This window comes from Aythya ferina (assembly GCF_964211825.1).
Source record: "Aythya ferina genome assembly, chromosome: 10".
NCBI lineage: Eukaryota > Metazoa > Chordata > Aves > Anseriformes > Anatidae > Aythya > Aythya ferina.
The window spans coordinates 7,428,818-7,672,610 of record NC_140306.1 but is presented as its reverse complement, the minus strand read 5'-3'; the positions used below and the strand labels follow the sequence as shown (position 1 = coordinate 7,672,610).

General features: G+C 48.7%; 2 protein-coding genes across 9 annotated transcripts; both read right to left on the bottom strand.

The window, feature by feature from the left end:
* Window positions 1–4,813: 4,813 nt before the first annotated feature.
* Window positions 4,814–8,855, bottom strand: FEZF2 (FEZ family zinc finger 2). 4 transcript variants are annotated; one of them, XM_084530354.1, is made up of 6 exons: window positions 8,689–8,855; window positions 7,513–7,625; window positions 6,266–7,107; window positions 6,005–6,139; window positions 5,766–5,898; window positions 4,814–5,318 (listed from the first exon to the last, which is right to left on the bottom strand). In XM_084530354.1, exons 3-6 carry the CDS (start codon window positions 7,049–7,051, stop codon window positions 5,056–5,058), a joined length of 1,317 nt encoding a protein of 438 aa, XP_084386480.1. In that variant the 5' UTR covers window positions 7,052–7,107; window positions 7,513–7,625; window positions 8,689–8,855; the 3' UTR covers window positions 4,814–5,055. The 4 variants fall into 4 exon arrangements, with proteins under 4 accessions (XP_084386480.1, XP_084386479.1, XP_084386478.1 ...); XM_084530353.1 differs by lacking the exon at window positions 8,689–8,855 and having other exon boundaries at window positions 7,509–7,795; XM_084530352.1 differs by lacking the exon at window positions 8,689–8,855 and having other exon boundaries at window positions 7,513–7,795.
* An 8,594-nt stretch (window positions 8,856–17,449) lies between these two features.
* CADPS (calcium dependent secretion activator) lies at window positions 17,450–214,037 on the bottom strand. 5 transcript variants are annotated; one of them, XM_084530730.1, is made up of 30 exons: window positions 213,526–214,037; window positions 179,185–179,298; window positions 175,681–176,013; window positions 147,365–147,445; window positions 143,239–143,475; window positions 141,265–141,386; window positions 125,484–125,595; window positions 120,930–121,069; window positions 118,623–118,689; window positions 110,346–110,454; window positions 109,290–109,502; window positions 98,684–98,820; window positions 93,250–93,437; window positions 82,942–83,043; window positions 81,989–82,052; window positions 81,225–81,348; window positions 78,753–78,821; window positions 77,877–77,894; window positions 69,901–70,007; window positions 64,221–64,377; window positions 63,041–63,182; window positions 56,534–56,680; window positions 53,266–53,421; window positions 50,226–50,373; window positions 45,101–45,175; window positions 43,973–44,056; window positions 39,816–39,848; window positions 36,914–37,021; window positions 20,442–20,546; window positions 17,450–18,797 (listed from the first exon to the last, which is right to left on the bottom strand). In XM_084530730.1, the coding sequence occupies exons 1-30, from the start codon at window positions 213,985–213,987 to the stop codon at window positions 18,618–18,620; spliced, it is 4,134 nt and encodes a 1,377-aa protein (XP_084386856.1). In that variant the 5' UTR covers window positions 213,988–214,037; the 3' UTR covers window positions 17,450–18,617. The 5 variants fall into 5 exon arrangements, with proteins under 5 accessions (XP_084386856.1, XP_084386859.1, XP_084386857.1 ...); XM_084530733.1 differs by lacking the exon at window positions 56,534–56,680; XM_084530731.1 differs by lacking the exon at window positions 78,753–78,821 and having other exon boundaries at window positions 213,526–214,036.
* Between the last annotated feature and the right edge of the window lie 29,756 nt (window positions 214,038–243,793).

The following is a 243,793-nucleotide window of genomic DNA, read 5'->3' as shown; positions in this document are numbered from 1 at the left end:
CCGTCATTTTCCTGTGACACTGATCTGAAATATTAATCTGCTGAGTGAAGATTAGAATCCCAGAAGTTTATCGCTTAAAATTGAAACGTAATAAATCCTCGGTGGATTATTTGCGCTCTTCCTATTGTTTCACGATAACCGTGTGCTAAATTGCTCCAAATACGTGATTACTAGCAAGATATGGATAGAGAGAAATTTTAAGCCCTTGCAAAGGAAATATAGGTAGGGAGAAGGGGGGGAAGAAAGGTTATTTGGGGAATTCTCCTGCTGGGTGAGCTCTTTGTCTTTGCAGTAAATAGGGTGATTTAATTTGGGAATTTGCTACTTCTTTGAAACATGGTTGAAATAGCTCTTTAAAATGCCCTAAACTGCATCTGCGGTGTATGTTTCCTCCCAACTGCATCTTTTTCGTTTGAGTTACTTTGCATACGTTTGTCATTACTGCATACAAATAGGACGTATGATCGTTTCTTCCCATAAGTTTTATCACTAGTGATGATGATCTTAAAAATAAATGTGTGGTGTTCTTTCTCCTCTCAGTCGTATCACCTACCAGAAAGCCCTAATAGGCTACAGAACAGTGTGAGACGGTATTTACATCACACTTTTGAAACAGATTCAAGCAGAGCCAGCTGCCGTAAGATTATTTTACAAATATATTGCAAATTAATAAAAAGAAAATTTCACCGTCCTGTAAGTAAATTACAGTCTCCTTGACTAATACCTAGCTTGAAGCCCCGGTAAATGAGCACCTGCCTCACGGCGGTGCTGGGAAACGTAATTTCGGTTTCCAGCTTAGCATTTCTTTACCCATTTATGTTGCAGGTGTCCCCCGTGCTCCGAGCGGTGCCCGGCGGGAGCTGCCGGAGGCCGGGATGCTGCGGGGACAGAGCTGCTGCAGGTCGGGCTCTCGGCGTGAGGACAGCTGCAGGCTGTGTGGCAGGGAGGAAGGAGGGGGAAGAGCAGCCCTCTGTCGTTTTCTGGTTTTGGGATGGGGTCGCTCTGGAGGCACAGAGCCTCACGCGGCAATAGGGGGACGCGGGGGTCGTTTTGGGGCGCTCGGGCTGGCGGCGTGAGCTGCAAACCCCACGGACTTGCAAGCGAAGTTGGACTCCTGAGAAACATTCCTAGTAGTAACCGGGAAGGTGGAAAACCTACCCGTAAATCCGCAGGGGAAAGGGGCGGTGTGTGAACGAGACGGTCGCGTCCCCCCCATCAGTTGGGAACAGGGTTTGGGGTGAGCTGAACCGGCTTGAGGTGCTTTGCCCTATTTCTCGGACGCTTCTTTTTATTAAGTTTCTGGGTACGGTTGGCGTTTTCCTCTGTAATCAGCTTGCTTTTGCTGGATTCATTCAGTTACGCGATAATCCAATGTTGGTAATATCTCAATTCATTACCATAATGAATCAGAAGGAAGAGGCTGATTATAAACCAGAAAGCTTCTATTTCTGTGAAATAGCTTGGCAACTGGCGCCGGGGAGGGAGGCGGCAGGAGGGTGCCGGACACCTCGCGGGATTTGGGGACGGGGCTCGGCTGCTCGGTGCACATCCCCAAACCGAAACCTGGAGGGACAAACGGGCGAGATTTGGGGCCGTAGCCCTGCTCCCTGCCCTTCGCCTCCGCCTGACAAAACTTGGCAGGAGAGAAGTCAAGTTTTGTGGCTTTGGGTTTGTCATTCCGATGCTGGGCTCTGGGACCTGCCCTCCCTTTCTCTGCGCTTTGACGGCGTCTTGGTCCCAGCCCTGCCGGGGGGGAGAGCTGGAGGTGCGGGAGGGAGCAGAGAGGTGCCAGGGGCTGGGGGTGCAATGTAAAGGGCCGGGGGGCGACACGGGGGGGTGACAGGCCCCAGGGGACCCCGGTGGGCGACCCACGGGGCTGACAAGCCCGGGGAGCGCGGCTGGAAGCAGGAGGAGGAGGGCACCTGGGCTGGGGCAGGCATGTGTCAATTCAGCCGGCGTGTTGACTTAAGCGAAAGTGCTAAGCCATTCCTAAGGCTAAGTCAATACAGACTTAAGCCAAAATTGTTATTAACGAGCTCTAAGCTGATTTAAGAGCCCCCGGGCCAGCCGTGTCTACACGGGAGGGTCGGGGGCGCGGTGCCCCGGCAGGAGCCGGCCCCGCTGCGCTTCCTCCACGGGAAAACTCCCCCAAAACCCGGCCCGGCTCGGCCGCCTCGGTGTCCCCAAGCCGGGCCGGGGCCGGGACAGCCCCGGACTGTGCAAACAGCCCCGGGGGGCCGCGGGGCCGGGCTGCCCCGCTCGGCGGTAGGGGGACACGGGCACACCGCAGCGCCTGTCCCGGCCCGGCGGGGCAGTTGAGCCCCTGCGCTCCGCTCCCTCTCTCCCCCCCACCCCCCCGGCGGGGGCCTTTCTTTTCTTCCCCACCAGCTTTGAGCAGCCCTGTTTCAGATTGGCCTTTTTATGTTTGATATAAAGAATAGTTGTTGGCCAATTCCATCTTTTCAGCGCTGCTCTCCAGGCCCGGGTCCAAGCGGCTTGTCAGATGCTCATTAACTCCCCCTTTGGCTCTTTCCAGTGTGTCTCCTAAGCTCATTGTGCCAAGAACTAGCGCTTCTTTCTCTTTACACGGCTCCCTTTCTCTGCTCCATCAGGGAGACAAATTACTTTCCAAAAGGGATCGCCAGGGATGGTTTAATGAGAATTTCTCTAGGGCTGGCCGTGGAAATCAATGTAGTTAACATTCGGTGCACTTAATTGGACTTTTCTCTTCTGCCTCCTTCAAAAAAACTCTGAAGCTATCCTGTTAATCTCTCATTTGTAATCAATTGTGTTGACTAAACAAAAGTCTAGGTCGTCCTTTCTTCCTGTCCCAGACAATCCTTTGTTGCCTCTAAATGCCTCATTCTTGAGTGCTCCTGGTCGTGTAGATGGGTTCGATTGTTGACAGTTCATTATTGCGCTTTTGTCCATTTAATCTCCCTCGCTGTGTTTTGCATGTGCATGCCTTAATGAGCTCCGTTGGCAATTAACATGTTTCTAGCAGCAAACTGGTTGCTCAGACGTTTGGAGAGCGGAGTGCAGGGAAAAGGGCAACGCAGCTGCCTTTGGCTTGGTCGCTTCCCAGTGCCCGGCGCCGTGCCTGGCCCCGCCGGGACGCACCTGGGCGAGCCGGGCCGAGCCGTGCCGGGCTGAGCCGAGCCGTGCCGAGCCCCCCGTCCCCCCCTGAGCCCCCCCCGAGGCACCGGCACGGCTCAATCTGTCGTGTGCGCGGCTGCGGCGCCGGGAGAGGGGCTGCGTGCGGGTTTTGTGCTCGCAGTGAGGCTTGCTGGCAAGAGTGCTGAAGTGTGAGCAGTCGTGGACAGCAGAAACATCTTGTGAGGGAGAGGATAATTGGAGTCTCTGGCGTGTGTGTGTGTGTCTGACAGAGCCACCCTCCCCCGCCATCCGCCGCCTGGGTGTGTGCGGGGAGCCGGGGGGCGGGCAGGGCTCCCCCCTCCGCTCCCGGCCGGCCCGGGGAGCTCTGCCCGCCGCCCCCGGGAGGGCCGAGGGGACAAAAAACCCCCTCCAGGACCGGCCGGGGCTGCCCTTTGGAGCGCGCCGAGCTGCGCCGAGGCTCCCGCCGCCCCTCCGACAGCTCCGCAAACACCAGCGAAAACCCCGAAAAAAAAAAAAAAGAAAACCGCATTCTTCCTCGGCTTTCGGCCCCGTCCCGCAGCCCCGGGGGTGGGGGACGCCCCGCTGTCCCTGGGACCCTCCCGCACCCCCCGGGGGTCCCTGGCGCTGCTGCCGCCCCCCGCACGCCCCGCTCCGTCCCGGCGGCCGCTTTTTGCTTGGGGTCGAGCTGCAGCCCCTTTCCTCGGGGATGGATCAGCCCCCTCCCAGGTCCCCAACCGCGGTGACTTACGGCGACGGGGCTTGCTTATTTTTTTTTTAATTCCTTTTTAACCCGAAACTCTCCCCAAATCTCTTTTTTTTTTTTTTTTTTCCCCCAACAAACGGTACCACGGTGCCGGGCTCGCTGCGCATCGCTTCCCGCGCCTCACCCGGCCCCCGAAGCGTCAAAACTCTAACTTTTGGCACCGCCAAAATCCCAAAGCCGAGCAAGGACGAAAGCCCCGCGGTGGTCTGTGGGGCCAGCCAAGCCCTCTGGGCTCCAGCGTCGCCGCCCGGTAACGAATCCCAAAAGGCGGTGCGAGGGGTCGGCTCCCGTCCGTGCGCTCGGCGGCGAGCTGCGCTTGTCCTCGCCTCCTGCCGCGGAACGAAGCGGGGAGAGGTGAGCTCCCGGCACGGCGTCCCCGGGCACTTGGGGCTCGCTCCTTCCCCTCTTCATTGGCAAGCCCGGCCCCAGCAGCACGCACGCTCCCGGCCACCCCGGTCTCGTTTCTCCGCTAGGATAATATTGTTCCTAACGACGTGGCCGGAATAGACACTTGCATATTAAAGGTAGGGGAAGGGGGGAGCCGAGAAGGGGATATTTAGTGTAATCCAAGTGCTTGATTATCCATATTCTGATCAAAAAGAGTTTCTGAGGCCTGCTGGGAGTGATTAGATTAATGTAATGCGCTTTGAAGGGTCTGTGTTTTCTCTCTTAATTTGGGTCATTACTCGGAAAGCAAGCGTGAGATCGTTTCATCTGCATGCAGGGAAGGACGGGCACTCGGGAGCGGCCGAAACACGCCGGAACGAGCCGGGCCCTTCGGGGGGGCTCCGGGCCCTTCGGGGGGCGCCCCGGCCCTCCCCGCCGCTCCTGGGGGGCCCGGGCAGCGCCGGGCCGCCCGCTCCCGGCTCGGAGCCGGGGCCGAGGAGGGAAATGAGACACCTACGAAGGGCCGGTTTATTGTCCCGGGCTAGGTTAGATATATAGATATATTCCTCACTTATTCGAGCGTACATTTAAAGTGGAGATTTACAGACACGTATAAAGAGCGCTGTCCTGGCGCCGGCCCCTCCTGCAGCTCGGGGGGCTCCTCGTATGTACAGCTGCGGCCCGGGGCCGATGGCTGCCGGCGGCTGAGCTCGCTGGGGAAGAGACAGAAGCAAAAGGCTGGCTCGGATAAATAGTGCTGGCCCGGGGAGCGGGGCCGAGAGGGGCCCTTAGCTCTGCCCGCTGCGCGCAGGGTCCCGGGGCGGCGGCGGCGGCGCGCTGGAGACGCTGTCGTGCAACTTTCGGACGTGCTTCTTTAAATCAAAGTTTCTGCAAAATCCTTTCCCGCAAGTGACGCACGTGAAGGGCTTCTTGTCGTTGTGGGTGTGCATGTGGAAAGTCAAGTTATAGATCTGGTGGAAGGCTTTGTTGCAAATCGTGCACTTGTACTGCTTCTCGCCGCTGTGGGTCAGCTTGTGGTTCTTGTAGTTGCCTGCGGGAGAGGAGAGAGGGGGACGAGGGGGTTACCCGAGGGTGCCCGGGCGCACAGGTGAGGGGGGGGCGGCAGGAAGCGGCCCCCAGCTCCCCCCCCGGCCCCCTGTCAAAGCCGCTCCGCATCACCGCGGGGCAGCGCGCAACCGGCACGGCACAAATGAGGGGCAGGGGCGGCGCGGTGACCCGCGGCAAATGGAGGGCCCGGGATTAGGACCGGGGCCCGGCACCTCTCATTTAAAAAGCATTTATAGGGCCGAGCCGCCGGCGGGCCCTGGCGATGCGGCCCGGGGCTCGGGGAGAAAGTAATTGGGAACGGCGGCGGCGGCGGCTCGGCCCGCGTCCCTCGCATCCCCCGGCCGGGCAGGGCTCGCCCCGCTTCGTCCCCATAAGGATGGGCGAGGGGACCCGACCCCGGCCCGGCCCGGCCCGGCTCGGCCCGGCTCACCTTTCTGGTGGAAGCCCTTGCCGCAGAACTCGCAGACGAAGGGCTTGTAGCCGGCGTGGATGCGGATGTGGGTGTTGAGCGTGGAGCTCCTGTTGAACGCCTTCCCGCACTGGTTGCACTTGTGGGGTTTCTCCTGCACCGGGGGGCGAGAGGCCCGTTAGGGGGCTGCGGGGAGGGGTGCAGGGGGTTGGGAGGGAGGGGTAACCGCCCCCCCCGAGGCCCGGCTGCCCCCCACCTACCTGCGTGTGGATGATTTTGTGCCGGCACAGGGTGCTGGCCTGGCGAAAGCCCTTCCCGCACACCTTGCAGACGAATGGCCTGGCCCCCGTGTGCACCGGCATGTGGCGGGTGAGGTTGTAGTGCGCGTTGAACACCTGCGGGAAGCGCCGGCACGGCCAGGTTAGGACCTGGGGGGGGGATACACACCTTTCCCACCTCCCCGTATCCCTCTCCTCGGAGCCTCGTCTCCCCCCGGGAACCCTTTTCAACCCTCTTTTTACCTTGCCGCAGACCTCGCAGGTGAAGTTCTTGGGCTTGCCCTCCGCCGCCCCGCCGCCTCCCAGCTTGGCGTGGCCTTTGGGGGGGCCCCCGCGCTCCGCCGCCTCCTTCATCACCTGGTCCAGGTGGCCGGGCAGCCTCTCCTTGTGCGCCAGGGGGGGAGGCGGCGGCGGCAGCTTCTCGGCCGCCAGCCCCGCCAGCTTGGCGTTTTCCAGCAGGAAAAGCTTCTGGTGAGCGGAGAGCCCCCCCGGCGGCGGGGCGCCCAGCAGGCCGGCGGGGAAGAGCTGTCCGTGCAGCAGGTCGGCCGGGTGGTACGCGGCGTCCAGGTAATTGAAGTAGTAAAGGGAGCGGGGGGCGGCCGGCACGGCCCCCGCCTGGTGGATGACCTGCGGCTTGATGAGCCGGCCGCTGGGCTGGCCCAGGGCGAGCTCTGCCTTGCAGCACACGCCGCAGTTGGCTTTGCAGAGCCCCCCGCCGCCCCGCAGGCTGCTCTTCCACAGCTCCGAGTAGTTGAGGAGAGTCTTGGAGGGCACCTCGTAGCCCAGCGGCGGGATGGGGATCACGCAGGGCAGGGGCGAGCACAGGCTCAGCGGCTTCTTGCCCGGCTCCGGCTCCGGCCCCGGGCCGCCTTGCCTCTGCTCGAAGGCCGGCTTGGGTTCCGACGTCTTGGCCATGATCCGCTCGATGGAGAAGGCCAGGCTCTTGGAGGGGTTAGCGGCGGCGGCCCTGCCGTCGTGCCGGGGGCAGGAGGAAGGCATGACCGTCTCCAGCGACCCCGAGCTCGCCATGGCGCTGCGCCGCCCGGGGACTCGGGGTGAGCAGCCGCTCGCTCCTGCGCTCGGCTCTGCATTCCAGAAAAGCCAGGAGACAAATCAATTTAATAAGCACCTTGTTCTTCCCCCCCCTTCCTCTCCCGCCCCCCCCCCCCCCCCCACCGGCACCCCCTCCCTATTTACATTCAAATGAACATATCCCAGAACAATGGCACGTAGGGTACCAGATTACTGCTCATTAAGCGGAACGCGCTAAAGTAACATGCGAGCTAGACCTTGTTAGTATTTAAAAGAAAAAAAAAAAAGGGGGGGGGGAAGGAAAGGAAAAGGGAAAGAAAAAAAAAAAAAAAGAAAAGAAAACCCTCCCCCAGGCATTACCACCCTGCCCAGCCCCGCCGATGGCTGCGGGAGACGCCGGGGCGGGGGGCACGGCGAGGGGCAGGGGGTCGCCGCGGGACCGGTGGCCACTCACCTACCTAGCCGTGGCTAGCGCCGGCGAGACGCATCCGAGCAGCGCGCTGCGGCCACAGTCACATTTTGACGGCAAACATCTTCCCGAGCGCCAGCTCCCCGTCTCGTACATTTAAGGCTGACATCACATGAAGTCACTCGGAGCAGAATGACACGGGGATGCCACCATGGAGCTTCCCCGAGCCCCGGCGCCGGGCTGGAGCGCGGTGGGCTGGGGCAGGGAGAGGAAGAGGAGCCCCCCCCCGCCCCCTCCACGCACAATTTCCTTCCAGTTTAAGACGCACAAATCGCTCGTGTGCGAGCTGTTTTTTTTTCTTTCTTTCTTTTTTTTTTTTCCCCTCTCTCTCTCCCTTCTTAAAAAGCAACTTGCAAAGCAGAGGAATCGTTTTGCATGTGGCAAATTAGAAGGCAAGTGCGATTCACAAGTTGGGTGGAAAAGAGTGCTCCAGTTCTTGCTGGGGTTAGAAGAGCCACTCGGAGTGAGCGTGAGGATTTTTTATTTTTTTTTTTTTAAGAAGGGGGAGAATGATTTTTTTTTTTCCTAAAGCAACTACCACGCAACCATGCTCGAGTTATTTTGGCAACCCATCTGCAATCAGCTCCGTTGCAACCGAGCTGGAAGATAATTAATAAATTGTCACTTATCTGCGAGCCTCCCCAGCATGTATAAATTAATAGCCAACCCATTAATTAGGACAGTGTATTAATGTTAATTAAACTAAGTTTAATTCCACCCCCCTCCCCTCGCAGGGTAGCTGGTGATTAGCCTTAAATAAACGCGGAGGGAGTCGAGTCCGGGGCTGGGTTTTCTTGGAAAAAAAAAAAAAAAAAAAAAAAAAAAAAAAAAAAAAAGAGGAAAGAAAATGGGGAGAAAAAAAAAAAAAAAAAGGCAGCCGAGCGCTGCGATCGGGAGTTTTGCGGCTTGTCACCCCGCGAGCTGCCCGCTCCTCCGGCCGTGCGGGCGGGCGGCTCTTCCCCATCTCCCGTCCCCTTTTCATCCTTTTCGTGCCCCCCTCCGGCTCCCCCCCCCCTTCTCCAAACAGGAGGCTCCGCATTATCGCGCCCGGGTGCCGGGGTTTCTCCCCTGCCTGCCTCTAATTAAAACGACTTGGTGCGGGAGGGGAGGCTTCGCAGGCAGCTCAGCTGCGGGGACGCGGTAATTGGGGGAGCCCCGTGCCCACCTGGGTTTTGGGGGGGCCCGGCCGCCGCCCCTCTCCTGGCCCCATTCACCCCGAGCAATTTTCCCCGGCGATTCAGGGCGCTCGCTCCTTTCACTCGGAGCCACTATAGCGCTGCGTGAACCTGGTTTTGTGCGTCCCTAAAATAAAGGGGAGGATTAGCCGGGGGAGGCGGGGGAGCGGAGGGTTTAAGATTGAGCCTGGCCAGAGGTAAAGCAAGCAATGAAAAGGCCCCGATATATTATTATTTTATTTTTTTTTCCGCCTCCCTAGCACGCCTAAGAAAAGTTTGGAGGAATTCGGCGGTTTTGTGCGGCGCTGACAAAGCCGCGCCTCCTCTCCCCGCCGGGGCAGCTCGCCGGCGGCTGTTTGCAGGCAGGCTTTGTCACCTGCGAACCACAACACGCTGCCGAAACTAATTTGGGAATTTGGGGGAGCCACGGAGAAGGAGGAGGGAGCAGCCCCCCCCCCCCCTTTCTGCGCCGCGCTCCCACCGCAGGTGGGCTCCGGGGAGGGGGACCCCCGGCCCTCGCCATCCTCCCGGCGGGGCAGCGAGGGAACCCCCCCCGCTTTTGGGGAGCTGGAGGGGAGGCGATGCCGAGCGCACCGGCACGAAGCACACCCGGGGTTTGGCTGCCGGAGAGCCCGGCCGAGCCGTGCCGAGCCGAGCCGTGCCGAGCCGGGCAGCGGGCAGGCGGCGGCTGGGCTCCCCGCTCGCTCCCGGGGCTCGCCGGCTTTAGCAAAGTATTTAATTAGCCTCCACAAACTTCTTTTTCCTCGCCTGCAGATTATACTGAGTGGAGGGTTGGGAACTATTTTACACCTTGCCACTCACATGTTAATTAATCTCTATCTAACCCTAATTGCAGTTTATTCAAGCACCGCTCAACAGCTCACCCACACAATAAACACTGGGGCTGCTTTTATCCATATTACTCCCCGCTCACACGTTGAGTAATTAACTCCAGTACCAACTAATAGTGCAAACAAATATTTTCTGTAAACGAGATGATTTCGGGCGGGATAAAAGAGGGCTGCAGAGCCGGGGCCGGGAGCTCGCTGCCAGCATCCCCGCGCCGCCCTCGCCCTGCCCGGGCTGCCGATGCTTGGCCCGGCTGCTTTCTGGCCCGGACCAGGGGGGTCTCGCAGACCCCCGGGAGAGGCGAGGATCCTCGGGGGGGACCCCCCAGCAGCAGCCCCAGGGCCTCCTCCTTCCCACGGCCCCGCAGGGAGCCCCCCCGTGCCCGGGTGCATCCGTGCTTTGGGCTGGCGGCTCCGAGCCGCCCGGCGGAGCTCAGGTTTTAATTGAAATCGCAGGTTTGGGCACAGCTGGGGGCTGTCTCTAGCGATCCCGCTTGTGCTGTGCCGGCAAGCGTGGTGGAAATGACTGGGTTTGGGACGGCTGCCCCAGCCGCAGCACTGCCCTGGGAGCTTCGGGATGGGGCTCTGGGAGGTTTTGGGGGGATTGGGCTGGAAGCCTTCGCCCCCCAGCTTCCCCCCCCGGCACTTGCGGCAGGGAGAGGCTCCCAGGGCCGCTTTTCCCTGGCAGCACCGTGCCGCAGAGCCGCTCGCAGCGCACCCGTAATCACTTCTGCAGGTTTTTCTTCATTTTTTCCCCCCAAAAAACGAGTCCGGGTGCCCGTCCCGACAGGACTCCCCGATCCCTTGCGCCCCCCGCGTTTCCTCCCCCCATTTTTTTACCCCAGCGCCCACCTCCACCTTGGGCACAAGGCGCATCCGGCGACCCCAGCCCCAAATCCTCCCGGGGTGCTGATATCGAAAACCGGCCGGGATTCCCCTTCCGGGCCCCGACAACCGGACCCCCGACCCGGAGGGCTCCCGAGGGCCGTGCCGCAGCCCGGGGTGGGGGTTTGGGGCTGTGGGGAGGGCGTCCAGACCCTCTGCCCCCTGCCACCAGCCCCGACGGGGTGGCCGGGAGCTGGGCATCCCCCCGGTGCTCAACGAAATCCCCGTCCCGCACGGGTCCCCCCATCTCCGGTTCCCCCCGGCCCGTGTAGGGGGCTCTGGGCGGCTGTGGGCCGCCGGGAGATAACTTTGGGCTCCTCCTGGTTATTTAACGTGGCAGCTGCTTAAACTCCCCAGTGGAAGCTGCCGAAAGTTGTTAGCGTTACGCTGCGGTCTCCCTCCCTCCGAAATGGTGGCTTTGATTTCTGTGCTGCTTTCTTTTGTATATCCATGTGTGTATATAAAATGCATTTTTTTAATTTTTTTTAATAGCAGAGGTTGAGGGGCAAGCAGGCGAGCCCAGGCAGTCAGGATGGGGCTGCCTCTACAAGCCAGGGGCGGCTTCAGGAGTGGGGTCGTGGTGCTTCCTGATCTCTGGCCCCATGACCAAGGGCTCAGGGCTGCCTTGGAGCAAGGCGGCGACTGGGGCAGCCCGAGGTGTGTCTCTGCAGCTCAGTTTGCAGCCCTCAGAAATGCTCTTTTTGGACAAAACGGTGAGCAACAAAAAGGGAAACTGTGAGAGGAAGATCTGGGGTAAGGCAGGCTGTTACCTCTTTGCCTGCTTCCTCTTGGAAACCGCGGTACCTTGTGTAGCAGGGGCAGCACACAGCCTTCCCGGGCTGTCCTCCCATCCCATAGGGCCCTGAGGTCGATGGGGTGACCCCATAGGATCCTTGGGTCGCTGGGGTGACCCTGCTGCCACCACCGTGCCGCTGCAGGCTGAGGCCACCTGGGCTGGAGCAGAGGCGCCGAGTCCCTGCAGACTGTTGTTTCAGCCCGTTCACTGACTCATGCACACATCACTGCGTATACGTAGGCAGATAATTTTTTTTTAATTATTTTTTTAAGAAAAATAAAAATTGGCGTATTGAAGCACTGTACTGTGGAGCTAGGTTTTGGAGCACTGAATGGGGCCCGGAGCAAACACAGCGGGATTTTGGGCACGCAGTGGCCCAGTGTCCCTGCACGGCTCCGCTGTGCGACTCTGTCAGTGATGGCAGGGGCAGCACTGACATTTTTAACCCGTGTCTCATTTTAAGAGCCTGAAATGTTTGAAATGTAGCCGCACTGCAGGGCAACCGGTAAGGCTCTGTGGCACGAGCTGCCCGAGGAGTGCCTCGATGGCAAGCAGGCTGGTTTATGTAAGTCTAAAAACGGCACCTCCTTGCTTGCCACGTCCCTTTCTGTGCACGCAGAGTCCTGCAGAGCTGCCAAACAGAAGCAATTGAATGAACTCTTTTCTCTGCTCATTCTTCCTTCCGCAGCTCGGAGAAAGTGAGCCAGAGCCTATTCTGGTTTGCCTGTCAACAAGAATGGCAGCGGATGGCTCCGTCCCCACCAGGCTTTGTGCCCCCAAGGCGCTGCCTGCCTGCGAGGCATGGCAACCTCACCAGAGAGACCAGGTCCTGCTGCTGGACCGCTCTGGTTTGGGAGTATTCAAGAGTCAGCAGGGTCCTCATCTTACCCAAAGCCCCTCGGCCACCAAGGCAAGTGAGAAAATGCTGAAGGGGCGGCTGCTGTTCTCCCGCCTCGCTGTTGGAAGCAGCCGGTCTTCGCGTTGCAGCGATGGAGCGATGCGGTGTTTCGTTGCTGAAAACCAAACCCGAGAGATGTCCCTTCTTCCTGGTTTGAGGTGGTGTACTTCTTCGTTTTGAAAGAGTGGGAGCTCTCAAGTTTTTCTGGTTTTGTTGTGTGTTTTTTTTTTTTTTTTCTTTTCCCCCTTATTTTCTATTTAGGAGAAAAGGTGGGAGGAAGTAGAGAAGGAGAATATAATGGGGGGATGGCCTTGTTCTCACTTTCCTACTGAAAACATTTCAGAAAAAGGAGCAAAAAGCAGTGAAAATGGGTAGAAGCCCACTTCAGTTTTGCGTTCCCATTCCTTCCCTTTTTTGCTTGAAAGAAGGATGGCCAAAAAAAAAAAAGTGGGACAAACCCCACGTGTTTTGAATTATTCTCTTCTTAATGAGTTAGAAAAACATCTCATTTTCAAAAGTATGTGCTTTTTCCGTGAAAAAAATCAAATGGAGGAAGAACCTTTCCAAAGCCAATAACATTTGCCATTCCCAGTCATTTTACAACTCCCCACTCAGTGTTTTGCCATTTTTCTGGCTATGCCATGGCTCATATTGTTCGATGTTTGCATTTATCTTTGCTTGAAGGACATCATTTTTGTAGACATCCTTGTTCTCTGCAGAGCAGGACTCCGCGGCGGTCTGCAAGGTACCGGGGGAGCAGTGGACGGCAGCACGTCACCTCCTTCTGTCAGGACAAACCAGAGCCCCTCAATGCAATAATCTCTTTTTATTTTTTTTTCATTTTATTTTGTATTTTTATGATTTCAGCCCCAGAAGATGCGATCTGAAAGAACCACTAAAAAATCCTCCCAACGATCAGAGCCCAAACTAAAAAGCCAGACCTAGTTCTTGCAGGAAAAAAACTTCCATGCGCGACCCAAGTATTCCCTGAATGTTCAAGAACACCCACAAATTCTATAAAAATAGCTGATAATTTATTTATTTGATTTAATTATGAGCCTAGCTTGTGATTTTGGGGTGGGGACGGGGGTGGGGCTGGAGTTAGTGATGCTGAAAAAACACTTTAGAGAGAAACCCAGGCGAGTCGTCAGCTCTGCGGTGCCGGGGAGCTGCCCGGGCTCCTCCCGAAGGCACGCAGAGCTTTGTGGTGCCCACCGAGGGCCCTCAGACCCCTTGGGTGAGGAGGTGGCCACTTCTGGGTAAAGCTACATGTCTTTGGCCCCACTATCTGTGGCGGCATGCTTTTGAGGGACTGCCTCATCTGTTCCTGCTGGTTTTAGCGAGGGTGGATGCATGGCCGCGAGCATTAGCGCACTGGGCTGTGTGGCTGGATGAGCCCTGGCACTGGAAGGGGGCTGTGGGACATGTTCCTGACCCTTATGGGAGGGTCTAGAGAGGGTCGGGGTGCCGTGTGCTCTGCCCACAGCATGTCATGGGACCAACCCCTCAGTCCTCGCTGGTTCAGCGGGATAGGAAGAAATACCAGGCTCAATATCTCATCGGCGTTCCCAGCCCTGTTCACTTCAAGCCTCCGAGCTCCTTCTCTCCTCCTTCCTTCCCCCAGGCTCTCCTGTCCAGCTGAAAGCCGGCGACAGGCCCCGACATCAGCTGCTTTCGGAGCCCCCTCTCTGCCGAAAGCGCTCCTAAACGGTGCGGCCTTTGTTCCCCCCAGCTGTCGCATCCTCCGGGATCGGCAACAAGTCCTCGCTTTGCAGACCCCGTCTTGTCAGTCCCCAGGCTGATCTGACCACCTGGTTTGTTTTTGAAGCGAGCGCTCGAGTCATAACATTTCTGTTTATTTCAACAACTGTATTCCTTGCATAGGAAATGAGCCAAGATGGTCTAAGGCGGGGAGAGCGACGCATGTCGTGGTTGTAATTGCTTTTGCTCTCCCAATATCAAATTTTACGGTATAATCAAAATCTTATTTTTGTACTACTGGACTCTGTTATTGACTTAATCTTCTTAAGTGCTCCTATTATTCCAGTGATTTCATCGTTGCATGTTGATTTTAATCTTTTGATCTCCATATTAGCTACTGCCTGCAACTAATTTGTTGCTCAGTGTTTTTCTTTGTTTTGACCTGTGAGGCATTTTCCTCATGGCACACAACTCTGCTGGCAGATTGCATATAATCTCTGCACTTTTTTTCTCCCATATTTTGCATAGTTACAACAAATGCAGATTTACAACTTGAAACGGAATATGTATCTTCTGGGGAGGCTGAGCAAAATGCCACGTAGCGCCTTCAGCTCGGGAGCCCGAATGCGCTCGACCGGAGGAAATGCCGCCGGACACAGCTCACCGGAGAGAGGTGTCGCTCAGGCTTCCGAGCCAAACAAGTTCAGAGCTGTTGGCACCTGCAGTATTTGTAGCTTAAATCACACGCAGTCAGGTACCAAACAGTTTCTGGAGGCATTGCAGGGCTAAGAGGAGGAAGGCTGGTTTTTGTGAATGGTTTAGCTGGCCTCAACTTGGCATGGTGGAGGCTCTGTTGCATCCTGACACCACGGAGCATTTTTTACAATAAAAACTGGTGGCGGTGGTGCTGGTGCAGAGTCCTGAACTTCACAGAGTGCAGAGGGTGAGATACGGCTCAGCTGTGTTTCGGTTGGCCGCTATACTGGCCCTTTTCCCTTGGTAGCTGCTGGTTTAACCTGTGCTGGTTTACTGGGGGCTTTGTTTGCTTTAGCTTCTTCTTTTAAAGCTTCGAGGAGTAATTTTTGCCTTAGGTTTGCTGTGACTTTTTTTTTTTTTTTTTTTTTTTTTAAAAGAACACAGACTGAACACTGACAAAATCATCTTTGCTTTGCTGCATGCCTATTTATGCTTCTGAAACCAAATTGTCTCCTAATATTTTTGACGTTTTGGTCACTAGAGAGGCAGAAAAGCAATTTCTAAGATGCCTATGGGCCAGGAGACATGCTTTACAGCAGAGGGGAAAGAATCTGTTAGTTGCTGAGATATAAAACAAATTGGATGAACAGCTGCTGACACTTGTCAGTCAAATAGTTGATAGCATTTTCAGTCTCCATGCCACATGCTTTAAGTAAGTCTGTCAAAAAAAGGATATTTTCGCTGGACTTCCCTGTAAATATGAGAGAAGTTTTGGCCTGATCTATCATTTAAAATTTTGCTGGCAGAGGAATGAAATTTTCCTCTTTTCCCCAAACTGATTGACATAACTGTACTGGCAGATCCTTCATCTAGGTGCAGTTGTACTGGCAGGAAGTCCTTTGACTGTTGGAGCTCGTTCCACTGCAGCAGCGGGTTGAAGTGAAACCGGCAGCAGCTTCAGCAGAGGAGACCTTTGCGGCTCCTCGGCAGGGTTTGCCAGAGTGCTCCCAGCCACCAGCAAACCCTTTCAGAAGCTGCCCGAGGTGTAGCTTTGCCCTACACAAGCCTGAGCCCCATCCAAAGGATATTACGTGGCTGAGGGGGCTTTAAACCCGGATTTGTGTTGTTCAGGCAGCACCAGACCATTTGGGGTGATTCCTGCAGGATTTAACCAAGAGGGCACTTGGTGCTCCCAGTACAGCACTGGCAGGGGACGGGGTCGGGCTGCCAGCACCACGTAACCATCTGCAGGGGGGCTGGGGGTGCACCAGGCTCCTTCTCTTGGCTTCATGCTGCAGGACTGGGAGGTTCAATCCTGCCTTGCAGCTTCGCTCGTGCACGAGTTCTTCACACCAAAGTTTGTAACTCGACGCTCGTTTGGGTCCAAACTCCCTGAAAGAAACGATCTGCCTCATGCTGCCTCTCTTAGGACACGCGGTCAGGCCTGGCAGAGCCTCAGGGCTGTTATGGAGTCCCTGAGCTGCTTCGCTGGGGTCTGAGGCCACGCGAAAAGCTGTCACGGGCTGCAGGGTCGCTGCTGCTGGCGGGGAAACTCTGAGGAGCGTGGCCGTCCCCGCCGCTGCAGGGTGGCACCTCGGCGTGCTGGTGGTGCGCCGCCAGGGCTCAGCTCCCGAAGGCTGTACCCACACTGCTTCATTCAAAAAACTGAGCAGGGCTCACTATTTTGAAAGGTGGCAGGTGGAAGTGGGCTGTGTTTTCACCCAATAAATATTTCATGTTAAAAAAAAAAAAAAAAAAAAAAAAAAAAAAAAAAAAAGGGGAGCCTGTTCCAGAGCGGAGTCAAGCTGTTTCTCTAGCTCTGCTCTGCCTGACGGGGAGCGGAGCTACAAATTTGGGTTTTCCTCGGTGCTTTTTTGCTCCCAGCCTGGTGCCCACTCCAGCTGAGGCTTTCCCGGTGCCCTCCTCTTGGAGGTGTTGCAGGTCGTATCAGTGTCTGGGGCAGGAGAGGAAGACGAGGACGTGAGTGTGCATATGCATAGCTCAGGAGCCTGGCTTCTGGTTGTGGCTGCAGGCTCCAAGCACAGAGATGTCGGGATATAGGAATTTTTTATGTATGTCCCACTGACAGGCCTGCAGAGGCACCTCCCCTGGCCTCAGAGGACATAAGTCTGCCTAAACCATTCAATTGCTGCCTCCATTCCTCTGGGGCCTTAGGACCGAGCACTTGCACAGCTATAGGGTGGGAAAGAGCTGTGTCGGTGGCCACGTTTCTGCCGGGGTCCCCAGAGGCTCCTCTCCCTGTCAGTGCTTCTGCCTACCAGCACCGTGGGCTGAGACAGGAACCAAGATGTGATCTGCAAGGTTACAGTAAGGGTTCGTAGCTTGCCTGTGCCCGTGCATCAAGTGGCTTACACGATGTAAAGGCTGCTAAATGTGCCCGCCACCCACGCCTAGAGCAGAGCCCACTGATGCCCCCATCCCTGGGGTGGGCTCAGCTCACCACGGGTACACGGTGGTGCTGCAGGGCACCTCCAGAGCCAGGGGATGAACAATCAGGGAGAGAAGGGTCCCCAAATCCGGCACTGTAGGTGACTGAGCTCCCGGCTCCGCAGCCATCCTGGGACCCAGCACCCCACCCAGGCTGTTCCCAGAGCCCCCCCTTCCTTCCATTCCTCCCTTGGCTTCTTTGGGAGAAGACAAAATAAAACTGAAGCCTTTTTTTTGCAGAAGGCAAGTGTCGGGTAGGGCTAATTGCCGTGTAATAACGGGGCTGTACTGGAGCAGGCCATCAATTAGATGCCCAAGGCCAGCTGACAGGGTGCAGTCCCAGACAGTGGTGGAAATGAGCGGGGCAGTGACAGCCCACGTGCCCTTGTACCTGGGGAATGTAGGGTCCAGGCCCAGCCTGACCTCTGGGAACAAGTCTGGAAACCAGCTTCTAAATTAATAAACTGTAAAAACACCCATGAGAAAAGAAAATGCCTTTATTCTGAGAGGTGGGGGCTCTTACATCTCAGCTTGTAATTTCTTTTTTTTTTTTTTTTTCTAAGGCAGACATAAAAAGACTCCATAATTTATTCTTAGGACATCTGAATAGTTATTTATTGAGAAGCCACAGTTCTCACACTTTTACAACTGTCGGCTTGTATAAGGCAAAAAAAGCAAGATGGATCACTATTTTACACAGAAAGTAAAAGCTCTGGAAGGGGGACTGATGGACATGCAGTTACCGGTCAAAATGCAATGTACATGACATATATAAAAACCATTGTGAAACAGAGGAATTGTAAATTATGGTTACAATCTACCGAAATAAATATTCAATATATTATTATAAACACATTTGTATAGTCTAAGATTGTAATTAAAGTTGTCTTTGTACATACACGGTTATTGGAAATTTGAACAAAAATGTAACATTTAGAGGAGCAAACGTCAACATAAAACAACTGCTTTGGACTTGTAATGTGGCATGATATATCCATAATGATAGGATTAATCTGGTGTGGCAATTAGAATGACTAATCCTCTGGGATGTAGCCTCTATGGAGTTAACTGCATATTGAAGGGAAGAGCCTGATATATTAACAGGGATGCAGAATGATTCAAACGGCTGTCTGGGTTTGTTTGTTTTCTGTTTTTTAAATGAACAGAGAGAACAAAAAAATCATTTGTAATTGCCTCGTTTTTCTTTTAAAAACAAAGCTGTTTTTTTAATTAATTTTAAGCAGTTGGCATCCACAGAAGAGAAACAAAGAAATGAAAGGACTCGATTCACTCATCTTCACAACAATTTACCATCAATGTATATACAGTACATTAATGAAGCATTGTTTAAACTTTAATTATAACAGGGACACACCTAGTATGTTTTCTATGTAGTTCTCCAGTAACAGTATTAAACAACGGTGCTCCATATTGCTTATGAACATATAGATATGAAACCAGGAAACCAATGAATCAAAGAGAGGTGCTAACCTTATTACCACACAGCTAACATGGCATTTGTATTGGTAAACTTCTCATGGGCGTTTAGAGCTGACAGAAAAATTCCTAATGTGGCTAACTGAGTTACAGACGAGGTACATGCACGGACACCAGGCGAGCCCCGGGCGGTCCTGCAGGCCAGCTCCCCTAGTCGTCCTCTTCATCCTCCTCATCGCTGTCCTTCATGGTGATGCCCTGGAGCCCTCCGCCCTCGCTGACCGACGCCGTGGCCTCCTCTACCGTCAGCCGGTTCCGAATGGTCTCGTAGGTTTTGCTGTTCAGGGTGGAGTCCAGCACGCCTTGCAATCGGAAATCCCGGTACGTTTTCTAAAGCAGGAGGAAGGAGGAGACAGCAGAGAGGTCAAGGCTGGTTTGGGAGCCACTCACGGAAGAGGCTGGGGTGCCAAGGAAATCCCAGCCCCACTGGGCACAGCGCAGAGCCTCTGTGCAGTAGCAGGGGTTCCTCTAGGGCGACCATGAGCCCCCTCAGAACAACAAATTGTGTCTGTCTGACAGCCCTGCCTTTGTGGGACCTGCAGGTGGGCTGGCTGCAGGGCTGCACAGGGGCTTCAGAGCAGTGAGGACCAGAGAGAGCTTTAAAAAACGTATGCTGGGGTCTAAAAGCACATCCAAGCAGCAGAGTGAGGCTCTATTGGACTCACTTTCCTGGCTTTAGATGCATTCATCTGCCTGCAAGCGAAGTTATTTTTCTTCACGCAGCAGAATGCCTATCGCCTGTAGCTGCGGACGTGATTACACGTTCCTGGAACGCTCTGTGTTAAATAATCCTACCTACAGGATTGGGATTAAATACGCTAAGTCCGGGATACGGGAGAAAATTGTTCATGTATAAAGATAAGCACATGGCATGTATTTCTTAAATCTCTTTTTCTTCACCTGATTCTGAAACTGGAGTTGCATTTCCACAGCTAGCTGTACTTCCCTTGTTATCATGGTTAATTTCCTTGCATGTGAATTTATGTTTAAAAACTTCTCGACTCTGTGTGATAAAACTCTGGTCCCGTAGTTCATGTAATTGTGCTCTGTGCTCTGCATGGGAACTATTTACTGTTCTACTGTTTCAGAAAGTCATTGGATTTGTTGTAGCTGCTTCTGAAAGTAATATTGGTTTAAATAAAGCACAAGGAAGAAAGCTTTCCTCAGCTAGCTGACAAGTAGAAATAATTTGCCTGTGCCTGTTGTTTTCAGTTATGAAAAGCACATTTAATACATTTCAGTTTTAATTTATTCATGCCTTCAATGTGTTCACTGCGCACAAGACCATAAACATTATAAAATACTAGACAAAAAAGCATTAGATAGAACCTAAAATGATCAAAAATATATTTACCCCCTTCTGTGATCTTATTATTTCATGTAAACCACTGTGATTTCACACTGAAATAATTATCATTAGTCCAAGGCACGCACACACACACATATACACATACACGTGCACTCGTGGAAAAAAATGTTACTTTCAGGGTATGTTATCTCACCTTTGGGATCTCTTAGAGTTGATTATACACACCCATTGTAAAGGAAACAACTTCAATTAACTACGAGAACAATCCTCATTTGCATTCTGATGATAATCACAAGCCAGAGCTGGGCTTAAATATTTCTAGTAAAACAGTGCTAAAAAACTTCTGGTTTGATTTAACCCATTTTAACACGAGTTCATGGGTGTGATCGACCATAAAAAGGCTAATTTTGGCGTGCTTATTGTACAGGTAGGGCTGAATAAACAATATTTCTCCCTTTTTTTCAGGCAGGTAGTTACTTTCTTATTTACACATGTACTTTGCACCTCTGTGCATTTTAAGTTCCTGTTTACCCATCTGATAAAAATCTTCATTTCGAAGCATCTCGGTGAAGGGCTGAATTTATTTGCCTAGGAGGACACGCCGCACACATGCACTCGCCCCTCTCAGCAGCAAGGCGTTCGCGAAAAACCCGGCGGGTGATTACCTTGACTATCCTAATGAGGGTTTTCAGCTGGTAGATGTGAAGCTGCAGGTCCATGCGGTCCGTCAGCCAGGTGCAGACGACATTCATCGAGCTGGTGTACCATTGCTGCAAGAGAGACAGGACTTCTCCAGCAACCACGTTACGTGCGTGCACCATGCCCTGCACACGCCGGCATGCGGCAGGACCAAGCTGCCCCCCGGTAATGGGACGTGACAGGCTTCGGGGGGGAGGCCAGCACCCTCTTTTACGCAGAATTTCCATGCACGAGCCTCTAACTTTTCACAACAACAGCAATCTTACTCGGAGGGGTCCCGGCCACCGGCGGCGCCGCCAGGTTTTTGTAATCCTGTTTTGCCATTGACTTGACTTGGCAGCCGTGGCGGGAGTTTTGGCCCAGTCCAGCTTTTAACCCGTTCCCCGCCCCAGCGAGAGCACAGCCCTGCCTTTAGCACCACACTCGAACTACTTACCGGCTTGAAATCAAACGCGACCGGCCACGGGGAGAGTCTGCTTCGGGGCAAGGGTTGGCTGCGGGTGAGGATGCGCAGGTGTGAGCACCCACGGGCGCCGCGCTGCGCGGGAAACGCTTTGGTTTCAACCTCGCAGTTAGGAAAAGATGGAAAAGCAGCAAGCGAATGAGCTCGTTGCAAGCTGCCGAATTCGCAGGGCCCCTCCAGGGGCTAGAAATTTTGCTGCTTGCCTGTGAAAAAGGCTTGCAGCTGTGTGGCAGCAGACTGCCAGCCCTGCAGCGCAGGAAGGCTCTGGCGGGCTGCGGATCAGCGCCCTGCTCACGCAGGGCTGGCACTGCACGTCTGACGCCACGGAGCGAGGAGCGAGCCCTCGAGAGAGGCAGAAGCAGGGGCTGCGTGCGGCGGGGGATCACAAAACCTCCCCGCTGCACTCAGCACCACGGCCGAATCCCGAGCGGGTCCAGAACCCCATCGCGGGCTCAGGCTCTGTGCACAGGCACAGCATCTCGCTTGGTCGCTCTGGTTTACTCTTACACATGCACAGAGCAAAACCTGTGCTGCACAGCTGCGGAAATTTATCTAGAACCAGTTAAAGGGAAAAAACAGCCCACAGATCAATTTATAAAAACGCTGATCGAGCCCCATCCAGGTTAGTTTGCAACACAGCTTCCTCCCAGCAAGACTAAAACCTTGCATCTGTCAAACTCAGGTATTTTTCCTCTCTCCACCACTCCTTTTTTTCCTGGGCACCAGCATTTGCCATCCAAGCACACGAGCTGACACGAGGCTGAGCGAGGCAAACCCGCGTGTCCGAGCTAATGGCACACAGCGTAACACCAACGGGGGCTCAGCACAGATTACCCGACCATAAGGCAACACAGCCAGGGGCTGCTGCCCTCCAGCAGGACCCCGCACGCTGTCTGGGGAAGGGTTTAACCCCACTGTGGTACTTCATGGTGTAACAGCAGCGTGCCTTATCAGCCTATGGCATTACCAAGGGTATTGCAGTGGTATAGGGACCTGGTCATTGTGAATGGTCACGATGATAAATCAGTATTAATCTCTTATTGCTACAAATGCTGTTCTAACTGTGCCCAGGCACGGCAGGCCAAATGAAACCTAAATAAAACACGGGACCTGGAGACTCAGAGGAAGCAGCCGCTGCTGTTTGCTGCTTGGTGCTGTCAGGGGGCTGCACCCCTGGGCACAGCGGGACAGAGTGGGGCCACATGTCCCTGGAGGGAGAGCTGCAGGGCTGAGCTTGGGACCAGCAGAAGAGCAACACCGAGGGCTCCTGCGTCCCACAGCCCCTTTCCAGAAGTCCATGGACTTCACTGTGTGGCTGGGGAGGGTGAGGAGGGCAGCTCCTCTCATCTCCTGGCTGCTGGGAGGATGACAGCAGAAGGCCGGGCAGCCTCTGCCAGTAATCGCTGCAGCCAGTTCTGGGTCAAGGGACGATTCAGTGAAGATGCCCCGCTACTGCCAGCTCTAGAATAAGTTCCAGATCTTAATAAAATGAAGGAAATAAAGGGATGGAAGAGTCACCAAGTAAATGGCAAGTGGTGATCTTGTGCTTGAGGCTTATACCTTGTGCAACTTGTGGCAGAGACTGGCCCCTCACCTCCAGGACGGAGGTTTGGCAAGAGCTAAGAGTGCAAACAAAACTAATTTGGACAGGAAAGGAGCTCTGTCAGTGACAGAAATCAAGCTCGGCTATGGTTAGCTGTCCCCTGGCCAAAAGAGCAGCCAGGAAGGCCCAGTGGGACCCTGTGCTAGGCCAACTGCTCCAGGTGGCCAGCCAGGAGGGTCACAAAGGGACTGCCTGGGGTCTTTAAATCAAAATCCACAGAGGAACAAAGCAAAGGTATGTTGCAGGCCCTCTCCCTTCCACTGCTGCCTCTCGTCTTCCATGAAATGGCCTGCTTCTGGGTGCCTCTGCCTCCCCTGGCTGAGTGAGATGAGGGCCGGGCCTGCCAGCCCTGCGCCGTGCACACCTGCACTGCTGTACTACAGATACAAAATAGAAATAACACTTTCTGCCCAGAGGTTATCAGCAAGGTGACATTGCAATGGTCACGCCGTGGCCTGTGCCCACTTCAGCAGGGCCAAGGGAAGGCACCTGAGGGAGCTGCTCGCACACAGCAGCGCCACAGCAGCACGTCCCGTAACTCCCATCAGCCCTAATAACGTCCAGCTGCCTTTTAATGAGCACACACAATTCTGCTGCTGTGAGACCTTCAGCTTCAGCTAAATTAAACGTTTGGTTGTGTTTCTGGTAGCTGAACTGTGGGGAGATGGGCTCAGCCGCTTCGGGACCGTGGAAGGAGCGCTGCTCCCCAGGGCTAAGTTACTCCAAAGACTTTCTGCTTCATAAAAAAAAAAAAAAAAAAGACAAAGTGTAATTCATTGATCTTGATACACAAAACCGTCACGTCACTTCATAGAGCACACACCAACTGCTGAATTTCAGCCCTGCATATTCATAAAAATAAGTTAGCCCATAAATTAAATGTTCCCTTTAGCTAGCACTAGTGTTGATGTGCTATAAGACGCACGAGCCCTCTGATTCATGACTAACCCACCAAAGAGGATAACATTTGCATATGATTATATTATTAAAAAAAAACAACAACAAAGCCAAATGCTCCCGAATGGGAACGTGATCGCTTCAGACAAAAGAGCGCGGCGCGGTCCTGGCGTGACACCGGGCGGCTCTGCCCTTCCCAGAAGGGCCACGGGGCTCCTCAGGGCTTGTCCCCATGCACGAGGTGCAGCAGGCAGGGCCCAAACGTGCCCACAGGCTGTGCCACGGGGCCACAACACATCTCAGGCACATTTCTGGAGTCTGAGCGCCAGCTGAGCTGTGGCACGGGCACACTAAACTAGCTAATAGAGAGGCAAATGTATTTTCTCAAAACTCATCACACCTGGTTATAAAGAACCTCAGCACTGCTCCCAGCTCCACGGACCCCAGCTTCACATATTGCTCCCCGCCACGCACACATTACTGAGGGCACCTCACATCCCTCCCGGCCACCCACGGATAATCTGAACTCACTCAAAGGGCATGGGGCAAGGGATAGTACAGCATGTCCTGGGTAACAGCTGTGGAAATGCACACAAAGCCCTTAGGATGGCATCAGAGCCCAGGAACAGCAAGCAGGCACCCTATTTGCACAGGTAGGAATCAAATCCCTCTTTGCTGCTGCTCACCTGGGTGGACGAGGTGGCCATGGGCAGCTGGGATGCTCCTGGACAGGCCTTAGAGGAGCAGAAGCACACCATGGGGCTGGGTTGAGGGCTGCCCATGCCATGCCCCAACCAGAGCCATAGGCTGGCTCATTCTTTTTTTCTTTTCTTTCTTTTTTTTTTTTTTTTTTCCTTTCCCCTTTCTTGAATGCAAATGCATGATCAATAAGTTGCTGAAATAGCAAGTTTATCTCTGAATATATAAATTGCAAAAATTGATATGAATAAATCTTCAAGTAACACACTGAGTGTGGCACATTTCAAAGAAAAAAAAAAAAACACAAAACACCCAAAACCAAACCCACCAACAAAAAAAAAACCCCGTGCTGGGTTCCTGCGCTTTCCGGGAGGTGGTGTCATTACACATACCCAGGAACATCTGCAAACCCCCGTCTTCTTTGGTGCGAGCTGAATGGAAGCCTGACCTCCTGTTCCTTGCCATGAACCTGGAGTTCACACTCATATTTTCCATGTTACAGGAAGCCGCAGCTCACCCCAGGGGTGCTGCAAACAGAATCTCGTAAGCCAGATGCAACACTGCTTCTTAAGGCACCTGAAGGAGCTGTGCTCTGCATTCAAAAGCTTACATACTAGTAGCTTAAGGTCACTTCAGCTTTTGTAAAGAGCGGGACAAAACCAGGAATGCTTATAGGGCTGGGTTGTCAGCAGGGTAGCAGAGGGATTACAAGGAACCTGTGACTCTGCCTCTTTCTGCCTTTACTGGTAGTTTTTTTGTGTGTGAACAAGTGCCATACAACAGATTGAGGCTGGTATAAAGGCCTGGGACTGTGCAAGAGCACCCCGCTGAGCCTCAGCTGTGCTTGCAATTAGCAATAGGCATGAAATGATTATTGTTGTGGTGGCTGATGGCAATCTGAAGTGACAAGTTTTATGGGGGAAGTTGTAGTAGGGATGTTCAGCAAGTTTCTGCAAACCATTAATCGAAGGCTGCTGCACGGTTTAGTCAAAGCTATTTTATGTCACTGCAAAGGTCTCCCAAGGATGCTGAAAGAATATTTTGCTGTTCTCAGTGCCTCGGAATGGAGTTTTTCTAGGTCAGGGATTCTTTACTGCCCTATTTAGTGTCAAAAATACCCATTTGCCTCAAATTAGCAGAAAGCTTGTAGTTAAGGGCTGGAGATTAGGCATACAAAATTACTCAGCAGGTGACTGCTGGGTGGATTTGGGGGTTGAGAAGTCTTTAAAACTGACTACAAGACATTATATACTTCTGACAAAAGAACATAGTAATCCTACCTGCTTGCTTTAACCACTGTTGTTTGTCTATTATGATGTGCTTTAATGCCCATAAGAGCAAAACTACTGGTGATACTACTCAATTACCATAGTAACTCTCCCCTGTGACCTCTCATTTCAGCCCTCGCTTTCCAACCAGAACCAATCCAAGCAGGGCAAATCTATTTAAAACTGTGACACACACGGCACAAGGGAACTCCGAACGCCGGCTGGCTCCCTCTCTTTGTCTGGGACACCGGCTTGTTTTGAAACGCTGAAAGGGAGCTTTGAAATGAAGCCTCGAATCCAAGGTGTTTCGAGGTACGCAGCTTGGTGCTGGGAGGCCGCCTCTGCCGCAGCCCCAGTTTGGCCAGCACGGGGCAGGGGGAGGAGAGAGAGATCTGTGTGATCCTATGGGCCTCATTTCCCCAAGGAAAGCTCAGTCTGCTCTCAGGCAAGAGCCCTTTCTCAAAGTGACTTGATGGGAAAAGAAAAAAAGTAAAGTAGAAGCCACCAAACCTCATGCCCCCAGCCCACAGGCCAGCAGTGTGGCTGGGACGTGTGGTGGGGCTGCACTTACAGCTGCTGGCACACGACAGCTCACCGAGCCGTGTCTGTCCCGAGTCCAGGAGGCTCTGGGATCAAATCTAGGATTTGGTGTTGTCCAGGGATCAGCTTAGCTTGCACACACGGTTGCCAGCTTTGCAGTGTCCTGTGTGCCTCACAGCCGAGCTGCTCTGGCAAGGTCTGCCCCTGTAGCGTGTCCTCCGCTCACGCTCAGCCTCGCTGGCACACACGGAGCTGCCCACAGGCCTGACATCCAGAGCTCAGGCTGCTTGACAGCAGCACTGAAGGACCTCTCCTGTCCCTCTGGACTTGTGTGACCACCAGGGCTTTCCTCTCCACCTTCCCTCAATGGCTTTGCGGTAGTTGCAGTCATTGCAATCCTAAAAACCTGGGAATGACAGCAAGGAAGAAGTGCAGAGACTCCCGGCCAATAGTTTCCTCCTCCTTTCTTTAAAAAAGGAGAGGCCAAACCTCACCATACACTACAGAGCACACAATCCTGAATTGAGAGCCTCCCAAAAACTTGCTGAGATGCCAACAGAGGATGACAGCAGTGGCCAGCCCCGTGCTAACAAGGTCCGTGATGGCCCCGCAGGCACAGCCCCGCGGCTCAGAGATGGGCACAGCCCTTCTGCCACGCGAGGAAGGAGGGAGAGGCGCACTCTCCCCGGCAAACATATGTTTTCTGGATGGAAAGCTGAGACCTGCCCACACAGCGGTCCCTGCCACACTTGTTCATGAACTTCTCTTTCCACAGCTCAAGGAAAACCATGCTCTGCTCTGGGCATCGCTACACACCGTCTGCGAGGGGACCCCTAAGCCTGCTCCTCCACAAGGCAGGCCAAAATTTTGGCTACAAAACCTGCTCTGGCACAGGGGACTGAACGAGCCCCACAGGCTCAGTGCATCCACCTGAGTCGCATCCTGCCCATGTTGGTAACAAACCAGGGACTGTCCTGACACGGAGGTGCTGAGGATTTGGCCCACTCTGCCACATCTTGTAGGGCCAAGGCTCAGGGACGCCACTGGGTGCACCCGGCCTTCCCCGAGCGAGGGCATCAGCACGGCCCCGCCGCGCTACGGGCACGAAGTTTGGCGGCACACAGCTAAACAGAAAATACGCCATGAGTTAATATCACAGGCATTGATCAGCTAGTCTTACAATTAATGCTTCCAATAAAAAAAAAAAAAAGCTCCCCCTTTTTATTCAACAGAATAAGAAATTAAACACTTGTGGGCTCATTCTAAAGAATGAATGAAATTGAATAAGCTACCTAGCACTTGAGATTCCCAGCGAGTGCTTGAATAGAGCAAACCTCCTGAGTTGAATGGATTGCCTTTTGGGACCAATTTGTCTCTTTTCACTCTTTATTCCTCCTTTTTTGCTGACAGATGTACAAAGGCGGAACTGCGCTGTGCAGCTTAGCTACATGCACCCACAGCAGCTGTCACTTTTGTCGAGCAAGTTAATCAAGCAAATGCCACCATATCCCACTTTCTATAAGGAACAACATGTTATAGACAGTAGTCTTGGGAGACGGGGAGGGAGGGAGAGAGACTTTATTTTAACTTTGAGTAGCTGTTTTTTTTTTTTTTTTCCCCCTCTGTGTGTAAAAAAAAAAAAAAAAAAAAAAAAAAAAAAGGCAGCCAAACCTGGTAGCACAAGCTGACACTTTTGTTTTCCCGGAGAACAAATATTTAATATGATTTTAACTCTAATTTGTACTACGGGGAGAGCTGTCCGGTTTTAATTAAATTTAAGGGACTTAGGGAACGCGGTTGAAAAAGAAATGGAAGCTTTTTGTTTGTGTTAACGCTTGTTGATAATAATATATTGATTGTCAATCGCTAAGCCCAAAAGATTAGTGGAGCAAATACTATTATCTGAATGCCACAAGTGAAGTGCGAGCTTCCCTTCCCTGCTTGTCCCTTTGTGCGGCAGTTTGAATCGCGGCTTGTTATTTATACATTTTCTTTGATAAAACCAACTTGTGTGGCTGATTTTTTTTTTTTTGAAACCCTGCCTCATTAAGTGCATAATGGCATTTACGTGTGGGGCTTTCTGCTTTTTAGCCCGTCAGGCTTAAGCTGATATTCCTCTCTCACGAGCGTGTTTCAAAACTTGGGATGCTCGCAAACAATCGGGGACGCAGCAATATTGCAGCTATCAGCTGCTCTCCTGCCACTGCCACGGGCTCCAAAAGAGCACAACATTATCTGCAGGGCGTAAATAAACAAGCAGGTAGCTTCCCGCTATGCCTGACCGTAACGGGGCTGCTCGCTGGGTAGTTTTTCTGTCGCAGGCAAGGCTTTAAGTGGGCACACTTTGGGAAGTGTGCCTTCCCGTGCCGCTCTGCCGAAGGCACAAAGCGCAGCTCTGAGAGGTCTGCTGGCAGCCCGCTCTGCTCCCTCGAATCCACAGACTTCAGAAAGCATCTTTTCTTTCAGAAAATAAATCTAAGTTTTGGTAACAGACTGCGTCGTGCTGATTTAACGTCCCCGGAGGGTCTTTGGTGGGGTTTGTTTGGGCGCAGTACGCATAGGGCAGAAGGGTTTGGGGTACGTGAGCTCCCCAACACACTCTGGACCCGAGACCCCCATGAGCAGATCCTCTCATCAGCACTGCTCTGGCATGGCTCAGTGTACGGGGGGTAAATGGGCCTCACGGGGGCAACATGCCTCCTATTTTCTGCATCAAAGCTCCCTATATTAAACTCCACATTAAATTCTAGAGGTCTAGAAAAGTGCTAACAATTTAATTAAAATCCCTTGAAACCCCAGGATCTTAAAAAAAAACATATATATATATACACACACATACATTACTTTATTCTATTAAAACCTCATGGATGTGTCTGGAGTGCCCCAGGTCAGGAGCACACTGAGCTGTTACCGAAATAAACGGCTGTACATTTTTTCCAACATGACAGACTTCCACTCTGGCCCCGGATTTGTCGTGTCCCTGTACTGGTATCAGTACGGGCGCACGCAGCGTACTGAGCATCCGCCCAGCCCTGTGATTTCTGGATGCCTTTTACTCTATACTATATTTGTTAACCGTGAAATTTCATTCACATTGACAACGTAGCTATACGAGGGAGTTACAAAGTCAAAGGGGCTCGATATTAAAATAATCTGTAGTATTATTTAATAATGTCACAGTCCCAGCGTTGCATAATAGGGTTAAGCTGCTAGCCAGAGCGCCTCATCATCTGTCTAGGATGCAAATGGCATCACCGAATTACATTATCTTTTTTTTTTTTTTTTTCCCCTTTCTCTTCCCAAAAATAAACCACAAAAAAACTTTGAATCGCGTAAGAGCTCTGCCTTCAAACAGAGAAGAGAATTCAGAATGAAAGCAGACCCGGGCGCGCCGAAGTGCCGCACGCTTTTTGCAGTACATATGGTACCTGCGCTCACCCACTGCTCGGGGATGGCAGCCCCAGGCTGGCGCTTCACCCTCAGCTCGTGCCACGGCGGGTGTGAAGGGGCTCGGGCACGGCCGTGCCACGGGGGCCGGGGTGCGGGTCAGCCCCTCGTGGGTACGGCTTCAGACTGCACACAACTCATCCTGCGCGCTGCTCGCCGCAAATTTCTCCCCGCTCCTAACCCCGAAGCATTTTATTCCTTTCTGGGGAGGAAGAAGGAGGATGGGGCATCTGTGGTGCCAGCGGGACCAGGGTCTCCATCAGAGAAACAAGCCCAGGGACGGCACCTCTCGAGCTCCCTGCACTCAGTGCCGCGCAGCACCAGGTAACCCCAGACGTGCTCTGCACAGCCACAACCCCACGCACCCGGCTGGCGGAGGGGCTGCTTGCTCTGAACACCAGCACTTCATGCTAGGTTCCCCCATGGCAGCTCTGCAGCCAGCCTGAGCTACCAAGGGACCAGCAGACAGCTGCAGCCGGGGATATATTGCTCTTCCAGAGCAGCCCCGTGCCTGCATGCATAGGACCGGCTCTAAGGGGACCCACCTCCACCGGCTCCAGGTGTGGGGCTGGCACTGGGGTCCTTGGTTCCCCCTCTGCAGCAGCGTGCCCCACACTCGCTGCAGAGCTGTCAGCCAAAACCCCAAACCTGCTGCTGTGCAGGACACTGCAGACCTCAGTTTTCCTAAATAAAAGAGCTTCTGCTGAAAAGTGTCAAAAGCAATGCAAAGCCACTTCTGTACGGATGCCTGTGCTCCAATACTTTTTTTAACCTGTAAAATATTCTCTGCTTATTTCCATTTTTCAAAAAAGAAATGAAGTTGACATGTTAAAATCCAGGTTTCTATATAAAGAAGCGCGGTATAACACCGTATCCACACAGTGTGCTGCTTTTTTTCTGTCCTGATTGCAGGGCCTTGGGAGTGCAATGCTATCCCTGTGCCGCTGCGTGCAGGGCTGATGAACAAGGTGCACTCCGGTCCTAAAATGGAGTATTTTAATTACACCTGTTATTAGGTCGAATCAGAAGCCGTCCCAAAGTGGGATGTGGGAAACTTCAGCTGGCTCCTTCACAGCCTGCAAACTCCCCAGAGCAGCAAGTGGCTGCCCGGGTATCTCAGCCCTGGAGGTTTTGTGGGTGCAGGAGGGAGCAGCTCTGCTCCCGATGGAGGGGACCTGCTCCCTCCCTGAGCCTTTTTCTGGCAGCATAAGCCCTGGCTGAGGGTGAAACAGCACAGGAAAAGGGAAAAGCTGCAGATCAAGAGCAGCAAAGCGACCTGCAACAGCAACTAATCCCCCAGGCACTGCTGCCTGGTGCAGCAACAGCAGGGGCTGCGTGGGGCCGGGCTGCAGAGCGAGGAGACAGGAGCACGGGGCTGTTCGCGCTCCCCTGTATGCACAGCTGGTCCCTTTAGGCAAACGGATGGAGTATGCCTTCTCCCTGCAACACACCTCTTGCCCTAAATCTGCCTGGGGTACTCACTGCTAGGGGGGAGTAAATGCCCTTGTGCTCCGTGCCTGCCCCAACGCAAACAAGCCGAGCTCTCCGGCGCTCTGAAGTGCCGTGCGGATCGTGCCAGCGAGCCTGTGCTGACCTCAGAGCAACGGAGCAATCAGTCTGCCTTCTTAGAATGATTAATGGAAAATCTCCTCTGGAAAAGAAATCAAATTAACTGTCTTCAACCAAATGTCTACTGGAACAGGAAAAGCTGTTCTGATAAAGACATTTAGGAGGAAAAAACCCTTACGAGCATTTAAAATCCAGTGACAGATCTAGGACTTATTTTATTAAGACTCTCCCCACAATAAATTACACAGAGCCTACTTAAAGGAGCACTTCATAAAGGAAATGCAGTGATGGGGATGTAGGAGAGGCCACTCGCAGCATGTGCCTGCTGCCAGGACGCTCTCGGATGGGACCGCACGGGACGAGGGCAATGCAGGCAATGGCCACACTCAGCTCTGCTCCAACAGGGATGGGGGAAGAAAAAGAGGCAGCCAGAGCAAAAGGTGCAAGCTGTGCCTCCTCACGGCAAAGGGAGTTTGTCCCCCTCCCCGAAAATACACGGAAAATCGCCATCACAATTTCAGAGCCTTTTTTCTTCCAGCAGCACAGGTACAGGTCCCTGCCGAGACCCGGGGAGACAAAACGCTGCACTTCCTCGAGATCCCTCTGCTAATTGTCTTCGTTTCACAACTCACTCGGGGGAAAGAAAAAAAAAAAGGCAAAAAACAGCGAAGAAGAAGAAATAGCTCAGTGGAGGCCATATCAGGATGGGAGTGGGAGAGAGTTAGTGCCCTAATGAGCAGTCGAGCTGCGTAGGAGGGAAGCGGGTTGTTGTCTGTCTCAGAAAGCGCCGAGCGCGGCTGCAGGCAGCTCTCAGATGAGAGCCGAGCCCAGCGCGCAGCCTGATATCCGTTCTTCCCCTGATCCTGCAACCCGTCCTCCTATGAGTAATCCTAACTCACAGTGAGTAGCTCCGCTGACTCACGGCCAGGCTTTTGGGCTCGAGGACGGGAAGGCGAAGGTGGGGCGAGAAGGGCGCTCTTCTGGCATGTGGCTGTGCAGCGCGAGGCTGATGCGCCGAATAACCACCACGATCCTGCAAGCACTCCCTGAAGGAGCTGCCAAAATTCGAGCGGGTAACCCCGCTGAAGTCAAAGCTTCGATTTTAAGACCAGGCTAATGCCTGGCTGCCTGCACAGGGCTCGCTGGATTAACTGATGTAGCTGTCAGCCTGTGTTGGGTAATTTTCCTGGATGCTCAGGTGTGATATCAGCCTCCAAACAGCGGGTACTGAAATGTGCTGAGCTGCTGTGAATCCTACAGTGAAGCAGCGAGTGGTGCCCAGCCAGCTCCCCAGACATCTGTATAAGGATGCTGGTGAAGACCGAGACTCACGGGGCTCCCTGCATGCTCACGGCCTCTGACATTCCCAAGTCAGCTACCAGCAGACAGCCTCGAGCAGTGACTGCAGGACCAGTGCTCCTGCTGGGCTCTTGGCTGGGGAAAAGCAACTGAAAAGCACTGGATGTCACCCTGGGAAGTCACCGCTGCCGCCTGAACAACCCTGCTGAGCACAGCACCTGCCCAAGCCTCCACCTGAGCCCTAGGGGTGGGACCTGGCCAGCGCCCCGACTGGATCCCACCGATGCCACCCCGACGCCGAGCTACAAAACCGCCTTCGTCTTGCAGACACAGAGGGACCTGCTTGCTTGTTTCATGCGAACTGCTCCGTCTGCTATCCCGGCTGTGACACAGACCTTCGAGGAAGCAGAACATACACAGTGACAGTGAAGTGGTAAAACCGCCTTCTGCAGAAAGCAGCGCGCTCGGCGCTGCAACTCCTGCCGCCTCCCCGGGCGGTAGCAGTGCTATCAGTGCGTGATTAAGTTCTTACCAGACTTTTTGGTAAAGGCAACCTCCCTGATCTGATAACTGCCAAGGACAAGCCAAATACGCAGGGTCAATCTATGCACGTTTAATCCCCAGCAGGCAGATTAAGTGTATAATTGACCCATATAATCCATGTATCATCTCCAGTGAAATGTTTTCTATGTCCGGTTTAGGCAGACGTGAGGCCCATAAGAAAGCTATCAGAGGCACAGAATTACCATGGCAGTGGATTTCATCAAAGTTGGAGATGGCTTTTTAATCACTGATCTCAGAGACTGCTAGATTTAAGCAGATGAACTGGCACTAAGCACATCTGTTTTAATCCTTATCTTCTACTCAGGCTGGTGTCTTCAAGAAGTACAAGGAGGAAAGAAATAAATTAATTTTTTTTTTAGGTCCTCGCAATCTTAGGAGCTTCTCTGGGTGTTTTGATCTCTCATATCAAAAGCGTGTTTTTGTTTTTTTCGGTAAGATATTGAATTAATCATCAGAGAGAAAAATGCCATCTGCGCTATTTCGGGACTGCCTCGGGATGCTGGAATTCGCAGGATCTCGGGCAGCTCGCGCAGCGCTCGGTAGCCTTTTGCGTACACGATACTTGCCTGCGACCGGGTAGGAGCTATTCTGCTCTGGTTTACAGTAGTGTTTACCAATTTATCAGGAAGGAAGGTTGGCATTCACACTAGCTACTAGTCAGTCATTCACTCCCTGGATCACATATGTTCTGGCGGGCTGAAATCTATCCTGCGTGCACCTCAGGGCATGTGTAAAGACACACACACGTACGCACGTATAAATAACTTCTACTAAAGCGAGCCTTTAAAAGTGAAACTCCTGCTGCTTTCAGCAAAAATTATGGATGCACAAACTCTGATCCTACCAAACATGAGTGCCCACAGGGAGCTGGATTTTGCAGGATTGGTCTGAAGACTCAAAATCCCTCTGCAGGCATTTTTCCAGGTTTAAAATACACCTGCCTGCCCCTGTCCGATCGTCCCTCCGAGCAGCCACATCCCGCGTGTCAGCCCCCATCCTTCTGGGGAAAAAGGGATAAAATTGTGCTCTCCATCAGGCACTAAGGAGAGCTTGAGATCCGTCTGTGCCGCATGCAAAGCCTCGCAGTGGTTCAGATCACAAAGCACACAGACATGCACAGAACCACGGGGAAGGGACGCATGCCACGATGCTATTCTTAAACTCTTCTGTTACCAGTGCTCCGTACCAACGGGTCTTATTACAGTGTTTTAGCTTTAAATGTTATCAAATTAGTGAGCCAGGCCAAGTAAATAAGTCATGTTACTCTGCAGTAAACAGCACTGCCAAAAAGCTAGTTAGGTTTTGATTACCAGCAGAACTCCACGATCAATCTGTTCGTTCAATGATCCCAAGAATACAGATTTTTTAAAATTAAGATGATGACTCTATTTTGGGGGGAAAAAAAAACAACAAAAACCAACAACCCTGACTAATTTGCAGAATTAAGAGGATTAACACAGAGACCACACAAAAATACTACAATAATCTTCCCCAAACACTGTTATCCTCCAAAGGGCACAGTCCTGTATGGCAGGTGCAAAAAGGGGAAAGGGTGTGGGGAAGGAGACAGAGCTTCTGAGCTAAGAAATGCTATCAAATGCCAAAAGATATGCATTAACCCAGCTTCTGTTGGGAAATGGCCTGACGAGCACCCTGCAGCCTCTGCTGCGGGGAGGAAACAAAGAGGGGAAATGAATGGAAATGCTGAGCAGGGCTGCGGAGGGACATGGGGGATCAGGAATAACCCGGGACTGCAAACCCCATTGAGCACACAAGAGGCAACCTCACCCTGCACAACGCTGCCCTTCCACTACTCTAAGCTAAAAAAAAATCCGAAGTCTTTCCCAGAGGGCACAGGAAGGTGATTTAGCCCTATGCTGTGACCAGAGGAGCTGCCTGGAGCTGTTTACCTGCTGCTGGAGCACACCTTGCCAGAGGACATCCCGACAGGACTGACCTCCTGGCTGGGGTAAGCAGCACTGCTGCGCCAAGCCAGCTGGGGAGGTGCCCTCTGAAGTGCCAATAATCTCATCGCCTGGAGAAACTCCTCAGCTAAGAGGATTGCTCTGCAGCTACACAGGAAGGAGCGAGAACAACCCCGACACAAGTCTAATTCAGCATCCTAAATAGCATTTTTGGCCATTGCTCTGCTCTTTCTTATTCAAAAGATAGCTGGTGCCTAAAACCCCGTAGGGAAAGGAGACCAACAGAGCTTGAGGGCTCCTTGGCTGCATCCCCCTCCCTCCTACAAGCCAAGGGCCCCCAGCCTGCCCCGCTCGAGGGAGCACACTTTGTGGGCAAAACACCTGCAAAGAGGGAGGCTGGCAGCACCGGGTCCCACCTTGCCTTGTCTCACTCCAGGGAAATTTGTGGGCAGCAGGGAGGGAAGGAAAGATTTTGCACTTTTCGCTTTCCACCAAGGTAGCTGCTCTTTTTTTTTTTTGTTGTTGTCAACCGTTAATTTGCTTAAAACGTGCCTTGGTAAAACTAAGGACTGATCAAACTGAAACCAATATTTGCGCTAATTACAGCTTTTGGAAAATCGGCAATAATGGCCCAAAGGGTATAAACACACCAACTGTGAATCACAGGAAACCGATGAGGGAAAAGGCAGTGTGGGCATTGAAAAGAACAGTCCAGATGAGCTCTGGAAATCGAACTGCTCGCGGAATAAATTTCCCCACAAACGAGCAGTGCACTCGCAGGCCCGCTGCAGATGGAAGCGACAGTCTTTTGTTTTGTGTTTTGTTTTGATTTTTTTTTTTTTTTTGGTTTTTGTTCCTCCCCGTGCCTGCTCGATGGGTGATGTGCGGCTGGTGCTCAGCGCTGCGAACTCTCCCGAGAGGGGCCCGGGGAGGCAGCGGCGTGCTCCGTGCATGAATGAGGCGTTCTCAGTGGATATGGGTCATGCTAGTAGATGTACACAGTAAGATTATTTGACTCTAATTCATGCCACTTGATATAATGTGATAAAACATTTGACATGAGAGATAAGTTCCATTTTAATCCGATAGGGTACGGGGGAAAGAAAGAGTGGGAATTAAGAAGGAGGAAGAGGTTTCCGAGGGAAAGGGGATGCGCAGAAAGAGAGGTTTTGAGTAAAAGAGGAGGTTGATTGGAAGGAAAGCAGCTTTCCCTACACACTGAGGAAGCAAACGAGCGAGTAGAGAAAGCGAGTCAGATTGTTACAGTGCCAGAGCCGGGAGCTGGAGATGGCACTGCCGAGAGATGAGAGGAAGGAGAGTGGGAACAGAAGCTGCTTCGAACAGAAATCGCTATATGGACAGATACCCTAAGAGAGACTGAGACACTAATGCTACAGGCTGGCCATTAGCAGAAAACCTTGGCTATAGAACAGCTACAAGGACAGAAAGGCTGTAACACAACAAGAGCAGCAGAAACAGATATACTGGTTAACATGCATCCAAATCCAAAACAAACGGGCAACACAGGTCACTGTTCTCCTAGAGTCCAATTCATTTATTTCATGCCAACAAAAGTAACTTTGGACCTTTAGGTCAGCCTCCTGCCACGCCATTTTTGCCAAGGAGACCATGTTTGAACTTGACCTTTGGTGTCAGGCACCATCGCATGGACCTCTGGAAATGTGAAAGTCCATTCCTAACCAGCTCTGTTTTGGTTAGTTTTTTAAATTTACTATGCTTTAATTTGCTGTCAGCTTTGGAGTGCTTGTCAGTGACAAACATTGCAAAATGTGCAGAGGAGATGGTCCTCAGCAAATGCATCCGCCAGAAAACTGGCTGAGATTTTAACAACGAGAACAATGACCAAGATGTGTTGTTAACGAGAGATTTTCCACAAGCTTAAACATAGTGAGGGCTCTCTTAGAAGATGCTGTTCCCTTGAAATCCACGCACAGACAGACCAAGACACAGTACACTAGAGTAGAGATTTAAAGCAGGCAGAGAGCAGATACGAGCCTTAGTCAGAAAGAAAGGAAAGATTTATTTATTTTTTAAAGCTAAAACCAATAAATTTTCTCAAAATGTGACTTATCCTCCTGTCTTATTTTGTCACATTTTGGGTCTCTCCTGCTTGGTGTCCAAGGAGGAGAAGGCATTTACTTACATCAAATAACCTTTCTATATACATCTCCTCATTGACCTTATCACGCAGGACATCCTGAGAGTGGCGGACAAATGTCACATAGGCATCAGCAACATCCATCCCCGGCTTCTGCATGGGGGAGAGAAGAAGAAGAGAGAGAGAGAAACGTGAATACGCTGCAGGGGCAGCTCCTCCGTGTACCCTCAGCGCTGCTTCTCCTTTTCCTCTGTCTCTCTCCTGCCGCCCTCGTGCAATTCACCCCTTCCTTACCTGCCGTGGTGGGGATGGACACGGTGTGCCCCGCACAGCCCTGTGCCCAGCACAGGACCACGCAGAGACACTGTCTCCATCTCTTCTTTTGCCTAGAGTGCAGCAGTCAGAGCACAGCTCTCCCTCACCACGCCGATGCCAAGAAGCTCTCCTGCTACGCTCGGTGCCGCTGACCTAATCAGCCAAACAGCCGGGCTGCGGATCTGCTGCTTGCTCGTGGCACCTGCCACACGCGAGCCCTCTGGGTTCTGAAGGCAGAAAGCCCAGAGCTGCCCTCGCGTTTTTTCTGCCGAGGTGTGGGGATGTGAGCAGCAAGCAGCTGGCGCTGCAGGAGGCATGCCAAAATCCCACCGCTTCGCCTGCTCGGACCCTGCCTTCAGCTCACACTGCTGCTCTTAGGGAGAAATTGGGTAAATGTCAGGGATTTACGTCTACAGGAATGGTCAGGGCACTGCTAAATGCCAGGAATTCAGCTCTGCAAGATCCAGGGGATAGCAGCATTTCTGCACGGAAAGTGGGAACTGAGGCAGGCTGCGGGGAAAACACTTAAAAACAATTCCTGTTCGAGTTCGTATCGCCTGTTACATTGAAATCCAACTTACCTCAAAGGAAACCCATTAAAATACTGTAACAGGAGTCATTACAAGAGCTGCCACAAAATCTTAAATTTCCATGGCACGTTGTAAGTTTGTTAATAACTAGTGTCATTAGTTTCCATTACTGTGATTTACCTCAGATCACAGAGTTATCGTTTCTCTGCAAGATACGATTGTCAGCCGCTGCAAATTGAAGTTAGTTAACACATCTGTGTAATTTCCAGGGTGAAAATGAGGACAGTTTGGAAAGCAGTAGGAAGGGAGTTTTTTAATACAAAGCAAACAATTATCAAGCAAAGGGCCAGTGCTTGGCCCTTGGGAAGCTAGTAACATTTCTTAACACCTACTGAAACAATGACAAGGTATTAATTTGAAAAACAATGAGGACAACACAAATGTGGCAGTAGTCAAGTGTTACACTTTCAAGCAATTTTCAGCACGCTGATCGTGCCCATTGTGAGGTGGCAGTGAAGGGATTGCTTTGTGTCAGGCAATCGCAGGAGTGCCTGGGGAATTAGATTTAGCCGGTGGGCATCTGCTCAGCCACACCGTATCCCCTCTTTCCTCTAAAACGGGAACCTAAAGCAGTGTGACACAGCTTGCCGGCCGTGGGGTGGCTTCTAGCAAGAGCCTGGGAGTTGTGCGAGGCCAGCTGCTGATTTCATTAAAAGCAGCGTAAAAATTCAGGAGAGCAAGCGGCTGAAAGGCGCTGTCAGTGCGAGAGGGGCCACGTGGATTTGGCATCGTCTTCTGCGATAGCTGCATCAGAGGAGGCCATGTTTGGCACAAAAGTGCCTTAAAATAGCTGTTCTGTGCTCAGGCTCCTGCTGACAAAATATTTTAAAGTCACTCACATGACCAGGAAATTCACCTAAAGGCTCTCCACGTTTTTCTAGGGTGAAAAATGAACTCTGAGCCTCCCTCTCTAACGCTCTCAGTAACTTGTTTGTGCTGCTCAGAGATATCTCTGCATTGGGACATTTCAAAGCAAACAACACCTCTCACTTTTCAAGAGTTTGCCTTCCCCAAGCTGGACTAAAGGTATTTTGTGGGAAAAGTCTGTCTTGGGATAAAGGGATGGAAACACTGAGTGCAGATGACGCAGTCCATGATGCCCAATACATTTGTCAGGCTGTCATGTGGGAACATGCCGACCAATTGCATCCACATTAAACGCCTGTACATTACACGTACAGGTCACCAGACACAACTCAGCTACTCTTGATTTAAATTGCCCAGACTATCTGAATGCAGGATTCGGTGTGGGATATTAAGGACTACTCTTTTTTATTTGTAATTTTTTTGTAATTGCCTCTCTGCCTGTAACTGTAACAGTAACTCCCTATTCCATCCAACACTCACATATTACATTTCAACTCCATTTAACTGTAAATTTCTGGCAAGTTAAGTGCTCTGTCTAAGGACATTAAGGGCTCTTTTCTCTGTGAATCAAGGTCTAATTAGAGGAGACGATGTACAATTTTCCTATACCAATTAGAGAAAAAAAAGGGGAAAAATTTCATTAACAATTTCCCAAACACATGTTGCTAACTCATCGCCATTTCCCGAAAGTAATGAAAAAGTCATTTTTCTGAGAGAGTAAAATAAACCAACAATTAGAAGAACAAAAATAAAATAGATTAGCTAATGTGTTAGATGTGTGTTGGCTCAGTTCTAACATGTCTGGACCTTTTTGTTTGGAAATTATTCTGTATTTGTACAAGTCCAAATGAAGAATTAACAGAATGAACTGCTCCTGTTTTTTTCTTTTTTTTTCTTTTTTTTTTTTTTTGATGTGATTCAAGCCAATTTCATAAATGTGGTACTTTTTTTGACACCATCTGCAAATTATTGCCTTAAGAGCCTCGTAGGTCTCCGCAAGAGGGTAAGTGCTGATTATTAGCGTCATGGAGACATTCTTTCCAGTTCAAATGTTAGAAGTGCGAGGGCCCACGGTTCAATCTTGGCTGTTAATGCATAATGTGGGTTGCTACACATGCCATAAAACAAACCACGAAGCAAATTACTATGACAGAAGTTGTTTAAATTGCGCTTACGGGTACATCCACGTATTTGGAAGCAGCCTTCACCTGTAAAAGGAACAAGAACAGAGTTTCCACCGTCAGTACACTTTCAGGCTTTTCTTTAAACATCAGCAGTAGCTTCTGCACCCGGACTCAGGGCAACATGGTGCTGAGTGGGGCAGAAAGGGCGACAAAAAGTACGTTTCCCATCTAAAAGAACAAGCAAGGGTGGTATTTTTGTTGTTGTTTTGGAGAGGTAACTTTGCTGCCGCTCAGGCTCTAATAGCAACAGATGATAGTGTGGGAGTTGCGCTTCTCCCTCTTCTCCTTAAGCGAGCGGGGGAAGACGGGGCTCGTCAGGAGACATCGCTGCTTGCTTCGGAGGCCTCCTTCCCCACCTAACGCCACGTGTCGCCCCGGCAGCCCGTGTCTGTCCCCTGGGGAGCCACAGGCCAAGGACCGCGGGGACGGCCCTACCAAGCACCCTAAGGACCACGCTTCCCTTTGAGGGCTGGCACCGGTGATGGGCTCAGGACACCTGTGCTCATCTTGGCTTAAAGATGCTATTTTCGGGAGGGTACCAGGGTGGGCGCAGTACACCGTGTGTCCTCACAAGCTCGTAATCCCAAAATTTACATGGTCTCTGCTTTGCCCCGGGGCAGGGCCCGCTGCCTGGCACGGAGGCAGGCGGCCCTGCCGCCAGGTCCAACTTTTCCAACTGAGCAGCTCCCAGCTGGCCAGAGAGACCCTTTTACCACTGCAGCATAAGGCACCGTGTCTAGAAAGTGTACGGCTGGGATTTTCCACAACGCTTCTGCTTTTAATTAGGGTAAGCGTTGCCGGCCATCTTTGTTTGGGTGTAAAAGCTCACCTGCTTTTAAATATTTCTAAAGCTACCATTAAAACAGCCTAAATATAACACGCACACAGTTGCATCTTGGGATGAATAAATTATGTGTCCCGAATGAGAGAATGAATGTATGTGTGAGACAGAATGTGAGAGTGGGTGGAAGTACTCATATGGTGTGTGTGGGGGGTGCATAATTAAGCACAATGAGGCGATACAAAAGACCAGACTGGTGGTAATTGCCGAGGTGAACGCTGCGAGCGTTCGCAGCGCCCGGGCTGGAGGAGCAGAGGGGAGGGCAGGAGGGCGGCGTGGTGCTGCCTGTGGGCACAAGGGGCCACAGGGGGACGGGGCAGGTCCCCAGACACACGTTCAAGAAGCAAATGACAAAATCGACGCCGAGCCTCAGCTCCCCGTGAAGAAGCGGCGCTCGTCTCGCCTCCAGGTACCCCTGTGCCCAGCTGGCTGGATGCCTCACCCTGGTGCTGCATTTATCCTCAAAACTCCTCGCCAGGCATTGAAGTGTTGTCCTTGCTCCTGCAAAGTGGGGGCAGAGCAGCCCTGTCCTCCCTGCATGAAGGAGCCCAGACAGCGGTGCCAGCTCTGCACACGCTGCCCCCAAAGGAAGGAGCTCCTTCCCTCCCGGAGAGCACTGAGAGCACTGAAGCTCTGCAGCCTCAGCACCTCAAGTCCAGGACCACGGTCGGGGCAAGCCACACAGCCCACAGCAGGCGTCCTCAAGCATCAGTGTGCAAACACCACGGCTGGACCCTCACTTGCCCAGTTCCTGCAGGGGAAACCAGGAACCTGAGCGCTTTGGGTCCAGCTCGGTGCCACTGCCTCTTCTTCCCCCAAGCCACCAGGCAACGAGAATAACTCAGGCAACTTCCTGCCATCTCCCCCCACTCCACCCACAAAAAAACTGAGCTTCTTCTCCTGCCCACTCCCCTTTAATCAGAATAATTACTTGTTTTTCTTTAAACTCAGATTTGGCTACATTCAGTGAAATTTCCAAACTGCCGGATGTTGTGTGATTTTTGCTAGGCTGCCGTTTTTCACAAATTATGTGACTTTGCCATGAAACGTCTCAGTTTACCATACAAATTTCGTGCAGAACAAAAATAAGATCTTTTACTTCTGTCTCCCTCGGGTAATATGCAGTCTTTAGTTTTAATTACCGTAGGTGTAATTCTCCGCCTACAGAGGCCATCCAGATTAAAGGGAATTTTAGCAGCTGTCATTCCTGTGACTCAGTGGAGCTTCACATGCAGACACCCATCCAGGGCCTGGGCTGCTGCTGCTGAGATGCACTTAAATGTAGCAACAAACAGAAAAAAAAAAAAAAAGTCTGGCCAAATTTAGAAGGGTATTTTCCTCCCAAAGTGCTCTGCAAGGAGAAGTGGCTAGTGAGAATTTATTAGGACAACAGATGCATTAATTTTATCTCGAATTTCGAGGCAGGAATTGGAAATGAGGATAGCCTACTAGGTGATAAAACTGTCTGTCACAAGACCCCCGATTACATGTCACTTGCCGAGAGCCTGGAAAACATGCGATGAAAGAAGTCGGTAGAAGGGGGTGGGAGACTAATGCTTTCTAGATCTCGGAGGCTTGGACCATAACACTTTGTTGTATTTGTTCAGACAGGGAAAACGTGGGAGGTGGTGCAAGCATGCTGTAACAAGAGAGAATTTCTCTATTTATCGCTGCAAAGACTAAACACAGCAAGTCGCATTACTCCTGCAGGGAACGGTGCTGCTCAGCAGAGGCTTTCTAAGCCCGGCACTGAATGTTTTTTGGGGCTGTTCCTCAGCCTCCTCCTGCCCAGTGCATCCCAGCTGCCCTCCCAGCAAACACTGGGACCAAGCAAGAGATGTCCCTTGCCTGGCAAGCAGCAGCCCTGCTCCTCTGTGGTGCGCCACGGCCTCTTGCAGGGGTGAAGGCTCAGCACTGTGCAGAGAGGGCAGGGCATCCTACAGCTCACCCAAGCAGGAAAGTGTGGTAAATACTGTGCCCAAGAGGATGAGGGAGGATGAGTGACCCCCATGCACCCACGTGCTGCCTCCTCAGGGGTGCTCAGAGCCTGACACGAGTTTTGCAATTGAAGGGAGCCATGTACACAGCAGGACACAGTGGGAGCAGTGCAGCAGCAGCCGAGGAACAGCTTGGCTTCACCAAGAAGGAAGGGCTGCACATCACTGCCTGCCTGGGCTGATGCTGGTATTTCCGATGCCTGAAAAGCTGCCACCTCCACGTCCCCTGCTGCTGGCACTCGGGCACCTCCTAACTCCCCATGGCAGCCACCCCAAGGCCTGCCCCAAACGCCCAGGCGGCAATGCTGGGGTTATCCTGCAGAGGGGCTGTGCTGTGGGTTTGTGTGGGATCCCTCCCCTGCCTCTTGCTCTGGGAACAAAGTGCTTCCAGCACAGCTGAGCATCCGGGGTGCTTAGCTGGAACCCAGCACCCGTGGCAGAGCAGGTACGCAGCCAGAGCCTGTGCGCAAAGTTTCTTGCCTCGGCTGGAAAGTCTTCTTGACGTCAATCTTCACCACCCCTGCTTCCAAAAGGATGCTACAGAACTGCCTCACACCCATCAGAAAGCAGCCAAGAGCAGCCCAAGAACAACAGAAAACTACAAGGAGTTATGAGAACTTCTGAGGGTGATTTTGGAAATCCCTTCGAGCTTGCAGAGCAGCGCCTTCTGCCTCCTGCCTGGTCTCTGAATGAGTGAGCACACGACGAGGCTGCACGTGTGAGGCCAGGCCAGTCAACGAGGGTTTTAATGCAGCTTTCCAAGCAACCCCAGACCCATGCATTTGGGTGCTCACCTCTTTGTGAGCCCAGATGAAAGAATTCGGGCCTGCAAACAGGTGCTCTGGTAAATTCTGGGGCATTCATTTTCAGAAGGCCTCTGGAAATCAGCTGCTGCGTGTTTGTCCTAAGAAACTGTCAGAAATACTTTCCGGAATACAGCTCAGATTGCTAAACTAGGGGAATTGGATTTGGAGTTGGAATTGGATGGGAGTATAGTATTTTTTCTTCACCTTCATATGCTTCCTCAATAGGATAAACTCCACCAGCCTGAGTGATGACTGACCACAGCTTTACACCGTGCTACAATACAATAGCCTATTCTTCTTTGGTGTCTGAGTACTGTGTATCTGTAAGCAGGGTGTTTGCTTGTTTGTGTGGGGGTTACAGCGTCCAAATATCATAGAATAGCAGAATTATTATTATTATATAGCTTCTCTAGTCCTGGGAGAGCAGGAGATTATAACTCAGAAAAAAAAAAAAAGAAGAAAAAAAAAAAACAACAAAGAAAGGAAGATACGGTCTGTACTTACAGTAAATGACAGGAAAGAAGAAAACAAAGTTCCTTCATCGTATCTAGACAGTTTGGCCAGGACTCCTTCCAAAATGGTGACAAACTATGAACACAAAAAACACTGCAATTATTTTTAGTAATTGAACAAGGGTATAAAAACCAGCCTTGGCTTCAGGGAAGTGGAGCTCTCGGCATTGCCAGAGGAAGGGACAACGTGCACCCAGCAGGCTGGGGAGCGGGGAGAAAAGAGCACTGCCTTTTGGGTGCTATGGGGTGCAGTGCCCTCGGAGTCTGGGGTGATGCTGGGGTCGGGAGGTGGGTGCAGGGGGTGTGGGAGCCAGCACGGCCCCTCCAGTGAGGGAAGCCGGTGGTCCTTGCTCCAGCACGCAGTGTCAAGCACGCAGCTCGCTGGGTATTCTCGCAGAAGAATTGAACTGGCATATGTTGGCAGAGTATGTTTAAAGGTCTCCACTGTATAATAGGGATGACTTGTTCTCAGAAAGTTTGAAACTATAGGAAAAAACACCCCACCATCCTTCTCCCTACCTCCCAGCTCCCCGTGTGTTAGCACAACACACCAGACCTACACAACACCCCTTGGGAAATGCTGGCAGCTGAACTAGAGGAGCTGAGTCTGATAAAAAAATAAAAAAAAACACACAACAATTTCCAAACAATTAAACCTGACATTTGGGAATGTACTTCCCACTACTGTCGCCTCTAAATTAATTTCTTAAGACGAGCATATGGTGATCTTGAGCAAGACAAGCTATTTTGTCCGCGCAACCTTCGGCGTAGGAGGGGTGACCACCTCTGAGCGCCACCCCAACGTCCACGCAGCCGCGCTTTGTAGTGCCACCCCACTGCAGCGGGGTGATGCTGGCCACGGGGTTGTACCCCACAAGCATAAACCCCGTTCCTCAGAACCACTTCTGGCCCAGTTTGTCAATCCTGCTAACAGCGTACTGCATCGCATGCAGTTCCTAATCATCAAAGAGTCACCATGAAAGAATGGGGGGATGTATGATCTTTCCTGTGAGAAACGAGAAGCCAATTCACCATCTTAATGTGTCACATTTTAATGGAAACGCACGTATTAAAAAAGCAATGTTAACAGTGAATCACTTCACCTGAAGCTGAAGGTTACCTTTGCCACTAGGAGTGTTATCATTTCTTTGACGGTTTCCTCAATTAGTTCGTCTATTTTTGAATGGTACTGGTGCTAAAGAAAAATAAAAGGAGAGGCGGAGGAAAATATTAGCATTGATCACAGGCGAGAGCTCTACGGTTGTCAGCCTCTTCTCTTGGCAAACTACGCTGTGCAATAGTATTAATCTGAAGAATTACGCAGCTCGTTACTGTGTGCTCCACCACAGTGGCTGGCGATTACTTACACTCACAGGAGAGCCCTCGAATTCGGGAGAATCCTCCATCAGTTGGTGGAGTGTGGGCAAACCCTGCCCTTCTTCTGCGTGCTTGCGGCTCCAGGAGCCACAGCCACACACCGGAGGGGAGGCTTTTGCCACGCCTGAGAGCAAGCCCCAGGATGCTACAGATCCTCAAGTCCACACAGCCTTTTGGAAAGGGAGCAGAGAGCATTTTCTGCACTGGGGGAGTTTGCAGTGGGCTGAACCCCTGGGGAAGGCGCTCTGCACTTCCAGTCTGCTTCAGCAGAGCACCCAGAGGTGCGTTATGCATCGGGTTCGGCGGGCACACGGTTAAAATTAAGCACGTGTTCAAATGCTTTGCTCAGTGGCTATAAAAAAGATCTTAAAGAAGCCCAGCAGACTCAGATAGGTCTTTTTCCTTGTGCAGAAGATGGCAGCCAGCACAGCCCCGAGCCCTGCGCGTTAGCAGGCACCACGGCACGCGCTCAGCACCGCTAAGCACCGCCGCTGCCTGCAGCAGCAGCATCGCTTCTGTCTGCAACCCAGTCTCTGCACATGCCAAACCCTCCTTAGCTTGGGAGCTCTGATGCAATCAGCTGCAATATGGCTAGAATAGGTACTAAAATACAGTCTTCTACTAATTTAGAAAAGACCTGTTTCCAATACAAGATTTAATTAGTGAAAACATACAGTATATTCTTATTTTCAATGGACTGAGAAAATACTGATTATGACTGCTTTCCAACACAAAACATTTGATTTTTCAGTCAAACATTTCAAGCACTGGTGCTAGTCACTATATTCATTACCACTTGGCATTAATATTGTTTTAAAATGTTAACATCAAATCACATTGAAAGAGACAAATCTGCTTTAAATACTAATCAGACTTTGGGAATGAAGACTGCGAGGGCTTTACAAATGCTAGACGTTGGTCTCGGTGTCTGATCAGCAGTCTGAGCTGCTCTCTGGTTTCTTTTTTTTTCCAACGACAACAGCACATTAACACAGGAATTAGGAACAAATAAAAAAAAGTCGGACACACTTACCCACTCTTTAGCAAACTTTTCAGATGATTGGGGACAGAAATAAAGAGGAAAGTGCGAAAGACAGGAAAAAGAAAATATGAAGATAAACAATAAATAAAACAAAATCTTAAAGAAAAGGGGGGACCTTTTAAATGTGGCTATGATAACAACAGCATCACGCACAGAAACAATAAGCAGGGGGAAATGAAACGTGATCAAAACCTCCTCTCACTGTAACGTCAGAGCTGGCTGCCTGTAGTATGTGCAGCAAGGAACATGGGGAAGGGGCAGGATGTTAGCTACCTGCTGGCAGACCCCTGAGGCTTTCTCTCACTGAAGGGGAAGGAGCCAGGTGGGTCCTACAGCAGGGCAGGGGCATGTGGTGCTGCCCCCACGTCCCCATGGGGCAGGACAGGAGTCCCTCTGGCCAGGCATGCAAACCAACAATGTTTGCTTTTGGAGATCCCCTTTCCATGTCCTGCTCTGCAGGTCCAGACACATACGAGCGCCTTGCCCAACCCCAGTTGTCTGTGGCTGAGCTCGTTAATGTAGGGTCAGGCCTCATCAGCTTCCAGATTGACCTGGCACAGTGGGAGATGTGGCCCCCGGGTGAAAGGGACGGGTAACTGCTGGATATGGGGGGAGCCACCAATGTCCTCAGCACACAGGGCCAGCACCTCCTAAGGAAGATGATGAAGGAGCTGCATGCATTGGGGTTGTCGTCCCCATGGGGTTTTCCTTCTGCAGCTACATTTGCTGTGCGTGTGGGAGACCTTGGACTTGGCTAATTCCCTTCCCTGGGAAGCAGGCAGCAGGCAGGCAGATTGGGAAGACAAGGAGGAGAGGAAGAAAAAAGCAGGGCAGCTGAGGGGCTGCTGGGGCTCCGGGATGGAGGAGAGAAACGCAGGAGGGATGGGAGAGGCTGCGAGGTGGCTGCACAGCCAGGACGGCCTGGCAGCGCACGCACTTTTGGAGATGGTTGCCCATTGTAAAGGACAATTTATAGAATCCAGAGCAAAATTCCCCTGACTCAATATCAAGTTTCATATTTTCCTCCAAAAGAATGCTTAATTCATTAGAGGGCATTGCCAACTGGGGTTTTTACATTGGATAAACCATGAGTTTTAACACGAAAATAGCTAGGTACATGCAAAACAGGGCATGAAACGCCTTCACCAATGCGTTTTCACTTAAAAGCTTGTTTAAAAAGCAAGTAAGGGCACTGATAGAATAAGCAGGCATCTCTGAGAGCAGGAGAGGCCCTGTGCAAGCACCACGGTGGTGTCTGCAGGGCTCTGACTGCACCTTCCCACCAGGGTGCAAAACCCCTGGGGCAGCCCCGGGGCTGGGGACCCTGCGGGGTATGGCCTGGGTGGCCCCAGCTCCACGCCCTGGGGAAAAGCAGTCCCTGCCAGGATGGGGATGGGAGGACAGCGGGATAAAAAATGGTGCCTGGGGAGGCGTTCAGAGCTGGTTGGCTCCGAAACTAGCGGTTTTAGCAGCTCCCTCTGTGTCCCCTCGGAAAACGCCCGGGGTTAAAGATCGCGGAGCCGGGTTGCTTCGCTCGGCGCAGCAACCGCTGCTGGTGGAGTTCATCGCAGCTTTCTATTAGCTCGATTATTACAATCCCTAATCAGTGCACTACAATGATTCAACTTGACTTTATGTGATGAGTATCTTGCCTTGTCATGTAACAGATTGTGTGTACGTTGTATTTCTCTAAGGACCATCTGACCTTAGATATTAAATAGAAACATACTAGACCAACTGAGAAACATTTAATACATACATTTATCCCCTTAGATGTATTAAAAATTCAGAGGAAAAATAAATATTTAAGATGGTAAAGTATGTTTACCAAATGTTTTAACAGCTGCCTTTAGAGACAACGAAATGGAAATGAAATGATGGGTGTTTGTTTCACAGGGTACTGCTCTCAAAATGCATTCAAGTGTCTGCTGAAGTGCATGGAGCCGAAGGTAGGCTTCGGAGAAAGGCCGCGGGGTGGGAGGGAGTCCCCGGGAGCGAGGTCAGATGATGCGCCAAGTTTGTCTTTGCCCACGTACAGCACTGACAGGGAGAAAAATCAGGGGCTCGTTTCCCATCCAAATGTCATCCTCGGCACGGTCTGGGCAAACTGTGATGTGGGAACGGCGCCGCGGACAATTTTAGCCCTTTTTGCTGCTTTTGAACTCCCTGCAAAGGGACCTCGCCTTGGGGGAGCGTGGCTGCGGATGGTGCTGGGTGAAGGGGTGCAAGGTGCGCAGCAGCCCTGGGGACACGGGCTGCTGGCTGCGGCTCTGATGGGGGCTCCTGATGGTAAGGGGCATCCCTGCCTTACATCCCTGCCTCACAACCCTGTCTCTCATCTGTCTGCTGTCGATCTGTGCCATCGTTTCCACTGGGACTGGAAGAGTTGGGGTGGCATTTTGTCCTTCTGGCTGTAGTGAGAGCTCTGCTCCTGTACCACGACCCCCCAGCTCCCAGCCTGAGCATCTCATGGCATGAGCAAACGGAGGGGGAGGTAGAAACACTCATTAAAACGAAGAAAAGAAAAAGGGAGGGTGTATAAAATGCTGCAGCCCTAAACGGTAACTTATGCACCGATAATTTACATCTGCTTTGCAACTCTGTTAGTTCAGTTATCTGTTAAAAGCCTCGTGCCCCAGCAAGTGCTGCTTGCCACTGGAGCTGCGCTCGCTCAGGGCTGCTGTACCAAACACCTCCTGGAAGCAGCCCAGGCAGATTTGCAGAGACGAGCGCTCAGCCCTGGCACAACTGAGATGTGCCCGTGCTGCTGCCCACTCTCCTTGTGCTCACCACCCAACTGTGTGCACAGTGACCGATGCTCAAAATTTGGAGGAAGCTATGGGAACCACCGAGCACCACACGTTAGCAAGGGAAGATGCAGCGAGTGCCTGGACACACAATTTATAGAGCTAACATCAGCCTCCTGCCATCCTAATACTTAACCTGGTGATTTTCTGAATGCAACAAGCTTGCTCTGTCACAATACTGCAGTTGGTTTGATCTCCAAAACGCCACCGTAAATAAAGCAAACCAGTAACTTGCAAGGGCTGACTGTAAAACCTGACCACTCAAAGTTGTACGAGAGGGCTTACCTAGGAAATGCTGATAAGCAGCAGGATAGGAGAGCCAGACAGTATTTGTGAATTTATTCTAGGCTGGTTTATGAATATTTAATTTGGCTTTGAGCCACTATAACAAAATGATCATTATGATGCATTTAATCAAATCCAATTTAGCGTGTCTTTCTAATTCACAGAAACTTCAACCTGCAGCTATGGCTTCAGAAGAAAAACTAGAGCAGTGGTTAATTAAACCAGGTTTGTTGTGGGGAAACTTGAGTCATTAAGAACCTGGAAAGCCAGGATCATCAGGCTTGCTGATTTTAGCCCATATTCGAGGAAGTCAAATTTCAATCTACTTTTGTAAGTCTTTTCTTTTCCTTACAAGAATCTCAGCAACAACTTGGCACTTCTGTTTTCCGTGTTTGTCTCCAGAAAACAGTCATACACAAGAAGTCTGTTGCCTACACCTGGCTCCAAAATGTGGTTAGTGACTTATATGTGGTCAGCACCCATCAAACGAGCTCTAGAGGTACCTTATGCACACCACAGCCCTTGCAAAAAATCTCTCCTAAGTGGCTGGGATTCTGAATGTTCATATTCGTTGGGTTTATTTGAGAGCAACACCCTGCATATTCATCTGCACGCTCTATATGGAAGGCTAAATCCACAAGTGCTAACATGCCTCTTAACTTAGCACAGAGCAAGATAGGAAATTTCATTACATTGCCTTTAAAAGCTGTGAAAGGAAGAACCTGCATTTTTACCTCTTGGCCCATTTCCATGCTGCAAAGCTTTGTTGACTGAGCTTTGGCATCTACCATGACATTAAACATGGTGCATATTGATTGAGGGACTCGGAAATCTGTTGATCGGCTGGTTTTTTGCAGTTTTACTTCAAACGCAATCCTGGTTCTGTTAAGGGAAGTAGAAAAAGATGCTTCAGTTACTTTTTAAAATACTGAAGCTAATAATAATGTGAAACACACGGCTCCGAAGAGTTCAACAAAACAGAAAGCTGAGTGCTACTGGGAGCGTTCCAGTACAATTGTTACAAACGTGCTCTTACTAAAAATGATTCCCCAGTTTAAAAAGAAACGCGCTCCCCAGAGTACACACTATTTATAAAGTGTGCAACGGTTTCAGAGAAACTATGACTTTCTCGTGCTTGATAAACAGTGTGATGATGTTGCAAACAGCAGTGTCAATGTACACCTATAATTTGGTTGCATTAGCTGATCTGTAACCACAGGCAAATAGCAAGGCTGGTGCGTTCAAGGGAGCTCCTATTACTCCCTAATACCCACTACAAAAGCCAGGAACTCCTTCATTGCTCCACTGAAAGGACACCAGATCATTGTGGATTTAGGTCTGCACAACTTTCTTTGCTTGCCAAAACTTTCTGATTGTCTCGTTAGCTCTCAGGAGTGGTTTGTCCAAGGCACACACACTCCCCACAGTACATCTGCACCACGTGCACACATGCAACCGTGCATGGGTGAACACACACATTGCACAAGCCCACACAGAGCTTTTTTGGAGCAAAGGCTACAGAATGTGATCCTGTGTCGTATTTATAATACCGAGATGTTTGTAACTCCAGCATTGGGAAGCCTTGCAGATCAGTGGGCACTGCCTTGCCTTTCTCTTGAGCCCCTCTGCAGATTCCTGAGGTACTTCTCTAACCTAACCTAGCACAGAACAATTATCACATCCGACAGAACCTGCCAACAAATTAACATAGGAGCTTCAATTTAGAAATAACAAATAATATCAGCTGCAGCTCAGGAATAACTCTGATCTTGAAAGATCCCCCAAGGGTTATGCAAATGGAAACTAATTTACAAATGTGAAACTCCTGTTCTTGGGCTTAGATCCGGGCTGGTGCAGAGGTCCTCCTGCCTGGATGTATTAGCAGAACAGGCCTGCCTTGCAAGGGCTGCTTTCCTGACAGCCCCGAAATACAACCAAGTGTGGAAGGCGGGGTGGCTCCTCCATGGCATTCAACGGTTCAGAGACAGACGCGAAGAAAAATGTTGTGTCAAACTGAAATTGCTAAAGAAACCTTAGCCAGGCCCTGTTTGCAGGTGATATAAATAGGGAAAGCAGCATATTGGTTTACATCAGCAGTGGCATTTGAACTGATTTAATTACCAGTGCCAGATTTAGCCTGGACTCGGGGACTAGAATCTTGATAATTACTGAAAGGACCAAAAGTGACTGGGATTTTCCATCTCCTCGCAGAGATGAGCATGTTCCTACTTACTTATGCTCAGAACCATTATATATAGTCACACCATCGCAAGCTAGGCCAGGTTTTTGTAGAGGGGCAATATATTTGTAGAAAGGTTGGAGCAGTTGGGAAAAAAAGCCAGCTTTCAGGCACAAAAACCCTTCTTCAGATGTACCTGGAAAATGGCTTATTTTTCCCTGTTATCTCAGCCAACCTAACCCAGTCTCATTTCTGCAGATCATCGCAGCTACAACTGCACCACAGGTGCAGTAACAGTGTCCAGTTTCAAGTGTTTAAAAAAAACAGAGAAAAATCAGTATTTTGCTAGTGGTGCTGGGGACACAGTGGAGAGCAGAGCTCCACTGAACACGCTGCTGGCCTTCAGTGAGGCTGGTGGAGGCAAAGCACTGAGGAACAGAGCCCGAGGACGCCGCCGATCACTTCAGATTGCAAACCAGGACCTATGCTGCTGCAGGAGGATCCCTGCACTGCCTCACCTGGAGCTTACAGCACTGCATTTGTTTTTAAAGAATGGCCTGGCAGCTGGAGCTCAGCTGCCGTGCCAGCCAAGGACATCACGGCCATCTCACTGCACTTCCAGTGCTCAGGGTTTTACCTCAGAAGGCTGCAAGAGCAAGCCTCGAGCTGCCCGCTGCCAGCAGGCCAGCCTACTGCCTCCATCTCGGGGACCAAACGTGCCTCCTCGTGCAGTGACGTTGAATATCCAGCCTGCGAGGACGTGTGAACAACAAATCCCAGCTCGCGCTTGCAGAGCGGCCAGGCAACTGCGGTACAGAACAGCCACATCGCACATTGCAGCTATTATTAGCATGTACCAGCTGTATTTGGCACTCATTTTTCCTTTGGTCTGTCTCTTTGTCTATTAATTTTTGCACGATGGAATGCAAAGTTCATTTCTTCCTCCTGCCTGAACAGCTCTGACACCAAATGAACATGGATTGCTGTGGGAAGTTTGACAATTTAACCGTAACATTTTGTTTTCAAAGTGACGGCTGTCTGTATGTTTGCGAGTTTTTAAAGAAACCTCTCTCTTTTGTGATATCTGCAGGTGAGTATCCTGTGATGATACGGTGCCTTTTCTCTTTCAACAGCAGATGTGAAGCCTGTGTGCCAAGCTACACTATCGACCTTTTTGGAATCGCTTTTCTTGCTTGTTTATTTTTTTCCTGGATCTGTGTTTTCTGGTTGCTTGCTGGGATATGCCTTGGGGCTGTGCCTTCAGCACTCGGCCTCGCTAACAAGAAACTGATTTTACAAAGATTCAACCTCAGGTGCAGCACCAACAATAAGCTAACAGTCCATAAAGCTCGAAATAGTGGGTGATTTCCTGCCTCAGTGCGAATAGGCACTCCCCAGAGTCTCAACAGACAAACCCTTGGGTGGGGAGCCCACAGTTCACAGCAAGGAGGTGGCTTTCCACCCAGTGTGTGCTGAGCTGGGGCCACGAATAAATGACAGTGGGAGTGATGCTGAAAGGCAAAGCACAGCACTGATACCGAGACAGAGACAAATGCTGCCCCCGCTGAGCTCCTGCCTTGCTCGCGCACACGTACCTCTTCACGCAGGACTCGATCATGTCACTTGCCATCAGCTTCAAGCGCTGCTCCAAGTGTTTCCCAAACTCCTCCTCAGGCCAGTGCAAATCCCGAATGAAAGTCTGTAGGGCGTCCAGCTTCCAGAACAGATCTTCCGAGGTGCCTGATCCATTGCTGGCAGGGCAGAACGAGAACACAAGTCATAAGCGGCATCAGACTCTTTGCCACCTGATGTGGAGACCATTCCTGCAACAAGTGTGGAGCAGACAGTAGTTTCATACACAGGACAACGCTGGCCATCTCCACCATCAGGATTTTGAGTTTTACCATACAGTTGCCTAATCTACCTTGCTGTCATAACCCACGAAACTCTCCAGACCAGATGAGTAAGACAACATTATGAGTTACACATATTAACAGGAAGAACGTGTGTATGGTAAAAATCAGCCTTAGTTAATAACCACATCAACGCATGTGGTTATTAAAAATTAAGGCCAGGAATCGTGGTAGAAAATCCTCGACCGGTAATAACTACCATACTGGAATGTATGCAGTTATTAAGATTTGGTTTCATGCAATCGTCCCCCCTCCGAATTGTATCTTTAGGTGGCCTTGTCCCTCCCGCCGAGGCCCCGGTTCCAGGGAAGGGACAGTGCTAACAAGTGGTGAGCGAGGACACGCGTTAGCTCTTGAACAGCTGGAAAAAAATGGGGGTAAGTCAATTGAGCTAAGGGCACTGGGCATCTCACATCCAGACCTTCTGGCTGGATTGACTGCTGCACCTTTCCGCAGAGCTGCCTCTTGCAAAGGCATCTAGAGGATGACAGATTTCCATTTTCCAAAAAAAAATTATTTTGCAACTTCTTTGGTCTGTCACAAAACTCTGAATTTCTTTCCAAAGCTTGCGTTCTCGAACCCACACCCTTGCCCAGATGGAAGTCTTTGGTCCTGCAGTGTGTAGCTACACCGGCTCTTTTCACAGTATAATTATATCCCAAACCTCCACTGATGGAATAAAAATACAGAACTCGATTGTGCTCCGCTTGTGCAGAGAAATTTATGCATCCATAACCCTTTTCTCTCCCTCTCTCCTTCTCCCTTTTTTCTTTTTTTTTTTCAGAACAATTACCAAGGGAGCTTCAAGAGTTCCAACCCCCTCCTCGCGTACCACTAATGCTAACACGGTAATTTAGAAGATATTTAACACACCATGCATTACCACTTGTGCCGACATCATCTATAGAAACAGGTGAGGGAGGGTGTTTCTATTGTGACAGATGCCAGCTGCATTGAGTTAATGCTAGAGGAGACCGGAGCTAAATGCATACACGTGGGCTACCGCGAGGTGAAAACCGTGTCCCCAACATGCCAGGGGCCCTGCGGGTCCTGTGCCAACGGGGAGAACGATATCAAGGATGGGTCATCTCCATTGTAAGAGAAACGAGTCTGACACTAAGCGACAGGTAACACGTCCTCGATGGAGTGGGAAGGGTGAGGAAAAGGAAACCAGGGAAGTGAAAAGATAAAGAATCAGGCATTTCCTCTGACCAGGGGACAAGTTGGCAGAAGTCTCCAGTGCTGCTCCAGCCACCAGTTTGTAGCTTCTCCTGGTTCAAACCTGTGCTTGGGTATAAGTAAGCTTTAACAGTCTAGACCCAGTTTTAGAAATGCAAGAATTTATGTCTGAAATAATTAAATACTTGCAAATACAGTAATTGGTATTTACTACAGCAACATTATGACACCCATTTGCTTTCAAAATTTCAGAATTATTATTTTTGGTCTTTTTCTCACTTTTGATTAGGGCTTCAGGCGAGTAAACAATGTATTAGATTTATTTCCAAGTTGCACTGTTAATATTTTGCTTGTGAGCACTGCACTTAACTCTAATCGCCAGGCAGCTTGCAATACACCATTTATGTTCAAGTTTTCAGAGGGATTATCCAATTTTCTGTCATGACATGATTCTTATCTTTTCAAGGGTAATACCACAAAGCATGCACAGAGAAAAAGATTAAAACTTTCAAGTACTCTTTACAGGCAACTGCCTAATCTAGCCTTTAATACAGCTATCTTAGCATGAATATGAGTTGTATACTTTGAAACATAAATGACCGTGATAATAGTTAAAATGTTTTAAAACTCTATTAAAAAATTAAATATTGGTGTTTTCTTTATTTCTGGTTCATTACCATTGCTCTGCGATAAAGTCTGTGCATGGCAGAGGCATTTTGGTGGACCCCAGGTGTAGATGTAATCGAGGGTGTTTCAGTAACAGTGATGGGGAGAAAAAAAATGTGGGAGGCTTCTTTGGTTTTGTCTTTTAAGAGAGAGGAGGTGGTAAGGAAAAAGCAACACAAATGTGCAGAACTGGCTGAGACCATCCCAGGATGGTCTTAAATGGCCCAGGGGAACTGGGAAGATCTCAGGTCCTGTGCTAGGACATCTTGTGAGACCTGCTGCCTCCAACGCAGATTGGGATTTAGCCACTTGTGCCTCTCTCCGCATTGCTTGGTGGCCGGGACTTGTAGGGGGAATCTGCTCAAAGAGCTGACGGTGCCTGATGTGTGCTCAGCTGGGGATGTGCAGTTCCACCCTCCTGAGCACACACCTTGGTCTCGCACGGGGAGCCTGAGATAAGAGCCCAAGGCTCCTATGGAGTGACTGTGCTGACACAGTGTCTGATTTCTCCAGCCACAATCAAAAGCTCATGCTGAAAAGATCTTTCTTTAGTTGGTCATGGGATTACCCAGCCTGTAAAGATGGATGTGGAATTTCAAATGGGCCTCCCACAACCTGAATAAAGATCATTGCAGGGTGTTTCTCTGTGCTAAACTGTTTCATCAAAATCAAGACAAAATTATTATCTGGAGCTCACATTAAAGAAAATTTACTTTTAGATCTACATCTGGTCCACAGAAATTGGTTGACTGGTATTGAAATTGGTTCATCTTCTCTTTTGGACAGAACTCTTTGCTGAGACACAGCAGCTCACATTAAACGCTCTGCGGTTCGTATGTTGGCCAGGCCGTGTCCCGCTGGTGACGGCTATTTTGTAAAGCAATATACTTGCTCAAATTCTCAGTGGGAGAAAGAAAATTTTTCAAGATTTATACAAGACACCCTCAAAATGCACATGCCAGAAATTCACTAGTGTCTCATTCAGAAAATGTCTAATTAACTGTACCACTCTTTAAAGTTTTATATAATGCAGAAACAAACAATACATATCCATGCCAAGATGACTTTAAATTTAAATGAGATCTAATTTGAACTGAATACACACTCAGAATCATAAATAGCAGCCATCCATGACGGTGCAGAAAAGCTAGGCATTTGTGGGATGCCTAGCGGGATGTTAACTGGTAGATTTGGTACTTTAGGGAGATTCACATTTGGTAGATTCACATTGGGCAGATTACTTGTTAAACTCCTGTGGAAGAAACAGACAGAAAGAAAAAATACCATAACAGTGACAATGCAGATGTAGCAGAAGCACATGACACTCATAAACAAATCTGCAGAGTTCACAGCACGACGACAGTTAAAAAACTAAAGCAAAACATTTCAGAAAGAAGCATGGGTATGGAAGCTTAAGTGTACTGTTTTGCAGTCTGCAATAAAAAGCAAGTTACTTAAAGAAACAGAATGAAAGAAGAATCACAAAGTAGCAAATTAGCAGAGTACTCAAACACCCACACAAAATAAATTAACCTTCAAGTCCTGATACCATTTCAAAGTGCAGAGAGCAGCCTTTGCTTGTAAAGATCTACCTCGTAAGGAAGCGAGTCTCGGTTCAGCATTCTCAGGTTGGAGGGATCCATGAAATCGCTACGCTAAGCCAGCTACTGGAAAAGTCAGGGAGCTTTTTTTGGAATCAGGACTCAAAATAATACACATGGGTTGAAATTCTAGCTCTGCTCAAGCCCTTAACAGTATTTGCCACCAAATTCAATGGAGTCAGGATTTTACTCCAAAAACTCCGTTTATCTTGTGCTGTACAAATAATAAGTGTGCTAATCGGGATCAACTGATGGGTTCTTCCTAAATGAAGACTTGTGTCCTGAGCCTACCCTTGTGTTTCTGTATGGAGACAAAATGTGTCCCTGGTCTACGTATGTGTAGTGAGAGTTGCATTTAGTAAATCCAGGACTGGTGTATGAATGTTGCTTAGCTGGAAATGGGCTGTGGAGTGATTAAGATATTCAAAGATTAATTTATGAAGCAAGTGTACTTGGGCATTGTGACTTTAATAAACATTTTCAGATATGCAACTGTTATGCAGAAAGAGATCTCTTAAAAATGGGCTAGTGTATTAATTTAATGCAAAATCTTGTTTCTCCTGAAACAACATGTGGTATAGCAACACCGCATGCCTAAAGTTTTCAAAACACCATCTTTACCGGACCATTCTTTGGGCTCAGTAAAACTAGAATCAGGACTTCAGGATTTCAGCTTCATCCTGTACTGCTGAAGTTCCTGGAAGCTTCTCTGCTGATGCGCAAGGACTCAGCTTCAGTGTTCAAACTTCCCTGGTCCTGATGACCGTACCAGAAGATGCCACCTTGAAAGGTCTCCCCCATTCCCCTGGATGAAATTAGAAGGTGCTGTACAGGCAGCTTTATCAGGAGTCTTGGAAGAGTATCAAATTGCACATTTTGTGTTTCAAAATTTTAGCAACTTTTTTGAGTCATATTTTGAGGTGTATTTCTTACTTTAAATTTTATGTATAAAAAATCCAAAGTAATGGAATTGAGCTGGCTATACTGAATAAATGTTTCCTAATGCAATAGAAGATGTGAACTCCATCTCCACAAGAGCTGTTCATCTTTGGTGGCAACTCTTAGGGAATAGACTGGGACTTAGAACCTCATTCTCCCTTTGTGAATACAATCCCTTGTCTGGGGAAAAAAAATATCTATATACTTTTTCTAGGGAAAAAAATGTATGTTTTTGTTTGCTTTTGTTTCTATGCCTCTTAGTAGATTTGGCTTCACTTTATCTGCTTGTTGTCTTTGTTAGGCAGCAAGGAGATAGGAGAATTTACTAATGCAACAAAGCCATCCATTGTTTCCATTCATACGGTGCCTGCCTATTAAGATGATATGATTGCTGAATGAGACACAGACTCCACAGTGATTGAGAGAGTGTTAAATCTTCAGAAATGGCAGTGCATGTGGTTAAATACTGATATGGAATAAATAAAGAAATAGCAAGAGGTGGACAACATATAAATGTATAAGGGAAAGCAACTTAAATAACTTAGCCAGATGGTAAATACATAAATCAGAGGACCTTTGGTTTTAATATTAAAATTCAAGAAGTGACAGTGTTATATTAATAAAAACACTGTATTAATAAAATATGACTTCTAGAGTAAACAGTATACTATATTCACACGGAAACATATTTCTTTTATACAACACATTATTTTGCTGATGCAAGGATATGTTGCAAGAATAAGTTAGTACTCTTAAAAGAAAACAAAACAGCAAAATAATGGAGTATAATATGTTAACATACAGTAACTAATTTTAAAAATATTCTCCTGAATTGACATGCACAGTTTTGCAGGTTCAACTGATCTAATTATCTGACTAACAGTTGCAGTGAGACCTGTAAAAAATGATTAATATTACCAACAAATGTTCCAGCCTGCAGTTGCTCAGACCATAAAAACTACAGGTCCAAGATGAGAAACTGTTTCTAAAAGCCAGCCGTGCCTATTTAATATAGACAGCTAAATATAACCTCAGCCATCAGGCAGGGAATGTGGGCATTTGGATCAACAAGATGAGGGCTGTCTGATTTAAGAAGCTTTGGGACTGGCTCCTGATACGTTTGATAAAAGACGTACGCCCTGGAACTGTACTGCTTGGTTTCTTGGTTTCTTCTCATTCACCCCCATTTGTGTCTGATGGCGATGTAAATGGCTCTCACCTGCACTGCCTGCTAGGAAATTCTTGGTGCAAGCAGACTGGCAACATCCCCACGCTCATGCTGTACCATGGTACTGGTCAGAGTTGCCCCAGTACGGGAAGGAGGGCAGAAAAATCACCGTGTTTTTACTGGGGAGTCTCCGGTTTCAGGACAGAGCTAACCAAGAGCCTGGTCTGTACTGAAGTGCTTGGTTCCTACGTGATCCCTGAGATGATTTACTGATGGGAGAGGCAGACGCCTGTCTCTTCCATCACTAGAAATGCTCGCTACCTTACTGCCTAGGCTGAACAAATGCTCGAGAGCAAATCTTTTCACAAAAGCCTTGATGGGAAGCAGAGAGCTTGATAGTGAAGTAGGCAGTCAAATCTGTGTTCTTCCACTGACTGACACCCAGAATAGTAACAAAAATACTCATGTTCACTACACCAGTGCTTCTTGTAAGGGGAAATGTTTTTCACTAGCATCTTATAGCAGTGCAACCTCTTCAAATGGTTAATATAATCACACTGTTCAATATCTTACATCTTAAATGAATGATACGTTTATAAATAGTTTGCAAAGGGTTAGTGAGCAATCAGTCGATGTTAAAGCCAGGACTACAGTGTGGTAGAGACAGCCATAGGTCAGTGAGTAACTTCCTAGTCAAGCAATTGAGACTGGTTGTCGCTGCACCGGCTTTAGCATTTGCTCAGAAAGATCTTTCAACACAGACACACACAGAGAGACGCACACACACACGTACGTGTCTGCTGGCTGCGAGATAAATCAGCGTTCTCTGAGAAGCTAGCACGAAAAAAAAAAAAAAAAAAACACACCACCCATTGCACAACCCTACTTTTCCAAGACCTCTCAACTCACCAGAAAACAGACCTGCTCTGTAGCCTCCGTACTTGGATGACTGTGCGAGGGACAAGTGTTCCACGCTTCTCGGCGTGGATTCATGCGAGCACACCAGCTGCTCTAGCGATAGGGCAAGGACCCCCTGCAAATTCAGCAGCTCTGCAGAGGCAGCTTACAGAGCCCTCATGAGCACATTACCTCGGTGCTTTTTCCCCCATGTTTTCAATACTTAACAGCATCTCCCTCGCTGTTTGCGATTTCTATACCTAACTCCTCGTAGCATAAGGTGCAGAGTATTCAGCAATGAAAATAGAAGAAATACATGCTTGCAAACTGCCATCTGGTCAGGTTATGGAGGGCTACGTATTTCAGCCTTGATTGCAAGCATGAGTGCAGAGAAACCCTTTCAAAAGACTCTGCGCTGTGGAATAATTTCCTGCCTTAGAGGAGATAATGAGACTTCTTCCTTCTTGCAGTTGACTGTAATGATCCACAGTGGGACAGCAGCAGGCTCAGTGGAACAGCCATCCACGACGATCTGCCTTTTCGGGCTAACCCGAAGGCCTTTCTTCAAAGCAGAGGAAAGCCGTGGAGCCACATGCTGCGGTGTGCCCAGTTCCAGAAAAGCTCGGCTGGAGAGCCTGCAGAAGGCCGTGACTTGGATAGGAATTGGCTGGTCCAAGATATTTGAGGGTCAATGGCCTAAAAGCTCAACTGTGCTGCAGTCGGACACGTAGGGGAAGAAGGAAGCAGATACAGGAGGGCAGATCAAACCGAATACGCCTCTGACCTGAGTTCTTCTGCAAGTTCACTGTAGATCAGCCAAGGAATAGCAGGTGGTCTGCCCAGGAGGCAAAAGACGAAGACGCCTTAACATTTAGTTCTGAACAGTGCATCAACACCGTCATATGAGCGACTCCCCTCTTCTCCTTCACACAGCATGTGCCACCCTCTGTGCATTCGCCGGTACCTCCCTGTGCTGGGTCTGATCAAGTGAAGCCAGCATTTGCAGCTCGCACTTCTGTGTGCGAGACACAAGAACAAAATACCGACTAGTGAAAAAAAAACCCCAGAGTGCATCTTTTCACCAGATGGACACAAGCTTCTTGTGAAAAGCACCCACTTTCCTGCTGGAACAAATTTTGTAAATTCTCGGGTCTGTACGACATCTAATCATCTAACCGTAACCCACCCCGGGCTTTTGCTTGAATCTGTGATGCTCAAAGTGCTCTGCAACTGAAGCTCCCCAAAGGGCAAAGACACTAGAAGATAACTAAGAAAAGACGTAAAAAGTATCAAAGATAACTTGAAAATGATAGATTTTGGCATACCCTGAAACAAGGCATTTTTACAGGCAAGTACCACAGCCAAGTACTCATGTACGTCTATAGTTATGCCTTGGAAGTCAATGAATGCCAAAATAATATCAGCTTCTGAAAAAAGAAAAATAAGAATGAATTGATTATTGACTGCCCGACTAAGGTAGGCAGTTTCACTGAGTTCACTGCCTCTGTTTCGTAACAACAAGGAAATACAAACAGATTCATTGCTAAAGCAGAGCTCTGAAACTCGAGTTAATGCTAACTTCGAAGTGCAATTCTGCTTGAAGGAGTGGCTGTAAAAATGGCATTCTCCTACTCGAAAGATCTATTTCTTCTATGTTTTCTGGGTCACATCTGCTTATTTGAAACAAGATTTTTTAGGATTTTTAATCCTGTTAGCCTGCAGACCAAAGACAGCAAATGGAAAGTGAGAGAGACTCCTGAACGCCAGCCACTTAACCCCACTCAGAACAGAGGGGATGATCAGGTGTCAAGAAAAGGCCCGCGATTTGGCAGGCACAATCCTTATGGATGCTGAGGATGCACAAGAAAGAAAGGAGAAAACCTGGGTAATCAGATTCCAGGTTGCATATGGGAGGCTGGCTGCTGAACAAATTCTCTTTTCCTTGTAAATTGAACATATTTGGTGTGAAAAGCCCTGAAAGACCACACGTTCTTTTACACAGCAACCTCAGAGCGCAGTGCCACTTAACTTTGCTTAGAGAATGAGGAAAAAGCAGGGAAAATAACCTCTATAGAAGTCATCTGGTCAAAATCCCTGGTCTGAGACACTGTCAGACTCACTGTGCTTGCACAGAGTCAACCCTTCTAAGTCCTTTATTAGAAGGAAAAGTCAGTTCTTTTCCTTCACAGGAACCGACTTGGGCTTTTACAGCAAGCACAGCAGGGTTCAGCAGTGCTTCAAAACCTGTCAAATAACAACAGCAATCTAAAGCAAATGTCATGTTTTCACCATCCACTCGCTCTTGGGTTTAGTACGGGCTTCTCTCAGGCTCCTTATTTCTTGCTGGCCAACCCCTAGTCCTCCACATCTATACCTGATTCTGCTTCAGTCACCTCCCCTAGGTCTCACTCGGGTTTCTGCATGCTGGTGGCCTGTTGGGTCACCACGTCCCCGCTGGGCTACTCCCTTCTGCATCTCCTTGAGCTGGTCGGGGCTGGGACCCCTTCGGGCTGCCCAGGGACACAGCCCACAGCCACCAGCCGTGGGGATGTTGTGCCATCCTTCCACGGGGTGGGTGGAAAAAAATGAGTACGGGGAAGAATAAATACAGCAATGACTCACTCAGGTTACAGGGCTGGACTGAATGCAGGAAAGCAAGGGTTTTGTTCTGAAAAGGAGCTGTTTGAGTTCAAAAGCAGCATCGGGGAAGGCCTTTTAGGATGGGATCCAAAAAGCCATGCCAGCTAAGAAGGTTTTCACATTTTCATGCTTCCATGTCCAAAGGCACACGATTTGAACTGAGGCAGCAATGCATTTCAAAAAGCAAATACCATTTCCTTCATTAACTTGAAAACCCTGAAGAGATCAGGCCTTCTATTTTTAGCATTCAACTAGAAAATATAAAGCACTTTCTGCACGTCCAATCTAATGGTTGCTAATTCATCTCTGCATGAATCTCCATCCATTTGCACCCAAATTCCGATTGTATCAAAGGAGGTTTCCTTACTTTACTGGCTCCCATGACTCCCGCTCAAAGCCCCTGTGAATTGACTGTGCAATTGAGGACTCCATCAGATCGACATATCTAACAACAAGTGGAGCAAACAGGTCTTGGAGGTGTTTGTGGAATTTTCCATTGCACAAATTATCTAGAATAGATAAATAAAAGTATAGTAAGAAACTACTGTTACTAAAAGCTCTGTAACAAGCCACAGCGTGGCACTTCATCACACAATGAATTTGTCAGCGCACAGAAAGAAACTCCGAGAACAAAACAGGAGCTGGCATCAGGCACTGATGCTCACGACAAAGACAGGAATGGCTTCTTATTTAAAACAAGTAAACAAACAATGAATCTTCTTTTCCATTAATGTCAAACTTACAAGTTACAAATACATTATTACTTCCTGTGAATAAAATGGGTGTAAGAAATACAGCATGGCAAACATTAGGACTTTGGCAGGTAGGAGGATCATTTCTTATTCAGTTACTCACTACCATGACACTGGAAATTGCTCTTGGAGGATGAGTCCCTGGCTTTTTTATGTGGTGTCAGAAAGCTGGTGGGGCCCTGGACGAGGATGTAAATCAAGGAAAGAGCCAGCTCAGCCACCAGCTCCCCGGCAGCAGTCACACCACCCTGGGGAGTGCCAAGTCCCCAAGGGTTTTGAAGGTGTGAGCCCATGTGTGCTTTGGAGAAGAGCCTTATTTCACAAAGCACTCAGCTTCTGAATTACTTTATGCTCTCATTGACTTTAATTTAAATCTTTTCCTCCCTTCAATAAAGTCTTTTAAAAGCAGGGACTGGTTTACTCCATGCTAAATAAATGCAGTACACACATATAAAACAACACACACATTTAATGACAGTGAGATAGGGTACAAAATTCCCTGCTTGTCAGGCAGCCATTACCAAGAGACTTGAGAAGATGAAGCCAAATAAAAGTTCAACTTCTCACCTTCAGCTGGGGCATTTGATTTAAGGGGTGTCTGTGTGTGCATCGGAGAATTGCTTTTTTTTTTTTTTTTTTTCTAGTGGAAATGGAACAAAATCAAGCCGATGCTACAAGAGGCTGTCCTGTGCATCTCTACCCATCTCAGTTCTCTGTGCAGTGTGGAGAGGCTGAAAGTGTTAGCAGTAACCTGAGCCGCCCACTGAAAAGAAACGATCAAAATACAATACATACAGTCACTACGGAGGAAATCGTTTAGAAGCTGAAAGAGCGGGAAGCTGTCCCATGTGTCTGGGGGTTGCACCTCTAACGCAGCATCCATATCCACTGCAAACAGTGACAGGAAGGTCTCCGCGTGCTCGACCATTAAGTCTGACCACCAAGCAAAGGCCTTCAGGGTTGGTAGAAAAAGATAACAGAACAGGATGTTAGTTCTAATAAAGCACAGTCAAAGATGCTAGGCCACATACCTTAAACAAATGTGCATCCCCTGGAAACTACCTTTATTGTAAAGAGAACAGTGCTTTGAAGTGCTGGCTGCACGTACAGCGCTAATCACGGGAATTAGGCACTGCTGTTTTCATACAAAGGGTTCTTGCAGAGGATCCATTCAGAGCTCCACCGTAAAGGCAGGCAGTTGTAACATGGCCGAGAAGGTTTTGTCTGTTCAATTTACAATAAATGACTTCGCTCGTCTTTAGTTATGCTAATTATCAGAAAGATCAACTAATTGTTATTCTGAAGTACAGAAATTGGGGACTTTCTTCACTATTTGTGGGTTTTCTGCTGTGTTTTTCAACAGTTTAATTTTTATTTGGATTCTCTACTTCTATTTGTCTTGAAAAACTAGAAGCCTAAGACATTAGGATCTGTCCTAAATCTTTCACACTCTTATTTACAAATATTTAAAGCATCACCTGTACGAGTTATTAGAGCACTGTTCATTTTACATGGTCAGCTACACACACCCATCTAAACACACTACCACCTTCGTTAACGTTACTTATCAGGAAACAAAGCTCTATCATCAACATGCCAAGATAAAAAAAAAATCTACGACAAGCCTGTATTTTCACAGAGGCAGGAAAAAAATATATCTAATCTTGAAAGCCAAAAAATATCAGTGAAGTAACTCATTCTCATGCACATGGGTCCTTAAAATTCACTGGCCAGGCCCTGTGACGTGACATTCACATCGTACACGGCTCAGATGTGAATGTTCCCGACGCATGCATGCGTGTTTAGTAATCACTTCTGGCTGGGCACATGCAGTGTGAGAAGTGCTGCCGTTAGGGCCATGTGCTGTAATTTGTAAGGGAGAGGAAATTACTCAGTGACTTAAAGGATCTGAGAAATGTCTTTCCAGCACTCTGCAAGAGAAGGAAACCTCTAGCATAGGGACGGGACTAGAGATGGAATAGAAAAGACTGAGAATAAAGAAAACGGTTCAAAGAGGAATTGCTGGTCAGGGAGGGGTATTTTTTGCCTCCTGGAAGGAAGTTTTTGAGAGACATAAATAAGCAAAATGGACTTCAGTTTTCTTAGGGTTCAGTTTTGATTCACTGATGTTTTCCTGCTGATGCTGATGACAACAGCAGGATGCCTTTGATGAATCCTGGTATAGATGGCTGCAGAGAACAACGCCAGCTCTTGGTTCTCCTGGCCATGGAGAGGGATGCTGGCAGGAGGACTCTGGGACTAGTTCCACTCCTTTGCTCCCCCAAAATGCAAAGCAGACTGACATTACCCTGCTACTATTCCATGAGTTGATATAAACTGGCGTTGAGACATGCAGAGGTAGGATGCGACACAGGGCATTATGCATCCAGAGCACATCCAAGATGTAAAATAACCAAAATACCCAAATAACCCCCAAAGAGGCACAGCTTTGGAGTGCCAAGCCATGGAGGTGCAGGGGTGCCAGGGCAGGCTGGGCCATGCTCTGCCCGGAGAGGCAATGCCACCAGGTTACAGCATCCCTGTGGTCATAGCATGGGGGTGAGGTGGGTAAGTTGGGCTCCTTCATCTGCAAACTGTCCCCAGCCCCACGCACGTGGAGGAAATTGTCAGGCATCACTGCAGCAATGCCTCCCCTGGGACACCTGGACAGCCCAGGGGCAGCAATGATGGAGAGTTTGTTATTCAGAAAAAGCCAAATTTGAAGCAAGGGAGTCTGACAGGGCTGAGGGCATGGCAATGCTCTTCAGTGCTTCCTTCTGCATCCAGCCCAGCCCATGGACATCTGTGAGTGCTGCGAGAAGAGGTGTGGTGTCCCTGCGAAATCACGCAGGAACCAAAAACATCAAGAATCAGGTCTGCTTCGGATGCCTGCCCAAACCTCCTCCCCAAAAAATGTTGGGAAACAAATGGACGTTGAGAAATGTGGCTGTTGAGGGTCCTCTGAAAATTAGCAGCTCTTGTCCATGCTTTTGAAGGAGGGTGACGAGGCTGTCCTTGTACAGACGTGGTTCTCTGGCTGCTCCTCTGCCTGCCAAGAGCCTGCCACGCTGCCTCCCCACGTCTGTGCCCAAAAAACGATCGCTACAAAGGGGCAGCAGCAGCCAGTATTTGGGGAGATGGGAAAGGGGAGGCCAAAGAGTATCTTCTGCAACAAATCCCATATAATCACTGCAGAGTCCTGCAATAAAAACCTGCTTCCATGAAAAAGGAAAAAAAAAATGCTATTTTAAAAGAATGAGGAAGAAAAGCATACGATCATTTGTGGAAAAAAAAATGCCCAAACCAGTCATAGTTTCCCTTTTGCTGGAAAAGTAAAATTTTAGCTCCACAAGTCTGTAACTTAATGCCAGACTCCTCAACCTCCTCCTCCCTACTCTCAGTGAACAGGACCTTCCTGCAGTGGGAGCATAACACCACGCTTTGAGGAACTCCTTCATGATGGTAACATTTCCTTTATTTACCATCTACTTACCTGCTTCACTCAGAACACGATGTGAAGGCAAAACAAAGTGTTCTTTCTAGCCAAACACACCTATTAGTGTATGTTTTACACATGGATACACATGTATATATGTATGACCTCAAGGAGTTAAAATACATATATACATATACACATACGTATACATAGAGAGAGAACACGGGTTCCAAAAGACTCGAAGGCCACGGTCTCTGGCGTGTGCCATCAGTCATCCAGGGGAAGGAGAGCAGAGCTGGAGACATCTGAGGAGCGAGGTGACGCACGGCAGAGACCTCCTGCTCTACACAGCACCTACCAAGCACCACTGATTCTCCTGCATTTTTGTCTCTGCTGCTTTGCCTCTTTCTGATGGGTGAGGCAAACCCAGCTGACAAGGCACGATGCTCCTGCTCTAATGGTTTTTGACTCCATGCTCTGAGTTTTGGTTTCTGGGTCCCCATTTGTGTGCCTGCCTGGATGGCCATGTTGGGAAAAAAGGGGTGTGTTTTCATCGCAAAAACTGTTGGTTTTCAGAAAATAAGGCATTCCTTCAGGAACCGATGCCATTTAATTCTGCTGAACATCCAAAGCAGACCGGAGAGTCACACCTTGCAGGCTGAACTTTCTCACCCCCAGGTGAATGGACAAGAAGACAAAAAATCTCACCTGGAATAATATATATATATAAAAAAAAGTGCAGTACCTCAGCGATTCTCATTGCACAGGAGCAGAATAATGTGGCCATGACGCATAATAAAAACGATGTGATAAATCCGCCAGCCTCTTGCCTCTCTGCTCCTTTGGGTGCAATTCCAAGTGTGCAGAGAGCTGGCCAACTGCCTGAGCACTGCTGAAGTGCCACAGAAACCCTCGGGACAGGAATTCAGTAACGTTCTGACAGTATCCGGGGCTTCTGGACAGAGATGAATTTCACCCTTCCAGGTCACCCTTTGGAACAAGGGACCAGGAAGCCTCCTATCCCTGTTGGCATTAACCTTCTGTCTCTAATCACAGCCTTGTGACACTGAAGATGCTGAAGAACAGCTTTAACATTCTTCCTTGTGAGGAGCAGCACAGCTGGCTGAACACCATGGCCCTGTAACTGCCTGCTTCAGAAGTCTACTGTTTTCAAAATTACTTGTACTTTAAAATCAGCTCTTTCCAGGCTGGTTGCACAAACAGCCTGTGCTGGTGATGAGTGGAATAAAATACTCGTTAGCCTTGGGCAAGTTATAGCGGTGCGCTCAGGCACCTCCTCATTTTTGCAAAACAAAATGAAGTTTATTTCACTCTTCACCACGTTTATTCTCTCTCTACATATAAATACTGTATATCCAGTACAAGGCACATACAGACAAAACCAGAGGAAGAACACTACCATTCTAGTCACTTGTGTAGAACTCAGTCCATCTCCACCACAGTGTACTATAGGTCGGGTGAATGCAAAACAACAGAGGTAACAACAGGCTGAGGAGAGATTCCAGGCAGGTAGGGTTGTGTTGGGATGTAACTGCAGCGCTCGTAAAAGATACCCATTGCTACATGCATGGACTGGACTGCTACGCCACATTGACCCTCCTGTGTAAGGCTACCAGCTCCACAAGCAGCCGACTGGGAGTTGCTGTTACATTCCTCGGTTAAAGTTACGGAAGCGAGGGCAACCCAGGTAAAATCCCGGGAGGAAACATGGCACTGAGAGGGCATGCACGAAATATGACAGGAGTGACTCGTGTCATTCAGTTTAGTCACATACCTCTTTCCCCTGCCAGGATCATCCAAGATTGAATGAACAGTAGAAAAACAGGGAGGAAATTTAAATATGCAAGCAGGCATTAGTTGGGTGTCGTGGATTGTTGTGTATTATCAATAAGTTAAGTTATACTGCAAGTTTAATATACACTGGAATGATTTTTAGGTGATTGTGAAATTAGTTATCAAATGCTTTTAATGCAAAATATAGTGAGTATATATAAAAATGGGAAGGAAAAGAGAAAAGAGTGCATGAGTGTTACAATACCTACAGGCATAAACAATAACTGTTCACTCTGAATTTTAGAAATGATTCATTTTCCAACAGTTAGCCAAGAGCACCAGAGTTACAGAGAACACCGGGCTCAATCCTGCAAACACTTACACGGGTGGGCAAGTCCCCATGGGCAGCCCCGTCCAGGCGTGCTGACGGTGGGGCTATACCCAGCACTGCCAGCGGCCTCAGGATCAGTGTTTCCAGGATCAAGCCTCAGGATTTTCTGAAATATACCTGACTCTGACATAGTTTCAGTGTTTTTAAAGCACGATTATTTCCATTAAAGTGCTCTGAAGAGTTAAGAGTAGTTTATTAGGCATTAGGTACCTCAAATAATTAGTAACAGAGAATAATTCATTCTGATCTCCACGCTAGTAATTGAAGTATTCCCAATAAACCAAGACAGAAGCGGCCAACAAAAAACCAAGTGAGCTAAAACAGCAGTTTATCATGTACCACAGGGGCAAAGGGAAACCCCTGGAAACAACCTGAATGCTCAGGAAGGGACCAAAAATCCTTGTTTTGCTTTGTGATGGTTTTACCTGCCACAGCTCTCAACAGCAGGAGCGGTTTGCTGCTGACAGTGACCGCTGCTAATGCTGTCTGGAGGTACAAACTCAGGACATTTGGGGCAATACGACCTTTCTCAAAAGTGGACAGGCTTGGTCTTGCACGTAGCTGGTGGTGAATATATTGGGCTCTTGCTGGCGCTGCATGAAAGGCTGCAGACTGATGTAGACGACAGCAGGATTTAATTCATTCCTCCTTTAGCCCCCCCTCCCCTCTGAAGAGCAATCTTCCTGACCTGTCCCCGTGCCTTCAGCAACCCTTTTACCACCATTATTGGCTTCTAAAAAAGATAACCCAGCACCTGTTCGGAAGACATCCCATAAGTACACAGAGCCACCAGCAACCGACCAGACCCTGCTCGAGCCCTGCGGGGCACAAGCTCGCAGGGCGCCGCTGCTCACCTCTGCATGGTGTTCTTCGTTTTGTTGGAGGACTTCAATTACCAATTCTGCCAGACGTATTGTGTCTTCTAACTTTTTAGCTGGTGTGACTAACCGGCCTACATTTTCTGTAGTACAAGAACTCGAGTTAAAAGGCAGGCAGAGTGAAAAAGCTAGATGCACAGTAAGTAATTTTAGAGGTTTAAGAAATCCCATAATATTCTACAGCTTTAAAGATCTTTTCATGCATATGTTAAATGCTTATATAATTAGTACTGAGCAAACCAGAAAGCCACATTCGTTATAATACTATGAAAATACAGTGCTCCAGCTCCAAATCTCACAATCCTGTCAGAGTTGTTTTGCGTTATGGTGAGGTGGTGGCACTTTATTAGCTCAAATAGGAACATTACATTCCCTAAAGACAGCATCTGGCCACTAATGTATGAACAATATGTGTCCTTCAACGTAGATGATGCATTACAAATCACGTCTGTACGATTTTAACGTTCTTTTAAGATCAATTTAAACAAATCTCTCTGCACTTTTAATAAATCGTCAAACTCGAGCAATTTAAATGTCACCTGCTACTGAAAGCAAAGACTGCAGGTCTGACCTGCTCCAGGATTTAACTTCACAAAGGTCAAGGAGTTACGCATGCTGGAGGGAGTGGAAAGTGGTAAATCCCACTAGGTGTTCATACGTAAGATTTATATGGGAAAAGAGATGCAACTTTACAGCAAAAACCCCGCAAACAAACCAAGGAGTTTAAATCCTGGAGCTTGCTGTTACTTTGCAGCATTTTCTAAAGATTTTTCAAAACAACCAAATCATATTCTTCCAGGTAACATATTTCTATTAGCATATTAAACATCTGAGGTGCAAACAATCTGGATCATTTAGAGTATTTCAATAGAAATAATAGAGAAAAAAAACAAAATAGACACATTTTCATCGAACGGCAGCTTCCGCAGAGCTGGCTAGGTGCAACCAAGGAGGCTCCTGTGACCTGACCCCGTGGCTCACCTGCACTGGTCACCCTGGGGAGAAGCAGAGCAGCAGCCCTGCTCCCTGGGGACCCACCTGTGCTGCAGTGTCCCCACCTGCAACTACAGATGTGTCCCTCTGGCTAACAACTGGGTACCAAACCTGGCTCTAGCGTAGCTAGGGGGAAGGACAGGATCACACTTCGGTGCTACATCGTCTGGTTCATCCCTCTCCACCTATTTACATTTTGATCTGTCCGTGATATTAAAGCTGGAGACTTTGCAAATAGGTGAAGTACCAAAAAAAAAACCAAACACAAAAGCCAAATCAGTCTGCTGCAATTATATAGTATACAACAGACTGTTTGAGCTCAACAAAGCAAAATGGGAGACGTGCATGAATTAAAGCTCCTTTACTAGCAAGGTGTTCACCTTGGGATGCCCAGAGCTAAGCCCAGCAGCTTGGGTTGTGCTGCAATGCGAGGCAGCTGCGCATCTTGCTCCAGGCTCCTGCATGCATTAGCATTTTGTTAGTGCTTAGATTTTCTTTTCTGGCAGAGCAGAAACTTGGGGTTGCACACAGATGCCACCACTCTGCTCTGCTGGGTCCCACGCTGAGTACCGGGGCAGAAATCCCTGCCTTGCTGAAGGCTCGTGAACTTTGAGGACTCGGCTCTCCACCTCAACACCATGCCTGCTCCCACTTTTCCCTGAATGTACTTCTACAGGCAGTAATTTCCCGTGAAAAGGCAAGGCATGTTTTTCAGAACTGCCACACTCGGGTGGCTGTGTGAGGGCACACGGTGCTGTTTTCGGAGGAGCTGAGCAGCCAAGCCAGCTGAAACCTGGCACTGCAGGTGCTTTTGGCTCAGCGGAGAGATGCAGCATGGCACATTCACTCTACATTTTTCCAGATTGATACCATGGACAGGGGCTGTGAGCTCTCTTCTCTGCTTTCCATCTCTTGTATCACTGGAAACAAAAAGAAATCCAGGTTCCCCTTATCCTACTCTATTGGGCAAATACTGATACTGGTTAACTCGTCCTTCCTTCTATTGAAACCAGCACCTCACTGGCTACAACAAAAAGAAACTTGTTCCTTTTATGCAAAGAGAGTCCCAAAGAGTGTCCCTCAGTAAGCTCTGGTTGCTTCTGCACCTCCAAAGCCAGGGGGAAGCTTTTCCATTGATCAGAGCAGCATCAGACCCATTCTCATTTGCAACACTGATCTGCTCTCAAATACAACTAAAAGACAAAAGTGTTAATAAGAACAACTGCTCAGAGATGCTGTCTTTAAAGAAAATATTGATGCTTATACAACTTTGGCAGCCAGCAGATGTCAATCTTAATTTTTTTTCTTCTTATTTTAAATATTTCCCTGGTTAAGTTACTATACATCAGAATATTCTGCTAAGATAGCTGGAGCACTGACAGTTACATCAAACGTATACGATATACTTATCAAACATTTCATCCAACATCATGTAAAGCTCATACATATTTATAGTTTTCATGCAAAATGTTATGCAACAACAATGTTATTTTGTGCTGACGTTGATATTTGAAAATGTTGCATATGTCAGACATTGCTAGACAAAAAAATGTGGACATTTTGAAATAAACGCTACCTCTAAATCTCTAAAAACCTACCACGTCGCGCTAGGTGTTTCGTAAAGCTGCACATGAGAACTAGCTCCCTAATGCTAAACAAGCAACTGCTTAATACTAAACAAGCAACTGCTAGACTAGGAAAGCACTGAATAAAAGGAAGGAAGACTATTACAGTACTTGGCGTCTGTTTGGCCATGCCTTTGAGCATATGATTTATCATGTTAGTCTGCGTTTGAGGAGATGACGGTGGCCCAGCCGGTGGCTTAGGCTTGGATGGACGGGCTGCTTGTGCGTGACGGAGAGACGCCAAAAGTAAAGAGACAAGGGACGTCATAAACAGTGACAAAAAGATGAAAACTTTTGACAGGAACATAAGCAGGAATGGTCAAATACACATGGAATAAGCTGCTGGGTTTTTGCTCATTGGTACTCGAGGTATTACACGGGAATGACACCGTTTAACAACAAATATCCTAGAAGTCAGAAGGTTCTTACATCCTACAGCAGTGTGCAATCAGAAAGCTAAAAATTCAACACAAGTGTGGAACTGCTTTTCGTGCAGCCACGTGACGAACCTGACTATGGGCAATCCAGCTAAAACTCCAGAATTCAGAGCAGGTGACTAAAAACCATCACTTCAAGTCAGCGCTCCAGTGCTTAGGTACATTTAGCAATAGAATAATGAGCCACATGAATTAATTGCTTTACAAATATCAATTACACATTTTAGAATTAAACGTCACTGTTGGTTAAAGGGAGCTATAAAATATTCTTGTGCAATTTAAACATGTAAAAAAATCTGTCACTTAAAAATGTGTGGTTCCTGATCGTTTCCAGCTCATTTAATTATTTTCAACTTGGAATTCTAGTGGCTTTTATATTCTGGGTTGAATCATATATAAAAACTTGCCAGCTCTATCAAATATGTTACTTGCTATTCCAAATGTTAGAATACTGCAATCAGGACTTGACCCATCTGTCATATAGTTTACAATATCAGCATAGGAAAAATTCAAAGAAAATAGCCTTTCCTTTTACATACACTCAGAGAATAAATTACATACTGTGCATATATTAACACAATAGTTTCTATTACATTTAATATCAGTTTTTAGCAGCATTGTGACTATTTTTAATAATGCCATTTGCAAGGATTCTGGCATATTTATCTGGACATTCTATTGCCAAAAGTCCTTGCCATTTTGATTGCATTTTCCAGTGGAAAAAAAAAAAATCGGTTGGCTTGTGCAAAGTAGATTTCTGATTGCTTTTAATTCTCACAGAATTACAACACTTATCAGAGTGTAATAAAGAATATTCGAGTAAACCCTATGTTAAAGAGGATGAGTTAGGTTTGTTGCCTCTCTCCATACACAGAGGTACACACGTACACGAACACACACACAATGCACAACTGTGCACACACACGCACACACACACACACACACACATTTTTAGTCTTTTAAGCTGTAACGATTTAATTCAGACTCTTAGATTCAAGCCACTGGCTTCCGGCTTTCTTTTTTCGTTTGTTTTGTTTTGTTTTCTGCTAACAAGAAAAACAAATCTATTTGCTTATCTCTGGAGTCGCCCTGATCCTTGTTCAATGTTTACCCAGGGTGGCTTTGTCCCCAGAAATTGTACCTCTCAGCCTCAAGTGACAAAAACACCAGCTTTTTGGGCATTGGCCTAATGACTTTCAGTCTCATTTAAAACATAAGCAAGAATTCAATTTGGCTACTCGCTGACGGCTCCTGAGCCCGGCACGTAATGGTTAGGAAGGATTTTTTACTGCTCACCACTAGGACGAGCAGTTTGTGCCACGGTCCCAGTGCGGGCAGGGGTTGTGGCACATCTCCTCCCACCTGCGTTTGGCAGCCAAGTGAGAGGAATGCCTCCCAAAAGGAATGCCAGTCCTGCTGGCTCTGATGTTGGGGAGTCCGAGAGGGAGAGCTCCTCCTAGCAGTGCCAGAGCCAAGGAGATCTGCACCCCATCGTGGCTCTGTGTGCTGCGACCCTAAATCGCCCCTAAATGCGAGCCCAGCCTCCGCATCGCCAACCATGCTAAGGAGGGGGGTGCCCATGCAAACCCTGGCAGAAAGCAGATTTCAGACCTCGCTGACCCCCAGCTCCTGCAGCAGCCTGACCTGTGCAAGTGATTTCTGTCCTGGGTAAAGCCATGAGAGGTGAAGGATGAGGAGGAAGCAGCAAGAGATGCAGCACCTCCGTAACTTCAAAATTCAAATGGGGACAGGGCACCCGGGCAGAGGCGCTCCCCTGGGAGTGATGCTGAGAGCTGTGGGCAGCACACCCTGTCCTGCCCAGCTGCTGTTCCTGATTGAGATTTATGTGTGTCTGGAAGGGATTTCCGTGAGGATAACACTTTTTTCTCCCAAACCAAGATGCATTATCTTCAAACTAAGACAAATTCATGGATTTTTTTTTTTTTTTTCAACTCAGGAGACTCGACTCCAGCTCTCAAAAATTCAATATTCTGCAAAGAAATCTGATCTCCTGACTTTTTATTATTTAGCCTCGTGAAGAATTTTTGCACATCTGAATTACATCTCACGCCTCAGGCAGCAAGTGGCTTTGCAGTTGGTAAGAGCTCTGTGGAAGGGTAAGGGCACAGTGCAGAGCATCGTGTAACAACCTCAACACTGCTCCAAACACTGGCTTCTAAAGGACAACAGGAAATTTAGGAAGCTGCGTAATGACTCTGCCAAACGCAGCTGAATGCCACTTCAAGGAATGAAACAATAAAGCAGCAGTTCAGCAAGCAAACAAACACAGGTTGCATTTACGTCTGAGTTACAGTCATAGTAAAGTAAATGATTTATTAATTACTTCAGTCTCCGTTCCTGCCTCAACGACTGATGGTTTCGTATATTTTGCACCCCTATTTATTTGGGGGATGTCATTTGATTTTCTTGATGAGCTCTGCTCTTTATGGCAGATGCTGGGGGTGATTGCCTAGAGGTGGCTGGGCTAATAAATCCCACGGGACCTCTCCTTGTCTCAGGTTGGGTTAATAAACAAGCAGCTGAGCCCCTACGGCTTCAGTGCGCTCTGTAAAGATGCCGGGTACGCGCACGGAGCTTCCCAGGCTGAGATCCAGAAATAGGCAACGCGAGTGACGTAAAGTGAGCGCAGGGACTGTGACAAGGGGCAGTACGAGTGCCTTGACAAATACCACTGCTTGTCAGCAACCTGCTGCATCGCTCCGCTGAGACACCGACCTCTCCCGCACCCGCTCCCCCAGCCCAGCACGCTTTCTGTGCCTGCCGGGGCGAGCACTTTGCTCAAGATGCTCGGTGCCAGGGCTGAGAAAAAATCACATTTTTGGTCCCAAAATGGCCCAAGACAAAATGATTTCCCCTAGGGACAGAGCAATGGGATGTCACTGGGTCTATATCAAGTTGCTTTCTGCCTGCAGAGCTGCCCTGCTGGTGGTCCTTGCCCCGTGCACCAAGGCACCAGCTGTCCCCAGCCCTACATCTCCTCCACTTCTCATCTTCATGCAGCAGCTCAGGGGGACCACAGGAAGCCTCTTTTCTTATAGAGGCCAAAACCAGGTCACTACATGAGATATAATCTGAAACCTAAAGACCAAAAGTCTTACACTAAGCACAATGAATGGCCAAACTGACAGCTATCACTGTGGCTGGCACCAGCTCCGAAGCTGCCTGTACTCAGCTCCAGCAGAGCAAAGTGGCATTTGTGTTCATGGGAACGGGATCCCTTAATGCCACCACCCTCAAACACAGTGCAGTGCATTTCTCAATTCCTGGGCATAAGGGACAGAGAAATTCTTTTCTAAAGGAAGGATGGACTCTCAGCTTACATAAATATGCCTTCAAACCCTTATTAAAAGGTTGCACTTATTAATGTGAGTGTTAGTAGTTTTGTGTGATTAATAATTAAAACAAGCCATTAATCTTTAATTATTGTAATGTTCTGTTTAGCGTTCTATTTTAAGTCCATATTTTTATGAGACTACAAGCTTCTTAGGGGAAAGGAGAACGAGGGGTGACATTTGGGTGTTTAAGAAGTTGTTTTCAATATCTTATTTTTATTCTTGCTTTTGGCAAAATAAATAAAAAGTCAGGCCAAAACCCAGTCACTTTTGACTCCACTTAAGCTGAGGAACTGATTTCAAGTTGAGTCCTGCTGACCTTGCCTGAAAATTTTTCATTTAAGACACTGGTAGGGTTGTGGGCACAAAGCAGGGCAGTCACAGCTTGCTGTGTCCTCTTGCTCGCTCCCAGCATCCAGAAGCAGTTTTATTTTTAAACGAGCTGGGCCAAAGAAACCTCCTTCTGAGTTCCCCAACTTTCAGCACGTGACAAGCCTTTGCCAGCAAGAGCAATGCCCAGTGCTTGCATTGTGCTTAACACACAACAGCCCATTGTGGCCATGGGAAATAGCTGCACGTGCCATAGTTTTGTCTGCAATTTGTGTACCTGCACCTCTTGCTGCTGTAGGGAAGAATTCATCTCCGTTGCCTAACTATTGCTAGTCAAAATTGGTTTTAGTGCCATGCTCTAGATCCTGGGCCAAATTTGAGCTGCGGGAGCCTGGGGAAGCCTGGGCAGAACAAACCTGGTCCCTTTTCTGCTTTAAAAAAGCAATTTCCCTTTGCAAACAGCTGAAATCAACTGAATTATTATTATTATTATTATTTTTTCCACAAAACATAACAATCTACTCACAAAAAGAGATGAACAGTTCAGGTTTCAAGGACTTTCAAACCAGGACTCTGGTGTACAACAGAAACGAGAACAGGGGGCTGCAGACCTCTGAAACCCCTTCTGAAGAGACAGGCACTTCGGGCATTTTGGTCTGCGCTGAACCTTTGCCTCATCACATGTCACCACAGGTTATAAACGAGAGACAAACACGACTTCTGTCTGACCGGATTGTTTGTCACACATTAACGAAAAAATTGAAAATAAAAAAAAAAAATTAAAAAACCAGTCCTCCCAATAGGGCATAAAACAGAAGATATGAAAAACAAAAATGAACAGTAGTTTCGTCATTAATGTGCTTGTTGGGTGTGTTAAATTAATGGCCAGATCACCAACATTTCTGCGCCAAAAATGAGCCGCAGTTCTTTTGGAAAACAAGAAACTTTCTCTTTCCAAAGGCCAGGTTCTCCATTAAAACTGTCTCTTAAGAAGACACTCGATTTCTATGAGGTATTTCTAATCTACACTCTATTCTAAGGAAGGAGGCAAAAGAGGTTACGTAGACAGCACAAATTAACTCCTTAAGTATCAATGCATCTCCATTTTCAGCCTGAAGGAGTACATATCTTAAGGAGCTATGAAAAAAAAAATTAAACAAAATAAATATAACTCAACAGTCCTAGTAATTTATAATGCATATACAATAGTTCACCTGCATCCTTTTGATTCTCTATATGAAAGAGAGAAAGCGACAAGGAGAGAAAAGAGAGAAACAAGAACAGATAGGCAGGATTAATGAGCAAGTGGACCGCACAGCCCCCCAGTTATGCGTGATATATGACATTTGAAAAGAAGAAAAGTTGCCCCGTCTCGCCCCCCCGCCCAGCAGCATGGTGTTACCAAAAGAAGCTCCTTTCAAAGAGGTGAAAGAAAGTGCTGCACAAATAGAAAGTCGGAGAGCGTGAGCTCTGCAAACGTGCAGGGGCTCCCCAAGCGGCACCTGGGCTCGTGTGTCCCCTCCGGAGCTCGGCGGAGAGGAGCAAACCAAAAAATCCAGGAGGAGAGCAAGTACAGCGCTTCCGCTCGAGAGAACGGACAGGAGACATGTAAGATCTGATGTACAGAGGAAGGACAGCCTCACAGGGTCTTATACACAGGATTGGTTACAGATCGTGTACGCAGGAGAAGGGACGGCTTTTCCCCGCGTCCTTTATCTGACCGCTAGCTCGTTTCTCCCCGGTGTAGCTGCTGCCCTTTGATTGTGTACCAGTGACAAGCACTTTACAAATTGGGGTTACACGGAAGCAAAGTAAAAATGCATTCAGGTCACAGACATAAAGAGTAACTGAAAAAACTTACAGACAGTCTGAGTTTATCACAAACAAATGGCTAAATTGTCTAACCTGGTTTAGGCTGATAAAAAGTGACTGGACTTCTCACACTGGGTTTCACAGACAGAAGCAACAGACAAGCCAATGCTAAAAGACTTGAAGCAAGGAGAGTGAGTTGGTTTGGATCTGGACTTTCTTGAGGTAATGAGAACAGAAAGAGTGAGGACAGCATGGAGAGGAGGGTGGTAGGTACTCACGAATGGTTAAATCCATCACTTGAGAGGCCAAGCAGAAGACAGGATGCTCATACATTTCTCTCTTTTTCCCTATAAAAGAGGATTTGGGCATGCAAGAGGCTTAGGTCAGAGGTAAAGAGGTTATAGGTTATAGGTCAGAGGAAAACTTTATATTAGGTTAAAAGGAAAATAGCCGTAGAGTATTTTTGGGATACACACAGGATAAAAGGAAAAAAAAAGGGGGGGAGAGGGAAAGGAGGGTTCAAATCGGAGGTCTACTGGATTAACCATTCAGCATGCCCATGAGTCACAAGAGAGGTTGTGACCATGACTCTAGAGGTTTGTTCGGAACTGTTTGCAAGAATATGGTCAAAACGTCATGAATAGAGGAAAATAGATTTTCATTAGTTTAAGGCTCCGAGATACTAAGGATTTCAGCCTTCAGTATCTAAGGCTCTCGCAGGTATTTCTTCATAAACATAGCCGCAAGCACTGCCGCCACTGATTTTGTTTTGCATCTCTGAGAAAACTCTTTTAAACGTGGCTGTTTAGGTATCAGCATTTGAGAGCAGGATTTCAAAACCATGCACGGCACACAGAGATGCACCTCGCCAAGGCAAATTTGTCCTTTGCTCTTCCAAGGAGCTATTTGAACGCGTAGTGGACTATGCTCATGAGAGAAAACCTGATGCATGCAGCTGGCGGATGTTGGGTTGTTTGAACTAACAAGCCCAGCATGCTTCGAAATTGGTGTTACAACCACTTTTACAGAGATAGGATAAAAAAGTGGCTGTGGCCAATCACGGATAAAAGAGGAGAAAAGCAGAAGAGAGCAGGTAGTGTGGAATGAACTATTTCTCTGAAAAGGTAGCTGGAAAAAAAGTTTGTTGCTTCAAAGTATTCCCAGACCTACAAGTCACAGTGCAAAAAGAGGGCAGATAATTAACACAACCAAGAAGAATTGAGGCACAAAAGGAAAAGTACACACTAACTGTTCTACTTTGGAAATGAATGCATTTTTACTTACAGATCATAAAGTTTGTTTTTGCATAGATTTATCTGAAAGAAGAGAGCAAATCTTACCAACGAGTTAGTGATATTTACACAGAGAACCTAAGGGAGCCAGCACTGGGTAGAAGCATCCATCACAGAAAAGCTGCTTTTGATTCTCAGTCCTTCTCCAGCCTTGTCAAGTATATTTAAACATTGCATTTTACAGAATACACCAATTAAAATATCCTGTGAAGTTGAGTACTTCGATAAATTGCCTGATAATACAGTGCTTATGAAACCTTCGTTCCTACTCTATTTTTGTCACTCATTACCAAGTCAAGAGTTGATAAACATCCTTTTAGTGCCCAATTCTTAAGTGTTTCTCACTGGATGCATAACAATGAATTCATTACCACTGGTACACAATTTGCATCGTTAGACAGAAAAAAATGGAAAAAGAGAGGACATGTCATGTACAGAACCTGGACAATTTGTCATATAACAACCCAATTTTTCATGTAAACAAGAACTATGAAAAGATCAGAGGGAGCTGTTTTTTTTTTTCTCCTCTCAATATTGTCCTAGAGGCATACAATGATAATCTCAGCTGTAGGAAAGCTTCACATCACACATGACAGAAACCCAAACTCTGGAGCAGAACATACCATTCATCTGGAACATACGGGTTTAAGCAATTGCAAACTTGGATACAGTTGGGTAGGAGTTTCAAGTTGGGGACAGCAGCCCACAAGGTAGCAACGTAAACTGATCAACATGTAAAGAGCTACTGGATCAGAGAGCTTCAGCTAACACGTATCCTCCAGCAAGCTTTAAAATGTCTTTTTGATGGCTACATGTGTCTCTGGTCACTGGTTATTATTCTCCCATAACTTAAAAGGTCAATAATATCAGCTGTGCCGGATTTAGAGTGACAAGAAAGAAATCTGATGCAAGTATGGGACCGACTGATCGATGCCTGCTATGCAAAGTGCAAAGACAATGAAACACTCCCAGAAAAAGACATTTTAAATTGGCTACAAACGATTAAGCATAGATTAAACAGTTTTTCAGCTTCTTATTTTTCATTTGTTTCCTGAACTCCACTGTCACAAGCAATTAGCTGCGCTATACCTTCAGCTGCAAAGATGACATCCCAAGTATTTTTCAATTTGTTTTTTAAAACCACGACATGAATCTGAATACTACACCACTGGCCAAATGCACTAACGATCAAAGGAAAAAAAAAGAGAGAGAAAAAAAAAAAAGAAAAGCTACAGTTCCTTTTAACTGTTTCCTCTCTCTTTTCTAGAAGAAGAAACGTTTTACATAGCTTCCACTCTTTACTGCTTCAAAAGCCAACACTACAAAAATGATTCATAATCACATCAATTTTATTGACAAGTGAATAAATCGTAAATGAATTTCTCTCAAATAGCTCCCAGCCACAGTTGCCACCTAGAAATATAACAAAATTGTAATTTCACAAAGAAAGAGCCTTACCTTCAATTTTGGCATACTCTGATAGTCGAGTATAATTGACTAGAGCTGCTTGCTCCAAGCATTTACGGATGACTGTTTTTACCTCCTCTTGAGGGACTGGAGTAACTATGTCTTTCATCAGGACCTTGACACAAGAAAATCTGATTTGTTGTGGCATCAGGCGCACATAACTGTTTTTTTTTTCTCCAAGCCCAACAAACACAGCCATTCCTACTCTAGCGCTGCATGGCTCTCGGGGTAAGCGTGCAATAGGCAGGATTTGCAACAGGGTCACCTTGGCCAGCCTGAGACGTGGGGTCCTACCCCTTCCCTAGTGCTCTCTGTCTGTATCCACAACCTATATGGCATGCCCCAAAATGTGTGCTTCCCATTGCTTAGGGCAAGACACTAAGACCTATTGCAACTTTCCCAGGGCTGGGCAAAGTTATGCCATTCCCAGGCTCTGCTGATGACTTGGGTTTGTGTCTGGGCTGGGCTGTGCTGCAGGTTAGCAGCAAGGTATCACTTTAGGAAGGGTCTGCAGTGCCAATGCTTGTCAGCGAGGTAGCTGACCCATAACTATAACACAGATAGGCTGTGCTGCTGTTTGTGCCAGGCTGCACCTGGCCTCCAGGCTGAAGCAGGAGAAATCAACAGCCCCACTTAATATTCCAGTATTAACTACCACTGATTACACGTAAAACAGTAGTTCTGTAAGCTCTTCTGGATGGAAAGACACATGAATGCAGGTAATTTCAACAACTCTTTGTTATTCTTATGCTTACCCTTTCCAGCAGCGAGAGAGTAGCTTTTAGAGCACCTTCTGGACGGCCAAAAGGAAAGCAGTACCTAGAAAAAACACATCCTGTTAACATCAGGTGCTTGTCAATATGACTTTCCAGCGCTATAAAGATCCTTTCCTGAACAGGACCAAGCAATTCTCTGTTCCCTCTGCCTGGTATTAGCGTTCTTTCCATGGGGCAATTTTCAGAAAGGCTCTGATGGTGTGGATGCTAAGGCAGCAGAACAGAGTAAAGGGCAGTTGGGAAGGTCAGCCAGTTTTAGCTTACTAAATCTGTGTGTCACCTGGGGAGTTTTTAGGTCTGCTGGGAGAGAATTAACCATCATCTCTTCACAAAAATGAAACAAAGCCCCCTGGAGAGGACAGCACCAGTTACCTCCAGCCAGGGACCTGGTGATGCACAGGGCTGAAGCAGCCACTGTCCCAGGAGGGTACATGTCTGAGAGCCACAGACCCTCCATACAAACCCACATCACCCACTCGTGTGCACGTGTGCGTGATTCACCTAGGGCCAGGCTGGTGTGCTGTGTGCAGCTCATCCCTTTTTACGGGGGCAACATCCAGCATTTTTGTAGTTATGTCACCCCCCCAGAAAATGCTGCCTATCTGTATGCTAGGAAGCATTAAACATAAATGGGTAATAATTGAGCAAAGAAATAATAAGGGATTTTTTTTTTTTGGGGGGTGGGGGGAGTTAAATTTCAGAAAAAAATCACAGCATTACCGTGCATATGGAAGCAGGAGTTCTGAAATACCCTTTAAAGGTTGTTTCTTTCAAATCCCTTTTCAGCTACAAACACTGCCCTGCTTAGGTCTGTGCCACTCATGCAGGATTCCCGCATGCATTCAAAACCTGCCTTTTGGCTTTGCTGGTTATGGGAGGGAGTTTGGAGGAAATCAGTCCTCTCCCCTTCAGCCTGGGGTCTCTGCCTTTACCTAAAATGCGTGATCTGATTCTCCAGAAGCAAACGCAGCCGCTCCTTGATCTCTTCGAATCGCTCTTTCTCATCTACGGTTACCGTTCCTATCCCGTCTGGCCTGAAGGAGAAATGCCGTGAATGACTCAGGCTCCACCTCACGACCCTGGGAAATCATCTGCACAGCAAAGCACATGCTGCAGGTTGGGACGCAGATGTCACCAGCCATTAGACCCAGGACAGGGCATGTGCCAAGCCGAGACACGGCGGTCACAGCAGCATGACCGCAAAGGTATCAGAAAGCAAGAAAGCAAGAAACAGCCCCCCTCTCAGAATGATAATCTGTACGTGGACTCCCCCCCACACCCTCCTCGTTCTTTTATTTTTATTTTTTTTTTTTCTGTGACAGGAAAACCTTAGAAAACAGAATCCCCTCTTAAATGTAGGTATGTAACAAGGAGCACAATGCCAGCTTTCACTGCAGGATTGGGCCCACTGCTGGCAAAATATGGACTTCATTTCTGCAGAAAAATTCAGCTGCTAATTTAACACAATTCACAGTGTAAAGAATATCGACAACAGCCTTATATATGAACAGACTGTAAAATCCTGCACTCCTTCAGAACCACTGAATCACCTTATTACAATAATTTCCTGAAGCGAACCACCTTCAATACACTCTGCTGAAATGCACCTAGAGAGCGCTGAGTATTTGATACCTGAAAACGCAATGCCTTCTCATTCATTTCAGCGCGAGGGATAAAAATCAACACGCGATACCACCGAATTTCAGGGAGTACGAGTTACTACTCTCTGGTATTTCGTGCGTGCACAGGAGTGAATTGTAAGACCCCAGGCTCCGCTGCCTCGGGTGCTCCTCGTTCGTCACCGAGCACAGTGTGCACCAGGCGCTGCCGGGGCCGTGACGGGTGTCCCCGTGCTCCCGTGCCCATCCCTCCGCCGATGCAGCCCCAGCCGTGAGCTGAAAGCAGCCGTGCCCTCCTTCCCCCCGCAGCCCCACGGCAAAGCTCGCTGCAGAGGAAGGCAGGGAGAGGAGCGCGCCTAATCCAGCCGCCAAAGGGACCGGCGAGCCAGACAATCGGCAGCGCCGCTCCCCATTCCCGACGAGCAAAGTCTACGGATTTGTGTACTCCTGGGCAACTCTGCTGGCACAGGCTCTCCGTAGGTAATGTAAGGCGTCTTAAAATTGAACAAATGTTCTTACTTAAAGGCCTCCTCCAGTGTTCAGCCTAAGCTGCATAAATCCTCAGCACTAGACTGGTTTGGTTATACAAAAGACTTGGCAAGGGATTACAAAGCTTCTAATGAACCTCCTGTCAGGGGTTAATTGGTTGGCTTTATTTTCCTCTTAAAGAATCAAAGGCCCTAAACTTAGGAGGAAAAAAAAAAAAAACAATAAAAATGAAAAGCAATAAAATCTGTACAATCACTTCTCCTTGACCCTGTATTTAGTAAGCTCTCAATATCATAAATACAAACTCTGGTATTCCAGTACAGGTGAATAAATGATTAAAACATTTCAGGAGAGTAACTAGCAAACCTTACACGATATTCACGGCATATTCTTAAATCTAAATATACATTAAATAAAACTTACAATATGGACATAAAAAATACTTGAATATCAGGGGATGTATTTAAATTTAAATAGCATTTCATCAGAAATTGTTATTTGACTGTTTGCCAAATTCAGTTGTGCATTAAGAAAAAAAAAAAAGGAAAAAGATTTAGGCTAAAACTTAGATAAAATGTCTTATCTAGGGAATACATTTCATAAACATTTTTGGAAGTATGGATCTGGTCTCATTAGTACCTAATTAGGACCGGTTATTTTGAAGAAATGAGCAAGCCACAAGAAAAAAAGAAAAGAAAAAAAAAAGAAAAAAAAAGGAAAAAAATTAGATATTGAGCAAAATTTAATGTCTGAAGATGCTTAATATATTTTTTTTCCAAAATTCCATAAGAAATTTAACACTCAGACAGATACGTCCCTGCCTTTTGTTATGCTGTGCACCTCGTAGTGCCGGGTTTGCTGCCAAGCAGAGGAGCAGGTAATTCGGGACAGACAGCGATAAACGCTGTGCACCAAGGGGCAAGGTTGAAACCCTCATTTGACTTTTGGCACCCAGTTCTCGCCCCGTACCCGTAACAACTCGCGGTGTCACTGGGTTAATTGTGTCAGCGCTGACAAACGAGGCAGTGAAAGCCGCCTGCCCTGGCAGTGATTTGCTGGTGGACTGGAAATGGTCTGAAAGTTGTGTTACCCTTTGCAGGGTCAGCAACCTCCGACGGCGAGATTTACTGACAGGCTGGAGGGAGCTGCGGTTACCTACGTGGGTCTGGATGAAGTCTTCTCCCAGAGAGGACAGTAAGCATCCAGGCTGCTTTTAAAATCATCGTCAGCTTTAAAAATACATATTCAAGGGATTTAATTGAAAGCAGCGTGCAGTGGTGTGTGAAAAAAAAAAAACCACAAAACACAAACAGCTCTGTATGCAAAGATCTGGGCGACTCACTGCTGGCGCTGATAAAGGCAGGATCAAGCCCGTATCTGACAGCTCAGGTTGGGTCGCAGCCCGTCCACCCAAATCATAGCTTCTCACTGTATTTAAGGGCTTCAGTTTTGTCAGAACTGGCTATTAGCACGTAACGAGTGGTGTGGGGCACCTGACGCCTGCTGACATACCACCATGGGCTGTGTCGGGGTTGAGCGGTGTGTCTCTAAGCACTGGTTTTAAAGCACTGACCCACACAAAGAAGAAGGAAGGGTTTGGGGAATGAAGTCCCGGCCAAAACAGTTCTGTCACCACATCCCTCCACCTTCACAGAGATGCAAACCCAGCCCAGGCAGGCGAGAGGCCTGCTCCCCCCATGCTCAGCCCACGGCCGCCAGCTCGCCATGAGGCAGTGAGATGTCCAGCCCGGTGGCCCTGGCCACCTCTCTGTCACGCAGGGCCTGCCGTGCGGTGTAAGTGGCACGCCGCCCTCCCGTATCATGCTCCTGCAAAGTTGAGACAATCTACAGGTCAGCTGTAGCCATTTTTGGAGCAGCGCGGATGTCTGGAAGGGCCTGCCAACCGAGAGCCATCACCACTGCAAGGACTCCCTTTCTCACCCAGCTGTGGACTATATTGCATCTGACATGATGAGCATCTCTTGAATCTACCTTTCAAATTTTCGGCAAACCATTTTCTCACTGTCCTTCACAAAGTTGACATTTTCGGCAGCATGATAGGAAAGATGTCATGTCGGCTGCTTTTCAAGTTGTTGTCACAGTGGTTAGCACCAGTTCTGTCATCTTTGCTTTCCTCACAATCCCCCATCTTGAGCCATGTCACAAATAATAATACTTCCCATGTTTTTGTCAAATTTCAAATACTATAACCCAGCTGCACATCTTCGGATTTACTAGTTATGTTAATCTTTGTTGCTCATCTTCCCAGAAGCTGAAGCATTAGGGACTCATTAATTAGTGACAAATGCAGGATATACATAGAACTGGAAAAACACCACCAAAAGCCTTGCACTTAATTTATTAGCTGGATAATTTTGAAACCTAATTAAATATGCAAGTCAAATATACTTTGAAAATGCAATCTTTTTGAGGGAACATATTTATTTTCCCTTCGCAAGAACACAAAGGGTATATAGCTTAGCATTGCGATAATTTAAGATTCACTTCTGTGCTCTAGACAATTTGAGTACATGGCTGATGGGGCTGAAAAAAATCTGCAAGAGAAGTTTAGGTCTCACCAGCTCGTCCTGATGCTTACTGGTGATTTTCTTTTCAACAAAGATCTCCAGCTCAACTTTTCTATTTGATACTTGATCTGGTGGGCAGCCTCACCAACTCCTCCAGCAGGCAGCATTTCTGCGGCAGGCTGGCTCGAACGCAGCCACGGGAAACAAACGTGCTCACACACAGTGCACAGCCACATCCTCCTAGCACTGGGCTAGACAGTGATGGGCAATGAGGTAAGAGCAAAATGGTGAAAAATAGCTCTCGTACGTGGTATGTGCAGAGGCACAAATGGGTCTGGGTCTATGAGCTCAGGTCCACAAACAGTACAAATGTCCCCATCTGAGTGGAGACACCATTTCGTCTGGTTATCTACAGCTCCTGTTCACGGACACTTGAGGTGCACGGCATAAGTTGTGGGCAGAGAGGAAAGCAGAAGGGCAAAAAAGGCAAGAAAAATAAATAAGGAAAATTTTAATTATAAGTAAACAAGTTTCAGATCACTCCTTCTGCTGCGGATTCATTATGTTGGCTCAAACCTAGTCAACTCAGAATGTAAATATTTCATATGAAAACTTTTAAATGCTGCTTTCCTAATCCCTCCTTGTTTTTAAGTTTTAAGCCACGAAAACAACAACATCAACAAAGCAGGTGGTGAAATTAGAAAAGGGGTTGCAATTTAAACAGCGAAAACGATAGTCCTTGTTTAGCTTGGATGGTTTGTGCAAATTCCAGGGTTAATTATAAATTATAATTAGGACCTGTGATCCTAAGGCCACTGCTTTATTCTACAAGCCCCGCCTCCCCCCATGCCCTTTTCTAATTATACTCAGTGCCCCCAGGGCTAGTTATGCTGCTAAAACAAATATATCAAAATGATTTTTAACAAAGACTAATCTATGAAGCAATAGCATGCATTTGTATGCAATTATAAATATACAGTATAGCTCCAGTGGGTTAATCTCTTTGACATAAGCCTGCATGAAATACCATGGCGGCTTACGACTGAAAAGACAGATCATCTTTTACACCTTTTATGTTTAACTTGTCTACACTTTTTCTACTGGGGAAAATATTGCTTACACGTAGCAAACAGATCTTTGCATGCACTGTGAGCCCTGGCATTCAGAGCCAACGAAAAAAAAACAATGTCAAAAACTGATGCAAATAATTTGATTTTTTAAGTAACAACTCAAATATAAAACACGTGCTGCCTTCAGCTCCCTTGCCGCTTGCCAGGTGCAGCACATATGAGCTATACAGTAAACATGGATGATTAGTGCCTTGGACGGCGTGTGTCAGGAATGGCTTTCGGAGGCTGCCTCGCAGGAGGACTCGCCCGCGCCAGCCCCACCGGCCGCACGGGGACCAGTCCAGCCGCAGCACTGGGATGCGGGCGGGAGCACCCTGCCTGTCCTGCCCTCCTTCATCACCCCATGCAAAGCTGATCTGAATGAATCCACCTGGTTAGACCCCTTGAAAACGCTTATTCAGCGAACACCAGTTGTGCCTGACGTCCCTTTCTTCCGGGAATTCACGCCGCGCGCCCAACGCCGGTTGAAAGCCCTTTGTTAGGCTCAGCCCTCCGCCTGCTCTCCTCGGGGCTTCCCTCGACGCTGCCCAAGGTGTGAGCCGCTTCGCCCTGCCATCCTTGCCTTCGTCCCGCTCCTGCTCCCCTCCACGCCAGTGCCGAGTCACGGCTCATCGCTCCTCACGTGCCATCCACAGCCCTGACGCCGCGCGGCTGAACCGAATGGCTTCTGAGCACTGCCATCCTACACCTATTGCAACGAATCACGTCAGCCCGAGCCGGTTGTCTGCCGGTCGCGGGCGATGCCGGATTGTATCCGACAGACGGCCGCAACGCATGCCGTGTCATCACGGGTCTGGCTGCGATACGGAGCCGGCACCTAACGAGGGGTTACGGCACTACGCCCCGCGAGGTCTGCAGTCAGGGCTGCTCATCTGAGCGCAGGGACGTGTTGATGGATTTATCACTTCTTTTATAGGACCAAAAATACCCCCCCTCCTTTTTTTTTAATCTATTTTTTTTAACTAGCTGTACGGAAATCTTGCCTTAATGTGGAATATCCAGATAGGCAATTAGAATATAAAAGGAAATGTTATAAATACGTTATGCAGACTTTTCAATTCCTCGAGGTCTATGACAAAGATATTATTTCTGGTGGCTTATGGCTGATGAAAACTAAGGGGAGCTCATGCTAATGCTCACTAATGAGAGAGCTATTTCTTGAAAACAAGTTTTATGCTGCAAAGCATAACACAGCTCAGAGGGCAAAGGGCAGGTCACTGACATACCGAGAGACTTAACAGAAAGATCGCAGTTGTTCGCACTTTGGGCAAAAGTCACCGAACAACTCACAAAGAATAATGCTATCAGACTTCTGGGGATCCAGGCTGGCATCCTGATTTTGATAAGCTCCACGTCTGCTAATACTGCACATTCCGCACATTCAATATTTTCAAATTATTTTTAAAAGATTGAAATTAGCAAAGATGGAAAGAGTCTCTTTTGGTGCCAACTTGAACATTTAAAGAGAAAGCAAAATGGCTAAATCCAAACAAGCCAGATGTGGAACCAAGGTCACCCCCAGGGGACATTGCTTCCAAAGGGACAGAAACGGAGGTTGGAGGGCTCAGCACCGACTTGGGCCTGGGAAAGCTGAGCTTGGTTCTCTGCTCTGTAATGCCTCTCGTGCATAGGCAGGGAGGAGCAAGGCTCCTCCAGCACACCAGCTCCCTGCGTGTCAGACGGTGCAGGAGCACTGCTGTCCCCCTTGAAAGCCAGGGAGGAGACGAACATGGAAACAGAAGGCAGAAGACCTGGAGGTCATGTAAACCCTTTCATTATTTTAGCTAAAGCTATGTCTTCTTAAAACCCTGCCTGTTTTTGCCTCCGCTACTTTTTTGAGGACTGTTGATAAAGGCAAGCGACAGCCTCAATACTGTCGTAATGGTACCAGAAGCACACAGACATCAATAAACACACAGCCGGTGCTGTTGGGTGTCTGAATGCTACGTGTTTCTTGCCTTTCGTGTAGGTACAGACATCAGAAATCCTAACAGCATAACAGCAGAACTTTCAAAAAGGCAGCCAGTGATACCTAGTTGAGAAAACCCTTCTATGAAATTGCCGGTGGCCACAATAGCGAAAAGCCTCCAGTTCTTCAGCTTTGGTAAATAGCAAGGAACTGGGACCAGCAAATTGTTCAGGTATTTAGCAGTCTTGGCTTGCTCACTGCTTGCCCCTGCCCTTCCGACAGCCTGTGCATAGCACATGCAGGTACCTGCAGGAGGTAAGGCTCAGGAGAAGCAATTTCCATTTAACCATGTTTTTTTACTCCAAAAAGGATGAAATGAACAGAAAAAACAAGGGGACTGTGATGCAAATGGCAGTGATTTACAGCCCCCCTTTTTTTTTTGGAGAGATTATGTCAGGCTTTCAGGGCTCTGAATAAGCTACAGGAGCCCAAAGGGAGGGAAAGAAAAAAATAAATCCTTATATCTAAAGCACCAGGGCTCCACACCAGCCCCAAAATCTTGCTTTGACCGCGTCACCTGCCTCGGCGGCAGGGTCAGCCCGAAGCTGGAGGTGCATTTCCACCAGCAGCCACCCCGCTGCCGTCCCGGGTGCCGCGGTGCCGGACAGGCGAGGCAGCGTCCCCGTGCTGACGCCTGTCATCCTGTCAGCCCCGACCTCCGGGCTGTCCCTGGCATCCGAGCGCAGCCTCCCCGCACCTCCCCGCTGACTGCGAGCGACTGGTGTCTGGCCGCCTGACCTTACACAAACGCGATGCAAACAGACAGCCCACCTCAGCTCCATCACTGTCTGCCGCTAATACCGGAGATTGATAGCCACATGGAGTGCTCTCCCTGCTCGACCTTCGTTACTGGGTGGCATATTCTGACTGACAGCCAACCTCCTTCTGGAGAAAGCTGAACTAACCAACATTTGTTTTTTTTTTTTTTTTTTTTTTTTTTTTACTGTCGAAAAGTGGAATAACTTCCTCTTACAGAGACAGTCAAATCAACACTTTCTTGGGTTGGACAGTAAAAAAAAAGAATCCTTTGTTAAACAGAAAGACATCTCCTGACTTGAATCTGCTGGGAGATGCTGTCGGATGCGGTGCTGGGTGCTGTCCCAAGCACGGGCACGTTCCTGCCTCTACAGAACACATGGGAAGTTTTCTGCTCTGCAGTGAGCTATAGGTCTGTGGGGCAGAGGATGGCCCCCAGCTAGCCCTACGGTGATGAGCAATCCATGGATGTAGGAGGTGGGAGGAAGGGATGCAGTGAAAGTGAACCCAGCTTTACGCACACCCCACAACTGCCCGTGAGCACCGCACAGATAACTACTGGCTTCCCTGTGTGCTCTGCCAGACAGCTCTCCAGTGCATGATGCAAGTGGCCTAAGCAGCTTTCCGAAAAGAAATCACAACTTTTCCACTTCGCCATTCAGATTTCTGTTAGTAGAAACGGAAGACACGGAGTCACATTTTCTCCCGCAGACCCCCTGTGGTTCTTTATGACTTCCTGGTGGCAGAGGCCAGGAAACACAGCACCAAACTCCACACCAAACTCTTGCCATGTGCGCCCGCGGTCCTGGGGACAAGCGTGATGCTGCAGCCCTGCAATGCTCAGGTCCCAACCGAGAGGGAGCACGTCCCGTCAGCTTTCTGGCCTGGAGTCAGCCATCGGCTAAAGACAGCTAAGTCAGGGTGAAGCACATCTTTTCTTTTTTTTGGAATATTTTAACCAAATTTAACAGCCCAGCTGTCCATTTGGAAGCACCTGGCTGTGTCCCAGCACAGGCACAGCACTGGGCTCTGCGCATCCCATGAGGCTGGAAGCAGGACGGATTCGCCAAGCTCTCAGCTCTCCAGCCCTAGTGGGAAGCCATCCCCACGGCACCACCAGATACCTCCTGCCACTGACCCGATGAAGAGGAGGCTGTGGTTGTGCTGGACCCTGTGAAGAGGCACACGGGGTAGCTGTGACCAGCAGCCACCCTCCTCTCCATTACACACTCCCAGAAAGTGGGCTTCGAACCAGGTGGCGTCCCCAAAGCAGCTTCCCTCCTGACTATGGATGGGAGCTTTATGGGCGGCCAGGTCTGCACACAGTCCCCTGAACACGCCGGGAACACACTGATCCCTGATGCCTGGGGGACAAGGGCACCCAAAGGCGTCCCAGCAGAGGCCGACCCCGGCTGCTGCAGCCCCGCAGCCTGCCCAGTGTGCTCGGTGACCGAGGAGCCCGGCGCCAGCTACAACGCACTGCTGTGCACTGCGCGCTTCGCTTACCTTTTCGGCTCTGGATTCGGCTGGGATTTGGAATCTTTCCTTTTTTTGGACTCCTTTTTGGAATCCTTTTTTGTCTCCACTTCAGCGGCAGAGGCATGAGACACTTTGCCCCCCTCGCCGTCTGCGCTTGGCTGTGACCCGCCAAGCAACTCTGCCATGTGGTGGCTTTGGGGAGTGATTGGGACAGGCGGGGGGAGGCCAGCAGCAAACGTGGAAGAAACAGAAAAAAGCATGAAATAAAAAGCACAAAACAAGACAAAAGGAAACTAAACCAAAGGCAAACAACTGAAATCAAAGAACAATTGGCAAAGAAGGAACAAACGAGCAAAAGAAAGTCATAACTAAAAAAGAAACTAAGGAAGCAAGGACTCGGTTTCCATGACAAGATGTATGAAACTAACTGCAAAGCAAGCGGCAGCCTTGCAACGTGAAACCTGGGCAATGCGTGTCATAAATCAGGGTGCTATTTACCACAGGGCTTATGAAAACATATAATTATTTTATAACACTCCTTTCTTCAGCAGCATTTGCAGGATAGAGAGCAATATCTCCAAGTGTACAGTGCAACTTAGCAGAAAAGACAACAAAACCAAACCAGAAAAAGAAGCTGCAATACATACCACAGCTGTCAACGAAATAAATAGGAAAGGGAAAAGCATAGCTCCGCTCCCTACCACCAAAGATTTGCCACATTTGAGAGAAAGGAATGGGCTGCTTCTGGAACTGGAATTCCTTTACAACAGCAGCAAGACAAAATTTCCAATTATGCCTAAGCAATTCCAAGGCTGACGTCAGGCCGCCTGCCGAAGAGACAGAGGTGCCCGAGGGCTTCGAGCACTTCTGTGCACTGAAGTTTGATACTGCTGAAAATTTCACTGCTGCAACTTGTCAGCTCCTCTCACGCAGCAATTAAATCAGCGCAGTATATTGTTTACTTCCATTATATTCAACCCGTGACAGTCACATGTACGTCAACTCTAGTTTGCCCAGAACTGCATCTAGCAGGTGCCTGGGTAAGAAAGTTAAAAACCCCGATTTCTGGATCCCCTACGTGCATTTTTCTTGCTTACATTAAACAAGCCACGAAACAAACAAACAAACCGACTATGCCACTAGAAGCGCTGCTGCCAAACATCCAATGTGAAAACAAATTGGGGACTGTTGTGCATTATCCAAGGAAACCTATATCTGACAAAGTCATCCCTTGCTGGCAGGGAGCTGCTAGCCAAAAATAATTCCTTACCTGTTGCCATGAACATGTGATGCACAAAAGGCAAAGCTGTAGTGAAGTAAGGTGGGGTCAATCATAGCTCCATTTTCTGCGCGCTCTAGCAAATCTCTGAGGTAGCAGAGATGTCTGTGACAGCCTCTCACTCCATTACGTGCACAATACTCATCTAGCACAAAGACCTGGCCAGGACTAAACCAGCCCTGTTTAGAAATAAAGAGACTTGATTTTAAATATAGGTTATTAAATACAAACGCTATCAGATGTGGAGGTGTAGTGGTCAACTGTTCTAATAAAGAAATACAAACCTAAGGCTACATTAAGGAAAAAGGAGAGAGGTCACTCTTAAACAATACAGTCTGCATATCATCACCTAATCACAGCATATACTCAGTGCAACTGTTAACAGAAATACATTATGCTACCATTAACAGAAAATGTCATTTAAAATGCTGAAAAGTGAGGCCAGTTCATGTCAGTGTCTAGCAAAAAAAAAAAAAGGAAAAAAGAAAAAAAAAAAAGATTCACACCTTTAAAGAGATGACAAAGATTTGATTATTTAAGCAACATGGAACAGTGATCTCATTCTGGGGAAGGGACTGCACATTTGGCCAGGACGGAGAAGAGTGATCTGGGGGAGAACAGGCAGGATTACACTGAACAACGGCTTCTCTTGCATCTGGCACGTAGGGACATCCTGAAGACGGAGGAAGGCAGCTCCACGGCATCACACGGGGACATGTCACATCGTCCTTGTTGTGTACCCTCGACGCTGCGTTCTGAGATCGCCCACCAGCCGGCAGGTCAGCGCTCCTCGGCGTCGCAGCAAACATGAGCTCGGCTCACGGGCACGGTTTCTTTACACATCCTGAAACCTCCAACGACTGCTGTCTGTGAGTCCTAAAGGCCTGGTGACACACGGTGCAACGTCCATGCTCCCGAGGAGGACATGGTGCCCTGCGAGGGGACGGCACGGCACTCCGGCGAGCGTCCCAGGACAGCCGGGGCCGAGCGCGCCTCTGCCTTCAGCGAAGGCACTAGTGAGAACGAGAATATTCTTGTAGATCGTAGATTTTCAAAATGCTGCAAAACCGTCAATATTTACATGGAAATTTGGGTGCTAAACAATTGCTAAGACGCAGCTCTGGAATGCATCAAGCTGCAAAATCTTTCATCGTTTAATTGAAAAGTTCCTGCAGCGGGCGGGAGAGTAGTTGAGGCAGAGCACTGCCCCTATAGGCAACTTCTTTGCCACCCCATCTGTTACCCCAAATGCTACATCTTAGAAACAACACTGCTGTGAAAGATTAAAATATATTTTCTACCACTCAGATGACACCAAATCTTTTCTAGATGCCAAAATAGCTGCTTTGAAAAGAGTTGAAGAAATATCAATTAAGAGCTCAAAGACATAGAGAAGGATTTGCTCATCCTTATTGGGCCAACTCCAAAACAGATTGAGAAAAGAATTAAAATAATGAGGGGAAAATGATAGATATAGGGAGTAGCTACAGTTCTGGGATCACTGGAAGTGCACATTTCAAAATGAAGACACAGAACAATGCAGATGGGACAGCACTCTGGAAGGCTATTTTTTGGGAGGGGTATATTTGCTTTCACTGCTTTTAGTGATATTTTTGTTTGCTTTTTGGTTAGTGGTATTGTGCTTGATTCTGGACTTCTTTATGTTGCCTGTTTGCTACATCCTTGGACCTCCTCTTCACCTTGTGTCTTTTCACACAAGTCTTTGGTGACTTGGTATGATAAAAATAAAAGATGTGTGCATTTAGTTACTGGGGTAGAAATGAGGTTTAAATTCTTCTATTCACATAATATATATACAAAGGACTTTGTCCTTCCTACAGGGTGAAATCTTGGCACCACTGACATCAGTGGGAAGGCTGGCATTAACTCCCCTGGAGTCAGGCATCAAGCCTGGAGTTTGGGGTGAAGGAAGCAGGAGGCTACACCTGGTGAGCAGGAGTGCATCTCATCGCTCCCCTGCACCAGGGTCTGAGAAGTGCTGCTCCTTGGTCGGACAGAAGGGACTGGGGCAAACACTTAAGATCGCTCCCATGGCTCAGCAAAGGCAAGCCTGAGCAGAAGCTCAGAGGTTCACTAATAAACCTCATACCTTGACACCTCATGAGAGCACACCCAAGGAAACTACAGGTAGATCTGGAGCCCAGGAAGACCAGAAGGTTTCCTTTTGCATGGCAGAGGTATGAAATAAAAATCCTGAACAGAGCTACAAAGGGGCCATAAAAACTGCTCCCCATGGCCCCAGAAAAGAATTTAAGGTTTGAATAAAAGGCTGTATTCAGACAAATCCCCCACATCTTTAGGCAGATCCTGGCTCTTGATTAAGATTTGCCTGGCACAACCAACTGACAACCAGCCAGTCTGGCAAACGCAACTGATAGTGACGCACGGGGTGTTTCAACCCAACACAGCTAGGTGTAGCTCAGTTTGGGCTCCCAGATGGTCTTCAGTGGCATGGAGAAATGTAGAGGGGACATTGGAAGAAGGCTGTAGAGTGCTAGAAGCTCAGCTGACTGTTTGAGAAGCTGATCTGCATTGAGATGATGCCATGTGCTCCTGGCCCCAGTGGGGAGTGCAGTGGGAGCTTTTCAGCTAGGTAAGGCAAGACTTGGTCAATCACTGGAGATTTTTCCAATGCAAAATGCAGTTTCTGTGAAAACCAGGATTTCTGAGAAAAAAATTTCACTTCTCAATAGCTGTATTTTCTCATTTCCCAGGGGAAGAAACAGACAGTATAATTTTGGTAACCTGCTTTCTGGGCCTTTTCATGTGACCCCTTCACGCATCATCTCTGCTAGACCGGGCTCTCCAGAAGACCACCTCTTGGTAAATGCGGTGCGGTGTGATATGAGTACCACAAATACTGACACATCATGGGAAATACTGCTCCAGTAGGCATCTCGTTGCACAAGCCAAATGCTGGCAGTAGGTTGGGATGTCTTGGGAAGAGTTGAAGGGCAGTCTCAGAAATAACACGAGTGTCCAAGCAGAAATCCATGCATGTGTGGGGTTGGTATTAAGCTGGAAGAGCTGCACACTCTTTTCCTATCAGAAAGTCCAGGAAGAGCTGTGAAAGCAATTGTGCATTCAGCTTGAGGATGATGGGCAAGAGCCTCGGAAAGCAATGCCGACGACGCTCTTCCCCTTTCCCAGCACGGTGCTCTCTGCCAGCAAACATCACTTCTGCACTAGCTGAGATTAGTCAGACAGCCTGTTTGTTTTCATAGGGATGCCTGGCTCAGCCAGCGAGTGGGCTCACAATAACATTGTTTAACCTGGTTCCACGGAAAGGAGGCAAAGCTGAGCTATTCTCTGTGTCAGGGTAAGCCACCGTGTCTGGCTAAGTCTTCCCTGGCACTTCCATGTCCGCAGCAGAAAACAAGACGTGTGACAAGACAAAACTCTTCAGGACCTTGCACGTGAACATCCTGTAGGAAGAATAACAATCGCCCAGCAGCACACAGAGGGGACAGGGCAGGCTTACCACAGGCTCCCAGCTCCTACAGGCAAGCCAGCACAAGGGTATCACCAGCTTCCCACAAACACCTCAAGAGCAAAGGGGTTGCACTCAACTTGCAGTTGCACTCAAATTTTGTGGTCAGTCTGATTTAGCTTCAAAATTAGGACAAAACCGTACTAAAATAGAGTAAAGAAGCAGGTGAGATCCAAGTGGCAGTGAGCACAGCCCATTATTCTCTTCTTCACAACACTCTGTAATGGGTGATTTGAAAGAAGACGGTTAATTGGTGATGCTCTGCTCTGAGGAGGCACAAATCTTGGTGCTGAGGGGAGCTCCATCACCCCAGTAGTTTCTAGCAAGGGTCTAAACATCTTGATCACAAGCAGAAGTATGGCTGGTGGGTGTCTTGAAGAGAAACATTATTAATAATTTCCAGTGGCGGCCTCGTGACTCTCCTTCAGCCATGACTTTAATTCAAAGGCCTCAGCTCTCCCACCAGGCCCGAGGCTGCACAGAGACACACCAGCTGCAAGCCAACCTGTCAGGCATGCATGGATGGGGATGGTCTTCCTCGTGCCAGCCATGCGTGGGGAGCAGAAGCTGCATGCCAAACCCACTGCCTGCTGGAGCAAAGACCTCAGTGGAACCGGTGAGAAACTCGTGGCAGGTCAGCCGACGCTCCCACCGAGCCTACTTGTAGCACCTGGGGATCTGCAGGTCAGGTGCACACTGCAGCCTTCCCCCAGCCCATCCTTACCTCAGGGGGCATCCACAACCGCTCCTCCTAGCCCTGCCTCTCACTAGGAAGGTGGTAACTCACTGCTGCTGCTGGCATTTATGGGATCTTTCTGAGATCAACCCTTGTGTGCGGTGCAAGGAGCTGAGCAGATGGGAGGAGCACCCTGATGGAGGGGCACTTGGAGGACAAGGTTGGAGCCTGACAGGCTTCCTGGCTCAGCTGCGTTCTCATTTTGCTGCTTTTAATGGAAAGCCACTCAACAGGGCCAGCTCCAGGAACTGCACAGATGGCAAAAGGTGGAGACTACTGGCATGGGGTGGTCCTTCTGCTGAAGAAGCCAGTGATGACACCCCAGTATGGGGATTTCTGTGCAGCATGAGGAGGGCAGCAGGTCGGGATCTGTCCCATGCCTTTCAGGCCTCATCCAACCCCTCTATAAAGGTTTCATCCTGTTATTTTCTCAAAGACTAAGAGTTTCTTCATTCTTCTCACCAAACCCACTGGAAATTCAGTGTTCAAGTTGTAGTGGTGAAGGTTATTTGTCATGTAAATCCTCACACTGCCTTGCAGCCCCCAAGCACTGCACCCCAGCCAAAACTACAAGCTGTCCTGGAGCACCTCGGTGCCACCAACATACAGAGCACGTTGTACGGCAGTGGCCTGAGAGCTGCGACCTGTGCTCATGGAATAATCAGGATGGGCGTGCGACTGTGTGAGCAAGGACTGACCGCTGGATCCCTGCAGTTATCCACCTAGTCCCACCTGTTACCTGCTCGGGATCCCTGCCCATACACAGACACAAAGCTGGGCCATGGCTATTCCTGTAGTGACTCCACTAACATGGGAGGTGGTACCAGACCTTCATCTTTCCCCTGCAATTTCATCCGTAAGACTCTGGAAGGCAGCATGGGAAGCTGCAAAACACTGCTTCTGCTCTCTACTGCACGTCCCCACACAGGAGTTTGTCTTTGCAGAAGGAAACATTTTAAACATTGCAAACAGAAACGATAAAGACAGTGCTACTGGAGAAGAACAGCAGTCAGATCACTGGAGGTAGCCTCTCAAAAAGAAAATACCTCTGGCCCAAATTCAAACCTGGTGTAAACAGAAGTCAATCTTCCAGCAACAGGGGGATTAGCCCCCACTTGCACTAGCTTTGACTTTGCTGCTTGGTGTTTATATCACTAGAGACCAAAGAATATACTTGCCAGACAAGAATAGGAATCATTAAGTCTGTGGTCCAAAGTGAGGCGCTGAACCATCTCAAAGAGTGAAGCGTGGTCAAAGTTACAGGGATTGGAAGAGATAAATTCATCCATGCCATGCTTTTGAGCTCTATCTGCATCTGTTCATTTATACATATAGAGAAAGACACCATTTAGAGAGATATAACATATTTCAGTTGACAAATACAACAGAAAAATATACAGTATGAAGCATGAAAGCTAAATATCTCTTCTTCCCTACATTGCCATTAACATTTCTCTTTGCAGGCTACATAAACGATCTTCACCTCCCATTGTCAACTTGCATCAGTTATGGACGATCTTATTGCATTTAGGCAAAAGATTTTAGAATTAACATCGTGTCAACGGCTCGTTATAGTGCATTTATTCTGTACTTAAAACCAGAACACAAACCAAATAACTTACTCTGTATCTTACAATGCGCTATCAGTTAACAGAGTTTTGGCTCACAGAAGTAAATTAGTTCCTATTTAGTTAGTTGTGGTTAATTATAATAGATTCTGCCATTCTAGTGAAGTTATAGCTGTAGCATTTTTTCTCTAAATTTACTAGGTTTTCTAGGTATCAAACCATTTACATTGTTCTTTTTCCAAATGCCAATGTTTGCCTCCCAGGACAATTTTTTCTAACGGCGACTTTAAATGCTACCTCCAAGAAATAAAAAGACGCTCTTTTAAGCATTGCTAATAAGTTAAATTGATGTGTAGTTTGTTATCACTGAGAAGGTAACCTGATAGCACGCTGGAGCTGCCAGTCATCCTGACAGGGACACGATTTCCTCTGTTTGGATTACGAGCTGCCATTTTTTTTGTGAATTAACAGCCTCACCGTATTCACACATCTCTGCTTTGGGTGACGTTTACAGGCACTAACTCCTAGGGGCTAATTAATTAATCTCAACATGGTTAACTAAAAATACACCAAATTCACCGGTTGAAATGAAGCCGCCGATGCAGCCTGGGTGCGGCCAGCCGGGACCCCGCTGGGAGCAGGCTTTGTTCCACCAGCGACCGGGGAATTAAAAGACACCTTTCACTCGGTTTTGTCCGTGCTCAGCTTCCTACTATATGGGTTCTTGCCAAATCCTCGACAAATAGAATGGGATTTAAATCCTTCCCCTGTTTATAGCCTCCTAGGGGAACTGGGTGGCCTTGAAACAATGTGGCTGAAAGGACACAAAAATGCAGTTTTCTGCAGTAGTACTAAAAGGTAACTGTATTTGTTTTAAAACAAAATCGCTCTTTACCAGAAGAAACAGAAATCCTTAATTAAAAAGAAAAGAATAAAAAGAGCTTTAAATGATAATGAGATAGCATTCTTTTATGTATGTTTTATTTAACTATTTATATTAATCTGTGAAGGATGGCATGGCTTCCTAATACCTCGTTCATGTCTGTGCTCTCACATATTGCTGATCATTGAAAGCAATCTTTGCATTTTCTGTATAGTCTGTCGTTAGCTATATACAAACTATATAAATAACATCACCCACTGGAAGGAAATCAGACAAATTAAAACATGTAACATTTCAATTAGCTGCTAGCAATACTTAATTCAGCAGTGGCTGGCAATTTTCCTCATTAAAACCCTGCTGAATAAACGCTGTGTATTTTATTTTTTTTTAAAAACGGGTTCTACACTTTTTGAGGGTCCTTTCCTCTCTGTCGCTTCATGTAATGGCTCCTGCCTGCCTCCCCTCTGCCTCTCTCCCTCCGGTCCCAAATCCCCCCCTCTGCCTCCGCCGGCGGCTCCGTGCATTCAGCACAGGGACAGGAAAGCAGCCGGCGGTGCCGAGCGAGATGGCAGCAGCAGGGCTGGCTCTGGGGACGGGGACAAGCTCCCTGGCCACAGCATCACCTCTACGGCACAGACAGTCTCTGGCACCCTTAGGTGGAAGGCATGAAGCCCACCCAGCCCCGGGTCTCGCAGCAGCAGGCCGCAGCCTGCCCGTTTCGACAGCTTTCTGCCCGTTATCTCTGTCCCTTTGGGCCAGGATCGATCTGATGGAGCTCCCAAAGAGTTCGTCTCTGCTGCTCCTGAGTCCATCCCTAGCGCCCACAAAATGCTTTAACAGATATTAAAAATAGCCTGATAATGGATTGTTGCTCTCCTGGGTTCCTCTGAGTTGACTGCAAGCTGACAAATTGGCTGGAGGCCTTAATTTGCCAGCTTCACTCAGAGATTTTATTACTTTTCAATTAGGAGCCCTGATACACTGTCAATCCTCTTGCTCTGCAAGCAAGGCTCTGCGATTTGAGTAAATCAGCTGGAAACGTGAAGAGTCCCCTAGCCCTTTAGCTGGTGAACTTCTCTGAGCAGATGTGTGAGGAAGCATGTTGGAAATGATTTTTTTTTACTCCAAACTAATCAACTTTCCCCACTTTGTGCTCTCAGAAGAAGGCGGACACGGAGCACACCTCTGGGTGTGTGAGTAGGCCGAAGGTCTGTGGTGCTGGTGGAGCAGAGGCTCTGGCCTGTGCTTGCTAAAATCTCTCTGCTCAGGGCAGGAGCATGGAAAATTTATGGCAATTGCTAAGAACTGGCAGAGCACTTGACTGGCCTTCACAACTGCCCACGCTCAGGGGAAGTTTTACTTGTGGGCATCACCGTGTTGGGTGCCTGCTGGAAAACCCATTTCCCCAAACCTCCCCATCTCAGAACAACCACAGAAGAGGGAGGAAGCGGGCATGGCACCGCATGAGCCTGCAAGACCAAAATGCTTTTCAAGGAAATATGAGCAAGAACTCTGCTCAGCTGGTGATTTAAAGTGTGGTTTTCTGACATGAAAAGGAAGACAAACAGCTGCAGTTCCCCCCACACTGACCCAGTGCCACAGATCCCATGTCTCCAAATCAATTGGGATAAAGCAGGCGTGGCTGGAACTAGAGCTGTCTCCGCAGGACGATGACACACACATGTATTTCTCTTAAATGTCACACCTGCACTGGTCTAGAGGCTTAAAATTCTTAAGAATAGCTAGGAGAAGGTTAAAAAAGGACAGCCCTACACTAAACTTAGTTTCCCTTAATTATTAGAAGATAAACACATAATTTGTAATTTATTTTTGCATTTTGATTTTTCTAAGGGACTCACTTTTTAAAATGAAATTTAAATATCAAATAGGTACCAAATTAGGTACCAAAAATAGGTATCAATTTAGGTACCAAAAACATTAAACTTCCTAGAAAACACAAAAAGACAAGGATAGTTCTAAATATATTGTTCTTCCACTCCAGACAGCTGATCTATGATTTAAAATAATCCTGACATCTGCATATAAAATTTTATATATAATTGTCCTCTTTCAAAGTGGCTTGCCCAGTCTGATGAGATTTTAAATAAAGTACAAAGTGTGAGTGGCTAATATTCATACCCAAACTGTACAGCTAATTTGTAAGTACTTTAAATTAATTGTTTCAGTCAAATACAGCTGCTTTTTTGACCCTGTTCTGTTATTCCAGTCAAAAAGAAAGGAGAGACCAAAGAAAGAAAGTTATATGATGCTCCAGTAACTTACAATCCCTTTCCAAGGTGCCGTGCCAAGCTAGCTGGTGCTTCTTTGTTCAGGCCCCAGACAAAATGCTGCTGCAGGCCTCCAGAAGTTATCTTACATATTTAGACAAGCTGCACACAAGTGCAGCTGAAAGGTGTTCGATGGTGGTCTCAGAAGGGAGGCTGCGAGGAGAGGTAAATTGGCAGCACAGACTCCACAAACCTTTCTTCTTGAAAACTACAGACTCCGGCCTTTTGTGCAACACTCAGGGGCTTACATTATTGTCTGCTCTTAACTACTGCCTTTTTCATTTTGTTCATCTTTATCCAGTTTGCGTTTTCCACTGACTCCATTAACTAGCCCTCCGCCAAACACGCACCCTGTGCAAGTGTTTGAAATCAGACCCTTCAAGGTTTGCCAGTGTCGGGAACACAAAGACTGCAACAACAACAACAACAACAATGAACAACAAAGGACTGTCCCACCATTTTGTCCTATGTTCTCTCTTCCTCTTTATCTAACTGTTGTTTAAAAAGGAAGAGACAAAACGGTCAAATATCTCATTCTTGTTTTTTTGTCTGTTTGTTTGCTATTTTGTTTTTTAAATATATTTCACTGCTCTCTGCATTTCTTTGGCTAGAGTAGTAATTTTGGCAGATTTTGCTCTGTGAGTGATGAAGTTAATGTTGGGGGACAAGCTCCATAAAAGAATTCTTGTTATAAAAGGCTGTAGGTAGCCATTTTATTGTAAGAATTTTTTACTCCAGATTTCTTTCTTTTCGTTAATGAATGACTTTTAGTACCAAAGGCAACTTAAAAATCCAGTAAATTTTACGACATGTTTGTTTATTAAAACAAAAAACAAAACCAAAAAAAACTAAAACCAAAACCAAACAAGTGTAAATTAAAAGGTGACTTTGTATCTTACTCATCTGGAAAATGTGTGCTTGTCATATCTGCTTGACATTACAAGAATGAAGATGTGGTTTGGACAGTAACAAACAATGACACTAGTCAACCTCATCAGGAGACATGAAATAAAGGAATGACAATGATTGATGGCAGCTATTCATTTACAGATACGTCTAGAAAAGTCTTCACTGGCATGGTCGAGCAAGTGGGAGAAGTTCTCCCATCCCAGGGGCGAGGGGCGGCGGCATGCCCACCCTCGACTGGGCGCTCTAAGGGGCGGTGAGGTCCCCTCATGCTCTGGCTGCCTGCGCAGGGCTAGCTACACGCTCGGGCTGCAACTTGTGAAAGACATTCGGAGGGGAAGAGGCTGGAACCTCATTTTGTTTGGCTGTGTGGAGTGAGAGGCTTTACGAGCAGATAGCAGTGTTCTGGGGGAAAGATAACGTGCCGGGCTTCAAAATGCCAAGAGCGTTGCTTACGAGCGAGCTGCTGGCAATGACTGGTGACTTACCCGTCCCCTCCTCGGGTGCACCGTGGCACTGCCACGGCCGAAAGGGGACCGTGTGTGTCCCAGGCTGCGCCCCCTGCACACAGCACGGCGAGCGGCATCGCGGCGAGCAGCATCACGGGGAGCTGCATCGCGGGGAGCTGCATCCCAGCGCCGCCCTGCCAGCAGCCCCGGCTCTCAGCCGGCTCAGCTCGCCCCTCAGCTGGGTGCCTACGGCCTCCTCTTTCATTTTGTTCCGTCTTAGAAGGTAGCTTGAGATTTAATCGGCTGCTTGTTCCTTTGTTTTATTGCTTTTCCCCTGCTGCAAACCAATTCCTTCCTGCTCGAGTTGCACTTTTAAGAAACGGTTAAGAATTTCCCTGTACATCACCAGACACACTGTGCACTGAACTGAAACCTATGTTACCTGACGTTTGGTAGTTAAATGAATAAGAATTTGTACTACGCACTTATATAATTCCTCGTGTAGTAAGTTAAAAGCACATTTTTAGAACAGCTATTTATAATAGAGAGCATTGTTTTGCAGCTTTTTTTATAACTATTTAAAAATATTTTGAATTGGATGACTGTGGAACCCTGCGAATTTATATTTCATAAGTTAGAGCCCCATGCTTCTTACAGCATGTTGAAGTGATTTACAGGCTATATTTCAAATTCATGCAAGTTGTGTGAGAACTGAAGTAACATTTTAATTCTGCATTCCTGCAATGAAGCCTCTGCAAGTTGACAATACAGAAGACACAGCAGCGTTCTCATGATATCTCTATCTATCTAACAAAAATAAAGCAATTAAAGCACAAAAACAATAAAAAAATCTAACAGGATAGCAATGCATTGTAGTGCAAATACATGTAATGTTGCCAGACCCAAGTTCATTCATTCGTTCACTCTTTCTTTCTTTCTTTCAAAGTGGCAAAAATCTGTATTTCCATCAAATTAAACTTTTTGCGGTAAAGTCTGGTAAGAATCCTCTTTGGAAATCCAAACATTTAGGAAAAGAAAAAAGAAAGAAAAAAGGAAGTGTCTGCTGAGAAGGAATTCTGCCTGCTACCCAGGGGTATAGTTACACACACGCACATACTCACACACAGAAAAAAAAAAAAAGAAGAAAAAGAAACAAAAGGCGAAAGGAGAAAAAAAGGAGTCTCGATTGATGGCCAGGAGGGATGACACCACCTGTTCCTTCTCATAATTGCATTCAGATACTCTGGATACATATTTGCCAGCTCTCATGACCCACTGATGCTATTCCCTCCTAAGGAAAGCAGGCACTCACCAGGTATTAGAGAAGCAAGCTTTTGGCACCAATAGAGGATTTGTGTATTTAAGTACGTGTTTACGCCTGAACAAAGACTAAAGGGAAGCTCTTTTACAGCACGAGTTTGTGCTTTTAGCTTTTTGAAAGCAGGTGTCCCAGTAGGTAAAGGTAACGATACAGGACAAAATAGTAATTCCTCTGCCTTATCCTTTAGCAAACGTTGCTTTGATTGGTGGCTGAGACCCCCACTAAAAGATGCTTTTACAATTATCTGGGGGAGCAGCAGCAGCCCCTCCGTGCCTGACGTATTTCGCTGCCAAAATCATCCCCTGCTGTGTTGACGTGAGAGGAAACTACCAAACCTGGGTGACTCAGGCTTGCTCTCACAAGGCATGCGTGCAGGCGGAGGGGCATTTTTTGGCTTCTGCGGAGTCCTGCACCTTGTCTAGACCTCGTTGGGCCTCCTGCCCTACCTTGCTAGGCTTTGAGGAGTCCGTGGTTAGCCCCGCACGCTGGTGCGCTGCACCAAGCTTGGCATCGGAACGGAAGGAAAGGAAATTGTGAGAGTGCAAAATGATCTGTTTTCAGGCAGTAAGCAGTCAACTAGATGTAAATTCCATGAAACAAAAGAAGGTATTATTTACAGTTTTATTGTGATGTTAATTGATATTTACATCTCGGAATGAAAAATAGAAATGTTAATGATTGGCTTTACTAAGAGGATCACTTGATGCCAATGTGAAAGCCAGGGAGAGAAGGCAATTATGCAAACATCACATGCATCCTAATTTCAGTATGGAAACTTACATTTCAAACCTAAATTCAGGAAAATAACATGGAAAGTTTGTACTACAAAATCTAAACATGAGAAAGATTTAAGAGAAGAAAAAGCACATTGCATATGTCAGATAATCTAGTCTGATTATCTGAGCTGTGCTAGCTACAGGGAAGCACTTACCCTTGAGTCCAGCTAGAAGTTAGCAGGGTAAGAAGGAACAAACCAGAATAACATAAAGACTAGCAACAAGGCTCAGGAAAGCAGACAGGAGCCCTAACCTAGCAGCTAAATATTTGGGTTCAAGCAAAGAATGAAAAAGAAACTTAAAGAAAACCAAACCAACCAAAAATAAAACACAGCTGAAAAATTTCTTATGAAGCTCAATAAACCTAGCTACTTATTATGGGGGAACAAATCATTACAAATTCGCAAAACAACCAACTCTTCGTATATGGTGTATATGGTCATTAAATATAAACAGACATTAAAAATGAAATATAACCACAAGTGATACGTAAGACAATTACTGACCAATCTTCAATGTTAAAAAGAAAACGGTTTCAAAAAAAAAATGAATGTTGAGCATGTTTGGGAATTTTGTTCAATGCATCACTAACACAGAACGAACAAAGATTGGTGCTTTCAGACAAGTGACCACTTTTATGAAGCTTAAATATTGCCAAAAGGTGTAGTATGTATTGGCAGCATTATTGACCATAATACTGTGCATGATTTCAACAGTAAACAAGAACAGTTTGTTTTTTTTTTCTTTTATAATGCAAATATTGGAGAAAAGCACAACTTTGCGGTAATGGATTTTTTCTTTCAAATTGTAGCAAAATAAAAAAGCAAAACTTCACTCTAACAGGGATTGTTCACCCACATAAAAAGGACTGTAGTCATACAAAAATTAATGAATAGCAGGATCTATTTTTTCAGTACTTCAAATGCAAATAAAATATATTCCACCCTTGTTCGGAGCTGTCTGCTTACTTCCAAGACAAGCGTTGCTATCGGATGCCTGATGAGAATTTCAGCAGTGCTCTGAGTTTGTATTTACTAATTCAAATGAGGCGGGAACCTCATGAATTCACTATTGCTCCCAGGTTTCTCAAACAGCAAAATATGTTCTTCTCAAGTTTGTTTAACAGACAGCTCCATTACAGGAGTGGAAGGCTGGATTTTCTCTGCATGTGCATGCATGCGCATGTGCCATCTCGGACTGCTACAACATGAATGCTAGGACGACGGTTACTCATCAAACTGCTTAACATTTACTTCTTTGCAAATCCTTCATTTACCACAGCCTCTAATAAGCACAAATATATGACACGTATAAAGATAAACGAAATGTCTTGCAAAAGTCCTTACCTTTCTGCAGGTCGAAAAATAAAAATAATTTAAAGAAAACGAAAACAAAAAACAAAAACAACAAAAACCAGTAACAAACCAAGACCCTTTAAAAATGCAATACTTGATAAGATTGAATTTCAAGACTGAAGGAGCTGAGATGTGTATTTGTGTATTTAAGACTCGTGATAAGCCATCATGTGTGGCATGCATGATTCACTTCTGCTGCTTCTTATTAAACTGCTGTGCCCAATGACTTTTTTCAATGAGTATCGCTGCATACATACATTAAAATATGAAAAACGAGCAGGGCTTGCTGTTGAGATGAAGGGATACTGCGGCATGCATCCCTCCTTCTCCTGCAGGATGAAGACTTGGTGCACCAAGAGGTTCCACAGGGATCCTGATCCCAGGCAGGAGGAGGAAGGAATACTGAGGAACAAACACACTATTTGCACGGCCTGGGGGATGCTGAAGAAGCAAGTCATGACCAGGGTGAGGAGCTGAGTGGTTTCCACGCTTTGGCACAACACAGCTGGAAGGGCTTCCCAGCAAAAAGGGGAGCCTGAAGCCACCCAGCTTGTGAGGAAGACACATTGCTGATGGAAAGAGGCAATGAAGAGGCTGAATGATCTGGATTTGGAGCTGCTATTGAGTGAGGGAAACAGGTCAGATCCTGACCCCCAGATGCCCTGCAGGTCCAGGGGTGAAATCTCCCAGGGAACCTAAGTTTGGGTTTGGCTCTCCTCACTCACACAGCATTTGGCTGTGCAGGGTGACAACACCTCACGGACCTGAGAACCTCCTTTCCTCCCCCAAAATCCTGGCAGGCTTTTTGCTGTGGGTGCTGCCAGGCAATTACCATGTCTGGGAAAGAGGCCTCCTCTCTTTGCCCAGGAGACCCCACGTATGGGTCTGGCAAAATGAAAACTCCATAAACTCCAGCACAAAGTGCCTGGTATTTCCTACAACTTTTTGACGCAACATTTTGGGTAGAGGTAAACACAACCCACTTGTAGGATGCCCGTGCCTACCTCCCATCTTGGCTTTCTGAGAGGCGTTCTTCCCCCCAGATCCCAATCCTTTACATATTTTGCCCCCCCCAATCAGTTAATTGAATGGGATGAACAGGATGAGGGGCACTGAAATGGAAACACTGTCTATGTTTCTACCAAGCTGCATCATGCTACATCCTCATTCACAGCAGCAGCAACGCGGGGCAGACAGGAGTCCAAAATAAGCAGGCATGTGGAGGACACACGCACAAAAAGGGCAAACAGCTGTTTTCTGCTGTAAAATTGATTGTACAGATATGTGTCTTGCATTGTTATTATAAAAAATATTGACATGAAGAAGTTAAACCCATAAAAAGATGCTTTAATATCTGTAAATCAGGGGTAGATTTTCTGGGTTCCTTATAACAAGGGATTAAGAATTGTAACAGCCTCATAGCGACTATTTTAACTGTTAAAATCTGATCTAATTAGAATTTACTAATATTTGCACTTTTCCTTATTTTAGTTTTATTTTATCATACTAATTCCTCACTTTTGCTGAAATGAACGAGAACTGCTGTATGCTACACCACAAAGGGATTTGAGATGTGCTATCAAGGTACCATCAAACAAAAAATGAGCAAAGAGAACACTACATTTTCAAGACAAAAGAAATTGGTCTAAATTTGAAATTAACAGAACTGGGTATAACTGCACAGGACATGCTGCATAACTACAACTTAAAAGATGATTGCTTTAAATTCACATCTAACTGGCCTGCAAAGCAACCTGTTAAAAATACCATATGTTTTCCTACAGTTGAATATTCAACAGTAGACCTCTTTTTTTTGTGCGCATTTCATACTTGCGAGATTTGCACCTGTAGTTCTGAGCACGTGATACATTTGATAGACAACTAATGGCACTAATGAATTGCTCCGATCTCGGTCTGCAGTTTATTGTGTGGGGTAAAACGGGTGTCTGCAGAAAGCAAGTGGGGTCTTGGGCTCTCAGATCTGAGTCTCTTATTTATCAAGTATTGCACTTTCAAATAATCATTGATAATTTCCCAAGGAATTTTGTTTTATTGGGCTTGGTTTTGTTAAACACACACATTAACTGGTTCTGGATCCACTGATGTAAAAAGCAGCTTAATGATAATGAAAAAGAACTGTTTTGGAATCAAAAACACGTGCGTGAATATTGATTTATATCAATGCAGAAAATCTTTCCATCAAAGACTTCTGCCCTCTAAGAGAACTTAGTTACTTACAAAATTGAGAGATTGGGGCGTCTAGCTGGGGAACATTTCCTCCTTTAGCATTTAGCTTTTGCACTTGGGTAGGCGGCACAGGTTTGTGAGACTGCCCAGTGGCTCGGTACATGGCTTGGACCCACAGGATGCGGTCCTGCTCATCGTCACTTGCAAAAATCACCGTGTCTCCTTCCTTCACAGCGTTGAAGAATGCTCTGCCGCCTTCCAAACCTGTCAGGAGAGGAAGGCAGGTTTTTAAAGTGGCACCAAATTTCCACAGACTTTAGGCTGGCAATGGGCATTCACCGGCCACCCACAGCCCCATCACTCTGGGTGCCCCCCAGCGAACCCAGGGCTTGCCCTGCACAAGAGCTCCTTGGCTGGGTGCTCGTTTCCATTTCTGCCCCAATTCAGCACCCTTCTTCCCATCTCCCCACCATCAGAATAAAGCTGGAATCAAGGTCTTGACCGCAAACCTACTACGTCTATCGTCGTCTCCTCTGGGGGACACCATTATCCAGGACATGGGGAGGATCAACATACTCAGTGTTGCCCCACTGAAATAACAGAAACGTGGTGCTCCTCCACTTGAAGGAGTGTCTCAGCACCACGTACACAAGCAAGCACCTCCAGGTACCAGGGGCCTTCCTGCCCCTTCCCCTCACATGCATCTACCAGAGAGAAAACGGGACAGCCAAAAATGCTGGGTCGGTCCCATAAATATTTTCTACCGTAAGTACAGGCATAGCTGCTAATCTTTTATTTAGGGAATATAATCTGGAGGCAGAGGTTGGGATTATCACTCAATCTGTGCATTCAGTTCCCAGCCAAACTGCACTGGGATGTACGCATCTAATTCACTTGGGCTCCCCAGAAAAGACGAGCCTTCCCCTCCTCTTGTGCAACTCCTTCCATCTATTTATAGGAAAGTCATGCATAGCTAATGATCAGTCTAAACACAAACATATTTACAATAAATGCTGATCGCAGTTCAGCAGCAAGCAGGGAGGGAGGATCCCAGCTGGGGAGCTGCGTTCAGCGCCGCGAGTGGCAGCAAGTGGCCGGCCGCCCTACCTGGCTGCGGGTCGGTGTAGTCCACAGTGTATCCGTCGAGCTGCAGCAGCTCTTGAGGTTCGGCTTTTTTCTCCCGGTAGCTGCACATAGCAAACGTATATTGACTAACCTGAAGGAAATCACAAAGCTAAGATGGCACCGGGTGACCACGGCAAGGCAATCCGAGCTGCTCACGACCGTGGTTTACAGGGACTGGGGGGTGTGAGGTCATTTCAGTGGTAATTGCTGATGAGACACACTAAACTTTTACCACGCTTTCTCGAAGCACTCTCTTACCATCCCCTGCCGAGGCAGGCACCTAATTCCCCGCATTGGTGCATACAGGGGTTTAATTTCCTCCTGACGAGGGAGCGCCATGCTTTAAAAAACTCTATCACTCATCCCCAGACAAGTGCAAGAGTGACACCCTGTCACAAACAATGCGAGCTAAATTGCTAGGTGCCAGTCATATTAAAGCAATCTTAAGATCCCACTGATCTCGGCAGTTGTTGTCATCAGTGCTGTAAATGGCAGCTCTCACTCCTCTGAGGTACCATCTGCATGACACGACGCATTCAATGTCAAGCTCTTGACGGAAGCCGACTGGGCTGCGGGGTTTCTGCCAGGCCCTCCCATCGCCGTCGGGAGGCCATCAGCCCGCATCAAGGCCCCGCTCGCGCTCCCCGCGATCTGGATGGGCGGCGAGGAGCCCGGCCGGAGAGGAGAGAAGAGGAGAGAGAGGGGAGGAGAGGATTCTCCGTGCTCCGGGCTAGGAACTCACGGGGGGAATTTACTGTCAAATGATTTCAAGTGACTCCGGGAAGGTTGTGTCACATCTCGGACGCCTTACGTAATTTTATTAGGGTGGACATCTTCTTGACCTTTGGAGGAAACTTTGGCTTCCGAGGGGGTCTTTAAAACTCTGGTGGGTGGCAGAGGATCGTACTCGTCATTTTTTGGGAGTCGGGAAAGATCCTGAAAGATGGGCTTCACGTGAGCAGCTGCCCCCTCTGCACCAAGCAAGCAGCTGGGGGATTTTGCCTCCAAACTCCAGAGGAACCGTTCTGTTATAAATACACATCCAGCATACATTTTGGTGGCATCTATCGCTAATAAAATGTCATTTATTTAAATCGGGGGAGCCGTCTATTGGCTCAGCATCCCCAGGCGGCGCTCGGTATCTTGCTGCCCTCTACGGGCCTCTGCTAGCTGCCAGCCTGCTCTCGGCAGCCCCTGCCTGCGCTGTGCCTTCCTCCAGGAACAGCTCCAGAAACCACCTAAGAATAAACCCTATCATTAACACGTCTGTGGGAGTAGGACTGAAAGTGATGCTTTCAGCATCTTGCATCTTCCTCAGAGCCACCAGCTCGGCTGAAGGACTGACACGTAACGGACCAACAGCAGGAGCACAGCGCTGCACATCGCGTGCTCTGAACCCTGCGTGCGTACCTTCGTGCTGGCAACACGAAAATTAAAAAGATTAACGGGAAGAAATCTAAAAATAACCTAGTGCCCCTCAGCACAACGTTCAGGCGACTCCTGCTCATTCAGTCAGACTTGCAGTGTATTGCTGCCATCTCCTGGACAAACTCCTGAATGAGTTTTATTTACGACAAGATCCTGCTGCTTTCCTCTGAATGGCAGGGGTTTGGTTTCTCTGCATTAGACAGCCTGAACTTCAGGGACTGCAAGATAAATTCAATTCCTGAAATCATTCGCTGCTAATCTAAGCTGACATTGATGGAAAACATTGATACAAGTAATGCTTTTTTAATCCTGTAAACTTTTAGCAACAGGTAAAGTCCTTTCAGTAGGTCAGCTTCTTCTGCTCTGGCTCTGAAGAAGAGGTCTGGATTTCCAGCTCCTCCTCACGTACAAATCTCATCTTCGGACCCAGCAAATACTATTCATCTCTGTCAATAAGGCAGCCAGACCAGCACAACCATAATGGACAGAAACACACACAGGCTTTTCAAAGCTTACACCTCCCATGTTAAAAGTTACAGAAGAGAGATGTTGATGGAAGACTTTGGTGGAGCCATGCTGGGATAGGTGTAAAGCAAGCTGCCCTCTCCTGCTAGCATTCACCTGGTTTCCTTGGAAGAAGCTGGTCTACATCATTACTACAAGAAATCTCCAACAGAAACCTCCAGGCCAATCTACAACATGTGTGGAGTCAGGGCTCCTCTGGGATCACATCCAACTGCTGCTCCACTAACGCAGCTCGAGCCCAAAGCCCAAGCCCCAGGTTGCCCAAGGGGCCACTCATGAGCCTGGCAGTAGGCTTGGATCAGGCTGGAGGGAGGAGCCAGATATTGCTGCTGCTGTCCTCTGGAAAAGGAGCCAGTTCTGCCACGCAGAGTGCCCACAACGAAACAACTCGAGCTAGCAGCTTCAAGGGCTGACACGCCACATCTTGCAACCTAGAGCTTTACTGCTTGGGGTCAGAAACAAACTGATGCCCTGGCTACCAGTGAGATGTGGCTCCGTCCATTTCTGAGTGATGTTAAAGAAAAATCCTACAAAATGAGATCCTAGGAAGCACGTCCCAATCTTGCTTTGCTGCTGAGCAGTGCTGCAGGGTCAAGTGGAGATTGCAGCTTGCCTCTCATCAGTCCCCTAAAATACGGCGCATTACAGAGCCTGCCTTCGGCAGCAGCTTAGAAGTGGCCAGACAAGTGAAACAGTTAATAGCAGAAATTAATCTTACAGCCTGCTGAGTTCACACTGAACCATAGCTGAGTATGAGAGCGAGCAGATGGGATGGGCGAGATGAATGGTTTGAGTAATTGAAAAAAACACGGGTAGAGAGGAAACCGAAGGAAGACAGAGGAGAAATCTCTGCCCAGGGAGGGACAAACTCTCAAAGCAACTGGGATTTTGTCCAGGGACTAGATGAGGGCCAGGAAAGGAGCATCTAGGGAAGCTGAACTGAGCGAAACTAAAAGAAGGGAAATAATCCAAGGCTGCCCTGGCTGGTTCCTTACAAAAAAAAGGGAAAATGCTTTGAAGAATAATTTGAGACAGAAGAACAGAAGGAACAAAGTGGGAAAAAAAGAAAAAAAGAAAAAGACAAAGAAATTGAGAAAAGGGGAAACAGACAGCTGGAGACAAATGCCAAAGTTCACTATTCCCAGACTGCTAAATTAGATCTGACTTTCTTGGCACTTGACCATATTCTGTCACCAGCTATATAACCCGACTGATTAATGCATACAGTAGATATGTATTAACCACTACTGACTTCATCCCTGTTTTTCCACCAAGTACTCCTGCCCCAGCCAGCACCACGTGCCCAAGAATCCTCAGACCTGTTAATTGTCATCCCTCGCACTGCGAGCACCACACAGCTCAGTCATTCGCTTCCCCCTTTTCCCGTGTTGACATAACACCGCCCCGCTTGGGTTAAATTCTTAAATGGACCTTTCCTAGATTAACAGCATGCATTTTGTCCCAAGGGAGAGAAACTGTGCTAAGATACTGCCAGTTGTAATACAGCTTTCCACTTTGATGGGAGGCTCTTGTCCTCTGGTTGCAGCTGTATGTTGCCTCCCGAGCCCTTTACTGACACAAATGAGCAGAGGAAATGATCTGGCTTAAAGAAACAAATGTGAAAACAACAGTTTTCACATCTCAGCACATCCGTTCATCCCTAAACAATTGCACATAGCAGTTGTCCTAGCCTCCAAGCGGGAGGGGTGCGTGTTTTGTCCTCGGGCAGGTCTGCGGGATGGGAAGCCGTGCCCGCTACAGCAGCTCGCCCCATGCAGACGGGACAGCAGGATCTGCTTCAGCCAGGTGTAACCAGCCGTGTGGCTGTTAAACCAGCAGTTCCCAAATGTTTTGTATCATCAACTTCGAAGGGTTTCTCAGGAATCACCACCTACGCCCACTTCTCAGCGAGGGTCTTACTGAAAACATGATTTAATAAGATTATGGGGACCAGCTATGGGTCATTCACCTTCACCTGCGGACCACCGTCTAGGACTGCTGGCGTAGCATACTGCAATTCTGCCAAATTATTTTCCAGTTCTGCTGGTTATTTGGAGTTACTGAGTACTTACTTCATTTCATTTTCTCCCAAGTCAGCTGAGTTTTGCTAAAAGCAGGAGCTGTCACCATTAGTCTAAATTATAATGAGCGCAGGGAGTCTGTCACCAGAACAATAGATCCGGGCGAAGACACTGCAACTGGTTCTAATCTGCAGAGAGCTGATCTGCTTCCAACAGCATTCTGCAAACACCATCAGACACAATCAGCTGAAAACTGCTTCAAGCTACTCAGCAGACATGTCATCCAGGTACCATGGAGTGTTACTTCCCATATGCTGCCAGAGCACAGAAACGGGGTTATGACAAGAGTAAAACAGATTCAGTCTGAAATCTCAATGTAATTAATTCATTTGCCCTTAAGAATCATTAAAGATTTCCTATTGCAAAGCTGGCAAGCCCACCAAAAGCAGCAGTAGTGTTGTTGCCAGCAGAGGACATTAGACCTTGCAAAGAATTAATACAGGCTCTGTCAGCTCCCAGAAATCCCAGCTTTCGTGTGATCAAGGGTCCAATTGACAAACTGGCTGAAAATTGTATCTTGTGCTCAGGCAGCAACTCAGGAAACAATCGTAACATCTGTGCTGGATGCACATTTTCTTTCCTAACCAGTCACAGAGAACGCTGCCCTAAATTGTCCCACTGCTTTCGCTTACCACCGCCACTGGCATGACTGCTGCCTTTACGAAGCATTTTCCTCACTTGCGATGCTGCGGACCATTTCCATCCAAGCTCAGGGCCATATTCTGCCATCGCTTTCACGCTGCATATCTCAGGATTTAAAATTAGGCAAGTAACGAGTCTCTGCCATGTAATTTACATCTAATCAGTATTCTGCTCTTCTGCTGCTCATCTCAAAGGGTGTCTACGAGAAGGGTGGGCAGCGTGCAGAGAGGACTGCGATTCATTCGAAAGAGGGAACTATCCCCTCCGTCGCATGGGTGCAGGCTGGAGGAGCGCACGCACCGGCTCTGCAAGCTGCTCCGTGCTGCCCACCCTCACCGGGGGGCGAATGAAGCCCACCCAGCAAGGCATGTGCTGAAGAGGTAGGGCCCAGCTCCAGCAGTGGCACAAAGGAACTGCTCTCACCCACTACACCCAAACAAACCATCTCCTGTGCTGCCTTCGCAGCTACACAGACACAGAAGGTGCGAGGGATTATTCCACCCAAATTACAAGTGAGTTATTGCTCCTTTCCCCTTCTCTCCAGGGCTTACGGAAGCCAAGTCGCAGTGGGAACGCTCCCCATAGAGCTCCTTTTTCCATGTACGTGTGCAAAGCCCCCGTTCATCCCGGCGAGGCATCGCTGACAGAAAAGAGCCAAACTGCCATCAACACCTTCCTCCACGGTGCCGCCTATGCAGCTTGGCACCTTTGAGCCTTGTTTAGATGGCTAGGAAGAGTCTGAGCATTTATTACTGTGAATCTCTTAACCTCTGGCACAAGACACCACTGCACAGCACTGAAGGAACCGAGGCTGGACCAGCTGCCTGCACCTGAAACAGGGAAAGCAGGACAGGAGAGGACACGGGACCTGCAGGATGAGGTTACTCCACGAGGGAGGGGAGAGGAGGTGGAGCTGCAGCAGAAGATGCTACAGGTAAGGGACAGAGATAAGGGATGAGAAAGGAAACATTTATTCACCCAGACTTAGGTCCCTGTCCTCTTGGCCGTGTCACGCACAGACCACAACATCCCACAGGGACTCTATGGGATCTAACTCTTGGCTCCGGTGCCAGCAGGAGCCTGGTGTTGATGCCTGAGCTCCTGAAACGCAGGCTGCTCCTCATCCATTCTTTCTGTAAGTAAGCCAGCTCACCTTCCTGCCAGGGTTATTCCCTGTCTGTGCTTCGGCAGAGTTCAGAGCATTCTGGACATCAACACCTTTGCTGCCAATCCCTGTTCATATCAGCACCCATCCTTTGCATTGCATGAAAAGCAAATGACAAACATACGGACAGCAAAGTATTTTTATTCCATCTTTATTGCCTGCTGACATGTTCAATATGCTCAAACTACATCTGAGGGACTGCATAGAGAGTGTTTCTTGTTTATATTTGATGTACGGCAGAACACTTTACATTGCACCAAATGTTGAGCAAACGGTAACATAACAGAGAAGCTGCAGCGGCAGCTGGAATTTCTGAGGTGGGCTACAGAGACTCTCTGGGGGCAAAAGTCTGCTCATCTTATTCAAATGAACTGCTTTCCTGGCCAAATTCTGCTCGTATATGCCAACTGACGAATACAGACCTAGTAACAGGAGAAAACATGGAATAACTGAGCAGTTAAATTTCACTGCAAGCTGAGAAATATATGGCAGCTAAAAATGAGAGCTGTAACTGCAGCCCCACAGAAAGGCTGGACAAAAGGCTCCTGAGTGAGACGTGGGGATTAATGCCCAAACTGCAAACCCTCGCACTCGAGAGTACTGATATATTTATTTATGGGAGAAGCTATTTGAGGAAAGAGGAATTGTCCTGTCACACACAGGCCCTCTCTGAAGAAGGGCCCTGCCCTGGAGAACCCTGCTCACAGGGAAAAGGCCCTGAGAGCCTGGTTTAGAGGAGATGAGTTATCTCCCAGGTACAAGCCATACCAGCTGCTTTACAGGTGATCACACGCTGTCACAGCACTTTTAACTTCAGCACAGACCTTAATAAAGACAAGCGATCCCTCAGCTCCTGCACAAGAACAGGGTCATTGTACTACACTCCCCAAAGGCTCCTCCTAAATTATGGCTTCTGCTGGCTCTTTGGGATCCCCTTCCAGCAGCCTAGCCCTGAGAGATGTTGGGTTTCCCCACAAGGTGCCAAGCACCCACCCTGGATCTAGCTGGTCCCTGCAGGGGGACCATTTAAAAACCAGGTGTCACTGGGAATGGATTACAACAACCCTACACCCACCATTTTTACCTCAATGCAAATATACTTCCTGGGCAGATAAAGGCATCTCCTGTGGCTCTTTACCCTAACTCCCTCACTTTTGAGGCCATCCCTACCTGATCTGGGGTACAAAACAAGCACTTCAACTGGCCCTGCTGATTGAACTTGGTTGTTGCACTAGGTATGCAGCTGGTCAGTCCAAGCGGGCTTCTGTTTGTGTGGGTCATGCAGTCATAAATCCCTTTTGCCACCCCAGGATGGATTTCCTTATCTGCCACATGGATTAGGGCTACGGAAGCCAGCAGTGATGGAGAAACTGCAATTGAGCTTCCTACTGAGACAACTGGACTTGGAGTTAAAACTAACTCCTGCCAAACTCACCAGTTTGCACCAGGTGGTTCAGAACCATCTGGTCCTGCATCTGCTTTGCACCTTCCCTGATCTTATGCACGGATCCCACATTATTCCACCTCAGTGGTATTTGCACCCAGGACCCCGCACAAAGTTTTCATTTCATGTACTTGGAGACAACACACCCTGGGGAACTCAGAGAGAAGGGAGGGAGAAAAGGACCCCAGAGTACCCCGTGGGTTGTTTATCAGGCTGCTGTGAAGATAAAGCCACCCAAACCAGGACCCCACACTTCTGTCATTTATGCAGTGCTTTCAGCTGCCCTTTGGAAGGTGAAGGAAGATCCAACATGCCAAGTACTGACCAGATCCTTTTAGCTCGTATAAGACATCTTCTGATTGTTTACCTGAAGTTATTAACCAGGGTCAAATATACAGGTATACTGGAACTGGGAGGGAAGAAAGTAAAAAACCAACCAAACAAAAAAAACAAAATCCAAAAAAAATGAGGAGAGGAAAAAGGGAGAAAGACATTGCAAAATGATCAATGATAGCAGCAGACAATGAGAGTCAGCAATGAATGTATGAGTATGAGGACAAGACAACCATCAAGAATGAAATAGTGACTTCTGTTGTAGACAATGATGAAACTTCTGTAGACTTCAAGGGACTTGAAATTTTACCTGGAAGCTCAAAAGAGAGCATTCACACCCAAGTACCTCCAGCCAAGACATAGTTTCCTCCTCACGTCCCTAAATTTCTCACTAAAATTGATTCTCCATTTCACTGAGTGTTGTGTTGCATCAGGAAACTAGTTAGAGACTGCAACTGAGCTATCCTTGAGGTGTACATATTTAAGAGAAAAAAGATCTATGAATTAACAAAGAATCTGTGCTGAAAACACAGTTCTGTATCAGTTACTCAGCAGTGCAAATGGTCAGGATAAACAAATAACAAATAAGAATTAACTATTTCTTGTTGTAATTTAAGATCACTTCTAGTTAAAGCTGTTACCTGGACCAGGACAAAGAAGCGTTTCTTCCATCTCTTCCAAACGTTTTTACCAATGGCCCATAAATACCTAGGAGAAAAGAATTGGTGAATTCAGTACACAAGTGACAAGATGTTGTTTACGGTATCTTTTCTTTATAGCTCGAAACTGAAGTTAATGCAGAAGCAGGAGTAATTACAAGACTCTCAAGCTTGGCAGCATTACTGAGTGTGTTTACTTCTAGCCTGAACGAATAACCTGTAAAGAAAGAGACATAAAAAACTCCCAGAGTCTTGATGTTACACAGTATTATTTTTCTGTTCTTTTTTGTCTCTTACAGCTTGCTCAGAATTCAGAAGCCCTTTAATGCCAGTGAATAGCCACTATGTGGTCAGATGGGCGCAGAATACATTTGCAACGGAAGAATTGAGTGAAGGAAGCCCAAGTGTTGCTTTAAGCCTTCACAAAACCATTTGGCTGAGGGGAGGTGTCAAACAGAGGGCACCTTACTGCAGCAAAACCAGCGCCAAGGACCCCAGCACACAGCAGACTGACTAAAGCAGGTCACTTCGCTGAACAGCTGAAGATGAATTCCTTGAAATCGCTTGGCTACGAGCAAACTGAATAATTTCTAAGGAGGAGGGAATTTACTGTGTTTTACAAAGGAAGAATTAACTTTTAAAATTAATGTCAAAATTAGCATTTAATCTCTGTGATGAAGCAGCTGCTGTGACACTGTAATACAAACACTGGCAAAAACAGCAGCAGCACCAGAGTAATAGTAATTACAAAGACATTGTTCAACACTAATACGTTTTATGTATCATTATAATTACTTTGGTTCTGGCTCAGTAAATAGAAAAACAATTCCTTTTTGGTTATGCTAGTGTTTTTTATGCAGGAAGAGATCCAACATATGTACATAGTCTTAGTGAATGTTCAAGCCACAAAACTCCAAGTATTGTGCTAATGTGGGCACTGAGTCCTTGGCTTAGAGTTCAAGAACAGGGAAATAATTGTCTGTCTTACTATTGCCACTAAACCCAGCAGAAAAATAACTTCAGTTACAAAAGCAAGCTAATAGTACAACCCATGTAGTTTTCAGCACCATCTTGTTAATTAAATGTTAGTTGAAAACAGTATGAGAAAAGTCAGGAGTGCTCAGCCCTATTGCTATTAGATGTGGTCAAGGAAATAGGTATAACAGGTGAACTGTTCTTTTTTGCTTTTGGTGTCTGTGTTCACGGTGGAAAAATTAAACTGGCCAAATCTGGCTCCTGACTCTGGTCTCATTAGCAGAAAAGACAGGAAGATGAGGAAAAGGAACTAAAAGGAAGATGAGTGTTTCAATCCATCTAATAATGGATTGAACCTAACAAAACATTCTGAAAGCAAAAATGAAGTAGTTACTTTTATAGCACCAAAAACACACTGGAGAAAGAGTTAATCAAAGCAGTGACTTTCCTAGATAGTTTCTATTTTTTATCACATCCTCAGCTCTGAAGAGTAAACAGAGAAAAGCCTTGCCAATGGCATTAGCTAGATCTTCCCAAGGATGATCTAATTTGTAATTGCATTACCAGTGAAAAGCGTATATCAGCATTTGCTTTTGGGCACCAGGAAAAGATAGGAATGATTCCCTTTTGGCCAACTCAGGACAAGCTAAAGTGCACAGGAATTACATAATCCTGAATTTAAAAATTTCCTTTCTGTTCTGCAATGTAACAACGTCTTCTGCCCCTTCGTGGAATGAAGGGGGAGGCCAGGGGAGGCAGTTCGGGATCCCCTGGCCCCAAATCCTCTGATATTGACATATGGAGGGGAGAGGTTTCCCTTTTAACATCCCACTTCATTAGTCCTACTTACACTCTCTTGACCTGCTGCAGGCAACTGCTGTTCAGTTGTACTGTGCATCTCTGTATAAATAATGATGATCACTTTGGAGTTTATTTCAAGCGGAAGGTGCACTGACTTTTTAGTTCTGAGAAGTCAATGCAGGGAAACACAGAATAATTTAGGAAATTATACCAACCTATCAATAAGGGAGGCAGGCAGTTTGCTTCTTATTTCCTTACAGGAAGAAAACAACCCAGCAATTTCCTGGGGAATGCTGTTTAAAATTTAAATTGACTGACATGCATTAAAAAGACTAGCTAAGAATATGGAAAATGCATTATAAATGACTGAACTAATGCTGATTCTATATTTAAATTTCTTTTGACCTCCTGCGATCTTGAGAAAAAAATAGAATTCCTCTTGCAGAATCTTAAAAAAAGAGAATTTTTCTAATGCACATGCAAAACAAATTGAGTTCAGATCAAGACACTTACCCAGAGTGCTTCATGTTTTGAGGTTTATCCATTCGTACGGCAAGCTTGATCTTCAGATCCTGATCCGGGCAGTTTTTGGAAACTGTCATTTTGTGCCACTCTGATTGCTTTGGGCTGTTGGGAGTAGGGTGGAGAACAACCTGCAAGCGTCAAAATCAACAACATTAAAAATTGTTCATAAAGTGGGTTTTACTGGGTAACAAAAGCACAGCAGATGAGCTACCTTCCTCCTAGAAGTCAGTGTGGAAATGACTACACACATCACTGAGATTAGCTTTTCTTTATTGTTTTAAAGTTCAGCTTATTATTTTGAGATGAGTTCATATATTCTCTGGCTCCTCTATCTGCTGTGCTGCTGTTCATGGGCTTGTGCAGAACAGAACTGCATTATCAGTTCCCATCTTGCAGTCATTTAAGGAAAGAGAACAATAAACGAGCTTGCAGCTGTGCAGGTAAACCAGCTTAGAAGTGATCTGATGAGCAAACCAGCAACAAGTTTTTGCTGAGGTTACCCCCTACAATACTCCACTGTCAGAGCCATACCATCAGCTGCTAGGCTTCCTGACATTTCCGTCTGAAGTGTGTTGTTTCAAGGCTTCACAAAGTTTTACCTAAAATGGTTCATCAATTGCTACCTTCAGGCTGTAGATCAGATGATCGGATTTTTTTGCTTACTGGTAAGACTGTCTGCAGTCGGCAGCACTGTAGATGGGTCGGTTTGTCTGCACTGCAACAACAGATCAAACGTGCATCACATATCACGACAGTGGTCGTTGCAGGACTTTCTGCTTCCATTTTGTGCCGAGAGGAAATGATGGGGCAGTCTCCAGCTGGGATAAATCAACGTGACAGCAGTGACTTCAGTGGAGCTGTGCAGATGAATACCAATGGAAGTGCCTGGCAAATCAAAGAAACTAAAAGGCTCCAAGAGGCAAGTAATCCCTTCCGATCATAGCTGTGCTTTTCCTCTCACTCATTATCCCCCAAAGCAGGGCATCCCCCTCAGCCAGCAAACCACAGAATATTCTTCGAGAACTACACAGCATTCCCAGTTTTCTCCTTGTGCTTCCTCATGTGTCCTCTGACGTGGCTTACCCCTGGGACTGTGGGACGTGTGTCCGTGTGTGAAGGAAAGCACAGCAGAGCCATAGCTGTCTTCACACCAGAATGATGCCCTCTCACTCTTATGCCCATTCCTCTTCCAACACCTTCGCTCTCAGAGGTGACTTTGCCTGGAGCAAATTTATTAGTCTCCACTGTTCTGCAGTGAGATGAATCTCCTTTAAATCCATTAACCTTTACGCAAGCACGCTCTTTTACAAATGGCAGCATTCATCCTTGTTATTTGCTGTGCTTCCATTGCTCCGTGCTCCTGCCAAACGCCAGCCAGACTATAATGTCATATCCAGATACTCAACTTCACTGCAGAGTCAACAAAGTAGTTAGTTGTTTTTTTTTCCTACCACCAAAATATTCTTGACACTATTACCCTCTGATTTTAAAAATTATTTCATTGTCTTCTCCAAGGCCTGAGGTTAACATCAGTAGATTTTGGAGTTTGTCCTTACTCATCAACATTATTTAACACATCTTATTGGAATACATTCATGCTTTCTCTGGCAGGAGCCTGTTACTAGTTACCTAGATTAACTGGGCAATGCTGGCCTCTAACTCCTGGAGAAAAAACCTGTATTTAAGTAAAACCTGAAGAAAAGAAGCAAGTCCTGTACACGGGGTGTTGTTAGAGAAGTGGCAGCTGAAGTTGGATGCCCAGGCTCTGGGCATCATACAGGCATCCCCACTGCAAGGCAGGCCAGGCAAGCACACAGACCGTGGCCTTGCATTAAACCTCATCTCTCTGCGAGGCAGCAGCCACTCAGGGTGTTTGGGATACTCTTTACTTTGATTTCTAACTCTTTTTCATCAAAAGGCGCATAAACTTTGTGCGGTGCTGTTGTAATTCATGGCTCTTCCCCTCCTTGCTCTCGGTGGATGAAGCCTTGGCTTGGCTCAAGTCCACGGGCACTTTGCCACTGGCCTCAATAGGGCCAGGATGGATTCCCATGGCTTCAGCTGCCCGTCCAGCAGTTCGGGGCTTGGGAGCGATTTCCAGCTCTCCCTTCGACACAAGTGGTGCAATGAGGAGCGCCGGCCGGCTGCCAGCTCAACACTTGCAATAGAAAGTGAGCATTGTGCGCGCCTGGCAGCGCACAAAGCTGCTTCTCAAAAGGGCGGCTAAGCATGGCTGTTTTTGTGTAGAAACTCTCCTCAGAGCCTTGCTTCTCTCCTCTCTCCACAGACAGGTTTGCGCCCATTTGAACAGCTAAATCAGGGGCTTAACACACTCCTGATTTCTTTATCTTGTTAAAAAGGAATCCCGATGCAGCCTGATCGGACACGCGGCATCTCGGCCGCTCCGGGCACCCCGAGCATCCCTTTGAAGTTCGGCCGCCTCAAAGCACCACTGGCAGCCGTCCAGAGGAAATGGTTGCCCCGTGCCCGCTGCTGCTGGCCCGCATTCCTTGGGGTTTCAGGAGCTTACCCTGGGTGATGGCTCCCTGCGGCACCGGGAATCCGAGCGCGTTGGCACGGCCGGCTCTTCGGCATCTCAGGGCCAGGGGGGTTGTGTTGGGGCCTGACATCTTCCTCAGAACAAGGCACGAGGCTAATTGCTTCCCCGGAGCAGCAAAGTCAGCGCTGCTCACGGCTGCCAGCGGGAACAAGGCCTACAAAGCAAGTGGGTCCTCCAGCCAGCGTAAGCACTCGGGGGAAAAAGGCCTGAATGGCATTGAGGACGGCTGGGTGAAAAGCCCCGCTCAGCGTGCTGCGGTGGATAAAGGGAGGTACCGGGCTGTTTGAAGAATGTGGGTTTGAAAATAATCCTGAAAATATTATGATGCTGTGCCGCAAAGCAAAGGGAGGCCTGCGGCTGGAGTGCTGCAGCCTGGTGGGGTCACCCTCCTTTGGAAAAAGAAACGGGACGGGGAGAAAGGCAGGATCGTGCTGTGCATGAGGGAAGTCTGGAGGGGCTGTGACTCTCTTTGAAGAGAAAACTGAGATGAGGAAAGGAGGGGTAGCTCTGCTTTTCTCTCTCTCGAGTGCAAGAACAAAGGATTTACGTGAATGTGAAAAGACAAACAGTCAAAACTAATGCAAATTATATGAGACAAAAACACCTGTGGTGCTCTCCACCATAAAGATATAAATTAGATCAACAACTCAGTAGGACCTAAAAGAATGTTTGGCATTTGCATGAACAACATGAGTTAAAAAATCATGTTAATTAGGACAAACTTTGTTTTACAGAGACAGACCCTTCTGTGTCAAGGCCCAAAAAGCCATGGACTGCAGGGTCAACACGAAACATCCCAACAAGAGGATAGTCCGTAACTGGAAATGTCACACTTGCACTTCTTGGGGTCTTCACCATGCAGTTCAGAAGGACAGATCTGCTATCTACTCCCTTGCTGATTAAACATCTTTCGCTCTTCATTTTGTTGGTTCCTGGTCTCTTTGATAATGTTATGAAGCCACAAGGTGGCTGTGAAGCTTCCCTCATGATGCCAGCCCTGGGAAACCCATATCAGGCTCGGTGTGGTTTCTGCCAGCCATGGGTTCCTTCAGAGCTCCCAGCTTTGCATACCCAGTTTGTGGGATATCTCTGGACCGAGGCTTTTCTTCCTTGGTAGGATTAAAAGGCTGCACTCTGCATGGGTTGTACAGGCTCCCGGATGCTACTGGGGACACCAGCCCAGGCCACTGAGGGGACCTCCCTTGTTGAGAGAGCTGAGGAAGGCCTGGCAGAGAGCTTGGGGCTAAGACAGCTGCAGGATGCAGAAGTCCACGGAGATGAGCCGAAGTGTCCTAGTGCCCCAGAAAACTGCTGCCCACAGATTTGTGGAGCTGTGGGCTTCAGTCCTGGAGGGTCACCAGCTCCAGGGCCTGGGATGGGGCAGGAAGGTTGGCTCTGATGCTGGTCCCAGGGCACTCTGAGCTCTTTGCTATTAACACCACTGCTAGCGGCAGTGGAACCCCCCATTTTACTCCCTAGCCCAGCCCCACTGAAGCCACGGCTCAGCCACAGTTCCTGGGGAAGCCAGGATTTCAAGCTTTTTGCCATGAGAACTGCTGTCAGCGCTTTCAAATGCTCAAGCCGTGCACTGGCTGTTCAGCAGATATGAGAGCAGCTTAACACACTCCTGCCAAACTTAAATCCTCTCTTTTTGCTTCAGCATAATCCCCTTTTCTGCCTCAGGAATGTCCATTTCCGTAAGCAACTTCTAAAGCTTTCCGGACTGCCAATATCACACACAAGATCCTCTGCCTTTGCTCAGTGCAGGCACAGCCAGCTGAAATCCTGCCATTAAAAACTAACAACAAAGACAGCATGCGAGGTGCATTACTTTCCAGCAGTGCAGAGCTTGCTTGCTTTCCCTCCTGAAGCTTGGCAAAAAAGCAGAGCACGTTGTGCTCCAAAGATATTTCCATACAGGAGAGATTTCTCTAGAAAAGCAGGGCCAGAAGGAAAAATTACTGCACTCCAAATCTCCTTACCCTCCCAAGCTCTTTGTCCTCCAGCGCCAGCACGCCCGTGCTCTCCGTGAACAGCTTCACCTTCACTGCAGGAAGCGCGTGTGTTGTCGTGAAGTCTCCTTGGGTGCCCCAGCTGCAAAGACAGAGACATGCTCAGCTCCAGCAGCAGCCCAGCAACGCTACTGCTCGGGTGAGCAATGGTTAACAGAAAATGTCGTGCCTGGCACAGGCTGGGCTGAGTGACAAGGGCATTAATTATCTTCTTAGGGAAATGCAGGACAGATGTTTGGAAAAACCATGATGTCTCTTTGGGGAGAAAAGAGGATATTTGGGAGCAGCATGAAACCAAATTTAAGGGAACTTATTTAGAAGGAAAGAACAATACATCTCTGGCAGTGACAGCCTGTGTAGTTACAGCAGAATCCGAGGATCGAGAACACCTGCACCTAGGACATCTGTGATCACTCGTGCCTCTGCTCTTCTCCTGGCTGGTTAACCTTTCCTTTCCAGGTTTATAGTGAGGCTTGCTTTCTCTAAAGAAACCCCACAATTAACCTGAGTCCTCTTCTGAGTCCCAACCTGGTCCTCCAGCCCAGGTTGAGGTTCAAGCCATGGTGTCTGGATTAGCCTGGTTAGGTGGGTCTGCAGAGCAGGACACCAGCTCCTTGGGAGTGGGATGGCAGTGGCCAGGAAATGTCCACCTCTGCAGCCCCACAATGAACTGGAAATGCCATCCACTATTTGTACTCCACGAGTTATGCCCCTGGCTGGTACCGTGGCTTGGAAAGCAGTGCTATGGAAGCTGAATGACCCACAGGGTACAACAAACTAGAGCAACCTAGGACCATTCCTGAAAAGCCTGGTACACTTCAGGCTTTGTGCCTCAAGCAGCAGTACGGGGGGAAGATGTTAGCAGCCGGCAGTGCCTTGGGGAGTACAACCCCATGAGCTCCAGCGAGGCTGCAGGCACGGGGTCCAACCCGCAGCCTGCTGACATGGATGGACCAATTTGCCATTTTGAGCCTTACACAGGGAGACTCCCTGCAGCTGACCTTCCTCAAATCCTCAGCAAAGAAGCCTGCACACGCTGTGGGACTGAGGGGTCACTTGTGCTGGGCACACGGAGGGTGCTGGAGGTGCCCTGCTTGAGCCACAGCCCTGCACCCAACGGTGCTGCTGCGCTGGGCAAGTGGGAGAGCGGCCGGGGCTCTCCGTGCCGCCCCGTAAGCGCAGCGTGTGGCAGGGAAAGGTCGCCCCTTTCCACCCTGCCTGGATTAGCAGCTTTCCTGCTATGATTTCTAAACGGATCCCTCTAGTTCACTTACTCCCTTTCTTCAGCTAATCAGCAGTGACAACCTGCCGGTCTCTAGGGAGCCTTGCCAGACTCTGGACCCACTGCTAATCCTCCTCGCGACTTCTGGGGTTTCCATGTGCCCAGCACTCCCCCGGACCTGAAGAACACGAACAGTGAGTGAACTTCAGAGGCCTCGTCCCCTCCTCTCACGAAGCAATATATTAATTTAGTCTCGGGTTGCTTCTATTCCTTACCACCCCCAGTTCTGCTCTATTTCAGTTACAAGAGGACTTTTCTTTTAAAGGTACCCAGAACAGCCAGCTTTGATTTAGAAAGATCATAGGCAAAGGAAACCTGTGAAATGCCAAGTCTCTTCAACATCCTAAAGGCCTCAGCTTTTCCAACAGGCTCACTAGTGGTACCACTCACACCAACAAGTCAATTTATTCACCTGTGCTAAGGTTTTTGAGATACAGTAAATCTCCCCTCTGGCAAACAAGAACAGATTGAAGAGGGTCATGGAACAAAAATTAAGTGGAACTTGAACTAATGTCTATTTGCAAGCTTTAGACAAGTTTGAAAGGAGTGGAGAAAAGAAAAAAAATACTTTATACACTAAGAGGTAAAAAAGCACACGGTGCTTTTATATTTTAGAGTTTGCAGCTATGTTTCAAGATTTGTTTCTACTTCTTAGAGAGTTAGAAACTTATTAAAATAAAGTGAGACACACACTTCCAAGAAAAAGGTGAGCAAAGCACTCCTAAAGTGGCACTTGCTCTCGTTAGCAGACAACAGCTCAGCTGAACACCAAGGGCATATGAAGGACTGAGGAAGAATGCACGGCTGCAAGGAGGACACTGCTGAACATCTGACCGTGCAGAAGCCTGCTGTGAAGCTAGTAGATAAGATCTGCTTGGTTTTCTTGTTGTATTTTTTTTTTTTTTAAATTCATTGTGAACTGGATTTCCATGTTGTTTCCGGAGACCCTGAATATTCATCACACTTCAAAGCTCATGCAAAGCGTACAAGCCAGCTTGAAGGATAATCACAGAGAAGGTGCTTTCTACAAACTAAAAGCAACAAACAGCATGCCACGAGCAACACGTCAGGGCGACATGGCAGAATGCACAATACAACCCAAAATATTGCAAGTCAGATGAGAGATTATGCTGTATCTTCCTAACCACTGTATTCCTCCTCACCCTATAAATGACTTTCTCTTTGACACTGACCTCAGACTAGATCCTCTCCTGAAGAAGGGCAGTTCCCTTGAATTGACTGGGAAAAGGCTCAGACTACACATGTCCAGAACATACATTTTCCTCAACCATAAATACCAAAGAGCAGCTTTTGTGTTTGGAAGTTTATTGGGAAAAACCCTTTACCCCTTTTTTGCACGAGGATTATGGTTTATGCTTTGCTCTCTGAGCAAATCTAGTCCAACTGAGCTTAGCAGATGAACACGTTCAGCACGGAGCTGATTAACAAACTGGGTTTCCTCATCAGCTTTGCTCCGATATCCTCTCTTCCCGTGTCCCTATTCCACGTTTCATCTTTTATGGCGATGCATCCAACTGCCACCAGCGCAGGGAGCAGGGGTTTGGCATGAATTACCTACAGCCCTGCAGTTCAGTCAGATGCCCCAACATTACGTCTTTTTTGTGTCTTATCCCTCAGCTTCCTAATAAATGTTTTAAACATGAGAACCAAGAAAGAGCCTTATTTTCTAATTACAGATTCAGGTCACAGATTATGTTTTCTCTCTTAAAAAAACCTGCATTGTCACCAGCAGGGAAAATTAGAGAGATAATCTTGCTTTGGATAAGAGGAGAAAGTAAGAAAATATCGAACCTTACGCTGTGTATTTTGACAGCATCTGCTTTATAGAACTCATATCTCTGTTTACTATTAAAAAGCTCTTATTTGCTGAAGCATTCCCAGACCATATGTTATCAACAAATGTTACTAACCAAATACAAACAGTAATTTTCATTAGGTTTCCTTCATGAGAACAACATTAGCCACAAAGGGAATAAATGTTTCAAATGACAGTAAACATACATAGCAAACCCTTGACAACACCGTGGTGCTTGCTTATTTATCCCCCCAAAAGCCACGAAAAGATCCATGCCAACGAGCAGAGACCCTCCGAAGTTGGGTTTTGTGCAGGTTGGAGCCTGCAGTGATGTCATTAGTTGCCATAGAGATGCTCAGTATAAGGCCATAATTCATGGCACCGAAACATCATTGGTATTCAATCTAAGTAGGCAGTTTATCTGTGCCGCGTATTAAATTATCGGCCATAAAATTAGCTCTGGACAGTCGTCAGGTATTCGGATCTTTTGAGGGAATAGCAAGGTAGCGGTTTCATTTCCGCGTTTAATAATTAAGCACGTTATCCCTGCAGGAGCTGCTTTGTTGGGAAAGTGCCCTGGGATCCATCCTGGGCAAATCCTCTCATGAACTACCTACACCGTCTTGTCCCCATGTCACACAGCCCATGCTTACACTTCAAAGCAATAATTCACTTGCAAACCAGGAGAAATAATATCATTATACCCCAAAGGATATATATATATACGTGTATGTATACATAGGTATACACACACCACAGAAAAGAAGTATTACGGGGAGAAAAATCCTGGCAATACTTTCTCAGTTAGGACCATATTCATTATCCGAATCCCACCTGAAACCCTCAGCCCAGCATTTTTTACTGCTTAATGCATCCCAAAGCCTGAAGCTAGCCAGGAAATCATGCCATGCCTCGGGACTCTGCTAGAATTACAGCCCGATTTATGCCATCTCTGCTGCTCCAGTAATATAATTTGGATCTCCTTGTGTCTCCAGGGTTTCTCGTTAGGCATCAAACTCAGGATCAAACTCTTCTGGCTGCAAAGAGCCAGAGGATGATGCATGCCCCAGGTGCTATCCTGAGAACTTGTTTTACCTTCTATGAGCTTAACTTAACTTGTTTTACTTTTTACAGGCAAAGTAAGTAGATCAGCACTGTTGGCTGCGTGCAAGTTTTAGGAACCAAAATTTACTGAAAGGCACCATCATGATAGTTAACTGAACAGCCTAGAGCACTGAGAGATATTTATGTGAATGAAACATAAGATGACATATCCAGAAGTGACTGGACTACGAGGGAGGGGGGTTCTCCCTGGTCCCTCAGCCTCTGTGGGCTCACGTAACACGGAGCACTCTCAGGACAGGCTTACCTCAAGGTAAGGAGCAGCCAGAAGCTCTCACGGGTGCTGTCCTGCCTGGCACCCGAAGGGAAAGCGTTGCCATTGCTGACGCAGAAGCCAAGCTGCTCAGACCAAGCTGCTGGGAGATGTTTCAAGCTACACACTGGCAATCTTCTAGCAAACCCTCAGGGTGATGTTTCCCAGCCCTTCCCAATTTACAGACAGAACAAGTAAGACCACCCGGTCTCCTCACCATGCCCTGCACCATGCTCTTACCCATTCCTGCCATAAACTCCGCAAAAACAACTCTCCCCAACAAACCACTTTACATGGCCTGATCTAGAAATTTCTCAGCTGTTTTTGCGAGACATTGACTTCATCCTTGTACCAATGGCCTTACAAGTGCTGAACATACATACGAATACCCAGGGGTATTCAATTCTTTAGCAGAGAGATTTCTAGATTAAGCCACATAAGTGGTTTGTTGGGAGAGTTGTTTCCCATTCACTTCTTTGATTTGTGTCCTGTTGTATCCAGCAAGCCCACTTAGCCCCTGCCTAATTTAAAACAGAGCCTCCCTCCATCCTCGGCCTCGTAACTAGATCTAACAGAACATCGATGCCTGTGATTTCTCTAAACAATGAACAAGTGCAACTGAATTATATCGCCGGGCCATGAATCAGCCCTGCTAAGCAGCTCGGCCTGTCGGCAGGCTAACATGGGAGCAGCTGGAGAGTGATGTGCTTTAGACAGGGCTGACATTTAAATATGATCTATGATCAGTTTTCATGGGCTTCAAAACTGCCGGAGGACACCTTTTCTCTCTCTCCAGATATATTTGCTGAAAGAAGTTTGCCTGGCAGCTTGCATGGACCAAATGTGAAACATATAAAAGAAAATATGTGTCTGAGAGGAGAGCTAAGCTCTCCCCTTGATGTGACCACTCCAGAGGTGTGTTATGGGCAGAGGTCTCTCTGAAAGGCCTTCCACAGACATGGTCGTGTCTGGGACAAAATTTGCAAGGCCGGCTGTGTGGTGGGGTGATTTTAAGTGGTTTCTCTGCTTACCGCTGTGCCTGGCTGGGGTGCTTGCTGGAGCCCATCTCAATCCGAGGACGGAGGGGTCCGATCACGCATCACTGAAATGCTACAGGCAGCCTTGATTTACTTCTTCCAAAAACCCTGCCTAACAAACAATCCCAATTTCTTGGGAAAACATCAAGAAAGTAAACAGTTTTTATAAGGTTTTAACGGTGTTTAGCTGTTACCTCTATGTGAAGAAGCCTACAGTAAAGCTTTTTGTTATGTTCTCTAACACATTACACATACTGGTGGGTTGAAACCAGCAAGTAGAGGCCAGTGACCAAGGTTATGGCTGTTGGTGATCTCCCTGAGCTCCCCTCCCACATCTCTCCGAAGCAGCAGCTCATTATAGCACAGATTTACTCAGCTCAGCAGGGAAACCTGGCGCAGGGACGGCATTAATTCCACCAGGCTGAAAATGCTAATTTCATTTTCAGAAACGAGTCTTTGTGAATTTCTAGGAACGAGGGAGATCAGCCAGCAGTGCCCAGCAATGCCGGGGGAGCAGAGAGCTCGCTCCTCTTCGGGAGAGGTGTCAGCGGGGCAGGGCAGGGGACGTGGCAGCGTGTACGTGTCTGCAACACCTGGCAGAGGCTGGCGCCCACACCTTCAGCAGCTGGCTCACAAAGAGGTGATAAAAAGAAGCAGGGCATTCTGATAGAGCAGCCCTCCAGCCTCCTTGCCATGGAATAAGCTACAAACTCCTGGGTTTTCCTGATGAGGTGAAACCTTCTGCCTCTGCAAGCGACAAAGTGAACACCCTGGTACGCCCAGAGGCTGGGGCCGTGCCTGCCCTGAGCTGTGCTGTCAGGCTAAGCAGGGCCAGTTCTCTGCCTGGATCACTGTGTCCCACACTATTTTATGTCCCACAGACCATGCTCCTGTGCCAGCACCGCATCAGACGGCTGCCGGGGCACTGCAGCCAAGAGGAGCTGACGAGGCTGATGGCACGACTTCAGGAGCCCAGGAAAGGATGGTCTTCATTATACAGAAAATAAGGTGCTTGGTTTCAGCACAAAGTGCTTCCTGAGCGCAGCTGATAGGCACAGTTATGGGGAAGCTGTAAGAAGGGATGGGAGATGGATTGAATCACATAATAGCTATTTACGGCCACGAGATGGCATTCCTGCCCCAGCGATGTCCCTCTGACATGCCTATGCACAGCACAGCATCACCAGGACCTCGCCGTCCTGCAGCCGGCTTCACCCCAGGCCCTGCTTTACTGCAGGAACGCTGTGGCTGGTTGGGAGGAGGATTTACAGCAAGGCTATTCACCACAATCTTCGGGGTATTTACAGGAAAAATAAGCAGCGTGATTACTTAGCGTGATTTAAATGATGACTGCTTTTAAAATGCCCCGTGCTTTCGCTTAATACTATGATTTTACAATTAGAGGCAAACTGCTCAGCAGGAGGACATGGAAATGTAAGCCCAGCAACCTTTCACTGGGAGGTCTGAACTGAAAGAGTAATTGCTTTACAAGGGCTGCCTAGCGTATGTACTTTACAATACTTCATCAGTGTGTCAGCTACGGATACAGCAGGAATGAAAGCTTCATTCATGAAATCAGCCTGCGTGCATTTACTGCCTGTGGTTGCCAGCACTGCCTGTGGAAGTCCATCACAGCGCCACTCATGGTCTGGCTGCAGCGCCACACACCTGCCAACCAAAGAGTCCTCGTGCCAAACCAAAGCAAAGATGCCCCACTGAATCAGCCACAAAACCACCACCCTTCTCACACAATTATTTAATTGAGATGTGGTTCATCACTTCTAATGAACTCTCACCACCCCAAAGAAAACCAAACTGCAGAGGGGTGAAAAAAGGGGTGAAAAACCAACCTTCAGGCCTGGTGAGGATTTACACTGCCAGCTCTGCAGAAACACGCTGTGATGGGGTGAGCTGCCCTTGAAGGTGAGCCCTTTCTCTGCATTGATTACTGAGGAACTTAACTGAGCAACCAGCTTGTCCTTAAGCAGCTCTTTTCCAAGGGATGCTCTGGAGGTGTCTCATTAGGCAGCTGTTAGGTGAGCATTTTCTTTGCTGTGAAGCACAAGTGTTGCCCTAGTTTTATGGACAGCAAACTCAAGGTAAGGATACACAGCCACTGGGAATAGCTGGAGCAAGCATGCTAACACCAAATCCTTCATTTCCCTGTGAGATCTGTCCCAAGACAGGCATTTTGCTTGTCTGGTCAGACAGACAGGAGGGCTCAGCAACCCCTGGCTGCAGGAGTTTGTCCTCCCGCACCTACCACAAGGAGCTGTTGAGCCCTCTTCCCACCTCTGGAGGGGTCCCACAGCTGCTGGGATCCTCTTCTCTTAGCCAGGGAGAGAAAGTTGCTCCAGATGCTCTCAGCTGTGTTTGTCTACAAGATCTTTTGGTAAAGGTGAGAAATACAGCAAGCCAGGCAAGATGCTCCTGTGTGGTGCATCCCGACCTTCAGGGACTTCTTCAATCTGAAACACCTTGGAGTTGCTGTGGAAAGGGTATCAAGAAAATGTTTCTGCATCCTTCTGGCCTCCTTTGCAAGCCCCTCTTTCCATGAGCATGTCTTGCAGTCTTTGCCCATGTAGCAACAATAGTGCACAGCTCCCCTTGAGTGCTTGCTGTTCATCAGGAAACTTCAGCATGTTCACACAGAGAACAGGACCCTACCTTCATTTCACAGAGAACACAACTAAAATGTTGAGAAATGAAAGCCAAGGTTAGCCGGCCCGTGAAACCATTCCCGCATCGAGAGCTCTGTCCAAGCAAGAGCGGGCCCAGCAGCAAAAATGCTCTGTACCTCCCTGCAGTGCTCTGCAACAGCAATAGCAGTCCCCCTCGTTAAACGATAATGTGCTCTACTTGTACACAGCACCTAATAAGTAAACCAACAACCGGGCGCTTCCACATGTCTCATCCCTGCCTTTCGCCTGGTGGGTGACGTGCAGAACTCGGATGAAGGCATGGCTTGAGTTTTTTATTTTTTTTCCAGAACATCAACCACGGATATTAAGTAAGAAGACTGCATGTACTCCAGGACTTTTGTTATGCAGCCCTCTTCTTAATTTAGCAATTATTTCACCTCACTGGATCGCAGTCTCATTTCAATGTCCTTTTGGTCTTCGCTGGCCCATCTTAAGGTTGGTTGCACACATGGGAGTGATGCAGCAGACGGGTGTAGATGAAAATTGCCTTGGGCATCATCACACCTTCTGGACTACTTAAATTTGAATGTATGTGCTATCACAGGAATACGTAATTCCCCAATGCATAGAACAGTTGAGAATTCAGACAGTTGGCTAGAAAAGGGAGACATTCTGCTGTGAAAGAAAAGGTGAAGGAGCTCAACCCTTCGTAGAGACCCAAGCATCCATGTGAAATCCATGCTATGCAAATCCCAAAGGTCAGGGAAAACAGACAGAGCCTGCACTGACTTGCTACCACAGGTAAGTGAATAGAAATAACTACAAGAGGTACGTCTGTAGGAACAAGCCTTCATTATTCTTCAACACAGATTCTAGTGTAGCAGCTGCTGCTAGCACACGGGTTGGACCATGAGTGCACTTTGCAGAAAACAGCCATTATGAGCAGTGCCTGGTGTGTGAATGACTTCCCCTTCTTGCCCCAGGATGAACAAAAAAAATAACCAAACCCAAACTGCAACCAGGACTAAATCATGGAGGCCACCTGCACGCCTGCCACACAGCCAGCTGGTGCTGTGAGGGAGGACGGAGACACAGGCAGGACTAAGCCTTTGAGCTCTTCCCACATAGTGAACACCCCCACGCTCCTCTCAAAAAACCTCTTCAGAGGGAGGAAGCACACGAGAAGGAGCAGTGGTTAACAACGTGGGGGCACCAGGAAGGAAAAAAGAGGGAAGGAAAGCTGCCCAGGGCTTACACCTCACCCCTGTGTCCATCTGAGCGATGCTCAGTGTAGGGGAATTGCGGTGAAGCCTCGTGTTTATTCTGGGGAAAAACTAAAGTGCTTAAACTAAACCAGTTTCTTCCATCCTCCTGTGAGCCATATAAATACCACTGGCTCCTCAAATGCTGCAAACCTAGGAGAGAAAAGGGAATTTCCCCACCCAGAGCTTGTAGGAAGAAGCAGCGCTTCCTGTAGGAGGCTCAGGCAGATGGAAACAATTCCCCAAAACGACAGCTTGGTAAATTTACCTGGCTAATAACCTCTTAGAGCATTTTTTTTTTGCTGTGCTTAATGGCTTGTCCACAGCCTCCATTTTCAAAACTGGGAATATCGTAACAAATCTCAGGAGCACTATGGAAACAGGATCACGCACACGGGTGTTTGAAACGCAGCTCATACAGAACTAACAGCAGGATCCTACAGGAGCAAAGCCACATGTGGTCTCATCGGAAAATAAAAAAAAAAAAAAGGGTTCCTAGGCATGCTAAATAATTGTATATGAAGAAACCATGTGCAGAGACTTGGATGCCACTCTGTACGCTTCAGTCCTAGACGAAGGTGGCTTAAAAACAAACCACCTGATGGCGTTTGTGTCCCTGCCACTGTCACCTCTTAGCCCAGCAGCAGCAGCACGGGCTCGGAGCAGCTGCACTGAGCAAAGCTGAAGATGTCTCCTGGAAGACATTTCCCCCTGGGGCAGACTGACTCTGCTCAGCGCCTCACCCACGGGGCCAGGTGTGCGGCTCAGAAGCGGTGGTGTCTGACGTTAGCGGTACCCAGGGCTCCATCACCTACTTTTACACAGTCGTAAGGCTCCTGGAGGCTTCCTGAGGGAAAAAGAGCTGTAAACATCTGCACAGCTATGAAACAAAACCATGCAAGTGGAAAGGGAAGCCAATCAGTCTGGGTAATTACGGCAGCTTATATTTAATGCTGAAGCAAACTCGGAGAGGGAGGGGAGAAGAAAAATAGCAACGCAGCCTCCTTCTAAATTTTCCTATTGCTTTTTTTTTTTTTTTTTTTTTTTTAACCCAGCATCATGAATTTTGCTTACACAGGGCTTAGCTAGGGATGAAAACCTAAATGTGGATGACTGCTTAAACCCACGTAGCCACACAGGTCCTCCTGAGCACTGGCAATACCTCTGCAACGCCGTGATAGATGTGGATGTAGCACGGGCTGGGAGCACACGGGTTATGCAGCCGAGTGTTCAGCAGCTGCTCCTCCTGCCTGGCTCTGCCATCCCAGCAGCGAGGCAGCAAAGCCATGAGCTGCACAGCCCCTGGGCTGCAGGATTGCACCCGTCTGAGAGCCACCCACTGCATGGGGGACGCACAATGGGAATTAGGGGCTCTGCTCCTGCCCACATTTGTACAAACCCCTTTAGTTTAGCGGAGTTAAATTTGTTCTACAGCACACAGGATGTTTATTTGTCATTTATACATGAGAGCTCATCTCAAAAGGACCGTTCTGATTTCACCACGGGGAAGTGCTCACGGCATCTCCCAGCCAGCCGCGGCGACCGAACACCGACTGCAGCACAATGCTCTTATCACGCTCCTACTCCACGCAAAGCCACTGAGCCTCCCTTCAAACTGCGGGGCCTGAGGCAGGGGATTCCTGCAAGAAAAGCCCTGATTTTCCCCTGCTGCAGAGAGAGAGGGCATCCCTGCTCTGCAGTCTCTCTTCCTTCTTCTCATTTGGCTGCCCTGCGCCCATCTCCCAGAAGGGGACCGGCTCCGAATGGCACCGTGGAGATGAGCTGTGGTCCTGCCCCTGCTCACCATCAGACAGCAAACTGCTGGATGCTGCACACCGAGATGAGGCTACGACACTGATCAAGTGATCGGCTTGGTGTAGGGACCCAAACCAGGGCAGCCTGCTGCAGCAGAGAGAAGCAGCCAAGCCACCGGGGCACCCTGAAAGCAAATCGGGGAGCAGCATTGGGAGCAAGGACAAAGGTAAAGCAGGGCTCCTGTCTCCTGGCAAAATAGCCAAGGGAAGGGAAGGGGGCAGAGATGGAGAGGTTTAAAAGTTTACCAAAAACATTGCTTTATTCTGACATGGAGTCAGAAGAGCTCTGTCCTCTCTCCAGCACTGCCCCACAGCACATACATAAGAAAAATGCATGAAATAAAAACAAAGCACTAAAGAGTGACCTTTTTTCCTCCCAAAATACTAAGCTCCACACGAAATAATAAGCTTCTCATGCTCTGAGCACAACACTTGCACTAGTCCTGAAGAGGCCACGCAGCAAGGAGGAAGATTTAAGCTCAGAATGAGACCATGGCCAGAGCCAGGGGAGCAGCGCTGAGTTCCAAGCAGGTGCACCTGATTTTCACCACTGTACACATGGGGAAAACAAGACTTATCTCCATGCTGAAGTATGCCCAGGTGACCATGCAGTGTTTGTTTACAAGGCACGTAGGACCTCCTTGTTGTTTTGGTCTTTGTTTTCTTTTGCTCACGTCAGAGAACTGCGGTACCGTAAGTAGATGAATCACTGGTACAGCCCGTGAGCACTGCTACGGGCACAGGTCAGTGATTAAATATATCCAGCAGCCTTGCTGGATGCTGTAGGACAGGGGTGCTGTCACCAGACCTTGTGTGCAGTTCCCAGCCCCTCGGCCACCTTGCTCTTTGGCTGCAGAAACAGCAGCATCAAAGTCGCAGCAGCTGGCAGGGCGCTGCTGGAGATGTGCAGGAGCTGCTTCACCCTCTGGGCTTTGCAGAGGGCAGCCATCAAGATAACAGGCAGGGAAGTAAAACCCTCCAATATCTGCAAGAATAAAGATCCAGCACAAAAAGCAATAAAATCCTGCTTGGCCTGGGATTTCGGATATTATGTAGAGGCATTTGCGGGTTAGGGCATAATACAAAGGCTTTTTCTTACACAACTTATTAAAAGCACTACTAATAATACACTGCAAGCCTGATCTGAAATAACCCTTGCTATTTCAGGTCTGGCTCTCTCTAGAACTGTGCCATCCTCAGTACCCGTGCTGAGGCAGATAATCCTTACATGAAGGGATTGTGCTTAAAATGTCAGGAATCCAACGTGGAGTCTGAGAAGGAAAAAGGGACAAGCAGTTAATGCCAGCCCGAGAGCCAAACCCCTCACACACGGCCGATTTGACTGCTTGGTACACTTCACTGCCCACCCTGCCTCTTTCAAGATCTACAAACACCATTCAAGCTCCAAAAGCACTATGATGTTTTTGAACATCTGATTCTCAAAAACTGCTGGTTTTGCAGTAGCAAAGAAAATCTCTCACAGAACTGGATGGCAGATGAGTTGGACCAGTGCTTTTGGAAATCCTTCCCTGGTTGGGAGATTGTCCTTCTCCACGAGGTGTGTGGGTGCCAGCCCGAGGCATGGAGCCCAGCAGCGAGGTGTGGAGCTGCCCCTGCCTCCCGTGTCTGCAGCCCAAGCGTCTCAGCTGAGGGCTGGCACTTCGAGCACACAGGGGAACACAGGGAACAACTCCAGGAGTCACTCTTAAGCAAAAAGGAGATGTCTGACATGGTTCCCCGGCCCTGCGAGGCTCTCCTTTCCAGCTCCCCAGACACGGGGTTGTCACAAAGAATGGACGTTTTCCAGTGAATCTGGCTATTCAAATGTAATGTGTTTTTTTTTTCCCTTTTTTTTTCCTCTTGAGAGTAAGTGTGAGAAATTTAGTCTTCTGTACCTCAGGCAGCCTCCAGAATGATGGCAAACCAGAATTTAGAGCAGTTTGAAGAGCTACAATTTAACCTAAGACAATCCTGCCTGTTTTCAGAACTGCTTTCAGCTCTTTCTCACTGACCGCAGACACTCAGAGCTGCAGCTCTATTTTTAGAGCCTCTGAGATACAGAAGTGTTAGGATACACAGGGGTAAACCTCCCTGCTACAACACTCACACTTTTACAGTGCTGAGGCTCAGCACACCCCAGTTGCTCGGCAGCACCCAGTGCAAAAGCACCCAAAAACTTCAGGTCTGGGGGACACTTCAGGGAGTAATCTTAGCATGCGTTGGCTGACCTAGTTCCTTTACCCACGGCTGTTTCTCTTACAATAAAAAGAACCTGAGTGGATGTGGTGTGGATGACCTCAGTGAGAGCGACGTTGGCATCTGAGAGACACTTCACAAGCCTGCAGCACAGCGCAGCTCTAAAATGCACCACGGACCTTTCTGAGCTGCTTCTATCACTGCCTCACCACTGCAATACCTGAGGGCCTCCAAGTCATGTATTAAGCAACATGACAAACACGTCACATCTCGTTCATTTTCTCTTTTCCTTCTTGTCAGAAGAGGAGAAGGTAAGTGCAGTAAATTGCTTTCATGAGGCCTTGGTGCTCCCCGTCTGGGCTGTTGTGTCTGGCAGAGGAAGCAAGGTGAACAACGTGCTTCTGATGCAGACAAGAAAAAAGTCAAGGTTTTCTGTGATGGTCTCTGGTTTCTGTGGAAGGTTTTTCCAGAGTTTTGGCTTGGGTGGCCTTTAATTTTGGAAGGAAAACATCCCAAGACCTTTGGGGAATGGAACTGTCAGGCCCTTTCAAGGCTTTTTCTTACATATTGGCCCAAGGGTGGAGCAACCTAGAAGACTTCAAACCTGACTTGCACCTCTGTGGGAAGCCAGCGCAGGGAGGATGAGTGTGATGGACTTACGTAACTCGGACCGTGCTGTAGTATGTTGGCTGCATGTTCCTCAGGGCTGATGGCTTTCTGCCCAGGCACTGTACATTTCATTATGGTAAAAAGAGCCATTCAATTAAAGAGCTCACTCCTGCATCCCTTATTTTCCAAACAACACTTGTACATACAGATTTATTGCTTGCAGCATTAGGCTTGAGTATGTAAGGACAGATCCTTTGAGCAGAAGTAGAATGAGCGGGCTAAACAAGTACATGTAACCCAGCAGAAGCACACTATTCAGTATGGGTAGCAGTAATTTCCCCTAAATAGAGCCCAACTTTCCCTGTGAAGCAACAAAAATACCTAAAATAGTGACAACCGCAGGTTCTTATGGAAATTTTCTTCCATGTACAGCTCTCCTACTTCCTTCTCCGAAGCAGATTTTAGAGCAATTTGAAAAGTAAGGCAGGCTGCAGCACTTCCCCTGATTGGGAATATTGTTTTTAAATTGCTTACAGCAGATTCCTATTCTGCCGGTGCCGTGCAGGGTGCAAGGCATCAGCATTTTCTGTGCCTCTGCGGGAGGACAGCAGCTGATGGAAGACGTTAGCTGACACCTCCTCGAGAGCACTGGTCTCAAGCCATTCGCATGCAGCGCTCAGGCATTTGCACATGATGCAACTGTGCAGGTTCAGCTGGTTCGCAGCTTCCCTCCCATAAGCTTGGGAAGCTCCTGGGGAAACACCCCTGAGGGCCTGTCCCTCAGAGGAGATGGGACATGGGACCAGAGAGGGAACATCCCAACAGCAGCCCCTCTACACCACTCAGCATCTCTGGAAGATGCTTTATTTCACCCCAGGAGTTACACGCTGTGAGGACGTGCACTGAGAATTTCATTAGGGTGTGAAATCTTTGCAGTGGACCAGAGGAAAATGGTCTCACATCCACGTGAAGAGTGCTGCAAGTCACTAATCTACCAAATCAGAAAGGAAATAAACTGTTCAGGATCTTCTCCTTCCAAACTAACAAAGATTAATGACCACTAGCAGTCTAATGCAACAACAGGAGAAGACAGGAAAAGCAAAGTATTGGGCTGCAGAAAGGCATTTGGGGTCCAGGTCAGAGAGGACAGAACAACACTCTGCCCTTGAACTGAACCCAGACAACGTGGCCTCAGATAAAGCTTTGACCAAGCAACTTGGAGCCTTCCCCTCCTCTTCTGTCCCACCTCTGGCTGTGGCTGCCAGAGCATGTCTCCACCAGCCATTCCCCTTCCTTGTAGGACTGCTAAAACCCTGCCAGGGAGGAGGAGATTATGTACCCACACCTGACGGTGCCAGTTCAGATGGACACTCAGACGAGTATTTATCTAAGCAGCTGCTTAACTCCATCCCTATTTAGCAAAGCACTTACGTATAGGCACAAATTTATGTCTCTATGGCTACAAGGAGACATAAGCCTGTCATTAACACTTCTTTTCCTTCTCAATCAGGGCTTACGTGCCATTCTTAGTCGTGGGGTGATGCTCTGTGTACGAGGAAGGTGTTTCTCCCCTGCAGAAGGAAGCCCTCGCCACAAGTTCTCACAGACCCCTCTGGCCTCACCAGGCAGGAGCCAGAGTCATCTGTAGCTCCTCAGAGCAGCAGCAACTTGGTCGAGAAGAGCATGGTGGAGAGAGCAAAAGGCAAACCGAGACTTACGTCGGCTTCGAGGCTTCAGCCTGGTCAGTCTGCAGCTTCTCCCCACCTTCCACCTCCATGGTGCAGTACACGATACGGTTGGGGGCCAGCGACTTCAGCCCCTGCACCTCCATGATGACAACCTGCGGGGCAAAGAAAGGTGGTGGGAGAGGAGCAGCCTCCTTCAGACCCTGCTCTGCTGATCCCGAGGGGACACACATCCAGCCACCCACTCTGTGCCAAAAGCCTGCTTTCAAGATTAAGAAATTGCCATCAAAGTTGTTGCAGGAAATTTCTCCTTTACTTTAAAGTTGGCTAACCCTGTTAACCACGTACCTTGAACATTTCTTCAGGAAACACTGTGGGAGTTGCTGCTCATGTTTTATTACATCTACCTATGAAATACATACACAGGATTTAAAACTCCTCTCCTCGAGTCTTCTGATGTGCCCTGGCACCGAGGAGCCCTTCTCTCAAACACAGAACTCCACCAACCCTCTGATGAGCAAAAACTCTCTTGCAGCAAGAGTTTCACGCACAGAGCAGTGAAGAGACCTGCCAGCTCCTGAAGTCAGTGCTTCACTCAGCTCCTGCTTCCCACCAGATGGGGTTCAGCTGGAGCAAAGTGTTTCAGACATCCCATTGCAAGGACAAGTCCCTTTTTGTATGGCTATATGCACTGCACAGGCTTTTTGTACAGAGAGGTCTAGGGCTTTGTGATCGTTCCCTCCGTATGGAGACACTCAGAAGTCAGGCTTTGTTTGATGCTGCCACTGAAGGCACTGTCTCTGGGTCCACAGCTCTATTTTTAGTGAGACTGAGCTGAGTATTAGAGAGATGGTTTCAGACATCTATTGAGTTAAACTGAATCTGGACAACTAGCACGGTAAGTTTTGCATTGGCACAAGAGACTTCTTAGGGAGAGAAATAAACAGGAAACCACACAGAAATAGAAGTTTCTGATTTCTCTGCATCCTACATTTTTGACCCCATCCTAATAGTTGTTTTGACAACGTAACAAACCCACTCTTTGACAGTCAACAACTCTGTACAGGTGTGTCTGAAACGCTGATGACTCCGTGGAGTAAATGGTTTTTCTAGACTACCAAGATGTTTGCAGAGAACAATTAACCCAGCTGAGAACAGCCACGGCAGCAGCAGTGCTTCCAGAACTGACAGCCTGTTTGGATGTAACGTGGGTCCCTGCAGCACCCTGCTTTCCCCTGGGTGCACGGACAAACCCCTGAATGCAGGAAGTCTGTGCTCGACACAAAGCAGACAGCGAGCCAGCAAAGCCCAGCACTTCCCCACAATCTGTTGGGTGCATTCAAAGCCCAGCAATTTTTAACAATTCTCCAAAGAGAAAGCACGGCGTGCAGAGAAATAAAGTGACACCTCTAAGTGGCAGTAATTAAACACTGACATTTACAGTGCGTTTCAGTACATCGGGAACTAGGCGTGCCAACGAGGAACCTCTGTAATGTTATGCAGGCAGACTTGCCAGCCTGAAGTTCTGGTTTTGTTCCCTTCGTGCTGCAGAAAACAAACTGTGAAGTAGCCAGGCAAGTGTGAGCACATAAAAATTAGAGTCTGGATCAAACCCTGCATTATTGTGGTGGTTTCAGAGGCAATACAGGGAGATGGGTTTTGCCCAGGGTTATGGGGTACACTCAGAATCAAGCCTTAAGAAGAGGCTGGTGAAATACACAGATTACCAAGCCATCCAATATACATCAATAGGAAATTCCAGATGGTTTATCTTACACTGTTTTTTTCCAACAAGATGGTAAGAAAACAGAAAGGACAGAGTGCTTGACCTCAGGCAAAGCTCCTGGTAACTCAGAGAGGAGCTGTTCCTCATGGAGATCAGAAAATGACTTCTGCTGACCTCTCTCCCTCTAACTGTTATGCTTGAACCCAGCAGAAGCTGCTGCTGAGATTTTTAATCCCAGCTCTGCAGGCTGTCTGCTGGAGCAGAGACAGCAGGAAGCTTACCTCCAGGGAGAACGATAACACCACGTCCGACTTGGAAAGCTGGTTCTCGTTTTCTTCTCCCATGTCAATTATTGAGGTGTTGTGGCTACGTTTCAGCTTCTGCAGCTTGAACTCAGAGCCTCCTTTAGACACGGGCATGCTCTCTAAGTTTGCCATCAGGAGATTGACGGACGACTTCAGCTCCTCGATGTACATGTTCTCCATTTCTTTGGACACAAACTTCGGAAACTTGCGCTCCTTGGATTGAAAAACAAAAGCAAGAGGATGAGTTGTGGCGAGGAGCAGCAGCCACTTGCTGCACTGGGAGAAACCCCCCAGGAGCATCTGCAGAGAGGTCGGCAGGCAGGGAACAGCCACAAACCAGCCGACAAATTGCAGCTTCCCCCTGTGCAATGCAGAACCATTACTGTTAGCTTCCCAAAGAATTACTGCTTGCTACTCCTCCAACTTTACTGTTTCCTACATGCACTTGCATTTTGTTCCTTTTCTGTCTGCACGTGGCCTCCTTCATATAGGTTTATTCACAATTACAAAACCCCAGGCCTGATCTCAGCTGAGCTTTGTGACCGACAGCAATTTACTAATGAGTCAAAGGGTGCTCATGTTCTGGGACTTGTTTCCCAGTCTCTCAGATGTGCCAGCTCTATGTGAAAACATTGCTGAGCAGTTGTGCCATTGGTTTTCTAGAGGTGAGAGGAGCCTAAGAAGGCAAAACTGACAACGTGTGGGCTGGAAGGCATAGTCCCAACTGCAAGGAGGGGTAAAACACCCTCTGAACTTCACTAATTGGACTACACTGGATGGTTAAAGATTAGAACCAAGCTGACACTTAGAGCAAAATGTGATGTTCCCCAAAACATCAGCTTTGAATCGCTTCCCACACTGGTCTAAGCCCTATGTCTGACAGGTCTGCCCATCCCTGAGCCTCCCCAGGCTCTGAACACCTCACAGCGGGTGATGAGGCTGCACCAGGTGCACGACAGCGAAGCAGCATCTGCAGCCTGAGAACCCGATGCTGACATGCAAAGTATCTTCTCAGTGGCAATTCATAAAAAAGCAGTTCGTAAAGTGTATGCTAGAGAAGAAAACAAGGTCATGTTTCTTCCACAAGGCTGTCAAAAGGCTGCTGAAAAAAATACTCCACAGCACTAGTCCTTGCATCAATCCTCAGCAGCTTACCCGTTACAAGCCCCACTCATGGCTGCACTCACACCAAGCAGTTAAAATACAGTCTCATGCTTCCAGCCTCCATCTCAGGAAGCAATTCTCTCATGTAAATTAGACCTTGTGTAAGAAGCTACCTGATGGGTCTGTGTTACTGCATATGCATTACAAAAGGTGCAAGCCACTTCTAGGAAAAGGAAAAAAAAAAAAACAACAACAAAACAAAACACAACTGGTTTAGGTTTTGAGGACTACTGCTGAAGCAATGATGTTCAAACATCACTGCTTGCTCACCCTGCTGCTACCGGTCTCTCCAGGGACTCGGTTTTGGCACGGCCCCCACAAACCTCTTCACCAATGCAGCAAGGACTGATGTTTCTCTGCGCGCTACCAGCAGCTTCTCCTACTGAAGCTAAAACCAGGTAGCTTGCAGTGCTGCCTAACAGTTCACTGGGGATTGGGTCTGATGAGGGAAATGAAGAGATGGTACCAAGTTACCCAGCTAATTGGGGGTAGAGCTGAGGGAAGTCTGGAAGAATATAGGATCAAGGAGTGGAGACAACAGCAAAAAAGAACGCCAGTCACCTCCATGCATACTTGGAGAAGGGAGAGGCCTAGAAATGGGGACAAATGTGGGTGAAAGTGTTAGGATAGTATAAGGAATAACCAGTCCAGCAGGCTGCAGCGGAGTGGGTCCAGCCACAGAAGGACTTATTGCTCTGGTGCCGTCACAAGGTCTTGTTTAGTTGCCCCAAGATGTGCTCCTTCTTGCCCTCAAGGCCAGGTGTTTGGGTGGGAAAGGCACCACAGGACAGTGGCACACATGTGGCTGCAGAGAAAAACAAACCTCGTCCTTGGCACCACCGAGCTCTCTGCTGCAAGTCTGCTTCTGTTTAGCTTCTGGAAAAGTACAAGCAGAGTGAAAAGCCTGTCTGGAGTCAGCTTTACAACATCTGCTTAGCTTTGGGCACGATCTTCAAGGTCTCAGGCTGAAGGCTGTGTGTGTGTGTGCGAGGGCCACCTCAGTGTCGGTTCCCTGAGCCCTGCAAGTCTCCCAGCAAACCTGCAGTAAAAGCTGCAAAGTGGAGATGAAATTGCAAATGCCGTCCTTTCGCAGAGCCAAACTGAGAGCCTACCCTTTGCCAGAGAGAAAGCAGCCCAGCCCAGGGAGGAGGATACGGAGAAGGACTCAAAGGTCATTTGGATGCCTCTGAAAGGCAGCGTCCGTGGGTCTGAAAGAAGAAGGATTCTCGTAGGCAGGCGCTGGTGGGATCTGACATTCGGGAGAGAGGGCCCGCAGCAGCAATGTGAATGAGAATAAATACCAATACCTGCCAAACGGATGAGAGGTAGGCTGTGTTTACCTCAAGCCTCCCCCCCCAGCGGCACTGCTGTATTTCGAAGGTTGAGTTCTGCACTGGGAAATGTCAGGTTGTGTTCAGGACTTTCTCGTGACTGCCTCTCGCAAGGCCAGCAGTGGCACAGTTTGTTCTCAGCATCCTTGGGGGGAGAGTGGAAATGGCAAATCCTTGTTTGCAAAAATAATTCACGAAGCTGCAGCCTTTGCTGGCTGCTGCTGAACCATACGTGCTGTTGTCCCACGTGCCATAAAGAGAAAATCAAACAACAAAATCAGGAGATCTCATTTTGGCACCCGGTGCCTGGCTGCCCACCTCAGAATCAGAGCAGTAGTGCACCACGCGGGGGCTTTACATTTCACTGCAAATAAAAAATCCCATAGATTGTCTTGAAAATAAAATGGCAGGGGGCCAAGTGCCGAACAAAGGAAAGGAGCTGCAGTTATTTGCTTCTTTGCCGTGCCATCGTTTGGCTGCCTTGCTGCATTTATCAGTGAGGTGGGGAAAACCAGAACCTGCCTCCCCAGCAGCTCCCTAAGTGTCAGTGGGGAGTGAGCAAGCAGGTGCCACGGGCATCCTTGCAAACACCTGGCCATAAATGAATGCGCTGTGCTTTTTACACTCGGTGATTTCAGTGAGGTGGCAAACAGCTCTGATATGACTTTGCCTATAAAAGCCTCAGCACTTGGGCTCAGCTCTTCACAGACCACGCAGGGAGGCTGCCTGCTGGAGAGCAGGTCGCAGCCTGGGTTAGACTTTTTTTGTTTTCCTTTTGGGAATAGTTTCCCAATTATCAAGAAGCCAGATAGATCATTCCTAATGTCTTCAGCCCCATTATTTGTGACTCAGGGCATCTGATTAGAGGCGAGGATAAAATCTTGGCTATGCTGATGTCAACAGGATCCAGGATTTCTCTCTGCATGTGGTCTATCAGAGGCCAGGTAAATCTGCACCATGTGAGGGTGCAATTTGCTACAGGGGAGATGTCTCCTTACAGAAGGGTCCTTGCGCAGTTTGCTGAATGCTTGGTTACAAAAACTCTTTGGAGCTCCCCCGTCTGCTGCTCTAGGTGGCGGTGATGCCCATAGGGGGGCAATGCTGGCCTCAATGTTCTCATGCAAAATGTGAACATGTCTGGGACAGCAAATCTAAAGTACCTTTAGTGAGACAGTGTCTACCTGCAGGCAGGGAACTGTGGCTCCCAGCAGCCCACTGAACAGCACAAACCCCTGCAGTGCAATTCCTGGCTTCCCGTTGCATGCCATCACCCGCCCTGTTACTCAGCATATAAATTTGACAAACAGGGCTCAGCTGTGCACTTGCACATCTAGCTGCCGCAGTTAAGGACATTTTCTTCCCCACTGCTGAGGACTCATCAGGCACCTAAACATTTTGTAGGCACCTGAACTTTCCCAGCTCATCAGGGACGTTCCAGCAAAGTCACAGAACAGCAGCATCTGCAATTGTTCTTTCTTTGCAGTTAAAGAAATGCTCACATTGAACCGGTGATTATTGGGAAAAGAAACATGCGAGGGAATGACAGGACCTGGGAACAGCAACAAACGATTTGTACTCCTCTTAATACAGAAGATTTTTTATTTTACCTTGGCAATTTGCTCTGCCATTTGGAGACGCCCATCTAACTCACGTCTGATCTGTGCCGCCTGCTCGTCTGGGTTGTCCAGCTGTACAAAAACAACAAAAAAAAACAAATCAAGGTTAACAAGTCAACCCCTGCAGCACCTTCAGAAGCTGCACAGTGTCTCCTGTTACTTGTGGTGCTGTGAATGCCTCGAGGTGCCCCTGTGAGCTGGCTCACCAGAGCTGAGACTTACGCAGTGGGGACCGAGGGGTGGAAGCCCTCGACCACGAGACCAGCCCTGCAGCCAGGAGGCCCCCAGCCTACCTGGGTGAGGACCTGCCTTCTTTTCTTCTTCAAGGTTAATTCCCCTCATTTCTTCCCTTTCTTACCAAGGATTAGACGAAGCAGTTGTAATAACGTACCCTGGCTAGGAATTTGGACCGTGGAGCTGTCTTGCAGCGACTCAGCAGCAATGCCCTGGTGCTGGGGCAGTTGTGGACAGGACACACCACAACAAGCAGACACCCTCCTGCCCCTGCCTGGCATCCAGAGAAAGACAGAAGCAGCCAGAAGACTCAGCAGAAATGAACAGCATTTGCTTATTTTTCTTTCCCCTTTCCTCCCCATTGCTACAGCCATGTGCTAGCACCCAATTCACGCACCCAGCCTTCAGCAAAGGCCTCTGCAACGCCGCCCACAGCCCCGTGGTTTGGTGTGTGGCATCTGCCTTGCCCTGAAACGTCCTCTGAGGGCAAGAAGTAGTTTCTGCCTGCTAAGCTAGCAATGGCAGCACATGGGTAAGGCACAGGTGACTGTGGCAAGCAGCTTGCCACTGGTAGGACTTGGAGATAGATATGTTATTTTTAGGGGGAATGCACAGACGTAAATTACAGAACAACAAAAAAGCACAAAATCAAAACCAGACCCCAAAGAAGCCGAGAGCTGCTGTAACGAAGCAGCAATTTTATAGCAGCTTTCCACTCCAAGCAGTCTCTAGACCCCTTCAGGGTCATTTTGGCCACAGCACAGGGCTAGGAAAGTGCAGCAGCAGCTGGCAGCAGGGCGGTCGTGGCACTGCTCCACCTGGGAGCTGCGAAACCACACTCAGCCTGGTGCAAAACCTCACCGATTTGGTTCACCTCGTCTTGCAAACACAACTCCACGAGGGAGGGCTGGCTCCCAAACCAAGCGCTGCTTCCTGGCTCCTTCTGGAGGAGACAGGCTGCTCACAGACCCAAGCTCAGCGCTCACCAATCACTTTCTGAAAGCTCCAAGTTCATCTTTGCCCCTTTCTAAAATCCTGCCTGCAGACAGCAGCCTCCTGACCTGCGCCTGGAGCAGCCGTGGGCTCTGAGGGGATCCCCCGTGGCTTCGCAGGACTGGCCCCTTCTGGCTACAGCACACAGAACAGCCACAGGCTGCTGTGTGTCAGCTCTCCAGCGACAGCCACACATCCACGAGGTTTTTACACCAGCCTGGGGTCGCTCTCACCACCTTTCTGCATTTTATCCTCCTCCGGAGACAAACTGCTTGGCAGAACAGACACCAGGCTGCTGCAGTGCAGTCTGCGAAGTTCCAGCCACGGCAAAGAGAAGTTTCTGTTCTCGGCCTGGCGAGCTACGAGCTCTTCTGTCCGAGGTTCCCAAGCACATGCCAAAATACATCAATTCCCCCCAGACCCACAGCTGTCTGTGGAGGACATTCGCATATTGCTTCACCACAGCTGATTTTCCAGAGAGCTGACATTCGTTATGGCTGAGAGTGAGGGAAAATATATTTTTGGTTAGTTGTTGAAAGCCTCTGTTACAGGTTTAATTCAAGCTGGAAAGCTGCACGGTTTTAGATCCTGATCCAAATTCCACTGAAGCTTCAATGAGCTCTGGCTTGGCCACCCAGATCTCACTCACTCCAGCTGCACTTCCTAGCCTGCTGTCTTCATCTTTATACTTCTGATCCCAAGAGCAGCATGGAGCCAGGAACTACCAGCACCTTTGGGGATTAATCCCACCAGTAATTCCTCCACGAGCAAAAGCATCACACGACTGACTTCCCCCTGATGTGCGAGCACCTCAGAGCTGCTTAATTGAGGGTAGGAAATGCACGATCCCAGATTTCCATGGCTTTGCAGCTCTGTAAAAGGGGGCACTATTTGAATTCCATCCGAGCTGCAGTAATTGAGGCTAATCACACATTACCCAAAATAACTCCCAGGCTAAATTTAGAAACCAAGGATGCTGCAGGAGGAGAGATGTTGTTGCGGTATGATAACGAGCCAGCACGCTGTCTCACACTTCCCCGCACTATCTCGGTCTTGCAGATGTTTTCTAGCGATGCCACAGGTGTCAAAAACTGTGTCATGGAGAGATCTGACTGCAGAAGATTATTTTTCCTGGGAGGCAACAACCACCCCTGGCACCTGCTCAGCGGTGGTCCAGTGGCGAAGGCGCTCCTCTCCAGAGCTTCTCAGCGCAGCGATGCGGCTGAGCCTGATAACCCAGTGCTTAAAAGAAACAAAGAGCATCACCAGGCTGTGTTTTCAATGACTCCTCATAACAGCTCCATGGCAAAAACTCGCCAGAGCATCTCCTCCTTGTTACACAACGAGCAGGACTAACGAGACAGCCCCCGCCTGCAGTCGGCGTGTGCGGTCCTGGTGTTTGCAGTCCTGGGCAGTTTGAGCAGAGCTCTCGTGACGAGGAGCAGCAGAGCCAGCAGCTCAGTCACTCGCTGCTCCTGCTGACATCAGAGCAAGCTGAGGAGGTTTTACACAGTCATAACGCTATATAGGGCCATTAAGAGAGCAAGGCTGGTGCCCATAAAACATGCTCTGCTTGCGAAATAAGGCAAGGGACAAATGTAATCCTTGCTATCTAAACAATGCCAAATGTCCAAGGAGGGCAGCGTAGACCCTAACATCATTAAAACTCAATTTCTTAACTAGAGAATCAGCTATTTATTTTCTGCCGTATGCATGCCCACTTTATATTCAAATACTTGACAGCCAAATATATAAATGATTTACAAAGTCAAGGAGAAATTGAATTAGTTTCGTTCTGCATTATGACTATGTTATGGGTATGCTATGAATAAAGCAAAGATATAAATCATAAGGTTGCCCCAGTCAATTAAATGTGAAAAGTATTATAAATTCCAGTGTATATATGATTTGTCATATGCACCGGGCCTTTCTTCAGCAGCATGTCACAAATATATGACGTATATAATTTGCAATTCTCAACTGATCATTACCCAACTGCCTGCTGGTAAATTAGATGTTTTCATACGTCTACCCGCACACAATATTATTTCTCTCTGCTTGCCCTGCAGAGATTATCTACGTTGGTGTAACAGTTGTTAAAGTAAAACAATAAAAATAAAATAAAATTATGCAGATTAGATTCTGAGCGGAGCCCAAAACCTCCCAGAATCACAGCGAGTCTGTCACTGAATGCATCGCAGGGCATATGCCTGCTTTTAACCACATGGTGACTGCTCAACTGCAAGGAAAGGATGTTGCACAAGACAATTTCTTACATATAAACTGCTAATTGGGAATAAATTTTAATGGGCACTAGTAACATAAAGGAAGTTGAAGATGCTCATGATGTGATTTTGAATGCAGGGCAGTAAAACCAGGCACCCGTATGAGCCCCTTGGCTTCCTCCCCTCCGAAACAAAGACCTTTCCTCGTGGTATCCCAAAGGGGCAGCAGGTAATCCCTGTGCCTTTTAAAGGTGGAGGAGAAGGCAAACAAACCAGCCTAACGAAGCCGTAAGACCTGCAGTAAGATGCACCAGCCCTACCCCATCCCTGCCTAAACCCTGTGCTTCCCCTCACCTCCCTGGAGCACCCAGGCTGAGCCCTGGGAGTTTTAAAGCTGCAGCCCTGGCTCGCCCCAGAAAAAGCCACGGGCACTCCAAGGGCATTAACAGTTTAATGGGGACTGATTTTTACACGTGATTTTTAGAAGCGTTAGGGGAGCAGACCAAAATACTGTGCTTTCAGCACCACGAAGCTTCTGAGCTTCAAGCCATCGCAGTGACAGAGCCAACAGAAAGAAGTTTGTAAGCTACAAGGACTGATAAGGACGGGACGCAACGTGCAGCGATTAGCCTGGCAGTTACAGCGTGCTGCCCAAGTGACAGGCATTGTCGGCGTCACTGTCACCAGCCACGGGAGAGGAGCTCGAAAGCACCGGGACCACGTTAGGGTCTAACCCCTCCCTGCCAGTCACTGCTAATGCCAACACCGCTTCCCGGCACTGGGAGCAAATGTCACCAAGTCCCGATTGCTGGGGCCTGCTGGAAAGCATCTCCCCTCCCGTAGAGGATGGTTATGCTGCCTCTGCAGAGCACAAACCAGTTGCTGATGGAAAACCACACTTTAAATCCACTGGCAACACATACACCATGATACAGGAACCTCCTTTGTGCCTCATGGGGAACAGAAATAAACCCACATCGATTTTCTAGGTGCCTGACGTGCCTGTGGCCTGGCCAAGCCCTGCTAGCACCCAGCACTGCCCTGGTGCCGGTGAGGAGCTGGGCTTTGCCGAACCCTGTCCAGCTGAAATAAGTGAAGGTTACTGACACAGAGAGCTGAACCTGCAGCTTAAGTCCTCCTAAAATCATTAACTAAAACTGGCTCAGTGGTCGCACTGATTTTCCAATGCGCTGATTTAATAATCCCAAAAATGCTTCCCCTAAGATGCTGAGCTTCTGGGAAGCCTCTGAAGCACTGGTGTGGTCACCCACCTGCCCAAAACACAGCCCAAAAGCTGTGCTGTGCATGGCCGCTGGTGCCAAAAGCCCCCAGGAGAAAGCTTCAGGGCTCTCGTCCGTTGCCGCGCCGGGAGCCATGTAGCTCAGCAAACGGCAGATTAAATATTTCAAAGCAAACACGCCGGATGTGAAGGCTGAACAAGATCACAATATGGGTGACAATTTTGCAGCTTTGATGTAGGGCTTTAGGAGAGATCTTTGTCTGAGGAAAGATGGTTTCGCTTTGTAATGCACAATCAGGGAAAATACTGAAAAATTCATAAGACCCCTTCAATTAATAATTAATCTCTCAGTCAAGGCGTGCTAGGAACTGTGGTATCCGGCACCACCGAGTGCTCCAGCTGGAAAACACGTGGCCCCCACAGTGATTCACTGCATGGAGGCCCTCCACTTCTTATCAGAAATCCACTGCTCTAGGAGATAAAGCAATGAGCCGTCACGATGGACCCATGGCATCCTTTTCCCACAAACGATGCTGATGCTTGAGGAAATATTCTGTACGAGCAAGGAAGGGACCTGGTCCTGAAAGCCCCCAGCTCTGGTGATGTCTCTGAACCAGAGCTGAAGGCTCTGTCCCTGCAGGAAGGCAGCACGCCGAGCTCCCTGTTCAATTGGGAACGTGAAGGACATTAAGCTGTCTGCGTAGCTTAAGTCACTAATACCCCAGGCATCATGCTAATCCTCTGTGCAGCAAATTACAACTCGAGGACCGCCAGCTGTCTTGGGATTTGAGATGAGAGAGGAAAAAGAAGCAAGGACAGAGTCCCAGGGGGTACCCACCTCTTGGGGCAGCAACATCGGGGCTGCTTGTAAGGGGCTGGGCAGCATCAGCACGGCCCCAGCATGGATAGAAGCATGGAGCATGTTTTCCTTCCTGCAATTTTGTTAGTTTTACATTGCTGTTGGTTTCCAGCTTGTGGTGAGGCAGGGGGGTCATTACAGGGTTGTCTCCTGTTTGGAAGGGCTCTGCAATGGCCGTGCCTCGCTCTGCCCAGCTCACCGCGCGCTCTTACTGCAGGAGGAGGCACTTGATGCGTATAGGCAATCCCTTCTTTCAGGGACTGCAGCCAAAAAACGGATTGCCAGAGAGCAGCTGAGCCTCACTTACCCTCTCCAGGCTGATGGATTAAAATGAAAAGAGAGGTTTTTGTGGTGGGGCCTCTCCGAAACCCTCTGGATGCACCAATCTAACAGCAAAGGAGATGCTGGCCTTCCTCGCAGCTTGCTCGGGCGGGATGCTCAGGGATCAGTGTTCGCTCTGACCTGTCCAAGCCTTTCCTGGCCCACTGGGACAGCTCCAAGGATATCAAATGATCGTCATCCAGAAGGGAAGAAATCATGGGGCAGAGCCAGAACAACCCTTCCCTGCAGCAAACCCCCTCACTAAAAGCAGAGGCCAGGTGCAACACGAACAAGGCTGGTTGGGGCTGGTTGCAAGGAATGCCTGATGAGGGTTTTCTCTTCAAATCGGTCCCTGTGACCCTGACTGTTAAAGGGACAGAAGGAGGAGCTGGACACGGCTGCTGCCAAGGGGGAGAGGCTTTTAACAAAGCAGCAGCCTTCTGCAAGCTGTTCTAAGAAGGATGTGATTAGGTATCAGCACACATCCCAGCAGCAGGGAGCTCCAAGTGCCGCCGTATGACAGAGATGCTCTGGGCTGCCTCTCCTCTGGCCAGGCAGACTTGCTAAAATCAGTCCTTCAGCCTAAGAGTATTTCTAGTACAATGTAAAATTTCCATTAATTCAATGAATTACTCTCTGTACCTATTACTGTGCCAAAATTTTCCTCTTCTAAGACACACAGTATTTTTGATCAGCAGCAGTACCAGAAACAAGATTTCAAGCAGAAAAGCTCAAGTTTCCTGGGCGCTGTACCTTTTCTTTTTTTTTTTTTTAAACACAAAAAGTTTAACAGCTCTGTTAAGAACATACATATTGTCTTATCAGCTAGAAAGCAATTTTCAAAAACTTTGGGAAAGGTGAAAAAAATCCATCAACCCCGTGAAAAAATTCCAATAAACTCATTGGATATTTGAGAGCAGGAGAGGCTTAACATTGATTTAATTCTTGGCCAGGCTGCACGGCGATGTAACTGCCAAGTGCCCAACTGGCCTTATGCTGGGCAAAAGCCTTTCAGTGTCGGTTTTTCTCTATTTGTAAATGTTATAAAATTCATCAAGTAATCCAGTGTGCAGGCTCCCGAAAGTGACAAACGCCCTTGTCTTTGCTGAAAAGGAGCTCTGCACCATTTTGCTCTTACGTATGCAAAACCCGATCTTCGGCAGGATGCCCATCGCGTCCAAATCTGCGGGCATTTGCTGAGCAGCTGCGGATCAGTGCCTGCTCCCCTCATCCCAGCAAGCTCCTGCTTTACCCAATGAGCCTCCGCTGCCGTAAGACAGCAGTCAGAGTGTCCTGGGGGGGAGTGATTTAAAACCGCACAAAGGACTTGGACAATTCGGTTAGGGCCGGCGCTTCCTTCTCTACGAGAAATCTTATTTCACAGTTCATAAGCTTTGGGGCTGCGCTAGATCTGCCGGCAAAAATATTCCCTGGGATGTACGAGTGGCCCCTCCCTGCCCGAGTGCTGTCTCTCCTAACAGAGCCGTAAATTGCTGTATTTTAACAGCTGCCTGGCTGCTCGGGCTCTCACACTTCACATAAGCACCCAACAGCCGGAGCCAAACGTGCTTTACCTACCGAGGTCAAGAGGTTTGCCCTCCAGCTAACTCCAGCCTAAATGCTTACCCCACGAGCTGAGCAGGTTTCCAACATATTTTGGGGAGCACGGCATCGCTGTGTGCCCACATGTGAAGAGCTGCTGGCACCCGAGCAGAGATTTCTCATGCCCTTCATCGTGCTGGCGGCAGCACCCACGGGTGCCCACTGCTCTCCTGCAGAGCACTGCAGGATAAATCAGTCCTTGTGGCCGTGTAAGGGGAGGTGGCAGCCAGGCTACCCACACAGTGGGCATTTGAAATGTGGAAATCCCCCCCTGCTGTCCCAGCTACCGATCCATGTAGCAGCACACCCTGCTCACAGCTTTGCAAGGATGCACTGAGCTGCAGGGCTGGGGAGAGCTGAGGCAAGCAAACCCATCGTGCAGCTTTCCAGCAGGTCGTGCAGAGATACCTACAGATTTACGACTGGTGATAAATCAACATAAATGAAAAACAGACGAAGCAGAACAGAGAGGGGAAGAAAAAGCGCCGTCTGCCTTTGCAAACGCTTTGCAGGCCATGAAAAGGATGGCAAAACACTTAATTCAAAAGGCACTTTCTTTCAATTTGTCTCCAGAGAACTCCTGAACCCCACAAATCCCTCTGCAAGATCATCCATGAGAGATGTGTGACACCAAAAGGGCTTAAAAACTAAGCTGCCCACAATCTCCTGATCTCTGAGCACGCCTTCACACCCGCTGCTTATGGCATTGCATAAGGATGCTTTGAGGTGTGTGTGCGGCATACACTGAGCTACGGCACCACGAAAAAAAACAGGGCTCTGACTGGTTCGTGCGGCCCCAGGCACATCACTGCACTTAGCTTGCTCCTGTTTCTTTAGTTTATCACATCCCAATCTTCAACTGGGAAGTAAATCACCTGTATTTCCAACACGACACAGTACTATTGGCTTCCGAATAATTTGTACGGCTAGAATTAGCTGCATTAGCTCATCCCAAACTACATGGAAGAAAGATCTACATATCCTCAAATCCCAATCCCTTGATTAAAAGCTTAATGGTAAATACATTGGTCACATAACTTGAAATGGATTTCAGTCCATATCCAACTGGCATAAGGACCTGCTCTAGCAAAGCCTCAGTATGTTGTCACTCTATGGGATTACAAGTGACAGAATAAGACACGGGAACATTTCCAGAGGCGTTCACATAACCTGCAAGGCCAGGCCATGGGCCCTGCATAGGAATCCAGGCCTCCTTCAAAAGTTTCTCCCTCCCTGCTGGAATGTGCTTGGGGCCTTGGTTTCAATTCCTATTGATTCAAGCAGAGACCTCGAAGTTTTTCTGCTCCTTCATCATCGACTGAGAGATTTTAGACTTAGCTGTGGGGCTGAAGCACCTGCAAGCCTTCCACACACAGGAAGAGGCAGTTCCTGACAGGCTTTTTCCAGTCACAGCATATTTACATATTTCAAGGCAAAACCTCTACTTCCTGACGCTTGGCAGAGGTGGGGATGTGGGGACAGAAAGGAGTCCTGACAGGAGGACTGCTCCTGTGGGAGAAGCCTTTCTGAAGCACAGGTCTCCTGACTGGGCTGTGCAGCCCTCCCCATGGAGATATTTGCTCCACTGCTTCCTCTGGCCGAAAACCCTTTGTGCCCAGCTCTGGCAGGCTTCTGGGCTCTGTTGTGATGGCTCAGCGATCAAGCCTGAGCTATGACTTCTAAATTCTCAAGCTGGTCTCCCTGTTGACACGAAATCAGCCATCCTGCAGGGGCTGGGACCAGGCCTCTCCCCGGAGAGTGCAACCAGCACAGAGCTTGCTAGGGGTGATGGTAGGACCAACCAACACATCGGTAGCTACAAATCACATCAGTGCGGATCATTTTTGGTCTCTGAAAATAATTAAGATAAAATGGAAAGAAAAACCATATTCAGAACAGAAAGTTGCCTGCCACAGAGGTGCAGCTTGGAACTGGGCAGCCATTCTTCAAAATAATGCTCGCGGTCTGTGGGTACATGCCTTGGAATGTGAGTTATGACCCTGGCTCCCGAAGCAGCATGACAAGGACTGAGTGCATTTCTCTTCTGCAGAAGCTCAGAGCAAAGCACAGAATTTGTTCATTGAGACCAAGGTTTTGGTTCCCTTTCAGGGCCAAACAGCTGTGTATCAGCAGAAAAGGAAGGAAAGAAATGTAAAGGGAAGGTTACATCTCCCACTTTTTCAAGGACTAAGATTAGCGAGAAATGCAGTGCTGCCTGTTAGAGTTCGTTTTGGTATCCGTGAAGTTTAAATTATTACAGTCAGAGACTGTCCTGCTGAACAAGCTGCTGTCTTCCACATTGGTTTGACAGAACAATCCGACTGCTTCACGGGCACTGATGGGGCAGACATCTCTCTGATAACAATTTGCTGGTTACACCTGTGACTTGGACCACCAGAAACCTGTGTGCGTGTTGCCTTCAGACCCCTTCCTATAGGGATGGGGGATCCCCATGGTTCAGAAAGGAGGTGACTTCCATGGTACTCGCCTATTTTTAGTCCCTCAGGGTTGCATCTAACAGCCCACTAAATTGTGCCAATTCATCAAAGTCCAAAGCCGAAACACCACATTAGTAAGACCCTTCAGTCAGTGTATAATAATAATGATAACAACAAGGCTAATAGTTATTAATGATTAATATAATAAGCATCACTATGCTAAATTATTATTACCAGGCTAATAAAAAGTTCAGTTTCCTTGCCCTGTCATGCTGTGCTCTGACTCATTCAAAGGTTCCAGGGAGATCTGCATCTGGGGGAATTTCCTCCTCTTAAACAGAAGCTACACTATTAGCTGTGCAATAATCTCTAAATTAGTATTGCATTCCAGAAAAGCCACCTCTTAGAAATAATTAGTACTCAACAACATGATGAAAAACGCCTGTGATACAGATGCTCCCCTTCCACCTCTCTGGAAACACCCTGGTGGGGGTGTTAAGACTGTATTTATGTAGGAAATGCGCTCATCCTTGGGAAGCCAGCACTGAAACAAAAGCAGTGGTTTGGACAAATCGCCTTCTGCTATGCAAACACTGATGTGAAAGCATGTAACAGTTCAAAAATAAACACGGAAAAATAGCCAACACTTCTCAATAAAGGCAGGGTATATTACTCTTGGTGGGAAAGAAGGATACTGATGAACCATAAAAAAAAAAATAAAACCAGAGAAAACCCCATCTGATCCCAAACCAGGGCTGATCCAAGTCACAAGCCAGGGACAGCGACCAGCCCTCTCCCTGCCTGATCACCTGCAGCAGAGCCAGTTCCAGCCCCGAAGAACCGGTGGATGCACAAAATGGATGACAGCACCTGTGAGAAGGGCCAAGTGGAGCCCTGAGGGCTGTGGGAGCACCCTAAGAACCAAGCCAAGCAGCTACAGAGCACTTGGCTGGTTAAAGAGCTTGCTGAGACGTTCAGCCTTTATCCTTCACTACATAAACCCTGCAGGAGCCCTGCCAGGACAAATATCCCTACGGCTGGGCACGGCCTGCCCCAGCCCTGCCTGGGCATCCCCCTGTGAGAGCAGGAGATGGGTTTCAGGGTCCTGGGCTTCCACAGCCCAGCACAGAAGATTTCAGCATCTCTGAACACAGGCTCCAGCCCCACGCGGCGCTGCACACAGGCGTGGGGCCGACCTTGGTTCCTGACGCCGTCAAAGGCAGAGGCCCTGAGATAAGGGGGTGCCGGGGCCTGGGCTTTCTCTATGCCTTGCCTAATAGGAAGTATTAACTCCCGTTACAAATGTTTATAAAAAGTGAGATGCCATGAAACGATTCGCAATTGAAAATTAACAACCTAAAAATTCAGCCACGTAGACAGCGTTAAATATAACTGCAGTTAATGCGTGCTAATTTAAATCAAGATGGTACAGCAGCACCAGCAAAAAGGCAATCTCGTTCCCCATCATTAGCATCCATCCCCACGGGGGCCATCGCCAGGTGAAACCCCTTGGCTGCCCCTCACGGCCCCTGGGCTCACCTCATGGCCACAGGATGGCGGATGGAGTCAGCCTGCAGCACTGCGAAATATTGCCTGCGAGCCCCACAGCCCCCTGCAAGGGTCTTTGAGGATGCTGTGTGATGCAACCAGGGAGTAACATGGACCCCGTTGCCCCCTCCTGCAGATGGGAGGACCACGGTGGAAAGGAGACCGGTGCCTCTCCGAGGGACCTGCAGTGCTCGTGATCGCACTGCTAACTCTGCCCTGGCTCCCCATCCAGCTTCCCCCACTGTCAGGAAATTATTTTCCCCTAACTTAGCCATGGACAGAGCCCTCAGGCAAAGCCTTTCCATCCCAGTAGGGTGGAGAGCTGCTTTTTGTACTGTTAAACAAATTATCCTTTTAATGAAAATTAAACCAAAAGGACCCCCTCCTCACCAAAGAGAGCTCCGTGGACAGCAGATTGATTTAAGGATGGGACATGAGCTGGGCGGTGGGTCACCCCTCACTGTAACTCCTCCAGATATCTCATCTGCCAGGAGCACTCATCTCCTGCTTTTTGAGGAAACAACGCTTATTTCAAACTACATTCAGCAAGGCGTGACCTCTTCCCTTTGAAAATGTCACCAGGGCAGGAGGCTTTTTGCTTACGGAGTTAGGGAAAATATATTGGACACCGAGAGTACGGCATGATAGCCCCTGCTGCTGCTGAGGTCTCCTGATGGCTTCTGAATAGCAGTGCAAGGCAAAAAGGAGGAGATAACCTGCTCTCCGATCCCACCTCATCTGTATTCCACCCTTGGTCTTCCCCTCTAAGCTTCCACCGAGGGCAGCGCACTGCACATGCAGTAAGGGCGTGCAGGAGGGCAGAAGGTGCAGCTGGAGTCTGGAGGTAGGAGTGCACGGCGTTCGTACCTGCCTGTCTCCAGTGGCAGATGCAGCTCTTCTCAGAAAGGAGAAAAAAAAAAAATCACCAATGAAGAGATTAAAGAGAAATGCTTGGAGCACTCTCAGGGGATTCAGCACTTTTTGCATTCTGCTCCATAACCGTGTCAAAATTGTGCTGCCAGAGCCAACCTGCTCCTCCAGCTCAAGGTGCCATCGGCTGCTACAGGCTCTGAAGCTATGGGAATGTGCACACACAGAGCCTGCAGCTCAAATCCCTTCCCTCCACGTCTCACTATTAATCAAGTTGTTTGCTACAGCAGATTTATGGAAACCAAGGGACTGCAACCAGTGCCCAGGGCGCTGGAAAAAAATATTGAGTGTGCGCAAGGACCCGTGGGGTCAGCTTGCTCCCCTTGCCACATAGCCATGCAGAAAATCAGCTCCCTCGGTGTCCTTCTCTCCCTCCAGCTGGAGTTGTGGGGAAAAACAACTGGAAAAAGCAGCCTCAGAGGGGACTGACAGCCCAAATGCTGTGAGCTGCTAAGGGCTGAGGGCAGGGAGAGAACTCTAGCTGAGAGCTGGCACAGCTGGGAAAGGCTCCGGCACCTGCCCCTGCTGCCCCTCGGATGCAAGGGAACAAAGTGAGGCTCACCCCGTGACCCTGCATGAAAGCCGAGGGAAGGACTGAATCATTTGGCTTACAGGCTGAGCAAAATCCAAAACCGTTCCCACCCCCTCAAAACGCATTTGTTTTGAGACAGTTTTCCTTACTATATTTTATGCAATCTAAAAAAAAAACTAATCTGGTCTGTTCCTAAAATGTTTAGATCAGTCCCTGGTTCACTTTTTTTTTTTTTTTTTTTTTTTTGTCTTCAGAGTGGCGGTGAAATATTCCTGAAAAAAATTCAACCAGTTCCTTGAGAATCTGCGAAGTGCTTAATTCATCCCAAGTCTGCATGAGCTGCTACAAAGAAACCGTGCCTCCAGGGACCATTCCTCCCAGCTCTGCCCTCTGCATTTTAATGTCTCTGGATGCGTGGCTTTCCCCTATTCTCCTCCTGCTTTCCCTGCTATGCTGCTGAAAGGTCTACATGGGCTGTCCCTGCATGGGCAACCCTCCCTGGGGATGCAGGTGAGCAATGGAGAGCCCACAGGCTTGCAGTGCTGTGGAGATGTCCCTGGGCACCAGCAGTCCCCAGGGGCACAGAAACACCTCGGGGCTGGCAGGGAACAGAGGCTGCCTACCTTAGAAACCACTGCTGTGCCTGCTCTGCAGGAGGTGCTGCTGAAAGCAGAGAGATGCAAGACACTCCTCCAAAACCAGCATGGGCACACACATCACATCGTGGATGTGCTCGTAAGCACCTCCTGTCCCCACCCCACGCATCGCGCAGAACTGCTGCCAGCTTCCTCGGCTGCACAGCGACGCACGCTAGAAATGTGTGTGCTTGGACTGGATTTTGTGTTTTCAAATGGGTAACAAATAATTATTTGTGCAGCACAAACCGTATAGCTTCTGCTTCTGAGCAGATGGGAATTTGCAACAAACTGTGGCAAAGTAGGGTCCCCTCCCATGCCGTCACCTCCTCTGCACCACACGAGGCTGTGTGCGCCCCGTGGAGCTGCCTGGTCCCCTGCATCTGCCTGTGCCAAAGGCTGCAGGTGACCGGGGAATGGCACAAAGCTGCCTGGCTGCAGGGCATGCTCTGAAAGTTAAATTCTCCCTGGTCCATCCAGCAGCCCATGTGTGGTCAATACCTTACACTCACCAGACCCCAAAACATCCTCTTCATCCTCATCCCCTCCTTCAGCACACTTCCCCATCTCCAAAGACATTCTCTTCCAACAAGTTGTTCAGTCTTTTCATCCTTGGCTCTGCCTTCCTCCTGGACCCATGCAGAGTTCAAAGCCTGGTGCTTCTTGCCTGCAAAAGCCAAGGCTTCCCGCCTCCTGGGGGTTTGGCAGCAGGGCCTGAGACCCCAGCACGCCCACCGTGGCTGTAATACGTGCTCCTTGCTTGCACCAATGCTCTGGGATCACTCGGCTGATGCCCCTCAAGCATCACCCACAAGCACCTTGAAAGCCCTTCACAACTCGGTCACCACCTCCCCTTGCGTCCTGTTGCCCTACTCAAGTCTGACTCTTGCTTTACCAGCATTCAGGACAGGCTGTGCATCCCCTCACCCCACCTGCACGTTCTCTCCAGGCTCTGTGATACCTCTTTTGAAGCAGACAAAAAGGAAAGGAAAAGAAAAAAAGAAAAAAAAGAGGAAAAAAAAGAGTATCTTCCTCTAAAGTTTGTTAGAAATTATCTCGGGGGTTACAGACTTGCATCTGGAGAAAAGCAGGGGTGCCACGGTTGTTTCAGACACAAAGGGGAGCAGGCAAACCGCTGTAGCAGCACAGGACTGGCCCCACCTCCAGCTCACCTGTGCCCACACGTGCCCTCCAGGAGAGGCAGATGGGGTTTGAGGTTTCTTCACATTAAGACATCCAAGAGCAGCTGGAAAAGTTCTCCCCACAAATCAGTGCTATCAGACCGGAGGGAATGGCTTTCGGTCAGTCTCAAGGCAGGAGCGCAGGAAGCATTACACTCTTGGCCAGCTTTCCAGCAGACAGCTCATGTCATTTTTGAAAAGCAATCTTCTCATTTCACTCTGAACCTTCTTTGCTTGGTGAACTTCTCTGAGCCCTGCCCTTGCATTTGCTGCTGGCTGCTGCAGGAGCACTGCTGCTGCCTTCTGCAGCGGCCGTGCTGGGCACAAGCCAATTCCCATCCAGCAGAGTTTACAATCGCAATCACAGAATGGCTCGGGTTGGAGGGGACCTCAAAGATCACCTAGCTTCAACCCCTTGCTATAGGGTTTGTCCCTGTGGATTCCCAGTTACATCTGATTTAATGCTATCCGCAAGCATTTACTCCTTTTCCAGCAGGACTTTATTCGACCCATTTTTTTCCTCTGCTCACCCTGCTAGCAGCCCTACATAACCCTTCTGAGCAGCCTCCTCGAGCCTGCCCAGGACGTGACCCACCTCGACAGTTTTATCATTAACCATTCTTATGAACTCTCCATCTCTGAACAGCAGCGATTTGCTCCTGATTCATGTCTGGCATCCAACAATTTCATGCAACAATGGAGAGATCCCCTTCTGCTGTGGCAGGCTGGTGCAGCACGAAGTCTGTTTGAGACAGTCGTGCTTGCCCAGTTGCTCTTGCACCCTGTGCCACCCTGCCCTGAGCCAGCGGGTGCCTCTGTCACCACCCCAGCTCCCCAAGGCCACTATCTGGAGGACTACAGCCTCATTGGGCCTGAACATTACAATTACGGTGTTTTTGCTGGTATATTTGGGAAAAAAATGGTTTTTGTTGTTGGTGCTCATTGATGCTGCTTACGGTTTTTGACATCCAAGGGATGAAACTGCGACTGGCATTACGATAGGGAAGTTTGATGATCCCAATTACCTCCTCGAATGTGTCTTTGGCTCTTTGCAGCCACAGAAATAAAATTTCTACCAGCTGCCAGGCACTCCCGGCTGTTTTGCAATCGCCATACATGGTGGCAGAACAGACCAGGCAGTGACCCTGAACAGCCGCCGATGTCAGGGGTAAGGAAGAGGACCGGGAGGCGCAGGGCTGGCAGCAGGGAAGCCGGGAAGGGGATGGCCGCGTGCTGGCAGGCAGCAGCAGGCTCTGGCGGTGCCTCCAGCAGCCAAGCTGCCTCCTCTCCCTTTTGAGGACCACGCTGCCAGCAGGACCTCCTGAGGGAAGCCGTGGTACCCACCTCGATGGAACTGCACCGGCCTCCTCGTAACGCTGCAGATGTTAACGGGACCAGATGCTGCTGGGTACTTGCAAGCCATCACCATCATCTATTATGGATCTTTGATAGCGTATAACCCCATATTTATAGTGTTTTGCTCTTCTGCTAATCTAACCTGTATTGCCCTCTCCAGCTCCGTTGGCCCCAAGCAGGTCCAAACCATGCTGCTCTCTCTCCCCTGCCCTGACGGCTGCTCTCCTCCACCAAGTTATTCTGGAATTACTCAGGCAGTGGCAGGCACAGCTCCTTCAGCTGATTTACACTTAATTGCTGTTTAACCGTCTGAGCATGACTGTCCCCAGCCAAAATCTACTGTTAGGAAGAAAAACGCCAATGGAAGAGAAAATACACAAGCAGAAAGGTGAATGAAGAACTGAGTTACAAAGTGACAGAAAAGACCGCTTCATTTTTAGCGCTTTCAAGAATCTGGATATGCACAGAGAAGAAACACAGGGAACGAGACTCTGAGCCACAAGGAGACAGCAGGTACAGTGATGAAGAAGCATTGCTGATATGCTCCACGTATCAGAAATAAAGGAGACCAGGTTTTAAACTGAATTAAAAACACATTAAATGCTGTGATTGGCAAATAATATTCTCATCCAACAGCCCTCACCGATTTAATTAACGTGTCAATAATTTCTCTGTGAAACTGCATCCCTGTTTTGCAGCTATTTTTCATCAGTTCAGGTCTCGGCTCTGCACACAGGCACGCAGGACTCCTGGAAATGGAAGTCAAGCTCACTGCCTGCAGTTATTTCACCAATGTTACAAAGTGTGAGCCTGCCAGCAAACCAGCAGAAATGCCAGCAGGATAAATGACTGGTGTCAAGAACAAAAAAGAGACCATTTCATTGCTCCACTGCTACAACTTTCTATGTTAAACCACGCACGAGACTTTCTCCCTGCCAGCTCTGAACTTAGCGAGGTCACTAACGAAGCTGGGTAGGTTTGAAAAAACTTCCCCAAAAGCCAAGGGCTCACGGTCCTTAGCCTGGGAACGAGGAACCTCTTCACTGATGCTCCCCTGCAGTGGAACAAGAGCCGAGGCGCGCACACAGCCTGCGGTTAATGCCTCCCTCCGGCATCCTGCCGGCAAGCCGCCTCCTGCCGAGATCCCCCAGCCTTGTTCGTGACCCTGTGTTTTGCTTTCTGTGCCCTGTGTTTTACCTTTGTCATGTTGATGCTCTGAGCAAAATACTGACACCAGTAGATCTTGCCTGGTTTCCTTTCCTAAGGACTAACAACGACTGGAGATCACTGGGCTGCAGAACTGCTGCTGTTCCCAGCACAGCTGCAAGCAAGGTGGAAGTTGGTCAGGATGCAGAAAAGAGCATGGGACACGCTCAGCACATGGCAGAACAAGCAGGCACGTTTAACCAGACTCAGCAGGGCTTTGGACAAAGTCTGCGTGCTTCTCGATGGGTCACTGTCCTTCCAATGTTATTGCTTCCTCCCCAGCACCTATCTTAATGGCAAGCCTCACTCAGCTGGCAGCGTGCAGAAAAGGACAGCAAAATTACACATCTGCACCGTGATTCTCTTTGTTGGGGGACTTGCCTCTAACTTGAGCTGGCCCCTCTGCAGGTTAAGGTGGGAGCACACACGGGCGAGCACTGCAGCTCAGTGCCCAGGAGCTCGGAAAGCGCCCGAGCATAGCTGTGGTGGGAGCTCGGTCAGCCATAGACACCAGAGTGCCTGACACAAGCCGACTGCAGTGACTTTTGCACAAAGGCTTCCCAGCTGAATGACAAAGAAGATTCTGCCATCACAACAGCCCTCCCCAGTTCCTTATTGCCATCTATTTCTGAGATGGAAGAACTGGACCAAAGGCTACAGCACACGGAAAATCCGTAATCATTCTGGCTAGGAGGCATCACTGCCCTGCATTATGCACCAAAATCTGTGCCACAGAGGCCTGCAGAGTTTTATAGGGCATTATTAGGGCTGCCTTTTCAATGCACGAGAGGCTGCATTTTAATGTCTTGCATCCAATTCCCCATTAAGCTCACACTCTGTTTTCTCACAAAATGAGCAGAATCAGATGTTCCAGAAAAACATAGTATATTGAGTTTGAAAACTCAGCACTGAAAGAGAGGTAAAGAAAAGCTTACATAAGTTGTGTTCCCTGTGGGTAGGGATATTGACAGTGAGCCTTTGAAATGCATGAAATCTAGTTTGTTGATCATTTCCCAATTTGTAGTCAGCTCAGTGGGAACAAATATAAGCCTATTTAGATATCTTTTTGAAGAAATCCTTGGCATCTCATTTCTCTTAAGCAGTATACCTGTCCTCTATTTTTAACTCGCTCCTTTTGTTGGATGCAGAGGGGTAGGTTAACCTCGCAGTGCTTTATATTCCTGCAGTTCTTTCTGTGGTTGGATCTGATTTCCAAAGTTTCCCTTGAATTAAAATGACATTGACCATCACATCCCAAGCTGCGTCGTCAAGTGTTTGTCAAGTAGCACGGACACGCTGGTAGTCTGAAGCCTGAAATGCAGAGAGGGGAGGACAGGACTGGTGACTAACTGGTATTTAATATTCCTCTTGTCTGTAATACTGAGCACAATACGGATTGCAAAGTGGAAGAGGCAGCCATGGAGAAACTATTTCTCTCAGAAATGAGGATTAGAGAAAACTCAGTAAAATATTAATACGGAACTTTCAAAATATTCACTTAGGAGATGATGTATGTCACAAGAATGATCGCTCTATTTAAGACAATAAAAAGAGAATTAAGAGTAGCGTGCAGCACTAGGCTAGCACAGCTCAGAGAAAACCAGGCTTGAATCTCAGAAAAGCTATTCCTGGTGGAAACAAAGACCCTGCAGCTGTGGTGCCAGCCTCCTGTGCAGCCACGTAGAACCACTGCTACACGCCACTTCTGCTCGAGAGAAAGGCATTGAAAGTTCCCCGTGAAAGGAACAGGATTTCAGTGATAAAATACGCGTGTGAAGGCTGGAAGAGCTGCAAAGCACTCAGGTTTTCATGGGGACTTCAAATTAAAGTCCTGCGAGCAAAATTAAATTCCAGCCGCTGCATTGTGCTTCAGTTAAAGGGAAGAGAAGGAGGCATTAACACGGTGCCGGGTCGTGCACCAGTTATGTCTTATTAAGTATTCCTGCCTTCCTCGAGATAAGCATCACATATGGGTTCCTTTGCAGTTAGCAGTTAGTTGCTTGAAGAGAGATAGGTCTGGATAACACCCCTTCTGTCTCCAAGGGCCTCCTGGGCTGATTGACAGCAACATGTACTGCAGGCAACAAATACTGCTAAAATAAAAACGAGATTACTTTCTCTGAAGGGGGCCACTGGGGTCACTTCTTTGTCACATCTTCTGCTCGCCATCTCTGGTGGAGGGAAAGACAAAGAGGAGGGGTGATGCTTTCCTTTCCTAATAAAACACAGGACTTGCTGAGGCACTGGATTTTATTTCTGATGGCTTGCACTGAATTCAAAGATAAGGCAACAAGAGATTGCTTGAAATAAATGTGGTATTTTGAGAGTTGAATCCCACCTCCGGGAACCACATGGAAGCCTAGCTCAGAATCTGCCCTACAGCTCCTCTCAGTTAGAGTTTAGGCTGCTTTTGGAGAGATCAGCAATAAAATGCCTACTTTTTATTAGCCACCTTTGGCTACCATACCCCAGCGACGAACAGCATTTGATTTGGCTTCACCATGGGCAGACCCACCAGATGCTTTGAGGCTGTGCAGTGGCAACGTGTCCCATGAGATCATTGGGGTTTTCAGTGCGAAGAGCCTGCCCTGAATTCAGCAATTGCTCCATTTGCTTCCCCACTTCTCAGCAGTACTTTCCTCTCTGCTTATACAAAGGGAACACCTCTGCAATTTCTATTTTGTGCCATCCCAAATTTCCTCTCCAACAAAATGCTTTCAAGCTATATTTCCCTTACTTTGCCGCATTTAATGATGCTCAAGAATTTTTCTTATTTCATTAGCTCCTGCAAAACATTCCCCAGTGCTTCAGCATCACCGTCTGCCCGGCTGTGCCAGGGATGTTCTGTCCATCTCCCTGACTGCTGGCGGGCTCTGATCTGCTGCTGTAACAAAACTGAGGGTGGAAGCAGCCAGGCACCAGCAGAGGCAGAAGACACCAGCATCAGCAGATCAGCACACCAGCAGCTACCGGGCGCTCTCGGTTCAGCCCTTTGGGCTTTTTCCCAGTTGGTCCTACCTGGTGCCAGGAATCTGCCGTTCAGCTTACTCCTTCCCAAGCACGAGGTGGTGGCAGGGACTCAGGATTGTATTAACAAATATCCATGTGAAATGAGGCTCCTGATCCGATGAAATAAATAAATCTGGCTGAGAAGCAGGAAAGTCATGCCAACAACTAGATTTTCCGTGAAAGAAGAGAATTAGCAGTGCCTAAACAGAGGGGTTAAGGTAGATTGAAAATGTCAAGTCATTGATATTTTATAAGGTAACCATGGTTATTTTTTACTCATTCCTTTGCAGCATGAATGCAGATGATGAAAAGTATTCATGGGCCAACTGAAAGAAAATACTGAAGAGAGATCTTGATGGTAATTTAAACCTTAAAATGCAGAAATTAATCAGTCCACAAAGACAATGAAGAGCACTCAGCTGACGCTGCACCACAAAACCCCCCTCACTGAACAGAAGAATAAGAACCATTTCACAAAGGATGAATATCTTGAAAATCATCCTGGCTTTAGCCCTAACGTACCTGCAGGGATCAATATTGCTGAGCAAGATAGATCTGGTCTGATGCGTGAAGTTGCCCGTGCAGGCCTCTGGATAAAGCACACCAGTTTCTAATTTAATTTGTAGAGGCTTCAGGAAAAGCAGAGCAGCACTGGTCGTGGCCTGCTGCAGCCCCTTGGTGGGGGGTACGGGAAATGGCAACGATGCCCAATTAACGAAGTGCTCTATTAAGCAAACCTAAAGAGAACTTGGGCTTGCATGAGTCCCCGTAGGTTTCTTCAGCAAATCAAGAATTAAATTCATCTCCAGAACCCCACGGTGGAGGGGTTCCCAGCAGCCAAAACGTTTTGCATGACAGCAGAGAGAGGAAACGAGAGGCTGTTCCTCCAGCCCAGAACCTGCCTGGATGCTGAAACCTTTCCCTTCCCTTAAGCCACATGCCCCAGCAAGCTGCCCCTGACTGCTGGTGGAACTGGTGACCCCTGGCTAGGCTGCGGAAAGGCATCCTCTCCCCTAAGCCAGAGGGAAGGCTGGCAGAAGGTAGCGTGGGAAGGACGGGGTGCAGGATGAGTCTCCAGTCTGGTACACATCTCTGGTCAGTGTTAGAAGCGAGTGACTTACTCCTCGTCTGTGTGTCTTTCTCTGCTGTTGCATGACGTGATAATTTCTCTGCTGAACATCTGCTCTTTGGATGCACACCCTAGCCTGGCTTCTGTAAAGGGGCTGTAAAACCAGAAGTTGTCCGTAGTAGGGCCAGAACTTGAAGTTCCTAGTGCACAAAAACATACATTCCCAACTGGCAGCTAACAGGGTTAAAACACCCTCTGATTAAATGAAAGCATCTTTAATTAGTTTAATTGACCATGCCTCAGCCAAGACCATCTGCTCAGCAGCATTTGCCTGCTCTTTGCAGGAGCGATTGATCAGCCATAGCTACAGAATACAGCATTCGGCTGCATCAGATTTATTTTGTTTAATAGAAGAGCTAATTTGCTTTAAATTTAATTACAGGGGCCAAGATTGCTCTCTAAGTCCATACCAGCACAGCACATAAGCTGTCCTACAGCTAGTGAGCGCACACAAGTGTCCCTACACATCCTGCACAAACCCGACACCCGGTGCAGAAAACTCGGCGGCGCGGTTTCACCCGGACAAAGACTGATTCCTGCATTTTCCTCCCCAAAAGGCAGGGGCAATGTGGCAAACACCAGCGGGCTGGCAGCGTTGCCCCTGCTGGCACCACGTGCCTTCCCAGCCTGCATTACCCCTTCCTCCCAGCATCTTTTTTTTTCCCTCCTGTGCAAACGTAGCTCAAAATAGCGCTGAGCCGATGAAGAAGGGCGATTCCCCTCTCCCTGAATCTCTGCGTGGACCTGCACGGCGTTATTGTGAAGGGGGGAAATAGCACTCACTTCCCAGCCCTTTTTCCCTTCCTCGATTTCCCACCCGGTGCTAAATCACGGCCGTCTTTAGGAGACACTCGAGCGCTGACAGGCATGCTGCGGCTGCCACGGGCTGCTACAAGAGTAATTACAACCCTGCAGAAGGCTCCGGGCTGCCATTTCCGTTTCCATGGAAATAAATACTGAATTACTGAAAACAGAGTATGATGCTTTATGGATTTGGAGGCTTTTGATCATCCTGAAACCACCTCAGCCCGTTTTTGTTGGCGGTGGCTTTGTTCCAGGGGAGGGGCGGGTAACGTTCTCAGCGTGGAAATTGGTGGAGAGCCCAAAAGGTGTTTTGGAGGAGAGAAAAGGGTGGAAATAAAAAAGCAAGGAGCTCCGGATGATGCTCTGGGGCTGGCACAGAGCATAGAGGTGCTGGACAAAGCCTCCCTTCACCCGCAGCAGCCAAGTCCCCAGCCCAGGGAGCCCTCAGGGGCTGGTGGCTGGCAGGGTCCACAGCTGCTGGTGGCCATTTCACTGGCTCGGAGCTTCAGGATTAAGCTAGAATCAAACAGAATCACTTTTTGTTCATCAAAAATGATACACAGGGAGCAGAGGAGAATGATCTGATTCTAAAAATCCCCGGACTAAAGCAGCAGCACGGGGACAGATAACTCCATGCTGGGTGCGATGACCCTGGGCTCGGTTCTCATCGCAAGGCGCAGCTGGGAATTTTTCATCAGAGAATAAAAAAACACAGCCTTGGCTTTGGGAGGATCCACACAAACCAAACTTTGATTTTGAGGTCAGCTTAACCTTCATCCCACTGTCCGAACCGTTACAGTGCCTCACGGGAGTTTCTGTCCTTCCTTGTTCCAGCCCTGGACCAAACCGGACCGCGCCCCCAGGTACCACCAGAGCATCTCTGCAAATAATTACAGCCTCCAGGTCTCAACACACCACAGGGAGTCGGGTTCAGGAAAGCCACCTGAACTGCAGAGATGAAAGAGGGGCAGCAGGTGAGATACCACCGTAGTGAATTACCTCTAATACTGAACTGAGCTACAATCCAGCATTTGATTCAGGACAAAAATTGTAAATATCTTTTCTATTAGCAGCTCGGAAACCATTTTTATTTATTTATTTTTTTTGGCAAGGGAGCTTTCCCCTTTGTGAGAAATGTCAGCCTTTGGACACAGCATCCAAAGTCGGCTGCAAAAGTAAATGTCAGTACAGTGAATTTCAGTTTTAAACCAGCTCTGCTTGGCGAGATTTGGGTTGCAAAGTTTCCTAGCTAAACCCACAGGTCCTCCAAACTTGCATACATCTTGGATGTGTTACCTACAGCTCAGGTAACAGATGGAATAAATGCTGAATAGATGGAATAGATGCTTAAAAACGTGACCTTCAACCACGTTACTGCGTCCTATCCAGCAGGTTTGACACGCTTAGATGTACAAACAAGTAGCTAAATCTAAAGGAATTAGATGAAATTGGGAGTCTAGCACAGACATTTTTCACACTTACCAGGAACGCCACAGGATGTGGGACACTTCAGGCCCAGGAAGAGAGAAGGCTGAATTTGCAGGGTGTGAACTGAAACAACCCTGCAGGGCCAGCCCAAGGAGGCTTCCTTCCCTTCACAGTATGCCTAAAAGTGACTTTCAAACACGGTATGAGATAGAAAAGTACATCACTGCCCTACAGATGGGGAATAGCGAGACCACGGGCTGACTTTCAGAGATGCTGCTGCAATTCAGCCATCGGTGGGAGACAGAGGGCTGTGCCCAGGGTGAGCTGACTGCAAGGACTCAAATCAGGAATTGCCCAGCACCTTGAAAAATAAAAATAAAAATCTCTCCTGCATGACTCTGCCACAGTCACACGCTCGTTGCAGAGCAGAAAAACTAAACCCAAGCCTTGTCAATGGGTTTAAGCCTTGTCTTGGGACCAGAAACCCAAGACTCAACACCCTTCTCCCTCCAGCACAGCAGAGGGGCCGGCGGGCACAGGCAGGGATGCTCAGCTCCCTCGCTGCCTCCAGCGGAGCAGAAACACCCATCCGCACGGCATCTATTATGCACAAGTCAAAAACACAACAACGAGTGAAACCACGTTAACATCTCTGCATTATTTAAAATGCTCCAGTCATAGAACAGCACTGCAAACTCCCACACCATCCTAGTACAGCACCAGTCCCATCTTTGTTTCCTAAGGGCCTTTCCAGGCACATCAATCCCTTCTGCTATCTCAGATCCTGCTGCATCACCACTATCGTATTAACGATACGCTTATCTCATTCCACCTGAGGATATTGTATTAAAAAAAAAAACAAAATCCCTTTAGGAGTCATCATCCTCTTGCACAAGTAAAATATTATTTCAGAAGAGAATGAGAACGCAGCCCCGGTGATGCAATCGTTATGCAATTACTGGGTGTGATGTAACGGGAAGGAGAAAAGCTCCTTCCTCCAGGCTGCACGAGAAGTTCAAGCAAGTGTTCAGGGCTCCATTCCTGCTTGTGCTTTGCAAGAGCAATAACTGGGCGAGGTTTTCTTACCCCTTGCCTTCTTGCCCAGCCCCTGGGGTCTCACTGCACACCACGCCAAGGGAGAGGCACCCAGCCAGCCTTGTGCACGTGCTGCCGAGGGGGCTCCAGGTCCATCCAGGGCACCCTTTGTATGGGAAAGTCTGGGAAACACTTTTTCATATCCCTTTAAAAGCTGCTCCCCAGCAGCCAGCAATCTGGAGCCCACACCCAAAGGAGCTGCTGGATGCTGCGCGCTGGGGCTCACCCTGCCTGGGAGCAGGACTGCACGGCCCCAAAGCCAGCACCCATCAGCGGGACAACGGCACAGAGCAGGGGTTTGGCTGAGCCTCAAAGCCAACAGAGAGGGGCTCTGGCTGCGGCCCCTCTGCTCCCAGATGGCCAGAGCAACACGAGGATGATGTGCTTTGCTTTCCAGGCCTGGGATTGATAAACTGCACTCACAGCGCCACGCCAATGCCTGTGACAAGCAGCAGCGCTCAGACAGCCTGTCAGGGGAAACACGCCCTCTCCTAATTCTTCCCGTAGACAGCAGGCAAGCAGAGGTCAAAAAGAAGCACAGCTTGCACTGCACTGAACCACTGTGGGAAAGTTCATTATTGCTCCCAGATTCGTTTGCAAAGCTTGCTCAGCCTGGGTGCAAAGCCTGCGGCTGGCGGGAGCCACCAGAGCCCTGCTCAAGGGAGGAAAGCAAATGCATCCATCCCAACGTGTGCGCAGTGTGCTGCATGGCTGGGGACGTTATAATGCCAGCATGTCCAGGGAAACACCAGCCAATGTCTTCCTTTTACTTACAGCTTACCCACAAACAGAATATACGGCATATTTTGTTCTTCGGGAACAGGTGACGGAAGCATCAGTCAAGTTATTGAGATAAGGATTCAAGTTGTACTTCTAATTAACTCTGATGAGACAGGAGTCAGACCACAGTAATTTCACTTATTAGCCCAACAGTTGTACCCAGCCCGTGTCAGCGTGTCTTCACAGGGTAGCAAACGAACACTGACGGGCTGAAGCAGAACATCACGCTGGAAATCGATGCCGTTTTCAGGTGTTGTGGGCAAAGTGTGGGCTCTGTGCTGCAAGCACCGCTGTACGCTCAGGCTGAGAGGTGTTTGCAAACCCACCTGGAAAGGGAGCTCGCTGCTGATTTGCAGGACAGGCTGACGGGCTGGCAGAGGTGCTTACAAAAGAGTGCTTGTCACACAGATAAGGCAAATGAAAATTTATGAAAATTCAAAGCTGGTGGGGAGACGGAGAGAAACTGGAAGGGAGCCATGCAGAAGCAATTCCCAGTCCTGACACAGCCACAGCACGCACGGTGCAAAACCTGGACCCATTCCTCTGCTCCTGACCAAAGCACAGAGCAGCTGCTGGTGCTCTCCTAAGGCTGTGGCTGCAGATCTCAGAGGTCCTTGTGCTCACACCAAGGGATGAGCATCGTGGGGACCTGCTGCAGGTAACAGCAGGCTCCAGATTTTGCTGGATGCAAAGCCAGACACACAGATATCATCAGCTTTTTAGCACAAGCTTAGCTGAATAGCAGAGCGCAGTGGCGTTATCAGGAGGAAGGGGATCTTACAACACGAGGATCTTCCCTGGATGGGTATAGTTGGCCCAGACGACATAGCCACAGGTAGCACTGAAATAAGGGTCCCCATGGCACAGCGTGCAGTTTCCCTGGGTGCTCACTGCTCCTGCATTCGCTTTTATTCCACCAAAGCCCCAGCTTTCCCCAGGCTGAACAGCTGTGTAAACCTGCCTGGCCTCCAAAAAGGCTCCGCGTGAGGTTTTGAAGGACTTTTCTCCCTGGTGATGCACACAGAGAACAGGATGAGGTCTGAGCCATGTGAGGGGAGCAAGGCCATGGGGCCCCCATCCCAAAAAATGCCTCCTCCCAAAAAACTCCTCCTCCATCCGCTGGCACTGTCTCCCCTGCAGCCTGACGGAGAGCGAGGGGGAGGTGTGCTGAGCCCTGCCTCGTGCAAAGAGCTTCCCCTTCTGCATAGCTAATCCTGCTAGCCAGGTATTGAAAACAGAGCGACTTCCATGCTAATACTCACTCCCAACAGAAATTATGTCACTCTCCAGAAGCTTAAATTACAGGTTTGCTGCCTCTGAGCATTAGAAAAGCCCCAGAATTAAATCCTTTGCTACCAGAGTACAACCAGGACCTACGGCAGGGAACGTGTTGCTTGATGTAACAGGGCAACCTGTGGGGAGCAGCCAGTACAAATTGCCACTGGGTTCAGGGTGGCAGCCAGAAAGGCTTTCATAAGCAGAGATCACCTACAGAGCAGCACAGCAATGATTAAACACTGGTTTCTGCATCCCTGGGAACCATAAAGCGAGAGGGTAGGATCACACGGGCTCACACAAAACCGCCCGAGTTCCTTAGCTGAGCATAGGTCAAGGGAGGATGAGAGAGCGAGGCCTCGGGTGGCTATCAGGTAAAAGGAAACAACAACTGCAGAACTGACTCAGCCCTCAATCGACGCTTTGGGTTTTAAAGAAGTCCTCCATCATGGGATGGAGGCACGAAATCTGGTTTGTAAACAGGATTTATGAGGACTGATGCAGTCCTCGCTGCTGCCTTTGCCACGAAGATGCCTTAGTCAGGGACGTTTATTATCCTCTCCCCACTCTGCCATAAAGGACTGCCATGAAGAAGAACAAACACAAGATAATGAAGCTCTTTACAGGATAAAAAACAAATCCAAAATAATTCTGTATCTCTTGAAAAAAAATTGGAAATGTCTAGACAGAAGGAAGACAGAATTGGTCTCAAATGTATTAATTCCAAAAAGAAGCTGTACCCCTTAATTCAGGGAAAGAGACTGAAGTCTGCTCCTCCTCAGAAGACTTTCTCCAGCATTACCTCACGCTCCCCATGCCTCCGGCATCCTTTATCCCGCCTGCGATATTTATAACCAAGAGCAGGGGACTGAGATTTGGGTCATGGCCAGAGCTGCGGGCATTGCAAGGTGCCCCAGCCCAGTGCCCCTGGGGAACTGGGCCTCACTGGGGGAAACGAAGAAAGGAATGGGAGAGGTTTTCATCAGTCTGGGAGCTCTGCAACCAGAGCAGACCTGAGGCGGTGGAGGTTTGGGATGCTCTCTGCTTTGAGAAGTGACAACCATGGGGACAGAGGTGCCGGCCCGCAGGCCCTCTCTGCTTCCCCTCTCCCCTAAATAAGCAAGTTAGCGTAAGACTTTCACTCTCAGGGCATCTGGGCCTCAAACCCATCTTAACAACTCTATGGGATTTCAGGAAAGAAAACTTCCTAAAGGCTGTCTGAAATAGCTACAGAGAACCTGAAGCAGCCAACCAAGAGAAAAACACAAGAGATGGAAGCTCACTTGGGTAGCCAGAACAGAATTGACAGTGCACAAAAATCCCTCTGTGAACCCAAACCCTCTTCTCCTTCACGGACCCTGGGGAAGTTTCCTCAAAAACCACCTGGTCAGGCCCAGGGTTCCCAGTCTGTAACAGCAGTATTTTCCAGCAGCAACTGCCCCAGGCAGCCCCCTTCCATGCCCACCCAGCCTAGGGGAGGCCCTTACCTGACAAGCGTTGTAGAGCAGCTGATGCTCGAACTTCTTGATCCCCAGAATGTTCTGGAACATCTCGTAGAGCTGCTCCTTGCTGAGGATGAGCTCGGAGGCCGCGCTCGCCGTCATCCTGGCCTGCTGCTTGCGGGGATCCTCCTCGCCACGGTAAATGGCGTCGAACTTGGCCATCCAGGAGCTGAGCACCGTCTCCTTGCTGAGGCCGTCGATTTCGGGCAGGCTGCGCACCCTCTTCTCGATGTGCTTCTTGAAGACCTCTCGGGAGTCGTTCGCCGAGCACCCTCCGCTCTGCACCATCCTCGCCACGCGGTCGCTTTTCAAGAAGACCTGCGGCAAAAGGGGTGACTTGAAATGGTGTCGCTTAAAAAAATAAATCCCCCTCCTCACTCCAGAAGCAGCAAAAATTGGGTTTCGCTGCTGGGAAAAGCACTACCTCATCGCCAGGGCGCTTTCCCACTCAGCAACCAGATGTTGCCAGGCTGACAGAGGCTTCATCTGCACTTTGGGAAGCGTAATGAAATCAGGTGAAGCTTCTGCTTTGTGTCTGCTAAAATGGACACGCTGTGATGCAATTAAGACTTCGCACAACGTTACGGTCACACTTTGCCAGATACATAAATGCCCTTTGGGAAAGCTGGATTATATTTTGTTCTAGCAAATGTTTTAATAAGAAAGTTACCGTATAACAACATCCACCTGGCCAAATGCTGCCCTGTCACAGGGAGCCCCGTCAGCCTACTCAAGCTAACAGCATCGCATTGATCCACAGTGCCAGGCACTGGAGAGACCTCTGACATAAGGACCAGACTTCTATTTAACAACTCAACTGGAGGAGATCTTTGCAGGCTGCCCGGCTGTTACAAGATGAGAGGAATAAATTAATTAGTCTAGTGTCAATGTTACCTTCAGTTAAATAATGTGCCCAAAGCTTCTCACATTCCCTGGTCTTTCCAAGCCAATCAGCACTGGAAGAGCACCAACAAACCCCCAGAGGGACAGGGATGAACTGCCCGGTCTCTGCACGCTGCAGGTGAACATCAAGACAACTCAAATCATCACAAGGCACACAGCATGTGGCACGGCCACCGGTGGAGGAGGCCAAATCCATCCCAGCGTTGCTGAAGCAGCACAGGATGGGTCAGGGCAGCTGCAGGCTCCCTGGGGAGGCTGTGCAGAGGGAACTGCCTGCCAGGCACAGGATGCTGACAGCAGGAGGGAGGGAGAAGGCATTCAGTGGAGGTGCTCTTTCTGCTGTGAGAACAGCAGAAGGGTCGAGACATAAAAGGGCCCTGCAGAGCAGGTGATCCCACGGGAACAACGGAGAGCCAAAGGATGAGAGAGGGACAGGGGGATATTGTGTTGGCTCTTCTCTCCCAAGCCCTGAACAGAGAAGAGCAATCAATGCCTAGCAAGAAGCGCTGTTTTATTAATGATGCTGAGAACTGATGAATGCGGCTGGCTGGAAGAAGCTGTGCCAGCACAGGGGTGGATCTGTCGGCTCTTAATAATTAAAGAGTTCAAGGATGACCTAAGGACATGGTAGATTTTTACACCACTCAGCAACATGGCACTCCGTGTTATCAGATGCTTTCTGGGAACTTGTTTAAGACCAACAATCCTATGTTTACCCCTTCATAGGAGACTTAACTGGGGAACATAGCCATGCAAACATGTTCAGGGCAAGAGCTTCAAACACATCCCTGACCTAGCAGGTCATCTTTACCTCTTTCTTTCTCCAACAAAAAGAAAATAATTCCCTAGGCAATATTTGAAGAGAAGAGATCCTATCCTGCACTGATATCCTGAACAGAGATGTTCAGTTTCAGCTGAGAAAAAAACAAAACCAAAACCAAGTTCTGGTATTTTCCAAGCCCAAGGCTCATCATGCAGCTTTATAAGTCTGTACCTAAATGCAGATTTCTAGATAGCGTCTGTCCAAGGGACAGGTACTTGCACAGAGCTCTGGTGCTGAGGAAGACATACGCAGCCATGCTACAACTGCACGCAAGCTGGAAGTAAACTGTTGTAAATGAAAGGAAACCGAGAGTTAAAAAGAAGTAAAAGTTGCACTAGGGGACAGAGCGATGCATCATGTTTTCTGTGGCCTGCATTAAGTAGGACAATGCCAGTGAAGTGTCCTGTTGAGCTGAAAAGGGACAGTTTGCAGACATCTAGTTCTGATCAGCTGTTCTTTTTAAGTTTGATTACTTGATGTAATTACATAGCATAGGACTTCTGGAGCTGGTCAGGACATGCTTTTAGCCAGGGCCACCAGGGAGATGGAACGTATTTTGTCTGTTTTTAAGCAGTTTCATTTTCCTGCCCAATAACCTTATCTAAACAGATTATGCTGCTCTTATATCCTAAAGTGCAGCTCACGCCATCTTGAAAACTTTCTCTAAGAGCATCTGCTCAGCGAAGCCGTGATAAAATGATGATCCCTTGGCAATTTCTTTTCTGATAAGAGATGTAAATTACTCGCAGCTTCCTTCCTGTACAGAGAATGATGGAGCAGTAACTATTAGGCCAGTTTAATAGAGTTAATCCAGGGATAATTTGTGCTTTCCTAACACAGAAGCAGCTGTTACCATTTTTTGTTGTTGTTTTAGAGTTAAAATTCTCTTCAGTTTCAGTATCTGATTTTGGCTCTCTCTTAGATCCCACTTCCACGGAAATATTTTATGTAGACAATTCAAAATCTTCACCTTTTATGACAGAATAGCTCTAGGGAGAAAGAAAAATGTTTTGCAGAAAGGCTAGCAAAAAAAAAAAAAAAAATAAGCAGTGCTTCTCATACAAATTACAAGCACTGATTTCCTTCAAAAACAGAAGCTCTTTCCTTCTGAGAAAAGATCTGAAAGGCAGCATTAAGGGCTGCATACAAAGAGGTGAGAAAAGAAAGACAGACATAATTATTCTTTTCCACAATTATGAAGGATGTTTCACATTACTTAGTGCCATCTAGTTTTTGTAGATGTACATCCCTGTTTCTCCCCCTTTGCTTTAGAGCACTTGTACGTGCATGCAAAGACTTGACAAAAAGAAAAGACTTTTGCTGAAAATCTCAAAATCTATTAGACACAACACAAAAGCTTCAGCAAGAACTGAATATGCTGCCCATTTTTAATTGGTGTTTTTCATAGAGAGCACACGACATTTATTTCATATTGCGCTATCTTTCCTGTTTTTAAGTAGGCTGTTAAAAAAAACATCAGGAAGGTATTTTTCAGCTTAAAAGGGCGATCTTCTCCATAGTCAAGCTATGACAAGCTACAACACAGAGAATGGGGTTGCCACTGTTGCCTTATGGATGACGCATCTCCAAATGCTCATCCTTACAAACCTTGTGATGTATCAGACATCAAACAGGAGAAGCCTTGTGCTTGCCTTTTGTTTGTGCTTTGTTGACAAAGAAACCATCAGTTCAACATTTGACCCAGTCTGTGGGTAGAGGTGAGACCAGTGATTCACATGCATAGTGAAATCATCTCTCCTTACCTCATAGTAGCTCTGGACAGCATTTATAAAGGCTTCATCTGCCACAATCTGGGTTTCTCCATTGAGAAAGGCCTGGAAACGATCTTTGATTGTCTGGAGCTGCTGCTTACTTATCTGCAAAACATGCCAAAGGGACAAAATTAGTCAAGAAAGGATTATGTATGAGGAAAGAACAAATGAGTTCTTCATCAATATCTTATCAGCATGCTTATGATGCGCATTTTTGCTCTCCTTTGAGGACAGCAGCAATAGTGAAGAGTCACCCGTGTGTCCATAAACCTGTGTACTCTTCATCCTGTTCATTTAAGAATCATGAGCACCAAAATCATCCCGAACATCATTTCTAAACAACTCTGCCACCACAAAAATGCATGCAAGTTACTACTTCAGTACTCTGAAGTCAAAAGCAGACCACTGTGTGTGTGCTTGGAAAAGTGTAAATATTTCACTGCAGTATTTTCCCCAGTTACCATCTCCTCCCCTTTCAGGAGATGAGGTTTAATCTCTGACCTGGAAGCCCTGTGATTTGGCTGCAAAAGACAGCACTCATCAGCACTCTGGGGTCTTGGCCTTTACTCTTGTTTTTTTTTTTTTGTTTGCTCATTTCTACTGGCTTGTCATGTAGGAAACCCCATTCAAAACCAATGGTGAAAGAATTTAATGCCATTTAGTGCCAATTCAAGGGCAAACCTGCTCTCCTCATCCAAGCGAGGACTTTCTTTACTGTGTCTTTGCTGCTCAGAACAGTTTCTGTCCAGCACGCAGCTGGTACAACTCACAAGACAGTTCTAATTTTGGCACAACGACACCAACAGAAGGTTTACAGAGGTTTTTTTTCAGCCTTATAAGATAACATGCTATTATTTTGCCAATTTATCTGCTGGTTTAAAAACAGATACAGTAAAAAAATAAAAAAGGAAAAGAAAAAAAGCTTTTTCAGTTTGTTGCACACAAAGCCACAGCAGGTATGTAAGCCATGTACCAGCACTCCCAGCACAACCTCTTGAGATGCAGCTAACGCTCGTGCTGAAGGGCTGCAGGGATTTAGCTGTAGTTGCATCAGCTTTACTACATGGCTACTTCAGGCTTGACAATAAGAATTAACTTAGACAAAAGAGAAGGAACCAAACAAGATGTATATGTGACAACTTCAAACTGAAAGGAAAAAGAGCACAGCTAAAGTCAGAACAATTATTTACTAATGACCAAAAGGTGTAGAAAAGGGTAAAAGGAGTGTTTTTTTCCTCACTTGTATGCCAGCAGAAGAAACAAGCCCATTAAAATGAAAGAAAAAAAAATAATAATGGCTTTAATTGTCCAAATGGCTTTGAATAAAGTATTAAAAACTACAGAGCTCTAAGTGACTAGAGCATAATGAAGCCTGGTAAACACCACTAGTGATGAAAAGCAGGAGAGGGACCACTTGGCAAACGCACCGATAAATAGCACTAGATCGAGACGATGCGCCATGCGGGGCATTTAGGGACCGTGGCAACGAACACCACGCATGCTGATAATTAATTCTGCAACCCCACGCTGAGGAGGGTTAGTGAGCAATGGCAATTTGATGCGATAATCTGGGATTAGTTTATCCTGGCACTTATGGAGAGGTGTTCATCAAAGTGACATAAAGCAAGACTCAGTATGCTCTGCTGCAGAAAACATGGAACAGCCTTTGCTGCCCTGTAGGAGCTGGTACTAAGGGTCATTCCTACCCACAAAACAGCAGCCTAGGAAGCACCTGGACTAAATAGGGTCTGACACACGCAACGAGGCTCAGCAGCACTAGGGCTTGGGCAAGCATCCTCCCTCTAAACCAACCCACCTCGGTCTTGGTCACGGTCTGCAACAAGCCCTGCAGAAAAGCACTGCCAAAAGCCTCTGGCTTTAAGGCTGGCAGGATTTAATTTTTGTATATAAGAGCATACCTGCCATGTCAGGCACCTAAAACCCTTTGTGGTATTGCCAGGAGCATGATAGATACCATGAGCTCTTGAGCAATGCACACGGCGTCAGATGTAAAACAGGCTCCAAATCCATCTGAGCTGATGGAATTGAAAAGAAAATCGGGCCAGCAATAAGACAAGCCATAAACAATGTAGTGATCAAGTGGGAGATACCTGTGGGAAGGAGTTAGGTCTGTTTTTATTAAGCATTTAATTATCTGGAAGAGGAGAAAATCAGAATGTTAATTAAATGTATTGACGATATTGCATTAGCAACCCTTGTGAATGTCAAGCAGGAACAATGAAAGAAAAGAGGCCGTAAGAAACTGAGAAAAATAGGAAAAGTGCAGGTAACATTGAAGTCAATGTATTGAGGCACAAGGGAAGCTGTACTAAGACCAAAGATTTCCTGAGCTAAGGCTTTTCATAAGAGATTTTTTGACGATGTGCATGACATTTTTATTATTTTTTTCCAGGTTATTTCTCAGGACAACCTCCACAAGACCTTGCGTGTTCAGTTTCCATAATAATATGCAGCAGCAATACTTTCTGCTCCTTCCTCAGTATTGAATGGGTACCTTCAAAACAAATGATGCTTCTTGAAATTCCTAGAAGCTCCCAATACTCATCTCGCACATCAACTCCCGGGGGTGGGGAAATGAATCACCGGGTTTTTCTCAGAATCACAGAATCACAGAATCACAGAATTTTCTAGGTTGGAAGAGACCTCAAGGTCATCGAGTCCAACCTCCAACCTAACGCTAACAGCCCTCCACTAAACCATATCCCTAAGCTCTACATCTAAGCGTCTTTTGAAGACTTCCAGGGATGGTGACTCCACCACTTCCCTGGGCAGCCTGTTCCAATGCCTCACAACCCTTTCTGTAAAGAAGTTCTTCCTAACATCTAACCTAAAACTCCCCTGGCTCAACTTAAGCCCATTCCCCCTCGTCCTGTCACCAGGCACGTGGGAGAACAGGCCAACCCCCACCTCTCTACAGCCTCCTTTAAGGTATCTGTAAAGAGCAATAAGGTCGCCCCTGAGCCTCCTCTTCTCCAGGCTGAACAAGCCCAGCTCCCTCAGCCGCTCCTCGTAGGACTTGTTCTCCAGGCCCCTCACCAGCTTCGTCGCCCTTCTCTGCACCCGCTCAAGCACCTCCATGTCCTTCTTGTAGCGAGGGGCCCAAAACTGAACACAGTACTCGAGGTGCGGCCTCACCAGAGCTGAGTACAGGGGGACGATCACCTCCCTAGCCCTGCTGGTCACGCTGTTCCTAATACAAGCCAGGATGCCGTTGGCCTTTTTGGCCACCTGAGCACACTGCTGGCTCATATTCAGCCGACTGTCCACCATCACTCCCAGGTCCTTCTCTGCCTGGCAGCTTTCCAACCATTCCTCTCCCAGCCTGTAGCTCTGCTTGGGGTTATTGCGCCCCAGGTGCAGGACCCGGCACTTGGCCTTGTTAAACTTCATGCAGTTGACCTCAGCCCATCGGTCCAGCCTATCCAGATCCTCCTGCAGAGCTTTCCTACCCTCAAGCAGATCGACACACGCACCTAACTTGGTGTCATCTGCGAACTTACTGAGGGTGCACTCGATGCCCTCGTCCAGATCATCGATGAAGATATTAAAGAGGACCGGCCCCAGCACCGAGCCCTGGGGGACGCCACTAGTGACTGGCCTCCAACTGGACTTGGCTCCATTCACCACGACTCTTTGGGCCCGGCTATCCAGTGTCATTTCTATCAGTGTCATTTGCCTCCTCCTCATCCCAAGCTCTAGGCAGATATTTTCCACATCCGTGGCAAAGAAAAGCCTCTCTGAGCACACCTTGCGTACAGCATGGACTGGTCCATGGCTAACAGGACCCTCGGACGTCCATCCCCGCCAGACTCTGAAACAGCACTCGTGTATCGATCTGTGTCCCGTCACTGTTAGGGATGTTAGCGAGAAAGTCAATTCCAGCCAGAATTAAATTGCTTTCATGCTAAATTTAGTTTCTGCAGCACTTTCTGTTGCAGAAAGTCAGCACAGGAGTGGATGGGGGTAAGACCTGCAGGAAAATGAGCCCTGTCTGACATGTTCCACATTCAACTTTCTGCCTACGCTACCCCAACCCTCCTGTGTGGGCTGGCAGATTCCCTGTGCAAGAGGAAACCCTTGACCAGCCCTCCGGAGGTGCCACACGCCAGTGCCACCTTCTTGGACCACGCATCTGCTGCTGGGGGAGCTGCTCCGCGGCTGGAGGCTCTGGCACAGCCCCAGCACCACACCTCAAAGCCCTCGAGCAGGGCCTTCAGGCACAAGCTGTGCCACCAACCCATCCGCAGACTTACAAGGGCACGTCCCTTGAACACTCACCTTGAGGCTTAAGTGCTTTTAATTCTTTATTATTTTAATTCTTGCTATTAGAGGCCAATGACCAGTTAGAAATCCATATACCAGAAGCCAACAGCTTCCACAGATCCAGTAAGACCACGAAGGCGCCAGCACAAAGCCCTTCTCACCTGGCTACCTTCCATACCATGCCTGCAAATAGCAGAAAGCAACAGAACGACATCTTCATTGAAGAACAGCAAGACAACATCACAGCCACCTGCACTACCTGAGCCAAGAGGTCAAATGCTGCTTGGTTGTAGCCTCAACGTGTGCGGGGGCAGAGCCTCCCTGCAGCTGAAACAAATACAAACCCAGGTGCCTTCACCTGGGAGAGACAGAGCCAGCAGTAAGCAGGAGCACTGTAGTGGCCAGCAGAGATTTATTCTGATCACCCTCCCTCTCTTTTCCAGCCCTCACTGCTTTTCCCACACATTTGCAGTCTGCGACAGCCACCGAAGAAGAAATAGCAGTCATTTCTGCACGACAGCAATTGCAGGATGCCCTGCTTGCATAGATTGACTCGGACCCAAGCGAACTCCCCCAGGTTACTGCTGCAGCGTGGTTATGCAGTACAGGGTCTCACAGCCTTTATCTGTCTGAAGCACAAGAGTACTTAGGTTGCCAGCCACACACGTGCATATTAAAAATGCAACGAGTTGAGCCAGTGATGATAAACTCCTGGCGCTGCTATCCGGCAGGGCACCCACGGAGCTCTGGCATCAGCAGGTAAATGCAGGGCTCTTATGAAAATGGTCAGCTGAGATGTTCCCTGTAACAGCATCCGTTCTTGGGAAGAGCTCATCAGAGACCAGATGATCGTGGCACCCAAATGTTTCTGACTGTCTTGGTCTGACTTTAAAGAAAGAGACACCGTGTGCCCAGCACAACCTGGTGACCTCAGACACGGGGTGGAACAAATCTGGCATGTGCCATGTCCCTGCTGTGGTTTTAAGCAAATCACAGAGACAACTTCTTGAATTTGCTTGGTGCAGACCTCAGCAAATGGCACACCAGCCTCCTCAGGACAAGCGCCGAGCAGCAGCTTGCTTTCTCCGTGTTATTTTTGCACGTACTCCATCTGCCTCAGAGCTGAGCACAAACCTGAACGCGGGGAGCCAGGGCACCTTCTCCAGAGCTGTTCCAGCCAGCGAACAGCTGGCATTCAGCACCACGCGTTGTCTCCAGCCTCCTTCGCCTACACCGTGGGAGCACAAGCGTTGCAAAGAGGAGCTGTTTGCAACAGAAAAGTTCCCTGACAAGGAAGTTGCACATGGCAACATGCCCTGTGAATGCACACCCTCCCCAAAAGGCTTTGCTGTCTGAGCGCACAGTGGTACAGCTCACCAAAGGTCTACAACACACCGTAACACATTACACCTGGATTTGGGGTTTGAACCTCACACTGTGTCAAGGATGGGTGTTAATCAGTCTGAGAGTTGCACGCCTTTGTGCTTTGAAAAGCCTCTGCACTACGACAAGCTCTGCAGATTTTCAGTGTTTTAAAGTGGATTCTCAAATCTGCATGTGCACAGAAACAGTGACTTGCACTCACGGGACAGTTGTCTTGCCAGGCTCTGCATGATAAACAGTATAAAGCATCCAAGAACCACAGGCAGCACGCCTTGAAAGCTGATGTAAAGGAGAGTTTGATAAGGCTTCATAAAAATCCAGCAGAACTGTACGCCGTGAGCTAGGCACCCACCTGATGAACTCGATGATGGCTTTGTACAAGTGCCTCTGAACCGAGTGTGCCACAGCCCCTGCTGCACAGCAAGGAACCACAGCTCACCACAACACACTGCTGGCTTCAACATTGGTTGGGGTAAGCATCAAACCACACAACACAGCTCCTCGCTAATGTCAGTGAGGTGAGATCTGGCCAGTCCAAATCACCCCGAGGACCTGAACCAGCCCCTGCGGACCCGGGTGTTCCTGCATTTACCCGCTGGGGTTTACAGCCTGGGAGCCCTGCAGGCATCACCCACGCCTCGTGAGAAGCAGCTCAGCTGAAGCCTGCAGGTAATTCCCTCTGGAAGCATCTCTGCCTTTTGTCTCGGAGAGATCAGCTTGCAGCACACGACCACGAGCAGCAGAAAACTCTTTCTCCTTAGGCCGCCTGCTGTTTGGGTACCACTGCAAGGAGGCATAGTTAGCTGCTCAGCGTGCTGTTGTTCCGGGTTTGGTTTTGTAACATCCAATAAATATTTTATTACTCCTCAGCACCAGGTAATTTAGGAAAGAGCTAAAGCAAGCTTTTGAATGAGCATCCCTCAGCATCGCTGTTTCCGCAGTCAGAAAACCGGCCATGGCATGAGCTCCAGGCAGGGCAGGAATGTGTTGGGGGGAAACCATCTGGGGGCAGCCCTGTCCTTCTCACAGCACCCCCTGAAGGGGTCAGACCAACCACTTAACCTGGCCGAGCAGCAGGAAGATGCTCAAGAACACATCTGCCACCGCTCTTTTATCACATTTACACATGCCACTAGATCTCCAAGCGCCTCCCCCGACACGTTGCCTCCAGCCTCCCCACCTGCCCTGCACCGATGGTGCCAGCACGTCCACAGAGCCCAGGAGAGCAGCGTCTGAGCCTTGTTTCTGCGCCCCTTTCCTCCTCAGAGGGCCCTTTCCACACGCTGTATCGTCACTCCAGTTCTGATCCCTTTATAATTAGTTCACTATCAGGAGCATCACATTCCCTAAATGATTTCTGCTCGCACAGTGACGAGGAGAAGCACCACTCTGAGCTGTAGGTGCTTTACAACATTGCCAAGCTCTGCACAGTCAACTCCGAATCCCACCAGCACCCCAAAAGGCACCCAGGGGCTCAGCAATGGGCACGACAAGGCAGGAACAACCCCAGCGGGCTGCTCTGCAGCAGGAAACCACAGCACGTTCTCCTGGCACTGCTGCTGCTCCTCCTCTGATGGGAGAGGGGACCCCAGGGGGGTGACTCACATCCCCAACATTTGTCTCCTTAATTGCAAACCCTCCTGGGCAGCCGTGGCTGCTCTGCACGCTGCTGAACGTCGCCGGCTTTCTGCTGGCTCCATAAGTGAGCAGCATTAACTGGCGGTCTCGGGGAACTTTTCCCAGCTGCCCAGCGATGTATTTTACTGTTGTTTCAGAGAAGTTTAATATTTGTTACCGGAGAGCTCGTTGTGCTTTGCCTCCTGACAGCCACAATCCGTCTTCCCAGGGATGCCAGGCTGGCACGTCCTCTTCCCTTGCAGGCTGTGTGGAGCGCCGTGCGCGTGCCTGGCTGGCTGTAAAATTCCCTGCTCACAGTCGCTTGATTTATCGGCTCCCCAACACCGTGGTGCAGAGGGGCTCTGCAGCACCGTCCCCAGGTGTCAGCCACTCACTTCTCTGGGCCCTTTCCCTTCTCTGAGATGAATGCCTGGAGATGGGGCTGAGGCGCTACGGGAGGGAACTGCATCAGTCTGCTCCCCTTGGCACCCACGCGATGCCACTCATTGCATCGAACAGCCCCAAACATTCCTCTGCAGGGGCATTTTCAAGTGCCTGCTCCGATTGCCCTGATATGCCTCTAGGAGCATCCCAGGAGACCACTTTGGCCTCTCAGCAAGCCGCAAGTGGGCAGCCCTTGGTCTCCAGAGCAGACAGGGCTCACCCAGCTGCTGTGCCCCTCCTCGTCACAGCCTCAGAGGCAGAGGACCAGGCAGGACCCCAGCAGGCTGCCGTGTGCTTGTGCCCCCTCCTGCCCCAGGAACCCCCCCCTGGGTCCATCCAGCCTGCCTGCCCCCTCTCCATCCCTCCAGACGGATACACCAGCCAGGGACTGAAGCAACCCCTCACTTAGGCAGCCCAGCAATATAAAAATTACTTCCCAGCCCAACCATAAACATCCACTTCAGCAACATGAGAAAATCCAGCAGCTGCCCCACGGAGCGCCCACCCAGCCGCTGCCCTAGCGCAGCGCCTCCTTTCATCCTCGCCCTGAACCTCTCACCGCCTCCTATTGCGGCCAAACTCCAGCAGCATTTCAGCACAGGCAAAAAGAGCTAACTGATTTCTGCCCCTGCTGGAACATTCTTTTTTGGAAGAGGTATTGCTGGGGAAGCAGGGGGCAGGCAGGAGACCCATCCCTTCGGCTGGGCCAGCTGCAGACAGAGCTCCCAGGGGCAGCAGCGCACGGCCCCTGTCCCCTTTCCATCACACTGCCCACAGCAGTGCCCCCCCTGCACGGGACAGCCAGGGCTTACAAAGGCTTATCAGAGGAGATAAAGCACGGGCTCTGAGCAGCTCTTTGAAACGTGTGGACGCTTTTTCCTTCTCTCAAAGCCATTTCTTTTCTGTGATTCACCGTGCCAGCTAGGCATGCTCCTCAGACCCGTATGAATGACATCAAAACATTGTTACGGCTGCTCCTGCTTCCTGAAGCACAGCGATGTGCCATGCTGTAAGGGGAAAGCAAAGCTGGGATCTGGGGCTTGCCCCGCTGACCTTCTCCCTGCTATTTCCAAGCTACGCCTTCCATCTGCAGCCTGCTGCTACAGGGAAGGCTGGATGCAGGCAGGCCAAAAGATGCCTGCAGCCCCTTGCCGCTGCCTGCTTCAGCTCCTCCCTCTGTTTCCATCAGGTGTGCCCATCCAACACTCACAGCAAACCCTGAAACGACCCCCAAAGGGCTCCCTTTTCCATTAAGGCTCATTGGGAAAAGCAGCTCTGGCAGCTTTAGGAGCTCCTGCCTCCAAGTCTCCTTCTCCTGCTGCCTCCCCCTCTGGCCTGCTGCTGTGCTGGTGCCTTCTCTGCCCCCGGTGTGTGAGTAACCCTGAGCTGGAGCCATCCAGAGCACGGAGAACCTGGATCCTCTCCCAGGCCTCAGCAGAAAGCCTGGCTTCATCCTGCTCGTGGTAAAAATGCAGCTGCCCTGTTAATAAATCAGGAAAAATAACAGAAATACAGTTGGCAAATAAAGCCAGGAGGCAAAGAGCACGGAGGCTATCTGAGATAGGCAGAGACATGCAAAGGGTCCCCACGCTGGTCCCGCTGGGTGACCTAAAGGCAGAAGACAAATCCTTTCATTCCCACGAGGTCTCTTCCACGCTGGGCACTGCAGCCGGCTTCTCTCCTCCCCTCTCCTGCCCCAAGTCCTTCCTCGCTCCCTCCCAAGCCCCATTCTCTCTGGTTAACCCCAAGTTTAAGGGATGTTTATGCAGCATCCTCTGGAAACTCCTACCAGCAAGGACCCTGGGCAGAGGTGCCGGGCAAGCCCTGCTTGCTTTGCCTGGTGCAGAAGCTCTCCACAAAGGCAGAGCTGACTCAGTCTGCCCTTGTACTCCTACAGCACAGTGTGGCAGGCACAGCCCACTGCTGCCCCGAGACCTCAGCAAAACAAAACACCTTAGACCAGGAAGGGAAAGAAGATCTTTGACTCTCCCCTGAGCCTTCCAGGCAGCCTTGCCAAGTAATGTTTTCACTCCTGCTCTTTTTTCTCTGGATGTAGAGCAGCACTTTGTCTTCCACAGCTTATGAGTGCTGACACGACACAGCTCCTGGGACAGCGCGTTGCATTTTGTGCCTACAGACCACAGCGTGCTGCACGGCGAACAGGGATGGTGTGGAGCTGGAGAACATCACGGTCACCTCCCCTCAGCCACCCGTGCTGCATCCCTTGGAACAATCCAGGACAGGCCGAGCCACAGAGCTGCCAGAATTTATACTTCTTTCTGAATACTCTGAGGACAGCTTGCAGGACGTGGATGCTTTACAGCCTTACTGACAAAGAAAGGGAAAAAAGGCAGTTTGGATGGATGCTGCACTTCATTGCCCGGTGGTCGCACAATCCTAGCACTGATGCGCTGAGAAAGGCATTTCATCTTTCAATAGATAGATCCTGTATTTATTTTAAAGAGTTTTGTGCAAAATAACCTACGAGCTCTACAAAGGTACTCACGTATTATGCCCGGGTGCCCAGTGAGAAGAATTGTGTAAAAGTCAATGGTTTTACTCAGCAGATGAACATGGCTGGAGTCCCTTTGCCCTGGGACACGCTGCCAGCCCCTCCTGATGGGTAACTGACACAGGGCCACCTCTTCCCCCATCTGGGCAGTGTTATAGGGGCAGCACAGTGTGCAGGAGATCAGTAACCCCTACCACCTGAGCACCTCACTTCTTGGACTGCCTCAGTGACTAGGCGAGGTTTGGTACAACCGATGTTTGGACTGAAGGCCACCACCAGATCCAGGACAGCTCAAAACCCAGAAATTAGCAGCTTTCCAAAAACGGGGGGAAGGATGGAGGGGGAACACAGCCTGGTCTGTGCTGGCAGGTCCCTCAGAGCGAGCAGCATCCCAGGACTCAGGTGGATCCTTGCTCTCCAACAGCTCAACTGTGCCTTTTGTGCCTCGTCTCCCGCTTGTGAAAGGGGCACACAGCAGCACTTCACTTTCCTCCAGAAGTGGCTACACGCAGGAGAAGACTGAAAGCCTCTCGCAGACTAGGTATGGCTATCCGAGAAGAAAAGGCAGCTACTTTTAGAGAGACGCTTTCAGATCACTGTTGGAACTATTTTCACCTCAATGTTCCCACTCCAGGCAGACCTCACGCACCGCAGAAGCTGCTCATCCTTCCCGGTTCATGGATACAGCAGCTCATGCTGACTTGAAAACGTTAAACAATGTGAGCTAAAGATCTCCTCCCGGCACTTCAGATCTGCAAACAAAAAACACAGTCTTGCCCCTTAAAAAAAAAAAAAAAAAAATGTCCATCCACCATCAGTGGAGTTATTTTCGTACCATTTTCATCATTAGGCTCTGACTCCTCCGTGTCACAAGCTATTTTAAACCCACTTCTCGCCGAGCAGAAGGGACGGACAAATGAATGGAGGCTGAAGGGCTCCTGGCGTGTTCCTGCCTCTGTGGAAGTGCCGTTTGCAGCCCGGCACAGCTAGCAGGGGAGGAGATACCTTTAATGCGACTGAACAATAAGGCAAGAAACGGCGAGAAGCTTCCAGGCACACAAGGCTGAAGTGCCAAGAGCTGCCTGCGCTCCCACGGAGAGGTGGGGAAACTGTCAAGCCCCAAATCAGAGCGCTGCCACCTACAGCAGCCTGGGACAGAGGGTGGAAGGGGAAGCCCAAGGCTTCTTTCCCAAAGGCAGCCAGTTTTCAAAGCACATCATCAAGAGAACTAACCTACTACACGCTAGGGCTCCGGCTAAGTACAACTTGTTGTGCTTGAAATTCTCCCTTATTCCGTGCATGTGCTGTGATTTCCTGGAAGCAAACACAAAGAAAGAAAACATCCCCGGTTTTATGAAAATCTACGAGCCAAACAACATCTCCGATCCAGCAAAAGAAAACTTGTCTCCTTCAGACAACACTTGAAAAAGGTTCAGTCAATCACTCAAGCCAGAACAGAACTTGTTTCTAGATGAAAAAAGAGAAAAGGTGTGAAACTGGAGCGTACCTCCTCCTCCTCCTCACATTTCCTGCTAAAGTGAGTAATCTCAGGCTTTACAAGGGCATGTTGTTTGGAGCTGGAAGAAAAAAAGTTTGGTAAAAGGTAGTTTGTTCTGAGGCAGCAAGCTGCTGCTCGAAAACAGAGCACTTCAACTTCACGTCCCCATCGCTGCGCAGAGCCATGGGGCATGGGAACGCACGTTTGCACAGCTGCTGCTGGGTACCCAAACAGCTGAGCAAATGTCTGTGCCTCCAAAGACATCAGGATCCGTTATTTGCAATAGTAATCATTTCCACAGGGAAGATTTATTATTATAATTATTTATTTTAAGGAAAGGCACTGTTAAAATTATCCAATTTTACCAAGCCCTAGTCTTTGGCACAGTTTAGAAGAGGAGGCTGGGAAGTGAAAGGAACAAGTTTTGTGACTCTTTCCAGAGACAGGGCAAGAGCCAAACAAGTTCCCAGCTTTCCAGGCTCAGAGCACGCTCACCCACGATGGGAGGCTGGAGGAAGCAGTGGCTGCTCCTCGGTTTTGTGCTGTAAATAAGAATGAAAGAAAGGTGGCTATGGCAAATGGCACTGCGGCGCACACCAAGCGTGCGTGCAGCTCATCTGGGGTGCTTGCAAAGAGGGTAATTAGCTGCCTGCATGCAATCAGCCGTGGAGCTCAGTAATGGTCATTAAGATAAGAGAAGGGCCATTTGCTGCCCGACTGGCTTTGCAGCAAGGGTCTGAACCCTGCTTGAACCACCCCTGGGGGAATCTGGCAAGGACAAGAGGGACATCACAGCTCCCCAAGTGAGCATCCCTCTTCCTTTGGTGCTTCTAGCTGGCTTCTTTTTGCCTTTCACCTCCTGCCCAGCTCAATCAGAGCTAAGTAACACCCCTCAGCACTGCTTTCTATGACCCAGAACCAGAAATCCAGCCTCATGTGGCAAGACCCAGCTGCAAAAATACCTCACGTTTGCCCCATGGCACAAAGACCTACATGAGTAAACGCATCCTAACCTGGTCCGGTGCAATCAGCCTCCCCCATCCACAGCTCAGCCTGGAAACAAACAATCCTGGTAAGCTGGAAGTCAAAAACCACAAAGAGAGCCTTTTGGGGTGACTTTGGTGGCGTGCAGTGCCTTTTCAGAGAAAAGTATCTCACCTTTTCTGGCCACAGGTGAGATACTAGGTGGAAAACCCCAGCTTTTCCAACAAACCCAGCATAATGCAAGTTTGGCATTATTATTATTCATTAAATACCTTAAGTATGGCAATTTTCAGCCTAGCAGTTGTTCATAAAGATCCTTTACAAAAACACAGCTAGGCACTAAAGACTTTCAGCCAACGCAACAAAAGCTGTTTTAAGGATTCCTCTACTGTGGAGTAAAAGGAGGGCCACCTGAAAACGAGACTCTTTTTTCTTCTTTGGGCTTGAGGTGAGGTATTTCTAAGGGCTTTGAGCTCCAGTCCCCTCTCCTGGGAGGTTGCTGTCCCCTGCTAGCACCTCGTTGCGGGCTGCACGCGGAGCTGACGGAGCACAGCCCTACGGGGCTGGAGGAAGAAGTGCCTGTCGTTACATCTGGTAGGGAGCGTGTCTGTATTGCCAGAGTACGAGCTGAAACCCCCACAAAAAGCAACAGAGCTGCTGCGGGTTTGAAGCATATAATTTCAGAGGAGTGATGGTAGGAGCAGAAAACACGTGGGCATGGAGAAGGAGGAAAAAAAAAAAACAAAATCGGATTATTCTTCGTGAAAGGAAGCTGTGCTAGGGTTTGCCTACGGCGTTCTCCATCCTCGAGCTGCCCTTCTGTTCCCAGGTTCCCTGCAAGAGGTGTTGGAAACCGTAAGAGTGAAAATCATGACAAAGGGGGAAAACAGAGCCTAAAAAACGAACACAGCGCATCCAACTGCTGCTCTCTCGCTTTCCTCCTCCCAGCGAGCACAAGGAAGGGCTGTGCCTTGGAAGCAGGCTGGGGCAGGCAGCAGGTCCCTGAGCACGGTGGCAGCTCCTGGATAGCACCGTGTGTGCTGTGACCCCACCGCCAGCAGAACAGATCCCACGTTGTGTGCGTGGTTCCCAGCAGAGCTCAGCTCACCTCACCTCACTCTGTGCTTGAGCACTCCTCATAGAAGCCTCAGCCCACGCCAAACAATTAGAGATAACTGTTACCTGTGGAAGCTGGGAGGGAAAACACTAATTTTAAACGCTGCTCAGATGACTGAGCTGAGAATGGGGCCGTTCACCTGAGAGTGCCCTTCCCGGACGAGCTGGGAGCCCGGCTGCAGGCGCTGAGCGCTGCGGTGCCAGCATCGCCTCCCCTGTGCCATATTGCAGGAGGGACCCACACAGGCGCCGCGGGAGGAGGCGGCGCTGATTGACGGCTGTCTCCAAGACAAATGCCTCCTCGGCCAGCTCGGGTGGCAGTGCCAGGCTCCCCTGGCAGCTGGGAGAGGACCCAGCGTGGCCGCAGCCAAGCTGTTTGGGCACGGAGCAGCACGACGGGGCCGTGCCTCTTCCGCCGAGGGCAGCCCCGCTTTGCTGCTCAGCCCCAAAGCTCAGGGAACGGCACAAGATGGTGAGGTGAGTGGGCAAGCATCCTGCCCACGCTGACAGGGGAAGGACAAACTGGTGCAGAACTTTTGTTCCACCTCCGAGTTGTTCCCTACCAGACCCCAGCGCCTGGCTTGACACGTGCAGGAGAGGGAAATCCGCCGGCTCCTAAACCTCGCCGTTTCACCTCTCTCCTCCATGCCATCTTCGGGGGCATGCCTAAGCTCCTCCGAAATTTAGGGGGCAGAGAGAATTTCTCATTTCCCCTCCTACACTGCGACCGTTTCTTTTCAAGCCATGCACTACTTCATTAAGCGTTGTGATTGATTTCTAAGAGCTTTCACAGAAATGTGATTTTAATGAGCAAAACTGATCTCAACTCATCCAGATACACCTGGGAACCAAAGAAACTGAAGATGGCGTCAGGAAAATAAAAGCAAACCAAACTATGTGCCATCAGCAAGACAGCCTGCAACGTGGCAAAGGCATCTGACAGCTAACAGATCCATGCAGAAAACACCCGAGAGAATAAAGACGTTTATCTTGAGCAACCCAGAGGAGTGAGTGAGAGGACTGAGAGGAGTGAGTGAGAGCAAGGCGCAACAACCCAACAGCAATAAGACTTTCCTTCCCTTATTCTTGGTGCCTGCAGAACAAGGATCAACCCCTACCTCGCTCTTCAATTTGATGGGCTCTTCCTGAGACTGGAAATAGCAGAACGTGACAGCAGCACCATGAGCACGACGTGACAGCAAGACCCCTGGCAGGAAAACCTCGGCGTGACGCCTGAGGAATTCCCTCCATGCCCACGGGTCCTACAGCCTCAGTTATTTTCTTCAAAAAAGTTCAGCAAGCAGGCATTGAGCCTGCAGGGGCTGTTTATCAGGCGTACCACACGAGGCGAGTCACTGGCACGTCCTTGGCCCATGCAATTTGCAGCGAAATACCAGGTCCTGCAGCAGGTCCCTGCCCACGGCGAGCATCTCCTCACCACCCCCAGCACTCATTTCTCATCCGACAGCAGCAGATCGTTTCATCCTGCTACCTGTGCCTTCGAAATTCAGACTGGGGGAAAAATAGGTGTAACAGCAGCGCATCACTTCAGCAGCCGGCAGAGCTGACTGCATCCAGCTCTGCCTCCGCTGCCGGCAGCTCAGACAAAGCAGAAAGCTCTCATCAATCTCAGGAGCCCTGGGCCAGAAAAACTTTCTCAATCCTAATTCATTTGGTACTAGGAGACAATGCTGAGACCACTTGCATGAGGCAAAGCACCACCGAATGCTCCCTGCAGCTCCCTCCCTTTCCAACACCCCTGCCTCCTCCTAGGCCAGCTCTGGGGTTTGTTGCCTTGGAGCCATTTGATTTTACTATCCTATTTTAGCTTCCCTGACCAAAAAGCAACCCCCTCCCCAACCACAACACCGCACCAGCTCGTGCCCCAGGGTGTTTGTAGCTCAGGTAATTTCCCGTGACAGGCTGTGGGAGCCCAGCATCACGCAGCCCCCCTGCAAGCACCGTCCTCACCCACCGCACGCTACCTTTTACTACACACTTAACCCGGCTGCCTTTTTTACTGCCTTTTTTTTTTTTCTCCACTCTCCCTCTCCTCCTAGAAAGGAGCTAATTAGAGTGAAAAAGGCTCTCTGTGACTCTCACACGTATGACTTCTGCACTTCGGAGATTTTTATGTGTGTTATGCGGCTGCCACGCACACGCGGTGTGTGGAATTACAGAGCCCACACCCCAATCAGACCCCATTAACAGCACCAGGTCGTTAAATCACGCTGTGATAAGCGAGGAAAATGACTTCGTGTAGGCACGGTGAATTCTCCCTCGTACCTCGGCCAGAGTGGCATCCAGTAGCAATTATCGGGTTGGCACAGACTCCCCGTTAGTGAGGGTAATGGTTTAACTCCTCACTCGGAGCTGGGGGTGCATTAAGTCATTTGCACAGCGTTACGCAGCTGTCAGGAGGGGGGGACACAAGCTGAATGCAACCAAACGCAGCTGCACTGTGTCATAAGGGGGGAAAAAACAAAAAAGCAGAAGCATCAGATAGATGGGTAGACAGGGGAGCAGGCAGAAGGGCCACTGCCCGCCCCAGAGCAGGGAAGGGGCTCTGGGATGGGGAGCAGGAGCAGTACGAGAAATGTGGGCACTGGGAAGGGCTGGGGAGCTGCAGAAGATGGGGGGGGCTGAGAACACCCACAGAAGTCCTCCAAGAACAGGGAGATCTGCTGCAAAGAAGAGGATAATGTATTCTTCGTGTCCACAACAAGAAATTAAAGATGTCCATGAGAGTGAAGAAGCCAGGAGTGACCTGGGTGCCCCCCAGTCCCGTGCTGAGCAGGAGGCTGATGATCAGGCACCTGTGGGTCCCTCCAGCCTTACTTTCACAGGGCTCCTACTCTGGACCCCAAGCCAGCCACATCAGGGCAGCTCAGGCCACGCTCTCAGCTTCAAAACTGCTTCCTTCTCCACATGTCTGAGCAGAGTTCCTGCTCCAAGCGAGCTGATGCCTTCACTGGCTTGCAAGGGGCTGCCCTGCCAGCACGCTCCTTGGGTGGGCAAGAAGCCAGTGCCATGGTGAGCTCCTGCTACAGATGCTCCTGCTTTCAAAAAGCCCGGCACATGGGAAACCACCATCCAGTACTAAACTATTTTGCATTCCCAGTCTTGTGACATGGGAATGCAAACCTCTAGCCCGGTGACGATGTCGTGACATTGCCTGGTATCACGAGGTCAGCCACAGCGTGCAGCCAGCACCACTCCTCCTGCCCAGGCCAGGCTGCAGCCGGGCGCTGCGCTGCAGCAGTCCCCGCGAGAGGCACAGACTGCATTTATTCTGGTACATTTCAGTGGGAAGCTTTAATCTGCGTAATCGCCTCAGAGAAGATTTCATTCAGCGAGGGGAAAGCAATTACCATTTCATCTGCAACCCGTTGCCTTCCCGGGGTCTTCATCCGTCAGAGCTGGAGGGTCCGGGCAGCCCCCGTGCACCTGCCCGGACATTTCTGCGAGACGGGTTCGTGCCTCTGCCAAATGCATCTGCAGATGCTCGAGGTTTTTCAGCCGCTGTTCAAAGACATTTTTCTCCTCCCAGCTGCTTTTGCTTTTATCTGACAGCCTGCATCCCGCATGAAGAAAACAACTGGATATAATCCTAGATTAAAGGGATTGTAGCGCCGAATTAAATACAAGCCATACCCTTGATAGAGCCTGCTGGCGTCATTCACCGGGCGCAGAGCTCGGACGGCTGGGAGGTGTGCAGATGGTGGCATTTCGGATACTCCCTGCAGCTGCCCATTTTCCTAGACAGGCATTTATGTCTCCCCACATAGGTGAAAGGGAAAAAAAAAATCAATCCTTCGTGCTTTTTCACGTGATGCTACATTATAATCCCACGGGGATTTCATTCTGAAAACTGGAAATGAAAATCCTGGTAGCTCTGAACCTTCAGCTGGGCCCTACCTGTGCCAGCACCTCTGGAGCTCTGCACCTCGGTGCCAGGAGGGTCCCCAGAGCCAGGCAGCACTGCAGGAAGGTGCCTGTGCCTTGTAACAACCAAGCAGAGAGTCCCGAGGACAAGACACATTGTCTGCTGCAGCAAGGACCACAGGAGTTGAGCGATGGCAAAAGCCCACCAGGAAATCTTTGTGACTTGATCTTACCTCAGGAAAGCCACGATATTCTTACAGGCACAGCTGCGCATCTTCAAAAAATAAAAAGCACTTTAATCTTCTGCTCTTTCCAGCCTGGCAGCCAAAGCAGCTTGACTTGATAAAGAAACTTGAGAGCTATGAAAACTACTTATTAAAAGGAGAAAATTTCCAACTGTCTCTCTCTCGTAAATTGTGGCAGCCAAAAAATCCAACCCTAAAATAAAGACGTGCCTGAAGGTAGCAATTTTACAATCAGCAACATAATGATTTATATCACTGCTGTCATCTTTGTTGGGGAAAAGTAAGCCAGGTATTGTGATCATTAGCTTTTTGATACAGATGATCATTTTAAATGAGGAAAAACACATGCATTTTAATAAGGAGCTGAAGGAAATAGCCCCAAAATACTGACAGCGGGATCCGCAGCTGGTGCCAAGATTGAGGAACACGGGGGATGGCTGTGATGCCAGCTCCTTGCTGCACATCTCGCCAGCGGTGCATGCACAGTGCAGGGGGAGCCCAGCCCCACAGCATGGATCTGCACTGCCCCACACGAGGGCTGAGGCTGCTCTTCCTCATTTTTTTCCCCCAAAAAATCCCAGAGGTAAAACCCAGCCTTGCCGATGTTGGATCCGCCAGCTCCTGCCTGCTTCTTGGTGGAGACGCACGCGGGAGCACGAGATGGGAGGCTGCTGCTGTCAAAGGATTAAAAATCAGCGGAACTTGACCTTTAACGCTAAAATTTAAAGCGATGACCTGGCTCCTCGTGCTTCCATTCCCTAATGTAACCATAATCAGATTTGCGGCTGAGATCAGAAAACTGTTTCCAGTGACCAATTTACATGCAGCCTGCAACGAGGCCGGGTGACACGATGGAAAGGACATGAGCACAGGCTTCTCCGAGTCCCTGAGCGAGCAGGTTTGAAGCTGGGATGCATTTTAAGGTCAGGGAACAGGATCTTCTGCAGGTGACAGCAGCAGTACATCACCCCGCTGAACGCTCACAGAGAAAAATAGCACGGGAGTCAGCGAGGGCTTGGCTGGGACGGGAAGCCCTGGGACAACAACTCCAAGCAAACAGCACATCTCGGCTCGCTAAGCAGCCAAAACCATCCAGCCCTCAGAATGGGTAATGTAAGGAGGGTAAGGATCAAGTCTAAAAAGCTACAGCCCCCCTGTATTTTCATGGGATGAAGGGAGAGCTCAGACCACGCTGGAGTAGAGTGGTTTGTAAATCCCATGAGATGCAAAGACCTCTCCTGCAGAGAAAAGCCGCGCTGCCTCCCAGCGCATGGCTGGCATCGAGGACGTGTGCCTGAGCTGCCACGCAGGGAGGCACCGGGACATCCCTCATCCACCCTGTGCCATGTGGATGTGGGTCTCGGCCAGCCCCCGCTCCCCAATGCCTTGCCCCATCCCCACCAGGGGGCTTGGGCACCCCGCACCCACCCGTGTCCCCTTTCTGAGGCTTCTGCGGGAAGCTGGGGGTGAGCGAAGCAGAGTCAGGGCTACAGCATCCCAGCGGCAGCACCTTCCCCAGCTGGGTACCGGCACCTTCCCTGCTTTAATGCTTCAACAACAGCGCCTCGCAGATCTCAGGTATCCACCCGGGAGCCCATCCTGCTCTGCGCACGGCTGCTAAGGGCCAGAGCTAGCGGCAAAACCTCCAGCGAGGCAACGAGAACCACAACACAGCCCCAAAACATTGGTCACAGCAAACGCTCCGTATAACCTCAGCCTGAGCACACTCAGAGCGTGTTTTAATTTACCTTCAATTTTAAACAAATGTGGTTTTATCTGGCGTTTATTCCAGAACAACAGATCCAGGCAAAATTATAAATCCCTCCACAACGGGACATCTCCAGCAGACACCCATCTTACGAGCAACCACTGTGGCGGGCTCAAGCAAGCAGAAAAGCTTTTGGAGGCCAGGGGCTGACAATTTTCATGCATCTAAAGGGGACTTTCCTTACGTGATATCCTTACGTGCTGCTGTGTGAACTGCCGGGAGATGCCCACATACATCACCTTTGCTTACTTACTCTTTTGTGCAACGTATTTATTAAACCAGAGGCTGGAAAGAAGGAAAAGGAAAGAGCTGGACTGGAGGGGCGCAGAAGCAGAGCAGAGCACTCGCGGCTCTCCAGAAGATGACCCGAAGTGCCCGCTCTAACAGGAGATCACTTTTTCCTGCTCACACCGGCCAGAAGGGCAAATGCTATCATTAAAGCCCACATTACATCTCCAAAGTCCTCGGAGGGAAGGGAAAGTGGTACTTCATATTTCTATAAAACAATTAGTATTGACAGAACGGACTGCAAGCCCGCACTCAGCCCAGAAGAGTAATTAACTAGCGCTGCTGCTTGCTCACTGGATGCAGATAGGAGGCAGGCAGGAGGCAATTAGAGCACAACGAGGCAGGCCAGATGCATGGATCTGCTCTAACTGGATATTGACCCGCGAGCTCTCCGGGCAGGTGTCTGACGCAGCGTCAGCACCAAGCCCTGGGGAGAAAAGGAGGGAGAGGGGCAGCGGCTGCCTGCGGTCCCAGCATCACCTCCCCAGCACGGTGGGGACACACGGCCCTGTCCCTGTCCCCAGCAGGGTTGGCTGCAGTGCAGCACATCCCCTGTACGGGTTGTGCCCGGCCTCTGCTGCCTGCCTTGGTCCCTGGGCCTTAAACAAGAGGATGGCTGCAAGCCAAGCAGAGCCACCGAGAACATCGGCGGTGGAAAAATACCCTGCACAAGCCATGTGAAGTAGTGTCTGGGAAGCTGTCTGCACCATAGCGTGCATACCACCAAATACTTCCTCACTGAAGCTCAAAGCAACTGGTTTTGGCACCCTTTAAATTTGCACATCTCCAAATCACCCTGGAGAGTGAAGCCTCAGAGCTCGGTACCCAGGGCTCCCTGCACGTGGCCTCACGACGCTTGGCTTTAAATAGCCTTCGAGGGAAAAGATCTCCATCTCGGTTTGGGGTCCACAAAATAAGGACAGGAAGTGCCCAAACCTTCATCACTTCTTCACCCTATACATACAAGTACTGTGAATCCACCTCTAAAAGGCTTAGGGAAACCCACCTGGCAAATAGGCTTTTTAATACAAACTTGGTGATGGCCCTCTAAGCCCATTCCTCCAAGAAGGCATTAATAAGATCACTGGTGCTCTCTAAGAAGGGAGGGCAGACAATTACAGTGCTGTTTTCAGCATGGACCAAAGAACACTTCCTTTCCCGGTTGGTTTCTCTCCGAGATAAAATCCAAAGCCCCAAACCCACAAGGACAATGTGGCACAAGGGCTCTCCGGAGAGGAGAGTTGGGCGCTGATGCTGAGCTCCTGGGCAGCCTTGGCAGAAGCTCAGGGCCCTTTCCCAAACCAAACACAGGCTTGCCCACCAGCATTGTGCCCTGACTGATGGGTTTACTGCCAGGCCAAGACCGCACTTTCCTCCCACCTCTCCGTGGCTCCCCCAGCCCCTTTCTCCTCATTTCTGCTCTACCTGCAGGCATCTCACCATTTCCAGCCCCTGTTGCCCCCACAGGGCAGCCCTCGGCTCAGGAAAACAAGCGCAAAGCTGCTGCGTTCAGACCCACGTGTGTGCTGCTGGCACACAGCTCACGGGCTGCTCTGGCAAACCCGACAGCGTACGAGAAACAAAGCTCTTTCCTGCTGTGAAGTTTCAAAACAATCCGGCAGGCTTTCTGCATGCCCTGGATGATGCGAGGAAAGAGCCGGCGCTACGCGAGCTGCGAGGGATGAATGAGCACGGCTCCACGCAGCGCCCGTGGCAGAAAACCATATCCTGCAGGGAGGCCAGGGCTGCCTCCTTCGAGATATCCCCGTGGGGAGGGCAAAGGGAGAAACTCACCTAGCGAGGCGTTCACAAGGATGCTCACCTGGATGTGCCAGTGCACTGTGGTGACAAAGGATGGCAAAGGAAGACAGAAGACATCGGGTGTTGCTTGGCCAGAATGAGCACCAGAATGACTACGTCCTTCTCTCTGGCCAGCCTGAACCCTTACAGCACCATGACTGGTTATTTGGGAAGCAGGCTGGGTGAGGTAAGGGGACAGAAGTTACTGGGAAGGGGAGCTGTGAGGTGAGGGAAGCAGGACAGACGCAGGTCTGCTGGGGGCCGGCAGCTTGGCCACAAGATCACCCAGAAATTGAGGCTTCACAGACTCTCTGGGGTCCTGTAAGACACAGAGCCACATCTTCACAGCACAGGTTTCACGACCATTTCTGCCCCCTCTTTGAGGACTTCTTACCTGGAGGCACCCCAAACCTCCATAACCATTTTCCTCCTTTCTGCTGCACGCACGCTGCTACCCAGGAGAGCATCAGCAGAGCTGGGGATGAAGGGCTGTGTGCATCGTTCCTTCACACGGAGAGCCCAAACAGCATAAATCTGACCAGGACTGCATGGGATTTTAACACCAACCAGCCTAGGAAGGTGAGGCAGCCTCCAAGGAGCAGCGAGACTGAACGTGGTTGTACCACGCCTCTCAGCCCACAGGGCAGGAGCGCACAAGCCCCTAGGCAGGAGCAGCGCCGGCTTTCGCAGCACCATCAGCTGCAGCAGTGGGCAAGACACACAGCTCCTGCCAAAACAGAGGTGCTGGCTTCACCTCAGGACCTATTCCTTCACTGATATTGCTTGAAACTCCTCTACCAGCATCGATGCACAATGAGACAGACAAGGGTGATGGCAGGTGAGCCTGAGCTGCTGGCACCAAAGCAGAGCTACGAGGCACCGCGGTCCTGCCGCAGCGGCTGCTCAGGTCACGCCTGGGTAGCACACCAGCTCTGAAGGGGAAGGCAAAGGAAGGCAGCAGGACATGGAATAAGGCCTGGAAGCTGTGATTCTGGTGCAGCAGGGGCAGGATTGCTGCCAGGTTGGGGGCATTCAGGTGCTCAGCTCCTCACCGCTTTACTCCCACACCCAGCTTCTCACCACGCTCCTCACCCAGGTGACGCTCACAAACACAAAGACAGCCCTGGAATACTTCCCCCGTGCAGACAAGGAGCTACTCCCATCACAGAAAGCCTGATTTCAGTGTGTGTGTGTGTGTGCATGAATGCACAAGGTAAGGACTATAAATAGAAGTACCCTATTTTCATGCACCCAGTCAGCAGGTACAGAACCGGCGTAAACAGTGATTCAGCAGCAGCCCGCGTGATGCACAGGGCTGGCCCTCGCTCTGCCTCCCTGCTTGCAGCCCTTCCCTCCCCAGCTTGCTCCTGTGCTTCAGCAGCTGCGATGCCAGCCCCACGGTGACACCCCGACCTCAGGGCAGGACGATGTGGGGTGCTGAGCCCCCTCCAGGGACCGCAGACATCTGCAGAGCATCTCCACGTACAGCAGTTATCGCAGCGCTGCATCCATACATGACCCTAATTAAGTGTTTTGCTATGAAAATAGCTGCGTAATTCCCATTTCTGCTATTTTTTCCTTTCAGCTTGTGAGCCTCGTATCTACAAATCTTAGTCATCCATGCTGGGGAAAAAAAAAAAAGAGGCATGATGTATAATCACAGCGTATGCTTGCCATCCCTGGTGCAAAGCAGTGCTGCGACTCCACAAACACCATTGACAAATTGCACAGGACGACACCAAGGACATTTTTCAAGTCCTGTGAGATTTGCTACATAAACAGCTATGACCTTGTACACATGGTTTCAACAAAGAAGAGTTGTTATGTGTTGTTGTTTTTTTTTGTTTTTTTTTTTTACTGATTCACACCCCCAACTTTTTCATTAATGTTTCCTGAGCGGCAGACACATGACACGGAGAAAGACCAAAGAGCAGAAATACCAGCTTTCATTTACCTTACATTTTCTAAAACTGCAACTTAGCTTCACGAGCAGAGGGTGAGGAAACATTTCACAGCCTTCCCACCACTTGAGCTCTTTCATTCAACCTCCCAAAGTCAAAGGGAAGAGCAGCTTCCGAAGCACAAACCCACTCCGCATAAGCGATTCCACCCTGCAGCTCTCCAAGTCTTGGGACCAATGCCCTCTTTTTGTTTTCAACAAGCTGTGCTCTGGCTCTGGGCTCTGCCTCCCCAGGGCACGAGGGGCGGTGGGAAAACCTTCAGCCCCACTATTTAGTGATGCTCAGCTGCCTGTGGCCGTGCCCTGCTCAGCACAGCATCACTGCCCCATCCCAGCCCCTGGCTTACCCTACCCGTGGCACCCATGGGATGGGAACACTACAAGTGCACGACCTCCTTGGATTAAAATCAGGGGGTTATCACTGCGGCTGCAAGTCTCTGAGTCTTTTTTCTGTTTGAGGGGTGAGAGCCCTCAGCACAAACAGGTTCTCCACGGGGACAAGTGCTGCAAGCCTTTGAACACACGAGAAACCCATCGGAAGGCTTTCCTGCACTACTCCGACTAGCCACCACGCAATTCCTAGTGAGCTTAATTGACTGGGAAGAATTAAAGCACCCAAAGGATTTCAACTTAATCTCAGACTGGATTGAAGTCCCCTCTAGCCTCACCTTGCCGCGCTCTGAAGTCTGAGTGATTTGCATTTGGACATCTAATTGCAGCGCGCGTTGCTGGCTGACAGGCCCTGATCTTCTCAACACCCCGGCCGTGCCTCCCTTCCCCAAGCAAGTATTTATTGCAAGGTTCACCTTGGAGATAGGTCACGGCATTGCAATGCGAGTACTCGGAGCTGTGAAAAAATAAATAAAAGGAGATTCTGCCTAGGTAAAAAATAAAAAATAATCCAAAGGCACATCTGTCCTCCTGAGCCAGAGCAAGGAAAGATTACGACCATTATTATGACTATTAGTGTGAGGGTTACGCAGCAAATGAAACAATTGGTTAAAGGAGAAAAAAAATCTCTCAGTGTCATCTTTCATCATTAAATTTTCATGGAAAAAACACCGCGATTTGCTTAGTCTGAACGTACACAAAATGTAAGGAGACCGGCTGACATCACCGAGGCACAACAGCACAAGACAAATGGAGATGATTTGCCACACTACTGGAGCAGCTGTAACTCCCTCCCAGACCCGCAGTAATAAAACCAGAGGACACAGAAATAGCAAGCCATCTGCTTCTGGCTGGCCACTGAGTCTCAGCTGATGGGCTCTTGCTCTTCTCCTGCTCACACGGGTTCAAAGGGCCTTTCGGAGCAGGAGCCTCGCTCTGCAGCCTCCGGGCAATGCAAAAGCAGGCAGGGTGCTCTGCAGGCTGGCTGGGAGCAGGGAGGGGTGTGTGGGACAGCTCAGGACCCTTGTTTGTCACCCCCAGGACACACACAGCACCCTCAAGTCAAGGGACCAGGGCACCAGGACCTGTCCTTTGCGCCTCGCTGCCACCCCCCTCCCGCTGCCTTTCATCTCAGCCAGGGCTCGCGTAGCTGCAAGGTCCGTGCGAAGCCCCACGTGTGTAAATGAAACAGCGGCTCCTTTTATCACCGAGGGTGTACAACTTGTCAGCATGAATTATGCAGGGCTATTAACTGCCTTCGCAATAAGCAGCGGCGGAGGCTGCTGGGAGGACAGACACAGGACAGACGGACACAGGAGGGGCAGCCCGTGGACGTTCGGTGCCTGAACCACGGCTCTGGGCCCAGCCCCAGTGCTCCTGGTGACCCCCACACCCTGCACTGACCAATTAACACAGCAGCTCATCAGCTCTCACCATCTCCCAGCCCTCGAAACCCTGCAGACACACCTAAGTGATGCAGAAGCTGTTGGGGCCCATGGTACAGCCAGCCCAGTGCGTTCCCAGTTGTGTCCTCAGCCATACTGGTGTCCAACTGGTGCCAAAAACTGCCAGCTGGGCACCTCGGGGGTGCTGGGCAGGGGCTGCAGCGAGGGTCTGCACCCATGCCGAGCTGCAGGCTGGTGACCCAAGGCTGGCATCACACTTAATAGATGTGCTGGACATGAAGTACCTACAGGCTGCGAGAGCTTGGGATACAATCCCGTATGAAATATTAATCTCTGCAGTCAATATGAATGCTATTAGGATGGAGTGGCTGGGCTGAACGCAGCTAGGAAGCGTTTAGGAGCAAAACAGGTGCCTAGCGGGGAGGCACAGACTGGTATTAAGGCCGGTTTCATTTCTTGTGTATATCAGGGACTTGGGAGAGCAAACATCAAACACCCTGATCACATTTACTGATGATTCAGAGCTGTGTGGGCTCCTCGATACACAAGAGGAGGGCAATAAAGTCCCGGACAACTGTGAGCAAGCAGGCACCTCGGGGGATAATTAAATTAATTCAAGCTATGGAAATGCCACACAACGAGGCTGAAACATAAAGCAAATAACATCGGGGAGGACTTTGCACTCGTAGACCACACCAGACAAAGCCAGGCACTGCCTGCTCCCCGTTACACAAAGCGTGCCCCGTGCTGCACAAGCACAAAGCCCCCCCTGCAGTGGCCTTTTGGGGGAGAAACATTAGGGACAACCCACAGCAGCCTGGGGAGGCTGGTGAGGGTTTGTGCCGTGCACGGGGCCCCTACCAGACAGCCCCAACAGAGCATCTGGAGCAGCAGCATGAGAAAGGACACGGGGGAACAAGGGAGAAGTGGCAGAGCTGCACGAGGCCCCGGAGGCGAGGAGAAGATGCTCGATGTGATGAGGTTGAGGAAGGGAGCCAAAGGAGGAATAAATAGAGCTAATGAGAAAACGAGGCACGAGCACGCAGGAACCTTTCACACGCTGCTCCACAGCAATAAAAAGGCAATTAGAGTTCCGAGATGCGGGGAGGGTAATTGCACGCACTAAAAATAGGTGGTGGGAAGACTGTCCCACTCAGCGGGGCCTGATTCACATTTGGGGTGACTTCTGCACAGACAGGAATATTCTGGTGTGAGACACGCTGAGAGAGGAGAGTTTACAGGGAAATGTGATTACAGAAGGAATTTCTATCACACATCTCTGCGTGAAACAAGCACCGAGTGCGAGCTTTGCAACGGGGGCTCCGGAGGTCTGAGCCTGAGGAACTCCAAATAAAAGTTCAGCAGCAGAGATGCAAAACAACCTTAGGAAAGACCATCCATTTTACGCCAGCCAGCAACCTGCAAGCCTCCAGAGTCTGGGCAGCAGCTGCCACTGATGCATGGAGAGAAAAACGTCCTGAGCACGCTGCCCTCCAGCACCCGAGGAGAGCTGGGCTGGAGCAAAGGCACCGAAGCGCCCAGCCTGCCCCACGGGCAGTGTGGGGTGCTAGGGAAGAGGGAGCACCCCACAAGAGCCCCACTGAAGGCAGCAGCAGCCTCCTTGCAGCATTGTGACCAACACTTCTGAGAGCAGAAGGCAGCACTGAAGGCCAGGGAAGGTGCCAACGCACAGACACTGTGCCGGGAAGAAGCCTGGCCCATGTAAACCAGGAGTGCACGATCGATCTGGGTGTTTGTAGGACAGCAGCTCAGCCTGGGAGAGGTGTGTAATCCTCCCCTTTTCTCTCTGGAGACAGCTGGAGGCCAGAAGAGGACAACTGAGGAGCGCAAGGCACAGCTGTGACCCCAGGTGACTTCACAGCCCCTCTGACATCAGAGCCCCTCTCCATCCCAGGCCACCTCCACCATTCCCAGACCTGAGCACCCAGGACTAAAGCCCACCCCATGGCAGGGAGCGGGCAGGCAGGCTGCCACGTCCCAGCCCTCCCCAGCTCCCCTCTCCTTCCCGCAGAGCTCAGGCATCGATTCCCACCCGGGAGCCTCACGAACACCAAGTCTCCGCAGCCCGAACTCCAGCTAGGTCTTGGCTCAGCACCAAACCGAGCCCTTGCGGCTCTGCCAGCTGCACGTCCCCAGATAACAGCAGCAGATGGCCCCTGCCCGGGGGTCCTGCTGGCAGAGGGTGGGTGGGCTGCGGTGCTGGGGGCTCGGCGCTGCCTTTTGTGGCACGGAGCAGGCGCCGCCGGCGGGTCACGCAGCCCGGCCCGTGGCTGGAGCAGCGCTCGCTGTGTCCTTCCTTCATCCTTGCATCGTCACCGTGCAGGTAGCGAGGCAGCTGGCTCCTGCTGCGTCACCCCATTAGCTTCCTTCCGAGGCAGTGATGAGTCTGTAATCTCTGATTACAAGGGTGGGAGCAGTCAGCTAAGATGGAAGGTAAAGCTCGAGGTCTAGACGATAAATGCGAGCTCCACGCTTGCAATGCACAAACCATTTGTGCCCTCTTGGTACCAGGAAAGGACATTTAGCATCTTGGGGAAATTTCTCTTTTGCTCCATTTTCACCGCATGATGCCCGCGTCACCTCCCAGCGCCTAAACCCTCTGGTACCCGGGTGCAAGAGCAGCAAACCTGCTGCCTGCTCACCTCTCCATAGCACAGAGGCAACCAAAACGCCTTTGGCCAGCTGCTGGGACCGTGCCTGGCCACTTGCACTATGGAAAATTCCCTGGGGAAGGGAGATTCCTACAGGAGCCAGCATGCCTTGTACACCTAGTTGATTGCAAACCAAATCAACATCCGCACTTACTACCAGCTTACAGATCCGTGGGCTCCCAGTGCCATCCTCTCCAGCCCAGTGCGCACTCGGGATCGAATTCTGAAGCTACAGCAGCCAAAACTAAGGCAGCTCACAAGGCAGCAGTACAGACAGCCAGGGACTGGGTGCATTTCAATAAGCCATTTCTTAACTAATAGCTTTGCAGGCTGCTTCTTTACTGCCAAGAATTTAACCAAGTTCTGCCCCAAGATCCTCTCCCAGGCAGAAGGAAAACAGCCCGGGATGGGCTTGCAGGGATGGGGTCGCTCTGCTCCATGCCCGTTCAGGACCAGATCCAAGTCAGACCCAGCAACAGGTGATGCCTGCCCTAAATCATCGAGTAAATCCCACATGGAAAGGGAGCGGAGGTGGAAACAGGAATCTAACTACTGCAGGCTGCAGTACCATAAGATAAACGCTGCAAAAAATAAAAAAGCAACACCCTTTGGACTCAGAAAATAACCCCCAAATGCGACTGAATCCAGGTTTTATTCAATTTCCTCACCAGACGCCAACATCTGTGCGTGCCAGCCCAATTACACAGCTCAGGTGCAGTCTGTAACGATGGGTAATGACTGCCTGAGCTGATGCCCTCTTGCAGGGGTCCCTGTATTCATCACACTCCTCAAGTCCAGGCTCTCACCCTTACTCTGAGCTGGGCAGGTTTTGAATGATGATGCCTGAACGCTGCGCAGCTTACCCCAAGCTGAATAAACATTTACACGACATTTTGACTCAGGTGTTTAAATTCTAGAAAAGGTCTAACAGTTTATCAGCCTGAATCACAGGCAAATAATGCAAAAATATTGTCACTAAAAGCACCTTTTCAAACAACGAGTGCACACACATCAAGCCCACAGACTGTGCTTGGACACAAAGGGCTTTAAGAATTATGTCCCCCCAGTCCAGAAGAAAAGGCAGTCAGAGCAGCCTGAGCATCCCATCCCCACAAACAGCTGTATTGATTATCACACTGTATTGATCAGACTTGGCATATTAATCACGTTTACATAATTAAGTGGGATGTTTGCCTTGTACCCCCCCCGGACTAACGCACCGGCAGGAGCTAGCAGGGCTTTGTGTGCATTGCATGTACCAGCGTGGCAATGGCTGGGTTCCTACTGCTACACCGCACTGCAAAACAAATTAAATACTTCTTCAGCTAACAAAAAATTACCCAGGGGAATGACTTGCTGACCGCTTCCCGCTTAGGTGAACTGCGAGCCAGTGACTCATAACTCATCAGGAGGAATTAGGAGTTGTGCACAAGGCAAAGTGCTTCGGGGAGAGCGTCTAGACTACGCAAAGCGGGGCCATAAATTATACTTTTTGCAAGCGACGGGCTTTAGCAGAGGTTGCATCTGCATGATCTGATGAGTCTTCCCCACTGCTAGTTCACAACATCTCTGGCCTGAGAGGTGCCACCCACAGTAACTGAATCATTGGTCCAGATCAGGAGCTGCAAAGTTTTACAACAAGGACCGAGCTTACAGCCTATTTAATTACCTGCTTCCCGATTCAATAAGCTGCAAGTATATAAATAGCCCAGCTATGACAAATATTTAATATCTGCTGGAATTAAATTAAGATAAGGCACTGGCAAAATAAACGATAAGTGTTTTAACTGAAAATAACCATTTTCTGGGGATTCCAGACAACTCACCGAAAACGGCGGTCATGTTCTGTCCTCCGTGCTGTAGCTTGGATGAGCCATACCTCTTTCCCCGGGGAAAAAGCTCCCTGGGCAGCAGCGAAAGGCTTGTTCTCACCACAGGACCAGCACGGATCTGCCCTGGGACCGACCCTCCCAGAGCCCAGCCGCTCACCCAGCTCTCACCGCTGGTGGCCGTGGCCACACTAAGCCAGCTGGGGACAGCCCCAGGGAGGTTTCTGTGGGCACAGAGCGGATTGTGACCTTGCTGCACCGTGGTGAGCCCTCCTGCAGCTACTGAGCTGCATGTGGGGTCCAGCTCGCGCTTGAGACCCACGTCTCCTCCTTCAGCAGCACCGGAGAGCAGCCAAGGAACAGAAGAAAAACGAGCCCATCGCCTGCTTTCCTCTCCTGGCCTGAGGAGCTGAGAAACGCGAAGCCCCGAGGGCTTCTTGGGGCCAGGAGAGCAGAATTTGCCCATAATATCACAGGTCCTCCAACAAGTCCCAACGCCACCTGAGCCACAGTCAGTCCCAGAAGAACATGCCAGTGGTTTTAAGAGAGAACTTGTGGAAATATAGTTTGAAAGTAGCAGCTCAGCCCTGGGTAGTGAAGAAATACGGGATTATTTGGAAGGCTGTTAGCTTTACTACGTTCCTAACTGCTGTAGCACCTGCACCCATGCCAAAATGGCAGAAACATTGTATTTCAGGATGCTTTGTAACTGATTTAACAGAGTTTCTGATCCCGCACACCTGCTCTGCATTAAGCGTGGTGCTTAAATCAATCACCATTCAGCAAAGCACAGGCTTAAGCCCTTTGCTGAATTTGACTGGAGAATTTTGCTAATGCACCCGACGTCACCCCGCAGGCTTACACAAGGGCCCAAATCCCAAGCTGCTTCTCCCAGGGCTGGCTCCAGCAACCCGCAGTGAAGCTGGACTTTCCCCTCCTGGTCACCCTCCCTCCTTCCATGGGGCAGAAAGTGGTGCTGGAAAAGCAAGGGCAACCACAGCTAGCGTGCTCTCCAGGTTTCACCGCCTACCCAGTCCTCCACACCATCCCTTCCCAAGACACGTGCTCACAGGGACGCTGACATCCTGGAGCCGATCTCTCAGGTGATGCCACCTGGAAGGCACAGACACCCACCCCTGGGGGGCACCTCACAGCCCTCCTGCCCCAGCAGCATCCAGCACAGCCTGTGCCTGCCTGCCAGCAGGGCTTTCCTGGCAAAAATAGGCTTTCCTGCCTGCGGCCAAACCCTCCATGCTGGGGTACTTCTTTGCCGATCTCCCTGCTTTCGCCCAGCCTCAGGGACTGGCATCTTGCAGACCACTGTCTGCCTGCCAAGCGTGCTCGGAATTCGTAAGTGGCTTAAAAAAGAAATCTAGGAGGGAAGAAAGACAGCAGAGGCAGGTATCTAACAAGCCTTCTTCCTCAGGAAGTGAGGTGAGTGAGCTGTAAATACCGAAACGTACAGGTAGACATCACAGATGTGCAGTTACTGAAGTGAAGCCTTCCCACCCAAACACCACGGAAAATCTGTAGCAGAGGTGTAAGCTTGAATGCGTGCTGATCTAAAGAACACTTTTTTACAGCATTTCTGAAATTTCTGGCGTGTCAGGATCAGGAAAAATACCAGCCCCGAGCAGCAAGAGCTTGAATTGTTCTTGGAAGTTGAAACAGAGTTCGACACGACTGTGCAGTGCTGTTGCGCCCATGTGCAGCACCCCCAGCTAAGCTGCCCATTCGCACATTCCCACTCTTCCCTTCACTCTCACATATGCTAAAACTTATCAGATGGCACGCAATTATCTCTCTGCTGTGCCCCTACCCCGAGTGCACACCTCGCTTCATCCCAAGGCGCTGATGAGCGCGGGGGAACAGCAGGCTGCCTGCTCCAGCCACCGCGCATCGCGCAGCACCTGCGGCACAACCCAGCGCCCTCATGCCCATCGCTGAGGCAATCGCAGAGAATTAAACGAGGATGCAGAAGCAGACTTGGCAGGGTGTGCTTCTCAGGCCTCACGTTCCTCCCATCAGGTTTATCACCCCTCTGTCAGGGGGAAACTGAGGCAACAGCTCCCACCGGGGCACGGCCAAAGCTCTGCTGTCACACATGTTCTCTCTGAGAACCAAAACCTATTTGCTCCACCCTGATGAGTCTTGAAGCATCTGGTGTTTTCATCACCACGGAAAACACATCAATTCATGGAGTTCCTATAAAGATTATTAAATCCAGCAGAGCCTTGGTGACAATATCTCCATGCCCATGAGGACGCAAAACCCAGAGGCACCGCACTTGGGTCTCCTGCACGCCAGGAAAGAAAGGGTGGGCTTCCCCACAGTGATCCGGGAGGAAAGCAGTGATCACGTGCAGTCCAACAACATGCTCTGGCAGGGCTTTAATTGACTTTAACAGGAGCTTAGGCTGAGGGAAACGGGCAAGGATTTACTCCCAGGAACCTCTGTGACAACTGAGCATGGGAATATACAGATGAAGAAAACCCAGAGTGAATTCACCTTTAAAAGGGTGAATTCAATTTGACACGTTGTCAGGTTACATTTAGCTTTCCCAATTCCATTTCACTGCTAACTTTGTGGGGAGACGCTAACCCCCGAGAGACACCTATTTTAGCTGTTTGTATAAGCAAGCCAGGCATATTTCCCAACATTACTCATTTCACACAGAAGGGATTATTTTCTCCCCAGGTCCTGTGCAACTTCCCCATTCCCTCGAGTGCTTCTGCCAGTTTATCGTTGTTCTCTTTACTCCTTGTTTCTTTGTTTCACCTGCAGTTTGCTGCCTCCTTTTCTTGTCCTCCCCCTGTCTCCAGTACCTGGATTTCACGGGCCATAAATCGCCCTTCTTCCCAGCCACCCATCTCCAGACCACGCAGATGCTGCCTGTGCCTTTGGAAAAACTCCCTTCTGTTCTGTTTGTTTGCCTGAATTCCTTCAAAACAAGGAATTATGTAAATTCCCTTAGCTTTTCCTAACACGAGTAAGTTTCAGAGGGAACAAAAGCCAAGATGACTTTGAAAATCCACAGTCTGATGAAAAGGTTTGTAGGTGAGCAATGTATAAAAAGCAACTCTCCAAAGCCTCAGCCACGAACTTCACTCTCACAAAAGCAGACTGTTCATCCTTCCAGCTACAGCAGATTGTCCTACATTGCCTTTAAACCGCGCGCAGAATTGATGCACTTTCCTACCTCCGTATGTTGCAATGACTAATAATAGTCCCGTGGTGTAGCAGAACTGAATGAACGCCGTTTGCAGCAGTACATCCAGGAGCCTTCCTGGCTTATAAAGGTCATTTGTGAACAAAGAACGGTACCGAGGCTAAAATCGCCATCTGCGAAACTCAACTAAAACCAGGGGAAAACAGCAGCCGGCCATCCCAGAGAGCCACGTCCCACCACGGACCTACCCTGAGTGCCACAGGGAGTGAGTTGGCTGCGTTTGGCTGATGTGTGCCTACGTCCCTGTGCTGGAGGGACTGGATTTCTGCTCCGGGCCACCAACTCGTGCCTTGGCAGAGGGCAGACGGCCCGGTGCTGGACCCAGCATCACCGCAGCACCCTGGCGAGGTGCTGCTCCCCTGCCCGTGTCTGGAGCAGCTCGTGCCGTGCCCTGGTGATGCATTTGGGAGGAAGAGCGAGGAGCGTGTCAGCCCTTTCGTGGCAAAGCACCTCTGCCACGTTCTGCAGGGGAACTGGGGGAGCTCGCCGCGTGCTAACATTTGGGAGAAGTTGGAAGGAGGCTCGGCAACTCCCTAAGCCAGCGCTGGCACTCCCGGCGAAGCGAACTTTGCAGCGAGCGTGAAGTTGCAAACTCCCTGAGCAGGAGGACAGAGCGCACGCCTGCTGCTTCCCAGCAGCACAACCCAAACAGCCAAAATCCCAAACTTCCCCGATGCCGACCTTGCATAACCGGGCGCGACGATGCCCCACGCCAGCCCCGGCTCCTCCTGGGCGGCAGCACGGCGAGGAGCGAGGCCGTGCACAGGGCTGGGGCCGCTGCTGCAACCCCTGCGGTGCGGGGCCAAGGTGCCCTGAGCCCAGGTTGCCCTTGGGGTGCCCGGCGAGCGGCAACCGAGCAGGAGGAGAGGCTGGGGAGTGGGTGGGCGAGCGTGCGAGCGAGAGGGCAGCGCGGGGAGATAGCAGGGGAGCAGGAGGGCAGGTTGGCGGGGTGCTGGATGGGGATGGGGCAGCGGGGACAGACACAGGGACAGCAGGGGAAGGTGAGGGGGTGGCGGCGGTACCTTCTGCTGCCGGCGGGCCATGTCGGTGGGCTGCTTGGCGTTGAAGGGGTAGGCGATGCAGCGCATGACGAAGACGTAGAGCTGCAGCTTCCTCTTCCTCTCCTCCTCCTCGCGCTGCAGCCGCTCCAGCTCGTCCTTCTCCTTCTCGCTGGCCACCGAGGGGCTGGGGCTGGCGGGCCGAGCCGCGCCGCCAGCTCGCCCGCCCGGCTGCAGCCCACCGCTGCCGCTGCTTCCTCCACCTCCTCCTCCTCCACCACCTCCACCACCACCACCTCCTCCTCCTCCACCTCCACCTCCACCACCACCTCCACCACCTCCACCACCTCCTCCTCCGGGGCCAGGGCCCTCTCCGGGGCGGCTTGGGGAGAGCCGGGCGGCGGCGGCGGGCGCCAGCGCCTCCTTGCCGCTCTCCTCCTCCACCAGCTCCTCCGACTCCTCCTCGCTGGAAGACGGGTCCAGCATCGCGGCGGCCGGGCCGGGGCTGAGCCGCGCTGCCGGGGCTGCCGGGGCTGGGCTGGGCTCGGCTCCGCTCGGCTCTGCCCGGCTCCGCTCGCCGCCGCCGCCGCGCCCGCGCCCGCGCGCGCGCCCCCGCGCCGCGCGGCCCCGCCCTCGCCCCGCCCCGCGCGGCCCCGCCCAACGCGCGCGCCCCCGGCCGGGCGCTGGCCGCGGTGCTGCACGGCGGGAAAGCGGGCGCGCCCCCGGCCCCGCTGCGCATGCCCGCTGGGGGCCGCCGCCGCCATGGCGGGCGCCTCAGGAGGGTTGGGAAGGGACGTGGGGAGGGGCGGGGGGTCGTGTCCACACAGCGCTGTCCCCGAGCACCCCCCGGCGCCGCTGAAAACCTGAATGTTGCTAATAAATATTTCACCTCAGTCACTAAGGAGTGACTCTAATGTGTTCCGTGTGCTGATTTTGGGGTATTTCCAGGTCGGATTGGGGCTTCGTTCCTGTGTACGTGGTGTATTTGCAGTGGGTGGGTGGCTGTTTGCAAGGTTTCTTTCTGCTTCATTGGTAGAAGTGCTGTAAACGTCAAAATACCATCGCCTGTTCGGTGTGTTGACAAACCTTTTTATTTTCATTTTTTTTCCATTTTTCAGAGGGGGTGAGTGCTGATTCCTGGCGGTGGGGCACAAGGCAAGGGTTGGGTGCTGCCAGAGGCCACCTTTTGGGATTTTCACATCATCTGGGCTCCCATGGCACCCTGGTGACAAGCCCGGCACAACACAAGTGTCCAGAAAAACTTCCACAGTTCTTTTAGGGCCCCGTGCTCCCAAAAGAGGCTATCGCAACAATGGCAGCCACAGCGATGATGGGAACCTCTCAAGGATCTCCTCAGCAAAGTTCCCTCTCCCCCTCTCTTTTTAAAATTATGCTGTTTTTACATTATTCATCGAAAAACCTCATTGCCCTGAGTCCACTTGTGCCAGCTGTGAAGGCAGAAAAAATAGAATAAATTACACCAGCGTCTATAATGGTATTATCTATACATAATCCCCCAAGAAGCCTTTGGGATTTTCTGGAAATAAATGCTGTTTATCGTATTGGAGAATGGAGAAATTTCTTTCTTTCTCTCTCCCGTAGATGTTTGAAAGCTACATCTCTCTGTCCTCCCCGTCCCAGACGTGACAGCAATAAAACTCTCTGCGATGATCAGAAGAAAATTGAGCCATTTTTTTATGAAAGGTTTTCTTTCAGCAGTGATTGCTCCGAACTGGTTCAGTGGTTGGAAGTGCTACAGATAAGCCTGCAGAGGTGGATTCGCTGGGAAAGAAAATAAATAATTAAAAAAAAGCAGCTGGGGATGACAGAAGCAACTTTTGCTGGTAGGAACATCACAGACATTGCGTGTCTATCTATAGAGACAGATTGACTTCTCTGACAGATTGTCAGAAAAGATTTCTTAAATTAATTGATGCAAAATAGATACACACAATCACCCAAAAAAAAAAAAAAAAAAAAAAAAAAAAGTGTTCTTCTTTAGGAGCTTTCAGAAATATATTTATCCTTCAGTGGGTGAGATTCTGGAGAATTTTGAGCTTGGATGTGCTTGACAGGGCCTGACTAGACGTTCAGGCAAGGATTAAGTGAGTTCATCGGGAAGCGCTGCTGGTCCGGAGGAGCAGGGACACCTCCTCCTCAGAGTGAGATGCTTTCTCCCTCCTGATATCACACAGCCACCTTTTCCTGGTTGTTATGTCTGAACATACAGCTACAACATCCATGATTTTTCTTGAATAAAGAAAAGAACAGTCAGAAACTCTCAGGCCTGTTGCTTTCTGTTTCCAGATGCACACTTTAAGAAACATTAAAAACACAAGCGTCATGCAAATCCTGAATTTTTCATCAAGAAACAAGGCACAAAAGATGGCTGGGTGAGCCAGCCCAGCAGCCTCACAGCAGCACGAGTGCCCTGCATGACGTGGGAAGGGAGGCAGCACGGGTGGAGCAGTGCAAATTGTGTGTGTGCACCTTCCAGCGGTAATATTTCATCGTGGGTAGTTGTGCAATCACCTATAATGAGTGGGTAAATGTAGACAAATGGAAGCATTAGCTAAGTCATTTTTGATATCATATCGGTGTGCATTTCTGTTTGCCCAGGATACTGTTTGGGTTAAAAGGATGCAGAATGCTGGGCAGTTCCTTTTCAAGGTGCAAGAGCTGCAAAACCCACGGCCCTTTCTGGCTTAGCGCTTTGGAGCAGCCTCCAGGAGGCTTCAAGATGTGCCCCCACCTATTTGTTTCTAGCATCATGAATTAATTGCTTCTTCTAAAACACTTTCCAGAATAATTACCTAATGAGTTCCAAAGTATCTGCATTTCCAACTCACTTGTTCCAGTAAGAGGAAAGGCACGCTGTGTGGGATTACTTGACCTCTGTGCCTGCTTGTATGGCAAAAAAGGAGCAGCACATGCACATGTGCTTGGGAGCACTTGCACCATCCCTCTCACCTCTTCCTGGCTGGACACAGCGAGACAGAGATCTCAGGTGGCCTCTGATGTTGGAAGCAGCACAGGTTGAAGAATATTCAAAGTATTTCCTGAAATGTTTCAAATTTATTTCCATTTCGTACAGTGTCAAATGGAAGAGCCTGCTGCTATTAGAAGAAATCACTGCCGTAATATTCGTATCCCTCTCCATTATTGCCATTAGACAGGGGAAATCAGTGTAAGTAATGATTTGTGGAAATGACTCTAAAGAAAAGCAGAGCTGAAGCTAAGGCCACAGCTTTGGAAACAAAGTGCCTGTGCACGAGGCACCGGAGCAGCGCTGCCTCTGCAAGCAGGCTGGCAGGACCGAATGGTGTGGAAGAAACCCTCAGAAAGAGTAAACTCCATTTATAGCAGCCGTTTGGGAGAGCTTAACTGAATAGCTCCCACAGGGAGGCTCACATTTGCATGAAAAACAAACAAACCCGCGCTCCTTTTATTAATCCTGGTTAAAGGCCTCAACTGGAATATTTACGGCAGCTGGGAGCAGTTAGTGCCTTTGTAAAACCTGCATGTGGCAGTGGCAGTGAGTCGTGGAGATGGCCTGGAAGGGAAAAGAGAGGAAAGCGAATGTGCTGTTTAGCCTCACCTGAGCTCTCTCTTGGCCACGTGAACTCCCTCACGCTGCACATTGCTGTGGGATTGGGAAAGTCCTGGGGGTGCTCGCCACTTCTCCCAGCCCAGCCACCTAATGCACCCCCCACCCCTGCCCTTAGCCTGGCTCTGGTTTTGGTTAAACCCAGAGGAAGCTTTGCCCTATGCCGGCAGTTTGCTGGCAGCTGATCTGAAAATGCTGGAGCGTGCACAGTGTCCTCAGCTGGGATTCACCCTTGTCTGGAGACGAGCTGGGGGAGCTGCCCTGCAGGCGGAGCAGCTCCTGATTTCGGGTGGTGGAGACATGGGCACGGTGCTGCCCGGTGCCAGCCGCCGAGCAATCAGCCGTTGCCTGCTGGCTGCTCCTCCCGGCACGTCGAGAAGTCAAACATCTGCGAGCATTTGTTCCTCTGGCTGCTACCACAACCCCAGACCTTTGGCACCGTGCCGCTGAAATGTGAAATAAATGTTTGCTCAGCTGTACCTCTCATCTTGGAACTGCAACTTTGCAAAACAAGTCTGGATTTTGTACAGTAGCAGGCGACACGGGAAGGCAAACAAAGAGCCAAAACAGGTGGCAAGGAATCCGCTTAAATCCAGAAAGATCTTCCAGTTTGTACAAAGGAGAAATTTCAGCAGCGACTGAAAGAGGGGCTGCTGAGGGCCAGCCATGCTTCTGCTGTGCAACAAGTAGTAAATGATGCCTCCTCCCTGGGAGTCACTGTCATCTCCCTGGACACACGTGGTGAGGGACCGGACGGTTTGCACCTTGCAGGCTGTCCTGGTTTCAGATAGATTAAAGAGCAGGTGTCACGGTGCTGAATAACAGGCAGGTTCGAGCAGCGCGCCCGTGCTTTTAGGCATAAGCAGAGCCTGCTCTGCGGCTGCAGAGTGCCACTGTGAAACGGCGCTGCTCGGCAATCACCCCAATTTACCGAAGGGAAATAGAGATCCTGGTGTGTCCGAGGCTCCATGCAACGTTTCACGGTCTCCTAAAATAGAGCAGCAAACAATCCCCGTTTCTTGGTAACACCGGGATATAGATCGCTGCGTCTTCCGAGCAGAAGGGCTTAAAGCCCTCCCCGCCCATCCACGCGCGCTCAGCTAATATTTGCACTGGGCTGCTGGCTGCCTCAGCAGCACGCGGGGAGCGGGGAGGGCTGCTGGCCTTGCTCAACCCCTCAGCAACGTGGTGGGGGACGTGGGACGGGGAAGGTGGCGGAGGAGACCCAGAGACCCAGCGGCAGCAGTGGCACCCCCGGCTCTTGCACCGGCCACAGCTGCGGCTCAGCGTTTCTCCTGCTGTTGCGTTTGCTCAGCTGCCTCCCTCCACGGATAGTTACAGCCAAGGGCTTGCTGATTTACAGCTCAGGCAATAAATGTTGCTTCCTTCAGCAAGCTGCCGTCTCAAAGGTCGGCCTCTGGTCTCCTTCCCGGTGTGCCCAGGTGGCCAGCAGGGGAGCAGGGCAGTGACACCTCCTTCACCGCAGCCAGCCCGCCGGCCCCCTGCGCTGGAGGGGGACCTCGGGGACAGAGCTCGTGGCTCTAGGTGGCCAGGGAACAGCCACTACAAGCCACCTGCCCCCGATTTCTGGTCTAGCTGATGCCAAACGCCGTCAATATGCTGCAACATGCCTGCAGCCCGAAAGCACTTGAGTGACATCATAAATCTCCCTTGCAAAGCCTCTGGCTGCGAGGCCAGGCAGCAGCATGGCTTGGCGATGCTATTTCCTATGATAAGGAGGCAGGGGAGGTTATCTGCAGCCTGCTCTGCCGGGGAGGGGAGGTGGCGTGCCCCGCGCCGCACGCTGCCAGAAATCTGGGGCTTGCAATGAGGTCACCTCCTAATCTATTTCTGGGTAGCGTGTTGGAAGATGCTTTGGGAAAGCATGTCAGTCTCTCCAAAATGCCTGCTGAGCTGCTGTTTTCCCTTGCCTCTCCCCACTGAGACCTCCCCCTTGGTGGGTGCTGCGTGCTGCTCTCTAGCCCCGAGGAGCATCTGCAAGGACATGAGAGCTCCCGCAGCAGGCAGAGGCAGAAGCAGCCGCATGTGCTGAGGTAGGAGTGCTTGTTCCACTGTGGGACTGCGTTTGGAGGCGCCGTGGCTGCTGCTGTGCGGGTGCTGGTGGCTGCTCCCCGGAGGCAGCGATGCTGCTGCCCCGTCCTGTGCCTTCCGCTGGCCTGCAGGAAGGGGCAGCCAGGGCAGCAAGCACATCCTCACATGAGGAATAAAAAAGATGATGGCTTTCATTCCTCCTGTGCCTGAAGGCTCGCAAGGATCCGCCCGCTGGGTTTCTCCCAGGCACCGGGTTTTGCTCTGAGGTGCTGGGAGAGCAAACAGTGCAGGGAGAGAGGGGATGGACTGTGATGAGAGGCATGTCAGGGCTGAGGAGAAGAAGTTCTCTGATAGCACGAGGCACGAGGTAGGGAAGTTTGGCCACTGCACGGTGGGAAATGTGCTGCATGCCCTGGCCCCCTGCCCCAGTGCTGCCCCGCCGGGATGCAGTGGATTCAAGGTGCTTAGCCCTGGCACTGAGTCAGGTCTTTGCAGCCTCTTCATAGGGTTTGTTACAGCAGGTGTTACAATAAATAACACCAAATTAGCCTCAGCCAGCAGGCTCTGAGCGAGGGCAGACCCGCTGTCTGCGGCCACTCGGCAAAATCCACAAGCGAGCCGTTCATCTCCGCTCCCTGGCCAGACTGGCAGCATCACGTCCGTGGTGGGTTCAGCACCGAAATCCTTTCCAAACACCAGCGAGAGGATCGTAGCAATATTTTGCTGCCCAATCAGCGCTGGCTCCCAGCTTTCCAGTCGGCTATAATTAAAAACGACCGAGTCTTATTGCAGGAGGAGGAACAAGGAGCTCTATTAAATGCACCCTACTCTGCTAGCCCAGAGCCTGGAAATAATTGCAGCTGAGCTATTCCAGCACGCACAGGGCTCCTACAAAACCCGGCGTGGATCGCTGCTGCCATGCAGTGCCTGACTGCGATCCCCAGGGTCGCTGCAAGGTGTGTTTTTTAACTATTTTTTAACTTTCTCAGGGTAGTTTTTCCACTGCTCCTCGCATTTCAGGAAAGCACCTGGAGAAGGTGGTAATCGATCTGGAGCAATTATGCTCCAGCTGAGTGATTGCTTCTCTGAACGTCCATCCTCCCACTGCTGGGGAAATAACTTGTAATTTCTGCTAGGCTTTGAAGTGCCTTTATTCTGGAAAGGCTGATTTTACTGGTCTGCAACGGATCACTAAAAACTTCCTGCTAGTGCGTTCCCCCCCTCTTCCCCCCAGTAATTACGAACATTTGAATTTCCCTTTGCACAAGCCACTTCCTCGGGTTTACAGACCTGACGAGATGGGGTTCCTCTGGGGACACGGATCTCGCCTCTTATTAAACAGCACACTCGTAATAAATGCCTCAGAGCCGCCACTTTTAAATAAACGCATTACCACTTCGGCAAAATCTACGTGAATTAATATATAATATCAGTAAGTAGGGCGCTCGGGCGGTATTTTAGGCCCACAATAAATATTTAATGATTTTCTGCTCCAAACTTAGTGTGAAAGTGATGGAAACGTGCGGCACGCTCCCTGCTTACACATCAACAACCAGATACAAACGCCAGCCGGCTGCTCGCGCGCGGCACGGAGACACCGCTGGTGCATGGCCATGGCTCACAGCACTCGGAAATTTCTCTGCTATTCCTTCAGCAAGGGCTCAGGCGGGCAAGCAGACCTGGTGCTGTTCACAAGGACTTTGCTGTTGCCATCAGGCAGGGAGCGAGTAACATCCAGCCCCTTCGTGCCCCATCCAGGAGCTCGGCTGGGGCTGTCTGGAGCCAAGGAGATTGTAGAGGGGAGTTCTTCCAGCTGCGAGTTCACACAGCTTGAGAGGGGCTTTTTCGCCTCTCCTCTGCTTATTTTGGGAGTGCTGGTCCCACAAATACACACTGAGAGGAGAGCACGTGGGTCGCCTCTGGAGCCGCTTAGCAATTGCTCACTTTGGCTGAGTTTCCCTGCAGGACTTCCCCGGTGACATCTCCAGGGGATCATTTTTTGGTTATTCACATGTGGACAGCTCGCCTTGGAGGAGCCCTCCCTCTGGCCTGCAGGCCCCGCAGCCCCTGCTCAGACCTCCAGCCTGCACATTTCCACGACAAGTCCCAGCCACGGGCAGGTTTTTAGGGATGAGCTCAGAAAGGCAGCGCTGGGGAATGTCAGTCTGAGCAAGCCTTTGGCAGTGGTGGCACTGGTAGGGGCTGCTGCGTGCGGGGGCCCTGGGGCGATGTTGGAAATTCAGTGTCGAGCCATGTTGGACTTTTTCCTCTCCATTTGCTGCAGGCAGACAGCTGTGATGGGGGCTGCCACCTCCAGAGCAGCATCTCCTAAAGCCCAGCTCTCTCTTGACACCTCACCCACCCCACTGAGGGCTCTGGCTTCCCGGACAGGGAAAATGAAAAAGCTCTGTCTGATTAAATATCCCTTTGCAGCCCCCCGCCCTGAGCTGGGGGTGTGCTCACTGGGATGGGAAGCCGCTGATCCAGGCTCGTGGGGAGACACAGCCCAAGGCAGAGCCCTGGTGACATTGCAGACTGATAGCTGCTGAAGTTGGCACGGAGAAAGTGGATCCTGTGAGCAACGAGGTGCAGGGCTTCACAGCCTGCGTGCTGGCTGTGCTTGCTCTGCACATTTTACAGGCTGCTAAAACACATGCTGGATGATTTTGTCTCTTAAGAGCACATTAATAGGGGGAAATATTTCACTTTATGCCATGAAAATCTTCTTTAAGAGTTTGATTCCACTTTGATTCTCTAATTTGCTGACAGAAAGGGTGCTGAGCTGCACGGATTACAGCCTTCTGAGTAATTTGACATCCCCGTACATGATATCACACAGCAGCAGCAACAGGACTGCGAGTTCTGATCTAAGTTTTTTAAGCATTGACTTGGATCTCTTCCAAGTGTTTGTGCAGTGTTGGCACTTCCCATTGCTTCCCAGATATTCTTGTTGTGAGCAGTACCTTCCAGGTTAGATGCAAAATTCTCTCCTTTGGTAAGAAATGTGATGCTAAGCTGATGCCAAGCACTGTGTATACACATACACATGCACATAAATGAGTATTTCTACATGTAAGTGGTGGTTAAGAGGGTAAAAATAGCAAGCGATCCTAGGAGACTACTAATTTTAAATAACTTACATCCTACTTCTAAATAATGTGAGCGGTCAGATTGCTTAACCAAAGCCGTTCTCCTGGGCATTGGTTTCTGGGTTCACGGGAGCATCTTGCTGCTGTGCCCTTGGGTGGTGCTCTGAACTGCATGCTGCTTGCAGAGGTATTACACAGAAACAGAAAAGACCACATTTATCAGCAAATAAAGCTCCAACAGGCAGTCAAAACCATAGAGCATTTATTTTTTTCATATTGCAGACATTCTGAGTTGCTTCCACCACTATCTGTGGCCAGGGCATGGCATGTCCTACACAAAAATCCCATTTCAGCAGGTGGTACGCAGCAGCTGGTCTGTGATACTAGCAAAAAAAAAAAAAAAAAAAAAAAAAAAAGCTTTAGCATCAAACAGATGCAGCAGCTCTGCTCTCCCAGGGATAACACACTTCTCCCCACCTGGTATTGCCCCAGGGACCACGCATTTTGGGTGTGGGGTCACCCAGATGCCCACCAGCTCCCCACCAGTCTCAGTGGGAGTTTCCCCACCTGGACCCTCTCTGCCCTCTGCGTATCAATCACTCAGTCACAGCTTTAGGACACGTCCCGAATTTCAGCAGCAGTTTCGCAGAGCCGGGCTTCATTTCTCCATCAGGATCATGCCTACCGAGACAGAGTTTATTTCCTCTAAGCAGCAGGTTTCGGAGAGCGGGGCTGCGAGGCTGTTTGAACACTCCCTGCTTTATTGGCCTCTCCGGCATAATCCCTGGCAAGCTGATTTACTGCAACCATTTTATCGCGTGTAGAGCAGAGGGACCGGGCCTGTATGCCTCCCCTGGCAGCTCTTCAGGCTGCACAGGTAGCAGAGAATGGCTCCAGTAGCTCTGCGTTATCCCAGTGCAGCTGGGGGAGGGAAGGAGGAACTGGGAACATGGTTCTGGGGTGGGCTGGGAGTGAGGTGGAGACACGCCAGCACCCTGAGCAGCCTGGCTCCATCAGCACTGGGTCTGCTGGGGAGTTCTGCTCCTTCAGAGCCTCTCTGGTGCCTCCTCACCAGGCTCTCAAAGGGGCTGGTGGTGACTGGGGACCTTGGGGACTGTGCTGTGCATGCTCCGTGCGTGGTCGGCTCGGCGCTGGCTGCACACTGTGGGGTACGGGTAGCAGGTTGGATGTGCATGGTGCTGTCTGCAGCCTGCCATTCATGCACTTTATTTTACATGCACGGGGCTGTATGTGCACCGTGCTGCACGCACACACCCCATGCTGTACAGGTTCAATGCTGTGCCCATGCTGAGCAGCTCACACCGTGCGCAGTTACACGCACAGCAGCACGTGTTTGGTGCCCAGGCAGTGCACTGCAGGCCAGCGAGCCTCTGGGAGCATTCGTGGAAGCAGGGCTGGATAAACACAATGTGAAAAACACAAGCAGCTCCTCATCCTAATGAGGACCAGCCACAGGAGGGTTAGCACCACTGGGGAGGACAGGGCAGCGTTTTGCCAGCAGTACACAGAGATGGAAATAGCTGTGAAGAACGATGACTTTAGTAGCATTTGCAAGGAGAGTAAAAGAGTGAATTTGCTCCCTGGATTCATCCAGATTTCCAAACACATCTTCAGATGCAAAAGCAGCCAAAACATTCCCCCCAAGGAGGCCAGCAATGGCAGGGGAAAGCAGCATCGCTTGCTGGATTTCAAATGGCTGAGGGGAAAAAAAGGCTAATATCAGCTAAAGCTCTGGGGCTCCAAGTGCAGTGGGAATCGAGGAGCTCTTCCCTGGAAAAAAAACATAACTGCTGAAATTTGCCAGCGGATTCCCCGGTCCCCACAGGAGCCAGAACTCGTATCACCAGGGTAAGCTGTCCCCGAGCAGGCTTTGCTCTGTGCCTTTTCCCTGCAGGATCCCGGTGATGCTTGGCAGCGTTCTGCAGGAGTGTGGCGGTCACCGCACAGAAGGGACAAGCCACAGAAGGTTTCATGGTTCTGCGGGATGTGCCAGGCCAGTACACACTCCTGTGTGGTCAGACAAGCAGGGCAGGTAGGCAGGGACAGGCCCTGCAGAGGAAGAGAAAGATGCCTGACCTCTCCTGCCCTGTGCCAACACTGCCCAAGCTGAAAACAAAGGATGTAATCAGGTATTTTTTGGCCACATGTGATGGGAAGGGGTTTTTGAGGCTGACTGCAGCTTATTGCTGAATCCTGCCCAATAATTCCTGACTGAACATGCCCGTGCTTTAGGATCCCCAGTCCTGACGCAAAGCTCTCCAGAGGGGGAAGCTGGTGTCTGGACGTAGCTTATTAAATATTGTCTCTATTTAACATTTTGTGCTGTCTTTTCACCCTCCTGTCTGCGCTCAGCTCCCGTTTCACTGCACCTTTTCCTGCTGGGTGACAGCACGGTGTACTCCCCCTGCACAGACTCAGGTAGGCTTTGGTTGAGCTGCCTCTTAAGAAGCAATAAATTATACAAAGGTACCAAAGGAGCTAAGCTCAGGACTGTTCATTGAATGCTTGCAGAGCTTCCTTGCACTGCTTTATGTGAAGCTCTACAGCAGCGCCAGTGCACCTTTCTTTTATATAATTCTTCCTATATCCGAGATAGCATGTTTCTCCGTCTAAAAATATATAAGCCAATAAAGGTGTCATGTTTATTTCTAGCCTTCCTACTGTCCCTCGTCTCTTAAAATTCCTGCAGTTGTGGAGGAGTGCGAGAAAGAAAGCTCTCACAGGACCACTTCGCTTAATATTTGCTGCCCTTTTTCCCTGTGAAATAGGAAGTGGGTGACTGGGTAAATACTGCGGCAGTTTAGCAAGTCCTCCAAGAGCATATGTCACAGCATCCATAAACTGCCTGCCTCTTGCTGTCCAACATCTCCTGATAACTCATGTCAGAGGAGCTGCTGCCCCTGCTCCTGGCGGCAGAGCACCATCCCCGCAGCTCCTCACAATGTCACGGCCACAAAAAGGGTTTGTTTGGGGGAAGACTCCAATATGTCACCATCCCCAGCATTTACTGGGATTTACTGCCTTCTGTTCATGCATATATTGCCCATAACACAGATATTTACAACCTTTTTTCTTCTCAGACCATGTATCTCCTTGTACTTTGAGAGCACCTCCAGTTTCTGAGCGCTTTCCTGCTTTGCTCCAGTCAAAGAACCACACAGGGCCATTTTTCTTGCCATTTCTCTAACTTAGCTTGTGGATTTTTATTTCTTCTCCTTTTGCCTGCCAGTCACACAGAGTGCAGCTTGCTGTGCCTCGCCGTGCTGAGACAGCTGCCTCTGCCGCGTGGGACTGGACGCAGGGCTTGGAAATGGTGACTTGGCACTTGACAAGTCACGGAAACAGCTGAGACCACAAACATTTCCGAGGCCCATGGGGGAAAAAGCAATTGCTTCTGACTGTGATTTACAGGTAAAAAGGAGCACGTTCGCCTTGTCTGTAGGAGTAGCGCCGTGACACAGTAATCACGGAATGAGCCAGGCTCTGAAAACACGAGCATAACAGATACTCTGCAAAGACATGGCACTACTCTCCGCTTGTTTTTCTTTAAACATAAATCCCAGCACTTCTGTATATTAACAAAAAATGGTTTGATTGCAGCCCATTAGAGGTTTCATTAGTGTTCCTGGTACAGAAAAGCTCTAGCTAATTGACTTATGAAAAACTGGTACTAAAAAGGTATGAGATACAAGTTTAATAACGCTACAAATGTAATAAATCTCCCCCTAGTGATGTACTGAACTTGTTCAATATTTTTAAAGCATTTTCAAGCATAATTTAACCTGATAGGGATGAATATAAGTAAAGAAAACAAGAAATGTTGGGAGCAGTTGCCAGTCACACAGACACACGTCAGTAGCTTCATGCCTCAGTTGTGTCACTGCTCTCAGCAGGCACTTGAGCTGTCTGGGGGCTGCACAGACTCGGTTCACGCTGCCTGGGTGATGCTGAGGCATGAGAGGGTAGGACCACTGAAGCACTCACTTTTTCTTTTTAATTTCCATCTTGTTCCATAACATCATGATATTTGAAGCTGTGCATTTGAGTGCGTGGATTATCCTTAGTACACTGCACCGCAAGCATAGTGCACAAGCAAAATCTCAGGAGTTTCTTCAGGTTTTGGGGTATGGAAGTCAAACCCATTGGCTGGTTTGGGGCACTGAAGCAGAGCAAAAGAAATCCCTGAGCTTTTATGCTTCCACGTCTCCAGCCCATGTGCCCCTGATGGAAAACCACAGAGACAGTGATCCTGGCACAGGGGACACTTTGGGGCAGGGAAGTGATGGAAGAAGTGGGGGCCTGACCTGCAGACACGAGTCTGCAAAGGGAGAAAGAGAGGAAGGGCTCACAGGCCGTGGGCATGCCTCTAATGCTGCAGCAAGCAGCCTCTGAGCCATCGATCACCAAAACAGCTGAGTCCTTACGAACTAGGACCATCTTTTGTAGAGATCACAGCCTGTCAGGCACTTTCAGGTTAAGATCCATTCCCATTTTATGTTAGGTGTCTTAAATGTGTCTGCCATCTTGTGCCCTGGCAGTATTGAGCGGTCTCCTGAGCTACAGAAAGGAACCCATGCCCCCAGTGGAGATGGAGATGTTTATAATAATGTCTCTAATGTCAGCGGAGATGGATTGCATCCCAACAGCCACTGCATTTCACTCCCTTCTGTGTTGTGCTCAGGCACTCTATCTGACAAAACATTTCTGCTAATCACCAAGCACATCCTGTATTGCATCCATAGCTTGAGGTGCCTTGGGAGGAATATCAATGGCAAGAGCTTCGTAAAACCACAAGATATGATCCATTTATGTTTGACTTCTCCAGTGACTCTAGATTTTTGGACTACAGCCATGCTGACATTTATTTCTGCAAGAAATCTCCAGTAAAATAGAGTATCTGATATTAATGTGATTGACCTGCTGGCCTTGCTGAAGCTGCAGGGAAGTAGGTGTACATTTAATCAATTTTGCTGTCTATTGTAGAGGTCATCGCTGTGAGTGGGCTCCTAGAGATGCTATTCAGTTACTTCTTCTCCATAGAAAAGCAGATTTTAGATCCCAAGATCATCCAAAGAATGTAAAACATCCAGGAAACTTGATGCTGCAGTGCCCTGTGCTTTGGAAATGCAGCTGCTTCCCTGCCCCTGGGTACCACAAGCATCCCTTCATCTGGCAGTTGGTCACTGGAGAGAGCACACTCGATGCTACTGGCTGCAGAGCAAGCTGTAGCTGGCCATAGCAATAGTTTGGTCCAAATAAAGAAGAGCAGAATTCCCAAGAAGCTCAAAGGTAGGGAAATGCATGGACTGGTGAAAAAGAAGAGGAAGATGCTAGCAAGATTCTACTTCAATAGAACACTTCTGTATTTTGCAATAAAGTAAAATTAACAGCGCTTTTTTGCCCCTTAATTAAATGTGACACTGTAGCAATTTTAATGTGAGAAGAGCTGATATGAAGTAATTTTATCTAATATCAGTCTGATCTGACAGCTAGCTATGAATAGATAAGGCCCACCATCGTCCTATGGTCGTTCACATGACACTGCTTTCTGTGTCATTCGAGCTGAAAGTTCCTAGCACAGGGGCTATTTTTATGTTCTGTATTTATACAGAGCCTCACACAAGAGAATTACTAGAAACTAATTACAACCTAGTGATGTAAATTAGCAGAGAACTACTTATTTGGTGGCTGTGCAGAACATGAAGTCATTAAAGCGGGTAGCCAGATCCTGGAGGACTGAAGCTTCTTAGGAAAATAGAACAATTTATTCTCCATTTATTCATACCTCAGTGTGCTAGGTTTTAAGATTCAGACCGCACGGTGTGAAGGAAATTGATACAATTTGTTTTAAACAATCTGATCAAAATGCAAAGAAAGGTATCTCCCTCACAGAGATGCTGCCTTCACAGCTTGCTGGCCTTCATCTTCCCAAGAAATCATCCACAGGGTGTGCGATCAACCTGTGTGCGTTCCAGGTGTGCTGGATTTTGCTTTGGGACCTCATTATTTGAGGAATGCACAGCAACTTGACATACCTACATTTAGGGAGGTGGTTAAAAGGGAGATCCATTAAGGTGGGCATCTCATTGAACACATGTCCCTGGAGTGGGGCTGAGATGGGTGACACCCACTGACGCTCTAGAGCTTATTTCACTCCACCTCATGCAAAAACAAACAGTATCCAACAGGGTAGCCCTTGATTTCAGACCTCATCCTAAAAGGCAGAGAGGAATCATTTCCAGGACAGAGCAGGAGCCGTTCCTCTGGGAGTGCAAGATCAAGTGTTGGTGATAACTCATGGAAATCCAGAGAAAATCTCAGTTAGCCGTATGTCCATCGGGTTTCACAATGTGAAACAATTATGTAGCAGGGCAAAATGTGAAACAGAACTCAGAAATTCCGGAAAAGCCTTCATAGGGTATTACACTAACGCCTCTGAAAGCCCCAGTCTCTCAGCTGGTGAAGGCTCGCTAAAATGGTTACAGAAGTCAGATGTGTCTCAGAGGAGCAATGAAAGAAGCAGCATTTGCATCCAAAGAGAAAACAAACAGAAAAGGGTAAAGTTGCAATTAATGTAATTTGGAAATCAGAAATTGGATAAATTAGATAAAGGAAGCAAAAAATAAATACAAGAGACAGAGTACAGCTACAGAGAAAAGAGCAATGAGAAAAGGTCTTTAAAACATATTAGGAATGAAGAGAAGCCAAACAATGTCTCTGGACTATTACCAAATTGAAATTATAGAAATGGCAATAATTATGCAGAAAGGCAAATGTTTCTTAATGAACAAATATTTCTGTTCCGAACCTGTGGAGAAAAACAACCACAAATGATGCATTCCCATCAGATGATGATGATAAAACAATTTGCATAACAGCAGAAGTTCAGGAGGGCAGTAAGCAATAGTTATAACAGCTTAAGCATCTTCAAATTAGCAGGCTAAATAATTTGCATACAAGGGTTTTTAAGGGAACTTGCTGGATGGCTAATGCTGTTTTTACAAGGATCGTGGTGCACAGGCAAAATTACAGCAGGAGAAGAAAAGCTGCTATTTAGGGGAAAGTTGAATGATTTGGATATCAATAGGCCTGCTGAGCTTTGATCCTGGGGAGATAATGGATCCTTGGCAATGAGAAACAACTGCAGAAATTAAAAAATAGTAAGCAATAATATCATTAGTCCCATCAACAGGGGCTGATGAGGAATAGATCTTCTAAAACTAACTGGATTTTTTTTTGTAATGAGATTACAATTTTGCTTAATAAAGGAAATAATGTTGATTTAAGCTTCTGTAAAATATTTGACTTGGTATCCCACAATGTAATGTTCAAGCAGCAAGATCAGTGCAAAATCAACATAGCACACAAAATGAATTAAACATGAGCTAAAAGGATTGGATGCCAAAGATTTGGAGGTGTGGGTATGCTGCAGGTGGGACCTCCACAGAAATCGCTCCTAGGATTGCCAGGTGATGTTTTGCTGGTCTCCTGGAGAAAAAAAATGAAATCCCACCTGATCTGGCCTGCTTCTGACCCACATGGGGGCCTGATGCAGAGCAAGCATCCTGGTGAGCTGTTTCATTGTGTTCAGCTCAGATTTTTAGTTATAGGCAAGGTCACACACTGAAAAGAGATTGTGACATTGGGCTTGCAAGAGCAGAGACATGGTGGAGCTGTGACCTGGGGATCAGCCTCCAAGAGATTTGGATCTGATGATGGGTAATTAGGTATAAAATGGCTAAAGGGAGAATGAAGGGGGTCCAGGTGCAAGACTGTGAGGTGGGGGGGCACTGGCCACAGCAGTGCACTTGTAAGTGCTGAGGTGGATCCCCTCATAGCAGGAAAGAGGAAATCAGGCTTTGCAGTGAAAAATGGTAACTTTTAATAGAGTGATGACACAGCTGGAAACTGCAGTCGCTGCTGTCAGGACTCTACCTATTGTACCAAGATCTCTATTTCTCAAAAGATCAAGTTCAATGATTTTCAACCTTTCCTGATTCACCTGAGTACATTTTCTTGTTGGGGTGCAGATTAAGGCAGAGTGCACAGATAACTACCGATCAGAGGCTGGCTTTTCCTTGCCACTGCCTGGGGACTCACAAGAAGAGTCCTGAGGACAGACAGACCCTCTCAGCTTGATGTGACACTCTAAGGGCCATGCATACCCTCTTGTTTCTGCAGTCACAAGCATTCAGAGGCTCAAGCAGATGCTGAGTTGGTGGTCCCTGATACCCCAGCCTGCTCAGCAGATGCTGCAGGTTGCCAGACCACATGGAGCTGCTTTGGCTTTGCGTTAGATTTCGCTGTCATCCTTAGTCACATGGATTTGTGGAGATCTGAAGATTAGCAGCTCCTTCAGTGCAACAGAACTGGTTTCTCATCCCTTGGAGAGGGCTCAGTTTGGCTCCTCGGTGTGGGCAGATTCTTCCATCTTCCCCCTTTCCCTCTGTTTTTCAGAGAGAGGCTTCAGCTCTCGCATGAGGGATTTTTGACTCTTTTTCTTTTTAGTAGCTGATGATGGCTGAAGTGCTTTAGGGTGTATTTGCCTTCGAGCAGCTCATTTTGGTTCACTAACCACAGTTGTTGGTGCAGACGAGATGAACAGCCTGCTCTCCACATCCACTGGGCATTTCACTCCTTTGGGAGCATGAAATATTTGTACCTCCTGGATCTGTTGCTCCATATATAAATATATTTAAGTCTTTTCTCTTAAGCTAAAAAGAGCTGTGAAGAGCTGGCAAAAAAATGTTCTGAGCTCAGATCTCATGAAGGTCTGGGTGTCACAGACCTATCCTGAAGCTAAAGGATCATCTGCCATACAACTGGGGTGGTGCTGGCTATCTGTTTTCTCGACTGAACATGTTAGCTGTAGGGTGAAAGTATTCTCCAGCCTTTTTCTCCCATTCTTTTGCAACTTGTTCACCAAAGCCACACCACTACACCAAGGTGATCTGTGTTCATATCAGGCAGCAGCTTTATGTACCTGTTTTCACCCTTATTTGCCAGGGTGGCCAGAGCAAGCATTTGTGCTCTGGCAGACTGCACCACCCCATGAAGCCTGCTGGGCCTCCAGATTTCAAACCAGCAAGGGAAGCGGCAGCCTTGCTCTTTCCCTTTGAGAGAAGCAGTGCTGGAGCTGTCTCGACCAAGCTGGCAAGGCACTCTGCACGCTTGGCTTCTTCATTCAAGAACCCAAATGTCCAAGTACAGGTGCCTATCACATTTCTCATGCATACAGCCAACCTTAATACCAGCACTAAGCTTTTGGGGGTGAGGGCCTGTTTACTAAAAATTAACAAATGAGCGAACCTGCACCGCCACTGACAAATAAGCCACCTCAGAACTCAGCACCGACCCAGAGCTCTGAATTACACTGGGGTGCTCCTCTCCTTTGGTGAGGGGATGAGCCAACGCTCCTGTGTCACATCCACACAGCTGCCTCTGCCAGCAGGAGGGTGGAGGAGTAGAAAGGCTATTAGAGCCATTATTAATTACTCGTGGACTGACTGATTACATGACATTAATAAGGAGGGAGTAGCAGTGGGAAATGTGCTGCTATCATCGCCCCACCATGCTCCCTGTGCTGCAGGGCCAGTGGGGCTCAGGTACATGGGACAGCAGCCCTGGCACAGCCTGAATGCACAGACCTCTGCATGTCTGGGAATTAGGGCTGTAGCAAGGGAAGCAAGGATGCCACCGAGCTCCCAAAGTAAAAAATCTCATTGGAGAAATGAAAAACGTCTTTCTCAAATGTTTATTCCCAGCTGAAGGTAGCAGAGAGATCAGAGCCTAGAAGAGGAGAGAGCTCTTAAACAGCAGATCTGCCGATGACAGGGAGGGCTGCACGAGTGTTTGATAGTTGTTGTGAGTGAAGATTAAAGCTTCCCATTGCTGAACCACACGGGAGGCCACGATCCTGTGATGGAAACAGTTACTTTAGGAAGGAGGAAAACCTAAATATTTGATATTGTTGCTTGGAAGTAATGATCAGAGACTTTATTTATATTTTTAAAGATCCTGAATTATTTATTTTGCAATAAATATTGCGTAAAAAACCTGGCAAAACAAATGACTTCAAAATCCCCAAAAGCTTTCCTGAGCAGCCATTATTTTATATCCTCTTTATGAGGAAAAAACTATTTAAAGTTTCTATTTATGACAGCATTCAGGCAGTTTTATCTGAGCACATGAAACATTTCTTAGCATCATCTGTCAGCGGCTGCCACCAAAATCAAAGGCTTTACCTGGGGGCCCAACCTGTTGTGCTGCTGCACTCTGCCTTAGTCATCCCCAGCTCCCTCCAGCAGCTGGAGATCACAGCATGACTTGTCCCCAGCACTGTACTGCTCCTCCCACGCCTTGCCAAAGGGGGATTTCCTTTCAATTAGGTATTAGCTGAAGGCAGCTTGTCTGTGGGCTCCTCCTCAACTGGAGTGTGCACAGCACAGGGTCTGCAAGAGCATCCCAGACCTCACAGGGTGGTGTCTGATGCATAATAATGTATATAGCCCCCAGCCAGCCTGGTGCTCTGTCCAGAATCTTGAGGTGTTCATTTTAAAACTCATTTCTGCTTCTGATCTTGCTCTTCTTTCTCATAGGAAGCTTTCTGCTGCTGAGTTTTTGTACAGGGCCATGTCCCCACAGCAGGCAGCACTGTCACCTCAAGCTGGAAGCACACAGGATGCCACCTCAACCCTGGAGCTTCACTCCTCCAGTATATCACATAATGCAAAACCATTTTATTACCCCACACAACTACAAGGATCACAGGAGACCACCTTCTACTCCTTGCCCACAGAGAAGGACCAAAGCCACCGCACCCCTGAGCTGGTGGAGGTATTTCTGCTCTCCTCTACCCCAGCACAAGCATCCTGACCATGGAGGCGGGGAACATGCTTTGTGGTAGAAACTCTGCACAAATACCTGGTACCTAGAGATGTGATGGGATCAGAACAAACTTCAGCCTCTGCAGGAGACTCTGCCACTGGCATTCAAGGAATGAGCAGCATTAAAACAGTCTCACTACCTCTGTACTCACACTCTTTGAACACAGCCTGAAGATAACCTCAGGTCCTTATCAACCCTTTCTTTTCATGTCAGGTTTATTAAAATATTTATCACAATCAGTGCCATTTGCAGGGATGAGGCTTACTGCCAACCCAAGTGGAAATCAGAAATGTTTGTGCTCACAGGCAGTGCCCAGCAGCCCCAGAGGAGCCTGGCTCTCGGATACTTCACCAACAGGGCAGCAACTCTGACCTCCTTGAGAAGTTTATTGTCATCAGTAATAAGGAAACAGCACTGCAGATGCCCACCTGCATCTAAAATTTGTCATAAACTGGAGTACACAAAGACATTTTCTGGCTGTCTTTGTATATTAAGCTTTTTTGAAGGTGCTCCTTCTTTAGCTTAACAATTTGGGTTGTTCCAAGACTTGTTCTCAGAGTGCGTATTTCATTTTCTAGTGTGCTAAAAATGCCCCCGCTCTGTTTGTTGCACTGCAAGGGAAAATATGAAAGAAAAAAAAAAAAGGGGATTCTGAACCCACATTTTTGGAGCTATTCAAAGTAATTGTAACACTTCAAATTTTCAAGAGCGCTTTGGGTTTCTCAGCTTGTCCAGTTCAGAGCAATTTAAAATTAATGGAGTACTTAAAGTTTTTAAGAGCTCTTCAATTTGTGAGTGATCAGAGTTCAGGGATGCAGAGAATAAAGCAATTTAAAATAACTGGAAGTGCTTTTCAGAATGTTTATCGTAAGTCTGCTGTAAGTGGCACCATGTTCCCAGGCTGCCAGCAGCTCCATTGTCCTGCCTGCCACTGAGTTTTATGACAACCAGCTCATCAGGAAAAAGTCACCTGGCTGATCAGGATCTCAAGAAAAGCATCAGTTTTTACACAGTCAGTGAGTACCACTTGGGTATAAATCCTATGTTGAAGGCTTCTTTCCACTTGGTAGAAAGAACAGCTATATAAAATCAGGGAAAGCCTGAAGGTTCAAACTGAAATCTGCACTACAACAGAAATACAGCAGGAAATGCAATTCCTCCTTTTAATAAGTGTCTCTATGGTTAATCTATAGTTAAGCCTAAAGGGATGCAGATACAGACTTAAAAACAAACCTTTCTAAACACAGTAATTTAACCTAAAAAAAAAAGCGAAGCAAATTCTACAGTACTGAAACAAAACAAGATCCTTTGAGCTTTCCTGGAAAAACATGTTTGCGCAGGCACCATTTCATGCTATGAAGAAGGCAGACAGACTATTGAGAGCACTTCCACAAATTATGTGTAATGTAGCTCCTCAATGGACTATCACAGCATTTCCTCATGTACCTATTGAAACTTGTGACTAAGAAATTACTTCTCAGTTGTTCCATTCATCTGCAATAAATCTCATGACTGTAAAGGGAAAGATGCCATCCTGAAATTACAGCTTTCCTGTCAATGTGCTTGAACAGGTTACCCAGGAATTGTCATTTTTCATTTGAAAGCAGAGTTCCTTTTTCAAAGCATTATTTGTAGTAAATTATGTGAAGAAGAGAGCTGACAGCAGAAAAGAAAATAACATTTGCACATCTTGCACAGCACTCAGACACCGCGGGTGCCAGAGGAGGAGCTGAGCTGCAGGGAGGCTTTGCCAAGCTGCAAAAGGGGAGTTCCCTGGGCTTGAACCCCAACTTGACATCTCTCTAAAGGTTCAAAGCTCTTGCTGTTTTCTTTCTTTAAGCAGGCACTTAACAAATCTTGTCAAGAAGAGCCAATAAGCTCATTAGTCTCAGAAATAACTCAGACCACAGAAAGCACCCACAAAGCTCAGCACAGCTGGTCCTTCTGCCCATAGCTGTGGTTTCAGCACCGCAAGAAGAGAAGAGAATTTCCCTACTAAAAAAGCACTGGGGTGGCAGAAAGGATCAGCTAGTAAAAGCTAAATATTGAGTAGATTTGCCTGATCTGGGAAATGGGGAAGAGAAAAGATAAAGGGAGTGAAAAATTTCAGTGAGAAGCTTTACAGAGTTCCTCATCACCAAACCATACACGGACCAACTCTTAAGAGAATGAAAAAGCATGGCAGATAATACAGAGAGGACCTCTAGGACTGAGATATATTATTACAGGTCTTCCACTCCTCCATATGAACATTGTAGTTCTGCCACTACATTAGAGCCTGATTTATAGGAAAGCTACTACCTCAGTTATTCTGTATCATCTGATTTAGCAAGGCAGGCATGAGTGAAAGCTTGCTTCCTCAAGAGGTATTGAAGAATCCACCAAAGGCATGCAAACAACTGGATTAAAACCAATGATTTCCCTCTTGAGCAGCTCATACAACCCTCCTAGAAGTTAATTCCCAGATGGAAAAAGCATATAGGTTGGAGCAGAACCTCCTACCAGCTTGCACCAGGAGCCCTGTGGTCTTACATGGACTCATACCCTTGTGGAGCACATACCTGAGAGGTGCTGGCCTTCCAGAGCAAGCAGAAAACATATCTAATGAGCAGAGAAGATGAATGTCTTGGTATTCAGCTTGGTAAAAGAGCCTTCACCTATGCAAGCCGCAGCTTATGACTGTTGCAGCTCAACAGGAGGGGATGAAGAAACCACCAAGCAGAGTCAGAAGGGACCATTCCTCCATGACTGCTATTTCCTTGCTCTGCTTTATCCACTCTCCAAGCGCACAGCTTGGTCAGCCACACAAGAAGACCATTCTTCAGAGCATCCACCTCTGAGAAAAAGACTAGAACAGGCGATCATCTGACCTTTTAATGATTCCTACATCCCAGTTCCACCCCTTCCTAATTTGCACCTGATTATCAAGCTGTTCAAAGTTAATCACTCATTGCAAAATGTTGTGTAGTATCAGGTAGCTACTGTGTCTTCTGTTAATTAGTGTTCTTTAAACATGGATGATATGTGTATACGTGTAGGAAACTGCTGTCTGCTGGAAGAAAGGTTATAATCAGGCCTGTTTGTTTCCCCTGAGCTTAGGAAATAGTTTAAATTCAGTGGTGCTCCTTCTAGAGAGCCATGGGTAGCTGCACTCTAATTTACCTCGTCCATGGTCTGAGTTATGAAAACATTAGAACCTAGATACTGGGCCTAACAGCGTGAGATACAAAGGGTGTTAGCTATGGCATAAAATACATAAATCCACATATCCACTTTTAAGATATTTGTAGTTAGAGGAAAAAAAAAAAAAGCGCCAGAGATGCAAGTAGACAATTTGTGGGATTTTGCAAATTGCTTCTGTATCTAGAAGTTTTGAGCAAGAAAGGATAATGCAAATGACTGCTTTGTACTTGGGCTGTTGTTACAATTAACAAGTACCTTCAGCTTTAAATAACTCAATGGAAAGCCTCTATAGAATAAACAATGCAATTATGTGTGGAAAAAAGCAATCATATCTGCAGAATGATTTACAAGGATATTAACTCAATAGGCAAATCATAATTAAGAAGCTTAATGTGTTGACTTTTTAATGTCTAATTATACCTCTATTTATATCACTTACAGGTAAGAGGGGAGGAGGAGGCAGAACGCTTTTTAAAGAGTTTTCCTTGTTAAAACACATGCACACAAAACAAACAATAACAAAACAAAACAAAAAAAACAACAAAAGTGTTTCTCAGAGGAATGTGAGATGAAAGCTTGAATTATGAAAGGGAAAAAAGAAGTGAGTTGATGGTGAAGCAAGAGCCTCATAAATCAAAATTTAAGCATATTATGTAATAAAATGCATTTATCATTCCATTTTTTGAGCGTAAAGTTAACTTCCCTATTGAAATAAAGGATGTAGCTCTCTGCCTTTCCAAACACAAACATCAAGTGATTTTGTTTTACATTTAAAGTAGTTTTTGTGTGATAGACTTGGGTTTTCTGCTACTCAGGATGGTGAGGTGTCCTCTTCTCCATCCCTTCCCTCTTCTCACATGCTCCATCTGAGCAGGAGACCTCTGCCCAGAATGTGTCCTCCCAGGGAGCAAACCCACTCCACATCTTGCTACGAGGGATGAGCAGCAGACCTGGATGGATCTGGTCTCAGTGACAGCCTGGTGTACTGGGCATTAGCTCAGGCTTAGATTTTGGTGAGCACAGAGCTTTGCTCCCATGCTACAGACTTTCTAATGGCCACCACCAAGACAGAAGTATGCATCGCACACATTCAGTGGGCTTTGCTAGGTTTCATCTCTGCTCTTCAAATGCTAAACAATGTTTTTTTGTTTGTTTGTTTGTTTGTTTGTTTTTCCACTGGATGCAATTTCCTAATTGCAATAGATTTTTACATCAGTTTTATTCTGTGGCCCACAGATTCATAAAGCTGTTTGCCATTATAAACTAGTACAAAGCACAGAATATGAAACTATGTTCAGGGTAAAAAAAAATGTTACAAATTGCAAGACAAGGTATTTTTTATTTATTTATTTATTTCAAAATGCAGGGTTTTATATCTATTTAATGAAGTATGAAACAGAACAGGAAAAAGGAAGGAAGGGAGGGAGAGAAGAGTGAAAATATGAAGAAGGAAATTAAAAAAATAACAGATAAAACATGACTTGCAGAAGAGAATATCTGAGTTACTTCCTAGCCTGCTTGCTTTCCCCATCAGGGGCTGGTGTCCCATCTCCAGTCTTAATTTTGGGCTAACTTGCTAGACTTCTCATGGCAAGAAGAGAGGGAGGCACAGATGCACTCACCACATCCCAGCTCTCTTGTGATTTTCCTCCAGGGTTTAAATCAGTAACCTGCTCTGGTTCACAACCCCTGCTGGATTTAGCTCTGGCTGCCAGCTTGAAGCTCTCTGCCTTGCCATGTCCCTCCAAGTCCCCCCCCCCCCACCTCTTTACCACCACAGGCAGAAGAGTTAGGCTGGCTTCAGGATACACAGCCCTGTCTGCTGAAATATATCACCACCGGTTTCAATATGCATAATTTCTCTGGATATTATTAATTCTCCGCTTTCCCAAGGACAGGACTGCTCTGGAGTCTACGCTATAAATCGGAGGTCTTCTTCATAAATTCTTTTTGTCATCTGTGGGAAGCACTGATTGAAGTTCACTTTTGCAGACCTGATGTGATGTCTCTCGTAGCTCAAGTTCTCCATGTACTCAGCATCGGTAGAAATGACAGCAATACAAATGCTTCCCAGAAAACCATAAAACAGAGCGCCCTCGACAAATTCAGCTGAAGCTTTTGCCTGCAGGAGTCTTGCCGGCTTCCCCCTTTCCCCTGCTTGTGGAGGAGGTGATTCATAGCGACACAAATAATGCTAAGTGCAAAATGGAGGAATGTGAATAGTTTTATCATCACTCCCACCAAGATATTTTTCAGAGAGTGAGTAAGTCTTCATCTATTAAACTACGTGTGTTTTATTAGTTCTAGTAAGAATGTATTAGACTGACAAGGATCTCAGAGGTATTTGTCTTTTTTTAATACCCAGGCTGCTATTGTAATGAGAGCTCCAGAGCCAGGCAGGCCAGAAACCATTGTGCTTCATCTGGTTAGGAAATTAAGTGATCGACGCAGGGCGCATTCAAATGAGGAGTGCCGCAGTAGGCCTGGAGACCTGAGGGGAAGATTAGCTATAGCTTACTCTCATCTTAGAGCTTTATCTGTCCAGTCAAACATGGAAAAGAATTGCATAAAAGAAGGCTTCCCTTAAAATTGTTGCTGGACTGTGACAGTGGTAAGAGCAAAATTAGCATGTTACCAGCAACATCCCCTTGGATCCTGAGGCTTATTTACTGGGAACAGCTTTTTGTGATAATGTCGTGCTCTGAAGTTGGCACCACGAGGCTGCAGGAGGTGGCAACAGCTCCACAGATGTGGGGTGACACAGGGGATAATCTCCAGGAGAAGAAAAAGCCAAGCAGACTGGAGGGGTGAAAAAATTCAGGATGTTCCAGGCAAGGCAGGTTTTCTCTCTGAAGAAAGTGATGGTATAATAGTAAACTTGGTTGTTTCCAGTAAAGTCACCTAAGCCAGTGACTTGAGTTAGTCAAAATGAAGGTCTGGGAAGGATTTTGTTCACTGCTTTAAAAGTTTTCTCTTAATTGATGACTCCTGAAAGGTATCTGCAAGCCAGTCACAAATGGTGTTTTCACAACTGGCGATGTGGCCAAAGCACTCAGCAGCTTGTTTTCCTTGCTGCCGAGAGGTATCCTTCATGCATATGAATTCCTTGTGTTTGAAGAAAGCTGGTTAGAATAAATGGACTTAATTATCAAGCAGAATGAACCAGAACAAAGGTGATTAATTAAGTGAACCCAGAAACCTTGATGAAGGGAGAAAAACTATAAAAAGTGTGGAGGTGGCCAGGTTTGTCAGTAGTGGCGCATGGGTTTGGAAGTCCCTAACAATGGTGCTCTTACAAAGAGGGGAGGACGACAACATTTTTGCTCAGCCAAGCCTGCAAGGAACAAAAGTTACTGAATGGAAAGCCAGCCTGTGCTGCTCCTACACGGCCATCCATTTCCAAGGAAAACTTTCAGCAACCTCTGCCAATAGGTTGTGATGAGCCGCCTGTTAATGAAGATCTCCAGTTAACGAAGACCTCCAGTTAAAGACGATCCTAATGTCAGATGAAAGCTGGCTCCCTGGGCACGTAACTCACCTGTAGCTGGAAGCTAAATCCTGTTGCTGAAAGGACAGACGGGCTGTGGGTGTGTAATTGATTAGTGCCCATTGATAGGATGCAATATCATGAACTAGTAAATAGGATTTTAGAAAAAGTTTGGGAGCTGTTAAACTGTGTCAGTTTGCAAAATCAGTTGATTAACCATTTATAAAGTAGCAGCTGGTTCTTTATACTCTATAGTCCCCCTGCACTCATCTCTCATGAGGAAAATATTTCTGAGTAGCACCTTTCAAATCCTGCCATGCTGAGAAGCATCGTGTCTGTTGCTCCAACCTACAGCCAGGAGCTGCTTACGTTGCTGCCACAAACACTATTTCTCCCCATTGACTGAAGATGCATCACGGAATTTAGCTTATTTTCCAAAAGCAATCCCACTAATTATTCATGTAGAGTGAAAACCAGAGACCTCTTACATTTTTTACTGCCTCTCTGTAGCTGGCAAATTGGTTACTGGTTCAGCTCCATTGAAAGCACCAGCCAAGGACAGCCAAATTACTTTTACAGCATGAAAAGCAGAAAACAAAAAGTCCCTGTTAATTTAATTGGGTCCTTTCAAGTGCTTCAGAGATTTTGTTAGCAGAGGTGCTAACATTATCATCTTGTGCTACTTAAAACCCAACACATTTCTCACTATGTTTTCAAACATAACACTCGATTTTATTTTTAAATATTGATGTGGCCTGCGAAAATTTCTTAGAAATCTTTTATGGAAAGGGCAATTCTGTGCAATTTTGGGTTTAACTTTAAGGGACCTTTCAAGCACTGTGTCTGTTTTCCTCTTCTTGGGAGAATGATAGGCAAACACTTTTCTTAATTAGCAAATGCTTATATAACTTGCCTAAATATAAAATTAGACTTTATTTTCAAGCTGCTGACCTACTAGATTTCTTTGTGTCATGTGGAGCTCTGGCACAATAGTAGCTGTGAAAATACTGCTAAAATTGGAGCTGCAAAAATCGACTGCTTTATTTTTTGCTTTCTTATGTACACAACGGAGATGGAGGGTCTAGCGACGCCGACAGCACAGGGGAAAGTGAAGTGGGATGCATTGAGCAGGGAGCAGGAGGGTTTTGGCCCTCTCTGAACAGACTGAATTGTCTCCATTACAGTGAGGAGCTGTTTTGCACCACGCTGTTGGGGCGGGGGATAAAGTCTCTTTAATTTTCATCAGGGCTGAGCATCTGCTGCTTTTAACTCCAGTTTTCATTACTCCTGCAAGTTCTGAGGGACTGCTAGCATATAAGGCACTATCTGGGAGATTTTATTCAGCCAAACCCAGTGTCTGTATCCTTGCATGTGGCAGGCTGACCCCTTGTTGTACGCCCTCTGGGAATATCCCAATCCCAGTTTTCTAGCAGATCCCTGTCCTACACGAGGTCTGAAGCCCTGAGCACTAAACTTTGGCGACATCTGGTCCAGAAGATCCCAAGCTGCAGCTCTCCAGAGCCTGAGCCACAGTCCATGTAAATGACAGTTTAACCAGGGCTTGTGGGAGGCTAAATTAACTGCAATTCAAGCTTTCCTTTGAATAATTCACTGCCCTGTGAAGTATGTGACTAGCCTATCCAATTTAATATCTCAGTCAAAGAAATCAAATGAAGGAACCCCATATATCCATCCCAACCTCATTCGGAACGTGCTGTTATTTTAATTTGTCTTCTGACCTTAAGCACTGAGTGAAAATAATGCACCTTCACTATTCCAGCAGCCTTAAGGAAGGAAAGGAGCTGGAACAAAATGTTTTCCACTCCGAAATTAAATGAAAGATCTATTTATTCTTCCATGTATTGATCTGAGAAAAGATACAATTATGGTACAAGTGGCACACACGTCGTCTGAGCATACAGTGTAGATAAACAACCTCACCAGTACGTGCCTAGTGGGTGATAGACCATGGTCATCCCAATGATGGGCCAAACATCCCCAAAGAGCCAGCAAAGAGCCCCAGACCAAACCCTGCCCATCTGATAAGGAAGAGGGGAAAAGTAGAATAAATGTCACAGCTCAATTCTGTCAGTCTCCTCATAAGGAAATTTAATTTGCTGGTCTAATATGTTTTGCTTGACCTAGCTTTCAATAAGTTTGAGTGACACTGTCAAGATCATTTATTGCAGTGAAGACCGGAAAATCATTATAGTTGAAAGCTATCAAACACTCTACTTTTTATTTATTATTATTTATTTTTTTTTGTAACTTCAGACCAGGGAGTGCTTTCCTCCTTTCCTCTTGTGAGCAGAACTTTCCCTGGCTTTGGCGAGTTGTAATAAGGACTTAGCATTTACCAGAACATCTCCCTGTCAAGTTTTCCTGTAAGCCAGCTCTGAATACAGATAATTCTAAATTTTTGTAAGACACAGATATATGAGGTAATAAGGAATTGTCTTTATGGTGTTGCCTTGATAGTTTGCAACAGGATATATCAATATAATTTTAACTAAATCCAGTTATTGAAGTAGCTACATAGAATTGAGGGACCTTGTTGCCTACCTAAGCCACAAATGAACATGGTCATCACTTTCACCCATTTCCCAAACCCATTCTTCATCCCCCTTGCCCTTCCCAGCACCCTGTCCTCCCTCTCGGTTTGTTGTAGGCTCTGAACCTGCTCGAGGGTCACTGGCAGCCTGGGATACTCAGAAATTAGGCTGAGAAGAGCTGATAGCAGCTCCTCCTGCTGATCTGCAGCCAGGCTTCTTCAGCAGCATCTAGAAACACCTTTGTGATTACTTTTCAAATGAACGTACACCAGGAAAGTGGTATCACGACAAGCATGCAGAGACTTCCCAGCAAATATAAGCAGCAGGTGTTTAAAACAAAATGATTTAAAATTAAATTTTCTGTTAAGAATGATTACAAAGTAAGGCTCCATTCGGCTGGGTCTGTCAGAGCTGCCACGTGTCACGGCGTCAGCTCAGCATCACGGGCTCTGCAGCAGGCTGGGCTGAAGCAGCAGCAGATGAAGAGCCAAGAATCAATTACGGAGCACTAATTGATCAGCAGCCCGGGTGTGACGAGTTACTGTTCAGTTGTCTGTGGGCAGGTGGGCACTGGAGCTGCTCTGAATAATGCAGCCACAGACGGGCAGCTCCGTGCTGCTTTTCTGGCTGAATGCTGGCGAGCTTTGAAAGGAGCCTGATCCCAGGGGCATGCTGAGGGCACCCTCTGCCCACCCCAGGGCTCAACATCTGTGCAAACAGGGGTTCTTTGCCCTCCGGACAGGCAGCACTTAGAAAACCTGCTGCTCACAGTCATTTCGTGCTAGACCTTGCCAGGTCCTACCACAGATGCTAATGTACTGAAGTTCATGATACACAAAATAAACAGGACAATATACATAACCATTAGAATGATAATAAACACAGCAATAACAGTAAATATTAATCCAGAGCAGTACCTAATAAGTGACAGCGTTGCAAAGATATCGGGTAACCTAATGCACAACTAATGGCTTCTCGTGGTAACACAATTACAAATAAATTACAACCGATTAGAGCCCTATCTGTGCTTTCCTATCTTGATAGAGCTGGGAGCTTTGGGTGCTGCTCTCAGGGCAGCGTGGGGCCACCACAGTCCCTGCCTCAGCCATCCCAGGCCCTACACACCCTGAAGGGATCACCGAATTCATGTACCCATACCCTGCTTGCTCAGCTTCTGCTCCCAGTAGCCAAATTCCCAAATTTTGCTACATCAGATGCTTGCAGAAACTCATGGCTGTAGGTTGTGGCCCATTTTTTTGTTTCTGGTGTGTGTGTGTTTAGCACAAAATTTATTAAACTGAATAACTGCGTTATAAACCATTCAGAGAGAAATGTGCACCCGGACTCACGGAGCTGAGATGCTCCCATCACAGCAGGTTGGGGAATTTTGTCGCAGCTCTCTGGAGAGAAGGCT

Coding starts and splice junctions, on each gene's coding strand:
- FEZF2 (XM_084530354.1), bottom strand. CDS start 7,051: ATGGCGAGCTCGGGGTCGCTGGAGACGGTCATGCCTTCCTCCTGCCCC. Junction 6,140..6,265: donor CCTGCGAGGTCTGCGGCAAG/GTAAAAAGAGGG, acceptor CGCTTCCCGCAG/GTGTTCAACGCGCACTACAA. Junction 5,319..5,765: donor CAAGGGCTTCCACCAGAAAG/GTGAGCCGGGCC, acceptor CCTCTCCCGCAG/GCAACTACAAGAACCACAAG.
- CADPS (XM_084530730.1), bottom strand. CDS start 213,987: ATGCTGGACCCGTCTTCCAGCGAGGAGGAGTCGGAGGAGCTGGTGGAG. Junction 44,057..45,100: donor TAACACTCCTAGTGGCAAAG/GTAACCTTCAGC, acceptor TTGTGTTCATAG/TTTGTCACCATTTTGGAAGG. Junction 20,547..36,913: donor ATATAGAAAGGTTATTTGAT/GTAAGTAAATGC, acceptor TCTCTCTTGCAG/CAATGGTACACCAGCTCGAT.